At 39.6% G+C, this 288,358-nt stretch overlaps 7 protein-coding genes and 2 long non-coding RNA genes across 28 annotated transcripts; 6 read left to right on the top strand and 3 right to left on the bottom strand.

Annotated features, from left to right (window-relative positions):
- The first annotated feature begins 108,961 nt into the window (after window positions 1-108,961).
- Window positions 108,962-112,931, top strand: LOC148224077 (uncharacterized). Its single transcript, XR_015803582.1, has 2 exons — window positions 108,962-109,053; window positions 109,928-112,931. It is a non-coding gene; the product is annotated as an uncharacterized LOC148224077 (long non-coding RNA).
- Window positions 112,932-113,319: 388 nt separating this feature from the next.
- Window positions 113,320-146,820, top strand: INTU (inturned planar cell polarity protein). Of its 3 annotated transcripts, none has more exons than XM_014883715.2 (16): window positions 113,320-113,450; window positions 116,884-117,470; window positions 125,229-125,314; window positions 130,532-130,735; window positions 134,269-134,387; window positions 134,685-134,774; window positions 135,172-135,249; window positions 136,038-136,227; window positions 138,649-138,702; window positions 139,837-139,899; window positions 140,896-141,117; window positions 141,493-141,912; window positions 142,390-142,487; window positions 143,089-143,278; window positions 144,985-145,139; window positions 145,972-146,820. In XM_014883715.2, the coding sequence occupies exons 1-16, from the start codon at window positions 113,320-113,322 to the stop codon at window positions 146,081-146,083; spliced, it is 2,799 nt and encodes a 932-aa protein (XP_014739201.2). In that variant the 3' UTR covers window positions 146,084-146,820. The 3 variants fall into 3 exon arrangements, 2 of the variants coding, with proteins under 2 accessions (XP_014739201.2, XP_088020303.1); XR_015803437.1 differs by having other exon boundaries at window positions 113,357-113,450; window positions 144,974-145,139; XM_088164177.1 differs by lacking the exon at window positions 113,320-113,450 and adding an exon at window positions 113,500-113,601.
- A 14,710-nt stretch (window positions 146,821-161,530) lies between these two features.
- HSPA4L (heat shock protein family A (Hsp70) member 4 like) lies at window positions 161,531-185,085 on the top strand. Its single transcript, XM_014883711.2, has 19 exons — window positions 161,531-161,773; window positions 165,093-165,150; window positions 165,756-165,896; window positions 166,801-166,923; window positions 168,253-168,352; window positions 169,083-169,216; window positions 169,841-170,085; window positions 170,171-170,247; window positions 171,385-171,536; window positions 172,030-172,136; window positions 172,550-172,683; window positions 173,751-173,953; window positions 176,019-176,120; window positions 176,619-176,756; window positions 177,107-177,232; window positions 177,862-177,969; window positions 178,942-179,061; window positions 179,402-179,563; window positions 180,029-185,085. The coding sequence occupies exons 1-19, from the start codon at window positions 161,667-161,669 to the stop codon at window positions 180,221-180,223; spliced, it is 2,532 nt and encodes an 843-aa protein (XP_014739197.1). The 5' UTR covers window positions 161,531-161,666; the 3' UTR covers window positions 180,224-185,085.
- LOC148224076 (uncharacterized) lies at window positions 173,949-192,298 on the bottom strand. Of its 12 annotated transcripts, none has more exons than XR_015803428.1 (4): window positions 192,064-192,203; window positions 189,856-191,528; window positions 188,124-188,221; window positions 173,949-174,969 (listed from the first exon to the last, which is right to left on the bottom strand). It is a non-coding gene; the product is annotated as an uncharacterized LOC148224076 (long non-coding RNA). The 12 variants fall into 12 exon arrangements; XR_015803426.1 differs by having other exon boundaries at window positions 191,333-191,528; XR_015803432.1 differs by lacking the exon at window positions 173,949-174,969 and adding an exon at window positions 183,232-187,069.
- A 136-nt stretch (window positions 192,299-192,434) lies between these two features.
- On the top strand, window positions 192,435-204,865 carry PLK4 (polo like kinase 4). The gene is made up of 16 exons (XM_088164174.1): window positions 192,435-192,581; window positions 193,040-193,135; window positions 193,577-193,672; window positions 193,768-193,882; window positions 194,677-195,709; window positions 197,269-197,369; window positions 198,561-198,934; window positions 199,377-199,481; window positions 199,900-200,002; window positions 200,454-200,603; window positions 200,981-201,111; window positions 201,502-201,593; window positions 201,847-201,985; window positions 202,780-202,920; window positions 203,801-203,907; window positions 204,277-204,865. The coding sequence occupies exons 1-16, from the start codon at window positions 192,552-192,554 to the stop codon at window positions 204,374-204,376; spliced, it is 2,913 nt and encodes a 970-aa protein (XP_088020300.1). The 5' UTR covers window positions 192,435-192,551; the 3' UTR covers window positions 204,377-204,865.
- Window positions 204,866-205,410: 545 nt separating this feature from the next.
- On the bottom strand, window positions 205,411-215,477 carry MFSD8 (major facilitator superfamily domain containing 8). The gene is made up of 12 exons (XM_014883716.2): window positions 215,275-215,477; window positions 214,187-214,272; window positions 213,228-213,271; window positions 211,971-212,211; window positions 211,540-211,653; window positions 210,789-210,933; window positions 210,128-210,186; window positions 209,450-209,558; window positions 208,348-208,482; window positions 207,882-207,985; window positions 207,524-207,783; window positions 205,411-206,816 (listed from the first exon to the last, which is right to left on the bottom strand). The coding sequence occupies exons 1-12, from the start codon at window positions 215,376-215,378 to the stop codon at window positions 206,601-206,603; spliced, it is 1,617 nt and encodes a 538-aa protein (XP_014739202.2). The 5' UTR covers window positions 215,379-215,477; the 3' UTR covers window positions 205,411-206,600.
- Window positions 215,478-215,577: 100 nt separating this feature from the next.
- On the top strand, window positions 215,578-235,523 carry ABHD18 (abhydrolase domain containing 18). Of its 5 annotated transcripts, none has more exons than XM_088164172.1 (15): window positions 215,578-215,769; window positions 217,751-217,896; window positions 218,234-218,392; window positions 218,710-218,818; window positions 221,403-221,487; window positions 221,992-222,092; window positions 223,738-223,816; window positions 223,908-223,994; window positions 224,486-224,511; window positions 226,345-226,483; window positions 228,229-228,318; window positions 228,604-228,705; window positions 229,606-229,984; window positions 231,970-232,132; window positions 232,784-235,523. In XM_088164172.1, the coding sequence occupies exons 4-15, from the start codon at window positions 218,727-218,729 to the stop codon at window positions 232,833-232,835; spliced, it is 1,395 nt and encodes a 464-aa protein (XP_088020298.1). In that variant the 5' UTR covers window positions 215,578-215,769; window positions 217,751-217,896; window positions 218,234-218,392; window positions 218,710-218,726; the 3' UTR covers window positions 232,836-235,523. The 5 variants fall into 5 exon arrangements, with proteins under 5 accessions (XP_088020298.1, XP_088020297.1, XP_088020295.1 ...); XM_088164171.1 differs by having other exon boundaries at window positions 218,231-218,392; XM_088164169.1 differs by lacking the exon at window positions 218,234-218,392.
- Window positions 235,524-238,410: 2,887 nt separating this feature from the next.
- LARP1B (La ribonucleoprotein 1B) lies at window positions 238,411-266,072 on the top strand. 3 transcript variants are annotated; one of them, XM_088164166.1, is made up of 19 exons: window positions 238,411-238,880; window positions 246,036-246,097; window positions 246,816-246,875; window positions 248,683-248,851; window positions 250,227-250,364; window positions 252,024-252,167; window positions 252,260-252,428; window positions 256,235-256,379; window positions 256,591-256,765; window positions 257,598-257,770; window positions 257,937-258,308; window positions 259,150-259,270; window positions 259,789-259,994; window positions 260,387-260,493; window positions 260,946-261,100; window positions 261,411-261,555; window positions 262,046-262,155; window positions 262,373-262,500; window positions 262,706-266,072. In XM_088164166.1, exons 1-19 carry the CDS (start codon window positions 238,658-238,660, stop codon window positions 262,901-262,903), a joined length of 3,000 nt encoding a protein of 999 aa, XP_088020292.1. In that variant the 5' UTR covers window positions 238,411-238,657; the 3' UTR covers window positions 262,904-266,072. The 3 variants fall into 3 exon arrangements, with proteins under 3 accessions (XP_088020292.1, XP_014739182.2, XP_088020293.1); XM_014883696.2 differs by having other exon boundaries at window positions 238,412-238,880; window positions 260,943-261,100; XM_088164167.1 differs by lacking the exons at window positions 238,411-238,880; window positions 246,036-246,097; window positions 246,816-246,875; ... (2 more) ...; window positions 252,024-252,167; window positions 252,260-252,428 and adding an exon at window positions 253,203-253,439 and having other exon boundaries at window positions 260,943-261,100.
- Window positions 266,073-268,500: 2,428 nt separating this feature from the next.
- On the bottom strand, window positions 268,501-280,695 carry PGRMC2 (progesterone receptor membrane component 2). Its single transcript, XM_014883709.2, has 3 exons — window positions 280,326-280,695; window positions 270,763-270,918; window positions 268,501-269,723 (listed from the first exon to the last, which is right to left on the bottom strand). Exons 1-3 carry the CDS (start codon window positions 280,651-280,653, stop codon window positions 269,626-269,628), a joined length of 582 nt encoding a protein of 193 aa, XP_014739195.1. The 5' UTR covers window positions 280,654-280,695; the 3' UTR covers window positions 268,501-269,625.
- Window positions 280,696-288,358: the final 7,663 nt, after the last annotated feature.

The following is a 288,358-nucleotide window of genomic DNA, read 5'->3' as shown; positions in this document are numbered from 1 at the left end:
TCTGGTTTTCTGAATTCCCCCCTGCTGATTCAAACCAGAACACTATAACCTGTGCTTCCTCAGCAGGTTCCTATTTCCTCTTCCTTTTTAAAAGAATATATATTTATTTTTTTTATAACTCTAATAGCTAAGCAGATGCACAGATATAAAAGTCTGCTGAGGATATGGAGGTTGACATCTAGTTATTTGTACAACATCAGCATAATACCACACATTAGCACTGTTGTTAAAAAGCATTTCAGTGACAGAAGTGTGTGACATATTATGACAACATCTGGCATTTTCCTAAAAATAATGGAGTTCATTTTCTTATTCCCTAAGCAGACTTGATGAAATGTAGCACTTCCTGGAGTATCAGTAACACACAAGTTCATAACCATAGTATCTCCAGTTTCTTCAGGACTATTTCCAAACAAACAACCACACTCATGTGGCTCACACCAGAAGCATCCCAACAAAAAAAAAAAAACTCAATTGGATTCAACTGGGTGTGAGACAAAGCAGAATTAAGCCCAAAGGTTCTGACAGGGAAAAAGTATGTCAGGCTTCCAAGCCTCACAGAAGCTTATTTTTCATGGCTTGCTCCCCTGCCCCTGTGGATGCCTATCGTATTCTTTGGCTGAAAGAAATCTGAAAATCTCAGGTCCTTTTTTGTTCCACTGAAACCACAAAAGTTTGGAGCATCTCACACAAACAGACACATGAGAGCCTCTGGTAAAACTGCAGACAACAGTTCGAATTTTTTGTTATATTGGAAAAATAAGCTCTGCTTGTTTTCCTAACTGTTCCTTCTTCTCTTATAAACTCAGTCACTAAAGGTCTTTAAAAATAGGAGGGAGGTTAATAGTTTAAAGCATGGGAATATATTTTGCCTATAAGGATGCTAGAGGGGAGCTCACACACATTCACCTGGTGATAGCATTTTTATCCTCAGACTGTTTTTATAGAAAGTTTCATCAAGTTAAGCTTGAAGGTTGGTTAAGCTAATTACAACTTTCTCTAATGAACTGAGAAAGTGCTCCTCTGCATCACACTTATAAAAACCTGTATCTTTCTTCTACAGGGATGTTTGCTACCAGAGGCAGCACTGTCATTTGAATTGTCATTATAACATGCCTAACGCAGTGATGTACCCATGCAACAAGCACAAAAAACCACAACTGAATTTATAGGGGAAAACTACACACATTTTGGCACAATAAGATTAAAGGACTTAGGCTTGAAGCTCTGCAAGTGTTAATCCATTTACTTTGACTCTGGTACATAGCAGTCTCTGATCCTCAAATTACAGTCAATGACAAATGGTACTTTTGCAGACAGTGTGCTTCAACTTCACATTGTACTCAGAAAAAACTCTTACTAATTCCAGTGGAAATAGAATTTGGCTTAAAGGAAGTAAGATCAAGCCACTCATTTTATTTTAATGAACAGAAAACTTTGCAGACAAGTTAACCTGTCCTATTCTGCTCAGTTTCCTGGTGTTCTTACTTCATTTCTCCCTTTGCATATTTATTATCTGTTAGCTTCATTCAGTGAGATCAAAAACCAAAACAAGCTGGAGAAAATCAGCATCCTATATGCTAAAAAACAAGCCAGATTATTTTATTTGTATAAAACTCAGGATATGCCTATCTTACACTGTGCACATTTCCCAATCAGAACCAGGATTTCATACTGCAATAATCAGCAAAGTATGGATGAAGGGGAGTTACAAGCACACATTAATTCTTCTCCTCTCATTCCACATTCCCAGTTATCTTCACCCCTTCAGTCAACTCCATGTCACTGTCCATCCAGGCTAGAGAATAACAACAAGCCCACCCAGCACAAGGTACATACAGGAACTTCCTGGACTAAAACCTTTTAAAGGAGACCATTTCCTCATTCCTCCTGCAACTCCATCCTCTTCCCACTTTATATCCTCAGAGACTACAATCCTCAACTTGTCCTAAGTCTCCTAAAACTTCCTAGAACTCTGCTACCTTTTTGACATTTTTCTATTCTTTTAACCCTATTTTAACACACCAATTTTTCATCTACTTCAGCTTCTTCACTATTCTCCCTGATGATCTCCTTTTGAACTCAGCCAAACAGCACCATGCACAAGGGGAAACACAGACATGTGCAGCAGAGAAGAGATCTCACTTGCAAGACCACTCAGTTATTTTGGTGGGGGATTCCTGGCCTCTGCTGTGCAGCTATTTGTTTGCCTTGAAATGAAATTATTTGAGGTATAAATCTCATCAGATAAACTGTGATTGCTAAAAACTTACACTTTAAAGTTGAATAAATCAAAGGGGGGGAACAAAGTGAGTAGTTCTTAGCATTTGACTGTACCTTCTATCAACACATAGCTCAGTTTTTCCATTTTTTTCTGCCAACATGCTAACCATTTTTAAACTCCATCCCACAAAAGTGTACGAAAATATTTCTTTATTTGTCCAGATTTTTATATTCAACAAAATACCGTTCAAAAACTGACCCCATAACAGGCTTTAAATCACCTAGGTACTCTTTATCTGGCATTTCTTCCTTTCATGATCAAAGTATCTGAACGTCTTCCAATAATTCTTTACCCAACATGACAAGTACCTGCTATGTTAAATTCCCTGCCTTTGATCTAAACAATCCTTTTTGTTCCTAGCACATTGCTTTGTTTGTCTCAGGGCAAAGACCTAGTCTAAGAGACAGATCAGCTGGAGAATTTCACCAGTCTTGGCCCTGCCCCTGGGAAAGAGTTCTCCTTTTCTTGTGTTAAAAGCCTCTGCCCTTGTGCCATACAGTTCCATTCGACTAAAGAAGTGGAGGTGAGAATACATGTGGTATTGTGGTCATCGTTAATTAATTCTGGATTAAATAACAGACTAGATCTATCACCATAAAAAATGTATCACCCTACTTGGCAAAAAATATTACAAAATTCCACACCACTCACTGGCCATAACTGTTAATAATGGATTTCACTTAGAGTGTAGCCTTATGCTCAGTAAATGTGACCAAAATGCTTCAAAGAAAACAAAAGTGCAAGTTAGGATTTCAAAGTGATGAGTGGAAGACTGGGACAAATCTATAGAATTTGCCCCTAAAATTTCACAGCAGATTTTAAGATATACACCCTCTAGGTAAGTAATATTAAATTATTTAAGGACCCTTCAGAAGTTCTGCAAGTTCAAACCAAACCCGATTTTGCTCAATTCCTAAAAACCTTCTTCTTTGTTAAAGAAGGTTTCAGAGACCACACATTGGAAGGAAGGGAATTTATAGAGGACAAAGCTATCCAAGATGAAAGGACACGGCACTGGAAGGAACACTCTGCTCCCTGGGAGGTGCTGCTGGATCACAGGTGGTCTCCAGGCTTGACATTAAAGAGTTTGGGCTTCCCAAACCAAAAGGCTCACGAGACAGGCAAGGACTTCAGCTCCTAGAAAATTTTCTGTGGAAGAGTACCACCCCAGAGAACCTGGGGCTCTTGAAGGACAGCTTGCTGAAGACATTAAAAAAAAAAAAAAAAGCAATCTATCCCACATTTTAAAGATGACTTACACCAAAATCTAGCCTGGCACCGTTTCACATCCCTCCCTGAAAGCTTAGCCTGAAATAACAGCAAAGCATCTTCCCACGGGCTTCCCTTTTAAGGCAAGGGCTGCTGAAGTACAGTTGGTCACTCCACATGACAGATTAACCAAACTAGATTTTTGTACTGGGGCTTGGAGTACAATAACTATTGCATGATGCACTGTGCATTGCCAATGTCAAGCTGGCTTCAATGCATATCTTTCTTTTCCACTGAAGGAAAGCAGCATCTCAGTTTACACAGTTCTTAATGTAGCAATCTTGTTAGTGGTATGTGTGTCTAATGGGGGCTTTGACAGCAAAAGAGTCTTGTTAATAGATCATGATTTATTCCATTATTCACCATTTCCTTTAAGCTCTTTTATTAAAAAAAATAAAATAGATATTTTAGAGTCGAGTTGTATTTTCCTAGGCTCTCCACCAACATTACTAGACTATACCTAGCCATCTTCAGTGACAACTGTAAACGATATAAGCAGTGGAAAAATCTGATGAGCCACACATAAACCAAAATAACATTTGAGTGATGTAAGATAGACAAAATTTAAATAATTGCAAGAACAGGATAGACAAGAAAAATCTAAAATTCTCAGTGAGGATGGAAGCATTTATACAGGATGGTTCTTAATATAGGCAGTTCCACTTCCAACATCCCAGTTCCACACCCCATGTTATATATTCAGACTGTTCCTGTGCAGTTCGGATGTCAATTTTGTTTCTTGTTCCAGAGAAGCTTATGAACCTTCCAGGGTTTTTGGTTTGGCTTGTTTTTTCTTTTCTTTGCAATCCATTTTTCCTTTCCTTCCATCCTCTTCATCCCCAAGGTCTGTTTCTTCCATCGGTCCCAAAATGTCTGCCAAATCTCACCTTTCATTTCCTTTTCATATTTTCCTTCTTTATTCCTTTCTGATTCTTTATTACTTACCCCTACTCACACACACCTTGAATCATCAGTCAAAATCTTCCCACCTAAAGTCTTCTCATCATCTTAAATTTAAAGCAATGGGGCCACTGTATCATCTTTAAAGGCACACTTTTTTACTGTAGTTCAGCTCCAATGTTATTAACAATTTATTTTTCCTGCATAAAGAAAATATTTTTAGGCCAAAGAGAGCTGCAGAAGTTCTATAGCAAAAAAACACCACTCTGGGCCCAATCCTTCCCAACCTCAAGTGTGGGCAGCCTGCATGCCTTGTGGAGAAGCACATTCCAACTCCCTGCCACTGCTGGGAATTTATAATAGCAAAAGCAGGGCTAGTCTCATATGTCAGTGTGTCATCCATCCACAAGATACAATGCACTTCTGAGATTCTGCCTCCTTTTTTTTTTCCCCTGTTCCAAAGGAAGTAGCTGATTTCTAGAAAATACTTTGGAGCTTTTAATAGGGACTTCACATGGGTGAGGCACACTGCCTGCTCAGTTACATGGTACACAATTAGGATCTATGACTTCAAGCTACCACATTTCAATTTTGAGCTGGCCTTTTCCTATGTATTGCTGGTAAACAGACCTAGAAATTAAAAGCCCAGAGAATCCCATCTTCCTTTTACCCCCAACACAGCAAATAGCTGTTTCAGCTCCCCACTAGTGCAACATTTTTGGGCATTTTTCTTCCTTCAAAAGGCAGTGGATGGACCAGGCTACTGGAGCTGCTGTTACTTGACAACAGTGGTAATAACTTAATGATATTTAAAATAACACCTTAGAAATTAGTAGAAATTGGAAAAAAAAAATCTATAATTGCTTTTATAATTGACTGGAAAACCGTTCTTATATAAGCTTGTCACATATTTCATTATCTCTGGATTTAAAACATAGTAACTTAAACCTGCAAATCTTTCAATCATCTTGGTATTTTACAACCACAGAATTCAGAGTGAATTGCCAAAAACACACACAGGAACCACCCTTCCCCAGATACAAACAAAAAAGATGGAATATCACAAGATTTCCCTTCTTATGCAAGTGTCAACTTTACAGGCCTTTTCCTTGAACCTCCCCCCCCTCCAAATTTTGGTATTTTGCCCAACACCAGCACAGTGATGGCAAGGGTACAAGAGCAAATGATGACAGATGCATTGACTGCCTTTGAAACAGTTAACAAGAGAACTTGAGAAGCTCTAGAAGGGTCTGATCTGAATTGCATTTTCCTGGATATAATTGCTTCTAAACAGAGGTAATATTGAACAACTGCTCTTCTGCTTGGCAAGCTCTCAGGATGCTTCCCAGGGCTGTAATCCTATAAGCTCCTCCTATTCTTATTGCACACACAGTTATAGGGGAACATGAAGAACAAGGCAGGCAAAGCTGCTCTGCTAATGTGAAGTTATTTTACTGCATATTTGTGTTCAAATCGACATAAACACATGCATACATATCTATATATTCACATATTTATTTCCTTTGTCCCAGAAAAACACTCAAGAACTCTGGCCTCATCTACATGAGCAGGAGCACAGCCCAAAAAGCAGACTGCAGTATGAGATGCCCTCTAAGCCTCTCTGTATTCCCAGCCTCGAATTCCCAGCTGTTTGGATGCTAGAGGAGCTGGAGCACAAGCATGATGTTATTCCTAGAAAAAAGTATAAACACAATCAGGTCTCTGTGGTGACATGCCTTCGTGGCTTTTTTTCAGTCCCAGGGCTGAATAAGAGGGGTAGGAACTGAGTAAGAACATTCCTACCCCAATCAAAACCAAAACTTCATCAGCAATTGCAGCCTGTTGCAAATGGCATTTGTGCACTTAAACAAAATTAATCAGAGTACAGAAAGTTGTGGAAAACAATGAAGCACTGGAAGTCATGACATGAAGATTACTCTTTTAAGAGGGACTACCCAAACAGCAAATATTTACATGGTGAGGCCACAGTTACTTCTTTTGAAGTCAGCCTCATAAAGTATACTAGAAAATTTTTCCACATAAGGACAAACCACCATGAGGATTTATTTCAGCCTTGCCATCAAGGAAGCAAAACACTTGTGAGTGATACTGGTGGTTTGTCTCACTGGAAGTCAGAACTCCTGTGCTGCATTTCCCCCTCACTGAATCTTTCCTGTACCAAAATCTTCCTTTGAATCATGAAAACCTGCATTTAGGTAATTCCTTAAATGTCTGATAATCATGAAGACCCAGTAAAAGTTTTTCCTCTAAATTTTTTCAAGTTTCTGGTTTTTTTGGGTTTTTTAACTACTAAGTTTTCTTAAACTTTCTTCCTCAGATTAACTTACAAACATAATTCATACACTTCTTTTCTGTTTCCTGTAGTCAGAGAAGTCCTAATGCTTTCTGGTTCTGGTACCTGTGCTTGAAAAATCAGGTTAAAGCCTTTTCTAAGTATTCTTTTCTGTTAGGAGTCCAATAAAAGAGTTCAGAGCACATCCTTGTTCTAATGTTAAGGCAGAGGGATTAAATGAAGAGGGATCTGAGTAAAGAAATCAGGTTGGGGGTAAACTATCCTTTGAGATAACATTTTCTTCAAAGTTATACTGTACTGGCTCAGATCTTCTCCCATGAACTAAAAGAGTTAGCAAAGGAAAAAGCTTTCCCTGCACTCTCTGTAGACACTCTCATACAGTTTTCAAGTGTGAGGAAGATAAATTTTCTTTCCTTTATTTCTTAATGCAGTAAAAACACTCAACACACCACAAGAGGCCCTGCAAGCAGAGATAACATGCAAAATTCTTGTTTTGAGAAACAGTTACCAGTAAGCTTTTTATTGTACCAAGCTCTTCAGAATTACTTATCCCAAGATATAACTTGGTGGGTTTCAGATCCTTTTAATAAACTGCAGAAGTCAAAATTGGTTGGTGTTAATATCACTGACAAAATTCAGACCAGAGAAACAAGTGACTGTACATTGAAATGAATGAAACTAAATTAGGACTCACATATCAAAGGGTTTAGGCATTACTGAATTCTTCAATGAAAATATCTGCTCAACAGCAAAGCAGCTGTCAGAAAAATTAAAATTGACAATTAATGCAAAAGTTAGCATAAGGCCACACATGTATTGTTGGTTCTAGCTTTGGTCTAATTAAAACTCAAAAGTTGGGGGTGCATGTAAATAAATTTGGGGAGATGTAAAAACAGTCTGGAGAAAGATTATTGAATTAATACAAAAAAATACCCCACAAAAAGTATTTTATAAGGGAATTAACTGAAGCAGCTGATAATAAAATTATGTGCTATCATACAATTAAAAATGGTATTTTAACACAAAAAAAAGGGTCAGGTTCACAAGTTCTCAATTAACTTCATGCTGCAATCAAGTGTGAAAGGTGTTTCAGCAAGATTTGGGGAATATTTTTATGTTAAATAATAAGAACTCATCTCTATTTACAAGAAATTCTACAGAATAAGAACCCTAAAGAAACATTTACAGCAAATGTGACGTTATTCCTCATTGTCCCCAAAAATATTTGTGCTTCAAAAAGGTTTTGCTCTCTGCCTCCATATGTGACTTGCACTGGAACTTCAGTTTTATCTCCTAAATTATATTTCATCACTAAAACTGGCAACCCCAAACTCTTGTACATTGAATGATGATAAAATGAACTCTAGCAAGAAATGGCAAGAAAGGGATCCTATGGCTAATGGGGACTACCAACCCTAAGACAGACAAACACTTAGGAAATTGTTCCAAGGAACATTCCAAGATCACTTCCCATCTATCAAACGCTCACTGTCCCCCACCCACACCCTTTGTGGATTGTGCTTTCCAAGTAAGTCTTTTCCCTAATAAAACCACTGTTCTTTTCCTTCACAAAACCATTGTGCCACCTGAAAATTTCTTTTATGCTTGGAATTAGGAGAGTGCAACATCTTTTTTCCAGGTATCGTGCATCAAAACATTTGCTCCTAGGCAGTGACTGTGTGCACAAAGTATCAGTGTGAAACATTGTTAGAAGTTACACAAATGAAAGTCCCCAATAGTGGAAAAGAAGAAAAATCAAACCTTATTTTGAATTTGTTACACTCCCTTGAGAAAGTAGGCTGGTTTTCATTAACATGCAAGCGGTTCATATGCCTCTACTTTCCAAGATCAAGCACTTGAGAAGGGGGGAAAAAAAAGGAAAAAATTAGGAAATTGCATAAGGACCTGCCCATCTTAGGTCACAATGATTAATGAAATGGAAATGTTAATACAGCTCAGAAGTGGCCATATCACATGGAAGTTCAGAAAATAACTATCAAGTTGTTTCCAGAAAACTGTACCCATTAATAATCTCAAACCTCAGCTGGAACACAAGAGGCAGAAGGGAAGTATGTTGACCCTGATGGTATTGATTAGACCATGCTATTGGAAGTTTCACACACCAACCACAATCCATCTAGGAAAACCACCAAGAGCTGAATTCCAGTAAGGACAAAATATTTTTTAAATGCACATGTAATTTTTTGCAAGGGCTCTAGCCAAAGCCAGTGTAGATCAAATGAAATCACAAGCTCCTCAGCTCTTCATGCCATATAACATTTCTTCAACATCTGTACAATCTTTTTTGCTTGACATTCTTTGCATCTCAAGATTCCTCAAGTCTTAGTAGTACTAATTCTTGTTGCTGGTAATTGTTGGGTTTCTTCTATACAGCACAGTTCTTTATTATAGACTGCTGCATCAAAAGTAGATAAAAATATTATATTGATAAGATATTTAATTATCCAAACATATTCAATATCTATTTTGAGGAGATAGAAGGGTAAACTGAGACTGCAGGAGTAATTATCTCAATGTCTGTTAGTGGAATATAGTACAAAATTGTCTCACAAACAGAAATAATATGGAATATGATAACCAGAGCTCTATTCCCCACTGACCTGTACTGGAGATAAAATATTAATCAGTAATTTTCATCTTTTATTTTTCAAAGTCATTTGCAAAGCACTGAGCAGCTCTCTGGGTAAGTGTGTCAGGGCTGAAGGGAGAAGAGGGGAACAGAGCAACCACTGCTGTGTACTTGGTGATACAAAACTGTGTGCATTGAATATCAGGAAGAATTTTTTTAATTGAAAACTGAGCTTAAGACAGATATTTTTAGTGTGAAATTGACATTTCTCCTTTTTCTGGCATGCCTGAAATGCACTGGATTAATTTCAATCACAGTTCTAGCTATGTACAGTTCAAATGTGGGGAAATGAGAGTGAAACCTTACACTTGCACCAAACTAACTGTTCAAATATTTAAATATTCAACAGCATGTATAAATTAAAGGAAGATGCTCTGTACTAAGATTTAGAAAAATATCTACAAGGCATGGGGGCTGATGAGAACTTCAGAGTAAAAACTTGAGCTGCAAAAACAGCAGCTCTGTCAAATGGCTAGAAGGTTGCAGGTACTTGTATTTAGCTACATTTCCTTTTATTTAGGAAAATAAAAGAGTATTGCATTAATCTTTTCCTTGCACAAGACAGGTATATTAATATGCCTCATTCATGTTCTGATCTCAGCTGAGTTCCTGATGAGCTCATTTTTACTATCAGGTTTCAGCAAGCACAGGGGGTGCTTGTGTAAGAATAAGAAATGCATGACAACACCAGAAATAACTTTGTAAGTAAGGAATCAAACTAAGTTTATGCATTTGTCATTGCACTGAGTAGCCACAGTGGTGGCATTGCCACAAGTCAGAGGAAAAACTTAAAAGCAGGATTTGTGTGAAGAGATAACATCTTTGATTAGACAAAACTGCAAGCATTAAGGCTGACAAGCTTTCTTGTTCTGAGATTTTCTGCAATTATAGCAGTTGATTTAACATGAGCTACTCCTTTTCCCTTCACACCTCCACAAATATGTGGCACTTCACACCCTGCACTATCAACTCCTCACTATTCCAGTAAGAAACTCTGGGAACAGACAATATTACCACTTTGCCCAAGGAAAGAAACAGAAATATGTGAGGTTTTGTTGCCTCTGTTTCTGGATGGGCGTGTTCATAAAAACTTCATTTTTTTTCCTTACCTTTTAAAGTGTCTTCAAGTGAGAGACATGTCGAAAGGGCTGGCATCAGTTGAATGAATCACACATGAAGCACAGCAGATGTTAAATAAAGCACATTACTGTTTCAGCTGTAAAATAGTCTGTAGCAATATACGAACAAGCCAAGCCCCTTTGGAATTGTTCTCTCATAGTGCAACACATCAAAAGATACATCAGTCTAATTGTTCTCATAATTAAAATTTATGGAAAAATACAGCCAATTACTGATTGTTTTGAGAGGCAGTAGGCTCCAGATACAGAATTCTTCACTAGGAAGGGCAGATATATTTCTTCTGTTACCACGTGGTAGAGGCCACAACTCAAGTGCTGTGTCCAGTTCTGGGTCCCTCAGTTCAGGAAGGACATTGAGGTGCTGGAGTGAGCCCAGAGAAGGATGTGGAACACAGGTCCTGTGAGGAGAGGCTGAGGGAGCTGGGGGTGTTGAGCCTGGAGAAAAGGAGGCTCAGGGGGGATCTCATCACTCTCTGCAGCTCCCTGAAATCAGGCTGTAGCCAGGTGGGGATTGATCTCTTCTCCAAAGTAACAAGCAAGAGAAAACGATCTCAAATTGCACCAGGAGAGGTTTAAATCGGGAAGTGGAAAAGTTTTCTTCACTGAAAGGGTTGTCAAACATTGGAATTACTGACCAGGGAGGTGGTGGAGTCACCAACCCTAAAGGTATTTGAAAGACACGTAGATCTGGCACTGAGGGGCATGGTTTAGTGACAGACTTGTGTTGATTTAATGTTGGACTCAGCAATCTTAAAGATCTTTTCCAAAATAAAGATGCTGTGAGTTCAGAGAAAATACCAGACAGAGATCATTCTGACCTATCTGGTAATAAGAACTCATTTTCTTCCACTCTACACACTAAACAGTACTATAAATCAAATTATGAATCAAGAATGAACTATGGATCAAGTTACTCCAATTAAAAGAGATCATTTTCTTAAGGCAGTAAGCTGTTTTTCAAGGCCTTGTCTTCAGGAATACTAAAGTTATAGTTCTAATTCAAACTTGTAAGCATAAATCAAAGCAAATTGTTCCATATTTTCTCCTCTTAGTCTGCAAATATCCCTTCTCTTCCCTAGGATTCTACTCTATGGTAGTAAAACCACAAGTAACATTATGCTAGCAACCACAAGTTAAGAACAGCCTTTTCTGCTAGGTCTGGAGAATGAAGTAACAAATACGTGCATGCAGCATTAGAATTATTTTGCACAAAGTACAAATGCTTGAAGAGTGTTTTATTTGGTAGAGTACTAAAATGTCTTTGGTAGATCAAATTCCCTAAGACTGATAATGCTCCGAACTGATGCTAAGGAAATATTTAATGAGTGCAAAGGTCACTAATTTTCCTAATTTCAGAACACAAATCCATCATTTCAGGTTCTTTCAGAAGATTAATGTGGCATCAAACAATCTCTAAAAGAAGTAAAAAAAATTACTGAACCTTTTACGCCTTTGTATGACACTTGGTTTCATATACTGAAATACTGTTTGATATTATTTGGCTACTCTTTTCATTTGTCAGATTACAATGTGTTTTTCTGTAACAGAACCTAACCTAGGCATACCACAGCACATTGCTACAAGTTTTACACAGATCTTGCAATTTATCCAGACCTGCTGAAAGTGAGCAAAACATCAAATGGCACTGTATAATATTGGTACCATACAACTCAAAAACTCTGCTATTTTATCTCCTTCCTCCACCTAGAAACTGTAACATGTCACCAAGAAAGGCTATGCTACCCAAAACCAAACAGAAATACACACTTAAGATAATCAGTAAAACAGAACATTCCAGGTCAGCATAAAAAGTGAAACACAGATACCCAGTGTTCACATTACTCTTTATTCTGTTTCTAAATATGAGAATCGTGGCTGTCAGATCAAACCTTCAGAGGTAACTCAAAGAAATCTCCAGCAAGTTTTCTTAAGACAGGCAAGGTCAGAAGTCTCCAACTCAGAGAACTGGTACCTTCAGTAGTGCTCTGCAGATCCAATACAAAGACCCTTTAATATTTGACATTTCTCTCAGAGGAATTAAAAAAAATTAAAAATAGGATCTTCTGGGCAATCATTTCTCATTCTTCAACTGACAGGTTTCCTGGGAATGCTGACTTGTCAACTGGGAATTAAAAATTATTTCCAAAAGACAAGTGTTGGGAGGCAGCATTCTCATGTCACACTGCATTGGCCAGACTGTCAGGACAGCTGGTTTCTAGAAAATCAGCTCACTTTTTTTTTTTTCCTTAAATACTGCAGCTCTCAAATCACTAACAGACCTAATTTGTGTCTCTGCTTTCTTTTGCTTTGCTTTTTAGCCCTGTACACCCTGTACAGGTGGTAGATTCACACTGTTTTTCAGCTAAGGTAGACCCTCTTCTTTGACAGATCTCAGGCACCCTGGGTCTTGTGTTGATGAGCAGCAGGAGTTTCAGACCAAGGCATCAAAAGGATAATTACCTCAGAATATTATCCTGCAAGGTGTCTCTAAAGCAGCTTTCCCTCTGGGTTTCAATGACCTCAACTAAGCAACATTTCTACAGTTCAGCTTGGGACATGAGAAATGCTGATATTTTGGACAAGCCTTTCAGATAAAACCTCACATGACTCCAGACAAGAACTTTCCACTGACCAAGAGCTCTGTTCCCTCACATCCAATTTCCACCATCCTATCTAGAAAGATTTAGAGGGCATCAATGGTTTGGCTGTGATTTAACCCTCGAGTCTGACTCAGAAGCCAAGAATTTTTCTTCTCTGTTTCCATTTCCTGCTTAATTTTGGCAGGTCAGTGTGGAGTCCCAATAGAACAAGCCCCACATATATCATGTGCTTCCATCCTGACCACTTAAAACTTTTCTTTCAGGGGTTCTGCTGCCCTGCCTTCAGAGTAAATTCTGTTGAAAAACTGTATGGTTCATGTAGGGAGGGCTGTCTGTTTTTTTAAAAAATAAAAAGCAGTTCTAGACAAAGAGTAATTCCATACAGCTGTGATCAGAGACAGATAGAAAGGCTTACAGAAAATTCTGGGGTTCACAAGCTGCATGGACTGGTTCTTAGTGGCATACTCAACAGCTTCACTGCTCAGAAGAAAAAAAAAATAAGTTACTGAATCATCTCAGAACAAAGATAAAACTCCCTCTACTTTATGTCTTTGCTGTTATTTTAGCAGTGATGCACAACTGCCATCTTTCTATTCCCAATTATGCCCAGAGAACAGGCATAGGAGCCTGGAATACTCTTTTTCCTCTATCTCATTTTTTTTTTTATAAACAGACAAGAATGTTCTTACCTAATGTAAAATTGTGGTATCTCAAATGTTTGGGATTTTTCATGTTAGCCAGTTCTTCAATGTAAAATTGACAAAGTCTCGGTTTAAGACCAAAACTACAAATAGCTCTGTTTCTAATAAAATTTGTTTTGCTGGGAGTGTTTTAATGCTGGGAACTCAAAGGGCTTTAATAACTGTTAAATACTGGGTGTTTTCTAAGTGTATAGGGAGTTTCCTAAAATTTTTGATCTTGGTTCCTGCAGGAGTTACTGAGACAAAACAAAATGAGGAATATGAGTATTGAAACTACAGTACAAGCATTTGTCAGTTCAAGAAAATATTGTAAACAGCAAAAAATGACTTCTTTATAGTTTTGTCACTATTTCTTTTAACTTTTCCATTCTTACAGCAAAGCCTGCAGATGGGCTCTTGATTCAAATAGCACTGGATGAGGCTATGAGCATAACAAATGTGGCTTAAATCACTGAAAATCACATCTAAGGAAGGTCAAACATACTTCAATTATCGATGCCTGTATCCTCCTTATTTTTCTGCCCTTCCAATGATTAAATATGCCTAGGCCACTACCTAACCCTTTCAAAGTAGGCATTCCCATTCTATCTCGCAACATTCCCAAACTTCTGCAGGCTCTTTTTCTCAGTATGAGGATCAGATGAAATTATTTTCTCTGGTTTATGGGGGTAAAGATGATGACAGAGTAGTTGCTCGAGTTTTTTGCTTCAAGTCCACAGCAACACTTGGGAATAAAGCATCTGATCTGCCAATCTCCCACTGAATGACAAGATGAATAATCATGAATTAATAGCAAGCTAAAGACTTAAACACTATTTATTTCATCTGCTGACTTAAGGCATGATTGTTCTCCAACAGAAATGAATGATAAAATCTCTTGGAATTCAACAAGAGCAAGATTATATCCCTGGTTTCTTACCTCCTTATAGAAGCTGACAAATCACAAAAGTTAAATTACTATTTTTCACATAGGAATAATGGTGGAAAAAATGCACACAACAGTTTTTCCATATTTCTTCTCCCATTCTTTGACCAGGCTTCTGATTTTTACTTCAAAAACTTAACAGAATAAATACACACCAAAAAACCCCCAAGATACAGTAAAAGCCTGACCAGCACAAAGTTTGTCTTTACAAAGCAGACACGTTTGCACATTAACTGAATTGCAAACCGTTCACCCCCTCCACTGCCACTTCCCTCATCCCCCCTTTTTCACATGCACATACTGTGGGGGCTGCCAAGACAGAACATCTCACTGACCTTGGCAATTGGCAGCTGTGATCAATCACTTCATAAAATCCTGTGTGTCAGCTAGAAACCACTTGTATTTCTTAAGCAAGTCAATCTGCTAAACAGCTTAAGTCATGAATCCATTCAGAAGGCTAGGAAAACAAATTCGTTTGGATGAAATGTTTCTTTATGCCTGATTTTTGTTTGTTTGTTTGTTTTGGGGGGGGGGGGGTTTGGTTTTTTTTTGTTTTCTAATGGTTAATGTTAGAGTAGCAATTCCTCACTGTCACTGTGAGAAGCTGCTTCCACATTCCAGTGTAGGTGTACTGGTTAATAGAGGGGATCTCCTCACTAGTAAAGCTCACCACAGGTATCCCTGGCCATGACAAAAGTTCCCAACTCTTTCAGACAATTAATCTGACCTAAATATGAGGTGAGTTATCAAACAAAAGGAAAGCAAACATCTCTCCATAGAAACTGAGCATCAGACAGAATTGTTATTACCAAACACAGCACTAAACAAATGAGACAGTTTTTAACTCTAGGCTGAACTTTGGTGGAATGAGATCAGCACGGAAAGTCACTCTTTCCATAATTATTTCCTCCTTAAAAACAACATTTCAATGGATTTCTTTGGACAATTTGCTCATTATTGAGGCTGTATATTCTGCTCTCTGCTCCAGATCATCCTATGAGCATAATGGGATTTGTTGACTGTTTGCATACTTCATCTGTCCCACAAAAATAAGTTTTTCCACTCAACCCTTTAGATAAATTAAATCATCTTAAAATATGCAGATCAAACAAAACTTAAAGGAAAAAAAAAGTAAGAGGAAGGATTAAGAAATGAAGAAGGTACACTGAAAAGACAAAGAAAGAAAGAATCCAACTGTGAAAAAGTGAGGATAAGAAAGAAATGACTCATTGGAGTCATGAGTCAAATGAGTAAAGAGGCCTCTGCAGCTAATCTACAGTTAAACCTGATCACAAAAGGACTTTTACTACCTTGACTGCATTGTGATACCTTTTAGAAGCAGAATAATAAAGCAGAAGCTTGCCTCTTCAAACATCATTCACTCCTACAGCCATCCCTGGGAACTAGCTCATTCTCCAAGAACATAACCATTACAAAGTCCAATAATAAAACATCTTTCCATTCACAACCTGAGGGAAAAGCATATGGTGTTTTGCACATTTTTACTGTAAGATGAGAATACTGTGAAAGGTGCCTTCTTAGGGTGCAATGACACATTTCCTTTCTCACCTAGACCAATAAAAGCATGTAATGCAAGCAGGGTGTCACACCTCACAGGTGTCTGTCCATTTGAAAGTTACTCTGAGGCAGCATCAAAGACTGAGTTGTCTTTACTAGACTGTGCATTCTGTTAGCTTCTAAATTTGTCATCTAATTAGTGTCTGCTCAGAGGGCTTGTTTCTTTCAGATTGGATTTTGGCAGGGAAAGCATTTTAAATGTCAGACTCATTTCCAAGTTATATCTGACAGAAATTTTGAGCTCTCCTGGTATGAACAGGAGAAAAAGGAATTGGAAATAACTAGGCACTAGTTTCAACAGCAAAGATGGGAACATAGCTGTTTTCTCAGTCTATTCCTGATGCAGAAGGCAACAGGTTCAGATTATTGTGGTTTGATGGCATTTCATCACTGTGATAGTCTTTGAGAAAGATTTCCAAGCAAAAGCTTGAAATTTATCACCAATTAAACAAGACAGCTTCTCTTTCTCCTCATCACACGTTTTATTGTGCTCTAAGATGGCTGCTTACCACTGATAAATGAAAACTGCTTCTGGAAGGTGAAAATAATTGCTTTGAAATGCAATTGGGTCATAGATTTTCTTGATTGTTCTCATCTATTTGATTTAGGATCTAGGAGTTGGTCTCTGGCTTGTACAAGAAATCTGTGAAAAAGCAGAAGGTCACTTCCAGAGAGCTTAAGCTTTTTCACCTGTACAAGGAAAGTAACAGCCAATGCAGCTTTCTCATAACTGGATAAACTGAAATCCGTTTCAAACATCACAAATTTAAAAGCTGGGTGTGGGAAGCAACTGCCTTGCTAAGAACTGCAGCTATTGCCTCCTTAAATGGTGTCACATCAGCTCAGGGCTGAAGCTCAAAGGTGAGCTCAGCTCCAGAGTACACGAGCAATGCACCTGAATTCTGTTCACGATCTCATTCTGGTCTCACGTGCCTCAAACTCTGAAGTCTGCTCAGGACTTCTGATTGGAACTTGCCATCAATTAATTGGTGTACATTGTGTTCAGGAACTTGCTGAGGACAGGGGAATGAGGGGGGAAAATTAAAAAAAAAGACACTGATTTTAGCTCTAGTAGATAACAGATGAGTGAGCCATCAGCTCCAAAGGGAGAGCTCCTTGGAGCTTAGGTGATTTACGAGAATGAAAAGTCAGTTCCTGCATGGGTAAGAAAGCCTGCCTTTGGGCACCTAGAATTCAGAAGGTTTGTCTGTAAGGAAGAAGTACAAGATTTTTTAATATATGTAAATCAGACCACTTCCAGATCACAGGCATATACTGTCTGTCACAAAGCACAGAGGCCTGTGGACTACAGTACAGCAGCTCATAACTACCAACTTCATTTCCATGTGAACCAAGGCAAAAGGAAAACTTCCTTTTTTACCCTTTTCAAACAATAAAAGCCACATATATTCTGAAATAAGTACCTTTATCCAATGTACATACTTATCCATAGTTTTGAATTTATACTGCAGCTTTTTCTTCCTGAAAAATGTTAATGGTTATCAATGTAAGTGATTTGTCAACTGTTATATACCTGTTTAATATACCTGGCCTCATTGTCCACATTTCCCAACAGTTCATTTGAGAAACAATGTAATAAAGGATTTTTCCAAATCATAACCTTACAAATGAGTGGAAAGAGACAATACTTATGCTTGGAATTCCTTTCCCACAATTTCACTCATTTCTGAGAAGGAAATACATGAATGAGAAAAGACTGTCAAAGTAAAAGCAAACTGACACTACCTGGCTCAGCTTCAGGAAAGTTCCAAGAAAATAGAGATTCCCTATGGAAAAGGAAAACCAGAAAAACTTAGAAAATTTCCTATCACTGAAAAAAGAATCCTTCAAAGGAAGGTTTCAAGATAACTTTGAGAGAACGAATGTGAGAGATTATTTTGCAGAGGAACACTGCTGCTCTCTGTTCATCTCATCATTGCCTCTAGAACACAATATTTTTCAAGATTAATGGGTTTATCTGGGATGAGACATATACAAAATGATACTTATTCTCCATGGTACAGCAAAGCATAATGAAGAAAAATGTTTGGGGAGTGAGACATTCCCAAACACAGAATAAAAGGGGAAATAGGAGACCTGTAAGTAGGGACGAGCTTCTCAAAGCTTAACGCAGGAGAGAAGAGAGATTTTGTGGGTGCTAGGACCTCACATTTACAAAGCCAAAAACAGTGAAGGCAACCTGAGCTGGAAAAAACTTCATGGCCTTCTGACCTCTAGTTCCTGGTCCCTAGCAGATTTCAGTGAAAATGTGTGTGACAAGTAAAACCACTGAGAGCTGTACAATAACTCAGGAAATTCATCATCATCTAGCACTCTTTGATCCTTAAAAGCAGACTTGAAAACAGAGAAATATCAGCCATCAGTAGAATCAGGACTGACTTCCTCTACCAAGACTTAACTAATATAGGCAACATTCAAAACTTTAGGACTATAATCAGCAACTTCTCCAAGGCAAAAAGGCTGTTAATGGCCACTGGCAATTAAGAGTACAATAAAATCAAATCCAGGATTTCAGGTCAGTTTCACAACACACTAATTTTAAAGTGGTGCCCAGCCTCTCATTTATAGAAAAAAACCTAGCTGCAATATGACTGAAGCCACCCTGAGAACTCTAGAAATCCTAATGGGAATTACTAACTTGACACTTTTGGCAAATTGCCAAAGGCACTGCCTGCATTCATATACTCTGTGTGGTTCTGTTTAGTCAGCACATTCAGAATCCTGGAGGTACTGAATATGCTAAACTGGTTCACTTGAGTTAGGCTTTTACTGAACATTTCACTGCCCACTCCATTTCTGCATCTAATCATGACTCTAAAAACTGCTTCAAAAATGTACACAATTTAATTCAGCTGAAAGAGGGTGAGTCTCACAGACTTGGGTACAAATACACCCACAGAAGGTCATGTGTAACCTGCTGGTGAAAACTGACCATAAGGCCATTTCCTACCCCATGGAAAATGCAGTCTTTAAAGGAGTGGATCTTTAAACTAAAACCTACACAGTTCACAGTGTAAAACAGCTCATGTTGCAGCTAACCAGACAATAACTGGCTCACAGAGCTATTATTTGAATTTAAACAGGATCCATCCAGCAGGTGAGATGCCAGGTAATAGTATCACAAGCACAGGAAGCATCTCTCAAGACAAAGATGCTGAACTTCCACCAGAAAATCCAGCAATCCACATACAAAGGCTGTAAGATCCTGCTCAAACAAAATCCACGCTTTAAAACACGTTTCAAAGGGTGCATATTTTGACATTCTCCTGTGCTGCAATAACTGCTCGCTGAAGTCTGTACTCTGGAGCCTCAGGCCTTCTGGAAGTGAGACTTCCACAGTGCACTAAATCACACAGCATCAATATCACTTTCTGTTTAAAAAAAGCTGAGAGAAGAGAGCTTCCCTGGTGCAAGGCCAAGCACAGTGAGCCACTGGCTACATTTATTACATAGAAGGGAAAAGCCCTTTCCACTGGCAGGACTCATGAAGCTACATCAGGAAATATCAATGGAAAGTTTCACACAACTACAGAACTTCAAAAGGTAAAGAAAAGCTATTTTTCTAAGTACACACGTCGATGGAAATTCTATGTATCTAATAACCCACAGAGCACATGAGTGTATTATCCTATTTATATTCATCCAGCAATCCTTTCACATTACTCAGGTCATTGTTTATGCTGTCTGTGGGTAGTGAAATACACTTGATCCAGAAAAGGTTTTCTCAAGATAAGAGTTAGCCCTTAAAGGTAGAATTTTAGTACACTGATGCATTGTATCATGTGGCATTTAAAAACAAAAACAAACAAAAAACCCTACACAAAGAGGACTGTCCTAGAAAGAGATTGACCATCTCATGGAAGTGCAGCCTTCCAAACAGACAAATTCTGGTTTTCAAACTCAATTTCACTGAATTCACTGACAAACTCAAACAAGGCTCACTTCAGAGAAATCAAAACAGACTGATTTGACTGGCAGTCTCTGATAAGTACAGCTGTGAAGCTAACAATTTTTTAAAAGCCTTTCTATGTCCACACAAGTTTAGCATCTAAATCCAAGCTAAGCTCCACCATGTAAATTGAATTATAAATTCCAGGGAAAACACACATCTCTGTGTTCATGCGAGTCCCTTGCTTATCTTAGTGAAACAGAAGTTGCTAACATTGTATAGAGCCAAGAATACCAGAGGTCAAGTCCAAGACAGACTGAAAATCTGAAAGAAAGTGTTATTCATGTCATCTTGTGAGGAATGCTTTACAAATACCATGAACTGGCAGGAAGAATGACAAGACATGCACTCCTGGCTGTCTAGACTGAGTTTGAAACTAACCAGCCATATAGACTGCAAGAATGAAATTTCCCAAAAGCATTGGAAAAACACACTTAAATTAAACAAACTGATAATAAAAGCAAATAGGCTCCTTCCAAACAGGCCTAAGTGATTTCCAGATTTTGTCTTACTAGAGCCTAGAAAAACAGAACAATATTAGAAATCCCTATAATAGCTGGAGATGTAGTGGGAGCTGAGGATCCTCTTCCTTCTCTCCAGAGCCTGCAAGGCTTCTAGGTTATAATACCACAAAATTAGTAGCTCAATCACCTTCAAATTCCTGTCCAATTTATAACCTGAAACTTTACAAAAAATTCTGGGAAATAAAGTGAAGTTACTCCAAATTCCCTCAAACAACAACGGCATGAGGGTTTTATTTGCAAAAATCCAGAATATCTTTTGTCTCCAAATTTACATTAGTCTACCAGCTTGTTTCCATGATAAAAGAGGGAAGGAAAAAGCACAGTTTGGTTCTTTTCATGGGCATCAGCAACAGAGGCTTAAAGAACAAATGAAACTATAAAAGTGAAAGCTTATAATAGGTCCAAAGCAAGACATCCAGCTTGTCTTCATAATGGTGTGAAGACTGCAGAGCAGTCAAGGCTTCTCTGATGCCTAATTAAGCTGTTTCTGGGGTCACAGAAACTCTGTCCTTAAAGAAATCAATCAGCAAGGCACAAGTGGCTTCATACAACAATGTTGTTTTGTATTTTTGAAGATCAATGAATACCTTCATAAAATTAGCCTAGGAAATAAGATCTAATGGTAAAATTGTTTAGGGACTGTGTACAGGAAGATGAGATCAGTTTAATGCAGTAGAAAAAGAAATATCAAGGTTACAGAATTGGAGTAGAGGCTTATTGCAAGGAAAATCAAATACTTATTTTTTGGTTTAAATAAAATTTGAATGGAGGCCTTCTTTTTCCAGCAGATTTTTTGTCTTACTCCCAGAATAAAATTTCCACATCTCCTAGCAACACAAAGGAAATATATTAGTATTTTAAAGGTGTGCTGAAGTGATTGAATTCAGATTCTTTACTTACTTAACTCTACATTAAAATCAACTGAATTGTTTAATCAGAACCCCAAACCATCTTTACAGGCTCATTTACATTAATCCTTAAAGCTGCCAAAAAGAAAGCTACCATGAATCTGAGTCCATGAATTCCCATATGCCATGATCATCAATAAAACCCAGCCATTGATCACATACCTCCATCTAACATTTCCCAGGCTTCTCTTCATTGGGGAAAATTATATGATAGTGTCTTGGGCTGGCAAGTATAGCTATCAGCAATAGCAGGAATGTCATCAGGAATCACCTTTGATGGCTAAATCAGGGCTCTGGATCACTGAAATACATTGGCATGATGCTCTGAAAATCCCCTCCCCAGCTAGAGCTTTATTTTCTGCCATATAAAGCAATTCCCTGCACTGCCATCACACTTTTCTGTCCTGCTGCCACCGAGCCTATTGTGGAGTTTTATGCATGAAGCCAAAAGAGCTTCATCAGGAGTTATAGACTTGAAGCATATATATACAAGATAGCAGTCATCTAGATTATTTTGTTGCTGATTAATTTGCCTTACTCCATATAAAATAAATACTACACACATGATTTTTTTCAATTGCTTCTGTATACATATCTACCTCAAATGACCATTTAAAGCTCTTTCTGTTATGCACTGAAGTCCTCCTTCCCTACTTTTCTTCCATGTATGAATGAGGTGATCTTTATCTCCATTTTCCTTCTGAAGCAGCTCAGAAGGAGCTCTCCCTTTTTTCCCTGTCTCACTTCAAGTAGTTACCTGCAAGAGATTTTTCCAGCACTCACAAGTACTACCACCACTTAGGTGGTAAATCATGACCAGGTTTAAACTGTAATAAGAGTTAAAATCAAGAATATTAGTTGTCTATATTTGCCTGTAGAGTACCTGTGGAATGAAAAGCAGTAACAGTAGCAATTATTAGTACAAAAAAAACAACATTAAATTGCAACCCAAAAGGTAGATTCTGGATCCTGTCCTGAAAAGGTAGCCCAAATGTAGTCAGGTACAAACCTCTGCTTCAAGGGTATTGCTCTCACACCCACAAAATCATAACTTGGCTCCACCAGCATTTTCACCATGACAGAAATCATCATCATTGAAAGGAGTCCAATGTAATTTAGCCTGATTATTTTAAAATTGAAATTAGTTCTCTTTAGAAAGGCTAGGAATCATGTTCTCTAGAGAGGGGTGTGTATTGTACAAGACCACTTGACAAACTCTGTGAGCCTGAAAAGCTTTTCAGCTGTAGATGAAAAATCTCTGATCTCTCACACTTGGCTGCTTTTTCTAGTTTTACCACCCCAGCTCTTACCTTTGCCTGCAAGTCTGGCTTCTAGGTATATTTTACACAATTGTACCTTGAAAAATAGCCATTTATATCAATTCTATCCATTTTTTCATGCAGCAGCCTACATGGCACATAAAATCATTAAAGCCACAAAAGTTCACACACTAACAAGGTTCTGTTCACAGCATCAGGCACTAATGGTTAACCCAGAAGAATCTGCAATGTAACACACTCACCTTATGTTTTTGCTCCTTTATCAATCTTTAATAAAACTTAAACCTTACAGTGAATATTTACACACATGCTTAGAGTAACACATTTTGTAGAAATCAATCTAATCATAGGCAGAAAACTAAGCATGATGCAGAATGAGGCCTAAAAGGGTCAGATAAATACATCTAAAAACAACAAGACTTAGAAGGCACATCTTAAAAATAAAGAAAATATCCCACATTTCCAGCTTACATAGAGTCCAAATCACAGGGAAAACTGGGACAGAATTTGTTATAATTTATTTTACAGAGCTGATTTATTATATGTGCACTGTACCAACAATTTATTTGAACTGTTACAATGATGCTTTTGTTTCAAGTTTCAGCTGTTGCCGTTCAGATTATCATCCTTGGTTTTCCTTTAAACCCTCCCATGTTCTTTACCACAGATAATTTTATTAGCTAGAAAATAGAATTGTAATTTGAAAGCTTGATGGCAAATGCACCATTTCCTGGAACTGACATGGCTTAGCCATGTAAAAATAAAGTAAGAATAACTAAATCATGAGGGTTTTGCACCATGAAAACAATAGATCTGCTCTTGTCTCCTCAGCTGCTTCCTAACAACTTTCTTGGCAAATAAGTGATGATCAATTTGTTGAAATTAGTTGCTCCCAAAAATGCAGTGACACTGAATATTTTACCTCGCTGCTGATAAACACTGACATTTAAATCTCAAATCAAATGCTACAGCAGACCTAGAAAATTTATTTTCCTTATAAAAGTACACTCTAAACACCTGCAATTAGATTATATCCACTATCTAACAGCCAAGACCTGCATGCAGTCCCAGCACACCTTGTTTCCCTCTAGTGCTGGCAGTACAGATTTGTTTAGAGTTCATATTTCCCAGAAACAGCCATTAAAGTAAATATGGAGCAAACATTTCTCAAGAGTACTGTGCTTCCTTGCAGGATTTGAATGAGTCCCGTGCTCAGCAAACTGTGTAAGGACTGAGATGCTGAATGAAAATGCAGCAGCACAACCAGTGCCACCCTTGGCTAGCCATGGCTCCTGTTCCAGAGGGAATTCTAGGAATAGTTACAGCAAATTTGGTAACCCATTGTAAATATTACTGCATTATGAGCTAGCAGCCTATAAATCCCTTCCCAGTGGCATATCCCTCTGGGAAAGGGCATGCAGGCTACCATATGGTGGTGATATATCATGTGATTTTTTAAAGGCATACTGTAACTCAGACTTATTTACTGTTCTCTCTCCTCATATCTGTAAACAAGAAAAGCTTAAAAGGTTGCATTCCTTCCTACTCCTTGCTATGTTATTTAAACCAAACAGGGTTTAGCCACATAAACATCTGTCATCTGAACTTAATTCTTGGTACTTTCTCTTTTTTCTTCTTCAGAAAATAAAATAGATGCGTTTGACTACATAAAAGGGGAGCTGAACCATCTCGATTTTCTGCAGAAACTATCAGAAATAATGAGAGGTAAAAATAAGGGGAAATTTTTTAAAAACAAAACATTTACAAACAATTAAGCATGCTGAACATCAGCAATATCCTGAATAGTCTCCTATCTGCCTCCACACATAAAAGTACAAAATATACTCAGATACCATTTACTTCTGGTTTAATTCATAAAAGAATTCAAATTACAGCAGCCAACTTGTACCTAGGAAAATGCACCAAAACACATGGGAAGAAAAGAAATCCAATTTTCACATTTTCTTTTCAATTTTTTCCCCTATCTCTCTACTACACTCGTGAAGATTCAAAAGGAAAATGATAGATTCCATTAATAAAGAAACCAGATAATGGGACATATTCAATCTCTGCATCTTGCCACTTCCCTTCTTCAGAGTAAACCATTTGATTTTAACTTATTATTCTCTCCTAATTTGATATGGTGAGGTAAATTCAGCAGTCTTGGAGAACAACAGGAGACACAAGAACCATAGGAAAATTCAGGTTGGAAGGTACCTCAGGAGTGCTGTGATCCAACCTCCTGTTCAAAGCAGAATCAGTCTGAAGTTAGGCCAGGATGATCCAGCCAATTTCTGAACACTCACAAGGATGAAGAGCAGCCTGCTCTGTTGCCTGCCCCCAAGATTAAAAAGTTGTTCCTTATACCCACTTTGAATCTTACATCTCTTAAGTGGTGTTTTCATACATTTTAAGTTGTCACATTTCCAATTTTATTAACCAAAACAGCTACATACCTCCTTTCCTTTGTGACCAAGTTGTTCCAGAATAAACCTGGCATACATTTACATATGTATACACTGGTCACTCAGCTTTGTTTCACTCTAATGCACCCCAAGGGATCTGCTAACAAGAACTTCAGGTGTGGATTTTAACACCAGCCTGAGGCACAGGGTCAGGATATGGCCAGAGGGATGCAAGGCTCCTCACAGGCACAGGGCAGCAAGCAATCAAGTATCCATAGCTCAGCCTAAACAATAAGAAAGAGGGGAATAAAATCAATGCAAGCTTATTATATTTAATGTATTATCATTGCTATGAGGGCAGGGGTTAATTTGGCTAAAGAAGAAACAGGGTAGCAAAGGAAAGCTTTGATGTGGTGTCCATGCAGTGCCATCTCTGGAGAACTGTAGAACTCTAGAATGAATCAGGTTGGAAGGGACCTTAAAGATCATTTAATTCCACCCCATCTCTGACAGCTGGAGGGGTGATAACAGGGAATATGAGGGGTAGACAGGAATGTAACAACAGTCCTTAGTTAAGTGTGGATAAAGAATTTGCTGGGTTTTCATTGCCATCCCTGGAGGTACACAGCAGTATACTTTAGCCAATGAGTTTATTTTTCCTGTGCTCAGGTACGGTGGTTTGAGGTGAGAATGGACTTTTTGACTTGGTGGTCTTGGATCATGAGACTGTGCAAGGAATGATAATTTTGAAGAGGCTGTAGAATCAATTTTTGGAAGAAAGAAAGGAAAGTCCAAAGACCCAGACTCTCATGCTCTGGCAGCTCCTGGAGGAGAGAGAGGAGGATGCACAGTTACCTATTTTTTGACTCTGCCAGAGGCTGCAATCCCCACCACAGAAGCAGCAGAACAGGTGGTACATCTACTGCTCAGCTGAGGCAGCTCAGGCTGTCACATTAGTGGAGTTGCCATCAGCTCCAGTTTACATTACTATGTGAGACTGAGCTACAGCAGCAGAGAGCTCTGATTCACAATCCCTGCTGGAGTTAAAGGGCTGAAGAGATGGCCTCCCCCACATCTCCTCAGCCAATGCAGCTTCACCTCACAGGGATCATGAATCAGAGTCTGGCAGAAGGGAATAGATTAGGAAAAAGAAGTAAGACAGGAAATAGGGAAGAAGAAAGAATAAAGAAGTGTGTGCAAGAAAGGAAAGAGTGTTAGCAGAAAGAAAAAGGGTTATTATGTTGAGGGGGAAGAAAAAAGGATAGGAATTTGTTAGGGTGTTTCTCAAAAGCCTAAATTTAGAGGAAGTAAGGAGGCAAGGCACCTCACATTTATTAATACTACTGACTTATTGATTACCTTTGGGCTTGATCTCAAAAAGAGCCAGTAATAAGTTGTTTGAATCAATTACAACTATAGTAGTCTATAAAATATGGTCATCAAATTAAGTGAAAAAACTTCTGTCTGGGATTTGGATATTCCAAGCTCTAGGATGAATCAGGGAGCAGAGTTACACCTTAAAGAGTTAATAGCATGAGTATGGAAAAGATTTTTACCTGGCTGGGCAATTAAGAAGTGTCCAAGTGATGAACAAGAGGAATTGGCACCTCCAACGCATAAGGCAGTAAGCAATGGCTTGTTAGGAAGAAAGGCAAAACCCTTCCTTCTTGAGTTAATGAATGATAAATTAGCAGGTCAGGGGAAAATCTTTCCACTGAAATGATTCAAAAGGTGTGCAGGGTCCAAACATGGAAAAGGAATCCGCCTGCTTCAGGCTCCACTCAGTGAGTGTAACCTGAAGACTTAAAGACTTAGTGAAAACAGAGGCCTCAGTTATAAATGCTGCCAGGCATTTGCCAACTTGTCAGTTAAGTCATATGGAGTAAAGGAAACCACCAAATCTGAATTAAATGCTGCTTGGAGAATATGTTGGGGTTTGCTCCGTTCCCTTCTGTTCGTATAAGTATGCATTTGTGCCATCTGTTTAGGATTTGTAAACAAATACTTACTGACTTGTAGATTAATTTTTGTTAGGCGTTATTTCAAGGAGGGTTGAACCCTAAGGCACTTCTTCCCTTGGGAATGGTCACCCTGAAAATTTGTGCCTTAGCTATTTGCAAGGTGGCCACCAAGCCCTAGGTGCTCCCATACAGCCACAAGGTTCTCTATCTCTGCATGTGACAGGCTCTGTTTGAATCCTCAGGCAAAAGGAGATTACAGGGAAAATGTGTTTTGGGGTGAACACTGGAGGTGCCAGGAGAGCTCTTGGGCATAGGGCAAGGCAACAACTCTGTATTTCAAGGGTCTCATGGGAGATGACAATAACAATAAAGATTGAAACAACATGATAAAAAGGAGAGAGACTGATGACATGTGCTGCAGGATAAAGTAAAAACTCCCCATGTCCTTGGTGATGCCACAAGTTGGTCTCAAGATGAAATAGTCCAAAGAAAGAGAACTAGCCTTTCTGTGTTACCACAGATGAAATTAAAGGCCAGAAATGAGGAAATGGGAAGCAGCTAAAAATGAAGATAATAAAGAAGCCAAACTGGCATGGCAAGAATTAGAGCACAGGAGGTGAATGGGGCTGACAACCACAGACAGTTGGCTGAAATGAAAGGACATAAGCAGAACAGAAGCAACCTTCCAAGTCACACAGCCTGTAATTCACATAGCACAAGCAGATCCTTCTGACAGTTTGTGCAGCATCCACAAAGCAGCTAAAGACTGTCAGGTATCTGTTTTATTCTTCTAGTTGTCAGGATGAAACTTCATCCTTTTTCAACAGTGTAGACTAGGCAGTGTATCAAATGACACTCTGATCAAATATATTTTACTAAGAAATCTTTTAATTACTCCAGCAATAGACAGCCAGCAATGACAGGGCTTCAAAGATCAGAATGGTTTAAGTCTTCTACAGAAACATTTGCTACATGCCATACCTGTGCCAAGAAGAGGATTGGGATCTTATGTGGTGGGAAATGAGGCAATTATTGTTCTCATTAAATTACTTTAGGCCAAGGCATTTCAAATCCTCAGGAAACAGTTCATTTAAATGTGGGGATGATGACATGTTCACCACTAATCTCTCAGGAAGAGCATAAGAGAAACCTCAGCATCAGCAGATGGGCAAGTGAGGGAGCAGTGAAATCAATCCCACATCCAGTCCCATCCCTGAAGCTCTCCATAGGAAATATCCACAGCAGTACCTTGCAGCACTACAACTCAGTAAAATCACTGTGCCACGCTTGCAGTTAGCATTAGTGCAGGGCCAGCAATCCCCTGCTGTGACCAGAGATGAGGACAGCAAGGACTGTGTGGTATCAAGGTGTTGGGGAAATCAAAACTCCTGTCCTGATTGTAAGAACAGTTCCCCAGCTGGGAAGGTAAAGAAGGCAGAAGGGGTAGGCAAAGAATCAAAGACATTTCCATTAAAAGAAAAAGAAAAGCCGAACAGAAAGAAATCAGAGTAAGAGCAACCAGTGAATGTGGAGCTAACAGAGACTGGAGAATGGAGCCAGTGTGAACCAGCACATGGTTCCTAGCTTAGTGGTACCTAGAAAAGGTCCTTGGAATATATCCCCCATTTCCCAGCAATCCTAGCATGCTCATGCCCTCACAACAGCCACACTGGCTCTACTCAGTTGCTTCCAGGTGACCTCTGCAGTCATTGTCATTATCACTCTCCTTGAGCTAACCTGCCAGCCCCCCACTTTTGTGTCTGAGTCTTTCATGCAGTTTACCCACAAGATGGATAAGTCATCAGCAAGAGCCAGCTGCAGCAAGAACTGAAGGCTCACCTACCACCTCATGCATACATCTTTGGAGTATGAATGTTGGCAGGAAGTAGCTATTCTCTTTCTTCTGTTACCATACCATTAGTTGCTGAATGGTATAATACAGTCTTGTTTCCCTTCCAGAAAGTGTCCTTTGTTCTGACAGTGAATTTATATAGACCAAGCAGTGACACAGAGTCTTAACATTTGGGTAGCACGGCTGGGAAAATAAAATTTCTGTTCAGCAAGCATTAGCCTTTTTTCCACTTCTTTCCTTCCTAAAATTTACAGTCGTTTCTATCCACCTTTCATCTGCTCAAGGGAAAAAACAAAACAAGGATAGAGCCTTTTCTTATGTTCTTCACTTAAACAAAACCAGGCTTTCACATTCAAAGAGATTCATACCCTACTACCAAGATAATAGGTGAGATGCAAGTCCAAAAGTACCCCTGCTGTGTGCTGAGCATTCATGGGTGGTCGAAGCTGTAACTGAGCTGCCTCACCATGGTGCAGCAAGAATTCAGATTTATTTTATGCAACTGGCATTCCATTTATACTTTTTGGTCCAATGTATCTCAGAAAGCATTACAGAGCATTTAATCACAATATGCTGTACCTACAGCACAGTTCCACCAGAGTCATTTAGCACATGAAAGGGGATGGAAGAGAAGGAGATGGGAGGAAAAGGAAAAGAGGGTGATTGATTTTAGAAAATTTAATTCACACCTGATTTTAAAAACACTTAAGTTTTCTGATTGTCTTCCTCCTAACTCCTGTCAAAATCATCTCAATCACTGCACCTCTTTTCAGCAACTCAATTCATATTGTCTGAAAGTTAACCTTTGCTTTCTAACTCCCAAGTTGTTTACCCGTGGCATAAATTCTCCACAAGTCTCACATTCTCCTAACTGCCTAAATGCTTCACAACAGCCCTCTCAATTTTAAACTGCTGTAACCAGGCCTGTCCAGCAAACAAACAGCCTTGGTACATAAAGACCTGTCCTCTCTTCATGAAAACCTTCACTCTTCCTTAAAAACACCAAGTTAAAGGATTTTTAAAATATCCACATTTGCTCCCTGAGCGATTTGTCTTCAAATTTTGGTCTATAACCTAAACTACAGCTGTCCAGAGTAGGTAAAGCTTTCCTATCCATGCCTTGTAGCATGCCAAGTACATTGCCAGTACTTGACAAATAATTGCTGCCTCCACACATTATTCTTCCTACCCGATAGGAGAGCTTCAGGAATTCAGCCCAGCAGCTAATGAGCAAAGTCAGGAAAAAGCAAACAAGCGTTTTGAGGAAAGCTCATCTTTCCCTCAGCTGCTTCTGGAACCAGAAGCAAAGACAAAAACAAAGGAAAAAAAAAACCACAGTTAAAAAACTTTGACCAGCCTGAAACCTTCGTTCCTTCCATTCCTCATCTTGGCAAGTTAGAAGTGCAGTAGCTTGGCCTCATTTCCAGTGAGCTTGGCCTCACTTCCTACCCATGAGTGTGGGCTCCAGGGTGAAGAAGTATGAAGGCTGCAAACCTGTAGTGGTGGTTTATTTAGCATGTTTCCATCAGGGCACTTCAGCTTCTCTCCCTTTTTTTCCTATAAGACTTTTTCTTCTCATAGTATCGAACATAATGGCAAATGAATGGCTGATCAGGCACACAAAAACCTAATAAATCCAAGTCAGGAGAATTTAAAAAAACCAAGTATGATTCACATATAAGAGATCTAAGATCAAGAAACCAAGTCCATTCTTACTAATCACTTGGTGCACGTACTCTTTTACAAGTGCAGAGAAAACTTCGTTTATGTATATGTGCATATTCCTCTTGCAGGGAGCAGATTTCTCCTTGCAGCACAGAAGAATGGTGTGCTGTTTTCTTTACAATATTTTTAAAAAACTCAAAAAAGTAAGAGTTACTCTGAACTTTCAAGATGAAAAAGTTCTCCTCTGAGTTTAGAATGGAGCTTACACAAGAGAGGAGTGCTGCTGCCCACGCTCTGCAATGGTTATTTCAAAAGCAGTTGTGTCCTACCCAGAGAGGATGCTGATGGTTCACACAACATGAACCAAATGCCAAGACTTTTCAACACACTGACATGTCAGACTCCCCAGAACCTTGTCAGAATTCAGAGCACACCCCCTGCAAAGCTCCCTTCATCCTCCCTCTGGATTTGACAGATGAGGAGCAGGCAATTGCCAGTGGCCAGAGAGCTGCAGGGAAAAGGGGGTGGTACAAAGATCAAAATCCAGCTCCTGGCCCTGCACAGGACAACGCCATGTTCTTGAGAACATTGTCCAAATGCTTTTATCCTGCCCTCATTTCATTTTCTAATAAACAGGAACTGATGCACTGGCTGCAAGCTGGGAGGAAGCAGCATGCAGTATTTCACATGCAATGAAGCCTGAAGAGTTTCATTTGGTGGAGATTGTCCCATACCTTATGTGGCTGGATTTTCCAAACAGTAACAAACAGCCAGTGAAATGAGTTTGCATTCGGATACGCTTGGCTCAGCAGGCTGTGGTTGAGCCCCATAGGTAAGCTCAGATTTGACATGGGTTAAAATAAAATAGTCTTTGGCGACTGGTCATGGTAACTGAAATCTTACTCTTGGAGGACTGGTTAAGAGGGTCCAGATCCAATTCTTCCACAGTCACTGCAGCTGGAACAGAGCTGGTCTGTCAGTGCCCAGCTCCATTAATCCTACACGTCTGATCCGTCTGAGTTTCACTAAGAAAACAAAGTAAGGGAGCCCTGAGACGCTCAGACAGAAATGAAAAAATCCATTCCCGTTCCGACTGTCCGCACACTCTGAGGAAAGTTGCGCCTCCGCTCCATTACTCAGCATGTGGTTCCAATTGTGACAACAATGCGCGTTTGTTCGGCCGCGCGCTGGCTGCGAACGGCGGTGTTTAAACACGGTGAGCTGGGTTTAAATCCAGCCTGGCCTGGGACTGCCTTGCAGGGTCAAGTGTCTGGCATGAGCCTGCTATGTTCTGGTCGGTATAATCTTATAGATGGCCCGAGCAGCAGAACCAGACTCTTTGATGTCAGAAAGGCAAATTTATGCATGGTATGCATACATTGAGTATTTTTAACAAGGGCAAAGAAAGATGGGTACAGGAAGAAAAAAGTAAGCAAGAAAAACAAACACTATCTATCTAGTCTGTCCATTTCCTCTGCATTAGATTTTCTAAATTAAATCAATAATGATTTTACATTATTCTCTTAAAACAGAATTTAAGTATTTTTTACTCACAACAGCTCATGAAAATTGTCTTGCTCTGCAGAACTTTTTGCACTGATTTTCACTTACTACGAGCAAGGAAGTTTTTCAGAAATACTTTCAGTGACCCAGTTTTCAGGGAAAAGGGAAACCATTAACATTGGTTGTTTCCATTTTTTTTTGTTCTTCTCACGGATTCAGGATATTGTCAACATTCCCACTATTAGCTGCTGTACCTGGGGAGCTGAAGTCAAGACACGTCCCCGAAAGGTGTACCCAGTGTAGAATTTAGCAAGACAGGATGGCTACATCACCAGCCTGCCAGGAAAAGAGTTCAGCCCATGTTTTCCAGGTGTGCTCTACTCCTATCTTACACCTTTCCTAAGCTAGGTAATACTTTCTTATGAAGTTCCTTTAGATGTTTCACTGTAAACATACATTTAATTTACATTGACTTTTTAGCAACTTGTGTTTTAAATGAAATCTCGTGGCAAGGCATTTGGCTCCAAAGATCTCTTGACCTCACATTTTGGAACAAGGACCTGAAACTAAACAATAAGATGACCAACATATGTGACAGTATAATTAAAAACAGCACTATAATAGTTGCTCAGCAATAAAACAAATTAAAGCTCTACCATCTCTCAACTATGACACTTCCTAACATTTAAATACTCAAAATTGTTACGAGGTTATAATTTTATAACTTAAAAACCACATAATTTGACAGGGAGAAAAGGGTTATTTACAGAGTAAAACAGTGGGAACTAGCAGGTCAGGATATTTTTAACCCTTTCAGTCCCAAAAATAACCTCTAAATATATCCTCTGCTGCATAATGATAAGTCAGTGTGGAAAATGTTCCTAAAGCAATTAGCATTTCAGTGAATGAAGCCATTAAGAGTATTTTAGTAAGAAAAAAAAACAAGAACCAAAACCCAAGCTTATTTAAAAATTGTATGCTCATCTCTAGTCTAAAATAAGCCATGCTGTTCTTCCTACCCTGCAGGCTTTCAAGCCTCATGTGGCTGCCAAAACTTCACCACCACAGCCCTGGCTCTCCTGGTGCCTGTTAAGGAGCTGCACAGAAATGGTCACCCCAGTGATGATATTTAGACTCAATGTTTCCAGTGAAAACCCCAGAGAAAGAGGATAGGTTTAAAGGTTTTTTTGCTTCTGAAGAACGTTCTCTTTGTAAAAGAAATAGGTTTGGGTGTTTTCAAGATCCTTGAATATAGAGGCCAAATAGAACACTTCTTTTGCTAACATTTCTGTACTCTTGAGATGTGAGAGTATAATCTTCAATCATGCTGACGTGCAAACTGTACCAACATGAGATTTAAAAAACCCAAACAACAAAAACACACAGCAGGATTTTCTTACAGCTAGATTTCTGTCAGTTTTACGCTGTTTCTTTTCTACCTCAACCTATCTTCTAGCAAGACTCCTTTCAGTCTTTGAAAGATTACACATCTCCTGAAGGGTAGAGGGGTAGGAGAGGACAGGAGGGGAAAGTCCAAGATGAAAGATGATTACTAATGCAAGCGTACTCACTGACTGGGATTACACATTACAGATAAACCAGCTAAAGACAATTTGCTCATGGATATGCTGCGTGTTGACATCTCCTCAGCTACTGAGGACACTTGGGTTGCTCTTGCGCTGGGTGAGGTGGCTGGTGCCAGGGTTAACATCCAGTCAGGGTGAAAAATTAATGTCTGATGATCATACGATTAACTTTTTCTGTTATTACTATTGCTTTAACAGATGAGAATAGTAAATATAAATTAACAGGTCTTGGCATATCCAGCAATACTGCTGCTCAGCCAAGCAAAGAGTTTTAAATAACCCAAAGCTGTGTCTGTGATTTCTTTCTTTCTAGGTGCCTCGTTACACACCACAGCCAGGCCCTGCTGCATCCGAGTTTAAACAGGCGCTGTAGCACACTCAGCATTTTTGAAAGTCAGACTTAAGCATCCAAAATAGGGATTGAAGAGCTTTAGTATGAGACAGTGTATTTTCTGATCCTGACTTAAAAGGAAGAGGTCAGATAAGGGCCTCAGAGACTGAGATTACTCCTTTGGGCAGCAGAATATCTTTTAGCTTGGCATAAAAACTGACCTTACCTTATAGGACTGAAGTTCAATTGGTAAAATTGAAGGAACACATACTACAGAAAGACAGAAATGAGGTAACAGGGGCAGGGATTCTGAAAGAAGCTCAGTGAACTTTTAGTGTGGAGTCCTAGCCTCACAGAGGAAGTCCCACTTCTGGGGACACGCACTGATGACCAATAATGACTGATGCTTGCTAATCTCAGAGGATCAGACTGTTTGGGCCACCCAGCCAAGAGCTTTGATAGTACTTTGAAGAGCAGCCACGAGGACTGAGCAAGAGTCACAACCTCTGGAAGTAGCACTAATTGCATCTTCATAGCATGCAATCATCACAGTCCAGCTAACACGCAAAGAGACTCAGAAGAGGAAGAAAAAAAAGAGATACTGAGGGGAAGGTAAGAGAGATTAGTGTTACACCAGGTTAACCAAGCACATCTGTGTGGATATAATGGTTGGCAGGGCTGGTCCAAAGCCTGTAAACTGGCAAATGTTTCCCCACTATGAGGGTTTTTTATCCTCTCATAAATCAAGCACTTGTGAAAAGCAAATATTGTAATTCGTTAATTTACTTACTGTGCTGGTCTGTGGGTGATCCTTTTCTTGTGCACACCAGCACTACTAATAAAAAATATTTGTACATCTTCAGTAGCAAAAATTGACTGGAAGCATCAAGGCCAATGTGATCTGTCAAGAGCATACACAGTGACTCAGAGAGAGGGGATATGCAGGACTATCAAGAGAACTGTATGGTGCTTCTGTACCATGCAGCTCAATTCCAGAAAATTTCATACACAAATTAATCCCCTCCTAGGCCTTCAACAACAAATTGTCAGCACAGTCAGCTGTATCCATCTCAATGTGAATCCAAGACAGCCTTAAGGAACAAGCAACAGCTCTCTGTAACACATATTTGTCTCCAAACTATAAAACCTTATTACACTTTATCACTTTATAATATATTATCTACACAGCTCCTGATAGAGTTGGTCAATAACGCTTGAACTGGGGTTTGTTATTCAACATGTTGAGTAATAACTTTACATTTCATAGTCCAGGCAGTTGTAGCAGTTTGTGTGGGTTTTGCTTTTTCACTTCCTGAGCAGTAAATTAAGAGCGATCATGTTCAACAGAAAGTACATAAAAATTAAATCCGTATGCTTCCAACAAAATAAAGAATAAGAGAATGGATCCAACAATATTTTGTTTGTTAAATAGCAGCTATACCTAGCAATGGTACCTATACAGTAAACTGTGGTTCAGTTTGAATCATCCTAAATTTCTGTTACTGCAGTGTCTTTCTTGGACAAGGAACAACAAAGACAAATCCTGTCACTTTTAGGTTGTCTGCTATTGAATCACAACTGTTTATTAAAATGTCATTGCTAATTTAGAAATCACAAAGCAGGTTCGTGATCTGCCTGCTCAGCATCTCCATTTCCCATCAGTAAATTAAGAATCATACCCTCACAAGAGGATTTGCAAAATACTAATTGAATTTTTACTGTGACCTTCATGGCAATGTCTCACAATAGTCTTCCCTGCCTTCAGCATATGAGACCCTAGATTAGATAAAGCATTCCTGCTAATTTAATCAAGTACCTAACCTATCTCTACTCTGACTGTGGACCACAGCTATCCCTGTAACCCCTCGCTGCTGTGACATCCATTTTATTCCACAAAGATAATCTGAATTAGCCCAGACAACTATCAAGGGATCGGCTGAACACAAAAAAACCCCAAACCAATATAACCAAAAGCTGTATTTTTCATTAATGATAACTTCAAGCAGAATTGATATTACTTCTTGAAAAACAACAAGATAACTATTTCCTCTTACTTTCTGAAAAAAAAAAAAAAAACCCTGCCATTTCAGAGTGCTTTAAGCTTAAAACCTACCACATGAGTTAGTAACTAATCACAGAATATCTGGGTATCCTTCTTCTGAAAGGAAATTATGATCATTTGTGAGAGAAAAAGTATTTCCTTTGAATGAAACTTATCACAGGTAATACGACTTCACTTAAATCATAATCTGCTACCTCAAAGAGAATGCTCAATCAGGTTAAATATCGAGGTATGTTCAGAGATTAAATTTGTTTGGTTCCAGGCTAACCATATAAAACATCAACAAACAATGCAATTGCTTGACATAAAACTGCCATTCTAGTAGGAGTATTTTCACTGACATGGGCTCAGTATATTTTTTTTAACTACTTTCAAGATTGATAATCTAATTCTCTAACCAGGATCAAACAACTATAGGGGAAAGACTGACTTTGTGGCAGTGCTCTAACTCTACATTTCTCTATGTCTCTAAAAAGCTAGAAATAGTCACAGAATACTCATTTTTGCTCAGCCTTTCAGACAAATAAATAAAAGCCAGCATCACCTTATCAGTAGGAACAGGAGATTTTTGGAGAATCATAGAATGACCTGAGTTGGAAGGGACCTTAAAGATCATCTAGTTATGTCCCCCCTGCCATGGGTAGCAACACCTTCCACTATCCCAGGTTGCTCAAAGCTCCCTCCAACCTGGCCTTGAACACTTCCAGGGATGGAGCATCCACAGCTTCTCTGGGCACCCTGTGCCAGGGCCCCACCACCCTCACAGTTAAGAATTTCTTGCTTTATCTAATCTAAACCTACCCTCTTCCAGTTGGAAGCCATTCCCTCTTGTCCTGTCACTAAAACTTGCATATTGCTTTATAGGATCCTAAGTACATCACTGGAGGTTGACATTTTCCAGAGTTTCAATTCCTAAGTTTTGTATTTATGACCTTTTAAAGCACCTGCACAAGAAGCTGTCTCATCTGCACAACCAAAATATCATCTTATGCTCACAGAAACAAGTTCTCAAAATAGACGTGTATCCACCAGTCTTTTTTGGGCAAAATAGCAAAATAGATTATGAACTTCTCTAAAAGACTGTAGTAGCACCCAGGCAGTCTCTAGTGCACCACAAAATAGCAAGAAAGAGACAAGCTGGTCAGCCTTTGAAATATATGAAAAGTATAATGCTGACAAAACCGTTACTAGCAAAAAGCTTTTTCTCCCTTAGCAGAAGTTATGGGTGGTCTTTGCAAAAATAAAAAGAAATTATTAGGAGATTCTTGGCTGCAGCTCACTCACTGGCAAATGCAAAACCAAATATCTGGCACCAGGTGTGAAAGCAGTGAGACACCCCAACCTCATGGTCATTAGAACCTTGCAAGATTTCCAACTCAAGTAAGATTTCCCAGCTCACACCTCCTTCATCAGCCCTCATCACACTGGCTGAAATGATCTTGGCAGCCGGAATAATTCTTCATCAGCTACAATAAGTGTTACAGATGTATCTGAATCAAACACAGCGCCCTGCCGGATAGGCAGCTCCAGAACTCCCACCGTGCCTGTTGAAAACTCTGCTCTGGGGACTGGGAGCTGCGATCAGCAAAAGCCCGGCAACAAAACCCCTTCCCCGTGTTTGTCTTGAACGAGGGAGTGACTGTCAGCTTGAATTACCTCCTGATAACACAGCGAGGTGGCCTCATGTACACGCTTCGTTTAAACCCCTCATTTCCCTAAAAATAATCCAAACCACAGATCCATAAGGAGCGCCTCATCAGTCCCCACCCAGAAGGTATGAGCTGGTCTCCAGTTCCTCTGTCAGTAACAATTTATTTGCTTGTCCAGCAGGGCTTTTTCATTCCTGCTCGTACCAAATGTCCCCTCAGCCCACCCCCTAAGTCCCTGTCCTTCCTATAGATGGCACATAGTTGGGAAATGTTTACTTTGCCAGGTGCCATCATCATCCTGGGCTGAAGTGTCCAATGCCAGGCTTTCATCTGGTTATAATTTATTCATTATATCACTATTTCACATTAAAATAAAAAGAACCAGTGTGAAAGTATGAACAAAAAAACCCCTTTTTGGTGATTCAGTAACCTGAAAAGTATTCAAGTTAAAAGCTCTTGAGTCAGACAGAGCAGCATCATATTATTAGAATAATATGTTAAAGTTTCAGTCATGCAACCTCTGTGGGTCTTCTGAAACACCTGTGGAAATAAGTTTTAAGCTGTTACAATGCTAACAAAGACACTGGCCTGAGTCAGTTTAATTGCTCAAATTATCCATATGACTGAATTTTATGAGGTAATAAAACACATCCTGATATAATAAATACTTTGTATAACATATTACACTGAGTATACATTCAACAACTTCTTCCTATTTTCTTTGTCTCCTCAGTTTTCCTATTCCTCAGACTGCTTTCAGTACAGCTGCTACTCAGAAGACTCCTGAGCTGCTTTGTGGTAGGATGGAAAGTGAGGGCCCATCACAAACCCCATATGATGGAGAGTCTTTCTTTAAAAACAAAAGATACTGCAGAATAGATTAAAATCTTTCCAAGGAAACTGTGTCAATGACTCCAGCTCCCTCTGTCAGCACAAAGGAAGAGGCACCGTTTCTTTCTATCTCCCTTTCCCTTTGTTAGCCCAGATCCATATTCCCAAATGTCATCACACCTCAACTTCACCTACTGCCTCTCTGCTTTTACTGCCTTCTCTGAGTGTTTTCTCATTGATAACAGAGTCTGGGAAACCATTTTCCTTGCCTAGCATTAAATCCCTGCTTCTACATTCATAATTGTGTCATTTTAAAAAGTGCATGACAGTAAAGTTTTATGATGTCTAAAGATGGGCCTGAGTGGCAAAACCTGCACACTGAGTGAAAATTTTCCCAACTAAGGAGGTGTAGGGTTTCAGGCTCAACATAACTTGTTCCCTTTTCTAGATTATTACATGTTCTGCTGTTTTGTTAAGAGGAAAGACTTTTGAATAGAGGAAGGCATTTTCACTTTCAGTTTATGATCACAGTAAAGAAATGTAGCCATTAGAGGTAAGAATGTTAAGATACAAGAGTTTAAACATTTGGTTCAGGAACATTTAAAATGCTGGAAAACAAATAGGTGGTTACATTATTGAATTCATTATGTATTTTTAATTTTTACTGAAGTAATTTTGAAAGTTGATAGTCTACATCAGTAAGGGAGACCTAATTACTAAACAGAAGTGTATGAATTAAAATCATGCAGTATTCCTAAGAATGAAGAATTTATTACCAAATGGGTGACTGAATTGATCTAAATGATGAAGAGATAAGTGATGAAAAAGAATATGGAAATACCTAATTTGATAACAAGCACACAATATTTTAAAAACATAATTTCTTTCACACTCTTAAAATCAAGTTTACAGCTATATGAATCTTTGTTAAAGTAGAAAAGTATATGTGCAATATATGCATCTGACAAATATTTTTATTCAGTTTTATCAAAATATAATCACATAGCTTCTTCAGCCTTTTGATTCTGTGTATTTTAACAATTCCACATTACCAAAGCCATTGAGAAACTGCTTCCTACTATGAAGCACTAAAATATCCAAATCACCAGCTAATTATTCTACAAAATGTGGCACAAAGCAAAAAATAGAGCATTCTAAATAAAGCTGGTGTAGGAACCTTCCTGTTCTTGTCATGAGGAGTTCCAGGTGTCTGGCCCAACCCTCTGCCAGATGTGACCTGTCCATCAGTGCCTAGCACCTCTGGATGGTGCTCTCTGACTGACACCATCAGTTTATTATCTTACAATAAAAATTTACATACCTCCTCTCTGCAAACATCCCAGGCTGCTTCACACACAGACAGAGGACAAACAACTATCATGGGGAACAGTTTCAGCCATCAGTACATTATTCTTCCTCAGTACAACCTTTTATACCCTGCTTCTCACATGCAGAATTCCTCACCTACAGTAGTTCACGGGCAAAATTTGAGCTTCAAAAGTGCCAAGGGAGGTGTTGGCACATTACTGTCCCGTTAGGTGTCCCCTGGCTGCCAGGAGGAGCAGCTGACTGTTCCTGCTCCATGCAGGTGGGCACCTTGCAGCAGAGAAATGCAGCAGACACCTGGAGATGGCTCAGGTTTAAAGCACCTATCAGAGATCACCTGTCTGAGCACTTAAAGCAGTAAAAAATGGCAACTTTTTACTGCTAACAACAATGCAGAATAAAATAATCACTTGATAAGGAACCCGACCTACCTTCAGTTTTGCAGTTACAAATGCAGTATAAGGTACCAAGAAAAAGCAAGAAAATCAAGAGAAAAAAAAAAATCACAGCAGTCTTGATTATATGATGGTCATTAATATGTGAAAGCCTGGCAAGCCTGGATTACAGGAAAAACATTTTCTGCTTCAAAAACATAGTTCAACAACTAATCTACCTGTAGCTTTAGGGTTATGCAGAAAAGTATAAAGTATGTTCCTAAACTGCTAAGTCTGCAGCTAAGATTCAGGCAGAAATTACAAGAAAGGGGATGTACTTGTACAGTGAAAAAAAGGCCATGGAATTTTACAGTAGCTGTCCTATAAAATCTGTTTTAAATTCTCACAGGAGAATCTAAAGAGAATCTTAAGAGAATTTAGACCTCACTGAGAAAGAAGCATCAGCAAATGCCCTCTATGGTAGAAATTTTTAAAATTCGTTCACAACTATGACCTATGGAACAATCATTCTAATGACTCATACTTCACTAATGAAAAATCATTTGCAGGCTTCTCCCCAGAGCTTGGTGAGATGCTTAAGAAGCATAATTGTCATTTAACAGCTGCTCAGCATTCTTTCAAGGGGACTGAAGCAATGACCACTAGCATTCAATACCTGTGCATTCACATAAAAACACCAAAACTATTCCAAAACTGCACGGCACGCATAGAATGGACTCTGCAGCATCCACAAAAATAAATTCGTGAAAGTTTTACACTTACAGGCCTAAGATAATGGTGCCACAGTCTCAACAGGAATCTGTATTCAAAATATTTATAGCAAGGAACTGAAGCTCGAAATAGTAACATCCTAAAAAACTGAAACAATAATTCCTAAACAAACCACTTGGAGAACCTTGGAAATTATCTAATTCCAATGAATTGGTGACCAGCATTTTTGAAGGCAGACAACTTTCACCTCTTTTAATGTGTTTTTACAACAATAAATCCTTGTGCAAATCATACCTGTGGTGACAATAGCAATAGATCTCTTAAGCTCTGAATCATTTTCCACTCCTGTTAAATCGTCTTGTTCCTCCAAATTTGTTTACCTCATAGAAACTCGTAAGGACCTATGATTAAAAAATCACTTTAATGAACATTATTATTAATATTAATATTAATATTAATATCTGGATCAAGAGATATATATACACAGATATAAGGGGTATGTATTTGTATATACAGATGCAAATAGATATGAGGAATCTACCTCTGAGAGCTCTTTTTTCCTGATGAGGAAACCAGGCTGCCCATAGAGCAGACTCAGGAATAATGTTTATTGAAGAATGCTATAAAATGGAAGTGATCCCACTTTGAAAAAACTTCCTCCCCCTCACTGTCTAATTAACAATTACATTCTTTTGAGCATCTTAAAACCATAAGAAAATTCATCCACTTGTGCAAGAGATTTAAATATAAACATTTATCGCTTTAACAGAAATTCCTCGCATCAGGCTTTAGTGTGGTGTTCTTTTCCCTGCCTTCTATACACGTGTTAAAATAATCATGTCAAAGGACTGTGTCTTCAAACCTTTCAGAGGATGATTCACTCTATTCATTCTCACTAGGCACAGTGCTGCTTTACTTTAACTGAACATTCCTTTTATATATTTCATGTGGATCCAGACCAACCTGCAGAGACTGACTCTTTGCTAACAATGTCAACAGACTGAAACAAAATAGACGTGTAGGAAAGAAAGGATGGCTGAGAGGGAAGTGCTTGGCAGAAGGAAAGAAGCTTTTGGTGATTTGGTGGTATGTGAAAGAAACTGGGCAGCTTCCCACTGGATTACATCTTTCCACCTGTCCTGTCCCCAATCATCAGTGTACTGGCCCATACACGCCTCTCTCAGGCAAATCCTTTAGAGAGAAGAAGGAAAAATGCAGTAGCTCAACCAAGACAATTGAAGGATTAGGGAGCAGCAAACTGGCTTGCCAAACTGACTCCATCTATGGACAGGATACCTATATGGATATATATGGATCTGCCTCACCCATGAGCAAATCTCTGCAAATAGGACAGGATTTAAGCAGGACCTGCAGCAAGCTACCCCTAAGTATGCCATGAAGGTGCAGTGACAAGGTTGGTGGAGGTACAGAGGAGTTATTCAGTGCATTTAAGACATACAAAATTGTCTTTGTCAGCTGCCATCTCATATTTTTATAGCCTTTTCAAACATATCAGCGTCCTGTTCCATGAAAATCATCCAACTGATTGTTAATACCACCCCGTCCTAGTATCACTACAGCTGTATCAGAGATAACATTTCTTTTCACATAAAAACAATTTTGGTGGGGTGGGGAAAAGGCAAATAAAAAGCCAGACTAGTAGTGAGCCAGACAATGATGGAATTGCCTCAGATCTCTGGATGACAAACCTCACTCCCCAGGCACTCCACACTTCCTGTGGTCTGTAACCAGCCTAGCCCAGCCCTTGGCCATGGAACATAAGGAAGAGGGATTTGACAGCAGGTCCTCAGCTGGAGACCTTCTTGTCACTAAGGCAACACCTGATATTTTGGACTAAAGATCAAATTCAATGTGCTACAAAATCCTTTCTAGAAAACTCTTCTTCATAACCAGTACTCTCATTAAAAACATCACATCCAGAGAAACTCAGGGAGAGAAAGAGAGAAGCTTCTCTGCTAAGAGTAAAATCTACCTTTACTTCTTTTATTTTCTAACAGTGAGACCACAGGCACTATTAAAGACTATAAAACCAAGAGAAGATGTATTTGCAGAGTTATCTTCCAGGTCACAGCTAAGGAATCAAGGAGACTGGTTTGTCTCAGAAAGATCAAAGTATTTTTCTTTCCTTTTTAAGATACACAAACAAACTTTCACTGGAAGCAGAGAGAAAAGGAAGACCTTTGCTTCTGCTAGGTATGAAGTCAGAGACATCATGGATGAGAATGTCTCAAAATGCTCACTGATTTATTTTTGCAGGCTCTCCAAAGTGTCTTGACACCTTTATTTGGGATCCAGATATTTATATAACACTCTGGAATTCATCAAAGACCAGTCTGAAATATTGTCACATGGCAGCCAAACTGTCTCAAGATGCCTCACTAGAATTCAAACATACACACTGCACAGGAACTTCTTCTAGCAAGCTTTACAGAAGGGACCAGATAAAGCTGCCAAAGAAAATGAAATTTAACAGCCAAAAGTATGTGAAAATAACCCCTAGAATTGTGCACTTTATCTCTGCTGGGGAAACATTTTCTTTTCCTTTCTTTCCTAATTCAATTTACATTTATTTCCATTGTACTTTGGAAAGTTATTTTGCACCACATCATTATTATTTCTATCAAGCTTTAGACAGACATATTTTTACTTCATTAAATCATGCAGCTAAAGCACTAACTTTAATCAAGGGACCTCAACAATTTCATCTCTTGTACATGCAGCCAGTGTCTCAGCCCTTATAAAACATTCCAGCATCTCTTGGTTTGCAGTTTTCTGACAGTCCTATGATCACAGATGCAGTTAATACCATGAAGACCATGCAAGTTTTAATGGACTCACAGTATCCTTTACCTGCAAGTACTTGCTTATACTTTTTTTCAAACGTTTTCTATGAGCATCCCTTGGAAGAACGAGATTGGATGAATAATTAGGGAAATCCAACACAATGGGACTAGGAATGCCACTGAAAGTAAAGTGTTCTTTTTATGACTTGAGAAGAAAGCATGCAGAAAAGTTTCTGTGTTCCCCAGAATCTAATTACCTGTACAGAGCAAGTTTGGAGACAGGTATTTATAGCTGTGGTTACTTTTGTTGCTGCTATTCAATAGTCACAATTATGAAATCCTAAATGCTATTCCACCTTTTCTTGTCTCCTCACTGAGCCTACACTTGGAATTGCTACTGTCAGCCACAAAGAAGAGAACGATTTCCAGACATGCATCTTCTATCCTGTCCTGCCATATCATTTTCACTCTAGTGTAGGAGGAATCTACTCTGTCTGCCATTTCAACAGAGAACAGGTCTAGTATCCCTCTTCACCTCTTCAGATTTGCATCAGTCATTCACCATACAGACACTGTGGTATCATGACAGTTCTTGTGGTCAATCTCAGATGAATAATAATCCTGAACTAGACTGTTAAAAGAACCTAAATATTTTCTAGGGTTAATTGTCTTCTTCTATTAGTGGTTAGGCTTCTTGCCTGGAGTGGTAAATGCTTTTATACCTTTAGAGCCTGGGGGTTCTAAAGTACCCTCCTTTGGCCAGTAACACTTGCAAGACAAGCATTAAAATCTCCCTTTATTTCAGTGGGGCTGTACTAACTGCCTAGAGGGCTGCAAAATCCCTCACAGCACTTCACACAACCATCTGTGCTTGTCACTGGCACTTGGAAACACTGTCCTTGAGGAGCTCCCAGGGCCCATGACAGAAAACTGAAGCACTGGCTTGCCAATGCACAGTCCTGGTTCATTCCTCTAATCAGTTCTCAGAGATATTATCAGAATTTACAGTGGAAATCACTGCACCAACTAGAGAGCCAAAGCTCTCTGTCAGCGTTTTATAAAGCCCCTCAAATGGCAACCTCTGGCTCCTGAAAATTAGCCACAGCTGCTGCTAAAACTAGTGCAATTCCACAGGAAACCCACAGAACTGGCAACTTTTAAATAGTAACAAGCTTCCCCAAGCAACTTTTAATCCTGAGCCCCCAAGAAGTGCAGAGCCAAAGCCAATGCATCATCCATTTTCTGTGCAAACCTCTGCTGGCCTCCTCCACAGTGTCTCCCTCACAGGTCTCTCTAGCATTCAATAGTCAAAAAAGGAGTCACCAATACTTTCCAGTGTGATTTTCAAGAAAAAAAAAGAATGAATATATTTCAGGTACACAGGCCATGAACAAACGTACAGCAGCTTATACAGAGTCACCACTTTCCCAGAAACTTGGGGCCAAATTCTGAAGTAATTGGAACCTTATGCAACTGTGGACTCTAGTGAGAGCAAACAGGTGTTATGTCAATTATCACAGATTATCCCAGTGAAATAGCCCCAATTTGGGGTTACATTATGACAATTTTGTAACTGCTTGACATAAAAGGTCTTATAGTCAACATAACCAGGCACAAGAGGCTCATCAGTGTTTTAGGGTGGAGTAGTGTACAATCAAAGGAAAGTAAAAGTGGCCAAAGTTTCCTTCAATCCAGAAAATCCCAATGACTCCTTATCTCCAAGGAGTATTTAACAATTTGCACAAGTTAGCACAGCATAAGACTGCTCTGACATAGGCCAAGTGAAGGGCTCAGTGCATGGCTATGATAAAAATTCCCTACCAAAACCTTTATTAACCAAGATGTTCTATTATCTTAGGAGAATTTGCTCATTCTTTGCAAAAATACCTCATTGCTTCATGCCCAGAAAAGCAAGTGAAACTACCTGCACTCTACAAAATTTCAGCGTGCCTTCCCTTCAGCACTGAACAAAAGATTTCTGTCTAAATTCTACTCACCCACTCCATTTTCTAAAGGAAGAGAATTACCTACAACAGCTGTTGCATTGTGCTTGGCCTGAAATTAATGAAAAGAAGCTAGAATTCCTAATTTTTCAATAAGCATGTACAGCCTTTTATCCCTTTGGTAGTAAAAAAAAAACCCCAAAAACCAAGAAAACACCTGAATTAATGTTTCTTTGTCCTGACTACAAAAAAAGGATCAAGAAATTAAGGATTTTCTAAAATTCAAATGACATTGCTTCTCAGTCGATTGCTATTTGGGATCATGACTGATTACATTTAAACTTAACCTGTTGTTTCGATTAAAGATGATAGAGCATAACAAGTAAACCTGTGGGACAGTTGATGTAACAAATTAAATTTACATTCCTTGTGTGATTTTAAGAGTGATTTCTACACCCTTTAGCTTTCTAACATGAATCTTCAAAGGGCAGTGGCAGTGGGAATTCATCTTGATGGCCTGTTTCCTGAGCACATATAAAGATAAGTCTGTAATATTGTTTTGCCCATTTATCAGTTTGCTGAAGACATTTTTAAAGCATTTCATTTACCCATAATTCAGAAAGAAAACCTCCCTGTTTACAGCTGAAACCACAGCAAATTTGAAAATATTGAGGGAAATTTTCACAAAGGCAGCAACGAATTGTGACATCAAGTAGTTCTTATGGCCTCCAAAGCCCATAGGAGCTTTGCAAATGGAAAGTTATCATGGTAGCACCTGTCTTGGCATTTAACAAATGTAGAGCTGGCCATGTCACATGGATAGGTATGTGGATATTTGGCAAACAGTTCAGCACTGGTAGCTGCTCCATGTGCTTTTAGTCACAGCAGTATATAGATGAATATGACATAATCATTGTCTGGGACAATATCTGAAACACAATTGTTACTTGTTCTTAAAACCAGATGCTGTAACACACAGCTGTATCTGGAACCTTTGGGTGCTGGCACACGTGCTGGATGCACTTCCTGCACACTGACAAGTGCTGGAAATATTGCCTCATTAAGAGGAACTTTTCCCACAAGCTCTAGGACTCTTTGGAATTTCAGTGCTTTAGAGATTACCTCATTGTTAGGCATCACCTAATTTGAAACACAATCATACCCAACAGCTTTCCATTATCACGTTAGCAAAGTCTGCCAGCCCTTTCTGGGATTAATAGATAATAAGGAGATAGTTGCATCATGCCTCCCAAAGCCAGAAATCTTAATCCAGGAGTGGATATCTCTCATGTCTGTTATACAGTGCTTGGGGTACCTGTGCAAATACTCTTTCATGGATGGACAGATTCATTTGGAGCAAACTGGTAACTACAAGGCTGGCAATCTTGGGTTTCTCTGTATTTAAAAACAAATAGAATATTTAGTTTTATTTTTTTAATGTACTTTTTTCACAACTCTCTTATTCTTTAAAGGTTTCATTTCAACATTAAAGAAAAAAACAAACTGAAAGTAAGATAAAGACTGAAACACATCTCTTGTGTAACTACATTAAGCAGCCTGAAGAATTAAAATAGTAGCCAATTAATCTCACAGAGTCAGGATGGGAAGAAAAAAAACAAGTTTAATTAATGTGTTTGTTGGGTAAGTGCACTTGAAGAATAAAAATCTTCCCTTGAATCTTTTAAAAAACAGGAAAAAAATTCATCCTTCAAACAGTACTGGTTAATGAAAAGGAATAATACATGAATTATATTGGTCCTCTGTTTTTACTAACATCTCCTAACTTTACAATTCATGTGGTTATGCAGTCATCCAGAGAACTCTTTCCAGACAGCTTGAAATAAGTTGGGCTCATCCGATGTAACAAAGAAGGCCATTCCTTTGCGATTTTATTCATGAAATTCCATACAAGATGATAATGGTGAAAGGGAGGTACAAGGGAAACAGAGCAAATTAAAACAGTTCCCTGTAACCTTAAGCTAACAGTTGTACAGAGCACCTAGACCAGCTTTTCCCACCCTTAGGTGCTGCTGATGCTGGCCCATCCCCCTGATCCTTGCAGCATTCCTGGGGAGGATATGGGAGCTTTGGCTCTGCTGCCTGCTCTGCCCCTCTGCCCCTTCCATCAGGATCCATCTGCTTTGCCCTTCAGCAACTGGAACCTAAATTATGAGTCAGAACATGCTCACCAAAATTTTCTATTACATGCTAAATATTTCCATATTGCTACCAACCTGACCCAATAAAAATATCAGACACAGCAGACTTCTGTTTTTTAACAGTGCTGCATCTGATCCATCACTCACAACTTCTGAAATACCTATCAACAGATTAATAACTGTTCCATGTATACATGTATCAAAACAAGAGTCTTTCTATTCCTCTCAGTAGTCTTTGGTCAGGCCCTGATTTATTTATCAGCATCTATTTATTTATTTATGAGGACCCTTAGGGTGCCAAGTTGTTAAATTAAATGTAGATCAACAAAAAAATAGACTTGTGATTCTTATTTCCTCCGTGTTGAGAAACAGATTATCTTGAGCAATATAATTCGTTGGTGAGTATAACTATTGATTTCAGAAGACTAACGTCTGTTTTTGAACATTTTTCTGCATCTCCTGCCAAGCTCCATGGAGATATTTTATATGAGATATTATTCAAAACCTGTAAGTCCGCTAAATTAAACGGGGGGCTCTAGGGTCTTTGAAAATTAAGTGTGGTGAAATCAGAGACTTACCTACACAGCTTAGTGAAAATAAGCAGCTACAAAGCACACTGCACTTCATTGTTTTGAGTTTTTCAGCCCATTACTAAACTTAAAGCCAGCATTTGGGTTTATTACTTCTTTCCACAGATTTCACATTTCTCATCTTATGTTCAGTGCTGGTCAGAACTGGAACCTCTTTCTGTCCTTTTTTTTTTTTAGATGAGGGCTAAGAATAGATTTCCTTCTGGCATGTTATGAGTACTCCTGCTTGGGTCCACGATAGTCTCTGTTTTTCTATATCACTTTGAAATTAAGTCCTGTCAATTATTTTATGACAGTCACTTTGTCCTTCTGCTTTCACCTTGAAGAAAAAGGTATTCGAGATAATTATATTTAAGGGAATCATTTGTTCACTGTACCTGTGGGGTTTTAATACACACAGAGGCCTCTGTGGTTGATTTGTTCAGATCATAGTTTAGTGGGGCAGTCCACTCTTCTTACTTCTGGAATAAATTCAGCCAGGCTTTATCCTGATTTCATAACCTAATACAGGCACACATTTCCTAGCAAGTATCTCAGTCAGCCCATTCCCAACTAGCTATATATTTTACTCCCATTTTTCTTGTAAGTTTTCTCTGGCTAAACTATTATATTTACTAATAGAGATATTTTACAATTGTTATAAAAGCTATCAGCAGAGGGCATCTTCATTTTGGCCTTTTCAAAGACATGGTATCCTCTGGGCATTTCCAATAATTATAACACACTGATTGCTTTGCTTTCTTTTTATGCAGGAAATAAGAAAAAAACCCAAAAACCTCCCCTTCACCTCTCTGGCATATTAGTTCAAGGATCAGACAGCACTAAAATCCCTCTTAATATCTCCAGTCAGGGGAAATTTCACCCTTGAAGAACTACACAGAGGGAACCCATTTCTTTTGTTCCCATTTTGGAAAGAGTCTGTCTGCTTTGTTGTATATCTGGACTTTTTCCTCAAATGTGGTCTTTAAAACATGAGTGTCCCCAAATTACCTCTGGTTGAGAAGACATGACTCAGCTATAAAATTATGCAAAAGAAAAACAAGCCAAACAAATTTAAGATTCATTAACTGAAGGAAAGAGAATTTCTTGGCACTTAGAATGATTCCGTGACATATGGGCTGCAAGTTTACCTTTACAGCAGAGTTCTTTGGGATCATATTTATCATTTATACCTTTTTAATCTATCACAATTATCACAAGAATCTGTGAGTACTAATAGTCCTGGTCCAGGAAATGCTTCTTCTCTAGCCCCTATCTCACCAGAAGTATTTCCATTTCTCTGTATCTATGCCTGAAAGACAAATGAGTGTTTCAATATTGCTCCTTCTAGAAACAAGAACAAGATGGATTTTTCCCTGCTCAGATTTCACATAGATGAGGAAATTACAAATTCTGTCACTCCCTGAACATTCAACTCCCTCTATTGTGCTGTTTTTGTGATTACTTTTTCCACTGGATGAATACAAACCAAAACCATTATACTTTTCCTAGGAGGAAGAGGAATCAAGAAGAACAAGGTTTTGAGCTTGTCTCTAAAAAGCTAATAAAATTATTTTATAGTGAAATTTTACAACATAAACCATCACCTGTCCTCCAGTCGTCTCCAGTGGTCTTCATGTTACTTTCTGAATCTTGTCACTGGCATTGAATTGCTCAGTTAAATGAGAGAACTCAGGCTGCTGTGACACCTTTTCACTCTTTTCTGAGGAATGATGTCACAAACCTTACAACAAAGGGAAGCACTGTTGTCATTCTTCGTTTTCTTCTTAATTTTCATTGAACAGTTACCTAAATTACTTCTTAAATTACTTCTTATACACCACAAGAAATGCTCATAATTAAAAACTACTATTACTAATATCAATACTTCTATTATATACACGAGATAAAAACCTAAGTATTCATGTTCTAATGACAAGAAAAAACATCTACCACTGTAACATAAGTTTATCCTAAAGTAAACAGACACAATTCCATTTAGGTGGCTAAAGTCTACTAACCACCAGAAAAGGGGAGGCTAAAACATTAAGGACTGGAACACCAACTGTTTAAAAAGCAAGCATGTCGACTAATGAAAAATGTTTCCCATTATTAGACTGCCTTATAAATACTTATTGGGCAACATTAACAGCAGCAGTAAAAGAGCTATGTGTAATATAACATATGCCATATATCATCCATTTGCTTCTGCTTAGATTAAGAATGTGTATGTTATTTATGAACAGTGAAGTTGTAAGTTTAAAGAGCCATTTTGGGGAACAGAGTTAGATTAGGCACACTCAGTGTAGACCACGTTGTTTGTCACTGGGTCTCATAACTTAGAATTACAGTACAGTGACTCCTGTCACACACAGCCACATTTCAGCACTGTTTACTGCACTCTGTGGCCTCTCCCTGTCAAAGGTGAGCAACCTGGTACCAAATTTACATGGGCTTTCAACCAGCTTTCAGGCTCACATTTCAAAACACACGGGACTAATTCCAGAGCCAAAATCAACCTTTAAATCAAGCGACAAGAAGAAATGGATCATTTTAAACAAGATCTTTAACCATCACAACAGGAGAAGCCATCAAACAACCCAAGTTCAGTTACTGGAGTGTAGTTTAGGTACATGGTGGCCAATAAAACCTGAAGCAACTTTAGTGGTGATTAAATATGTTTTTGTTTAACTTCACTGACTTTTTTCACCTATCCCTTCCCACACACAGACTCACCTCACTGAATTATGAGAAAAAGTATTTCACAAATACCTGACTCAAATAGCCATAGAATAATGGATTTTTTTGATTGAACAGGACTTTAAAGAGCACCTCTTTTCAACCCTCCCTACTGTGGGCAGGGACACCTTCCACCAGACCCAGCTGGTCAGGATGCACTCAGTCCCTCCCATTTACATCATTAATGAAGATATTTAAAGCATCCTGGTTTGCACAAGGCTTACAGCAATAAAGACTCACAGGATATATATACTCAAAATGCTCAGAGGCATAATACAGTCATTGTCAAAAAGCAAGGTAGTAAAATCCATTTATTAAGTATTGGAATGCTGCATTAGAGCAAACTCCAGATACTTAGAACTCCTGCTCCAGAGCTACTTAGCACAGACAGAACATGCTACTATAGAAAACTAAACACATTGAAAAAAGACATATGCATTGAAGTCTTCATTCTGCACACATCTTCAAACAAGGTATGTGAGAAAATCTGCTTAAAGAGGCTAAATCAGATAATATCACCTCAGGGATAATTTATTCTGAGCTAGAGGGTCAACATAATCAAAGAGTAAAATAGATAATCTATTCAAGGCATTATAAGCAAAATGTGGTCATGTTTTCAAAAAGCACGTCACCAAAATGTGATAAATAGGAATTCTAAATATTTCTATTTTATTTATTCTACAGTAGGTTGGAGGGGTTTTATTAATACAAGATGCAGAAATTTTATCATGACACGCAGCTAACAGCAATTTGTATATTTTTAGTTTGAGGTATTAAGGCTCAAAGTAAAAAATACTAAAATCAATTCTAGATATCTTATATATATATACATATCTTTTAAAGAGTGTATGTTAAAAAGTCAGTAAAAATAAATAAGAGATACTGTTGTAATGGCACTTTCCTTACTGTCTCCTTTTTTTCTCCTTTAAATATTAAGACTATGCTAATTCCACTACCTCTTCCCCAACTTTCTCAACAACCAACCATCTTCTCCATACGGTTCTCCAGAACAAGCAGGAAGAAAAACTTCAACAAGCAGGTGAATCCAAATATAGAGTTAGGAAAATAATTCTTTAAAATGTCAGGAAGGAAAAGGACAAAAGAAACAGGAAAACTGTGTGTGGTTTGACCATCAGTGCAACGACTGCCTGTAGAATTTTTCATTTAGGAATTGTGTTGATGTTAGTCTGGATTGAAACATGCCCTCATACATCAGGGTCCAAAGAACATTTTATACAGATGCACAAAGTAAAAAGCAGAACATTCATCATACTGAAGGATCATGATAAAATTAAAGGGTCTATTTCACTCTTTCTAAATCTGGTCTCTATAGGACAAAACTTCTTCCATCATTCTGCACTACTGTGCAGAGCTCATTAGGGATATCTTCTTTTCTAAGGCATTCTCTGGCACAGACATGCTTTCATGAGTGAGAGCAGGGCTCAGTTTAGTCTCAAATGCAGTTCTAAAAAACCTAAAACCTCTTACCAGAAATTATATCAAGCCACATCCAAGCCATCCCTAGAAGAGCCAGCCACCAGCCAGTGCCTGCCTTCTGCCTCAAAGCACAACTTCTTTTTTCCCCTATGTGATATTGCTATTGATTACAAATCATCCTTTTCTGTATTATTAATTTTGTAGGTATGCAATGATGAGTTTTACAGTTTATGCACACACTTCAAGTTATTTAGTGTAGCTGCAGATACTTGTCAACCATACTGGTCATTTTTAGCACTGATAAAATGTATTAATTATGTGTCATATCAAAAATGCCATCACTTTTTCACAGAATCATAGAATGGGTCAGGTTGGAGGGGACCACAATGGGTCATCTGATCCAACCTCCCTGCTAAAGCAAGATCATCCTGGAGCACATGGCACAGATTGTGTCCAGACAGCTCTGGCATATCTCCACACCCTCTCTAGAAAATCTGTTCCAGCACTCAGTCACTTTCACAGTAAAGAAGTTCTTCCTTGTGTTCAGGTGGAGCTTCCTGTGCATCAGTGTCTGCCCCTTGCCTCTTGTCCTATTGCCCAGCACCACTGAGCAGAGCCTGCTCCATGCCCTCAGCACCTCCCTTCAGGTACTGGCAGACACTGGTGAGGTTCCCTCTCAGTCATCTCTTCTCAAGGCTGAACTCCCTCAGCCTTTCCTCCTAAGAGAGATGATCCAGTCTCTTTGTCATCTTCTGTGGCCTCCACTGGACCTGTTCAAGGAGCTCCATATCTCCCTTGTACTGGGGAGCCCAGAACTGGACACAGCATCCAGATGTGGCCTCATCAGGGCTGAGCAGAGGGGCAGGATCACCTCCCTTTGCCTGCTGACAGTGCTCTTCCTAATGCACCCCAGGAAAGGAGAAGACATGCAGCTCGACTTTACCATAAGCAGGTGAACAGCAGGTTCAAGGAAACCAGAAGTCAGAAGGATATTAAGAAACATACCTTCTACAGCTACTGTAACTCTAAGTTATCAGAAGAAGTGACAAACTGCAAAAAAATACTCCTCTCTATTAATATATGCACAAGGCATTCCTGAAGTATCAGGAGGAATACATTAAGTGGGATCCTGCTTTGTGCAAACAAAGCAAAATAAATAATTATTATGTTTTTTTATCCTATGTATTGTTTTCACAGACAAATGTAGTGTTTGTTGCAGGGAAACAGCCAAATGGCAGAGCTCTTGGGAAGCAAATCTGCATGGTCTCTACCAATCATTTTAAGTAAATTATAATTATTTTCTTTGGCACCTTGTGAAACATGACTGACTGTATATGAGGGTTGGTATCCTCAGGATTGGTGCTGTCATGCCCCTGCTCTTATAAAAAGCACCCTCTGCCAAGACAAACAATGGCCTAGAATTTGATGAATTTTCCTGAGCAGAGATAATGAGGTGCAGTTGACTCCCATCAAGCTCAACTGGGCAAGTGCAACTGGGTTATTCCAGAGGCAGTTGAGAAGGGCTGGCTAGAAACCAAAACCCACTTTATTTGCAAAAGAGGGGGGAAGCTTTCTAAAAAAAGAGCCCTGAGAGATGATGGAATGCCCTTTCCAGCTGGGAATAAAGCAGAGAAGTCAGCAGCAACTCGTGAGTTTATGAACTGTCATGGTCTTTCATGGTCTTTGTCTGGATCCCACTCATCCTTCTGCAAGCTCTCAGAGCCAACCACTGTTGATGCTGACATTTCTCATCGAGCTACCTGAGTTCTCATAGAGGAAATGTGGCACTTAGAAATTATTTCAAAATCCATCTAATTTGATTGCCAGCCATCTTCTCCTTTTTTCTTTCTTCCTTCCTTCTCTAACATGAAAACTTCTCCCTTTGCTGTTGATAGCATGCTAGCTTTCTTATCCTCTTAGTGAAGACTGAAGCAAAACTTCATTAATTCTTCAACCATCTCTGGTGGCATTTATTTTTGGCTTTTCTTCCTCTTTGAGCAGTGGACCAGCTCTATCCTGGGTCGTCCCCTTAGTGTGTTTGCAGAATGCCTTCTTGTTACCCATTGTGTACCTTCTCTCTATATTTTATCATCCTTTATAATTTCTGATTGCATTCTTACCTGTTCATATGATCTCCTGGTAGATTCTTTCTGGTTTCTACTTCCATACTGGTATTTTGACTGGCACGTCATTTCTGCTCTGGGGATAAAGGACTCTGGTGTCCAATTTGCCAATTCAGTAACTTCATAAAGAAATCAGATCTGATATTCTGCAAGAAGAGTTTCCATGCTCTTCATTACAACATCTTCTTCATTCCCACAATTTACAATATTGATACAAGGGTGTTGCTGTACCTTTATGTTTGCCTTTTATTGTAGATATCTAACATGTACAGAAGTGTTTCTAATATGGTACACAATTTAGGAAGAGTAAAAGTGTGGACTCAGCAATCACGAAGTATGTTGTATGACTGGAAATAAAAGCAACTGAACTTTAACTTTGAGGGCTGTGTTCAGTTCCTTGGAGGAATATGAAATGTATCTCTGCACTGATGGTATTTTGTCTGCAGTGTGTCGTTTTGAATCAGCAGTAACACATAATCCGTCTGTCCTCCTCCATTCAAAGTCCACAGTCATTTAGCAAATGTTTTTGCAAACAAGTGAATGATGAACAAGGAAAAATGATGTATAATTAAGAATAAGAAAATAGCAATAATACATCGTTCATGTGACTATATGCATTTATAAAAATCCGATTCTAATTCATAATTTTAGAAAAAGTTTTTTTCAGGGCAGTTCCCTTTGTTTGGTCTGAGTCTGGAGAGATCTTTGCCAAGTATGACAAAATAGGATTCTGAAATCTTCTAAGTTACTAGATCACCATATAGTTTAAGATGCTTTCTTTTCACCCAGGTAAAAAATTATGTCTGGGATTTTTAAACCTCAGACTTGGCAGGTGACACTGCTTTGAATAAAAAACTAATTCATATTTAAAATCTGTTATTTTCACAATGTTGCCATTGACATTGAAACCCCAGCAGAAGGAACAAGGTCAAAATGGCTGCCAGATATTACATCAAAGAAGTCATGCACTTTTTGACTTTTTAGAAACTTTCTTTATGTAAATGAGAAGAATTGTTAAGCACTGGAATTAATATGGTAACTTAAGTAAGTAACTAAAAATATATATTTTTATATATATATATATATACATATTAGATTGTTTACATGATTCAGAAGTCTTGCTTTCTTTTTCTGGGTCAATATATTTGCCTGGGATATCCATCTGGAAACAAAAAAGTACAGTTTACCTTAAGATGCAAAATACAAGCATTTACATCATTTTGCTGTATTCTTCTCTAAATAATTGTTTCCATATTTTTGGCCTCCTTTGGAAGTTGTGTCAAAATGTTTTGATTATTAGCTGATGAAAATGAGAAGACTCTCTTTCCGTTACGCTGCCATGCACATCTCACCTAATTCAAATTATTTCCTTTCATATCATGACTCACAAGTGCTGTTTAGCCACTTCATTCAAGAAATATATGTTGTTTCCTTCCTTTATTCTCTAGGTTCTCAGGGTTGTAAAGAGCCTCAGAACATCCAGACACGGCGCTCAGATGTGCATCCAGAATCTTGCAGGCAGAGAAGCATGAAATTGTCTCAAGAGTCGGAAACGTAAAGCAGCCGATACCCCTCAAGCTTCAAATCTTTTTAAATCTCTAGCTAAGTGTCTGTTCCATTCAAGGAAAACTCTGGTAGATCACCTCCTTTCCCAGAAGCTGAGATGTCCCTCAGTTCATGTTTTGCTTTGGGCTTTGTCTAGGCAACTGGATCAAAGCTGTCACAATGGGTTTATAATTTAATTATTGTAATTTACAGGGTTTCTGACAAGAAAATTGAGCACAACAAGCTTGCCTAGCACTTTGCTTGCACTACTGAATTGCACACTTTCAATTCTTGACCTCAAATACTTCACATTTATTGGATTCATCTGCTGGTAAGCAGAGAGTGGACACCAGCCATGTGATAGTTGACTTCAAGAGCTGGATTACATGAAGAAATTATTTGAGAGGTGATGAAATACAGAAAGTTATGAGGTTTTTTTCCATTTGGCACATCCATGTCCCAGTAAATTATTCTGAAAAAATGTGGGGTATTTAGATAGATCAGGCACAAAAATGTAAGACAAGAGTGTTTGTCCAAGACAAGTTGTGCAACTAGATACTCCTAAACTTCTAATTGTTGCAGGAAACCAGCTGAACGATTCCGAATATGAATGAAAATCCAAATGGCAAAGATTCAGAAGTATTTTAATTGCTGTTTGTAGTGGACTGCTAATTATCCAAAGTTTACAAAACTTTCCAATGCTTGACACCAGCATATATGTGCAAAATAAAGCATTTGACCCAGTTTTACTCAGGCTCAAGTGTGAGTGCATATACAGTGGCTTAAGTATAAAAATATCCGTAGTTGACCACAGACATTTGTTGTGTCAGTAGAAAGCAATGGAGCTTGGGCTGCAATTTCACTGGATCACAGACAGAAGCTGGCTCACAGGTACAACCTGATACTCAGCTTGGGAGATCCAGCTTGAGAAGGACTGAGCTGAGGAGACTGTCTTGTTAACCAGCCCTCAAGAGTTGGAGGGAATCCCTGATTTAGACTGGTTTGACTGATAGTTGTCCAACAGGAACTTCTGCAGTGATTTCCTCCAATGTATAGATTTCTGTGGATCCTTCTACAGCTGAGAAACGAATCCACATGTCAACTTGGGCAGATGAACTCAGAATCACCACCCCTAACTATTTTGGTCCATTTCTTCAGTGGTTTTGTAATCCACAAAACACCATAATAGTTCATACAAATCATTTCAAGAGACACATGGTTTATGGAGAGATCTACAGCCAACTCAAGGAGATGTTATTTTAATTTCATGATTCATTTTTCCTTCTCACGTGTCCGATAGAGTGGTTCAGATTCTGTCTTCCATTGACATCAGCTGGAGTTATGCACATAATACTCCAGAACGGGATTTATGATCCAGCAGTATTACCTCTGATTTTAAAAAGTTATATGCACAACAGTCAGGCCATGGTATGAACCAAGGAACATATGTTTAACCTGCTACTTCTATGGTATTACATTCCATTTTCTTTTGAATTCTTCCAAGTTTATTCCTGTATCTAAGCATGAAAAAAACTACCAAATTTCCAGCATCCTTCAAACTTACCATCCAAAATTTTCTGCACTTAGGAGAAGCCAAAGTTACACTTAAAACAGAAATTCCAAACTATAAGCCATGAACACAAAAGATATAACTCTCTTTTCTCTGATCCTTGCCAGTCCATATCTAGTAGCTTGGGGATTTCAGAATGTACCAAAATAGCATCCACAGCTGACTGCCATTAAATAAAGTATAATATAGCCTCCCAATCTAATTCCAACAATGTCATTTGCTTTCACCTAGTGTTCAAAGCAGTAACAGGCTCCAGGCCTTGTCCACTATTTTTGCTATTAGAAGATTTTCCCTAATCTTCAGATTCAGCAACACTAAACCCCAGCCAATTTTAAGGCTTTCGACAAGAAAGAGAAGTAGACCAGTTATATTTTTCTAACCAAACATAAAAGACAGAGCTGTTATGTGAAAAAGCTAACACAGGATTTTCTCTCCTGTACTGTTTTTACCTGCAAAAAGTCATTCACTGTGCTACCCCATTGACTGACATCCACTCCTACTATGAACAAATTTACCAGCAGCAGAATAGTACAACTGGAGCCTGTTTAGTTGCTGATGATTTCTTTGCAGCTTCTCAAATTTCTTACCTGGAAAATAGGATATTTTCGTGACCAATATAGCCCATTCACCAGGCAATATGGCTAAGGGAGTTCCTCCAAATACTTTAGTTGGAAGAAAAATGGGAAGCACAGTTATTTCTGATTGATCTAGCCACAAAAGAGAATGATTTAAGGAGTCTTGAAAGAGTAAAGGAAACATCTAAAACGGAAGTCCAGAGAGGCTTTTTACTTTTATCTTCAATTTTGGTAGCTTTTCCTCTCCTCAGTGCAACCCTTAGATCACTTGAATCCCTTTGTGTTTCCATAGGCTTCAGTGGTCTGACAGGAGGAATAAGTTTTGCCTTTTCATCTCTGTGTAAATGTTTATGTCTAAATAGATACACTGGCCCAAATTCTGGGCTGGGTTCCAGCGATTTCCTTCTGTACAAACGAGATGGATGTCCCCAGTGGATAATGAATTCCTTCATTGGGGTGGAAGCCTGGATGACAGAAGCTTAGCAGAATGGTTGTAGTCTTCCCTCAGGTTCCTCAGGGGATGGTGAGGGGAGACTTTGATGAGGGTAAGACTTTTATGAGGGTGTGATGAGTTCTGTTTGATTCCACTGACGGTTCAGTTGTCCCTAAGACCACTGTAATAGTCACTCTCCTAAAAAGAAAGCTCCCAAACAATCACACAGATGTTTGAAAAGGTGGATAGCACAGAAAAAAATATTTGGCTGATGTCCACTAAAAAGTAGTATTGATTAAATGGCTTGGAAACTGGAGGGGTATTATCTGTTTCCACATTTGATCCCTCTTTTTTGACACCTCAAGTCTTGTCCGTATCGATGGGTATCAAGCACTGGAACAGGCTTTCCAAGAAAGTGGTCAAGTCATCATCCCTGGAGCTACTTAAAACTGGAACTGGCAAGACAGAAACGTGTGAAGAAGGACTGAAAATTTATCTCACATGCAACTGAAGAGTTAAGACTACCACCAGACTCTGGAAACAGGCTACTACAAACCATAACCTATAAAGCAGGGTTATTCCACTTCCCACTGTCTCTTCCCTCCCTGCACACGTGCTGCTTGGAAGAGATCATGAATCACAAGAATTTTTTCAAAAAGGGCAAAGTCCTGGGAATTCACAGAAAAAGGAAAGGCTGTCTTAAGTGTCATTGGCCACTTGAGGAAAACACTGCAGATGCAAAATGACAAATATCAAGTCCTTCAAATACACAGCAGTTCAGTAAGACTGAAAAGAGGCCTCATTGTGGAGTCCTTAAAAATCACCAACTCCCCCACTTCAGCACAGCCAAATCACCAGGTGTGAGACTTGATTTCAGCCCCAGAGCATCCCACCAAATATAGAAATTTGAAGCAATAGACCATTATATGCTAAGAACTCAAAGAACTCTTTTCTAACTCATTCATGTTTTAGCAGGAAACCTGGGAAGAGTCTGTGACCTCAGAGGTTAACTGTCAGACTTGCAGCCACTATTCACAACAGCTTCTGCATTGTTTACATATTAAAAATGCTTTTAAGAAAAGTAATGTGTTCCATATTTTCTCTTTATTGTGTTTTATAGTTTTCCTTTTGTTTGTGTCTAGAACCACCTTCAGTTCAGGGGAGGTAACTAAACCATGCAATTTAACCTCCACAAAGAAAGCATTGATCTGGGTTGATTTTGAAGGAAGGGGAAAAGGGAGGCTGTGCTCCATCCAGAGGCTCTAAGCCAAACAGATCTGAAATGGAGAAGTGCCCAGATTTCTTACAGCATGTATTCACTAAACCATAGTAACTCATTGTGTACTGCAATTCCCTGCAATTTATCAGATGCCTGGAAAATGGTGGTGTCAGATTTGGAAGCCCTGTAACCCCCATATTCACAGCCCTGGGCTGCAGAACAGGGGGTCAGTGTTCCCATGTCTGCACAGGTAAGATGAGCTGCCCTTGGTGCAGCTCCTGATCATCTAGTTTACAGATACTTTTGATGTCAGAAACACAAACTAAGCTCCCAGACATACTTGGAGCCATTCCAAAGGCCCGTCACAGGTTGCTCTGAATAAAATAAACTTTAAACTGATTAAAGAAACAACTCTGTCGTGCATGTGTTTGACTGATGAAGGTGCAAAAGTGCCCTATCACCAGCTGCAGGCAAATCAGTTGACTTTACCATTCCTGCATATGAGAATTTCAACAAGCATGCCACGTGATATTTCCTGCACTTCTGAACAGAACCTTCAAGCCAGCAATGAATAGATTCTATATGGCTTGTTGCAAAATATTTGGAGGAGAATAATTATATATTCATATATTCACACAGCATTATCCCACAGTTATCCCACAACCATATGGCAGATGTTCATATAATAAGCAGGCACCAGGCAAAACAAGTGGATAAATTCAAAATCAGTTCTTCATTTCAAAACTCAGATAATGTTGCCACCACACCAGAGAAAGTCTGTTATAACTTGTGTTCCTGGAGTTCAACATCCATAGTCTTTGATGGACTCCAGAATCTTCTGCTCTAAAAAAAATCCCTTAGAGGAACTTTTCCTACTCCATAAAACCAGTCATTTTCTTGATGGACAGAATACTGCTCTGTCTTTTACAAGGTCTTTTTGGGAATTAATTAATCTGCAAAGTATTTTGATTGTGTGAATTAACCATACATAATAGCAATTTAAATACTAATCTAACATTGTGTTTTTTAGCTATTAATCAAATCAAGTAATGCTACCCAAGGGTCCAGTAACAGCACATTTATAAAGTCTGGTGCTGTATTACAAGCAATTTTTATCCAGTTGAGTATTTTAGGATAAAAACTAAAAGAGGAATGCTAGTGTCTTTCTTCTAAATTGCCTGGCTTTGTTTCACAAATATTCTCCTCCTTGGCATCGTCTCTAGCTTTTAATTTATATTCCATCAATATTAGAAGTAAATAATTAAACGATGTGCACAATGGCTGGTCTCTGTTGTGGTGGTGAATTAATCAATAAGGGGCAGGAAGACCATTTATCTTGGCATTCCAAACCATGTTTGACAGCTGATCTCACAGTATGGAGATAAACTGCCATAGAAAAAAATAGAGATACAGAAGAAACCTTTACCAAGAAAGGCAACTCTGTGATATAAAAGGAGAGAGGAGAAATCCCCAAGAGAGCATAGATGTTTTGTCATTGTCTGTTTTGTAAAGGGTTTCAGAGTTTTAATTTCACATTTTATTTCCCTTTTGGAAACCAGCACACAAAATCCTAAAAAACTTCACACCCCTACCTGTAAAAGCTATAATGATTTTCTGCTGAGAACTAGAATCAGACATTCAAAAAATCAGGTAGATTTAACTTCATAATGTCTTGGTACTTTTTGCACAGGGCCTCAAATTCTCTCCTTTCTTCTAGTTCCTTACCAGATTTCAAGTTCATCAGTAGCTAAAAACCCCAAAGCTCAAATCCCCTGTAATTTTTGATGGACAAAAGCATTGGAGTACTCAGACTTTAGTTACTAAATACTGTACAAATATTCCTGTTAAACTTGCAATCAAAATTTAGTGTTTTGCACATAGCCCTTGCTTCTGGAACTGAGGGTTTACATCAAAATTTTCAGGATTTTTAAACTAACTTTTCAGACCTTGAAAAGCTTGGTAATAAAAAATACTTAGAACTTCAGAAATCAGAAAGCCTTTAACATACAAAATTATTGTTGCTACTTAGCAAATTAAATTACTGTGGAACTGTACTAGATTTTGTTTTTTAAAGTGTTAAGGGATAAATTGCATAATAACCACTGTCAGCTCTACAGCTGCAAGAACACAATAGGGACAGGGAGAAACGTACATATGGAGTAGAATGTGAAAAAAAAACCTACTTAAACCACAAAGAAAACAGCTAGGTGAAAAAAAAAAACAGACCCAAACTATGATTTTGAAAAGCTGTTCATGTTTTTAGTAGTTTTAGTGTCCCTATTTTTTTCCCATGGATTGGATTCCCCAGACAGCTCAGATCTCTCTTCACACACTGCAGTCTGGGATGCTCAGAACGAAATTATGTTGAGCAACACAGATTTCCAATGATGTTACAGTTGTACAATAGTTATTCAATTTCTGTCCTGCTAATAGCAAAACCTGTATGAAGCAATAGTTGGAGAGGATGCATAATGTCAGGGGAACTGAGAAACAGTTACTTAAACATAACAACTGTTTGTGATACAGAGAGCCATGGAAATGGGAGATTATCATACCCCACTCCTTTTGAGTACCCAAACTCCTCATTCTGTAAGGTCTCTTCTTCAGGGCTCCCTATTTCCTGGCTCTCAAGCTTCTCTCCTTGTTCTTGTTCCACTGCTGCATAGAGCAATTCCATAAAATATTTCATTTCCATTAGGCACTGCACTGTCACTTCTGCTCTGCACTGACTTCCAGACAATACAATTCCAGTCATATCCCACTATGCCCTGAGGTTTTCAGCAGGAAAATGAATTATTGTAGCACATTCACGTAAGCAACAGAAGGATTTAGAACGATAAACGTATCTAATTTCAAACTTGAAAAATCCTGAAGGAATGTATGCCATGAACTTACAGAGACAAGCCTGTCAGGAAGATGCAGCACTGGGCAATATCATGGCCTCTATCAAGCAAATTTTTTAGCAAAGTCTGGGAAGAAGAGAAGAAGAAAATAACGATCAGGACATTTTTAAAGTACTTGTTGAGTGATCCAGCCGTTTGCAGGATAATGGGAAGAGTGTCCTTGTTAACCTCCCCAGTTCAGTGAGTTCTTAAGCTCCACTGTGAAAACCCTCACAGAGAAGTCTGGGAATTAGAAGTCTCAGAACATCTAATGAGGTTTCAGGAATGGGGACCTTTCACAGGAGCTGAGGGATGAGAGGGAATTGCCAGGCATTCCTTCAGGAGTAAGAGCCACTAACCAGGCTGTGATGGCAGTGAGTTTGCTCAGAGTCCCACCCAGACTAGCATGACCAGCTGATGGTCTGTGCTAAGCCAGCTTCGTTTTCCACTAGCACCTCTCTTTTTCAACAGCAGGTTTAAAAATTATGAAAACTTAATGTTTTGTGAAGTCATTTAATAACAATCCTAATTTATTAAACAGTGGTCCATCTAAAGTGTCAAAAGTTGCTTTAAAGAAAAGTACAAGCAGGGGTGAGAACCATGGGAGCCTTCCACTTGCTGAAGTGAATAAAATTGAAAAAATGCAGTTCCAACAATTAAAAAGAGGTTTTATTTTTCTTAAAAGTGATTAATGCTCAGAGAATAAGTCAGAGGCTTGAAAAGAAATTGGTCATGAAGCTGGCTACTGGAAAAATTATTTTTTATAACTGACCCTCAGAACATAAGCAGCTGAGAAATCAGCTACTTTTATATATTTTATTTCAAATACCATGGAATTTTCTTTAAAATAACATATATTTTACTTCTAAAACTAAAAAATGGTTTTGTTGTCTGAGGGAAAAATATAAATGGAAATATATAGACGTTATTTTAATTTTAAATCATAAGAAAGTTCAAAGGCCATATAATATCCATAAGTTGATGTCCAGCATTAAAGTCAAGATGGGAAGCATCCCAGGAAGTGTCCACTACATTAAGATTCATGTACAACAGGCATCAGTTTGTAGCAGTATAACAAACAAAAAGTGAGATTAAAACCTGAAATATTCTTAAAGAAAAGGTTTTTTTCAGATATTGTTATAAGTTTTAGACATCATTTTTCCATTAAGATTCAACTTAGAAAATAATGATGGGTTCTAAAACACATCTTAAGATTTTAGATCCTGGTTCTGTTTTGCTCTCATAAGATGAGAACTCTTAAAAGCAATTCCTTTGCTAATGCCAGAACCAGACAAGTACTGGCTTCAGAAAACCTCCACTGTTTTTCTAGTACAGGCTTCCATTTAGTAAGACATACATGTTTTTTAATTAAATTTCCTATGAAAAACAGTGGTTTAAATTGAGGGAAACTGTGCCTCACAAAAACTCAGCAATATTATTGAAACTTAAAGCTTATTTGAGATGACAAGAGTTTTCACAAAAACCCTAAGCATACTCATTTCTGTATTTCTGAAGGTAAATAAACCCTTCACTAATTCCTCCTCAGGCTTACCCATTTGGGTTTTTCTGGGTGAAGAAAGGCAAGCAATGCTGTGGGGTGCTTCCCTGGTGTTTGCTAGCACTGGGGCACCCCAGAGAGGTACAGGGCTGCTCTGCTTGTCCATGTTCCAGATGGAGTGCAGCTGTGTCCTGCAGCATTCCCCATGTCCCCAGTCTCCCAGTGCCTCCATCAGCCACTCAGAGAGAGCCCAGGCTCCTCCTTCCTGTCCTGGCAAGCCCCAGAAGGGGATGCAATTCCCTATCTCATCCTAATGTGGAGTGAGGATTTGACCTGGCTCAGTACCTGCAGCCAGGAACTGTGGAGTTCTCACAGACCAAGCTGGTCAAGCTCAGGAAAATCCAAACAGTAGAGCAGCAGAGGAAAACACTCCCTGCTCCACAGAGAGAACCACCACATTTTACACCACAGCTGGTGTTTGGTAAGGTCCTGCCATGAGTCCCAGGACAAGCACAGGCACCAAACCTCTAAGCATTGGCTTTGGAATTCCAGCTGTCCTCGACTGTTCAGAGCAAATGTGTCCAGTGATGTCTCTGTCAGGAGAAAACAACTACATCTGCCTCCAGCTGAAAACAATTGCTGTGTCTGACTCCTCACATTTCCTCCATACAGCTCCCCAAGTAGCTCATACATCCACACCACCTCCCAACATTTACCTTCTTCTCAATCACAGGAGCACAAACTCATTCACATATGAACAGCAATTCTATTTACTTTACTCCTTTATAAAATAAATGCCTCTTTTTTTTTAATTAGCGTGTTCCAAATGCATTGGATGTCATGTCTTGAAAAGGCTGTGTTGTTACCAGTGATGAACAGTGAATTTCCAAGTTTCCTGTAGCAAAATTGGTACCTTAAATCAGCACAGTACTGCTATAATGTCTTAAACCATTTTGTCCAATTTTTTGCCTCTCAGCTCTGTACCTAATGTATTTTATTTCTTATGGAAATATGTCATACAGAAACAAGTAAATCTGAAGGCCTACAAAGCATTTTAAACTATCATAAATTGGACCTGACATGGAAGGCCACTTTGTCACCTCCTGCACCACTCCATCCCTCAGGCCACCACAAGTCTTTGGGCTGCAGTGCAATTACTTGGATTAATCCCATTATCTACCTATGATCCAGGTTAAACATGCACAGCTTTTTGCTGGGATAGGCTTAACCCAGATCACAATGACACCAGATCAAAGTTGGCAGAAAACTGCTGTGGTAAAGTGAAAGTCATCTGTTGACATGAAATCCAAATGTCCTCTGGTCTCTGAGCCATCACCACCTAAAAAGCAGCACAGATCTTGGCAAGAGAGTGAATAGGTCTTGCAGCCCTATCTTCTCAGGTTACCATATCTAGTAGAGTTCTAAGTTAATTAGGCTAATATTATTCTAAATACAGGCATTTTCCTCCCCATTTTTGGGGATATAAGTTTTTAATGTGGACCTGTGCTGTGTAAGGCAAATATTTGCAGAGGGTTCAAAAGACAAGCACTAAGTTCTGATCACTGTTAGAGCTTTTTATGCAAAATGAGAGGAAGATCTGTTTGTTTTCCAAATTGCTTTCTTTAATTTACATTGACTTCTTCAAGTTATGATATCATTTCAGAATCCATGTTTGGAAGTGCAGGGTGGGGTAATCAGGCTTACTACAGCAGGAAAATGCCTCTTGTTTCATTAGCCTCAATCCAGGAAAACCAACACAGAGCAACAAGGCCAAAACTGCCAACTCATGTTCCAGAATACTTAATGGTAAATCATCAGATATGGGAATGGTGAGGGTGGAAAGAAAAAAGAATGGAAGAATTGTTTACTCCCTTATGGCTTTAATTGAATAACACACACACACCAAAAAAAAAAAAAAAAATCTAGTTATAGCAAGAAAATAAAAAAAATCTTGGCTTATGTCTGCAGCAGCCCTAGGTTTTGGACAGAAGCAATGTTATAATGTATAATTATATAACTTGCTTGAACAGTTGCTTTCCATATGGGAAGTAACAGATTTGCCCAGCTGCATTTTGGCAAAGCCTGAATCTACCATTATTCAGGGTATAACAATTTTGCTGAAATTTGGAAGTCTTACAAAAGTATCTACACGTTTCACTGATGGTCTTGGACAATACATCTCTTCCTAAGAATAATCCATGGCATCAACCCCTTTTCCAGAGGTCCTCAGCCATATTTATCTCCCAGGACTGTCAGCATAATTGTGTTCTGACTACAGATGACTCCATCAGCACTCCTTTCCTCCCATGATGAAAGAAAGGATGGAGCTTCAGGACACATGGAAAAGGTACCTTTGAAAGTGTCATTTCAACATTGTGATTTTGGATAATCTTCTAAATACAGAGATTTAGTTCAGCTGCTTTGTGATCCTCATCTAAGGTTATTTTGTGTCTTCCATATCAGTCAGGAGCTGAAGCAGGGAAAAGCAACTCAGTCTTCAGTAGCCTCAAAGCAGCAGCCAGCATTTACTGCTTATTTCAGTAGCTTAGCTATAACCCTGAGGTTGATTACACTCCCTAAAATTCTGCAGAATATCAGAGTTTCAATATCTGTGAACCTGAACTAACAGTGGCCAGTACTATTCTTTTGTCAAAAGTCCTTCCCCAATAGTTAGAACACTAATTGATCTCACTAGGTTCTCAGCCTCCCATTCTAATGTCAAGAACTGGGAGATTTTCAAAATAACACAAAGGAAAGTAATAGGCGCAGATGTTTGGCATGTATAAGCAGGATATAAGCTGTTGAGTGTGAAACTCAGCAGAGAAGCCACAAAAACTGTCACAGTTTCACAAGACTGATGCCAAAGTGACCTAGTTACCAGAATATCTGAGTTCTCAAGTGTGAGTCAAATATATATCAATAGGAACTTCACTCACAGCCTGCCTTTCAAATACTGGACAGGACATTACTCCTCCAAAAAAGTATTTAACAGGTTTATTTCACTTAGTGTTAGAGGAAAAAAAAGGTAAAGGTGTCCAACTTCAAAAAAGAGAATACAGTGTGAATTAAGAGAGCACCAAGAAGTGGTTCCACAAATGTCACTGCAGTCTCCTGGGGAGCACAGCAGCCACATAGCCTGTAACATTTTCAGTATCCCAAAGGGAAATTACCTCAGATTTCCTGTGTTCTCGTTTGTCTGACACGTGTTTTTGTTACATTTTATATCTTTAAGTATTTTATATTCCATGAAATCACTCCAAAAAGCAATTTACCACATTATATTACTTTCTGCTATCTTTATGTATCATCAACATTTCAAGAACTAAACCTACTGTGGTTTGGAGAATCCATGGAAGGCATCTGGTACAATTAGCAGAGCTGAAGAAGAGTGCTTTTTTTGCCAGATGGTCCTCTGTATTTTGCACGAAACAGTTGTTGAATAATAGACAGGAACAGGCCTGGGACATGGAAAAGAACTGAGGCATGTGGGTGAGAAGTTTGAATCCTCACAGGCAGACAAAGGAACTGCAGAAGTCTCCATACCTCCTGGCCAGGTGCCACAAACCAGGAATGCACCAAGTCTCACCCCCTCAAAGGCAGCAATCCTGAGTGAAGGTCTCAAGTGGGTGGGAAAGCTCCTTGAACCATATGACAACTCAAATAGAGCATTCGTTCTGTCTTTATCTTTCCCCCATGCCAGTGGTGGGCAGCTCTGTGCTCAGCACAGTTGCTGCTTTGGACACCAATTTGGATACCAGCTACTAGGTTGGCTCTGATCTTTAATTTACAGCTGAGTTTTGAATCCAACCCTTGACCATGACTCCTGGCTGCCAGTGAATACTAGGGAGAGGAAATTTGAGATGGAGGCACGATTTCTCCCAAATGGTAAATACAATGAATCATCCTGTGAAATAACAACCTTCCCCACAGTGTGTGTATGGCTCAGTCGTGACAATAAAGAGAAGCAGCTCAGGACACAGACTTTTCTATGAGGAAGAAACGGAAAGTGAGGAAATTCACCACAATTCATGCCTTAAGGAGCACCATTAAAGCAACTAAACAGCTGAACACATTGTCTGATTGAGACACAAAATACTTCCTCTACAGGAGTCCTGCTGTACAATCATTTTCTAAAGTGCAGAATTTTGCTGACTTTACATTCCAGCAAGTGATCTGGAGTAGCTTACAAATGTTGCCATATTTATGCAGAGCAAATAACTTCAAACTGCCAGCCCTCCACAGGCCATGAAAACAAACCTTCCCCTCAACCCCACAGTTCCTACTCAGTGTTTTGTGAACTTGAGGCGCTGACAATGTATTTTAACTATTTCTTCAACAACTGCTATTCTAACTTTCTGCCACTGTAAAAAATCGGGACCCTCTGTGTTTTCAAACTAATTTAAAGAAAACTTTCTGTAATTTGGTTGTGCCCATTTGATATGTATGAAGACAGGCACACGCTCCTAATCAGAAGCTTTGAAAGAAAATAAAGCAAGAAGATAGAATATGCAAACCATCCTCTGGCCAAGGATGGGTTAATGCAGTGCTCTGGGCTCTGCCCCCCTTGTGCTAGTAATAGGAATCAGGCTTGTAGGGAAGGATTTCTTGGTAACTGGCCAGGAAGAGAGCCTATAATCTGCAAAAGATGGGGTCTGGGGCTGAGTCAGGAACTGCCTGAGAGCCTTCTGCCTGTCAGAGCCTCGCTAAGAGCAGCTAAGTCTGCGTGCAACAACCAGGGGTTCTCACCGAGCCCATCTTTCTTTGTCGTGGAGGCAGTGCTGTGCTGAAAGCCAGGAACAGCCAAACAAAATGTGCAATGCCTTCCAGCCCTGCGACTTCTGGGGTTGAGATTGTGGTGATTCTAATTACAATTGCTTCTGAAGTGACAGAGGTCAAAGGCACATGAAGAGGGGAGATTTTTGTATTGTTTGGTTAACTCCAAACAGCTGGCTGCCTTCACTGAAATGACCAAGTGGCACTGGAACTGCAAAACGGTGAAAAAGAGTCAGAAGTTTTGTTACTGGGGAGTCTGGTATGGTGTAACTCACAGAAGGAAAGCACTTCTAGCAGAATCTCTTCAGAAGGGTCCATACCAAGTCTAAAAACAGATGAAAGAATCTGGCTGAATGAAAAAGTCTACAAAAGGTTCATTATCACTGTAACCTTTCCTATTGACTCAGAGGTAGAAAACCTCCAGGATGAGCATTTCGTGTGTTCCTTTCAGATCTCTCAATTAATACACTACTTCTATTAAAATCATAATGGCCAAATACACACAGAGGCAAACACTGAACACCATTCTCTGTTAAGTCAGGCTGCTTTAAGTGAAGTCATCATGTGTGCTTACTGGTAGATGTCTTTAAAAAAAAAAATAAAAAGAACAAACCCAAACTGTTTTTTCTGTGTATTTTACTCAGTAGAATTATCAGACTGACAGTGTTAAGAAAAATACATGAACTGGAAAATTCATTTGTTTTCAAATCCAAAAAGTAACTGTCAGGAGAGATCCATGGTGCATCTTCCTATTTTACAAATGCATTCCAAAACCAGTGATATCATCTTCGTTCATAATTAATACCAAGACTGTGATAAGACTATTGGTGATCTATTAAATATATACCTGTTTGTAATTTCTTCTATAAGAAATAAATCAGCATTTTTCTTCTGAAGATTTTATTCTCTTTTGCAGTCTTCAGTGGTAAAAGTTTAATAAGGAGCACTCAAAGAGCCAGAGTGCCCTCTCGTGGTTCTGTATCATCCCTGTTACTTCATTTTAGGAACAAAACAAAACAAATTTTTTTAAAAAAAGAAAGTCTGGGTTGTGACTATTATACACAGAAACCTTATAGCCATCTAGCCACCATTCCTAAATGTTCTCTTAACAAAGAATTTTAAGAGCTAGACAAGTAAGTGTGCCGATCTAGACTGTGAAATGTCAGCCATGTAAAATGAAGTCCAGAAAATAAAGTCCATGCTTTATCTCCACCAATTCCAGACATCACAACAAACTGAAATTCAAACCACAACTTAGATAAAATTCTCAGTGGCTAACTTGGTTTGATAACATAAACACCACATTGGCAGGACACAAAAGCAAGGAGAAGTAAGGAAAGAAGTAAGGAACATGAAGAGAGACTTCCAAAATTGATTCAGCTGTAGCCAAGACAGAAGATTTAATTCCTTCCAGGAGCTGCTGCTCCTGGAGTGGTACTGCTGGTGGCCAGGTCTGAGGCTGTATTGTGCACAGACCTTCAGTCATTCTCACACATTTTGGGCCCCTATCACTGTCATCTCAGCTGCACTACAGGTAAAACAGACTGGGGTGAATCCGTTTCCAGAGTATTTTTGCCCTGTGTTGTGAGGAGAAGGAAAGGATTAAGTCCTTCAATTTGTCCATCCCTCATCTGTTTCGTGGTTCTTCACAGGCTAAGTCCAGTTTTCACTCAGCAATGGCAGCTTCCCCTACAGCAGCAAATGGACAACTCCAAACTAAAAATGAGAGACTACTCCTCAATTCAGAGGAAGAACATCCTGCAAGCAATCAAAAGCAGATGGGTATTTTAATGCCTGGCTCCAGCAAGCTGCCAGTCACGGCATGACTGCCAGTCACAGCTGGACCAACATCTGCATTGAAAGTGGTGTCATTGTGGGCAGAAAGGTAAAAGATTCTGATAAAGGATACGAGCTGAGCTGCAGAGCACGTGCTGCTAGGTCACCTCTGGCACAGTGCTGGTACAAGAAGGAAATCTAAACTTGCAGAACTAATTCAAGGATAAACAGATATCACCAACATCAAAGGCAACTAATCCAATTCTGCTCCCAAGAACGGTGCAGCAGAAACGATCACTGAGAATACTTCAGCTTGCTCTCCATGGCATCTCGAACTTTTCATACCAAAGGTCCAATAAACACTCCATTTAATTCTTTCTAATGTTTCCAAAGGTAGCAAAACTAACACTCATTCTTCAGTGAGACTAAGAAACTAGTTGTAAAGCAGAACTGGAATTAAGAATACTTATTTTCTAAATATCAGATCTTTCAGTTCCAATACAGTTTTACCCTTGAACTATAAAACAATGATTTAATATACTACTGCCAAAGTTACCCAAAGAGAGCAAAAATACCCTCTCTGGGCAATCTGTGTGCAAATGGAACAGCTTATTAATGCTTACTTAATTAAGAACAAGTAAACAAGGGTCTTAGCCACATTGAACCAATTTCTTGAGGCAAACTTCATGGTCTGAGTTTCCAGAAACGCACTGGAAAATTAGCAAAAGGGAATGTCTTTCACTGCTTTGTTTTAAGCCACAGAAAACAATGTCAGACCACACCCACAAAAAGGTCCATTTGACTCCCTCTGGCTGTAAGAATTAACACAGCTTTCAGGAAAAAAAAAGAAAAGGGGGAAAAAAAAAGGAGCAGGTAAAAAAAAAAAAAGCTCTGTTTAGCACATATTCCAAATCATTATATTTGACAGAGAGACATCAAAACCATTTTGTGTCCTGAAAGCCTCATAGTGGTTTTTACATTCTTTGTTGTTGTTGCTGGTTATCAGCATCATAATTATCCAAAATTTCCTGTTCCTCAGCTGAAAATAATCACCTTAATGGTGATTGATTAGCACAGCTTTTCAAATTAACCTATCTTCATTTGCCAATGTCAGCAGAAGCAAAAACATGCATTACTAACACAAATGGACACGAAGAAATGTTTGGTTCCTCTCTGAAAAGTGATTTTGCAAAATAAATAATTATTTATTGCTTAGTACAAACTGCTTTCTGCTGCTAAACTTGGATCTGCTCCCACTACCAATATCAACACCTTGACTGCTAGAACAGATGCTATGATCTGGAAATTGGATGGGGTGAGGTGCAGACAAAGCAACAATATGACAGTGCTTGCTAATTTCAAAACACTCATTTTGGATTGTTAGGTCAATGTAGCATTAGGGATTGTATTCATAACTGCTACTTATGATGCCTCAAGGAAAGACAGTACCACAAAGTAGTGGTAGTACCTGATAGTACCACAAAGCCAAGTTTAGCACAGCACATCAAATAAGGCAAGCTTTGCAAAGGAATATTGAAAATTTAAAGCAATCATCCTTTACTCGAAAAATGCTACATGCCAGGGAAGGGAAAACTCTCTAAATCTGAGGAATCACTAGAGAAAATAACAGGAGGTCGTCCTGGTAGTTTATTGTAACACAAAGAGGTGTAAAACACCTTTATCTGTGACATGAACACCCTTGAGGTAACCTAGAACTTTCACCATGCCAAAAGTGTGGTTGATATACAGAGAAATGTAGAAGAATGAAGGGAAATGGATCCAACCTTGGAAAAGTCTTGCATCATGACAGAAAACTATTAGCAGAAAATATTTTTCTGTAATTGCTAATGCTTACTCAAGAGATCTTATTTTTCAGTGGTTCAACTTCAATCAACTATTGCTGATTGTGAGCAGAGCAAATGGAAGATTTTAATTATCATAACATGAAAAGCACAGGCATCTGAAGTAGCCTTTGGGTTAATTTTCTTATCAGTAAAAATAGGGGACATCAATGAGATTGATTCAGTTAGGAAGAGCTACTTGAGTAAGTGGAGCTTTAACTCTACTCTAGCTGGCAATAAAGATCATTTCCTGAGTAAAGGAGGATGTAATTTTGCACTTTGCTGCTTTTTTTCTGCCCACATGCCTCCTTTTTTCCCCAAGGGTGAGAGTTGTTAAAATTTCAATCTAGAACAAACCTGTGAAAGTGACTGAGTAAGATATTCTCTAGGACACAGGAGAATTTAGAAACATATCTGCTCTAGGAGTGCTTAATCTACCAATAAATCCAACACATACATGTAAATCAAACCCAAATAACTCCTGTGTTTGGGGGTTAGGCACATGGATATTCATTAGCACATGGCAGTGTCACAAAACTCAGTAGCAGTGAAGTTTCCTTTCCTTGCAGCAGTTCTGCTTCTAATCACAAAGATGAATTTAGTTGGCAAAACAACCTCACAAATCTTTACCTACCGCAGGCAAAAGCTGAGGTATAAAATACAAACACTTGTTTTTTACATTTTAGGGACAGTAAGGTTCCTTTTCAGTTCACAATTTCTGTTGATAGAACTATTGGAAAAATGCTCTGGTCAGCTATGATTTACAGAAGTTGTTTTAAAACTACTTCATCTTGTGGGATTTTCCAGTGCAATTTTGACTGGTTCACTGAATTTTCAAACTGGATGCATTTCTGGGCAATGGAGATGTTCTCTTCAAAATTTATAGAGCTGAACGTCCTGGTGTGGCTGTGTAGTACAGGAAACTCATCCCAATAGTTTTCCAGACTTTTAGATTCATGGAACAACAGCTTTAGAGAAAACAACTCTTTTGAATGCACTGAAGAACAAGGATGCCCAGATAGGCACATTGTGGGGAGAGGGGGGATGACCCCTCCTACATAAGTCAAACTCGAGCCAACAGCCTAAAAAGTTTTCTGTCCTTCCACTGTTGGGTCCAAAATAATTTGACTTCTCTTCTAAAATGATGTCTAATTATTTTATGTTGATTTCTACTTGCATTTTAAAGTTTGTATTTTCACCAACAGGTGGAGCATCAGTTCTGAAGTCCTTATCTGTTTGTGATCTAAAACAACCTAAATATTTACTAAACAGTAAAATAAAGTGTGTTTCACATCCCTGTTGCTGTGAAAGCAAGGAAAGCTACACAGAGTGAAAAGGACCAACTATTGAGCCAAGACAGGAAAAGTAAACAGGGAAGTGTGCCAAATAGAAATATCTTGTTTCAGTATCATCATGAAAATATAGGCTGCTCTTAATCTGAGCTGTACTAAAAGACTTTTGCCTTTTTAACTGATTTTCTGGAGCAAAAGTTTCTACAGTCAGTAAGAGCAACTTCTAAATATGGCTAAAATATTATGAAGTTTGATTACAGAGAAGGTAAACAAGACAGACATATTTCAGAAGCTTACACACATAGATCACACTGGAAGAAGAATTTGGTTTTACTCAACAATGCCACTGTAATTTCTAAATTTTGGATAAATTGTTAAATTTCAGGGCTGAATTCTACTTCTGTATAAGTGCAACTTCCATCAACTTCTTAAAATAACCATTCCCCAAAAATTACCGAAAATAACATTCCCAAAGAACCTCATATTCATCAGGCTGTTATTTTGGGTCTACTTAATAAGAAATTTTCTGTCTGCTGAAGTATCAAATTAAGATTTCCATACCAGAATACATTAAGCTTTCACACACAAATAAGCGGAAATTATTTGCTTGCTGAGGTTTTGGCTTTACTTCTGTTTATGAACTGTGTAAAGCAACAACCCTCTAGGCAACATTTGAGGGAAAAATATGGATAATTACTGCTTGCAGCACTGCATGGGTAAAAATACTATCAGACCATTTGTAGTGCCCAGAGGAGCAAAATATTGAAGTTTTTTTTCCCTGGTGCAAACCAAGATGTGTAGGTACTGCAATTCACAGCAAAAAGAGCTTTGTTGGGTAGGGAGTAAAAAAAAAGGGGTACAAGGAGAAAGGAGAATTTTAGCAAGTATATGAACTTAGGTAGCAGCTCAAAGGAGAGGGAAATACCCTCAATTTAAGTAAATCAGCATAAATTCATTGCTGCTCAGTTGATGTCAGACTAAGAATTTAGAAGGCACATACAGGTTGTGTTCCGGTAACTCAATTCATCAAATTTACCTTCTTCAATAAATTTTGGCCTCAATTATGTCTAAATAAAATCTCTAATCCAATATTACAACTGCCTGTTCCTATAATTTCTCTGGTAAAATCACAGGACCTTTATTCATTCAAGTATTTCTTAATCTTACCAACTATCCCTATTTTCTTCAATGCAAACAAATTCCTGAGTGAGGACTGAAGGATCAGAACAGGGTGTTTTTTCATCCTGGAAATCTGTTCACGTTAACTTTTCATAAATCCCTTTGTTTGGGCCATGTGCCTTTTCCTACTCTGAAGAATCCTTGGTCTATTTTCTGCACAGGGTCAGAAGAATTGACTGAGCTACTGATACATCCACACAGAAGCAAAAAGCACAGACCCTGTACAACCTTTATCTGTATAATACAGAAGAATTTCTATATAATAATACATATATGTAAATGTATAAATTATTATAGTGTATATTATAGAGTCATAGAATAGTTAGGGTTGGAAGGGACCTTAAAGATCATTTCATTCCAACCCCTTTGGATGAGCAGGGTCACCTTCCACTAGACCAGGCTGCTTAAAGCTCCATTTAACCTGGCCTTGAACACTTCCAGGGATGGAGCATCCACAGCTTCTCTGGGCAACGTGTGCCAGGGCCTCAGCACCCTCAAAGTAAAGAATTTCTTCTTAATATCCAATCTAAACCTACTCCCTTTCAGTTTGAAGCCATTCCCCCTTGTCCTGTCACTACACACTTTTATATATTTCTAAGAGGTTTCTAAATTTTATATATCTTTAACAGCTTTCATATACAACAAAAAAGTTAAAAGTCTCCTCCAACTGCAAGAGATTTCAGAGAGTGACAAGATCCCTCCTGCAGAGATCTGTGGTATTTTCTTATGGTTTTTTTTATTTACTACAAATTTTATTATACACGTATCTACTCTGTGGAAATTTAAAAAAAACAAAAACAAAGAAACACCTAAACTACTTTTGCCTGGCATTACCATGTGATAGTACAGTCATGACAGGACTGGGTAGCTCACAGTCAAAATAAGAATTTGGTTGGTAATAAGGTCACCGAGATAATATTTTTAAAAGCACTTTGGGAGGTCAAAAAGCACCCAGAGTAAGAGGGAGTATGAGGATACAGGCAGGGTACAACTTATCACATCATTTGTGTCAAAAGCAGATGAATGGAATGTTTACAAAATAAATTGAACAATAGAAATATGTTACCAAATCTCCTTCCCAAGCAATAAAGCAAAAGTCAAATCCTTTGATGATCTTCTATGTGACTTAAAGGATGGGGATATTTTAACAGTCCATTTTCTGCAATCAGATTCAATCATTTTGAAAAATGGCACCCATGAGAGTTTCTTTTAGTGTCTTGGAGTTAAAAAATCTCACCCTGAAAAAAGATCCAAATACAGCATAAGCATTTTTGCAGCCAGTGACACGAGAGCAAAGGTTTTCCTGAATATGCTATTGTTGAGGTCTATGTTCTTAGCTAACAGATGCCAGAAAGACCAGAATTTAATAAATGAGCTGAGACGACAAATTTAAGTGAGGAAATGAATTGGCAAAACCTTTTACTGACATACGAATCTGAACATAACGTAATTTAATTTTACTTTGTTAATTACCCCAGTGTATTTAACTTGCTATTTTATATGCTTCTTTTGTACAGTATGTATTTCTGAAGAGAAACCGTTTTTTAAAACGTATTTGAAATGAATTTATCTTGATTATAACCCTCATTTCAATTCCAGTGATATAATACTCATTAAGTTTCAGGAGGAAAATGAGTGCAAAATAAAATCTGTTGCATGATATGTGAAAAAAAGGGGAAGGAATTTCTGAAGGTTACATTTATGAAAGCTTGAGAGGAGATTAATGTCATGCTGCTGATCTTCTGTTGGTTCTTAAACAGAGCCTTCCACAAATATTTAATTACTAATACTTTTACCATGCTGAGAGAATGCTGCACATAGATTACTGTGGAAAATTGTTATTTAAAACAGGAGATTTGAAATCAAAGAGAAATCCAGCTATTCCCACCAGGGTTGTCATGTTTGAAATTCCAGACACCATCTTCAGAGCTACACAGGCAGACCCACCTTAATTCTCCTGAAGTTCAACAGATAATTAATGTTAACAGAAGTTAATGTTAATTTGATTCATTACAATGTATGATAAATATATTAATGCTATACCAATTTTGCTATGTTACCTAAAGCAAAATGACCAGACCATAGAAATTAGAGTTCTAGTTCCAAAGAGCAAATAGAATTTAAAAGGATATCCACAGATGTATCTAGCAGCTAGGCATTATTTTGCTGAATAATCCTCAGAATTTTGCTGACAGAGAGATGTAATCATATTCAGTAGATACTTCTGTCTCTTGGTTTGTAGCTTCATTTTATCAGTTTGTTCATTGACCATGTCCAGTTTCCAAAGCCATTTTCTCTGCCTTTTGAGCTGAATACTGAAAGCAATCCCTCTTCAAGATCTGGCAGGTCACAAGTGCTGGAGACAAGTTCTTCTCAGAGACCCTTGACCAAAGCAGATTTTATAGGTGTGCTGTAATGTAATTTTGTCTAACTTTTAATTTTCTGATTTGCATTCTGTGGCTCACATTACCAGGAAAGAGAGGCTGTAACAGAGCAGCAGTCTCCTGGGTTTTGCAGAAGTTGCAAATGGTAACTGTTTTATTGCTGGACTCATGTGCTCTCTGGGATATTTTTTTCAGGGCAAACATCTCACTGGATTCCAGTTCACCAAAAAAGAAAATCGTGACTCTCTCTGTTGATAAGCAATTTTGTTTAACACAAAAGGAACAAGAACTTTTCAGAAGTATTTCTTCATTTTTTTCTTTAAACTGATATGAACTATTGCGATGTAATAGAGCTACAGGAGTAAACAAAAGTATTGAGTTTCAAAGCCATTCAAATACTATTCAATTCATCACCTCTTGAAGATGACTGTCTTCCACATATCCAGCATTAGAGACAAAACATTCATTTTTTTAAGTCAAGAGGATGTCATTACTGTATTCAGTTAGTTCTTTGTGTTTCCTATTCATTTGGTGCAAGGCAAGTGATCCAAAGTGCAGAAGGAGTCAGAAACTTCCAGGAAGGGTAGATCTACTTCCCTGGTAGATGAGAATCCTACCCCTAATTTCACAACAGTTAAAACACTTACTAAAAGAGGAACAGAGACTGTTTGACTTTGAAAAAAAATACAACTGGAGCACAAGTGTACATAAGGATTTTTGTAATTGACAGCAAGCATTTAAATCATGTTGAAAAGAGGTGGGAAGGCAAGGATAACTGTAGAGAAAGAAAAGGAGAGCATGCTGCTTTCCAGTGTCAGCCTAAATTATTCTTCAAAAGCAATCCAGTGCTACAGCAATTCCCTGATGGTTCACACAGCCTGGAATTTCTTTACTTCTTTTTCTAAGTAGAACACACAGATAAGCAAAAAGCAGCAGCCTACACTGATATTTACATTTCCACTTCAGCATGTTATCTATTTTTCTAAAGAAATGTAATTTATTTTCTATTTCCCTGTAGAAATACTTACACGAGTTTTATGTAAGATAAATAGTCACCCTTGCCTCTCAAGCAATAGTAGTTTTAGGTGAATTTTTAGTGGCTAGATTGGTGGAAAAAAACCAGAAAAATCACAGCTAATAGTAAGGTCAGAAGATATTTTGAACTTTTATAAGCAAAAGAAGAAAATACCTATTAAAATGTGTTTCTGTAACATTAAAATCAAAAATTCTTTAAGCCTTCCCAGAAATATATTTAGGATAAGCACTGCATCTGCATTGAGAGGTACATTGTGAAGGAGTCTCAGCACAGAGCAAAAAAAATCCTCAAAATTTTTCATATCCTAGTTCTTATAAATGTATGCAAACTACTCCAACATAAACAGTTAAAGATAAGCAATTAGATATTTAGCAAGTAAATAAGGAAGCAGCAAAAGTAACCCAAATGTTATTAGCATTAGCCTCCTAGAGCTAAATCTTTCTACCTATGTAAATTCCATAATAATTCCAAAGCCAGGCTTTTCTTCCTTTACATTTATCTGTATTAAGGGACAAATGGATTTCTAATTCGTGATCTCATCAACCTGCAAGTGCACCAGGTGTTACTCCACTGAATTCATTGATATAAAACAACAAAGTCTCAGGTTCACCAACACACTTCAGTAAATCAATTGTTTTAATGAGTTCTTTGATGGAATCATTCCTGTAAGAGCTACATTCCACACAATAACAATCTCTCAAAGCAAACATGTATTCATGCTTCTCTATTCCATGGCTCCCTGCTTTTAAAAGTTTTTCCTTCTTCTGACTGAATCAAAACCAATGACAAAGATGTCCCCCGCCTCAGAAAAATAGTCCTTTGTAGCAGTATTTTTGCAGTCCTCCTGGGTAATGCTGCTGAAGAAGGTGAAGGCTGCAGCCCTGTTCCTCATTTTATGTGCATCAGAGCCCTAGGAGAACAGAGTTGATGCTATGGATACCATAACATGAGGGAGCCATTCCCTATGGGACAGCAATTATCACACTGAGGGGTAGTAGCAAGAGCTGATTTCCCCTTCTGCCCCCTTTCTTCAATTAGCAGAAGCAACAGTGGCTCTCTGGCCTTCCTCATTCTTACAGGCAGGCAAAACTCTGCAGAGGAGGAGGAATGAAGCTTAGTGGAGAAAAGGAAGTTTTGGTGATTAAAACAGATTTTGAAACCCTCTAGAAAAAGAGCAAGGGCCAGGGAAGACTACATCATTTCACAAAGGCAGGGGAGGGGGAAAAAAGCAATTACACAACTTTATCAACCCCTTAAAACACCCCTGGTTTCTTACCCACTCACATTCTTTACTAGTTCTCTCTCTCTCTCTACTAACTCGCAACACCATTCTCTCTCCTTCTCAACTTCCCTGTTTTCTTCAACACTCTTCTCATTTGCACCCTCTTTATCTGCTCCAGTTCTCATTGATCCTATCCAGCTGCTTTTCACCCAACAGCTTTTCACCACCTCTGCCAGAATCATATCTCCACAAAACTGAACTTTGCTTGCAATGTTGAGAAGCTCTAACCCAGTTTTGCCTTCACTGTCAAGGATCTTTGATCCAGTTTGCATTCTCCCAAATTTGGAAATGTTTATCTGATCTCCAGTTCTGCAAGGTCTAGAGCAGAATCACTCTGCTCTGTACAAAAGCATTTCTGCCCAAATAGAAGTCTAAAGCCAGGCATTAGGACAGAAGATTCACCCTAACAGAAAGCAGGTGATGTTATAGATACCTGCCGGCTCTACAAATCCTGCATTCCTTTCTTCATCCCATGATTTTTAAATTTGTCTTTGACCCTTGTGAATTTCTTTCTCACATGGACACATAATCAGTCAAACATCTTCATGTTTACTTGGTTGGTTAATTAAACAGGGATATTATATAGTTTTTAATTTAAACAAAATACAGCATCTCTTTCTAGCGGGTTTCAAACCACATGTGAAATTATGCACCTTCCCCTCCCCTCCCACAATACTGAAGAAGAAACTTAAATTGCATTATTGTTTTCGTAAATGTGTGTGTAGATATTTAGACATTGATCAAACCTAGTGCTGTTCAACAGATGTTCTGAAGAATGAAAGCCAAAACACTGAAACTGTTGCACTCCTAATGAGCAAACTGTTCCCTTTTTTTATTGTCTTAGTTGTGGTGCACTGCTGGAATCTGCCAGCCATGATACATGGAATGGTACAGAGATAGTCAAACACTGTGCAGGTGTGCCTCATTAATGTCAGATATGGAAAGATGGCTCCTCTGAGACTGCAGATTTATAGAGCTGAATGCTTTACATACTCTGCACTGGAATAAGCTCGATGCCACATGTCTAGGCCAAAGCAAAGCCAAAGTTCACAGCTAGACTCTACAACACAACTAGCAATCAACCATCTGAAAATGGAAAGCAGAACTTCTGCTTGCAAAGTACCATGGGACATAAATCCACATTTACTTCCAAGTTCCACTGCAGCTTGAGTCAGAAATTTTTTTTATTTTACTTTTTTTTCAAGTTTCTCACAGGAAAGGGTAAAAATATTATTGCAAGAATCAAAAATCCTGGTTTTTTGGTTTTTTTATCTCAGAGGAGAACATACCATGCAGTCTTGGGATTGATTTGATCACCATTTCTTTGGAAGAGGGCAATGGAAGCTTTATCCTGCTGTCAGTGCTAACTGGTGTAGCCTGCAATTCCTGATCAGGTGGCACAGTCATGTCCCTGTGGCTTCCTCAGACACAGGGTCCTGGTGTGATCCTTTCCATTAAAATTGAAAAAATGATATCAGAACAGATTGGGCTTTTATACTCAGGTGTTATGACTCTTCTTACCACCCTGGACTGGAATTTGCTGCTCTTATTCCTGGATTTTCCCATGTGCCCCAAATAGGGTGACACATGTAAAAAATGAAGAGATCTGATAATGTTTCAATAAAATTTGTTCAAAAGCCACAGATTACTTCAATATCCATGTCACACAATAGAGCTTGGATTTTTAAATTCTTTCACCTTTTCAAATTAGAAAATCTCTAGCATATTTCAGTTTTAAAAACCTCCAAAACTGTTTCATTTAGTGCAGGCAATTCAACTGGACTTTTGGAATTTAAAATATTCCTGACTCATTTTTACTTCCAATTTTTCTGCTTCCTATCAAACTTTCTCTCCTTTTGAACTGCCAGGCTAAGTGCCACTGAACTAAAGGTTTCAGCACACGTCAGTAAGAACTTTTATGGGCTGTAAGGACACAAAAATCTCAGCAGACACCTACATATTCTCCACAGAAGTGGGACACACAAGAAAGGGAATGTGAGAATGTTTTTTGTACCCCTTAAAGTGCCACTGAGTGCCAAGGAACTTGTGCAAAGGTGGTGATGTTCATCTGGAGGTACTGCTTGCCTAGTAGGAGAGGGAATCCAGGATCCTGGAGCACTTCTGTGCAATACTCCCCCTTCCCCATCATAGGATATGGCTTTTGACATCATCTGTTGGTATGAATTGAATTATTACGGCTTATGTTTTAATGCAAACATCTGTAAGTACTCCTGTAAATATTAGAAATTTCACTGCACACATGTTCTAAGGTCTGACCTCTTCAAGGAGGGAGAAAGGGAGGTTAGCTTCCAAATATAGAGGTGTTTATCTTATAAATTCTTATTAGGAAAGGCTGCAGTTGCCAAAAATATGCAGTTTTTCACTTGAATGCATATGCATACATTATGGGGATTTCCAGGTTCACAGCAATGTGAATCACATCTTCAACTTCAGGAGGGGACTGCAAGACTGAAATGTTAAGGGTAATACAGAAAGACTTTTCCACCTAAAAACCAAGGTCCAGCAATTTTGCTGAATTGTCTCCACATATATGACAGAAGTCAGGCTTGTGCAAAGTCAAACAATTTAGGAAAGAAGCCAGAGGTTCATAGAAATTTTCATTCACAACTCGAGAAAATTTCCATTACAATGTTCCCAGACTGCTGGTGCATGACTTCAGAGTGGTGACAGGTTTGAAAGAATCTGGGACAGTGGATGTAACGATCTAGGTCCACTTTAAATGGGAAATGTTCAGTGGGGGTTACAGATTGGTACAAGGATCCTTGAAAGGTGCTGGAGTAGATAGATCTCTTTGGTCCATGGTTAGTGTATACTGCTTCACTTTGAAAGGCTGAGCAGCTGGGAGAAAAGCTCCTGTTCCCATCGTGCTGGCTGCTGTTTTGAGGGCTGAGACAGGAGTGTCACCCCCTCAGAGCAGGTAAACTTGCTCAGCACAGAAAAGGTGCATTTTGTAGCTGAGTGCTCTTCTCGTATTTGAGGGGAGAGCTTTATCATAGGAAAAATTTATCATAAAAATCTGGGTGCACTGCAGTCCTGTCCCAAACTTTCCTCCTCTGCTTTGCTGTGGTTTCATGAGCTGCCAATACAGAAATAGAACCTTTGTACAAGAGTGCTAGCTCTAAGACAACTGAGGAATTAAAATGTATCATTATTGTCTGTTCCCACCAAGACCAGTTAATTTCAAGACCATTGCCATCAGCAAATCTTTGGCCTGTCAGAAAGCATGCAGCTTTGAAGTGAGAAGAAAAAAGAATTAGCTGGGTATGCCATTAAAGAAAGAAAACAATAGAGGGAAATTAATTCATCTGTCAACAGTCTTCAGAACAAAGAACAGCAACCAGCATCCCGCAGAATAATGCAGGTCACCCCTGCTGCCACCAACACCCAGCCATGGATGCAAAAACCACAGGGTATTGATACATTCACTGATGTGGATCCATAAATGAAATTAATCTGATAAATGAAATAGAATGAAACTTTCAAGTGTTTATTTTATCTCAAGACCAGATAACTCCAGTGGGCATTTTGCACCTTGTGTTCAAGGCAAATTAGACAAACACCAAGATTTTCTGAAAACCCCACAAATAGGGGTTCACTTGTAGCTCAATTGCAGACATGTAAACCACTCACTAAAGGCAGCTGAGTGACATTAGATCAGATCCAATCCTCACAGCTTTGACTACTGCCAGCATACTGGGTTTATTGGATAATAGACTCCATAGCAGACTGGGGGCTTGGGAAGCTGTCTGATCCACCCCATTGCCAGGAGGCAGCATTAAACAGATATAAACCATCTCTCATACATGTTTTTCTAACCTGTTCTTAAAAGTCTACAACAGATTCTCTTTGAGACTTGCTCTATGTTTATCTGTCTCAACTAGAGAATACCACTAATTCAATATTTGATCCCATAAAAACACAGTCTCTGATTATTCCTACCTCAGTGCAGTGGGTTTCGCACATCATGAGTGAATTGTACTTTTAAATACTCAAAACTTTGCTGCAAATGATCAAGATACTTTAAAATTCTAAGACTATCTGTTAATTCTAGTATGAAATAATTAAATCTAAGATTATTTTCTCCTCGAATGTCAATAAAATATTCTATGCCATCACTCAAGTTATTGGTGAAACGATGAACAACAATCAACACCGGAGAGACTCCCAAAGAGCTCCACTTGGTGTATTTTTCCATTTTGCCTGGAATCTTTGATGCATAGAATATTACTTCCCAGAAAAATCTGGATTCACATGGGAGTAATTTAATCTGCACCAAATTGTACTCATTTGTTTAGCCTGAATGTCATCTGAGACAACCTGAAAAGCTTTTCTAAGGTGCATGTGACATGCTGTTTCTAATCTACACAAGGAATCCTGCCAGACATGAAAATTAGATTGCTTTAATAGGATTTATCTTGAAAATTCCCTGTTTGTTCTTTCTAGTCACCTAATTACCTGCTAGGGAATTCCCAGTAGATCAGCTGATTATTTGCCTATTTTTTTGAGAGTTGTAAATGGGGATGACTCGTGTATAATAATCTTTCAATAATTTCATTGTGAAGGCAGGGAGGGTTACTGCACACGAATCTCACCTCTTCTTTATGAGTCCTCAAATATTTTAATATTTGATTCATATTTTATTGCTAAACCAATTTTCTCTTCAGAAAGAAACCTTAAGGAACTAAGGTAGATCTACATGAATAATGAAAGACATGCCATTTCTTAGCATAAAACCATATCTGACAGTGAATATTAGAATTTTAATGAACCCCTTTAAAATGTTCTTTTATTTTTCAGATGTCTCAAGACAGGATACTCATTTTTTATGATGAGGATATATCAAGGTGCACGTTTTAATATTGAATGCTATACACTGAAAGTGTCACATATATAATGATGCTGCCTAGTAATGTTTTACTTAAGTATTATAGAATGACTGACAAGTCAAAAGAAGTAAAAGAGTTTTTAATCTCCCTTGCAAGCCAGACTGTTAACTACTATCCAAGTAACACAGCCCCTCAAGAAAAAGTGGAAAACAATGCTGCAGGTAAACACCTTTCCACATCCCTGATGTCTTACTCTATTTCTAAATCAAATTCCAAAGAAAGCACCTTAGGTCAAACTGGTGGACTGTAGCCATTTGCCAGGTTTCAATGCAGAAGAAAATCCAAGTATCCTTATCCTATGGAACATTTGCTACAGCAACAGTGAGTACCAGATCACCTCCTGTTTCTTCAAGTCTTTCTGTATTTTGTACTAGAGAAACAATTTCTCTAAAATTTAGTGAAATGGTGTTTCTGTCCCTTGGCTTGCAGATCAAACTCTCAAACGGCAGGCATCTCAATTTCAATTAAACAAACAACATGGCCACAAAAGTACTGCCAATATTCTACATAAGATTATCTGTCAGAGCCTTTTGTGGGAGCACAACAAAAGAGTGTGGCTATCCTCTCAGTGCAATAACTTTAACCAAGAAAGTAAATAAAATATATTTTAATAGCAAAACTCGGTGTATTTTATAACCTATTTTTGAATAAAGGGCGAGGACATGGAAAGTGAGGCTGAGTGCTACAAACAAACTTAGCCAGTCTCAAAATGGGAGTGTGGAAAGCCTGGCAAAACTTCACTTGCTTTTTAGGTTTCACAACTAAGGAAAAGGCATTCCACCGAAAGGCACTATCAAAGAGTTGAAACATAAACCATTAGAGCAGCAATTTCAAATCAAACTGAAGAGCAGATTTCAGCTATTATACACCCAAGGTCATGACAAGAAGGCATCACGGATATGTGACACTCTTTTTCACATGGCAGTATCACAGGCATGACAGAGCTGCAGCTGGCTCCCACACAAAGGAGAGGGCACCAGAAAATGGAGGTAAAAGGCAAGAGGAAGTATGTGGGCAATACTGCCAAAAAGGTTGAAGTTGTTGCTGAAAGAAGGAATAGTAAATCATTTTATCAGTTGAATAAAGTTACAGTAAGCCAGTTTACGCTATCTGGAAATGTCACTAATAAACACAAAAAAGCTTTAACACAGAAAAAAAAAAAACTCAAAAAGTGTTACTTTTCAAAGATTAACTCAGCAAGCATCACAAGACACTTCACCAACGAGATTACATTCCCAGAGCTAAACATTAAACATGTCACATCACAAAGTGATAATTAGAAGACCTCAAAACAGTTGAAGTTTATGAAAGTGAAGAATGTAGTCAAATGATATGGGACCAAGAAAAACTTTTGGTGTAACAGGACTTGAAATTGAGATAACAGAAAAAGTATTTCACATGAGTGTGACTTAGTGTAACAGTGATTGAGGTGAACAAAACTTTGTGCGTAGTCCTTTCAAGAACCTTTCTTCTTTTTTATTTCTTTTAGAGCTGAAATCAAGCAAGAACAAGCTGCAAGAACAAGCTGCATCTCATGTGTTGGACAGATTTTTACCCTCAGTATAAACATCAAAGAGAGCATCAAATGCTGTTTTTACCACTCAGCACAAACTTCACAGATTTCTCCAGCACATGGAGAGCTTCTATCACAAACCAGTACAGAACATCTTGAATTGTTATTGAAATTATTGCCATCATTACAGTGGGGCTTGCATAGATCAACATAGGCTTGAAGGAATGGCTAATCATATAGATTGATATTAAATAATGATGTTGTCATGTTTGGTACTGTCACTGACTTTAATATTAGAAATACAGATGTATGATATAGATTTTGAAGATCTAGACTTTGTTGATGACATAGCTTAAATTACTAGTCCAATAAAAGGGAAAAGAAAAAAGTAGTCTTATATTACCCAAAAAAATATTTTTCTGTTGTGAGAAAAAGTAAACTCTAATTAAATCCAAAGAAAACTGTAATTCAAACACTCATTTAAAAAGACAAATTAACTACAATATGAATCAGTCAATTTCCATACACTGGCAGTAATGAAAAATCTACAGAATTTTCAGAAGGAAATCATTAATAAATGGGCAAAGTGACAGGTGCATTTACCAACTTAACCAAGATTGTATCAATACAAATCTCTAGCTTCAAGACTGAACTGTGAATTCATAACACACATTATTTCCATCATACCATGGATCTGACAGACATTGACCAGAGGTACACATACATGCATCCTATCTTTAAACTTATGGATAAGGAAGATGGAAATATTCAGGACTTGTTAAAAGAGTGTCAATCAAACTGACCTAAATTACTTTTTTGTAAATCTCCTGGGAAGAGAGTGTATGGGAACTACAACTCTCATCCCATTTTCATAGAAGCTCTAGGTTGGAAGGGACCTTAAATATCACCTAATTCCAGCCATTGCCATGGGCAGGGACACCTTCCACTAGATCAGTTTGCTCAGAGCCCCATCCAACCCAGCCTTGAACACCCCCAGGTATGAGGCATCCACAATTGCTCTGAGCAACTTGTTTCAGTGCCTCACCACCTTCCCAGCAAAGAATTTCCTCCTAATATGGAATCTAAACCTACTCTCTTTCCATTTAAAGTTCTTGTCCTGTCACTCCAGGCTCTTGTAAAAAGTCTCTCTCCATCTTGCTTGCAGGCTCCCTTCAGGTACTGGAAGGCTGCAGTTGGGTCACCCCAAAGCCTTGTCTTTTCCAGGCTGAACAATCCCACTTGTCTCAGCCTTTCCTCATAGGAGATGTGCTCCATTCCTCTGATCATCTTGACACCACTCTGGACTCAATCCAACAATTTGTCTTATGCTGAGGACCCCAGAGCTGGATGCAGCACTGCAGGTGGGGTCTCACCAGAGCAGGGCAGAGGGGAAGGATCCCCTCCCTTGACCTGCTGCCTATAGGGCTTTGGATGCAGCCCAGGATGTAATCCAAACGTGGCCCACAGCCACTTTAAGACACAGTGGTAAAGCCCTATTAAACCCAAACAAAACTCTGATACCACAGAAAGAATTCAGACTTCAAATAATCTATAAAAGGTATAAACCAAGCGTATTTAAAAATATTTACTTGGATTACATCCTATTTATAGTTCTTGCAATTGGAATCACTTGCTGAGAATTCAATGCAATAAGAAAGAAGTACAACATACTCGATCATTAGCTATAAAAGAACAGGAGTCCATCTGGAAACCATGTAACAGATATTAAAGGACTATTTATAAATGGAACTTTAATTTAAAGTGTTTCTGAGATTTGATCCTTAAAAAGTTTTCAGTTTATTTCAGTTGGGCCAAGTCAGCTTTATAACATGTATGAAAATATGTAGAACTGCTTCAGGTTATTGATCAGACGTGCTTCCAAAGCCATACTCTGTATTTGGGATTAAACTTTCCATCATAGTAGGAAGCTCTGCTAAGAGAAAAATCCTCACCTCCAGCCCTTTTTTACAGATGCTTATTAGCCAGCAGTGCCAGCAAGAGCCACTGGAAGAATCCATGTGCTTGAAGAGTAGCGACCACTGTCATGTTGGATATCCTAAGGCATCCAGGAGTTTTGCCTGCCTGGGTCTGACAAATGGAAGAGCTGGGCTGGAAGAGCTGTCCTTCCTTACCAGCAGCTGGAAATCAGCTGGGATACCCCAAAGCACCTAAAATAACAATAAATACCTACACCTCAAGTATCTGACTCATCCTCATTTTTATATCCTTGTGTGTTTTATCAAAATACCAAAAAAGCAATCACAATCTGATTAAAATGTATACAGTATGAGGTACAACTTACAGCCATAACTTAATAACTTATGAGCTAAACCCATGCACACACATCAAACAAAAAGATGGAGGGAGATAGATTCATTTTCAGGTTGCTGCTGTTAATCAGTGTATCTGAATAATATTAGTTTATCTACACTCATGGCACACATCACTGTTTAGATAAAAATATTTCATTTGGAAGAATAGGTTTTTTAATAATTTTATCCAGATGTTGGACAGAAGCTTCCAAAATAAAAGAGTTTACAAGTGCCAGATCTTATGCCCATTATTTATTATCACAGCTGGGAAGCAGGATGTTGTCACCCAAATATCCAGAGTAGGACCACCTTGTTTGACACAGAGATGTGGAAGTAACCAGTCCTGTTATTGAAGAGAAACACTAAAATGGGATTTAAAGTCCAACTCATGTTGGAGCCAAGATATTATTGGACAAAGAATGAGTATGGGCAGAGAATGACAACAAAAGCAAAGCAAACAAACACATCCCTACCTCTGACTGCTCTGTTAATAATTAGAGACAGCCCGTTCATTCTTCAAGAACCTGTTACCCATCTGAAAAAGTTCAAGCTGTATTTCAAGCAACATAAAAGACTTGACAAAACTACCACACAATGCCTGACTGCCAGCTTTGAAACGAACTAAACAAGATGCCAGGAGAAAATAGTTCTAATCTCTTCCCATTTCCAGTATTTTTAGCCAAGTACTGCAATGACTCTCACCGACAGTTTTGTATCACTAATCTATTTTTAGCCCATGGAATTTCCTGTATCACTTTACTCTGTCAAACAGAAAATGCTCTCAATGAATCTAAGCAGTGACATCCAAGCAATGACAGAGCTTACAGAACATGACTTTTTCCCATCCTTTCCAAGCCTTTTCTCTCCTGCCAAACCTAATAATTTTTTATAGAACCACTGCCTTTCCAGTTTTATGCCATTTTGTCCAACGACCTCAAAAGGCTTAGCCTCCTACTGTAAAATCCTTAGCAAACATTTAAAGTAATTGCAACCAATTATTAAGAAAATCATAATGAATGCCCAATCAGAATCAGGTGCAGTGCTTATTGTTCTTTAAACATATGACTGCTGGTTTGGGCACACACGAACAGGGCTTGAGCTGCCTTTTTTTTTTTTTCAGAAAATACTCTCTTACCATATTATATAAGAGTACAAAAACATTCATACATGAGGAGTATATGCAAGAGCAAGTCAGTCCCCCAAAGTAGTACAGACTATCATGTCACAACACAATTTTAATAGCAGATACTCTTTTTATCAGTTCCACTGACACACCTTTGAAGACATTGTATAGCAAAAGCATAACCTGATGCACCATTCTCAGATCGGTGAGAAAATTTAATTCTTCTGCACCTTTTTACTTCTATGCCTCTGTAATTCTTCCAAGGATAGACACTCCCTTAATTTTTGAAGCCACAAAGAGAAAGGCACACTCCCTTGCTGAAGTGAATTCATTCTTGTCCTGTCAGGGGATGGGTGATGCTTCCTCAAAGCTTTCAATAGTGTAAAATCTGGGAGTATTTGCAGAATTATTTTTACTTGATATAGCATGTATTATTGATTTCCACCTTCTAAATGAAAAGTCTACATCAAAATCACCGTCAGGTAAGAAATAGTGAATCTTCTCCATTATTTTCATAGTTTCACTATAGGCATCACTAACAAAAACTAAAAAACCCCATATTTCCTCAAAGGCTGAAATTCAAGGAAAAGAGCCTTTATAAATGGAAAAACTTACATAGTCCTATAAAATAGCCACCTAAATCTATGATAGTGTCTTTTCACCTATCAAAAGCTTTAGAATTTATGTTTTAGTATAGGACTTCCTTTTAGTTATTCCTATATATGTACTAGATGCATATTTAATTCTTACCACAAGTATAGCTAACTCAACTTCTGTTGCAATAAAACTAGATACAGAAGCAATTAAAACTTTTTACAGGAGACTAGTCCAAAAAAATTAAGATGCTGTATGATACCAGACACACAAAAGAGACATACACATAGGCATTAAATCCCCAGAAATATTTGTGCTCCAAGATTTTTTTCTTACTGTGTTGATGAGAAAACACCATCTCCCCCTGTCAATTACGAACAGCCTCAGGAGAATCACTGGTGTTAAAAAGGAAAACATTTGCCCCACCCTATTGACAGAAACAATTAGCATGCTTGTTATAAGAGCAAATGGACTGAGTTAAGGTAATGGGAAAGAGAAAAAGTTTGGAGCTCTGGAATCAGGAGAGTGGGAGGCAGAGTGAGGTGAGCCAGCTGTGCTCTTACACTGGAAGAGCTGCATATGGGTTTAAAAATAACAGGTGCCCCTTGTCACCTTCAGAATCACTCTAGACACACAGCTGAGGGTGAGTTTTAAGATGAATTCTGGATATACGACACAAAAATATGTATCCTAAGAAGGCAAATTTAACGGAAACTTGTTGAATGTGTTTTTTTAAAATAATTATCTCTGTAACTTCATAATAGTTTTCCTTCAAGAAAGAGAAGTGAAGGTTGCTGTTATTATATTTAATGTATTTCAAACAAAAGTAGCATGGTTACTGAGTTTTCTGTGTGTGCAAGGATGATGCCAATTGGCCTGTATGTAAAGACACTCACTTCTGCTTTACTGTTATTTTTGAACAGAATTTCTCCAGCAAGGCTATTCAAAGAAAGAAGCCTGGCTTTTTTTCCTCTGTTGTGGCAATTCAAATAGTAATAAAACCTAGTAAAGAGAATGCTTCAGAGTCTCTTATTTTGTTCTCTGAAACAGAATTGCTGATTATTAAATAGTTGCTTTTCAGCTGCTTGTTCAGAATCCCTTATACAATCGACTATGCCAGTTTGCCTGTTACTGATCTGCCTGAGGCAGATTGCTATGTTTTCAGAACAAACAAATATTAAAATACACATAGAATTCAGCTGAATGTTAAAAACAAGGCAGTGGAGTCTGTTTGCAGCTCTCAGCAATGTTTTCTTAACAATTGAGACATTTGATTTTATTAAATCAATTTATAGCTCTGTTTATCACAGAATTTCTATCGATGTTTTCTCTCTGGATGGTCTATTTAAATCATCATTAGGTGATACAATGAAGCTGGTTTAAGTCCTACTTTAGCACTCTCTTCTCCAGATTTTATCAATCTGATGTTTCTGGACCATGAAGGGAATGTAATACTATTTGCAAGGAGAATTTTGACAGAGCAAAGCTGTGACTCCAATGATTATATCTTGTGTATACAACCCTAGCTAGTCAAGAATTTTGTCATTTTGAAAAGGGGAACATGTATTGTTAAACAATTATTTTTTCTGCCCTGCCTTTGTGCTCTTCAGGTTAACCATTCTCAGGCTTTATTTTATTTTTCAAAAACAGGTAAAATCCTGAATTAATACATATACTAATACATATATAACATATAATAATTTTTTGGCTGAGACTTGATGGGCTTTTTGGTGCAGCAATGATTGTAGAGAAATTTAGAAGTCATGTTGAAATTAGTAATGAATGGCTCTCCCTTCATCAACCAATGTTCACAACTTGCTGACACTTCCTGTGAAATTTACTATTTATCAAAAGAAAGTTTTACTTCCTGATTTTTTCCAGTGTCTATTTTTGCCTCAACACTTCACCTAGAAGAATTTTAGGGGTAGGCAAACAAAACGAAGAAGGCTGTGATGGCCCCTAAAACACAAGGGATCCCAGTTGCTCTTTTTGAGATATTCTAGATCTCCCCTGTCCCCTATGGAAACAGTCAACTGTCACAAATATGTTTTAAAGAATTATTGGAATCAGGAACTGCTTTGCTCATAAACTAAGGGTTCTTGTCACCAAATCAGAGAACTGTTCTCAGTCCTTCTTTGTCAGGGAACATCTAAGTATCTTACAGAAAATCACACAGCTTCTGTAGCAGTACCTTAACATCGGGACAAGACACCCTGCTCCAGTATAGTCGTGATCCTGGGAGACAGATTTTTCAGGGTCAAATACAGAAATGTCTCCCATTTTTATTTGTATATTCCATTTGCTTTATTTGTAAGCTCCCCAGACACAGGACTACTACTACATACAACAGAATTCCCCAATCTGCAATATTTATGGGAATTTGACTTGAAGGTTATGTGACTGTATCTCGAACACTTAGTAACAACTTAAGAGAGAGAGTCTTCAGAAAATTTTCTGTTCCCATCCCTTTCACTTCAACCCCTACTAACTGAAATGTAACCAGGTCATAGTAAACAAATTAATGTGCTGATGCTTTTATCATTCCTCTGAAATAGGCAGCTCTGCAAGGGTCAGCTGACCCCCGTAAATGATCCCCCACAATGTCAGATGAGGCCAAGCTAAATTGTAGCTGAACTGTTCTTTTGGTCAAAATGTCTGCAGGTGTGCTTCTGAAACACAGGAAGAAGTTGGAAGTTTGTGTCAGAAGGAATAAGCTTTAAAAGGACTAATGAAAGCATAATTAGATCTCAAATTTTATCCCTTCTCAACCTGACCTTTAATTTTTCTAAATTAACTGCATAACTACTGTAAGTTCTCATTACTTATATAAATGTTATTTACATAAATGTAAACAGTGCCTTAGGGTACTGGATGTAGCAAATACTACATCTGGAAACTGGTTACACCTATCTTACTGCTTCCACGTAAGAACTGCCTTGTATGATCTGGGACATGTTTTACTCCAGCCTTGCTCTATCTGAGCGGGGACTTCAGGATGCATTAGTCATAAACACAATAACCTGATAGGGCTTAATTAAGAAAGCTGCTGGTTCTTTGCAACAATATCAAGCTTTAGTCTGTAAATTCAAAGTTCTCAAATATCTAAGACAAGTTGCTTTGCCTTAAACTTCCTTTTTGACCTTTTTGCTGGCATATCCCTTCGCCTTACGCTCTTTTCCAAATAATCTCAGCTTTTTCTTGACTCGAGTCCAAAATGTTCTGTTTGAACTCTCTCAGCAACAATTCCTCCTCTACACAATTTCGTGTTATCTGCTCAGTTTTTCTTGTTTTCTTTGACATTCAGCAATCAGCAGGCCTGGCCTGTGATCAAATAAGCACTAGAGCTGAGTCCCCCTGAGCACATGCAGTGGCTGCTGACATCACAGGGTCAACTGCAGGATACACTTTCCTGGAGCTTTTGCTGTAGGGTATCAAATGGGCTGGTAATTGCTCTTGTCCTGAGACATTATACCCATTCTTGTCCTAGCAAACTCTAATATGATCCAGGAAAGTTCTGTGGGCTAAAATTGCTGGAGCAAAGAAATATTTACCAATGGAAGAAATTGCATTGCCGAAGATTTTCATTCACTGGTTCTCCATAATGAGGATTTTACTTCTGGCCTGTTGATACCAAACCAGACTCCAAGTAGTTTTTATGCAATGCAGGGTCTCAGTGCCCTATCCTCCACACCTGTAAACACCTGTGCATAGGATTCACCATGGAAATCTCTTGCTTACATTTCTTCTTAAGACTATCTTGTTCCAATCCAGTTTTAAGCATTCAAGAATCAGGAAGTATGATCAGTTCCAGTTAGGAAGAACTCGAAGTTATTTAAGGTCTCGCTCCTCTATATATACAAATCTAATTGCACTCTGCGGTCAATTTAGGAATGTCCAGAGACCCATCCAACCCAAACAGTCTGAGAGCCTAAAATCTTGTGAGCTAACGTTTTTCTCATTTGTTTATCAGGAAATTAGGCTTATTTATATAATTTAAATTCAGGCATGATCGGCTTTTCTATATACATAAAGAATTAGATCTGATATCCTAGTGGAGCCAAAAGAAATTACATACACTTGGGAAAATGAATACGTGGCCATTACGTTTCCTAAATCATACCACTATAACTAGTTTTTTCCTTTACATACACAATAATCATACCTCTTGGAGTTGCTTCCATGACTGTTCTATCATAAAAATTGAGCTCTAAGGAAATATGAGAAATGAGAGCAGCAAATACTGAGTGTTAGAACAACAGGGAAGATGTGTCACCAGTACAGGACAAAAAGGGAATAGAATGGAGGGAGATGAGATTTTAAAACCTCTGCAAGGGAAGTGAGGGAAAAAAAACAATCGATACCAAGCCTGAAAAAAGTCAAAAGAGAAGGGGGGGTTGTGGGGGAAAGGAAGGTGGCTTATTTTTGTTGTAGAAAGAAATATGTTCAAGGTTCGGGGAGGAAGAAATAATCAAGGATAGAAAGCTATAAAATTATGAGTTATTGCCTGGAATTTCATCTGAGGCTTTGTGACTTCAGTTTCACTGTTAATAATTTAACTTAATAGACCCACCCGCTATTCTGATAGAAAAATGGCCCCTTGGTTTATACTGGACTGTTTATTCTATATTTAATACTCCCTGTAGGTGATGGAACACTTGAGACTGCCGACTCTCAACGCAGCCATCTGACATTCAGTATTAACGAGTCAATAAATATGCCCCCTTTGTTATGTGCAAAGGCCCAAGATGTTCCTCTGTCTTTGATTTTTCCTATTCATTAAAAATACACAGCCTTTCAAAGCATTCCCTGTCAAACAGAGATAATGGAGATTTCATTGGCCATTGCCTTGTACATGCTGATATATCTTCTAAACAAAAGTGTCAGAATGTTGACACAGGAGGAATCTGGCCAGCTGGAGGGCTTTAGCAAATAATAAAATATAAAATTAAAGCATTTGTAACTGTTGCGTTTAATATAAAAAATCTGCAAAAGTTAATGACTGGATGGGTAATTTAAAACAAAAGCCCCAGCAGGCAGAGAAATATAACTAAAAGCTAGAAAGAGGAATTCTTGATCCAGCTCTCTGGAGAGCATAGTTGGAACATAGCATGTATTTTTGCAATACAAAGCAATTACAGGCATCTCCAAACAATAAAAATCCATAAAATGTTCTGGTGTTCTGATTATTTTTTTTCATTAGATAAGGCTGAGAAGTTACAGGATCTCATTTCATGCTGACAGCTCTCCACATCTGATAGGAATACTAGGAGATAAAAATGCTTAAGTAATCAAATGGTGTGCATATTTTTAAATAATGTTTAGTACAGCAACATGAAAATAAATATGTGAACTTGTAGAAACTGAGAGCTGTATTTGTCTCTTATAGAATCAACTTCACTGCCTGTGGACATGCTAAAACAACCCAAAGTACAGCCAGTACAAGATGTAAAACATCACAAAATCAAATCTGGCTTGTAATAAGTCATCTAAATTGACATTTGCAGCCTCCTGTTGATGGTGACCATATCACCCACTGTGGGAAAATCATTCATCTTGTCTCTGCAATCTGATGGGAACTTTCAATACTCAGAAGTTAAAGGGGGTTTTAGTTATTTTGAAAACCATGATGTTCTGCTTCCAGATTCACTCTATAGATACAAATCAATAGCAACCATAGTTTTGTAAGTTTTCTTCCCATTCCAGTTAATCAAGATGGGTTAAGCTGTTCCTAATAAGAAATTTTAAACTTAATTTTAAAATAATATCGGACTCATTTAATAAAAACTTCACGTTGTAAAGAAGTGTAAAATAAATAAGGTTTCCTTGATTTATATTTGGCTTTAGACCACACTATAAACTCAATGGCAGTATCTGTAGATTTTTTAATTATGTCTGAAAAAATTATTCTTTAAAATAGTATATTAATTAGCTTGTAAAATTTGTTTATATATCTCAAAGTGTATATTCATTAGAAATCTTAATTCGATAAAACTGCATCTGATAGGATTTTCCTGGTATTAGGACTAAGTTTACTGGTATTTAATATTTTGATCTATGATCTGGAAGTAAATATAAAATTGCAGTTGATAAAATGTATGGAATCCATGAAGAGTGCCAGACTGGAAGTCTGGGGGATGAGCTGGAGAAGGTAATGCCACAGATATGAAGGCACATTCTGCTCTCCTTACATCACCTTAGAGCGAGAGAATGTACATTGTATTTGAAGGAGAAGAGCAAAAATCCAACAACTGAATAGTTGTCATCTTCAAGAAAAAAAAAAAATTCTGTTTAACAAGAACAATGAGGACAATTGCTGTAGCTGAAGGAAGACAAATTTAAACTGGGGATAGGGCACAGATTTTTAACTGCATTCACCATTAAGGGAATAGATGCCTCAATTCTAAAACATACTTCAAAATACTAATGAGTTATTCTTCTTCTATGTAAGGACAGGAAGGTAACAATATTGTCCCATTTAACTTCCTAGGAGTTTTTACACTGCCTTTTTATAAGTTAGCATGTTGGCCAGCAACTAAAGAGATAGCAAAGTAGGGAAGGAAATCTTTGAAAATGCTTCTTGTTTTCCATTATACCTACAAGGTTGTTAACTACCTTTGCACAAAGGAAGCCTTCTGTGACTCAGCACAGCTATCAGTAGAAAATGTCAAGGATTTTGAAAGTTCATGTGCACGGATTGTATCAGATTAGACAAAAGAGATAATGACCTGTGGTACAGAGAAATGTTATCAGAACTTCTTACTGACATATGAAGTGTAAAGTAATTGCAGGCAATTCTGGTCAAAGAACAACATACAAAGTAATTTGCAGTCAGCTGTTTCCTGGCCTCTCTCCTCGGCTCAGTACTCAAGAAAAGCTCCCGTGATTCCTGGGGAAGCAGCTAGCTGGGGCTGTTTTCAGTGGTATCTGCAGATTAAGCAGAATTTGCTTCTTTAAATCCTGTACTTGGGAAAACGCTTTATTATAGAGCACAAAGTATGAGCTGGAATGTTTACTTTTATATCTGAGGAAACAAAAAAGCTCTCAAATATAGAAATATTATTTAGAGGTTATCTACAGTATAAGTTGTTAGGTATAATGACCTATTAACTTAAAAATAATCGCTTACTATTGATGAAATAGGTACTGGTTTTAAATCTTTGCTTTCATTTATTTTAAAATTGCACAGTATGAATATTTTTCTTTAGTCTTCTGTGAAATCGTATTGTGTGCATTTTCCAGCCTTTAATCAGTAACACCCTGCTGTTACTGTTGGCCTCTTTTGTGGAGGAGATCAAACTGGGATTCTCTCCAGAAATGTAACTCCTTAACCTTTACAGAATTCCTTAACTGGCAAGAGGGCAATTTGTCGTGTTCTCTTTTTACAGAGCTGAAAGAGCTGCCTCTGCTGCCCTGCAGAACAATGAGAGCAATCAGGCCACATCCAGCCTCAAAAGAATACTGGAAAGTAACTTGTTACTAACTTTATGTTCTGTTTTGGGGTGCAAAAGAACATCCTGAACTCGCTCTCTCAATGCATTCCTCAATATTTAGCATGAAATCAGAGATTCTTCTTGAAAGCTCTATCTTTTAATCAGATCCTGATCTACTCTTTAAAAATCTGCATACATTCTGAAATTTTATTTATTATGGAATTCATGCAATATAAATGACAAAGTTTTATTTCTTTTTTTATGAAAGGTCTTAGAGCTGAGAATCCAATTCTCCAAGTTTAAGAATGTGGTTTTAGTTACTTGATCAGCTGCTGTTTTCAGAGCTCTTTAACTATTCCTCTCTGTCCTGAACATCAACTTTCAGTGACATAAAGAAGAAAACTGGGTGCTTTAACCAAATATCCAAAGATATGCACAGCCCCACTACGGGCTACTTGCCAAAAAAGGTGCCAGAGCTACTAAGATCCACAAGCTTTGAAGTGTTTCTGTATTACATTGTTTTTTAAAGAAGTTTTAAAATCATGTCTACGTGTAATACATGCAGAAATATTCTAAATGTTTCAAATAACATTACAGAAAAAAATGAGGAGTATTTTAGAGTTCACTATGAGATGGAAACTAGTGCATAATCTAAACAATATGATTGCACCTTGCCCTTCCAGTGATCTCCAGTAAATCCATAGCCTGACCTCATCAGTTACCAATCAGAAAACATAACGCTAAGCTACAATATGATTTTATGGCATACCTTGTCACTGATTTATTACAATAATGAAGGTCTGTTATGCATCTTGACATAACTGGGCATTCATAAAAGCAGAGTTGCATTAGCTCTGCCTTTATAGATGTTTCTGGAATGTATCGGTATTATTTTGGCTTGCTGGTTTAAATTGAAGAGATGTGCTCTGCTGTACTACAGTTGAATTTTTTCTTCCTATAAACCACTTGTGCTTAAGAGAGCTCCAACTGAACATAATTTGCAGTGGTTTGTGCAGTAGGTACCAGATATTACAAAGAGTTTGAAGCTATGTTCCAAATTAACAGAATATTTCCTTTTTCCCTGTATATATCATGGCAGTCTCTTTCAATGTGGCCTGGAGTTTTCATATCGCTTTCCTGATTGGCAAAAGGCTGATCTGGTTTCTCTTCTTAATAATCTTCCTGATGAATCCCACTCTTCTTTCTCAATAAATTCCTGAATATTAACAGGCAGTCACACAGTTGTTCTATGCACATTAAAGATATACACATAATTTACAGACTAAAGCACTTGAGATTCTCCCGAGAAGGAAATGAGGCTTTATGTTGCTAATTTAAAAATGCAATTTCATCTGCATAAAGCACTCAGTGACTTTAATGTTCAACTCAATGTACATGTTTCCCTGTTGAAGTCAAAGGCGTTGTAATCAGGTTAGACAGCAGCAAAAGTCAATAAAAAGTCCTTTAATTCATTTTGGCCAAGTTCTGGTTGTGCATCTGGCTCTTCAACCTGGCTACAAACACTTGTCCATGTTTTACCTGGGCTGTGCCAGGAATGTGCTGGAAACCCTGCCACAGTATGTACCAGCTAGAGTAGACAGTAGCTATTAAAGTTTATGTTGTTTGGAACCTGAAAGTTGCAGATTAATGCATGGATTACTGTGGCAAGTTCACCACTAAAGAAGCAAAAATAATTTTCTGACTAGCCATAGCTAGAAAAAAATGATCCTATGATTTGCCACTACCTGGGATGGATGACAATTAAGCACCGATGAACTTCCCAAGCTCTTAACTACAGCTGATTATGAACAGAAAACATATTTGAGAGATAAAGAAAACAAAATTTAAAGATAAGCATAATGACAAAACACAAGGTATTTCTGGTGCAGAAGGTGCAGATACTGTTCTTGAGTTCCTGAAGACCTCTTGTTTAGTAACTTTCATCTCATCAGTGCTGGGCTACAGCTGATCTGCCAGCACCTAAATTCCCTGTCATAAAAACTGCTACCAAACAGCAGAACCCGTGGCATCTGACACTGAACAGAAACCTTTTCAAATCTTACAGTGCAATTGTTCCAGTAAAAACTAGAGCTAGTGGCCACTCCAGCAGTTTTTCATAACAAGAAAGCAAGCAATTCACAAAACCTGAACTGTCAAACATAAATCTGATGCTGCTCTGCTGGAAAATACTACAGGAGTTCTGGTCCTCATTTTGTAAGCTTCCACTGCAGTTTTTCTGTAATTTCCAAACATTTTTGTGTGATGTCAAGCCTCACAGATTTTTACTGACAACTTGTGAAGAATGCAATAAGATGTCTGTCATTTTTGTAAGCCCCAGGGCTTAAGACAGGTAGAGAGAGCTCATCTGATGTTCTCCCTTGCTGAAAGTTGTTCTTTATTCCTGTTGTTAGCAGATAAATATACAATATACAATGCACTATAACCTTGTCACAAGGGCTCTCAGAGCTGATCGTATTTCTCTTCTTTTTTATTTTGAATTACCAAATTTTTTGAAGGTGAACTTGAAACACTGATCCAGTGATGAAAAAATTTCATTTCCCTTTCTTTTACCCTACAAAACATACTTTTTTGAAACTGTATACAATATTGTATACAATAGCCAAAGTAAAAAATTCAGGTCCTCAAATAAAATATTTTCTATTTGTGACAGTATGGCTTTAGGTACCATTACTTTTATCTGCAAGTCAAATGTTACATCCTACACCAGATTTTGCACAAAAGCTTTAATCAAAAGAGAAGTGTTGTCTGCTTGTTTTTCTATTGCAGAACTCCCTAGGATTCCTCCCTACGTGTCTTCATTCTCTAACAGGAATATGCCTTTGCTGAGACTGGTCTAAAGTCATGGGAGGCAAATTTCACTTGGAGTTGGCTTTCTGAATTTCTGATATTCCTGACAATGACATCTGTGTCTGTATGTATCCTAGTTCTCCATTTCCAAAATAGACAACTCAGGTAGAAGAATGAGTAATGTCTTTTCCTTGATATGAAATCTACAACATTCCTGAGAACAGTTCCATTGTGACAGATGCTGTTAAACAGCTGCATGGGCTGAGTAAGTTACCAATAACCGAAATGACTAAGGGAAAACATCCAGGCTTTACCATGTTTGGTTAAACACTAAAGCCTGTGACACTGCATGGCTCTGTGCAGGTTTGCCAAGCTGTCACAACCAGGGAAGCAGGAAGAGGCTGCTTTTCCTTGCATCACTCCCTCACCTCTGACACTGTGACACTATTTGCACTTTCCAAAAAAACCCAAACAAACAAACCAAAAAACAAACAAAACCACAAACGAACAAAACACCAACACAAAACCAAAAGCAAAACAAAGCAAACAACCGAACACAAAACTCTTTGAAGTCTGAACATGCAGACACAAACAGGCATCTAAAACAGATAAAGAGATAAGCAACTTGTCTCCTCAAAGGAAGACATTCCTCTGTGCATCCCATTGAGCAATTCTGCCTCGAGAACTCTCAGCGTCCTTGGAATTCTTCCTGCGCTGTTATTTCCGGGAAGAACAATCAGTGACATTTTATAGGGGACAGAAGCTCCTGAAAAGCCTGATGTTTTGGCAGCAAAATCAAAGGACAGTCTTGCAAATTCTACTCTCGTCACTGACTTCCAAACTACTCCTAAAATCTAATATACATTCTGTCTGTATTTTTCCTCTCTGTTTATAACGACACAAGCACAATATTGAACGCACTTAAAACTGACCTCGTGAAACTATCAGCATTTTTTAAAAAATTTTGAACAGAATTTTTACAATGCATATGGGGAAAAAATATTCTACTTTTCAGACCAGACATGGCCTGGAATATAAAATGCTGCCAGCTGCCAGGCACAAGTTACACAAGTCTATTTGCAGAAATGGATGTCCTTAACATAGTTTTGTTTCCATTTTCAGAGAAATCCACGTGCAGCTTCACATTATATTGATTTTGATGGTGTGTGCTGTGTGTGCCTGCTGACCAAAGCAAACACTGTATTTGTCGGTTAAGTACCAGAAGTTTTTTTGCAGTCTGCAAATTGCCTCCACAGCTTTTCCCATCATGTTAGCAAGCTTTTATTAGTTAATCTGAGTTATTTATTAGTTAACTGAGAAGACTGCTGTTACAGAAGAGCACTGTCGAGTTACCACACGGATGAGCACAGAACTTGCAATGCCCTCTAGTGTTTCTTGCCTGGAAATTAAAATTTAGAGTGAAATTTTGTTAGCAAGCTTGGTTAGTTGCACTTCTAAGTCCCTCCGTGGATATTGAAAACAAACCCATTGTAAATATAGCCACACCATGAAATACAGATCCTCCATAAGATGGAAGGCAAACAAATAGCTGAGATTTCAGAAGAAATTAAATTGCACTGTAGTTTGATTAGAATTGCATTATCTCAAAGATAGGGAGAGCACCCCCTCCTAAACCACCGCTCCACGACTGCTCTGAATTTTATGTGTGCACACAGTGAGAAACAGTCCTGATGCTGGAAGACAACAGTCAAGCCAAGACATGACACAATGTATTTACAAAGTTCTCTCCCAAAACGGCAGAAATCATAAAAGCCACACGAACATCAGGATTTTGTCATCCAGCTAGAAACTATCTAAGAAATAACAATTATTTTTGGAGCAGTGACTGCTTTGATTAGACATGCAGCACAGCAGCAGCAATGTACCATTACAGCTCTGTGCCCAAGCTAAACAGCTTTGATCGTGCTTTTATGTTCAAGCATCTCTCTCACACAGTATCACCCTTGTTCTGCAAGGTTCTGCCTTGGTAGCTGAGATCTCCCCATCCTGCTGTGTACAATCAGGAAAATATGTCCCTAGGATATCTTAGATTCCTAGTCAGCAATTTCTTAGCTCTGCTTCATCCATCTGAAAAAAATTCTATTTTTAGTTGGTTTTCCTACTTCAAATACATCAAAATAGAACAGAAAAAAAGTCCCAAAACAATGTTGTGGCAAACTCCCAAGCTATCCCCTACTCATTTGTGAGAGTTTACCTAGTTGTTGGTTTGTTTATTTTATGAATGTGCTGATGTTTATTCCAAGAATGTGTTGGCTTTAATTTTTTTTTTTTACTTCACAAGAAATGATACAGAATTCATTTTAAAAAAGTAACACAAGCAAAACAGTGGCACACAAAGTGGTGTTCGTGGAACAAAGTGATCTTAATGATACCATCAGTCACTGAGAGGAATGAATGGGGAACTTTTTTTCAAAAATAAATATAGAATGCCTAGAAATTGAATTCTTAGGGATTCTCAGGCACTTAACTGCCCATTGATTTCGACAGGTTTTAGGCAGCTGAAGTCCTCTCAGGATATAGGGTTTAACCTCAATTATGATTTTATTTCTGAGCACCACAAGGAAGCCCAGAAATAATTAGAAACAAAGAAAAAGAGTGGTGAAGTTCACTTTTATCTGGAGTTTCTCATCATGCTCAAATCTAAACCAGCTGAAGAAAAACCTAGAAATCATATTTTAATCAATAACTCCTTACACATATCCAGAACTTTTAAGCTATAAGAACTTTTTCTATAAGTCTCTAAAAACTGGTAAATAATGGATAAAGATTTAGAGGCAAGAAAGGTCTACAAGAAAAAGGAGCCAAAGCATTAATAAGAGAAGTAGTGATAAGGTTATTTCTTTATCTGACCTCAAATTGATATTGTGAAAGCCCCTGGTTTATCTGAACAGCAATAATCTCCAACTGAGAGATTGGAACTGATCGTAAAAACTTTGATCAGCACCAGGTGGTGCTATTTTGCTTTTTAAAAATTTTGCAGCTTGGTAAAATATTTATAATTTTAAAATAATAACCTCCGATGAAAACTAAATGAGTGAGTAGAGTATCTATTTTCTCATGTGCTGCAAATTAGTTGTGGCTGCTCTTCGTGTTATGCATTTATATATTTAAGAAGCAGAGGAATATTACCCAACGCATTTGATAGGAACATTTTTAAAGTCTTTAACCTTTAAAATAATACTACTTCTCTCATGATTAAAGTAGTTTTATAAAATGTTTAACCCATAGAAATTCTACATATGCTTCTCTCAGATTCTCACACAAAAAAAAAGAAAATTCACATTGATCCAAAAGTGCTCTTTTGTGAGGTGGCACATATAAAGTACATGTATCTGCTTGTAAATTTTTTAATTACTTTTGAATTAATTTTTTGGCTGTTCCAAAGCAATATGCCAAAGTCTGTACCTCCAGAAACTCAGAAAAGTCCAGAAGCTGGGGATAAGAGGGAGAGAGAGATTTAAAATCAATTCTAGAAAATAAATTTGGGATCAAGATTTTTTTTAATTTAGCATGTTTGCCACATATACTTTGTCCAGATGTTCATATAAAGCATAAGTTGCCCCTTTTTACAGTTCTGATCTATTTCTCACAAGAGCACATGGCCACCAACCATATTTCTAGACAAGTCTACAAAAACTTTATCAGCTTCAGTTTAACAAAGTCTAATCATGTTTTATCAGTCTTTGCACTATATCAATCATGTAATCATTTTTAGGGTGGCTTTTTCAATTAGGTTTAGGTTTCTCGTTGGTACAAGAACTGTCTTAGAGGAAGGAGTAAGAATCCAGCAAGTTTTTTTAAAGGCCATGAAGTAGCCACGTGTTGCCAACCTATACCTACTGCTTTGCAGAACTGAAAGATTGATATGAAATTAGTGACATCATCCTATGCTGCTCTTCAGCTTATCACTTACTCCTTGAATTAATGCCTTCCCCATGGACTATAAATTTGTGTTTCCAGGAGTTCCTGTACTGCTGACTTCACCAGTTTGCCAAAAGCATTGCCTGTGGCTGCTTTTGGAGAGAGCCCAGAACTGTAGGAGATTTGTTTTACAAATAAACTGGGTTTTCTCTCTTGCTGCTGCAAGGCTGGACTGAAAGCAGAGCCTGGAATGCACAGAATGTTTAGTGCCCCTGCAGTGTGAGAAGAAGAGCTCGTTAAACTCATTGCAGCAGAGCTGTTCCTCCTGATGTCACACAAGGAAGGTAAGAGGACACCTTGAGGAACCCAGCTGTCTCCTTGCAGACACAAAACAAGGAGCTATTCTTTAAGTGATGCAGTAACATCAAAATCTCTCAGTGTTTGGGGTTTTTTTTAATATGCCACTAGCCTCAATGAGAAGAAAAGCAAATCCAAAGATGGATGTCCTTATCTGACGGTGTCAGAAGTGAAAATTAGAGTGTTGCCTCTGCCTTTTAGAATCTTTACAGTTATTGTAGACAAGAGGCAGAAAATACTCTACCAATCCCACTCCTCAGTCTTTCCAACATGACAACAGACAGGCAGTAGCAGCCTGAGGATGCACCTTTTGGTGGGGGAGAACCTACACTGTTGTCCAAGAGCAGCAGTACCTATGCCACAGAACTGCCATCACTATCCAGTGATAATCAGCAGAAGATCAAGTTATACCAGAGATAAACCACTGTAGATTTTGAGGAATGTTTCAAGATGGAATGGCAGAGCAGGAGAGTAACCTTGTACCCTAATAAATATTTGCCGTGGCCATTACTTTAGGAATTGAATACAGTAAAGTACAGTGTCCCTTACAGGTATAATCAAACAGAAAAAAAAATATAAAGACTTTTTTCCTTCAGTTGAAGGAATCAAGTCCCTCCCAAAACATTTCAATTCTCCCCATCATGTGCTAACATCTCATGACTCATGACATAAATGACACATCACATATAGGAAGTAATAAGTTGATTTCCACCTTGTGCAGCCCATGAATGCTGGTGAATCTTTGATCCCTGGGCACACTAAAACTCACCAGCCAAGTTAAGGAGATCAAAAGTGTTTGAATATTGCAAAAGTAGCTTTACCACCTCTTTTAGTCTTTTCCAAAAGAGGATTATGACTCAAAGACTTCTGACCTTGTCAGCATAGGAAATAGTTGCATAATCTGTTAGAGCCTAATATCTACTGGAGAAAAAAACACAGTAGCATTTCAGAAAGAGGAGTATGTCATAAACCCAGCATCACAGTATTTTGCTATTTCATTTTTTCTTTTACACCAGCAACCCAGAATTGTTCTGTAACAAAGCAGAAGGGTTTTCACAAGGCAGTTCAGCTGGCAGCAAAAGTACCACAAATAGAAGGGGAGCCCAGGTATGCCATTGTTACTTTGTAGGCAGGGTGTCTCTTAAAATTCTCTATTGTTGTCATTTCTATGTTAAAAACTGGTTGAATTTCCTCCTCCCCCAATCCCTAATGGTTTGGTTTTCTCTGCATTGCAGGATTTTATAATATTTCTCCAACTGCATGTATTTTATTGGATTCAGAAAAATGTGCTGCAGTGCCATGTTCTCATTCGTGTACAAATACAAGAGCTGACAAACTTCAAATGGAATAGTGACCTTCCTTTTAGGCGGCCTAAAATCTTGCAGAAAATACAATGTAATTGCACTTTGTATTTCAGTGAAACTGCAATCTATAAAACTCAATAAAGTAATTCTTGTCAAAGGCTGGGGTATCTGCAAAAGTTGTTACAGGATTACTGCTAGCTCAGCCCCCTGTCTTTTAACTTTAGAAACTCATGTGCAACTAAGGTCGTGTAAATATATTCAGGAAAAATACAGGGCTCTGAAAGTATCCACTGTATCACTTTTGACTCTCCAATCCTCTTTCATTTTCCAGTTGTGTCACCCATAAATATTCAGTCTAGGCATACTAAATGCGGTAGAAGTTGTAATTCACACCTAGAAAAATATTCTATTTGATTTTAAATTAGTAATTTGGCTATTTATCAGCAATGTGGTGCTTTATGATCTTCCATTTCATAAGCAACACAAAACCTAAGTCACCTTCTCTCATTTTGGCACATTTTGGGGGTCTCTATACTTACATTGACACGTTGCATGTATTTTACCCATGTAAAAGGAAAAAAGAAAAGCTGGCAAGAATCTTGGAAAGGCCTTCTGGACACACAGGGTAATTTTGATGGTAACGTTTGGGGGTTTTGTTGTTTCCTGCTATCAAATTCTAGACCCAGATGTGGTGTTGGTGTTGTCCTAAGTGAATTGGGAAAACACACCCCTGTTGTGTACAAATGAAACATCTCTGCTCCCTCACGGCATAAGAAAGGTACAAAGGCTGAAATATGGATGCTGCCTAAGTGTTTTCCTAAGGCAATGGTGACACAATCACCACAAATTTTCCATTAAGAAAAATCAAAATGATTCTTGATTTCTTTCTGAAATCAAGATGTGGGTATTGAAAAAAGTTCTTTGCTCAGTGCCCACTGTGGAAGCATTATGCTGATCTTGATACTGTACATACCAAACTCCTCCAGTCACTGCTTCTTAGACACAAAATCGTGGTGTACATTCAGCTTCCCTGAAACCCTGGTGCCAAAGATTTCATGGTCACAATTGTTAGTCCTGCTGCTGTTGCTCACCTTGTCAATGGATGATGGTGGTTTTGCATCTTTGACAGGAGTAGGATTCAGAGAGGATTGTCCTTCTCTTAAAATTTCATGCTGGTATCAAAGAAAATAAGGAGTCAAGATTTTAAGAAAAGGAAAAAAAGTTAAGAGGCCTAAATATTCGAGTCACACTACTTGGTGAGAATCCCAGCCACAGACTCACAGTAAGTCTGCATTCATCCTCTCCAAACTGAGTTGTTGCCACCATCTACTCAAGCCAAAAGCTCCAAAAAAAGCTAGAGCTTTTGCTCCATGTGGTGGCCACCATCCCAGAGTTTGGTGCTAAAATATTCAGTGCTTTCTAGTTTACTATCCATTATGTATCATGCCAGCGGGTTCTCCTCTTAATGGTCTTTCTGGGAAACTACTGCATTGCTGAGCTGCTGTAATTACCTTAATTATGCCTGAGGGAATAATGTCTGAGGGAAATTAAAATTAATGGGTTTTAGTTTTACAAGATTGCAAGTCTTTATTAGCTATTGATCTTATGTCACCTGTTGGAGAAAACCTGGAGGAGATGACCATATCTTGAGAAATTCTCATCATTAGAGAAAACTGATCTCATAAAAGAGAGCAGAGAAAATAAATTATGGCAATTCACAGGAAAGAATAAAAACAGTGAAGATATGGGTTTTATACATTCATGTCCCTGTTCATTCAATATACTGCATCAGCATTTTACAGATGGGAACCCAGTAAGGAGTCCTGTGATCATCTGAAACCACTTGTAACTAATGTTTTGTGAAAGAGGGAATCAAAGACTGGATTGGACTTCGTGGGATTGGAAATTATTCATATTGTGATTTAAGGAAAGAAGATCTACTGGGCAATTCACGACTTTGACCAGCAGGAAAATACACGGGGAAAAACTATTTTCTCACATAGCGAGAACTGGGGATGAAGCTCGGGGTGGGGGAATATATCTATGGCTGCAGCTAGGAGCTGCTTTACTGCCTTTATGTGAAAGTCGTGTTTTCACGGTTTGCAAGTTCCTGACAGAAAGCATACCGCGGCCCAGCGCAATCCCTGCAGGAGCAGCCGCGCTCTCCCGGCGGCGCAGGGCGCGTTTCCCCCGCGCCCCGCGGTGCGGCGCCGCTGGGCCCCGGGCGCGGGCGGGCGGCGCGGCGGGGACGGGACGGGACGGGCGGGCTGAGGGGCTCAAGGGTTCCCACCTGCCCGCGGCCGCCCGCAGTCCCGGTGCCGCGGGCCGGGCGATGCGGGGGCGGCGGCCGCCCGCGATGTTCGGGGCGGGCAGGTACAGCATCCCGCGGCCCGTCACCAGGAACCTGGAGGACCTGGACTCGGTGCAGAGCGTCCTGCTGCACAGGTCAGTGCCGGGGACGGGGAGCGGCCGCTGCGGTGGGGGGCGGCTGCCCGAGATCGCTTCCCGAGCTCGGGGGACTCCGGGACTCCTGTCCCTCCGCAGAGCAGCACCCACCAGCCGGAGGGACAGCGGAGCCACCGGATCGCCGGCGAGCTCCTGTTCTGCCCTGGCGGCAAAAGGGCGAGGGGCCGTGTCCTGCTGCCGGGAGCAGGGACTGACCCTGTGTGCGTGGCCAGGGAAGACAAGGGGCGGCTGGCAGTGGCGAGCCCAGGCGCCCTCCGGCTTCCCTCCCTCCTTCCTGGGGAAGGGGGGGACGTACAGGTGAGGGGAGCTACGCCCGGAACTCTTCCATGTGCAGAGAAACGTACTGATACTCTTTGATATGGATTGATGCTGTTGCATCCATGCGTTTTGAACCCTTCTCTAAGGGGAGGCGATAGTGTAGTCTAACTCGCACACAAATCCAAGAGGGATGGGCAAGAAATCCTTAAGTAGATGTACAGGAGGCGGCACGCTGTATGAGAAGCAGCTGCTTTTCCTCCTGCATTCACCATCCCTAACGTGCGATTTTCCACGGTATCCCCCCTCAAAGACCATCTCGACAACAGGATTTTGCCCAATAGGCAGGACTCTGAAAGCCACTCTTAATGGCATTTTCCATGTGCTAGCCGAGAGCCTCAGAAACTTGACAAAGAAAAACGCAGCCCATTGTGCAGAATCCAAGAGAGGCTCGTCCCCAGTTCTGCGAAGTGTCCGTTTCCTGCTCCTCAGCCACGCTGGTTTATCTCCAGCTGCACAGAGAAAGCGCACGGGCACTTCCAGTGCCAGCTCCAAGCCGGCCTTGCTATGGAAACTAACAAGTGGTTCTTAACTCCAGCTCAAGGCGTCAGACGAAGAGCCGTGTGAAATCCATTCCTGTGAGCGCTGGGGATGCAAACACAGAGCGCAGCAAGGAGGGCACGCTGCAATCAGCCTGCTCCGGCATGGCACTCCGAGGCTGCTTCATGCACAGTAAATGTGCTCGTATGCAAACAGAACCCCACGGACTTGTCAGTGACTTAACAGAAAATGTTCTATTTCAGAGCCGGATTAAAAACATGCTGCCCCATCATATTGCTTACGTTAAGATACTCTAAGTGGAAAAAGGATACTCATGCTTGAAACATTTGCATGTTGACTGACTACAAATAATGCTTTTTTTTCCTGCCTGACATGCCTGCTATGAATAGCAGGTGATCCTAAAAAAATTGAAATTTAAAACAGTTAAGGTGAAGTAATAGCAGTAGGAAAAAAAATGAAAATTACAGTTGCTTTTCATTCTGGAGAGAACTTTTAACTCTATAAGTGTTTTTCAAAAGAATGAGATGGGTTGTACTACTCTTCCCAGATTCTTCACAGCTTTCTTCTTATCGGTTTTGTGTTCTTCTGAAATCAGAATTGGATACAGAAAGCTTAAGAAGTCAGAATACTTTATTTCCTTTATTGAGCACTAGAGTGTTTACTCACAAAATTTCTTTTCCTTTGGTCCCAGAGATAGCCTTCATTCTCCGTGGAGTCTGTTTATATGTAAATATCCCAATTAAAATGACAGCCCAATGTCACTCTCCAGGCCACTTTGCTGTGGATGGTCTCTACACAGTCCTGTCAGAGGAGCTGTGAACAGAAGATTCTTAACACAGTCTTACATTGTTTTATGGAAACCTTGTAATCAAAAAAAATCTTAATTATTAAGGAATCATTGTGAAGTATGTATTTTGTCATTTAAGAAAGACTTGGGGAGGGGAAAGTTGTGTTGCTGTCATTAATCTTTTAAAAAGAGGGAATTATTTCTGACATATTTTGCTCATGCTGTGCACTGGAGGAATAAAAAAACCTCCAGGAATCAATAGCTGAAATATAATGTCACTCATGCTTTTTGTTAGTTTTTCTTTCAGTAAAGCAGGTGTTAGCAAGAAACACAACTGAAAAACAAAGATGAAACTATTTTCCTCTTAGTTTTATCTGCAGTGTATCATATGTGTCTGTCCAGTTGTTGGTAGAGCCTTCCTGGAAATATTAAGTGATCTGAAAACAAGCAGCAAGCAAAAAATGAAACATTAATAAGTCACTTAGGGCCTTCTTACCTCATTATCACTAAAGAAGAGCTGTAATTTGAAGCATGGAACCAGTGTGTCCTATGCGCTCTCTTCTTTTAACTTCAGTCTCCTCTGAATATAGGCATGGATCAAGGCAAGTTGTTATTTTTAAAGCACAAGAGTTTCTAAAAGAGGTTAAGCCAAAAAACAAAACAAAACAAAAAGTAACAAGAAACCCATTTTCAGGAAATAAATTTCCACAGGTGGATTTAGTTCTTTGCAGGAACAGCTTATCAGGACAACCTTCAGGCTTTAAATTAGCCACTCCTAAGTGCTCCTTACCCAGCTGTCCAGTGAGGGTGAGCAGTGCTGCCGATGCCACTGATGCCCCCTGGCAGATTTTTACCATCTCCATGTTAAAAGCAGCAATTTGGCATGGAAGGCTCATGGATTCCTTAGTGAGGATCATCAGCCCTAGCTACTCGGATTAAGTGTAAAGTGTCTGCCAGAAGACAAATTATTTCAAGTCCTATCCTAATATTTATGCCCAAGAAATGAGAAGCTTTCCTCTCAAGAGGGATTGTGTGGGAAAATCTGTGTCTTCACTAAAATAAGATCCTGCTGTGTGAGATATATCCTGCAATCTTTAATTGTTCCCACAGCAGTAAAAATTCCACATTCGTTTCAGCAAAGTCTTTAGGTGGCTCCCAGCTACTCCTCTCAGAGGACCAAAGCCTTCCATCATCCTTCCATTCATAATATGCTTATTCCTATAAAATAGCGTGCTGTAAGACCACTGCCTCCTTGAGAGAGAGCCTGCATTTCTCACTTCTTGAGCAAACAACTGGAACCAATTAATCAACTCTTGAACTCAGTGAAATTTAACTAACACAGCACCATCTGGCATTGAGTATCACTTCTCTACAAAAACCCTTCAGTGTGCTGCTCAGTGTATTAAAAGTGCTTACAAGTATAAGCTTAATTATGGAGGGTTGGACAGTGTATCTCATCTACTTCTGAATGAAAGCATAGTAGAACAAACTTTTTTCTTTAGGAAATGTTTTTGTCTTCCCCTCTGGATAAGTTTGTAGTCTTAATAACCATGTAACAGTAAATAGTAATAAATAAATAACAGTAATTAATCTGTGAAATCAGGTCTTGTACAGAGACTTCAGAATGGCCACAGTACTTAATATAGGTATTTTTACTCCAGTTTAAGCCTTAATCACATATCTGTGAGTCCAAAACATTTCTGTCTGTTAATTCGCTTGAAATCACTCCTACTACTATACACTTCCCTAAAACAGTTTCAAGTACAGGAATTTCATACCAGGATTCTGTCACTCCTCCATAGTGTTCCAACACTATAAAACCTCGCTGCTGAAGCTGTGCAAATATCCCACTGAGCAGAGATTAAATCCAGCATATTAAACTGGATGTTCCAACAATTACTCTCCATCCCTTTCCCTGCTCACCATGTGTGTCCTGACGGGTTTACTGACACAGCTACACAGCAAGTTGTCTGCAGGGCTGCCATAGCTCTTGTTTTTCATGGATGTGAATAATTTAAGTCATGAAAACCGAGTAGGATGGTTTGGGTTTTTTTGTCTCTCTTGACTGTGCATGATTTTACACATGTAGACTGTGTGGGATACTTTACGGTGCTTGTTTGGCTCTGTCACATCTTTGTTTCTTCAGAACCGCACTGCTCTCCTGACAAACCTAAGAACCTACTTTAATTTCTCACAGCTCCTTAAATTACTACAATAACACAAAAAATAAAGCACAGAGGCATCCCACTGCTTACCAGCTAACGCGAGAATCAGTTTGTACCTCATGTTTCCCCCTCCTGATCAGTGTCTGGTTACAGTGCTCGGAGCCTCACCTCAGGACTCTCGAGTTTCATTAACTGTGTCTTTTATGGGACAGCGACTGGGACTTTGGAATCAGGCAGCTAAATAAAGTCTGATTCTCCATGATGCGTTCCTGTCGAGCCAGGGAAAGACGTTTGAGGGCTGGGGGAGGCTGGGCACATGGAAATCCCCCTCACAATGTAGGATTTACCCTCACGGAGGGACGGCCGGGCCCTCACGGCCGGGTCCTCGCGCTTCCCGCCGTCTCCATGGCGCGCGGGGCGCCGGCCAATGGGAGGGCGCGGCGCGCGTCACGTGCCCCCGCGCGGCGCGCGGCTGTCATGGCGTCCGCGGGGCCCGGCGGGAGCGGCGCTGCCGCGGGGATGGAGCCGGCCGGGGGAGAAGGCGCTGAGCCCGCGGGCACCGGCAGCGAGAGCGGCTCCTGCGGCTCCTCGCTGTCTGCCAGCTCCGAGTAAGGGCGGGCCCGGGAAGGGCGAGCCGCGGTGGCCGTGGGAGGTGTCCGGCAGTGCCTCCATGCTGCGGGCTGCCCCTGCGCTGAGCCCGGCATCCCAGCTGGGAGGCGCAGGGGAAAGAGGGACTTGGCACACGCCAAAGCAAGAAAGGTGTTGGCTTTCTCTTTTAAGTCACAAGGCGGTTCTGTTATAGTACATGTTTTAAAGTTACAAATGCGTCCTCCAGGGTTTTAATGTATTTGTGTATTTTTTAATTCGGATGAAGTTCAACTTACGTCAGCTTGGTTCCTTGTGTTAAAACAGCTCTGTTTGACACTTCAGATGTGTATTTCAAGGTCTAATCAATAGCGTTTCATTCAGCGTGTTGCTTTCATCATGCTGTGCAGCGGAGGGGGAAAAAAAGAATTAAGTGGGCGAAGTTAGAATTGTATTCAAGTGCAGTTTAATTTGTAGTTGCCCTGTACCACTGGCTCAGAGGCAAAGCTGTTGTATGTACACCTACCTTACTTTATTCTTATATTTATGAGCCAGAATTCAACAGTAAAATTTCAGCCTGAAGCTATTTTTTATATATATTTCGTGTGTTTGGGTTTTTTCTTTTCTCAATTCTTTCATCTAAAATGCCGTTTTGCTGTCATTCGTTATATATGTTTATGGGATAAAGCTGTTCTACAGATTTCAGCACATGTCTAATACTCGTAATAATATGTGCAATACTTTTAATAATTTATCTGTATAACAAGCAGAACTTGGATCCTTCCTTTGTAATTTATCTTTCTTCCATAAATGGACAGTTTCAATCAGCACCGTTTTTCAGCCATTTACCCCAAGGACGAAATAATCTGGGATCAGTGAAACTACTCTTACAGAAATGCAGGACTTCAAGTTTTTTAGCTCCCTTGACTGAAGCTTCCAGTCCTAGAGGCAAGTTGAGGTTATTGTGTAAGCATTTGTTTTGACACAAGGGAAAACAGATCAAAATAAGAATTTTTTTCCCCCTCTTTTTTCCTTCCTTGCTTGGTTTAAATTTTTTGTGACAGTACAGCATTAGGGGGAAAACCTCTCGTCCTAGGTGCAGACTTCTGGTTTCAGATTTGCTTTTCCAGATGTCTGTGTAGATCTGTATTGGGAAAGTGAGAGTTTTTTTACAGTGTAGTTCTCTCCAGAGTGGTTCTGTTTGGGTGAACCCAGAGTAAACACCAGACATGCCCACACCATTTTTTTTCCCCTGGTCCATATTGTTTTAATAAAAATAGAGAACAAAGCTGGAGAACATAAGTGTATGTACTGACATCCAGGCTGAAATTTTGACATCTACCCCAAAGAAGAAACAGCTTTTCCAATGATCACAGTCTCTTTTAAAGAGGGGATAAAAATGCTATCATACATGACAGGAGTTTTTGTTAATCCATTAATGTAAATTTCTAGTGTTTCCTTTTTTGTTTGGGTTTGGGGGTTTTGGTTTCTTTTGTTTGTTTTGGTTGGGTTTTATTGGGGTTTTTGAGGGAGGTTTTTGTTTGTTTATTTGTTTGTTTTTGCTTAATTTGCTTACATATGCCAGGAAGTGGGAGTACTCCTTTAAAAAACAAACCAAGGAAAAACTCTTCTCATGTTATTTCTTGCCTACTACCTTCTGAGAGATGTTGGATCAGAAAGAGTGTGCCCTTGACAACCTTTAGGTTTTGTTAGCATTCTGATACTTGCTTGCATAAGGATTTGGAGGAAGACTCAGCAGAAATCACAAACTTGGATTTATCCCTCAGGTATAGCCAAATTATCACAAATGGTGGCTCTTCTTTTAAACTATCTATTTGGGCAAAAAAAGCTAATAAATGCAGAGGAGATTGGATCTATGGAAGAAACATCACCTTAGACTTTTCTCAACAACTGGGGCTCCAGAAAGAGAGTAATGCCAGTGTTTTCTCTATTGTTACTCCAGCCATATCCTCCATTAAAGGTGCAATGTCTGTATAATGTTCTCTATTCAGCTAAACTTTGAAACTTTTTCATTTATCTGTGTTTCAAATTAATGCTCTATTTGAATATTTTTTACTAGCTTTAAACCAGATTTGCACTCTTTATTCAGTAAAAGTAGTTCAAGTGTAAAATGTATTCATGTGTGTTAACTTTAAACTACTGTATAATTATGATGTAAGTCTCCAGTCTCATTTTTCGTTATATGATTTTTATGGAGCAGAGTGTTCTCATCTGGTTAGGAAGAATTAACTGGTCTTGTCTATTCCTGAAAATCTTCCATGCAGAACAGATAATTAAACCTCTGAGTGCTCTTCTTACTTTGGCCATTACTGATCCTCATGTATCTGGAGGAACACTCCATGGTTCACCTTGAGGCTCATTTGGTCTGTTGCCCCTCAGCAGGCATTTTTTGGTTGTTTTTTTTTTTTTCCTCAGCCAGAAGAGTATGATTTCCTTCAGTCTCCTTCCCTTTAAATGTGTTTATAGGCTACTTAGCATTTGTCTGTCTGCTCTGGGTATGTTCCAGTTATTACATCTTTATTAAAACCTACTATCCAAAACTGGACATGGCTGACACATCACCATTGCCAAATTAGGACAAAAATTCTTTTGCACTGTGCTGATGATGTTTCTGTTATATCCTAGGGCTGCTTTGCCTTTGCTTTGCAAAAGTGTCTGTCTCACTCTTGACTTTGGGTGATCCACACCAGCTGCCAGATCCTGTTTCTGTAGCAGTGCTGCCTCTTTGCATTTTTAGTGTGTATTTTTGCATATGCTGTTTGGAACTTTGCTTTTAAAAACTGTTGCCTAGATTTCATCTTAGATTGTTTTATTGTTTTTTTTTTTTTTTAATGTTAAATCTAAGTGATTTTTAAAATGTTTATCTTCTCTTTCCAAAGGGCTGGCAGTGCAATCTGTGTTCCCATAGCATTACAGAATATGCTGAGTTAGATGGAGCCCTCAAGGATAAACAAATCCATCTTCAGGACCACCTCAAAAATCATGCCATGAATATATTACAAATGCACAAGGGAAAAAATAATGGGAGATAACAAATAGAATGGAATTTTTTCTCTTAAGGGGAAGTCCTATCATGCATGTGAATATAATTGCTAATTAAAACTTGCACGTCAAAGAAATGTTTGTTTTCTGAAAAGAGAACCCTGCTTTTTGCAATGGCTGTTTTCCTCTAAGGCATTGGAAGAAACTGTTTTTTTGGTGAGAGGGATGTCTTTCCTTGCCATATCCATCATTTATGTAAAACAAGCTCTAACCCTCATGGCAGACTTAAAGCAGTTGAGCTGTCAGTGTTCAGGAGGCAACTATTTTTTTTCCCTGCTTTTTATTCAACCCTTGCACTTTCTCTGTCCCCTCCGTACTTAAAATAATCAGATCTCACTTGCACAGTGACCTTCCTTATTAGAACTTATTAGATCATTCTTTTTTCTTTTCCAGTGACCTTGAGCCTGAGTGGTTGGATAGTGTGCAGAAAAATGGAGAATTATTTTATTTAGAATTAAGTGAAAGTGAAGAAGAAATTCTGCTGCAGAACAGCTGTCCAGAAATGCCAGCAGTGAATCATGTCAGGTTTCGTGAAAATGAAGCTGAAATTATTCAAGAGGGATCACGAAAGCAAAGCAAGTATGAACTGAAGAAATGGACCAAAATGCTAAAAAAGAAGAGTCTTTTACCAAAACGTTCTGGTAAGAAAGGCAGTGGAAGCTGCGATGTGCTCCCCTCTGGTCCTACTTCCATATTGAAACACCGGTCTGCTCAGAAAATGGGTGTCCCTGTTCAGCAAAAATACAAAGATGTATCTGTTTATGTAAATCCCAGAAAACTCTACAGTGCTGGGGAAGAAGAGCAGCAGAGGCTGCTGGAGGCCTTAGTAGGGATTGTCCATCAGTCTTCATGGAGCAGCAGAAGAGTGGAAAAACAAGGCAGCAGGGATAAAGCCACCAGAGGAGTCAGTGAAGAGAAGCTTGTGGTACATGGCTTGGTGCCAGGTAGTTCTGCAATGAAAACAGGTCAAATCCTGATTGGTAAGTAACTGAAGGAATAGCTAACTTCTGCACTCTTCCTTCAATATGAAGATTTATGGGTTTTTTTACTGTTAGAGGCAGCTGTATTGAATATTCCTGAGACGTAAGCAATTACATCAGTTCTTGAGGGATTATTTTAAGTCAGTGTCATTGCATCTGATGGTTTGTTGCCTAGTCAGTTTTACTGCATGACTGATTCTAAGAACATGTGGTGTAACATGAAAGGTGTCAATACAGTAAGGAGATGACCATCTTCAGTGTTCAGAGACTGAGAAGCTTGGAGCAAGAAATATCCCACCATCACCTTTAGCTCAGAATTTGATCTGAGGATTTGCTCAGTAGGTAAGTGGGACTGAAGTAAACCTGTAGTCTGCCAGATACTGTATTTAGATTTCCTTCTTCTCCACAACATCCCCCTTAGATAAAAGGCTTTACTGTATGTTATCAATGGATTTTGTATCATAAAAATGAGGGAAAAAATACTGAGTAAGATAGAATCTTATGTTACAAACTTTAAACCAAACAGCCTTGTTTGGTTATTTTTCTGTTTAGCAAGTCCAACAGCAGCTTCCTCAGCAGCTGTGACTTTGGGGGGCTCCAGATCCATGGCAGGGTTGCAGTTTGGGGAGGCAGTGAGCCAGTACAGCCTTTGTTTTGGTTTGGCTGCTCAGGCACTTCCATGAGCTGAGGAAATAACCTGGCAGCAAACTAACCCCGAAGAGAAATTGGCTGTCCAGTATTTTGCTGGTGCAGTAAGTTAAACTTGGATCCCAGAAGGTCTGACAGGCACCCAGAGGTGAATGATGGAGGGGAATGAGCTGCTGTGAGGGGTAATGAGGGAACAGAAATACTCCCACTCCCAGCATTGAGATCACTCAGAACTTGGCACTCACAGGACATCAACCTTGGACACAGTAAATGTGGGACAACCAGGCCACTTCTGTAAAGGGTGAAAGATTATTTCATTATCCTTGAAGCTCACAGAGTGGGAGAGCAAAGATGTGATGTTGGTTAGAAGATCATTAAAAATCTTAATGCTATAAGTAGCACAAATCCCACAAAGTCAGCATGAGTGCTTTTGAAATTCCAGTGCTGTGTGTATAAAAAGGCACATCGTGCTTCGACTGGCTGATTGCTCCAGCACGTGTTTTTGGTAGAGATGCTAAAGAATACTCTAGAGGGAAAATTGGATAACTTTCAAATTTTACCAGCAAGAACTGATTAGTCAAAAAGTGGGGGATGTGGGCTGAGGGGGAGGAGAGAGCAAGTTTCAACTTCATCTGCTTAAGGGTGTTTAATCTAATTAGTGTAAGAGTGGGTGTTTGTAACCTGTAAGTTAATTTTAGGACACAGATTTGTAAATAAGATTTTTGTGAGAGAAGGTGTGAAGTCAGAACAGTGTAGGCAAGTACCAGATCCAGGAGATGAAGCTGACCTAACCAGAGATAGTATTTCATCTGCTGCACTTAATGCTTCCCAGAGCTAGTGAGGATGAACACTGTGGGGTTTTTTTTGTTTCTTTCAAATAGAAGAACATTTAGCTTAATCTAAGAAGAGTCTTGCACTTTATTATGTCCTAGGTTATCATCAACCCTTGCCTTGTTTTTTTGCACATTGAAAATGAAATCGTTTTAAGCAGACTGGGGTTATTCAGCTCTAAACTGGGAAAATGAGATGTCTTCAGTGCCAACACTGGAAAATGTATAATTTTCATATAAAAATACTTTCAAATTATATATCTATAGTGATGCTGAGTACTCTGGAATTTTTATGTGGTGTCTAGAAATAGGGATGCTTTGCATAAATTAGATGTTCATATTTCAGTCTTGTCTGCATAAAGAATATACAGTAAAAAAAATTCTGTTCTTGTCAAAAATCTGTCCAGTTTACTGCTTCTGTACTGCACATCACAGGATGGGATAGCTGTGGTGTACACCTAAAGCCTGATTTAGAAGCAACTAGAGTTTAATAGGTAGCTCCTCAGATTGTCACAGGAGCTGAAGTTTGTCAGGAAGTTCAAGAACAATAGCAGTAGTACTTTGCCTTTCAGTTGTTCTTGATCAAAGTAGGTTTTAGGAGTCGTGTGGAGAATTGTGGAAACAGCCAGTAAAGGACATTTTTGTGGTCAGTCTAAAACTGAAGAATCAGCACAAAAGTGAGCAGCTTCTTAGGCCATCACAAAGGATGAACACCTGATCAGCACAGCATGATGCCTGCTGGCTGCTCTGGTCATAACTTTCTTCATCTCCATTGACCTGTATGCACATAAATATTAACCTGTTCTTGTTCAGCTTTTTAACATTTCAGTGACCTTCAGTGGTCCAGGCCAGCTTGCCTTTTATGAGGCAAATCCATATTATATTTTCCTTTAAAAATACATGCTTTAAAATGACATCTGGTTGTCTTCCTGGTGACCAGTTTGCAGCACTCATTTTGACTCACAAAATGGTTTATACTTCAGCATTTTTAGTAGAAGTAACTTCTTTTTCCATCCTTAATAATCACTTTCCTCAGGTGACTTCTCATATTTGTTTTGAATTGTGTATCCCTTATAGCTTTGAACACTTAAAACATCTGTTTATTATTTGTGCAATACACTTTAATTTTTGGTTTTGAGATTGCATATGGAAGTCGTAAGTCTTGTTGCTGTACTTTATTAACCAAGTGGAATGCAGGCGCTGACCATATGAAAGTAAATAAAACAGTTTTGCAAGCTAAAAAACCCTGCTGCTTTGTAACTCTAAAAAGATGGCACTCTATCCATGTGTTGTTTATCAGTTCATTTATCTTTTTTATTGTATTTTTGTTTTTACATTTAGCAGGCCAGCATCCATCTTAAATTTTCAAAACAGGAAAGCCCTCATTGATTTTTAAACTCATTGCCACTTTCATTTTGGTTGAGATTAAATACAGTTGCTTCTATCTTGTGCTTTTTAAGTCTTTTTTATTCTTGGCAAAACATTTTCCTTGCTTCAGTTAATTTGCAACATTATGCAAAGCTTGGTCTGCTGTGGAAAATTTGGAGCGTATCTTCAAAGTGGAAAAACAACTCAAAACACTCACATTTAGATCCTGACAAATAAGGGTAATGCCATTATAATTTGGTTCCCACCCCCCTTCAAATTGAAACCTGTTAGATTCATGTTGGGGAAAAGTTCTTGTAAATGCTGAAGAGCATCATCTTTGCCACAGTACAAGTCAAAAATTAATTCCAATGACACTGAAAATACAGCAAAGCTCTTTTCACTAGCAAAGCATACTGTTGTTATCCTCTTTGAAAGTATTTTATTGCTCTCATAACCAAATAGCTCAGCATGAATCTTCTCATTTTATCAGTACGTACCATTGGCAAAAATTTGTGAAAACTGCCCACTGACAAGGATTAATTGTGTTTGATAGTAAACATGGGCTATAATAATCCAGTTTTGAACATGTATGCAAATGCTACAGCTGCTGTGGCAAACTTTACTTGAAAGGTCCTTGGAGTCCTGTCAGGAAAAAAAGCCCTTGAAAGGGCCAAAATACTCCAAGGGTTTGAGATTTTTATGTGGAATTACCATACCTGGTGTATTTGTTGAAAAGACTCTCCAGAGTAGAGATGTTGGGCTCACAAGATGGAAACAGAGTTTGTGTAAGCTTTGCTGTGTTCTCATTGTGGTGTTTGGGATGTGGCTTTTGTTCTTTTAATCTCCTCTTAAACCAGCACTGGTTTGGATGAAAGCAGTCTGTTAATGTATAAAGTAATTGATCTGCCTTTCTTCAGTAGGGATGCATTCCAGAGTTTGCCTTTTTTTGGAAAGGCCTATGGGAACTTATAAAGTCATTACCAAGAACAGAGAAAACTAAATATCAGGATGGAGGACACTTTTGTCATGGAATCCTCTCCCGTGGAAACAACTTGATTCTCATGATTTCAGAAAAATAATGTGCACTTCCCATCACAGTATAGAAGTGGTGCTTACTTGCCAGTCAGTGTTCCTGAGCTTAATCCAATGGGGATCTACTTTTAGAAATGGTGCTTGCAGGTTTATCTCTAGGGAAGGGATGGTTAACAGAAGTCATGGTTATCTGATGAGGACAGATAAAATAGAAAGAATTCCTGCCTTGTTTCTGTTTCATCACTCAAGTAAAGTTCAGCCCTGCTTAACATTGTGCAGAGAACATGCATGGATGTCTTACAGTTTCTTTGTGAACTGAGAATCTTGCCACAGTAGATGATAGAACTCAGAAGCTTGATCATTGATTATGATGAGATTTAAGTAAAGCTTACTTCATTTCTTAAAGAGAGTCATAGAATCATAGAACAGTTTGGGTTGGAAGAGTCCCTAAAGGTCATTAGTGCTAACCCCACACTACACCCATCCAGCCTGGCCTTGAACACTCCCAGGGATGGGGCAGCCACAGCTCTGCTGGGCAACCTGTGCCAGGGCCTCACCACCCTCACAGGAAAGATTCTCTTCTTAATGTGTAATCTAAACTACTCTCTTTCAGAAAGACATGTCTTTTTTCTAAATGCAAGTTTTTTGGCTTAAGGAATGATACCTTGGAGCTGCCTGAAGAAAATTCCTTTCTTCTATGGCAGTGGCTCACTGCATCTCTAAAAATGGAACTGAGTGATACTTTTGTTTTGATGTTTCTCCCTATATCTGTAATTCAGTGTTGTTTTAGATTGAGATGGTTTGACTTAACTCTGCAGACCATTGAGTTAGACCAACTTAAACAATTGCAAAAACTCTAAACTTTGGTATCATTTAACCTGAATTGTTTAAGCATTAGGTAAGTGAAATTAGATTAAGCTTCATACAATTGCATTAATTTTTTGACATAATTAACGTCTGAAGACCTGAATCAGTCTGTCTTTCTGTAAGTTCTCACACTGCTAAAGGGCAAGAAACAATTCTCAAATCAAATGTAGATGTCAAGCTCTTAAAAAAAGAACGACTTGCATGTATTAACTCTTTCACTGCAGTTAATTATCACACTGACTAGATCTTGTGGTCATGTCCTACTTTAAGATTTCTCTGGTTTCATAATTTTACTCAGCTCATACTTTGCCCAGTGATGTTATTTATTCTGTTACTTCATAGTCTCTATTCTTTGACTGCAGTTGTGTGTGGCAAAAAGAAAAGTAGCAAAAAATGCAAACACCTACCCTCACTGCCTCCACCCCCAATTCTGGAAAATCCATACTAATCAGGAAAGATTTTCTGTTGTGTATCAAGTTGCTCTTCTTTGATAGTGCTACAGCATTTCCTGGCAGAAGGAAGGCAGCCTTACAGGACTGCTTGGGCTGTGTGCTCTGGAAAGCTGTTCCATGTATGGTCCATGATTACATTTTTACCAATTGGATGGAATAAATATTTACTGCTGCAATGAAAGTTTTACATGTGTACATTAGGGATTGAATAAATAAAACATTTGGAGTATGCAACATGTAAATACTGATGGCTCTTCTCCTTTCCAAGTGTCTTTGTCTATTCCACCCTGGAAGATGTGGTTCCAAAATATTCCCTCAAGTGCTAAGGTGGGGATGTCTTCACAAAGTGTGTGCAGCTCCTCTGAATGGATTTACAACAGAATTCCTAAGGATCCAGTCAAACAAACAACACAACTTTTGTTTTAAGCAGATGAGTTTGAGTACAAGAGCAATTTATGCTTTCTCTTGTAGTTGTGAATAATGATCTTTAATACAGTATTCTTAACAAAGAGCATAGTAATCCTGTTTATAATTCTTGTTATATTAGAGTAGCCTGAGTGCTCTGCTTTTCATTATTAATTTTCATGTCCTGGGGCTCTGGCGTGGACTTAGTGAGTTCCTTTAAATGCTGTTTAACTTCCAGCTTTTCTGTCTTTGAATTACTGTTGTGTTGAAGATTTGACAGGCTAAAACTTAACTGTGCTTTGCATCAAGAAACACAGAGGTTAGGGACAGAACTATTTCTTGAAAAAGTTAAAACATTTTTATGTGTAGAGTAAAATGTAACCTTTTCTTGGTTTTGCATTCAGAAGTAGGAATTAATTTCCCTTTAATGTAAAAGAAGAGTGAGCAACTGGTTGTTGCCTGGTGTATTAAAGAGGAATATTGCTTGCATTTTGGAGATATTCAGTGTTTCCTTACTGATGGTTAGCTCAGAATAATGTTCTGTCTCTTGTTGGCCTTGATTGTGTGTTGTACTGATTTTGAGCAATCAGCCTTGTACCTGGGAAAAATCCCAGCTGCAATTTAAAGGTATTTAAAACAAGGTAGAACATAGAAATAATGCTAACTGTCAGTCTTCTTCTGTACTTGAACATTCTGTGGCCTTGAATAGATTTTAGGGAAGCGAGAGACCTTAGAGACTCAGGCTGTGCTTTTCCACAGTGTGCATGTCATTAGCACTGGCACATTAGCATTTGTGTCAGTTCGAGCTGAGCAAGTCTCCTCCCTGGAAAATTGAAATACACTTTGAACCTTACAGTGGTTCAGTGCTTTAGTTCTGCAGTTGATGACATCTTTGTTGCCAAGTCAAGGCTTAAAATATAACTATGCTAAAAATGCACTTTTGCTGCAAATCCATATCCTTTTTCTAATCCCTTTGCACAGCCTGAGTGATGAAGGCTGTGTTAACCTTGGAGAGGATGTGGAGGTACTTTCTAGGGGAGTCTGTGTGCAGCTCAAGCAAAAGGAAGCTCGGTTTTCACGGTGGAAAGTGCCACCAAAGAAAATCAAGTAGAAAGTAAGGCTTATTTTATTACTCTAAAGCTGAATATTTGGCTCTAGTGAAGGAACCAATGAACCATCAAATCCGGGTGCCACTGGCAGTCACTTCTTACAGTTCTTGTCAAAAATTTATGTTGCCTCATCTCAGGTAGTTTGCTGTAAGCACCTTTATTGGAAAGTTTTTTAGAAATTTAGAATCTTCCAATTTCCACCCTAGCTGCTTTCTCACCTAGGCTCTGCTCACCTTGTTTTTAACCAACAGATTCTTAATTTCCCGTGGTTGCTGCAGTATTACTTCTGTCTATCTGATCTCATTTGATTTCTTTTTTCTTGAGCACAGGTGAATAGGACTGTAAGGAATACTTTGGATGGGATCACTCGCCTACATTCCAAGGAAAGACCAAACAATGAATGGTCAAAAACCCTTTTATTTTTACTTTCCAATTTCTATTCTTTTTCACAGGTCTATGTAGTTTTATCTCTCGATGTTATTTTACTTTTATGTTTTCTAGCTTCACAAGTTTGTTTTCTTTTCCACAGGTCTCATATCCATCCCTCTTACATACTCCATGCTTAAACATGCATCTTTTTGAGAGGGATGAGGCATGGGTTATCAATTAATTACCACTGGAATACTTCTTGAGAATATTTTTCTTCCCAGTTTGATTTTTGTACTTTAAACTGGAAGGTGGATTTAAAGTTTGCAAGCTATAAGTGAGTTCTGCTTGCTTTTAAGTTGGTGCCTTTAATTTTGCAAACCTTCTCCTCTTGCAGTTAATGACTTTGTCTTTGGGAACCTAAGGGGTTTTTTTCCCCATTTCCAGTGATGGTAAGGGTGTCAGATGTAGAAAACACAAGATGCCATTAGTAAATGAGACTGAGGTAATAGACTAAAAGTGGTAAATGTTGTATGTAGCAAACATCTACTTAAATACAACAAATGGACATTTATGACAGCTTGAATGGCAAATTAATTTTTTTAAATAAGAAACTGTTTTACTCTGTATTGTGATGCAGTAGCAACTGAATTTCTCGTTTTCTGTCTGTTCCACCTCCAGGAGATGTTCTCGTTGCTGTAAATGATGTCGATGTGAATTCTGAAAACATAGAGAGGGTTTTGTCTTGCATTCCAGGTCCTATGCAGGTACAGTATACAGTACAGTTGAACATTTATCCCAAAAGTCCTCTGTAAAAGTTAGTACTGCTTCTAACCTTTTTTCTCTGAGGAAACAAAATTTAAGTGGCCTTTTTCTTAAAACTTCCTCCGTTATCTCTTGAATGCGTTGCTTGACTTCAGTCAGAGTAGAAATTTCAGAGTTTAATTCTGATAAAAATCAGAGTCAGAAAAATCCTATTAAAATAGGTAGGTGCTGATGTCTAGCTTAAAAATAAACATGTCAGCAGAATAGTAGTGGATTTTTTTTTTTTGCCAGTTACTATATTTATAATGGCAATAATTGCTCTGAAAATACTGAAATAGAATGATTGTATCTTCATCAATATCAACAAGACTCAGAAACCACAAGGGAGTAAAAACAAGCCTGAATTAACAAGGAGTGCTATTAAAAATATTTAAGAGCATTTAAATGGTGAAATTGGTACTGGTTTAATATCTAAATAGAAAAAGTAATGCTTAGGGTTCTAAGAGATGTTAGATTGAATACTTTTAAGACCTTTCAAAACTCAACAGTGATGAAACTGCTAGAAGTCAGTAATAAAAATTGATACAAAAAAAAAGTTCCAAAAAATCTGACTTGATGAATGATGTTGCTTTTCCCAAAACCTACTGCATATATCTTCTGGCTGAATAATTTTGGAGCTCTTATGAAGAATTAAATAAGTAATGAAGAATTAGATAGCTATTTCAGACTCAGCTAGGAGAGTGTTACTTACCTAGGATGTTACTAGCATAAATTGGAATATTTTGAGTTATTCTGCTTAAATCTTCTTGCTGATGGACAGGAAGACAAAAAGTTTAAACTTAGAGGTATGAGCAGGTTAAAAATTAGTCTCTTGGTAGTTTTTCTTCAGGTAGAATGTACAAGGTGATGATAATAATAGGAATATTTTACAGTCCAGAGATTTTTAAAAGTGGAAATTTTATGTTTTCTTGAACACAAAAGTTCTGTTTGCAACTTATGGTAGTGCAAGTTCCTGTGGAAGTAGATCTGCAGCTGCAGTGAGGTTGAGTGCTGGGGATGTCAGTCCAGGAAGCTCTCCAAGATCTCTGACAGCCTCAAGTTTGCCTGGAGCTCCTGGAGTTGTGGTCAGGTACTGGCAGAGCTCCATGGGACAAAAACCTTCTCTTGTCTGTCTTTGACCAAATACGGAGTTGCTGTAACTGTTATTAAATACAGAATGATTCAAAAGGCACACATGATCCAGTTTGTGTAATTGCATCCTCTCTAGATTAGGGTGTAGGTATTAGTTGTTGCTAAAATGCAGTGCAGCCCTTCCCAGAGCAGTTCCTTGTGATGCAGTGTCAGTGTTTGCACTGTCAGTAAATCTGTCAAGCAGGCAGCAATTACTTGAAATGTGTAACAGTTTGTCATGGTGGCTTTCCAAATCCTTTCATTAAAGTGCAATTACTCCTTTTCTGCTGTGCAGTTTGAGTCAAGCCAGACGAGTGGTGGCTAGAATAGACCAGTGGAGATGTAAATACTGACTTCTGGGGTTTTGCAATGCAGTACACTGCAGTCATGCTGCTGAAGGAACAGAGGGTTATTGTAGCTGACACTTTGTAATACAAACAAAATTGTTACTGTGTTCTCATTCATCTTACCTTGCAGAATACCAAAAAAGATGCAGTTTGAAGCCTTTTTACTTACATATAAGTTATTTCCTTAAGTGAAGTCCCTACACTTCTGGATTCATGTTAAAAATGGCTGGAATTAATTTCAGAAATTTCACTACCTAAATTCAATTGCACCATGTGGCATAATATATGTCATTATCACATTTCTAGAATTCTGGTTTTCTTACCTCAGTTTAGACAACTAGATCTGGGCTTGTAAGGGCTAGATTAGTGCATTTACTGAGCAATAGAAGTCCAAATGCTACATTTGTCCTTTGCTTTACATTTCTGCAATCGAAATAGTTGCTGTTTCCTAGCACCACGAGACAGAGAAGACAGAATAGGAAGGGCAAGATATACTAAAGGATTATACTCTTCTTTACTCTGATACTCAGAAGCTGCAGAACCATTTTACTCAAAACTTTCTAAAAATATCCAGCCTGAGGCAGACATCTTAAATCAGAAATTTCAGCCTGAAATTTTGAGTTCCAGTTGTTCAGACCATAAGCACATGGCAAACAGATACCAAGAACAGGAAGCAGCAGGCAGTCTTTAAAAGGCAGGCAATGCCCTCAGGTCTGTCTGTAATAAAATCTATGTTCCAAGCCATGTGGCTTTCTTGCAGATGAAATCATGCCTTTCTGGGACAGACCAGTGGTACACCAGCTACATTTTCTCTTCCTATACTGAGAAATGTGTAATAGTATTAAGAAGCAGATTGAATACAGAGTGACCTTCCATCACTACTTTCCAGCTTCCAGCAGTTAATAGTAAAGGACTTGTAAAATCAGTTAATAGTTTCTATGTTCTCCTTTGTTTCTTAAAATTCCTTTGACCTCCACAGCATCCTGGAGCCGTGATTTATGTAACTGGGAAGTTTTATGTTAATTATCACTGACTTTTAAATTGCCATCTAATCAAGAGCATGTCATACCCCTCGTGTTCCTGTGTTATGAGAAAAAGTTAACTGTTCATGTCTTACCCTGCCATGGCTGTGGAGAGTTCTGTCATGTTCCACTTGGATCACCATTTTCAGCTTAGGAAAGGTGACAATGTCCGTCACAGTTTGCTGTTTCTGCCACCTTCTTGCCATTTGGTTAAATTCTTTTTGAGAAGTGTTCTGAGATTTGAGAACATGAGCATGATAAATAGAGTGGAATATTAATGCTTTTCCCATTCTTCATGTCGGTTTCTTTTCTATTTTCTGTTGTGCATTGAACTGATTTTCTTCAGGAGAACTGGAATCAAAGCTGTGGGAGGTTTCACAGTCAGTACTTATAATAGGGGACTTTAGTCATATTTAATCAGATCCTATGCACTGCTCAGGATGAAGATTGATTTCTTCTCCACAAAAAAAAAAAAAAAAAAAATCTTAGGATATGTAGATACCCAGTCTCTTGGTCCTTTTCTATTACAGTGATGTGGGAGGCAGCATGGATGACTCCAAGTTGAAAGAGAGTTAAAGTTCTGTTCAGTCCAGTTTGTTTTGATTCTCTTCCCTCGAGGATCTTACGGTTGTGTCTCTTAAGACAAGACAGACTAAGTTTGTTTTTTTAAAAACGGAGAGACTAAAAGATAGACTGCAGCAAGAATGACATCTGTGTGTCATTAGTGTAGAGACTGTAGCCTAAGTGTCATGACTAAATGTCCACAGACAAGATGCAGTAGAAGTTAGAATTTCTATTGAGCCTTGAGAAAATCTGTAAAAAGTTAGGGTATGAGGAAAATATTCTGAAATATGTGCAGATGGCATGACAAAGAAACAGAACTGAGTCTCACAATGCTGGAGAAGAAAACATACACTTACGAAACTGTCAAGTATCAAGTTACTGGGTCTTAGAAAGCAGCTGCTCCTTAGCTGGGTGTTCCTGCTCCTTGAGCCCTGTTCGTGTGCAGTGTCAGGAACCGAAACTGAACTGATGAGAGAGCAAGGGATGAATTGAGTACAGGACAGGAGAGCAGGACTGACTGCAGTACTGTGGCAGGGAAGAGAATAAAAGGCTGATAGCAGCTCAAATAGGGGAGGAGAACATTAATGGAAGGTGTTGGGAGAGGGAGTAAAGTGGAAGGGGAGGTGGCAAGCAGTGACATAAATGTAGCTGTAAGAGATGGCACTTCTCTCTGAGCTAGCTTGACAGGCAGTGGGTGTTTTTAAGCATCAGTATTTCTTGCTGGCACTCCTCTTCTGAAATTTGTGTACACACATACACAATTATGAAAATGATCTGTTTTTAAATGTGTAAATTACCTCTGCTTGGGCTTCTCAAAATGGGAGAAATAAAAATGGATTTTGTTGCATCAGTTCTCAGGCTAAATTACCACTGATTTTAACAAAGAAGCAGGATTTGGTGTGATGTGTTATGTTCAGAATTTCCCAGCCAATAGGCATGTTATTTGGAGGCAGACAAACAGTCTTGAGTAAAAACATGTGAAAGTGGGACCTAAGAGCATGCCCACTTAGTCCAAATATATCTTCAGTCACTTTGAAGACTGATAAAAAATAAGGTCTCATCCAAGAACATAAATTATTTTCTTCTCCTTGGAAATTGCGATTTTGTGCTCAGTAAAGAGATAGGTGTTTCTCACATCTCCTCATTTCATACTTAGGAAAATGTATGTACAAAAAAAAATCACTTTCATCACTGCTGAGACAATTAGCAAACATAACTTTTGTAGGTGAGGGCTTAAAACCAAACTTTAAAATATGTTTCCACATCAAGTTAAAATTAGATGTTGCTTGTGTGTCAGGAAATACGCATTTATTCTAAAACTCCTGGGTTTAAACTTACTTGAGAAATAAGGGACAGTAAATATCATATTTTTTTTTGCCAAAATAAGCTTGATCATTTAAACTTGCAAGGTTTTGTTTAAGAGAGGATATTCTTTTTTGTGTTCTGATCTTTTTTCTTCTGAAGACATAGCACAGTAAGGGATGTAGGCTACTTGGTAGTTGTGTAAATTGTTCAATAAAGCAACAAAACTCTTATTTTCTGATTTTACAGTTAAAAAAAGGAAAACTAACATACTGAAAATGAAAGAATTGCTACCATTAAAATTTAACAGACTTTTGCAGTCCAGTGTAAACTTAATTTGGTTTCCCTGTGCAAATGTGTCGGTGCACTCAAAATGGCAAAGAAATGCTCAAGAAAGAGCCTTCAGGATATATTCTTAGGAAACTGCTGACATTTTGAAAAATGTCAAATACTGTATGTGTTTCAAAGGCCACAGTCATGGGTGTTTGTGCTCAGACAAAGCCAGAGCAGTAAGTATATTTTTCCATTCTCAAAACCATAAGAATTAAGTATGAAAACACAGCAAACCACATGCTTACTCACATGGTTCATAGAGCATGTAATAGCTGGCTTTGTCCTTTGTAATAGATGGTTATGTAGTGCTGAATGTGTAATTGGATTTCTTGAAACAGCAGAAATTTTGTTTGCTTACATCTTCGTCTGTAAAGCTGAGGCTGAGAAAACCTAACCTCTTAAAGTGCTCAATGTTTCATCTGGTGCTGGAAAGTAATTGTAAGTACACCCTCATTCTCACAGTAATTAATTACCTTAATAGGTTAAACTGACATTTGAAACCTCGGTATTTGAGCCTGAAGGAACTTCTCAGCAAAGGAACAAACAAACGCAGTCAAGTATGAACAACCTGGTTCGGCTCCTGTGGGGAGGGGACAGTTTGGACCTTCAGCAGGCTGTGCAGGACGTGCCTCACATTGTCATGTTCCTCACACTGAAACTGGACTCTGAGACATCCAAAGATGAGGTATGTGGTTGATTCAATAAACCTGAGCAGAAAGGTAACCACTGAGCACAGCAGCTGCTAGGACATCTGATGTAAAAGGATAAATAAAAAATCCTCTTGATGGTTTGGAGTTGTGAATCATCCGTAAAATACCCATTTTGGCAGAAATAAGGCCTGAAATTCCAGGGGGGGAAGAATCAGCATCAGTGCTGACATTGCTGAGCAGAAGCAGGTGAGGAGCAGCCGATGTGGTTCCCCAGTGCTTGAGCTGTCTCTGGATGCTCACCGGGATCTGCCTAGTCAAAAAAATATCCCCCAGCAGGAGCTGCTGGCAGTGCACATCCATCATGTGTCTGGTTCCTCCTGTTTGAACATGCTAATGTGCCTTTTCTTAGAGGGCTCTGGCTCTCTGCTGTGAGCAGGCAGCTGCTGATTCTTGCTTGGGCAGCGTTTTTAGAGCCACTGAAGTACTTCTCCTTTGTCCTGTAAAGCTTCTTTTCATGTCTCTTTCCTTTTTGTGTTCTTCAGGAAAGTTTTGCCAGTGTGCATGTAAGCCATTGTAAGTTTGTGTGGTTGTTCAGCATGTAGCCATAGCTACAAATACTTCTCTCCACCAGGGACGCAGAGCTGAGGCTGGCCTCTTGCCCAGTCTGGAAATGACAAGTGGACAAAGTGGACTTCTTAGGAATAGAAGCCCTTGTGTGAATTCAAATTTAGCATTGTGTCCCAATGCTGAGGAGACATCAAACAAAGCACAGGTTTTTCCAGTCCCCAGAGACTAAGATGGCAGGACAGTGATGGAGTGGGGAGCAGAAAAGAAAATATTTTGCTTTCTCTCCCTTGGAATTTATCCTTAAATTGAGATACCTTTACTTTTTTTAAATACTATTTTAACTGGTACAAGTCTACATTCTGTTGGTGATGTGTAAGAGGGAAAAAGTGTTACAGCTACACAAAATAGGGTTTAATTTTATTTTCTAGAGACAGAGCTGAGAAGGAGAGCCCTAGAAAATTGCATACCATAATACGTACTAGTCAAAGACCAATGTTTTCTTGACCACATAAACTGTATGAAACATTTAAAAAAATAATTTCAGGGCCTCTGGCTCCTTTCTTACACATGTAAATGCCTGATAGCAATTCTGCATTTCACAGTAAATTGAATACTGGTTTCTTGCCTCATTGTTGTTTTACATTCTCCCAAGAAACGGGATTAGTCCTGAACATTGAGCAGAGGTAAAAGAGGGATTGTAATGCCCTTGCTGTCCCTTCACAACATGCAATAATTGTTTCCTGAGAAGTCTTGGCAGTTATGCAGCCCCAAATATGTTGAGAGATGCTTTGCTGATATAATGAAGCTCTTTATAATGTTTCCTTGCAAAACAAAGCCTTCGTCAAGGCATTTGTCTTTAATTTCATTTTCTGAACTTCAGGCAACTTCTATCCTGTTAATGTACTGTCCCAGATGTAGTTTAAACAGTACTTTAAATGGAGTTATGGTGCACCAAAGCCATCCTGCACAATAGAAATATAATGATCCCTTAAGAAGCTGCTTTACCCGTATCCAGAGGAGGCACAGCATGCAGATCACATCCGTGTAAACTGTGGCAACTGGAACTTGTAAATAACTATTCCACTTGTGAGCTTTTGGCACCTAAAATAGAATTAATGAGCTTTAAGACTTAGAAGCTCTGTCTGCTCAGCTATACAGGGAAGTAGTATTGGGAATCATTTAGGATGTGTGTATACCTGTGGGGGGTGTCCCTATGGTAACAGTTTCTCAGTGAGTAAGGGCAATCCTGCCTTTTTTTGTATTTTGGTTTAAGCTGGGTATTACAATTATACATTATTTGTAGCAGTGTACAAAACTCACATCTTTGTCTTTGACCTGATTTTGATAATAGAATGTCTTAAAAGGAATAATGTTCATGTTCCTCCTACTGTTACTAGAAGACTCTGTCCAGGTTTGGGGGTTGGGTTGAGGGAGAATTTACACTTTAAGAAATGAGCCGCTTGTATTTATTAATTCCCTGTGACCTTTGGGCTTGCTTTGGAGACAGCAGATCTGGTGGCATGTGCTGGCCCTTGTTAAATCATTATATCCATACATGATAACAGCTCTGCCCGTTTGTTACAGTTGGCTTTTCTTTCCCTGGGAATGTGTTCAGATAATTCTCTTAACAAATTTTGTGTAAAGGCCCCAGTTCATAGTCAGGAGGGGGGGAAAAGGCTCTTTCTAGCCCTTTGCAGTGCTGCAGTTAGAAAACAGCAGGGTTTCTCCAGTTGAGGGATTGATTCCAGAAAAAAAGATCCTTGTCACTAATGAGTATTTATAAATAGAGTTAATTAAATTGGATATGAATGAAGAGTTTGTCAGGTCCTTCAGTAATGAAATTTTGCATTCTTTTAGTCTTGATGAAGGAAAATTTTCTAGTGGGTGTTGGCACTGGATGAATGTGCTTAGTGACATAAACAGGGAAGTTAATCATGCCTGTGTTTAATTTGTTTGTGGAGAAAGATAATTTACTATAATCTTTGCAGCAGATATGCTTAATATTAAATGCATTATTTTTGGCCCATCGTGATTTGGCAGAAAGCAATAAATGAGGGGGAATCATGTTTGCTTATTATGCTATTTTTATAGTTGCTGAAATAATACAACATTTTTGAAAATGCTTGAATAAAATAATTATTTTTTTAAATGGCTCGAAAAAGAAAAACATCTCACAAACACTTATCTCTGTAGAGCTTTAATTTCAAATGACTTGTGTAATTGTATCTGGTCAGATGTTTCAAGAGAAATTTTAATGGTGTATTTTAAAATTTGAGCATATTCATCAGTTATGTTTTATGCTATCCATATAAAGCAGCTGGGCAGGGTTATACAGAGAGACTTGAGTCTCCATATTCTCCTGTTAGTTCTGAAGAGCTGTATGTCCAATGATGGTTTAAGTCAGAATGTAAATATTGAAAGAACTGTACAAATACTTGATCAGAGAATGCAGCCATTTGATTGGAGGGGACATTAAAGATCATCCAGCTCCTAGCCCACAGCCATAGGCAGGGACCCCTCCCACTGTACCACACTGTTCAAGCCCCATCCAGCCTTCCTTGGACACTTCCAGGGATGGGGCATCCACGGCTTCTCTGGGTAACCTGTGCCAGGGCCTCAGCACCCTCACAAGAAAGAATTTCTTCCTCTCCTTTGGCATCAGATGTATTAACTTAAAGCTGTAAGATGCAGTGGCCACACTGTTTGTCATTTTACGTTTCACCATGTAATAATTATTCTAAGTAAGTCATGTTTTTCTATAAAATAGAGAATTTAAAACTGTCAGAAACATTCATGTGCCTTTTAGACCTTTCCAGTATGCCCATGCTGCACACTGCTTGTTTCAATGTCATATGAAAGGATATGATAAAAGATTCCTTGTTTTTAAAAAACCCAACTGTTACCACAAAGAAAAAAAAAATCATTATCTTGTTTTCTATGGGGATTTTTTGGAGGGGTTTTGGTTTTGGCTTGCTTAACTAACAGCTAACTTTCTTCACAGCAAGAAATTATTTATCAGTACCCCATATCTGAAGCATCCCAAAAACTGAAAAGTGTGAGAGGGATATTTCTCACACTGTCTGACATACTGGAAAGTGTTACTGGTACCGAGATTATCAGGTAAAAGTGTTTGAAATGTAATTACTGTTTTTATTACTTTATGCATACATGTACAGCAAACATGGGTCATGCATCAAGTTCTAGACAAACCAGAGCAACTCAACCTGTTGAGGCAATAACACTTTAACTACAACAGCATGCCTGAAGTTGGAGTGCTCAGCCTGAATGTAATTTGATTTGGGGGAATTTCGTTGTAGTGGGTTGCAGTGACTAGGATTTTTAGTTCAGTGAAATGATTTTCAACTCCTTTGTAACTTCCTAGTATTAACAGAAATACTTCTGGTTTCATTTTTCTAGTTCCTCCCTTTTCTTATGTGAAAAACTGGTTCAAGTTGTTTACTGGAAAGAATCTGACAAGTTGCTCGTAATTGGCCTTCCTGAAGAAAAGTGAGTTTCAAAGGAAAAGTTTAGTTTTCCTTTAAATTTTGTGTCCTCAGATTTATTTTGTGTACTCTTTAATAAAAAAGGCAAGAAAGGGCTTAAAATGTACTTTTTACTGTAACAAGTTTTTATGTCTGATTCCACTATTTTGATTGACTTTATTCACATCTTTCATATATCCATTGCTGTAGTTTCTTTTTCATTTCCTCTGAGGAGAGTAAGATCCCAGAAATATTTATAAGTTAGAAAAGAGTAATATCCTAGGATTTGGTAAACTCAAGTTCTTTGCAGAGACTGCTGAATAACATCAGTAATAAGACATATTTGCACGTCCTAGGAGGAGTGCTTATTTATCATAAAGATGTTATAACCATAGCTGTATGTTTTAATTTTTATTTGTTAGCGTGCCACTTTTTCATCTGAGGAACATGATTCAAGATGTTGTCAGGACCTTGACATTCATGTACAGTTCTTTAGACAGGTGAGTTCTTTCAGAAGTATTTTCTGTTCAGTCACTCATTTTTCATTGGTGCTCACTTAAAAAGACAAATAATAAGATTAATTTTAATGTTTCCAGGGAATTTCTTTGCATGTTCCTTTACACTTGTATAAAAGCAAGAATTCTGTTGTTCTTGCCTTTTGGTTTCAGTCTTAACACTAGTAAGACACTGTTAAAGCAGTCTTTGTCACTTGAGAAAGTTTTGTCCTTGATTAGGTGAAATCATTCCCATAATTCAGGTCACTGTGGATGTCAGCAGCACTCTGCAAATGTTATCCTCTGTGTCTATCAGTGTTAGATGTGTAAAAGAGTAAACACTCTGAACTTCTCCAGAGTGAGTGTCTGGATGCCAAACTCCATTTGGCAGAGTGAGTGTCTTTCTCTGCATTTGGAAATCACCCAGGAGATTTTCAGTCTGTTACCTAAATAAAATTGCCCAGGTGGATTACTCGTATTCTTGCATTTAATTCAGGGTTCATGTGTGTATGCCATAGTGAACAAAGAAAAATAAATCTCACTTTCCAAAAGGATGAGACTGTTGTTTCACTCACCTTAAGTTGCACTCAGACATATACTTTGATACCAGACTGCTTTAGTTTGCTCTTTGTTTGTAGGTACTGCCTGGATATTAGCCTAGTGGTTTTTTCCATGTTAAAAATACATCCAAATGTAGCATCGTGCTGTAAAGAGGCTTGTGTAGCACTGAGGGTTATATAAACAAGCTGCAAATTTCTCAGTGTTATTCTAACTTGGAGTTCATGTTTGTCCAGTGCTTTTTGCCAGGTGGAAAATGTTTCTCGCCTGGATCATTTTTTCAACCTGTTCTTCCAGCGTGCCCTTCATCCTGCGAGGCTGCAGCCCTGCCCCAGCCCCCGTGCTCAGCAGCAGCGTTCCTGCAGTGCCCTGTTCCTGGACAGCCTCCCAGGCCTGCGCTGGCTGACACTGCCTCAGGAAATCAAGGTCAGGTCCTTGGCACACCTCTCCAGGAAAACCTGGGCATGACAGGCCAAAAGGTCAATGCAGATGTCTTCTGCTCTTCCTTCCTGTCTGATTTAACTAAGTGCTGTCCGTCCATTTTCCTATGAAATTCAAGTTTGGAGCTACACCATCATTCCCACGGGATTGCTATTGTGACAGTAATTTGGTGACTTTAGAGTTATGTAGGAAGAGTAGAGAAAGCAGCCCGTGGTATATAGCTGTATGTGTAACTTTGACTATTGGCAGGCAGGAAATATTATTCTAGAAGCCCATGTACTTCTCATCATTTAGAAGAGTTATAAATGGCTGTTGCAGAATCAGAATAAATATCCATATGTCATTTGTTGACACCAGACAGATACAGTTTTTCTGCACCATTTCACTGTACCAGGTTACCTTTGTGTTAGAAACTGAGTTGTGCTTTAAGACAAAAGGTAAATCACAGTGAATAACATTTCATTATAACATTTAATAACATTTTAGCTGCCACTTATAAACTCTGCCACTTATAAACTTCACTTTCATTACTTTAGTGTCTGTGACTCCAGTTTAAAATGTTAGTCTTGTCACCATAGAGTTGTTTTTTTAATGAGTATGTGCTGTGATTTAATGCAAATAAAACACCTGGGAAATTTTAAATTCAGAGTTTTCTTTCGTGGAGAGGCCCAAAATATTTGTACGATTTGTACTCAAGATATTTTGTAATATTTGTAGATAATATAGTTAAGGCTAATTATTAGAAAATTATTCTGATCTGAGCTGACCATAAACTCCATTATCCACACTTAATTCATCAACAACAGCAACAAAAAAAGAAACCACATTGTATTCACTGAACTTCAAGAGGCTGTGAGATGGGAAATTAAAATTGCTTCTCAGAATGGATCTGGGAAAGGCCCAAGTCTGGATGTTCATAATGATTTTTCTTCTGCTGTGGCACATTCTATAATTTTTAGGTCTTTATTTGAAGATAACATTAACTAGGACTTTGCTGCATTTCTGTTTTTATGTTTAGTAAGACCTCAGTGTATAATTTTCATGGCAGTGTTTGGAGGGAAAGGGATGAAGGGTTAAAGTCTTTCAGTTTACTCTTGACAGGGTTTGCAGAATGATTGCACGTTTGCTACGGTTCAGTAGGAGTTGTCAGGGATGTTGCAAATTATGCATCAGTCTGTGCTGTTGTTTCCAAACAGATTTCTCTTCGCCAGTGTGGCTTTCTCCCTTTTCTTCTCTAAAGGAGAATTGTCTTCTCCTTTATCTTTAGTCACGGACTGATGATTATTTAGTTCTTTCTACCTTGCACTGTAGTTTTTTACTACTTTTTTGCAATTTGTTGATCAGAGGTTTTTCCATGTTTTCCATGGTTTTTTTTCTTACTTCTCAAGTTTCTGTAGGGAGGCTCTGCTGTGCTTTGGTCTCCAGTTTAGCTTACAGGCTGCTTTTTTCTTACAAAATAGTAAGTTTTAAAAGGACTTAGAAAACGGCATCACTGATACTTAAAATAGACATCACTTTCCAGAGTTCTTTGAGATCATTCCCATTTACTAGAAAAGTGGTGTTGTTGCAGAAGATGACATTTCCAGTTAGTGTTTTGATGAAGCTCTTTCTATTCTGTAAGGAATATAAAACTAAAAATGTCAGTTCTTCAGGCAGAAAGCCATTTGAATTTTGACTGGGGAAAAGCTGAGAGGCTGGTTAGTTGTCGAGTGCCAACAGGCTTGCTGACATTTCTCTGTTTGAAAACTGGCTGTAATTTCAGTTAGAGGGAGCCTGTTAACACAGCCCAAGAAGTTTGTAATTATGTGATTTAGGTTCTTTTCATTAAGTAGCACATTTATGTCATGAGTTTCAGTGCCTAGAACCTAGGAAAAAACTCTTAGTAAAACTTGATTTAACCAACAACAGCTCTTGCAGTTACAGAAATAAGGAGGCTTAAAGCAGTTTCAATAGAACAAAAAGAATGTGTGGGAGAGTTTTGGCGACTTCCATAGAGACAAAAAACTGAAATCCATTGAATAAAAGATTTTTCTGAAAACTCAGTTGGGTGCAGTAATGTGCCAGATTTGTCTCCAGACCTCGTGTTATAAAGCACGCTGAAAGCAAGAGTGACATCTCCTTTATACCAGACACTGGGGTCAGCAGGCACTCAAGCAGAGAAATTGTACAGTTCAAAGAGCAGGGAAATAGACAGCAATTAGAAAGGATTTTTCTTAATTCTGGTATCTCCAGGTGGTATCTCTTGATACTTGATGTTACTAATAAAAAATAGGTGCAAACTTTTATCTGCTCACCTTGTACTTGTGAATCCCAATCTGAGACAAGCAAGACAGAGCAAGATGTGCTATTACTGGAAATTAATGTGTTGGAAATCTCTGCTAAAAGGTATTTTTTTTACTATTTCAGCTGGAAATTGACACAGCACTGAGTGATCTGGAAGCAGCTGACTTTGCAGAGCTGGTAAACATTTTATTTTTGTTGGCTTTGCACAGCATCTCCATGCCTTGGTGTGACATTCAGTGGTTTGAACAAGCACTATTTGCAAAATCCATCAACTTCTTTTAATCAAGTGGGAGTCAAAGCAGTTTAATCCTGAATTTTTCTCTCTAAGCTTAATAGTATAACATATTATAATCTATAGGATTGGTCACTGAAAATCTATGATTTAATATAATTTAAATCCATGGATGTCTACAAAAACACTGATTTCAACCAAGGCAATTGTTGTTACATTTTTTCTTCGTGTAAATAACTATCTCCTTCTCAAGCAATTGTGAACAAACTTGGAAACATCTATGGATCAGAATTTAATTTTTCCAGTTTACAGAAGGCAGTTACAAATTCTGCTTAGCTTTAATACTGCTGAAAAAGGTAACAGTCATATAATTTACTTAAGTAACTCTCAGCAGTGCAGGGTGTAAACATATTGACATTTCAGCTTTACTTTGTAATGAAAGAGCTCTCTTGAGTTCCTGTTCCAGAACAGTTACTCTAAAATTCTATTCAAAAGAATCCCTGCACTAAACAACCTGGATGATTATTTATAGAAATCAGTGTTTATAATTTACAGTTTATTGCACAGAAATTCCACCTACTTAATTTAAAATACAGCATATCCATCTAAAAGCAGTGCTGCTAATGGGAGAGCACTGGGCATTAAAAGATGAATGAGTGGGAATATTTTGAGTAAAATGTCAAAGACTGGAAAAAAATGCTTTGACTTGTAAGTTTTACTCAAGGAGGGCCCCTGGTGTCAGTAGTTATGCTAAAGCTACTTTGCTGTTAGCTGTGAGAATGAACATAGTCTAACAAAAATAGTTTATGAACACATAACAATTAAATAGAAACTAGTTATTTTGAGCTGAAATTTTTAGACAAAATTGTAATGATATGGAATTCAATAATGGAGGCTAAAAACTTGGTATTTCCCTTAACTGCTCAGTATTAACTGCTGTACTGGTAATAAGAGGTGGTCAGATATGAAAGTATTAAAGTATTGATTACAACTGACCAGAATTAATTCATTTGTATTTGATAAATAAAATAAAAACATTGAATTAAAAATTACACAGTGCTTTTCTTTCTCCCCAACAGTCTGAAGATTATTTTGACATGAGAAGATTGTATGTGATCCTGGGCTCTTGTCTCTTTTACAAGGTAATATAAACGATTAAGATCTAAAGACGAGGAAAATGAATCTAGAAATCTGATTTAGTCTTTCAGAATCTCACAAATCTGCAGTGAATATATGACTGATTTAAGCATGTATTTCTAGTAACAGATCTAAAGCTCAAACACCGTAACAAAAAAAATCAATGTCATGAAATGATATGTACTGTATGAACAGCAAGAACAAAAATACGTCTTTAAAACTGGAATTTCTTGGTGTACAATCCAAGGATTGGAAATAGAGACTCATAAGAAAGTAGTAAGAGTCAGTTCAGCTGAGACTGTAGGATATTCTAATAGGAACTCTTGTTCATTCCCATATTTTAAAAGCAGGTGCTCTATCTTGAATCTGTCTTCATATCCAACTTGAGAAATTGTATTGACAGCTTTTTTCACTTTGGCCTCATTCATAGCTTTATTTGTCTTTGGTAAATACAAACAGTGTAATTAATCAATAGTATAAAGAGCAAGGTAACAGCCTTTGCTTTAAGAAAACTTGCAGCATTTTAAGAATTTTATCAGGCAACTGTTCTTTGTTATGGGAGGGTTATTAGAGAAGTGGAACTGCACAGTATCTACCAGGACAGTTTCAACTTTAAAGCCCTTAGTGCTGGAACCACTGTACTATGGATCTTTGGAAATTTTATTAATACCAGTGAAAGTGAAACTCACTATTTTTGGAGAGAGAATTAAATGAAAATTTGAGCACCTTAACACTGTAGCTGTTTTGCAAGCTGGGAAAGCCCAGCTCACCTTTGATAACTTGCATATATGCTGATGGTTGATTTGTTTATATTTAGTGTTTTGATTATTTAGATGTGGCCCAAAAACTCAGTGTTGTACAACTGCACACCGAAAAGACAGTCTGTGGTCAAAAACCTTAAGATGTCAGTGCATGTGAAGCAGGGCTATCTCGGCATGAAAAGTACTCTGAAGTGCTGCATGGTGGTGGTGTATTTCTCACTTCTTTTCTGTTGAATTCAGGGTTACTTGATTGGTAATCACTTGCCAAAGGAAGACCTTGTTGATGTGGGTCTCTACTGCCGGCACTACTGCCTGTTACCCCTGGCAGCAGAGCAGAGGATTGGGCAGTTGGTGATTTGGAGGGAGGTGTTCCCACAGCACCACCTCCAGCCCTGTGAAGAGGAAAGTGTGACAGGATACAGGGAACCTGAAGCAAGATACTTCCTACTGATAGTCGGCTTGGTGAGTTAATGCTGCAGAATGCCCATTCTCTGAGGTCCCTTTTGCTGTTGTGAGTTTGTCTGTTCACTACATCAACGTTTTCCATGCATTTTTTGTGTAATTTCTCAGAATACTCAAAACTCTAGCTGTTTCATGGGATAGAATTTCCCAGGAAGCAGCATTATATATCTCCAAAGCTTGCCAAGTTTAATATAAATTCTCATTATTTTTATGCCTTTTCACTTCAGTTAAAAATGTTTCTACCTTCATATCTTGTCCTTTCAGACAGCTCACATCAGAAACGTCTGGGGTTGGTTTTCTAAGTGTGGACTTTATTTAAAGCAATCAGATGAGTTTGTAAGCAGTCTTTTCTGTTTGCATCCTCTGTATTTACAGAGACACTTTGTCCTGTGTGTCCTGCTGGAGGCAGGGGGCTGTGCATCCAGAGCTGTTGGGAATCCAGGACCAGACTGTATCTATGTAGACCAGGTCAAAGCAACCATACTGCAGCTGGAAGGAATAGACGCCAGCATAGAGGAAAGGCTGGATTCTCCCTCCATCCCACCTTTAGCCTGTGCCGACTGGTTCCTTCCTGCAGCACGGGACAGACTGGAGAGCTTGAGCACCTCGCCCATGCTAAGCAAGCTCCAGAACTCGTGCAAGCCTGTGAGCAGTGCAGGGAGCAAGAGGAGCCTCTTTGGGGACAGCTGCCACAGCACACGGACACAGAGCCCCCCCAGGAGCAGCGGAGCAGCCGAGCAGGGCAGCCAAGGGCCGGAGGAGGAAAGCACCAACCCACAACCTGTGGGGGAGCAGGTCAGAACATGGGCACTGAGAATTGATGAGGTTCTGGGGGGCTTGGGGAGAGGGCACCTCATTCAAACTGGGTAACTTTTATAAAAGCTCACTATAAAAGAGTAAGTCCCTTGAATTCAGTAGAAAATACTTTTGTTGCCTTGGAAAGCTCTGAGTCAGCTTCGGAGCTATCACACTTCTTTATTTTATTGCTTGTAAATATTTGGGGATTTCACATGACTGAAGTGGGCACAGCTGTGTTGAAAAAAAGCAGATATAACTGGAAAATATTCCCAAAAACAACCTGTCAAAACTAATTGCTGCACAGTTGTACAACTGCTTCTAACCAAGTTTAGTCTAAAACAGGCTATCAGATAAATTTATATAAATTGATATAACTGGGCCTTATTAAAAATGCTACATTGTCCTTTCTGTTGGATTCTATTCTTTCTTTAGCTGTGTGTTCTCTGTTATTTCATCTATCTGCTTGTTTTTCAGGCCACTAGAAAAAAACACATCCTGCCAAACCCATTTCATTCAGGAAACCTTAAAAAGAACCCTTCAGAGAAAGATACAGAACTTCTAAATGCTGTCAAGTAAGAAATTATTTTTCATTGAGTATTTAATTTTTTAGGCCATGCTTGGATTGTTTTTTGAATATGCACAGATCACAGAAGTCCCTGCATGATTTTATTCCAACCCAAGCTTTGCTATGCAAAGATTATCAGAAGTGAATCTGTTAAACTGAGAGCTTAATTAAACGTAAAAATTTGAAATAATACAGTAAAAGACAACTGCTTTGAATAATATGTCAGTATTGTGCACACCTGTCCCACATCTGTGTGACCTTGGAATTTCAAGGGGGAATTTCTGGACCACACACGTACTTACCTTGTGTGTCTGTTTCTAGGTAGGTATACAATGAAAAAAGCTTTTATTTCACTTTCCTCTTTTGGGGATAGTTTTTGAGAAGTGGGATTCCTAACTAGCACCACAATTTTTAAAGTTGTTGGTTTTTTAGATTGAGTATTACAGTCAAAATTAGCAAGATTTCCTTGGTGTGGAGATGGGAACCTTTTGAATGCCTGTACCCATTTTGCACCCTTCTGTAATTAGAAAAACAATTTTGCCTTAAGAAACAGAAGCTGCAAATTATTTTAATTTTTTAAATTAAATTAATTCTCCAATGTGTTTAAGGCTGACATCTGGTCCTGAGAATACCCTCTTCCACTATCTGTCTTTGGAGACAATGCAAGGAATTTTTATTACTCCAACTCACAAAGAAGTAGCACGGCTTGGTGGCTCCATCCACCCTCAGTTAATTGAGAATTTCTACCAGTGCTGCCTTTCAATTCGTTCCATTTTCCAGCAGTCCATGAGGAAAGAGGTATGAAAATTTGGATTTCTTTGTCCACATTCTCAATTCAGTATTTCAAGATTCTTTTCATTATTTCAGTGGTTCATGAGCAGCTGTATTTGCATGTCTGCAGGCTGTAATCCAAAGTGGAATACTGTCAGTTGTATTTTTTAGATCCTAAAGTAACAATTCAAGTGACTTAAGTGAGAAAAGAGGAAATAGCTACAAATTGAATGAAGGCGAGTTTGCAAATAGCAGTATAGTTTTTCTTAATGTTTCTTTGATGTTACTGAAGAAGTAATTTCTGGCTAGACCCATGTGCCTTGTAAATCTAAATTTTTAAGTGTTAAAAATAGTGATACTTTGGTGGATTGGTCACATGGCACAGTAGGACTTTGGCAATGAGCCATGTATTTTGAGCATTTCTTTTGGAGATGCAGAAACCCAAAAGCAAGCAGAGAGAATAAATGAGTATTTCTTAGAATCAAATTGCCTTTGGCTACAGCCACTATATAGACATTTTATAGTTCAAGCCATAAAAACAGAGAATCAGAAATAACTGATGGACACATCTCTTTCAGGGAAATCTGGTGCAGTCTTTTGCATATTGGCTCCAGAAATTAATGCTGAAATTATCTATTATGAAATATAGCTGAAATTAATACTGAAATTATGTATATTATGGCACGAGGAGAATGTAAAAGAATAAATAAAAATTTGCCTTGTTCATAGTGCATGACAAAAAAAATCAAATAGAAATGTACTATTGTACTGTGTATTCTTTGTCATCTGCTAAATATTGTTATGGTTTAGGATCCATTACTGCACCAGTAATGCAAAGTTACTGTAAACTGATCAATAATTAATTTTGCCTCAATTTTTGAGAACTGAAAAGTCACAATATAACTTTAAAAATGTGTACAGGAATCTTGAATAACTCTTAAATTGAGCAAAAATAAGCTCTGTGATCTTAAACCCTAAATATGATGCTTTGACCATGTCTTCTAGATGTCCAGCCTCTACATCTTCAGTATTGTAGGCAGATTGAACAATGTGGTATCTGCATATGGTGGACAGAAGTTCCTCAAGTTGTTTTCTAAAAAAGCCCTTTTCTTTCACCTTTGAAGCAACTGTTTCACTGGCAGATCCAGAGATGAATTGGAATTTCTGCAAGGTTTATTCAAAAGCTCTGCTCAAAACATAGCTCTAAAAGCTGTAGAAAACACAGCCTTTATTTTCTATGCTTTTATGTCCTTATACTGAGTGAGAGTCAGAAAATGCTCTGAGCAAATTGCTTCAGCTGTTTATTTACAAAAAGAAATTCCTGCCTGGCCAAGTTTATTCAATAGACTCTTACTATCACAGTTCTTAATTAGGGAAGCACGCAGAGAAAAAAAGATGAGAGCTTTAGCTGTTGTGACACACTTACTGCAAGTGCCTTAGTATCTCAGATGTCTTACTAGAAAAGCTGTGTTTAGCTAGAAGGAAAAAAAGTCAAAAAAGGGAGCACGTGTCTAATTCCAACTTGTGTAACAATGGAAAAGCCTTTTGATGCCAAAGTAACAAAACTGTGGAGAAAAGAATCATGTAAGCAAGTTATTTCTATCTTCTAGGCCTGGCTTTTTGACAGCAGAAACATCCATCAGGGAGTCCTGAACAAATCACATGGTTGTATTTGCTCATGTTTATGTCAAAATGTCTCATTCTCTACTAACATTTCACCAGTTGTGTTACAGAAAAAGAAGAAGGCAGGCAGTGGCATTTCAGAATTGAGTAAGGCAGCTGAGGACCCAGGTCTGGTGAGAGAACACGGACTTCTGTTTGAGTGCTCTCCTGAAAACTGGACTGACCAGAAGAAAGCACCACCAACAATGAACTACTGGGTTGTGGGGTAGGTTTAAAGACTAATTTCACCTCCAGTTTTTCATCTTGACTATGCCACTGTGTTTTTTAAAAAGAAATTTAACTGTAGCACATCATAGAAATACTTGAGCTCACTGACTGAGGTAGCTTTAATTTAAGGGGACTGGGAAGTTGCATTGATGTGAATTTCCACCTTTATGATAAACAAATTGAGTGAACAGTTATAATTACTGTTACATTATATAAGAGGCTTTTTCATTGGGAAGAAAAATGTCTAAAAAGAAAAATAATTGTTTCCCACCATGAATGTGGGTAACTGCAGTTTGTGTGGAAAAATTGAAAATTTTAATTAAAACATAAAAAAAAATGTTTATGCTACTGTTGATATCCTTTAAAAATAATTATAATGCAAAGGTATTAACAGCTTCTCTATTTTAGTTCTTTCCCTAGAAGAGCTCATTGAATTAATATGTGGGAAGGTAACTACCCAGATGTTATTATGTTTAAAAATTAGTAAACATGTGAATTCTAGGGCTTGCTCCCAAGACCTTCATTGCAGCTTGTAGCCCAGAAACTTGGCTTGCTGCAAACAGACCAGTAACACAGAAGATCCTGAAAACATGAAGATTTTTTTCCCTACACGGCCTTAAAAACCTGAGTTTTTAAACTTGATTTAAAAATCCAGTGTATTGAAAGAGGTAAAGTAATGCAGGACAGACACCAAAATTTGCCAACTGTCTTACACAGCAGCTTGTTTTAACTTCCTACTGAAACCTTGCACTACAACCAGAATCTACCATTTGAGGTAAAAAGAAATAACATCTGTGATCTTCTTTTTATTCTTTCTTTTTTTTGCCCAGGAGACTCATTCTCCATCCCAAACCTCAGGAGTGTTATGTGTGTTTCCATGACTCAGTGACAGAAGCTGCTGTGGAACTGGCCTTTAAACTGTCCTTTGGCTTAGCTGCATAGATGAGCTTCCTGCATGGTGGTGGTAATTCTTTAAAGCAGCCCATATAAAGGGAAATGAACTCAATTTGGGTGCCACCCACGGGGTATCTTTGAAATGCTTTGAAAAAATCAAATACCTTGTGGTATGACAGTTAAAACTTCAGTGGTGCTTCTAATGAGCTCTTCAATTTAATACTTAAAAGTGTTTCAGAGAACCAAAGTTCTTATTTTTATATGCTGTCACTTTTTTTTCTCCTGGTCATAACTTTATTATATTAAAACACTACATAATGTCTATGTTCACTGCTGTTGAGTGTACAATATGCAACACAAAATGGTAAGCTGATCCTTAAAGTACTCTATGAACATGGAAATTGGTGATGGAGGGAAAAAAGAAGTTCTCCAGTTAGTTAAAATTTTCACATCCAAGGGCCTGAAAAGTACTTAAATGTATTCAGTAGCATTGTGTTAATCAAAACAGAGAGAAATCTTTTAGGCAATTCCTGGCACTTAGCCTCACAGAACTAATGGCTTACCATTTCTGATCTCCTGCACACTCAAGGACTATAGTGTGGTTGATGTTTTACTTGACTCCATGAGTTTTAACTATAAAAAATACTTTTATTTGTTAAAATGCAATTTTGAAGACACAAAGAAAGATGGGGCTGGGCAGGGTGGTTTTAAGATATGCATGGACTTGGCTTATTTTGTATTCATAATTTCATAATAAAAATGTATATTTGTTAAAGAACAGTAAATCATTAACTTTTTATTCTTTTTTTACATAATGTATTGTCTCTTTTTATTATTTTATTCTACTTGTTTTTTATGAGTGCTGCTCATAAAATGCATAACTAGAATGACATTTTAAACAAGGGGAATCAAAGAGTTTAAGTGTTCAGGAAAGCAAATTCCATTTCATGGGTTCTCATGACCAAATCTTTAGATCTTGTTTTCACTAGCAAGTGACACCGTTTGGGGTAGTCCTAAACCAGTCAATCAAATGCTTGCAGAGCTCACAGGGTGATTCACAGCTTGTCTTGATCACTCAACAGTTGCTTTAGTTCCAAGCTGCACAAGTCTCAGGCCTGAAGTGCAAGCTATGATTGAAGACTTTGCTAATCAGCTTTCTCCAGGATTTATGGTTCCTAGCAGATGAGCAACACTATTTCAGTCTGAGGCACAGGAATCACAGCAGTAGCGTGTTAGCTGTGTTCCCTGCATAAATCAAGTGATCAGAATTACTCTGTTACACCTCTCAAAAGCCAGAAATACCCGGGGTTTGGGTATTAGATTTCCTGGTAGATGGAAGAAGGTGGTGGAGGAAAGGCAAGCAGAGTTTGCTGCAATGCTTTTAGCTGTTTATCTTAGTTTCCAGGAGAGCTTTCTGTTTAATTTAGACGAATAGTGTAATTCTAAAAGTGCCACCAAGTTTCTGACACCTGTGTAAAGCTGTTGCTTTAAGATGCAGTGTGAGCACCCTCTCTTGTCAGGAAAAACGTGTGGGGAGGCTGCTTGAGGAGAGCAGAGTCTGCACAGCCCTGTAAATACTCTGCTCTCCTGCACTTTCCATAGCTATCCCTAGTCCTAGAAATGGGTGAAGTAAGAAAGTTGAAAATCTGAGCAATTTCTCGTATTACTGATGTTCTAGTGCTAACACCAAATTCATACGTTCTTGGTAAGTTTCAAAATAAATCTGGATTTCCAAAAAGAAAGGACCTGAAAAGGAAGATTTTTGGCTTTTATTGTAGCTCATACCAAACAGAAGAGATATTGTATAATGTCTTTGGTGTAGTATGAACTTTGGAAATTTTAAAATCTCTGGTTATTTTTAAAAAACCTTTTTTTTTTCTCTGTAGAATTTTTTGCACTGGTGGTTTGGCAAATGTTACACAGTATTTCTCAACACAGGATCTAAAGGTTGCTTTTAAAGACAAACACAAACATATTTTTATGTCCGAAGGGGATAAAGGACAACAGGTTAAAATAATCTGCATATTAATTTTAATAAGCAAACTAGATCTGGTCAAGAACTGTGCACTTCTTCCCCTCAGCATGGCTGGTAATTAGTGGTGGTAGAAAGAGGCAGGTTTCCTGTGTAGCTTATTGTAGCAGCAATAAAATCTGGGGTTTGATCTTAAATGATTTATGACTTTGTGAGGTGCCTGTGTATGTCCCTCCATTCAGATGGATTCTTGAAGGGCACACAGGCTAACACCTGTGGAATTAATTACAAGAAATCCAAGTCTTGGAATATGAAATGTTGATACTGGCATTTGGCAAATTGCATAAAATTCATTTATATCAGCAGAATGGAAAATTAGTTTTCGTATCTGATTTGTTTAATGTGAAAATAGATGGAAAATCTGATGCATTTGTCTCTGTCTTAAGTTATCTCTTTCAGGATTTCTTTGATTAGGTTCTGATAATGTAAACAAAAATACAGTATTCTGTGATTTCTCTTGTTGACAGTTCTTTACTACACTGCCAGAAAGTTTCCTTTCCACAGGCTTTTCTGGTAGTGCTGACCAGGAGGAATTCTGTCAGTCACTAAAGTTTGATTAATCTCCTGATATCCCATGCAAATTCTTAAGCAGTCCTTTTTCAATTACAGTCATTTTGTATATAAAGAATTTAAGGTTGTTTTCTTTCTTCCTTACAGTGGAAAAAAGTAAAACAGGCATTGTGTAAATAACACTGTTTATAGTTCTTAAAATCTCCCTTCCATCTCCTGGAAGTGCTTCCAGATGGCTCACATGTGTATGAGCTCGTGACTCAAATTCTAGAAACATTCCATGAATAACACTCAAGATTAATTTCCTTAGAAGTACAATATTTAGCAAAGTGGCATATCCACTGTTGAAGCTCAGGGTCTTTGGATTCTTTCTTTCCTGTTCTGTTCAGGACAGGAAATGGGATACTACAGCTGTGGAGTTGTTCCCAAACTGGCAAATAAAAAGTGATTTTGGGTACACATGGTCTGCATTTATTACACAAGATGTACCCCTGATGCAGTTAAAGCCAGCACAGCTCTGTCAGAGCTGTAAAAAGTTATGTAAAATGTTTCTTCTACTGTGATCAGCTTTTACAAGGGAAAAGATAGAACAACTCAGTGTAGGAATTGCACTGAGACTGCCACGTTTCCTGATTATTTAGTAAATAGTGTTTTGGGTAGATCTTGTTCTTTGTGCTTTCAAGTTTGAATTAGTACAAAGGTCAGTACTCTAATATTGTGATGCTGTGTTTTCATAGCTGTATACAGCTTGGGAAGGGCATTTTGGCAAACCTGGCAGAGCAGCAGGAGCAGGATCCAGTGAGATCAGCTCAACTGGTCAGAGCATGGTGCTCATACTGGGGAAGGCAGTGAAGTATCTGCAGTGCCAGGTTTACCTGATGTGCCTCAGGTGTTGTATTTACTTCATTCTAGAGGCAGACCAATGCACAATAGTATTAGAATCCTTTCTGTCACTTAAAAATTTACCAGTGTACAATAACAAGCACGAAAAGTAAGAAATGCACAATCTTTAAAGAAGAGGATGAAGAAGAGTGAAAGAAAATTCTCTAGAAATAGTGCTCTAGTTTTGCATTTGTTTAGATTCTGTAGAGAAAAGTTTTAACTGAATTTTGCCAACTTTGAGTGCAGAAAACAGAGGAGTTTGGTTTTTCCTAACTTAAGGTGTTATGGGGTGTCATTTAAAGACTTAAGGACCATCCTTGTTCTGTATCAAGAATATCAACTAAGATTTTCTCGACTGGATATGATTTCTGATTAGTTTATTTATCTAAATACATTTCATTCATTCAAATAGGTAAAATTAATTTCCTGAAAAGTGTGTCTGGAAGGCTTTGCAATACAGAGAGAAATGTCTGTTGTCTGTGGGCCTGTTGGCTTTCCTGGTATGCCTGCAATGGATAACTGAACTCTGGTTCTTGTCTGTGCAAGGTTACCCCAGGAATTGGCTGCTTTGCTTCACCTGTTGCTCCCTATGCCTTGTACTTGGGCTGAATCAATAATTTTGTGATGCCTTTGGTATAAGAAGGTGTACAGCTTGGAGTTCTTCCTTCAAAGGTTGGTTTATTGCCTGCCATGTTTTCACATAGAGTCCCAAGAGCTGGAAACCATATTAAAAACCTACATATACGATTTTAACTTTGTCACTGTCTCGGTTTGAAAGACAGGTATGGTCTAAGGAAAGGCAGGAGCCCCTTTTTCTGCGATGCAGAGTGCAATCCCCCTCCCTTTTAATTATTTTAGGTCCAATTCAGACACCTTCAGGCAGGAGATATGGGGATGAGAATAACAGTTCTTTACTGGTATTTAACAAAGCAGAAAAAACAACAACAGCTATAAAAATTGGCAACAGAAACAGTCTAGCTCCGCTCCAGTCCCTTCTGGCCGCAGGCCGTCTCCCTGTGCTGTTACCGGTGCTGTGGGGGCAGGGCAGGTCCCGCGCAGTTGAAGAGGGCTGGGTGATGGCGGCCGCGGCCCAGGGGTGAGAGGGGATGGGGAAAGTTACTCCCCCCTCACGGTGTCGGTCGTGGTGCTCAGCAGAGTGTCCGGAGGTAGTAGGGTGAGCTGGGAGAGCCGCGGAGCGATGTCCAAAGGCAGGGAGCGTGGATCTCAGCGCTGGGATGACAGGGGAAGATGCCAGAGCAGAGCCCAGGTTGTCTTCCCACTCCACGAGCCAAGCGAGAGGGCGTCCCCCGCTCCAGACCCCCCTATCCCACCTTTCCTTTTCCGGTTCCCCCCCCCTCCCCCTCCAGCCACCCCCCTACGAGAGAACATTATCTGTCATTTTAAGGTGTAGCCACAATTAATTAGCATAACAATGGGAGAAATTCCACAGAAAGAAAAGCAAAGCATTCAACCCCCAACATTATCCACCCCTGAATTTCTCCCATACTAATATGCTATATCAAATTAAACTGTTACATTATATATACATACATGCAGTTAGAGACATAGGCACAGTACTATAGGTATTTCACCCTAAAACAAGGTCTCCTTGGGGTATGCATCTGGTCTCTCCATTCTTTTGCATCACCCACCAGGTGCAACCTGGTCCTTGAGCGAATACAACTCCATGGATGGGATTGTCTTTGCTGGAGGCAGGATTCACCCAAACAGTTTTTCCTAGCATACCTCTCATGTGTACCACTGGAACCTTATCTCCATTCGATATTCCCAAGGGCTCAGATTGGGCAGGGCCTGCTCGGTTAGTGGAACCTCGGGTGTTCACTAACCAGGTGGCCTTTGGTAGATTAATCTCCCAGTTCTTGAAAGTTCCCCCACCCAGTGCCTTTAAGGTGGTTTTAAGCAGGCCATTGCACCGTTCAACTTTCCCTGCAGCTGGTGCATGGTAGGGGATATGGTACACCCACTCAATGCCGTGTTCTCTAGCCCAGGTGTTTATAAGGCTGTTCTTGAAATGAGTCCCATTGTCTGACTCAATTCTCTCAGGGGTACCATGCCTCCAAAGAACTTGTTTTTCCAGGCCCAGGATGGTGTTCCGAGCAGTGGCATGAGGCACAGGGTAGGTCTCCAACCATCCAGTGGTGGCTTCCACCATGGTCAGTACATAGCGCTTGCCCTGGCGGGTTTGAGGCAGTGTGATGTAGTCAATCTGCCAGGCCTCTCCATACTTATATTTGGACCATCGCCCCCCATACCAGAGGGGCTTCACCCGCTTGGCTTGCTTGATGGCAGCGCATGTCTCACAGTCATGGATAACTTGAGAAATACTGTCCATGGTTAGATCCACCCCTCGGTCTCGTGCCCACTTATATGTGGCATCTTTGCCCTGATGACCTGAGGCATCATGGGCCCATCGAGCCAGGAACAACTCTCCCTTGTGCTGCCAGTCTAAATCTATCTGCGACACCTCTATCTGTGCAGCCTGATCTACCTGCTCATTGTGTCGGTGTTCCTCATTAGCCCGACTCTTGGGGACATGGGCATCTACGTGACGGACTTTCACAGGCAACTTCTCTACCCGGGTGGCAATGTCTTTCCATTCATTGGCAGCCCAGATTGGTTTTCCCCTACGTTGCCAGTTAGCCTTTTTCCACCTTTCCAGCCATCCCCACAGAGCATTGGCTACCATCCATGAATCAGTGTAAAGGTAGAGTTTTGGCCACTTCTCTCTTTCAGCAATGTCCAGGGCCAGCTGAACAGCTTTGAGTTCAGCAAGTTGACTCGATCCACCTTCTCCTTCGGTAGCTTGTGCAACCTGTCGTGTGGGGCTCCATACGGCTGCTTTCCACTTCCGGTTCATCCCCACGATGCGGCAGGAACCATCAGTGAAAAGAGCATAGCATGTTTCATCTGCTGGCAGTTGGTTATACGGTGGGGCTTCTTCGGCCCGGGTCACCTGTTCCTGTTCCTCTTCGTCGGCAAGGCCAAAGTCTTCCCCTTCTGGCCAGTTGGTAATAATCTCCAAAATCCCAGGGCGATTCGGGTTTCCAATACGGGCACGTTGTGTGATGAGGGCAATCCATTTACTCCATGTGGCGTCAGTGGCATGGTGGGTTGAGGGAACCTTTCCTTTAAACATCCAGCTCAGCACTGGCAGTCGGGGTGCCAGGAGGAGTTGTGTTTCTGTGCCAACCACCTCTGAGGCTGCTTGGACCCCTTCATAGGCGGCCAAGATCTCCCTCTCCGTCGGAGTGTAGTTGGCCTCGGACCCTCTGTAGCTTCGGCTCCAGAACCCCAGTGGTCGGCCTCGCGTCTCACCAGGCACCTTCTGCCAAAGGCTCCAGGACAGACCATGGTTCCCGGCTGCAGAGTAGAGCACGTTCTTCACATCTGGTCCCGTCCTGACTGGGCCAAGGGCTACAGCATGAGCAATCTCCTGCTTGATCTGGGCAAAGGCTTGCTGCTGCTCAGGGCCCCAGTGGAAATCGTTCTTCTTGCGGGTGACCAGGTAAAGAGGGCTCACAATCTGGCTGTACTCAGGAATGTGCATTCTCCAAAAGCCTATGGCACCTAGGAAGGCTTGTGTTTCCTTCTTGCTGGTTGGTGGAGACATTGCAGTGATCTTATTGATGACCTCACTGGGGATCTGGCGCCGTCCATCTTGCCACTTTACTCCCAGGAACTGGATCTCTTGGGCAGGCCCTTTGACTTTGCTCTTTTTAATGGCGAAGCCGGCTCCCAGCAGAATCTCAATGATCTTTTCTCCTTTCTGAAATACTTTCATTGCCGTATCCCCCCACACAATGATGTCATCAATGTACTGCAGATGTTCTGGAGCTCCACCCTTCTCCAGTGTAGCCTGGATCAGCCCATGACAGATGGTGGGGCTGTGTTTCCACCCCTGGGGCAGTCGGTTCCACATGTATTGCACACCCCTCCAGGTGAAAGCGAACTGAGGCCTGCACTCTGCTGCCAGAGGAATGGAGAAGAATGCATTGGCGATGTCAATGGTGGCGTACCACTTTGCTGCCTTGGACTCCAGCTCGTACTGCAGTTCCAGCATGTCCGGCACGGCAGCGCTCAGCGGTGGAGTCACCTCATTCAGTGCACGATAGTCCACTGTCAATCTCCATTCTCCTTCCGATTTACGCACAGGCCAGATGGGGCTGTTGAAGGGTGAGTGGGTTTTGCTGACCACCCCTTGGCTCTCCAGCTCACGGATCATCTTGTGTATGGGGATCACGGCATCTCGATTCGTCCGGTACTGCCGGCGGTGCACTGTTGAGGTAGCAATTGGCACCTGTTGCTCTTTCACCCTGAGGAGTCCCACTGCAGATGGGTTTTCTGATAGCCCAGGCAGGGTGTTCAACTGCTTAATGCCCTCTGCTGCCACAGCAGCTATTCCAAAAGCCCACCTGAGTCCCTTTGGGTCTTTGTAATAACCATTCCTGAGGAAGTCTATGCCTAGGATACATGGTGCCTCTGGGCCAGTCACAATTGGATGTTTCTGCCACTCTTTCCCAGTCAGGCTCACCTCAGCCTCCAGCAGAGTCAATTCCTGAGATCCCCCTGTAACCCCAGCAATTGAAACAGGTTCCTTTCCAACATGTCCTGATGGTATTAATGTACATTGTGAACCAGTGTCAACCAATGCTCTGTGTTCCTGTGGCTCTGATGTGCCAGGCCATCGGATCCACACCGTCCAAAAGATCCGGTTTTCCCGTGCCTCTCCCTGGCTAGAGGCAGGGCCCCTCTAGCCCTGGTTATTATTTCTCTCCTGGGCATACATACTGGAGGTTCCTTCAAGGGGATCTGACAGATCATCCTCCCTTCTGTAATACCCTGCACCTCCATGGGAGGCTGAGGCTACCCTCACTTTAGTGGAGTTCCCTCTGTTGGTGTTCCCCTCCCTGATTTGGCGCACCCGTGCTGCCAGGACGGAAGTGGGTTTCCCATCCCACCTTCTCATGTCTTCCCCGTGGTCACGTAGAAAAAACCACAGGTCAGCACGTGGGGTGTACCCTCTCTCCCTAGCTGGGGGGCGTTGGGCTCTACTTCTGGGGTCCATGACTCTCACTGGTGCTGCACTGATCTTCCTCACCTCTTCCCTTATCTCCTTCATCTCCTCCTTAAACTCCTCTCTGAGGTCCTTAGCCACAGCAGAGACATGAGCCTGCACTGGGCCAGCCATCATACTCTGATAATTCCTGAGCCTGTTGGCAACAGAACCCACTGTCACTTGGTTGGTATCAGCATCAATCATTGCAATAAAGGGGGTATATTGAGATGGGCCCAGGTTTGCCAGATTCCACAACATCTGCCCTGTGCACCTGACCTTGTCAGGGTCATTGTCATGCTGTCCATCCCTCCCAAAGAGCACCTCCAGTACTGCCACTTCTCTTAGCTTTTGGATCCCTTCCTCAAGGGTATTCCAACGTGTTCTCTGGTGGTACTCCTGCATTCTTTCCCTGTGGACAAATCTCTCTCTCACACTCATTAAAAGTCGCTCCCAGAGGGAAAGGAGACCTGTCTCCCTTACAAATACCTGGTCCACACCTGAGTCCTGGGTCAAGGCTCCCAAATTCCTTGCCTCAGTACCATCCAGTTGCACACCTGTACCCATAAGGTCCCAGACCCGCAGTAACCAGGTTGTAAAAGCCTCACGGCCCCGCCGTATGATGTCTTTTCGCAGGTTACGGAGACTCTCGTATGACAGGGACTCGGTGATGATCTCAACTTCTGGCTCCCCTGCTGGTTGTGAGGGGCCCCCTTCCTGACCCTTATTATCTAGGTGCCTTGTTTTCATCTTAGACTTCCTAGTTTCCACAGGGGCAACTGCTGCTGGCTGTGAGTGCCCTTGCAGTTCAGCTGGAACCTGGACAGATGTAACATCTGTGGGTCCCACTGCTGCACCACCAGAGTCTCCCTCTTTAAGGCAGGGGGAGGGTTTCTCACCAGCTGGGGAGAGGTACTCCTTCAGCATCTGGCCCATCTCACGTATCTCCTTTGCTAGCACCCCCACCCATTCTGGGTGGTTCCTTTCCGAGGTGGGCTGTGGAGCAGGGTCAAACTCTGGGGTAATATCCCTAGTCTCTGGGATAGGATCAGGCTCTGGGGTAACCTCCCTAGTCTCTGGGACAAGATCAGGCTCTGGGGTAACCTCCCTAGTCTCTGGGACAGGATCAGGCTCTGGGGTAACATCACTATTTCCTCGGGTAGGTATCAGGGTTGTTATCCAAGTCAATCTCCCCTTATCTCTGAATGTTAGATAGAACAGGTTTAACAGGGATATAAGCAACACTAGCCACAATATAATGTCATTAGCATTTAAAGTGGATTGGAACCCCTTGAAGACTGGTGGGGTGAACTTCAAAAACCCTGTGATGGGTTGAGAAAAAATTTCACCTGCTGCCACTTCCTCACAGTAAGTACCATTATTGAAGTAGCCCCAGAAACACACACTTAGAGTGTGATAGCTCTGAATCCATGTGGCCATCTTCCAGAGAAAATTAAAAATCCATGAATTTCTCAACTGATCAACCCACATAATAAACTGGATAATAGCCACAGTAACTTTGGTTATGAAACTCATGTTTAAAAAAGGGCTTGCAAATGGGAGAGATATAGCAGTGACCACATGGAGGCCAATCCAGGGTAAGCTGGACAGCATGGTGAAACCTACCACAAGCTTGGGTAATTTAAGAACTGTTATCCCCTTTTCTACCCCTCCCTCAATGCCCTCAGGCAATGCCCCACGTTCCGGGCGCCAAAATCTGTCTCGGTTTGAAAGACAGGTATGGTCTAAGGAAAGGCAGGAGCCCCTTTTTCTGCGATGCAGAGTGCAATCCCCCTCCCTTTTAATTATTTTAGGTCCAATTCAGACACCTTCAGGCAGGAGATATGGGGATGAGAATAACAGTTCTTTACTGGTATTTAACAAAGCAGAAAAAACAACAACAGCTATAAAAATTGGCAACAGAAACAGTCTAGCTCCGCTCCAGTCCCTTCTGGCCGCAGGCCGTCTCCCTGTGCTGTTACCGGTGCTGGGGGCAGGGCAGGTCCCGCGCAGTTGAAGAGGGCTGGGTGATGGCGGCCGCGGCCCAGGGGAGAGAGAGGATGGGGAAAGTTACTCCCCCCTCACGGTGTCGGTCGTGGTGCTCAGCAGAGTGTCCGGAGGTAGTAGGGTGAGCTGGGAGAGCCGCGGAGCGATGTCCAAAGGCAGGGAGCGTGGATCTCAGCGCTGGGATGACAGGGGAAGATGCCAGAGCAGAGCCCAGGTTGTCTTCCCACTCCACGAGCCAAGCGAGAGGGCGTCCCCCGCTCCAGACCCCCCTATCCCACCTTTCCTTTTCCGGTTCCCCCCCCCTCCCCCTCCAGCCACCCCCCTACGAGAGAACATTATCTGTCATTTTAAGGTGTAGCCACAATTAATTAGCATAACAATGGGAGAAATTCCACAGAAAGAAAAGCAAAGCATTCAACCCCCAACAGTCACACAGATTTTTAAACTTTTATAGCTCCAATACAGGGAAAAGCTGAAACAAGTAATGCTTCTCAGACATCTGGGCAGGAATGTGTGGGGAGGCAGTGAAAGCATGGCATTCCATTAAAAAAATTCTTTGCAGAGAAAGGGCAAGAGAGTTTGATCCATAAAGATTCTGGAGAATGACAGCAGCATTGGAATGGTAGTTATATGACCTGGAAAGGTTTCAGCAAATGGCAGTCACTGCCTGTTTGAATGCATTGTCTTCACCATGTCTCTATGCTTTCTTAAAAACGAGACAAAGCAATGATGTCCTCTGTTTAAATGTTTCAGTCATGCTGGCAGTCTGTACTGAAAAGCAGGGTGTCTCCATGCATAACAATGTGCATAAATTTATTTTCTATTAGGTGCTGCAGTTCCAGGAACTGGGGATTGGATTATTAAAATTGCAAAGACAGATGGACTTCCTGGCCTCTACAGGCATTGAGTGGTTCAGTACAGGGAATCATTGTGCACCAAGCCTTGGGTTTTGGATGTTATGGACACCATTAAAGCAGCTTTTGCAAACAGAAATGAACACCTTTTAATCTGTCATCACATTTATTATGTACTAATGAGGGTGTTAGCTACAGCTTTTCCACTCACAGTTATTTGTGCTCGACAGACTATTAGTGAAGAGCCAAGTCTTTCTTCAGTAGGATTAACAGTACAGAAATTGATCAAAATTACATTTCTTATCTACTGGATCTCATGTGCATTTTACAGAACTGGTACAGGTCTCCACTTCTGTTTTGTGAAAGTATGTTCAGCTCAGAGCTTGGTGAAAGCTTTTAGTACAAAACTAGAACTGGCTTTCCTACTCAGAGACAGATATTTGGGGTAGGACAGATTTGTGGGTAGAATAATTTTACTAGGTCATTCGGTAGCATTTGAAATACATTTAAAAATACACATTCTTGCTATGAAGATTATCTTCAAACAAACAATTTAAAAAACAAAACACGAAAGTGCTCTTGAGAAACCAGGACTTTGTTCCCTGCATCTCTGAGAAAGTTTTGCCACCTATAACAGGAAAGAATTGTTAGTTCCAAAGTGCTTTGTTTCAAGATCTCCTGTCTTGGTATTCGAAGAAGTCAAAAGAAAATCTGAATAAATGCTGGCATAGAACTTGCTTAGGTCATTTCAGAAAATGCCAGGGATACTTAAATTCTTACATAATGCCCTGCATACCTCTGGTAATCTGTCCTAAATATCACAAACCTTGAAGCTTACCCCATTAGCACTACTGACGTCTTCCTTTCAGACTAAATGTGATTTCACTGTTTTATGCTTTATCTCAGCAGCAGGCCTGCAGTTCATGCTGCTTTTGTTTCAAAGTGCTGTGCCTCTTGAGGCTTTACCAAAGAATTGCCTCTGTTTCTGGTCATTAGCTTACCAGTAGGATAGAGAAGACTATCAAGATTATTAAAAACATAAATTATAATAATTTAGAGTAAGATAATGGGTTTACTAGCACAAAATATGAGAATGAGAGGATTTATATGTGTTGAGGGTGCATGAATGTATTTTGTGAGTGATCCTTGTTTCATTCATGTTGTTCTGAAGGTACAAATGAAGGTGGTTATGATTTTAACAACTTCTTATCAAGCTGCTTATTCTGATCCAAGTGGAGGACTTGAATTAAATTCAGCATCTGTTATTTCTCCAGTTAAGGCTGTATTTTGCAGATGGGATAACTTTCTGAAACAACAAGCACACTACAGTTGCTGCTTTCAGCAAAACTGGTTTCTGTCAGCTAAGCAGCAATGACCATTATCAAATAGCCTCTAATTTGCATATATTCATTTTGATCCAAAGCAAAATATGCTGAATGCTTTTTAGCTATGTTACAACACTTACCTGTATTGATCATGTATTTCATATGTGTGTATCAGTGGCCTGAAGTAGACAAGATTGTCTTTCTGCTCTTATGGAGAACCTAGAACCTTACCTTGACATTCCAAGTGGATTTGATTTCAGATGTAGCTAAGTTAAATCTTCAGTATTAGTTTAAAAAAAAAAAGTATCTATGTATCTTCTCTCCACTAGAATTTGTCATAATGAGAGGGATTTGGATTTGTCTCTCCCAAAAGGAAGTGTACACATTTTTTCTTAGTGAAGACAAAAAAAAACAGTGCTGGTTCCTAATACAACCTTTAATATGTTTTAGAGGACTCAATTGATCACTAATGAACTGCAGTCTACTTGCTATAAAACTATTTCACTCATACTAAAGAAGGAAAAAAATGAGCTGTGCAAGTTTTAACAGCATTGAAAGAATTCAGAGCACCCTTAGGACGGGAGTGACCTCATTTAATTCCTAAGCCTTCTACTTGCCCAGTAGAGCTTAAAAAAGGCATCAGAAGAAGGATCACAGCTTTTCTAAATTTAGCCATTGGTACCAGCTAACAGAGCGTGACACCAGATAAATATTTAATAGCCAAAAGATCCTCCTTTGGAGGAGTGATCCATTAGGTGAAAAGTTCCTTAGTGTTCTTTACTACAGAAAGACCAATGAATGCAAGAAAATATTTACTTGCCTCTTGTTTGAAATTGTCAATGTTTCCATTTTGTTCATATTAAAACAACATTGAAAAGGCTCTTACCTGTCTGGCAGCATTTTAAGCCAAAATACAGCCTAAAAATATAAAGAGCCAACACCTAGACACCAAGAACACTTAGTACAGTATTGCTGGAGAAAATGAAAAATGGCTGAGGATTCTTCTCAGTATTGAGGATAAATCTTAGCAGGTACATAAATGAGAAGACTCTTATTTCTGACGTAGTAATTTTCAAGAGGGAAAGACCAAACCTTGGGCAGTATTGATAACTTAGGATCCAAAAGAAGCATTTAGAAGGCCTTTATTTAAAGGTCTGGTTTCAAAGAAATCAAGGCAGATTTCACCCCAGCCATTAAATTTGACATTAAACCTTTGGCTCATGGAGTTTGTACAAATATTTTCTTGAGCTGCTAAAATACCAGGCCAAGAATTGCAAAGACTGGGGCAACCCCAGTCCCCAGATTGCTGCATTGTCCATGAGGAGAAGGGAGGCTGTGCTCAGGGAAGTCTAGCTTATCTGGTTGGTGTGAGTTTTGTTCATACTCACAGCCTGGACATCAGCCTGACACTGAAGCACACAGACAACTTTTAGGGACATGCCTCTAAGAGTTTGGCTTACCCTATACTCTCTGTCTCCTGATAAAGCAAAAAAAAAAAAATCCATTGGCACTTTTTGGTGAACATCAGGTATGTTTGCACAAGTCTGCTCCACCAGTGCAGCTTCAAATCAGGTGGCTTGGGTTGCACAACCACACAGGAGCATTTGCATTTAATCTCTTTGCCCCGAGGTTTTTATTCAGTCTGGAGTCAGCCTCAGTGGTGCTGCCCTACCTTGAATCACTGTTTTTCTAACAGGGCTGGAAAGAGCAGAGCAGGAATTGGAGTTGGGGGATCTGCCTCCCTGGCTAATGTGGATGGGACTGGACCTGGTTTGTCTTTTTGATCTTAATCCTGGCAAGTAAAAATTAGATAATTAAGGCAGGTAGAATAGTTGTGTCGCAAATAATTCTGTGTACCAGTGGTTTCTCTTGACTCTGGAAGTTTCAGAGAAAAAGAACATGTTTTCATTAGGAAAACTCTGGTTGTTTAGTAGAGCATTGAAACCGTGACACATGGGAGAAATAATCAAGCCTCTTGACAGGGATGTTAAACTAGTTTAGTCGTTTTGTGCTTATTTTTAATCTCTCCAGTGGAACAAAACTGTGCAGTGCAGTGTCACATGCTGTGTCACAAAGACGTCACATTGCTGTGTGAAACTGAATGTCATTTTCAGAAGTAAATAAATACTTAGGGAACTTTTCCAGCCTGTAGGTTTGTTTTGTGGAATTTCAATCCACAAATACCCGATACCTATAAAACGTGGGGTAAGCAGAGACAGTGGGGGTTCGAGATTACTTCTTCCCCAGGGAAAGAAAACAGACCCGGCTGTTTCTGGAAATACACCGGGCTCACTCCAGCCGGGGACGGCTCTTCCATAGATGCTGGCAATGGGCGGAATGACGGACTCGACAGCCCAAACTGTGCCTGTCCCTGGTACCAGGAGCCATCCCCACCTCATGTCGGACAGTTTCCACCACAGGGCTCACCCTGCACCTTGGGCGTCTCCAGCTTCCATCTGCTCCGGGAGCGGGGGGCTGCCCGCCCCTCACGGGAGGTCCGCGGCGCCTCGCTCCAAGCACGGCCGAGGGAATGACCCCGATCGCCGCCGTGCAGTAATTGCTCCGGCTTGTTATAATCTCATTAACTCAGCCCGTGCGGCAGCCTCAGGCCGGGCCGGCCGTGCTCCCGGGCCCTTTCAGGCGGTCGGGGCGGTGCCTCCGCAGCGCTGACGCGAGCGCGGGGCGTCGCTGTGGGCGGCGCCGCTCCCTCCCCGCTCGCCCGCATCCCTCCCGTTCCAGATCCTTCTGGAAGGGCAGCGCCGCCCGAGCGCTGCCGGAAAGAGCCGAGGCGGCGCCGGGGCCGGGCGGCCTCCCCGCCGGCGGCGCCTGCGCACGGCGGGGCCGCTGCCGGTTGGTGCCGGCGCTCCGCAGTGGGGGAGCGGCGGGCGCGGAGCCGCGGCCGGTCCCAGCCCCAGTGCCAGCGGCGTGCGGAGCACCGGGCGCAGCCATGTCTGTGGTGGGCATCGACCTCGGCTTCCTCAACTGCTACATCGGCGTGGCGCGGAGCGGCGGCATCGAGACCATCGCCAACGAGTACAGCGACCGCTGCACGCCGTGAGTACCGGCGCGCCCGGGCCCCCCCCTCCCGCCGCCGCCGCCGCCGCGCGTCTCCCCGCGGGATTCCCTTCGCGGCGCGGCCCCCGCGGCGCGGCTGTGCCGGCAGAGCGCCCCTTCCCGGGAATGCGTGTGCCGGGAAGCGCGCGTGTGTGTGTCCGGGTGTGCGTCCCGGCTCCTGGCGGTGCCGGCGTGCCCTTGAAATCCCGCGCTGCGCTGCTCCACGGGCTCGGGGTGTTCCCGTCCTCAAAACGCTCTGCTCCCGGGTAGCCACAGTTCCCTGTGGAGTGCATGTGTTTCCCCAACTCTGGAACGGCTGCCAGGGCTGGGAGCGTTTCCATGAACAATTACATGAGCGGTGGCGAGACTGGCGAGGAGGAGGAGGAGGTTGGTTCGGCGGGGAAGCGGCGCGATGAGTTCCCTTTCTTTAAGCCTGTTCCTACTTGCACCGCATCTGCTGGCCCTGGAATACCGAGGTCTGGCGAGGAAAGGGGGGGGCACTGGGCAACGTCCGTGATGATGGGAGACGCAAGAGTAGGTGGAGATTTTCCTCCTCTGTTTCTATGGGATACGTCTAGGATTTTTCGAGCTCCATCTGTGCATAATTTTGAAGGAGGATTCAGGAATTCGTGTAATACTCATAAAAATCGGGGGTTGGATGGTGCTTCTCTTTTTACCAAGGGACTTGTAGCTATCAGAGAAAGCTGTTTCTGCTGTGCGAGACTGGCGTAACTTCAACACTGCTGCCCTGATCTCGGAGAAATATAGGTTTGCTTTCTAAAAAGTTGATTTTTAAAAGTACAAAGAAGTTGATTGCCAAAAAGCGTGCCGTCTCTTTTAATGGGAGTAGTCTTGAAACTTCTTTTTACTATTTAGAAAAATATGCTTCTCATTTTAACTCTCAGGAAGCAATTATTCTTGTGCACTAGATATGCAGTGAGAACTGAAATTCTCTGGCCTTTCAAATGCAAAGTATCCTAGGAAATTCTTGCCCAGAGAATCCTCAGGCAGCTGCAGTTTCCTTCCCCCTTGTGATGAAGAGTACTTCCAATTTTTAGCTATTTTTGGAGTGTGTTCTTTACCGGTAGGCTTACCTGCATTTGATATTTTTCACACTAATGTCTGATTAACTGTGCTTTCAAGATACTTGCAATGTGATTATGGAAGAAGTTCAAGTTAGCAATTACAGCATCTGGAGTGCACATACACTTAAAGACAGTACCTGTCACAATTTAAGTGACATTTTCATTGACCTTTTCTCTCTCAAAGTGTAATAATAACAGGAGACCTTGAGGAACATCTTTTCTAATGTTACTTTCTTGAGAGAAATCAAACAAAGGTAAATAGAAATGTAACAGGTTCATTGCTGTTATGTAAGTTTATCATAGTAGCTAAATCTTTACTTCGAGTGGGATTTGAGTGATTAGACAGATCTAAGTCCTCAATCATCAAAACTTTGCTTATTGTACATAGCAACACAGTAAATGAACTTATTTGAATGTTCCTATGGAGGTGCTCACATCGTGCAGGTACTTGAGTTAGCTGTTAGTTAATTACATTCTGTAATCCAGTGCTTGGGGTTGTCAGTGTTAGCACAGCCATGTGTCAACTTGGAAGCTATAGCACAAATACTTCACAAAGAAGGCAAAAAGATTCTGCCAATAAGCCATGCATTTCAGGAGAACTTGGGTATTTCCTGGCCTATGGCCCTGTATCTCTTTGAAAGTTAACTTGACTTTCCCTGAACTGGGAACTTCAGCAGGTCTGTTTAACACATTTCCAGTGCTTCTGGCACGTTAAACTCAGGGCAAATGGCCCTTTCAGGTGCTCTGCCTCACCTCTGTGGGTTTGTGAAAAAACGAGACAGTTGTTGATAGCTCAGAACTTATTCACACCAGGTGTGATTAATGTGATCACATGCTGCAATTACGGTGATGTAATAAGGAATCTTGGAAGCAACTGAGTTTTTTGAAGCCAAGGAGGGCACATTTATTGTTTTGACATCTCTGCTTTTTCCCAGCAGCAGGAGGGAGAAACCATCCATCCCCCTGTGCTGGAAGTGAGTAATTCAAGTACCCCATGGCAGGAGCTGAGGTGGCTCTGAGCTAGTGCTTCATGCTCTGTATGGGGTCATGTGCAAGTGGTGCTGTCTGTGAGCAGGCAGATTCCTGCACTGAAAAGGTGTGATGCAATAGCATCAGTTTGTAAATCATTTGCTTGCTGTGGAAGTTGCTTGATTATCTGATTTGCACTAATTGACACAGGGAGTAATTGGGAATTGTGGCATTGTGACGTTAAAAATCGTAAAAGTTGTTTGTGAAAGCTGAACTAGGATTTGAAAATGTAGGGTAATGCCTCGTGTGTTTGCAGCAGTTAAATCTGAAGAAAGTTCTGGATGTCAGAGAGAGATGTTGCTAGAAAATGCTATCAAATTGCAGTGGCCTCAGTGATGGAGAGGAAGCAGGAAGCAGTCTGCTCGAGTGACCTTTATGCATTCATTAAACAATTACGTTTGAGCTGTATGAAACCTGGGTTTCTCTGTTACTCCTGACCAGTCGTAGCCAGATGGGCTGCCTTTTGGGTTAGAGTTACATTTCAGATTTATGATGTGAAGATGTGGTGTTGGTAACTTCCAGAATAGAAAAGAACATTTCCAAAAGCAGTGCTGGGAGGCCAGATGGTGGCTGGGGCCTGGGCAGCCTTTGCTGATCCAGAGGGCTGTTCAGGAAGCTGCAGGGAGCTGTGGATTACAGCAGAGCTTCCCAAACCCTGGGTGTCCGGGAGCTGTCCCCAGCTCTGTCCCCTTCTGCCTGTTTGCTGCATGTGCTCACTTATGGAGGCACTTAACAGCTCGTTCAGCTCCCGTGGTTTGTGGGTTTTTTAATTGTTGTCTTAGGATTGTTGCTAAGGGCTCTTGGAGTGTGCGTGTGGCCCTGTCAGACTCAAGGGTTGTTGAGTCAAGAGAACCTGACCGGTAAAGTTCAGGGTTTTGAATTAAATCTCACAGGCTTCTTAGGTTTTAACCTGTGACCCAGAAGCAACTTATCAGTGGCTTTCCTTCATTATAAGACTGTAGAACATTCAAACTTTTACAGAATTCCTTAAGTGTAGTTAGAATGACAACAGTTGCTTGCTGTTTCTAAACTAACTTACAAGGAACAAAATAATTAGAATTTCAGGTTCTGGTGCTTCATGTAGTAATGTTGTAATTTAACACATCCATGTTCTCCTGTTTGAATTTTTGTGGGTGTTCTAAAGTACCACAGGAATATTTTATGATGTTTTCTTTTAAAGCTGAATTTTTTTTTTTCTTACTTAGAGCATGTATATCTTTAGGATCCAAGACCCGAGCCATCGGGAATGCAGCAAAGAGCCAGGTAAATGGATCAAAAAGTTTTTTGGCTAGTAAACAAGTTATCTTCCAGTAGTTTCTTTTGATAGCTTAAATACTGTGTTTACTGGGATTAGTTTGTTTTGGTCCTTTCTTTGGTTAAAAGCCTGTCCTGAAAATAACTAGGTTGAAACACTGATGAGAGAATAGGTGTGGGAAAGCTTTACATCCAGATGGGATCTGAATTAGAGGAGAACTTTAAAGGAAGGGAAATGTGTTAATTTGTTGAAGGTTCATTTAAGGTTAATGTAGGTAATAACTTCATTAGTTCCTGCAGGCAGCCCCTGCAACAATACAGGATCTTAAATATTTCATGCTGTATCAGCAAGCTCCTCTAAAATAAAAAGGACAGTGAAAATTGATGGCAGCAAGTTAATGGATATTACAGAGAGAAGTACATATGAATTTTTCTAATAGAGGCCATAGATTCAAAAGTAGATTATTCTTTCTCTCTCCTCACACTTTGATTTTCAGCGAATGTGTGGGGCTTGACATAGGTCAGTGTGTCCATTAAGCCCAACATTAAAAATTCCTTTCTGCACAGTCCTCTGTATGAGAATGTCATGGGTAATGAAAATACCTTTGCCACAGATCGTCACAAACGTAAAAAATGCAGTGCATGGGTTCAAAAAGCTGCATGGAAGAGCATTTGAAGATCCTTACATACAAGCTGAGAGGGCCAAACTTCCCTATGAACTTCAGAAGATGCCAAATGGCTCTGTGGGAGTAAAGGTGAGTGAGAGCTTTGGGTGGAATCTCTCTGGTGGTAGAGATGAGCACTTTGGGCCCTTGTCACTTAACTTCTTATGTGGTCACTTAACATTTTCCTTTAGAAAACTGAATATCTTCCTGTGTCTCTAAATAAGTCTGTGCTTTCTCCGAGATGTCCATTGAGGTTTCTCATCAATCATTTGTTTTCCTTAATCTCGTTAGCTTTTCACTTGCCCTTACTAGATTTACCTTCAAATCTGTATAATTACAGTGTGAGATTATTAGTTCCCATCAGACATGCAGAGACCAAGTGTCAGGAAAACAACATAATAAATATGAAATTTGAACAAGTTATTTTTAATTTGCTTCCAAACTAAATGGCAAGAGTGCTTGGGATTGCTGGAGAGACAATAGCTTGTTAGGAATTCAGGACACACTACCTCACATGAAGGCTGAGGATTCAACTGCATTTCCTGAGCAGAGCAGGATTGTTGGAATTGCCTGGTTTACACCTTCCCTGCCTCCTGTGCTTGAGTGACTGTTGCAGGAAGCAAATGTTCCTTGGGCTTGATCCAAAACTTGTATTTTTAGCTTGTGTTATAGGACAGCGTGATCCTACGTATATTGTGCTCTTTTTTTTTTCTGTTGTTTTTTTAATTCAAAATATACAAGCAGCAGAAATACTGTATCATTGTGTATAGTCCCTTGAAATAACTGGGATGTAATGCTTCCTGCAAAAAAAACCCCAAAACTAAACTGTTGAAGAATTTTTGTAGGGAGCACAGATCAATTGACAGGGAGTTAATTGTGTCTAGAACCTGATGTTCAATGGGTCTCAGTGCTCAACATCACAAATAATGTCCAAGCTGCACATCTTGAGAGCAAAGTTGACATGATTGATGACAGAATCCCAACTCTGTTTCAGGTGAGGTACCTGGATGAAGAGAGACTGTTTGCAGTGGAACAGATCACAGGAATGCTGCTGGCCAAACTGAAGGAGACTTCTGAAAGCGCTTTGAAGAAACCAGTGGCCGACTGTGTGATTTCAGTAAGTTGTACATTTATTGGAATCCATAGGCAGCTTTATACATTTATACCGTGGTGCAATGGTAAGAGATACAAGTCGTGAATAGAAATCATATCTCTAAAAATGGGCCTTCGTTATAAATTTTCCAAATGTGATAGTTCTTGAAGCATATGTGAGGAGATGAAAAAGTTGTTAGATTAAGAATGTATTTTCAGTGCATAAGCTGATGCAGTCTGTCTGTCTCTAAGGGCTGACAGACAGTATTTCTGATTACTGTAGTAGATACTACAAATGGGAGCTGTCCTAGCTGTAAGCATATCCTCCTTGCTTCCAAAGAACCTTCCTAAATTCATGGTGAATTTGTTTCTTGTTATATGGGGGACCACTGGTGTAGTGTAGTTGAGAGTCACCTGAACTTAGGGTTCTGAGGGTCATGCTAATAATTTGACAAGCCCAAACCACTTGACTTTGTTTGAAAAAGTATTTTTGTTTTGTTGGATACCGAGTCCTGTGCTTTTCACGTGGTCTTTGTTTACTGGTGCTTGTGGGGAGTTAGTTCATGAAGGATTACAGTTATGCCTTCTCTGTCAGGCAGAGGCATGGGAACTGGAAAGCTGTGTACTTCAGCTGTTAAAAATCTGCTTTGATCTTTTTCCTTGCTTCCTTACGGCATACAAAGGCACTGGGAGAATACCTCCCACACACCCAGGGATCCTTGGCAATGCCCCACAGTGGCAGCCAGCAAAACACACAACAAAATGGAGCTCTACGTCTGCTGAAGAGGTGCCAGCTGATGGCAGCCAGATCCTGAATGGGCTCTGATCCTGCTGTGGCTATTTTTGGTGGCACTGAACCTTGCAGCACACTGTAAGCTGGCACTGTGTTGGCAGTGATGCCTGAAAAATGGATACAGGTTCAAGTTTGATTCCAGCATCACTGCAGTGCTTCTGCCATTGACTTACTGCAGGGCTGCGTGTGAATAATTGTTGGGTTGACTTTGACTTGCACGAATGTTTCCAGAAACTGGTGATGATTTTAAGGTGAAAGACTCACTAAAACAATCTGAGAAAGCATTTTCAGGATTTTTTTTGGTGTGTGTTAAAATCTGCTTTATTTAAAGCAACTCTGGATGCCACTTCATTTTTGCCGTATTTTGAACTTCTAACTAAAATGTGCACTAAAATGAATTAGCTAGCTGTTTTATTCAGACAGCTTACTAATTTGAGGTTAGCTTATAACAATTTCTTGTGGTAATGACATTTATAGGATAGCGTGATGGGCAAGCATTGACTACTCCAAATTAAAAAATCCATATCCTATAATATCCAATGTCATTATTTTTGGAAACAGGTCCCAAGTTTCTTCACTGATGCTGAAAGAAGATCTGTAATGGCAGCTGCACAGATTGCAGGATTAAATTGTCTGAAGCTGATGAATGAAACTACAGCAGGTAAATGACCAGGACTATTTTTTTGTCCTTTGAGGCCGTTCAGGGTGTTGAATGTGAAGGTGATGACACACTGCTGTTACACAATTGGGAGCTTGGGAGAGAGCTGTCCAGGCTAGTACTGCCCAATCCAGTTTGGGAACTGGAAACACAGCACTGGGGTGGTGTGGAGCACTTGGCAGGCACCATGAGAGCTGGGGCTTGCTAACCTGGGCATGGACACACTTGGGAATAGCTTGGGAAATAAACCTAGGATCTGTGCTTATTTTTCCTGATTCTCTTTGCTTTTAGAAAATCTCAAAAACCTTTCCAAATGAGTGCTGGTGGTGAAAGCCTAGATTCCTGTAAACTAGTCTTCCAAAACATTTTCTTTATTTCTTGAGCATGCTTGAATTTTTCAAAGCTAAGGTAAAAAATTCTGAAAGTAAGGCTTTTTAAGGGAGAGGTGTAGGCATGAGTCTTAATCTGTGCAATTTTACAAATTTCAGTGTTAATTTGGCTACAAGCAGAATCGAAATACAGAGCGAATTTTATTACTGCTAAAAATTCACTTGACATCACTTTCTCTCTTGCCAATGAAAAATGTGTTTTCAGCATGTTTTTGACTTTTTAGTAAGAGTTATGAAGGTGTTTAGAAAGGGTAAACATGGGCAGTGTCTGTCTCTTGGTGGTACTTTTAATGCACGGTCTGTGTGTGGCTTCCCCTTACCTTCTGTGGGTTGGTGTTTTCCAGTTGCATTAGCTTATGGAATATACAAGCAAGATCTGCCAGCCTTGGAAGAGAAGCCAAGAAATGTGGTCTTTGTAGATATGGGGCATTCTGCTTACCAGGTTTCCATCTGTGCTTTTAACAAGGGAAAACTGAAGGTAATCTTTTAAGTCATACATTAAAAGCCACGAGTATTTAAAACTCAAAATACTGCTCTGTGGAGTGGAAAGATTAGTTGTTTTTTAAAAAAAGTCAATAGAAAATATTTTTAAATGTGGAATACAAAACCTTTCTGTTAGATTTTGGCTGTTTTATCAAGTCAGCTTTTGTAAATGCAGAAGTGAAGCATCCTAAAGTGCGTTTTGGAAAGTGCTTGGTAATTAAGGGCACTGCACAGTTTTTGTGTCATATCCCTGTAATATTTGCATATTCAGGGAGCCTCCTAAGTGTTGTAATTGTGCAACTGACTCACTCATGGGAGATTCTTGAACTGTCTTGAGTCACTCTGAGATGCTGAGGGGTTTTTTTGTGCCATCAGTGACAGTTCAAAGTCTAAGTCCAGTGGGATGTGAAGCAGAGCTGAACAGTCTTTGCTTTCTGGTTTGGAGACCTTTTTGTCTGTGACCTACTAATGGCTGAATGCTTTTGTGGGCCTGTCTCTGGTAGCCAAATGCCATCTGAAGCCGTGTGGAAGGCAATGATGGCACGTCTTGCGCTGAGTAAATGACACAGAACAAACCCATGTCTAATAACTTCTGAACTTGTTCTTTGACTTCTGTCAGGTCTTGGCCACTACCTTTGACCCTTTCGTAGGTGGCAGGAACTTTGATGAGGCTTTGGTAGATTACTTCTCCGAAGAATTCAGGACAAAATACAAACTGAATGTAAAAGAGAATCCGCGAGCACTGCTGCGATTGTACCAGGAATGTGAAAAGCTCAAGAAGCTGATGAGTGCGAATGCGTCTGACCTTCCACTCAATATCGAGTGCTTCATGAATGACCTGGATGTCTCCAGTAAGATGAACAGGTACAGGGTGTTGTTCCCACTGAGGGGCAGAGGGTTGTGGTCTCTGAGCAGCCTGGTAACACCAAGCACTCTCCCTGCCCTGCAGAGCTCAGTTTGAGCAGTTGTGTTCTGCCCTTCTGGCCAGAGTGGAGCCTCCTCTAAGAGCAGCCATGGATCAAGCCAGTAAGTAGAAGTTACTTGAGGTGCTGCTAGTAATCCAGTCAGTCTTGATCTCTTTAATGATTATCTTTTCAATGTATTTTTGTATTTATTAGAATTGCAAAGCTAAATACTGAAAAGTTAAATGTAAGTTCCATTCATATGCTTGCCATGAATGCATGATCCCATTCCCGCCTCATTTAGTGCACATGCTACTCTGCAACCTTGGTTATTGACCCTCGTTCACCCTGTGTCATGGAAAAGGTTGGCACTCTGAATTTATTTAATAAACACCAAACACCCAAACCAAAATAATGATGGTAAAAGATTATATTCTTTACTGCAACCTTCTGGCCAGCCTGTTCCATGTGATACTTACATGTCCTCACTGACCTGGTAATTTGGCAGTATATTCTTCAAATGAATTACCTAAAGCATGTGCCAATAACAAAGTAATTTTTTTTGCCTAATGTAAAGGAGAGAATTAGACTTTAGCAGGAAAGGTTTTACCCCCAATTCCAGTGCCTTCAATTAAAAGAAAGGGAAGAATTCTGCTTATCTTGTGACTTGGCTAGATAGCAAATACAGGAATTAAAAACCTGCATAACTGCTGAGCAGAGCTGTTCAAGGACTGACAGTTGTTTGAGATGACTTCATACACATATCCTGATTCCAGAATTAAAAAGTTAACCTTGAAGCACAATGTGTTATTTGTTAGATATATTGGCTTTGAAGGTTTTCTTTTCTCTTTTGGCAAGCAAAATTAAGCCAGACATAAAATGAGATCTATCTGGGTTTCATTTTGTTGGTTCTGTTTGGGAAAGGTGAGATATTGGCCAGTAGTGCAGAAGACCCAATTTCATCCTTCTGAGTTCATGCACAGCAGAAGGGGGATGCACGTGGACAACACACTTTAAAGAACAGCTGTTCTCATTTGTGCTTGGCTTCTGCATTTCCCAGGTTTATGCAACTAGAAAACTCTGCAAGCCTACAGGAGGGACAAAGAGTTTTCAAGATCTTGTCAGCCATGAAATATATTCAGTGCTTGTCACCATGTTTAGATAATAAGAGAACTTATATCTTTTTTCTCTTCTTTTTGTGTCCAAAGATAGCTTTCTGATATCTTGATCATAACTTAAGGGCATGCACTCTCTTTTCTAGAACTTCAGCGTGAAGATATCTACAGTATAGAAATAGTAGGTGGGGCTACTAGAATTCCAGCAGTGAAGGAACAGATCTCTAACTTTTTCTGTAAAGAGATAAGCACCACACTAAATGCTGATGAAGCTGTTGCAAGAGGCTGTGCCTTGCAGGTATAGTTCCTGAAATAAAACTGTAGTATTGCTTCTTTAACATAGTGTACTAATGAAATGCAGCTAACCACAGCAGAAGGTACTGCAGCTGTAACAAGATGCAGAGTCTTACTTGTTCTTTACTAATAGGTGACAGTGACCATGTCAGAAATGATTCTTTTACATTCATTAATTTGCTGCTGTATCATGTTAGAAGGATGGGCTTGTTAAAAAGACCTGTTAAATTTGAGGACCTAATTCTGCTGTTCTCTTCTGTGTCATCACTTGGAACCTTTGCTGGATGTCTTTACTGGAAATCACTGAGGAAATAACATCTATTACTTATTACTTAAGTCTTCCAGTTCAATTGACTTTAGGAAGTTTCTGTTTAAAAAAAAAAGTCTGTGATAAGCAGGACCTCCATATAACCTATATGATAAGTACTAATTTTTGTACTTGTTATTTATTTGACTACATAGACATAATACATTTTTGGTCTTTTTTTTTTTCCTAGTGTGCAATTCTTTCTCCAGCTTTTAAGGTGCGTGAATTTTCCATCACAGATGTTGTTCCTTACTCTATAACATTGAGATGGAAATCATCTTATGAAGAAGGAACAGGGTAAGTTTTACAGTGCCTACAAAACACTGGTATTTGGATATAAAGAAAAATGTTGAACTGGGGAAAAAAACAGGCCTCAGGCTTTGAAGCTGTCGTGCACTTGAACGCTTGACATTTTAATTTTCTTTTTTAGCATTTTACCTTTTGGGTTCCAGTTACTGCTTAACAAGAAATACAATTAATTAAATAGTTGGGGTGAAGTTGCCTAATTTTTAATAAGTGTGACATTAAATGCAGAGTCTAACTTTGAGACCTAGAGAGGCCTTCAACCTCCAACTCTTTTAAAAACTGACTTAAACTAAATCACTCTGTTGCTTGGTTAGCAGGGCTGCTAATTGTTAAGATACCTTGACTTTGATTATCCATGAGTTTATGCTGAGAGGTTTAATATTACCTAATGTTTACTGCTTTAGGGAGTGTGAAGTCTTCAGTAAGAACCATGCTGCTCCATTCTCAAAAGTAATTACTTTCCACAAGAAAGAGCCTTTTGACTTGGAAGCTTATTACACCCATCCACATGAAGTGCCTTATCCTGATTCCAGAATAGGTAAGGACATGGGAGTAAAGCCCTCATCTCTAACTCCCGTTGATAGAAGGGAAAAGTGGTTCTCCTTTCTTGTAAGATGTGTTCCTTCCATATTTTCTAGCTCACAGAAAAGCTTAGGTTCTTTAGAAAGGCTCAGCACAGGCTTCTTGATTTAAATGTAGTGAGCAAACCGTATTGACATCTTTGTTTGACATGCCTAAAAAAAATTCTGCCTTCTTCCTTCCATCTATCTTTACAGTTTCTGAATGCTTCAAAAGAAGCAGGCACAAAGAGTTTAGTGATCTATTGTATGGTTCTTTCAGTTTCTGTAAAATTGATAAGGATCTTACGTGCCTGCCAGACCGGATTTTTCAAAGACATTGGATCAAAGGAGCTGTTGCCTGTCTGGACAGATAACTTGTCTCATGTTATCTGTCATGTCTGTTTCTGTTAATCTGAGAATATAAAATACAGGTGTTTCCTCAATTTAAGCATCTGTAGTAGAGTCTAAAGAATTAAATGGCATAAATAAGTTTCTTGTTAGCTCATGCTACCTTACTTGCAGTTATTAGTACACTCCTAATAAAGTATCAACCCCATTCCTTTCAGAAACCTTGCTAAGCACTGTTCATTCTCCAAAAAGTGTAGTGCAGCCATGTTGTCAAATTCAAACAGAATCTTTTATCTCTGTTAACGTTTTATTTTTCAGTGTGAAGTTTGAGTTACGTGGACAAAAGAAACCATTTGAGATGAATCAGAGTAGTTTCTCTAGTGTGGAGGTTACAGAAGGCAACAGAGAAGTAGAACACTTAGTAAAGTACTGTCTTGTTTTTTTATGAAATACGAATAAAGCAGAAACATCTTAGTAATTATCAGTGAACTGATAATAATTGGGGAACCAGCTTTTAGTTTATCTACCTGCAGCTTACATTGTAGGATTGTCAACTAAGTAGAAAGTTTCCAAATAGTTTCAGTTACATGAAGTTGCTGTTTAAATTAACACCCTTAAAGGAATGTGTTTGGGGGTTTTTTTAACTCTTTCTCTACGTTTTGGGACAACAACTAAAGCCACCTCTGTTGTTTCCAAGGGCGTTTCACTATTCAGAACGTTGGCCCCCAGCACGACGGCGACAACTCCAAGGTGAAGGTGAAAGTGCGCGTCAACATCCACGGGCTCTTCAGCGTGGCCAACGCGTCCATCATAGAGAGGCAGAGCATCGAGGGGGATCACAACGACACCCCCATGGACACCGAGTCAGCAAGTAAGAACCAAGGCAGAGATGAGGAGCTGGTATGTAAAGCTTGTAAACATCTACGCTGTCATTCTGACAACAGAGCCCATAATTGCAGGGTAAATCACCGTGTTTAGCTTCTGACAGTTACTGCTGCTCCACCCTTAAATTACTTCTTTGGTTATGTAACACGTTTCTTCATGTTTATTGCTTAAACATGGTGAAATGTGGCATTAAGAACAAAGAGTGGAAAAACGGATTCTAAAGAAATAGTTTTTTCATTGTTCTTTACCATCTCTCTACTTGTGTTAGCATTGCTAGTAAAAGGCAGTGTATTTAATGAGATCTGTTGACAAATTACTTGTCAAGGTTTTTCTTCACAAACGATGTTATTAATGAGTAAAAAGTACATAGTATTTCTTTACACATGGAAAACTGCACTGCCTCTTGAAAGTAGCTCCCTGTGAGGTGCAGCTGTGCCCCTTGGCAGTGCAGAGTTGAGGACTGGGTGCCAGGGAACACTTTGGAGCTGGAAACAGCAACACCAGCACTGATCCCAGCAGCCTTTCTCCTAAGATTTGACCTTAGCTTCTCCCACTTCAGTTGGATATTCTACAGAAATTAAAGCAAATGGCTACACAACTAGCATTACATAATGGGTATAAGCAACTTCTTAAATACTACACTGCTTTCCAGGAATGTGGGCATATTTGAAATGCTGAGCATGGTGCAGTTCCCTGTAGGCAAGTGCTCCATGTATGATGTTCGTAATCAAGTGAGCAAAGGTTGGAAGTGCTAGAGCTGGCATTCAGTGTAAAAGGCATGTGGAGCTTACTGGGAGTGTGCTGAATTCAGTATGAGAGTAGCTGCTTCAATGCTCAGGCTTTCCATTTGTAGCACTTGATTCATCTAACACATCTTCTGTTTTACAATGGTGCCTGTCAGCAATTACCTTTCAGTATCGAGGATCATCCCCTCGACTCTGAGGAGGAGGTTTGTGGTGTCTATGTGTCCCATTATCCCATCTCTAGCTATTCCCTGTAGGCAGAGCAGTTCCTTCCAGTTGTTGGCTTTTCTGTGTGAACAGTAAGAACAGCAAATGAGGATTTAGATAATATTTTTTTCCTACTCTGAAGTGACAAAACTTTAAATTTGGTAGGAGTAGCCTTCTTATTTTCCACTTTAAATTGTGATGTAGGCACCTGTGCTAGAGTTTGAAATCCTTAAGCAGTTGCTTTTATTATTTTGCATAACGAGTAGTAAATGATTCTGCATGAATATGTAGTTTGTGAAATATTAATTATTAATCCAGAAATATTAATTCCTTGAAATGGAGGCAATCTGGGACCTTTCGGACCTTAGCTACAACTTGTTAGTTATTAATGCTCTGGATCTCTGAGTATTAGAATCGTCCTGATAACTTAACCATTACTATGTCATTAAAAGTGTTTTTCAGTAATGACATGGAGCTGTATTACTTAAACCAAGTGATCTGCACTAGTAATTTAACCATCTTTCAGATTGTTAAATTTAGAATAAGGCATGAGTGATAAACTTACAGAAAAAAATTAAGTGAGGCTCTATTTATTTTGGGTGGCTAGAAGGGAAGATAGTTGCTCAGGTACTCCCAAGAGGCTACTACTACAGAAGCTAATTTTTATTGATTTCACTGTCTTCTGAGACAGATGCAGGTAATAATTGCAGTGATTAAATTATTTCTGCTTTGGGTTGCAAACTTTAAAGTTTAGGTCAAAAATGATAGGTCAAAGTTCTGGCTGTTCCATGGAGAATCCATTGTTGTTTCCTGTGTTGGTGGTGTGTTGCTAGAATGTTCTTTGATTTCATTTTATATGTATTTTTTTCTAATTTAAAGTGGGTATTCACAAGGCTTAGTGTAATTATGTTATGGGGACAGATAGCAACATCAAGCAGCAGAGTAGAATTTTAATTTAATTTGGAAGATATAAATACAAATACTACATCAAAATGCCTGTTTAAACATGGTGAAGCATAAATTTTTAAGATTGATTCTGAAGTTCATATGTTGTCTGTGATTTACTGTAGTTGATATCATTCCTAAATCTTACAGCAAACCTTTGCATTCAGTTATGTAACTCTCTGCAGGATAAAATGCAGGTTGATCAAGAAGAAGGTGTGCAGAAAAGTCAAGCTGAACAACAGAACCAAGCAGATGAGGAAACTGAAAATGCTGGAACTGAAACAAAGGTTTGTATTCAGTATTGATGTGACTTTTTTTGTCCAGTATTCTCACATTTGCTGATTTTGCTAGTTGGAAAACACGGGACTGTGTTTAGAGGATAGCTGTGGTTATGAAATGAAAAGTAAGGAACCCTACCCATAGCACTTAAATTTTCAATGTAGCATGATTAAGACTTTGAAGTAGGTTTCTGCTGTTTAACCTGGTTTTATAATGAAGATGGAATTTAGGGATATTAGCAAACAGTGTGAAGAATGATAAGCAGTGTTTTAAGCTTTTGCACAAGTTTTCTTAACAGTTCTTTAAAGAAATTAAATTTCACCTTTTTGATTCCAAGCTAAGGTAATAGGGATTTTTGAATCCAGAGGAATAATAAGGTGCTTAATTTTTATAAGATTAATTGGTAGCTGTCTTAACTGTTTTCATTTGTCTCTCTTTTTTGAGCATAAATGTAGTAATACTTCAGTTCCTGGAAGTTTCTTAGTGTAGTGTCACTCTTTTCATAGGCTGCTTCTGGAGAAAAGCAAGATCATCCCTCCCAGCCAAAGGCTAAAACAAAAGTTAAGAGTATTGACCTCCCTATACAGGCAAGCCTCTATAGGCAGCTGGGACAAGACCTGATCAATTCCTATATAGAAAATGAGGTAAGCAGCATGAAGAGGTGACCATTCAAATTAATGTCACTGTAAATAAGTATCTAAAGAATATTTGCAATCATTGACTTAGCTAATTTAGAATTCTTTAGGAAGTTGTCCTTAATTGTAACGGGTTTTGTTGTGGTTTGGGTTTTTGGTGAAATGACTCAATTGCTCTGGACTTAACTTAGCCTGTTTTGGTTGTGCTTGTAGTGATGACTTACACAGAGGTGAATGTTTTTATCAGTACTTGTGAATTTTCAGGCCTCTGCCAAGTTCTCTGGTACTTTCAAGAGTAGTCACTAAGCTTAACATTTAAAAATACTTTCAGTTTTAAGTGTGCCTTTCCTCCACCCTAGGGGAAGATGATGATGCAAGACAAGCTTGAAAAAGAAAGAAATGATGCTAAGAATGCTGTTGAAGAATATGTGTATGAATTCAGAGACAAGCTGTGTGGAGCCTTTGAGAAATTTATCACTGAAGAGGTAAGACTTGCTTATATGTTTCAGCTGTTGGGAAAAGTTCCTGTGTATTTATAAATTTTGAGTGTGTGTTCCGTGGAGGCTGCAGGGGTCTCTTGGACTAGTTTTGGAGTAGGAGATGGCTTGACTTCCCAGCAGTGAAGTTCAAGTTAACGCTTACACCTGACATTTGACTTGCAGAGTTCTTTACTGCCTGAGAAAGCTCCTCAGTGGCAAGGAAGGATCAGGGATGCAGGCAGAAAGTAAAAACCCTATGGTCAGCATAGGAAAAAGTAGGACAGATCGCCACAAGCTTCTGAATGGCATGGGTGGGTAGGAATTAAAAGGAAGTTAACAGATACTATGGAACACTCTTCAGAGGTGCATGGACTGTCTCAAACAGCCTCAGGGCTCATTTTATAACTCTGGTAAACTTCACGTACAAATCACATGAGTAGGGCTGTCCTACCTCTCTCATCACTAAAATCTTGGCTTTGAAGTCTGTTAATTACTGTTGTCCTTCACTGTCACCTTGAATATTTTAAGCTGATGAATCAGTCCTTCTTTCAGTAGGGTGGGTTTCTGCTGGGGAGAGAAGTCTCATTTGATATGTTCCTTTCTGACTTGGAGTGTCCATAACTTGCTTTGTTTAGGATTCAAACAAGCTGACCTTGATGTTGGAGGACACAGAAAACTGGCTTTACGAAGATGGAGAGGACCAGCCCAAACAAGTATACATGGATAAGCTTCAGGAATTAAAGGTCAGGTTTTAAGTTGTTTTCTGGGAAACTCACTCATATATATATTTGGGAGTGAGTGTCCAGGTTGTGTATGTTCAGTTATGAATGAACATAATGTTTAGAACCAGAAGTACAGTGTAATGTGAGTTGTGCTTCGAATTTGAAAATGGTTGAAATGAAGCAGACTGTTACTAATGACAATAGATTTAATTGCGGTGGCAATTTTCTGTCAGACTTCGTATAGTCTGAAAGAGGCTTTTGAGTAGTTTTGACTATAGCACTCCTGGGTAATGGGAATTACATTCCAGAATATATATTCTATTTTTCTTGTTCTCAATGATCTTCTATAGATATATAGTAAGACCAATTTTTGAGTCTTAACATCCAAAAATAAAGGCACTGGAGTGTTTTAACAGTAGCTTCCATTATATCATTTGATTATTAATGACAAACAACCCCTAAATGCTTCATATTTAAAGGATCTTATGGGGAAAATAGGAGTTCTGGTGAGTAACTACCTACTTTTTAGTAAGTTGAAGTACGTGTCTAGCCCTTGGATTCCAGCTGTTTACTCTGCAGTCACATTTCCTCAGGGGGAGGAATAACTAAAGGAAACAACAGCGTAGATCCAGGCAACTGCCTAGATACCAGTATTCAATAGAAGGAAAAAGCAAACAGTGGATAAAATTAGAAGTTTGCAGATTAACTACTTGAAAATCAAAGTATCTGTTGAAACCTGTCTGGTTTCTGTTCCAAATGCTCTTTTTACAGAAAACAGCAAAATACCAACCCTAGAAAGGACAGTCACTATTCCTATATTTAAACTTACACATTTTTTTTGTTGTTGGGCTAAAGCAATATGCAAAGACTTGGCCGTTTGAACGGCTGGGAAAAGGAGTTAAAGGCAGCCTTCCTTCCCATGCTGCATTGTATTCTTAGAGCAGACTAAAGGAAATATGTGTTTTGTAAAGATTTTTTTGCTTATTCTTCCAGAAATTTGGACAGCCTATCCAGGAGAGATGCATGGAACATGAAGAGAGACCAAAAGTTCTAAATGAACTGGGAAAGAAGATTCAGCTCCTTATGAAAGCAGTAGAAGCATACAAAAATAAGGTAAAGCCAAATGATTTAGCTGTTCAGTGATTGTAGGTGCTCTGAGTTTGGCCATAGAGTCTTTTGTGTTTAAACAAATCCTGTAAAGTTACGTCTTACACTGCTTGAGAAGCACTGTTGGACTTCTGCTCCTGAGAACTTCAAAGCTGTTCTGCATTGGTAGCAGAAAGACCTTGTTCATGAGAATGTAAATCAAGGATTTATGTATTTTTATGGTGGCTAGCACCATTTGAAATGGATCTCTGAATTTACAGCTGTTACCAGTGTTACTGTAACTTCTAAGATTAACTTAAATAGGTGAGCAGCATATTTTAATTGGTGATACAATCTCTCTCCTTAGGATGAAAAATACGACCACCTAGATCCTGCTGAGATGGAGAAAGTTGAAAAATACATTAATGAGGCTATGAATTGGTTGAACAGCAAAATGAATGCCCAGAACAAACTCAGTCTAACTCAGGATCCAGTTGTCAAAGTGGCAGAAATACTAGCAAAATCTAAGGTAAAAAAAAAAATTGTTGCATTCTAATCAGTTTTTCCTGAACCAGATTTTAGCCTAGATACCAGCTAGAATATTACATCTGCAGAGATTTTAAAGCTATTAAAAGATGTATACAGAGGGAGCAGCAGTTATAGCTATATATACTCTATAGTATAGAGTTATACTCTTCCGTGCTGGCTCTTGATTTACAGTAGTACCTCTGCACAAGCCTTTTAAAATACCCTGAGTTATAGCACCAGGTTTCTACAGAATGGGTTGTCATACAGGTTTGTAACAAATCAGAAGCTCCTCAGGTAATGAAAGGCTTCTCTTGAAGTTTCTACACTTGACAGAATAGACAAGTGTGGTCCTTGACAATGAAATTCCAGGCCATTATGGACCCGAAACAAATTAGAGACATTGTAATTTGAGTGCAGTTGCTGTGCCACCAAATGACCTTGCTGTCTCACCTGTGTCACTAACTAGGAACTGGATAGCTTCTGTAATCCCATTCTATCCAAGCCCAAGCCGAAGATAGAACCTCCCAGTGACGGGCAGTCCAAAGCTAACGGGGAGCACAACGGGCCAGTGAACGGACAGAGCGCTGCTGAAACCAAACCCGAACCAGCCAAGGACAACCCTCAGCAGACCAAACCCCCCGGAGAAATGGAAGTGGACTAAACCTTGCATTTCTTTTACTTCATTAAAATAGTGCAAGTAACCACAGGGTCCATTCTTTTTGTCTGGTACACACCTCAGATGTTCAGTTATTCTTAGCCAAACTTCTGTCATTTGTTGCTGAGTAGTTTTGAAAGTGTTTTATATTAAGTACACCTCTGATGTTCATTTCCACTGATGCTGCTTATGTGGAGCTTTAGCCAAATGTAGATTGTATAAGTCAGTTGAAGCTTTCCCAATATATTTTATATCAAACATACAGAATTGATCTATAAATGGCAACAATCTACCTTATTTAAAGCTTTTATTGTGGATAAACCTCAGCTCCTTTATTCAGGAAAGGATACTGTATTGCACTACTGATGCTCAAGTGTAGATCTAATCGCATCTTTATTTTGGAAAAATATTGGAATTGAAGTGGCAGAACCTGTCACTTGAAGCACTGACCTTTTCTAGTTATTGTATTGTTATAATTTAAATATTAAAATAGAGGTTAGTTGGCATACCAGTCCATCTTGTTGATGTACCATGAGAATTGTATGGTCTTTTTCATAGGAACTGAATAATACGAGCTTAAGCGTTTTCTGGGTTCCCATACCACTACCAGTCTTCATTAGAAATTGCTCCAGCATCCTGGCTCTGCTGTGTGCTGGAATTCCTGGTCTCTGCACCTTGCTGTACATACTCTACTGTGCTTAGGACAGGGTGATGCTGGTGAGGAGGAAAGGGGAGAATATTCAAGGCCTGCTGTGAAGCTTTCCCTTGAAAATGTCTTATTGCATGTGGAATTATTTCCACTTCTTTTGTTTTGAATTCGATTTACATCTTGATTGTATCTCATCTTGGGGAGGAGAAACAACAAAAACAGTGCTGACAAAAACTGGGTATCACCACCCTGGTTTTGAGGTTGCTTAAGTGCTGTTTCATGCAAACTTGACAGAAAATGCTGAGACCTTATTTAAGCCTTGATGCTCAGCACATAAATTTTTTGGTCAAGGACCAAAACAAAAGAGCTTAAAAACTGGATACTATGACCCCAAGGATGGAATCTACTTGATGAACTTGCATAGCTTACCACTTAGCTTTGGTCATTTAGCTCTGTAATGAAAGTATCTACAATGTATTATACAGTAGACTCACTGTTTACTTTGATACGTCTTAGACCTTGTCAAGGTCTAGTGTATGTCCCAAATATATTCCAAATGCTTCTGTCAGTCACTGTTGTCTTCAAACAGCTCTTTACTATCCGAGTGGGAATGGGCTACTCTAACTATGGAAAGTGGTTTCTTTACCCAGCATAAGAAACTAAAGTTGCAGTGTAATGTTTCCGTGACTTGAACTCTGTCCCAGAAACAAATCCAGATGTTAACCAGGCACTCCTGCAGCAGTTCTCCCATAGGAGGTGTTGCTGTTGTAAACAAGTGAAGAATCACAATCTTGTTTCTGGCTTTGATAGCTGTTTTATCTTCAGCCATGCCCTTCATCTTCTACCAGTGTTCATGGTACAAAAAGTAATTCATGACCCCTGGGAGAGGTGAATTGAACTCTCCTGTATGTTCACAGAAAAAGGAAGCATCATTTATAGCTGTATATCAATCTGCCAGACTAGTTCAAGTGCTGGAATTGCATCTTCTTGACTTACACCAAGTGACTGAGATGAGTGTACTTTGCTCTCATTTCTGTTCCTCTTCCATGCTGTGTGGATGGTCTGACCCTGTAAGTTGACATGTTTAATGCCCTTGAACAAAAGCTGAGTGACCTTGAGGAGAGCTGTTTGGCAGCTCCTCTGCAACCTCAGTCTGGAGTTCTGCCACGGTAGTCACACCTCTGGTAATGAGGGGTGACTGTACTGCAGCATCAGCTGTCCTTTCAGTCAGGCTCAGCTGGCTTTGCTCTCCTAGGCTTTAACACCATTTCTATCCTAATGGCTTTTACCATGGCAGTGTCACAAGTAGCATTCTCAAGTACTGGCTTCCTAAAATCCAGCTACACAATAATATGTCTAGGTAGACTTCTTGGTACCTGTGGCAGAAGAGCACAAAACTGCAGCAATCTCCAGTGTCAGCTCTGCAGTAGCTAAAAGGTTATGTGCAAGAACAGTGTCCTCTGCTCATGGCCATCAGATGCTTAGTACTACATCACAGATATTTGAGGCAATGCTTAGGATAAAGGCTAGAATAATTCTGCACGCTTAAAAGCAGATATGGTTCAGACAAACAGTTGTAGTGAAGTTTTCTTACTAGAACAGAGTGGTTTTTTTGCTGTGCATCCGGTCTGTCTCTAGATCCCTGCTGAAGAGGAATGCTGCCCACAGAAGTGGCTCTGAGGTCCATGTTAGGAATCCCATTTGGGATGGCAGAGTTGATGTTTCCACAGTGAGGTTCACATTAATACATGACTTGTTAATATGTAATCTGTTTTCTGTTACAAAGAGGAGATTTTAACAGGACAGATTTAAGTACTTACACACTATGCACAACTTGAGGTTTTCTGTGTCAGACTCAACAAACAAGTTCCCTCTGCCTACCCTGACAGCACCAGAGTGTCTTTGCAACATAAACTTCTGTTGGGGAACCGGCAGTAGTCTGCTGCTCTGCATCTTGTATATTTTAACAGCAGGTAGTTGTTGACAATGTCTTACTTGAAACTTTCTGCTGAGAGCAAGATACATTTCTGAAATTTGAGAATGTTCCCTCTGTCCCACAAAAAGAAAAAAGGAAGCAACATTATCGTTGTAAAGGCAGTAGAGTCTGTTTAAAAAACAAAAGTTTCGTAAATCAAGTTCTAGAGTTTCACGTAAAGATCTAGTTACAACCCAGCATAAATACATTGTTTCATTTTACCATTAAGAGCTTCCTTCTTTAAAGAGGACTTACTCTGTCTGGAGCAGTAATGGACTCGCTCAAGAAAGGACTTAAACTAATTTGTTTTAATTTTCTGTACTAAACTAAGTGTTCATGAGTTCCTTTCCACTTTTTTTATTATGGTACTAGACTCCAAGGAGTTTCTTTGAACATAAACAGATTTGTAACACTTAAGTTAGGGTTTTATGCTCTTCTTTCTTGAAGCTGCTGCTCCATGACAATATAATACCCCTTGATTTTGAATGAAGGTTTTGGTTTTGATTATGTATGTCTGAATTTGAATGAAGACTTCCTCTCCCTTGCTGGCTTCTGGCAGTGTCCTTGCACTGCTTAAATACTGCCTTTGGGGCATGCTTGCAAAAAAACATGGAGTGAGCACCTGGTCCTGAATGCTGAGAGACAGTTGGGAAATATCCAACCCGTATTCCACAACCTATTCCATATTCCTAAGGCCCCCGGGGCAGAGGGAGGGGGACGGTGCTGGCAGTGCAGTGTCTGTGGTGCAGCTCCAGCATTCTCGACACCTTGTGGTGTGTGGGATGGAGGTTTTGGTTCTTTCACATACAAGTGGAAGCTGTTAATGTAAAGCATCCAATCTGTGTGTTGATGAGATTTCCTTGTATCTTCAACATTTGAAATTCCTTGATATTTTCCAACATCTCTCTGTGCTGAATTCCAGTCTCTCCTACAGATTGCTAATAACAGTTCTCAAATACTCCATATTTAAGTGTGGGTTTTCCTGTAAGGATTATGTAAGCGTAATTTTAGGAAACAGGCAAGGAGCTGGCAGGAGGCTTTCCTTCCCAATTATTTTTTTACGCCAGTGTGAAAAATTAACAGCCTTAACAAAACTTGGAATCTGCACTTCTCAGAGCTCTGGTTTTCCATGCCTATCAGTTAACCAATGCTGGCATAAGCTGTGCTGCAAACACACTGCATTTGCTGTTTCAAAGCACCTGCCCAGCTGCTGTAGGAAAAGAAGCTAAATTTAACTTAGATCAGTGCCGTCATGAACCTCATTCCTCAAAATAGGCCTTTTCATTGCTGTGTAATCACACTGTAATACTTTCACACTTCTGTGAGCTCAAGTGAAGCTCAGATGCCCAAACTTGAGCTTTGGGCTGGTAAAAGGTCTGCTTGCTCTAAGGATGCTTATATTAATTGCCACTAGCTGTGAGTTTATTAACTGGATGGAGGAATATTCTGTTGCCTCTTACACTTCCGCTACTTTTAAATTTCTCATCTTTCAGGCGCCAGGAGACAGAAACTCTCAAAAGAGGTGGTAAAAAACATGTTGCTTAACAAAAGGCGTTAATGCCTCATAAATTTTAATTTCAACTCCCAACATAGCAGTTGGAGTATCAACACAAGCTCTTAGTAGCTACAGAAAATGTGTGGTGGCTGACTCCTAGCTAAATTCTTAGTGCTCTGCAGCTGAAATTTGAAGAGTTCAGCCACTTACTACACATGTAAATAACAGTGAAAACAACTAAATGTGACTGTTGGTACTGTAGAATACTAAACCAGGAATGTGCTTGATGTGACTTACTTGATACAGCTGTTAAACCTTGGTTTCCTTGTTTCCTGGTCAGCAGGAAATACATCGAGCAACAAAAACCAGGAATCATTGCAATGAAATCCATCAAGAATAGTTTTAAACAAAAATGCAGTTAAGAGCTATACCCACCAGCCACCTCTACCAAGTGTTGAAATACGTTCATTAAAAAATGGGTAGTCCCTGAATGTTGCAATGGTTGGAAAAGTTTCTTTCCATAGTTGATAACCGTATCTCCACGGGTTGAGGGGGAAGAGATGGGAGTGTCAGAATTTAAAGCGGTGTTTAAGTATGGAAAATGTTTACGATGTATGTAAATGGGATTCTTAGTAGTGACAGATCATGTGCAAATTGACAAGACTTCAATTTATTTTTGAATGGCAATATAGATTGTCAAGGTTGTGTATAATTATAATAAATATATAAACCGCTACTTGAACCATAAATGACCACCCAAGACCTCATTTTTGCATCAGTGTTCCTAAAAGCAGCTTTGTCTGATGTTGTGGGTTGATACAATGTGAGTTTATCCAAAAGGCCACAGGTAAGATAAAGGCATTTTTGGTGCCTCACCTGTCCTCTGGCTTCTCTCACCCTTTCCTGTCCCAGGCTGCTGCAGCCCAAACATAGCACTGCTTTGCCTCTGGGGAACTGCAGTTATCTTCACAGCTGCCATCACATCTCTGTGTTTGAATGAGCACAAATTCCCAAGTTCCCAGTAATTCATCTTTCATGAATGACTTAATGCAACATACAAGTTCAAGGTGATTTTCCTGTGCCTTGAACTGCTGGGGGAAATTGATGGCTTTGGGCACAGTGGATTCTCTGAGCAGATGCAGAGGTGCAGCTAGAAAGCAGCAACCAGTGGGATTCCACCAGGAATTTTTCTATGTGCTAGCAGTGTAACAGGAATCCCTGGGTCCTCCACCACGATGCAAGGACTGTGGACTTCTGCATAACCAATACAAATGCACCAAAACAACATGATTCAACATTTTTATATCCATCTTCCTCTGTACACTTTAAAAGCCCCTCAAAGTCTGCATTTCTTCCAGGTTTTGCATTCTTAGATCTCAATAAATAATAAAATATTTCAGCTATATTAATTTCACAGACCAGATCTGGGATTTAGGGATGGGCAAAAGCCCTTCCTATTGAAAAAACTGTATATTTACATGTATATACACATATATAGTGCATATGTAAAAATGTATATTAGAAATCAACTTGATACCTTATCAGTACAGGGAAAAATACTGCCCTTAACCTACTCTGCTGTCTCAGCATCTCTGACCACTCAATCAGCCCCTTCACACTCCAGAATTTAACAGCTGTGCAAGGATGTTCACCACCAGGAAAAGTATCCCATTGTTACACTGCAACAGGACTGTTCTTAGCAAAATAAGGTGAATGTCGAAAAAATCACAAAATATCCTGAGTTGGAAGGGACCCACAAGGATCATCAAAGTCCAACTCCTGGCCCTGAACAGGACACTCCAGCATTCCCACCATGTACCCTAGAGCATTGTCCAGATGTTTCTTGAGCTCTGTCAGGCTGGTTCTCCATGGGGAACTTGTTCAGTGCCCAGACACTCTCTGGGTGAAAAACCTTTTCCTATTATCCAACCTAACTCTCCCCTGACACAGCTTCAAGCCATTCCCTCGGGTCCTGTCAGCTGAAGGTAACTATCTAACACTCTCAAGGAATTACAAACACAGCCACGATGCAAGGCTAATGGTATTTCCATCACTGAAATACATTGTGAGGCCCCAGATTTCAAATTTTGCCTGAAAATCAGCTTCTCCGAATTGTTATATCCTATCAGTGCCTCAAGGGGCCGGCTCGGTGCAGTTTCAGGGAGAAACGAGCTGCTTGTAGAATAAAAACAATTTCTTCACGAGGACTGTGTTTGTCACAGAGCCTCTGAAACAAGAGTGTCCCCGTGATCATTACCATGGCTGCAACTAAATATTATCCTTTTCTTTCTCAGCTTAACTCTGTCCTACATTCTTCATTCTCCCTACAAATATCAGTGTGCTCTTCCTTTTATAAGGTTAATTAGATTTTTAGTAGTGCTGAAGCATTTGCAATTACAAAGAAGAAAATTACACCTTCTACACCAAATAAAATGTTTAAAAACTACTGAGCATTTTACTTGCAAATTTCTTCAGAAAATAGCCTTATCCTCACATGAGAGAACATGAATATGAATTCCAGGAATAAAACTGAACATTTTATAAGCATTGATCAGACAAAAGTAAATGTGGGTTACTACTTATGTCTCTGAAGGACAGTGAACGTAAGTGATTCATTAAAGTCACAAAATATCTACTAGAGGGGCAAAATGTGCCACATTCCTGGAAAGGGAGACACCCCCACCAGGAAGGCAACAGTTCCTCCTGTGGAGCATCCAGCAACCAGCAGAACTACTGGAAAAGAAAATGACAAAACAAAACAGGAAACATTTATCTTGACAATACTACAGGAAGATGTGGCCCAAGAAGTTTCCTTTCTCAACCAAAAATAACCTTTCCCATTTTACTTACTCTTTTCACATCTTTCAAATGCTCCTGATGCAATAAATATTCCCCATCTACAGTATCAAGGCAGGACAAAATACTCTTATATGGTGATTTTAGCATAGAGAGTGGAGATGGAAAATGAGATCCAAAGATCACTCACTCTATTTATGATGGCATTTCTAAACCTGTACTTTGCAAAGTACTGATGAAATAATCACACCAGCTCTTGCAAGCTCTTATTAAATGGAGATTAACAACCTACTCACAGGTATTTCAGAAAAGTCAGTGGCATTACCTTTGCTGGCTTTGAGTGCTAATTTACAAAGAAGAAACAACCCAGCTTATTTCTCTGTTGCTTATTCAAAAGCATTTCCCTGTAACATCAAGTTCACAAACACCAAAAAAGGTCTTCTGGGCTGATACCTCTGGGCCTTAGAATGACAGTGGAGGATGTATTCAGTGTGTCAAACAGCAGCAAGCTTCTACCACAGGAAACTTTCATTTTCTTCCACATTACAGAAAGCATGAATACACATTTATAAATTTCATTTGACCAGTAGAAATATAAACTAGATCTAAATTCACTAAGTTACCAAGACTATGGAAATTGTAAAGATAATTATCTTACAACTTTTAATTACATAAATATTTGCAATTTTTTTGTATGCAAGAAAATAAATAGCCATAATCCAATTTGCAAAATTCTCATGATAATGCTTTTTCAAGACAAACTAACTGAGCTCAGACAACATAAACTTATTTTTCAGTGTCATCCTGGAGGTGGAACAAGCCACTAGAGAAATATTTTGTATTGCTTTCCTTTAATATCATTTCAGAAAAAAACACCAGAACAACCTGCTTTTGCTTGCCCCAAAAACGACAGTAAGAAATTTCATTTGTCTTAATACACTAAACTGTTGATGGAAATCCTTTTTAAACTGGACAAATGCAAAAATTATACCTTTATGCTCAGGTGACATTTTGTCTTCATGGATAACATCAGTAAACCAGTTTTCAAAGCCAGAGTGGCAGACACATATCCTGATGGTGAAATTTGAACTGAAAAAAAAGGGGGAAAATATAATTAGTATTTTAATAAGACTTAGGACAATGAAATTATATTTTGTTGAGGAAGCCTTCAAATCTCACACTGCATCCATTGCTATCATCTTGAAATCCACCTGAAGGAACGGAGCAGGTATGATTACCCAAGGAATTCAGCTTCTTCACAAATCCAGCTGCTTGCTTGGTAACTAAGTGCCAGTTACAGCTAAAAATTTACAAAAATTACTTCAAAGAGAGTCAGCCAAGATTTCCAACAGAACAGCCTAGGGAAATACTGAATAGATTTGTATTTAAATTGTTTTTTTAGCTCTAGGTATCCCAAAAGCAGTGTTGCTACACCGAGAAATTTGTCCTTGGGTTTTCAGTTTGTCTCATTTTGCAGGGCAGAACATCACTCATAAGGGCACATGATGCAAGTGCTAAGGGAGTGTCTTCACTGATTTGAAACTCCTTCAGCTGTACTATGATAATGTTATTTTCACTTTGGGGCAAGGAATTCTTTTCACTGATGTGAGTTTGTGCAGATTGTGTGATGGATTTAATGATAATTCCAGACCAAGCTAGGTCTTAACACTTCAAATACTGATACCACCCTTTTTCATGGAATTTATTTTGACTTGCAAAAGTTCTGTCTATTAGAAACTATCACTTAGTGCTCACAGGTGCAGTACAATCAAAAGAATCACAGAAAAGGCATCTGGAAAAACTTGCACAGTGGTTCATGTCCTGCTCAGGAACAGGGCACAATCTGGGGCTGTATTCCATACAGCAATGAATACAGACACCTACAACAGAGGCATCAGCCAAATTAGCAAATCATTCCATCCACCTCATTGTTTCCATAACACAGGCATGATGTCAGCCTGGGTCTAGTGCTAAATCACTGACTAAGCTCACCCTTGGGTATCTACAGAGACAGGCTCCACTATGCCACACAAAGTTACAAATTCTGTAACTTCACTAAGATGGACAAAAATCTGAGGGGGGAAAAGCTTATGCTGGCATAAATGGTGAAGTACCACTGGGCTACCAAATGCTGCCACTATAGTCCAATAGAACCAGTAAAAAAAAATACCCACCTGACTTTGGCAGCATTAACACAAGCAACACAATATTCCTGTAGCATAGACTTAAGGCCACTGCTGCAGGGCCAGTAACTTCATAGGAGGGTTCAAAGTTGGAATGTCCATAAAAATGTGTTAGTCATTGCAACAAAGCCTTGTGCCACACCAAGGATTTTACTCAAAACAGATTATATTTAATAACCAGCTTCTAAGAAACAATCATTCTTTCAACAAACTTTTTTTTCTTCATTTATATTACAAATTACTTCCCTCCAGCCACACTCCTCAGCTAAGGATGAAACATGTTGTCAGTTTTACAGATGAGTAAACTAAGTCACATGGATAACTAGTCTGACTTGTTTCTTAAAGATACAGATTTAAATAAAAAAATCCTTCTCTGAAATAAATGGAATTTCACTACCAAAAAAATAGGGGAGGTGAGGAAACAATTTTTTCCACATCTTTTTTTTTGATCAGCACAGCAGCGGCACAGTCAGTTCCAGGATGAGGAAGTTTTTAGTGATTTTTTTTCTGTCTGAAACCTGTTCCCTCTGGAGAACTCACCATCATACAGGCAGACGAGAGCCACAGCTCTCTCTTGTGTGAGGTAAAGCATCAAAAGTGATCCAGGTCTCAAGATAGTTGTTCAATTCTCAGCCTGTCTCAACACAAAGATTCTGCCATCTGAATTCCTATTTTCTCTGTGCCTGCTGAAGAGAGAAATGTCATTCTCCTGAGCAGCCACATGAGGACACTGAAGTGGAGAAAGTTTAAAAAACGTAAAATTAAAAAATAAAAAACCCAACCAAAATCTGGGCTACTGAAAGTGAAAACAGAGACTGTACTGCACTGTAGCTATGCTACTGTTAGTCAGAATTAAGCAATAAACATGCCATGGAAAGCTCTCAAGGAAACCAGTCTGTTCTCCCTGGTAGGAGAGAATATCAAGGAGGAGAACTAAGAGCTCAATAATTAAAGCTGAGCATAGGCTTAAGGAGTTTCAAAGCAAGTTTTGAAAACACTGCTTCAGGTTCCTCCAAACTTCAGGCACATTGCAGATATACCCCTGCCAGTTTGAAACTGCCTTGAGTCCTGGTGCAGCCACAGCAGCACAAAGCTCAACACAAGGAGCCACTTAATCCTCAAATACAGGCCCAGTCTCAGCCTCCTGTAAAACCAGGCATGCATGGTTATAAGAGAAGTGACACAGATCTGCAGCAATTAACTCAGACGTACTTCTGAGATTGAACATGCAGGAAAAAAACCAAACAAAAACAAACAAACCAAATGTGAATTTCACTGGGGGGAAAAAAATATTATTCTATTTTTTCCTCCTATTCAGTATGAGCAAGGCTGTTCACTATTGAGCTGCAAATATCACAGAAGAAATAAAACTTTTGAAAAATGTAAATCCCAACCTAGGAATCAAGTTGTATCTTTGTACAAAACTATACAACTTCTCTAATTTCAATGGAACTACAGCTGCTTATGTTTAGAGCTGAAAATAGTCCACTACAGTTTCTGTCCTTGGAAAATGCTGTCCTATGATTGCTTCAGAGGAATTGCATGGTCTAAGCAGGCACTTCAAATTTATTTTCAGCCAAGATGATGGGAAATAACCATTTAGTTAGTGATTGATTCTATTTCTAAAACTGACCAAAATCTTATTCTGTTTTCCTAAGCTTCTTTTATTTTAGAGGAAGAGGAAGCTGAGGCTGTTATAGCCCAGCAGCTCCATGAATGTCACAGGTTGCCTGGGATCCCAGGAATGCAAAAACTTTTAATGAGTTTTACTCCAAGCTTCAGCATAATCAAAACACAGAGGTTTTGCTCTCACAAATTTTGGCCCAGTGCCTTTTAAGATCAAGTATGTGAGTGGAAACCCCTTTATTCTGCTCATCTGTAAGATGTACTTATTGCACTTACGACATGACTACATTTAACTTTAGAAGCAGGCTATGAAGACTGCAGACCACTATAAACAGTGAACATCCAGCACGTATGTTGCAAAATTCATGATCAAACTGCTGAAATACCAGACCCAGCAAAGCTGTTGACAGCTCCAAGCTGTGTGGTGCAGTCGACGTGCTGCCGTCCAGAGGGACCTTCACAGGCTTGAGGGTGGCTCGAGGCAAACGTCATGATGTCCAACAGATCCAAATTCCAGGTCCTACATCTGGGTCGTGGCAATCCCAGGAACACCAATAGGCTGGATAGAGAAGTGATTGAGAACAGCCCTGCAGAGAAAGAGTTGGGTGTGATGATTGATAAAAAAACTCAGCATGAGCCCTCACAGCCTAGAAAGCCAAGGAAATCCTGGGCTGCACTCAAAGGAGGAGGTCAGAAGTGATTCTTTCCCTCTGCTCTGGTGAGGGACCTGGAGTGCTGCTTATAGTTCTGGTGTCCCCAACATAATGACACAGAACTGTTGGAGCAAGTCCTGGCGAGGGTCACAATGTTGATGAGGACTGGAGCACCTGCCCTGTGAGGACAGGCTGAGAAAGTTGGGGCTGCTCAGCCTGGAGAAGACTGAATGGAGACCTCAGAGCAACCTTCTGAAGGGAGCCTAAAGGGAAGCGGGAGAGGGACTCTTCATCAGGAACTGTAGTGATGGGACAAGAAGCAATGGATATAAACTGACAGAGGAGAAATTGAGGTTAGGTATCAGTAAAAAATCTTTTACTGCGAGGGTGGTGAGACACTGGAGCAAGCTGCCCAGGAAGGTTGTGGATATCCCATTACACGCCGTATTCAATGGCAGGTGGGGTAAACCTGAGCAACTTGATCTAGGGGATGTATCCCTGCCCCTGGCAGCGGGGGGTCGGCACCAGATGATCTTCAGGATAATCCCTCAACATTCCACGACATCCCCATGACAGGAAACCCCGGCCTTGAGGCGACCCGCGCGCGCCCCAGCCCGGCCCGCGCGCCCCTCACAGCGCACGCGCCCTAACGGCTGCCAGGCACGCACCGCGACGCGCACGCGCGGCAGCTCCTCCTCCCAGCCTGGCCGCGAGGGCCGCGCGCGCGCCGCTGCGCGACGCTATTGCGTCAGACGCAGCCTCCTCCCGGGGCGGGGCCGGGGGGTAACGGCGCGACTTTTCAAAATGTCGGCGGGGGGGGCGCGGAGCGGCCGCCGCCGGGCCCGGGAGCGAGCGGGGCTGCGCCGGGGCGGGCGGCCCGGGGCGCCCTAATGGGCAACCGCGGCCCAGGCCCTCGGCACGACCGGTAGCGGGACCCGAGGGAGAGCGGCCGGCGCCATGGCGACCTGCATCGGCGAGAGGATAGAGGTGCGGGGCCGCGGGGCGCGGAGGGGCGGGCTCGTCCCGCTCCCGGCGGGTGTCTGGAGCGCGATTCCTCCCGCGCCTTCGCCCCATCCCCACGTGTTTGTGGGGAGCGGCGGCTCCGCGGCCGCTGCCATGGCAGCTGGGGCGGGTGTATCCCGCGTCCCGGGAGCCGCGGCGGGAGAGGCGGCGGGAAGGCGGCCCGGCCGCGCCGCCCCGGGCAGCGCCAGTGCGGTGGCGGCAGGAGGATGCGGCGGGGGTGGCTGTGCGGTCCTGCCGGGCCCCGCCGCCGGGCCCCGGAGAGCTCCCTCCAGGTACCCCCGGACCGCCTCTGTGTTTGCCCGCATCTCGGGGGCGTGTGGGCTCCCCACCTCCGGTGGGAGGAGGGTTCGCATCGGGAGAGGCGCTGCGAAGCCTGTCTGACAAAGCCTCAGGCTAACGAGGCTGGTTTGTTCTTCTTGCAGGATTTCAAGGTGGGGAACCTCCTGGGGAAGGGCTCCTTCGCAGGGGTCTACAGAGCAGTGTCCCTGAAAACCGGCCTGGAAGTGGCCATCAAAATGGTAAGGCAGCCGGCCAAGGAAGTATCCGTCTCCCTAGAGACCAAATGCAAAGTTGCAGCAGGTTGGGGTTATGCAGTTGGGTACTGATGTTTGAGTTGAATGTTTGTATATAACGGATGTGGGACTCGATTCTGAAAGATGCACCACAACCAAATAGACTTGGTAATTAATAGAAATGCTTTTTAGTGTTGACTATATTTAGCGTATCTGCGCAGCAAAATCAGATTTAGGTTTCTCTGCTTAAGTATTTAAAAAAAACTTATTAAGTGTTAGTATTGGTAACACTTGACTGCTTTCAGTTGTGGTGTTCCTCCAGTTATCTATTATACTTGTTCATTAAAAGAGTATATTAAGTTAAACTTTGTGAAAACTTGCTTATACTTAAAAATTGCCAGGCCACTATGCATTGAACATCTAAGTCATGATGTGATCCACTTACAGATAGACAAAAAAGCCATGCACAAAGTTGGAATGGTACAGAGGGTTCAGAATGAGGTGAAAATACATTGTCAGCTAAAGCATCCATCTATACTCGAGGTAAGAACCGTGGGGTTTGTAGAGAGGGCTGTATATGAGACTTGCTGCATAGTCTGCAAAATGGAATTTCATTTTTTCCTTGTTTTATGTTACAGCTTTATAACTATTTTGAAGATAGCAACTACGTATACTTGATACTTGAGATCTGTCACAATGGTGAAATGAGCAGATACATAAAGAACAGAAAGAAACCCTTTTCAGAAGATGAAGGTGAGATTTTTTTTGGTCTGTGGAGCCCTCTGCATTAATGTTTTGTCTCACTTAATAAATATTTAATTCTAGAGGAAAACTACTTAAAGCTGCCATCACAGTTTCTATACCTTAAAATCTTGTGAAGTGATAATCTAGATATTAATTATTATCGTGCATATATTCATTTGTATTTCTATATACATTTGTTTCTGTGCTATTTGGAGTATAAAAAGATGGTGATCTTAGAAGGCAGAGACAGCTTGAAGGTACAGATTACCTTTGTACTTAGAATTGTGTTGAAATGCGGGTCAAGACTGGGAAGAGGAAAGAACAGGAAAACTCGCAACTTTTGCCTTTACTGCTTCCAGACTCAACTCACTGCTCACCTCTTGCTTCTCTATCATAGTTTCTAATTTAATTCCATGATAGTGCTATAGTTAGGGATTTTTTGGGACCCAGGCCACAGGACTGAATTAATGGGGTACTGCTATACAGGCACCATTAGTTTAACCTGTATCTGTTTCCAAAAGTGATGAGCAACTTAGCTTGAATTCTTAAGAACCTAATTTTAGAAAGGCCAATTGAAAATATTTCCAGTCCTGTTTCATGAACTTAGAACAAAGCCGTGCAATTTTGCTTAAAGTAGAAAGCAGAAAATTAATTCTAATTTCACTGTGTGACACCTAAAAGGCTTTATAACATTCCTTGTATTAAAAATAAGAAACAATAGAAGCAAGATGAATAGCAGACTTAAAGCTGAGTTATCTTCAGAGCTATGATTTCAAATATAACATCCGCTTTTGTTTTGACAGCACGACACTTCTTGCACCAGATTATCACGGGTATGCTGTACCTCCATTCCCATGGAATATTGCACCGGGACCTCACCCTCTCCAACATCTTACTCACCAGTAACATGAACGTCAAGATTGCTGACTTTGGCTTGGCCACTCAGCTGAAGATGCCTCATGAGAAGCATTACACCATGTGTGGAACTCCGAATTACATCTCTCCCGAGATAGCCACGAGGAGCCCGCACGGGCTGGAGTCGGACGTGTGGTCTCTGGGCTGTATGTTCTACACTCTTCTCATTGGAAAGCCGCCTTTTGACACGGACACGGTCAGGAACACGCTGAATAAAGTGGTCTTGGCAGATTATGAAATGCCAGCCTTCCTGTCGAGAGAGGCACAGGACCTCATTCACAGGTTACTGCGCAAAAACCCGGCAGATCGCTTGAGTCTTTCCTCAGTGTTGGATCATCCTTTTATGTCCAGGGGTAGCTCTGCACGGAGCAGAGATTTGGGAACCTCAGAAGATTCCATGGACAGTGGAAATGCCACCATCTCTACAACCTTCACGGGCTCTTCCAGCATCAGTACCAGCGGTAGCTTGAAGGAAAAGAAGAAGCTATTAGTTGGACAGCCACTCCCAAATAAAATTACTTTTTTTCCTACAAACAAGAATTCCAGTAATAACTCATCGGGAGATGGAAGTGGTTCTTTCCGACAGTGGGGAATTCAGGGAAAGGAAATTGGTGTAAGTGGCAGAGGAAGAACCACACAGCCTGATGAGGAGAGGCCACATTCCCGCTACCTCCGAAGAGCCCACTCCTCTGACAGGTCTGGCACATCCCACAGCCAGACTCAAGGCATTTCCAGCATCGTGGATCGATGTCACTCTTTGGAAGTGCTTTCCAAGCCTAAAATAGGAACGAGAGAAAACACAGAATACTTTTCACCTGCCAACAGCTATACTGATATAGGAGAAATATTTAAGGAGAAGACTTCTAGTACTTCTGGTTCTTTTGAAGAGCAGATATCTCCACCTGTAAAAGATCAGCCACAGTAAGAAGCAGTTTTTTATTCAGATGAAATTTAGAACTCTCGTATTGTCTTCTTTCCACTTGCAGCAAGTTGAATATTTCTTTGCCCACAGTAATTGTAGTAGAGAGCCTTGCTAATTGTTCTTTGTAGAAGAGACAGATGAGGGGAGAAAGCATTCAAAGTGCAGTTATCAACATTTTTACTTGCTGATCTCCTGAGGTGACTTTTCTTATGCTTAGAGAGGATAAAACAAAATAATTTAGTAAAGATTAGGCAATTGATTATAAAGATGGTGTACCAGAAAGGAAAGTGTCAATCATAGATAATTATCTGAAATTGAGTTCTGTACTTATTTGTACCTTCTTTGTTAAAATCCTGGCTTCTTTCTATAGACTTTCCATGAGCAGAATATCAAAATAATAATTTTCTGTTTTAATATAAGGACTTCTATATTTAGTTCCTGCATTTCTCTGTACATTAAGAACTGGCAAAATTTCCTATATTTTCTCTTTGCAAATCAGTGCAATGAAAAGACAAACAAGCACTTTTCCTGTAAAAAAAGTAAATGGAGTAAGAAGTTTTTCTTTACTGTCCTCAAGTAAGCAAAGTTCAATGGGCATGTATATTCTATCTTGAGAAATGCAATGGGCATGTATATTCTATTTTGAGAAATGCTTGATGAATCAAAAATGTATTCAAATGCTACTGTAATGCCTAGTTTTGTTCCCCATGACTTCATAAAGCCATGCTGAATATAAACATGAGAGAATATTAATGTGAGAGCGGGGATTAACTTAATGGTTGCAACTTTTTTTTACATACATACATTTTGATTATGGGAAAGCCTCTTACACCTGTAGTTAGCTGGCACAGCAGTCTTAAATGCAAGGTCCTAAGACTTGAATTAGATGGTTTATATTCTGTGTTTTTGGTGATAAGTGAGCCATTGCCAATGGGGAAGTAGTCATCATCACTATATGAAACTGCAGACAGGTTCAGGCTATGGAGATAAAAAAACCTCACAGGAGCTCAGTGTGAATGAGTTTACAACAGAACAGTGACTCTGCAGTAACTGGTTTTGTGTGTATTCTTTATCCTTCAACATGTGGATTATATCTTGAATTCACCTGTGGCTACAAATATGTCATCATCTAAAAAGCTGGTAAAAAATCTTTATAGTTTTTGGGATTGACTGTATTTTATATAAATTCAAGTAATTTTGGGTGGTAGGATTGGCATCTTTCAGCTGCATGTTTGTTATGCTGAGTGAGATAGACAGGGGTCAAGGGTGTCATGTCATCACTGTCTTCTCCAAGGCTGTGAATTAAGAGTTAGATGTAAGAACAGCTACTGCTGGCAGCATTACCATAACTTCTCATTCCATTTGGAAACTATTTCATTTTCCTATTCTTTACCCCATGAAACAGAAGCATGTTCTATGATGCCTAGAGCTATTAAATGCCACCTGCATTTCCTAAATGTTCTAGGTGTTGTGGTTTCTGCAGCTGTAGCATTATAACTTTTATTGTGCAAGTGTCTTTGATGCAATCTTGATTATGTGTGTAACTTTTATTTTGTAGCTCTAATTATCTGTGCCCAGTGCAGCCTCAGGTTGGTTTGTTAGAGCAGAAGTCCCAGGCTGAGACGATGCAGCAGTGGCTTGGAAGCATGCAAACAAATGGTGTGTTACTCATCACTTGTGTATTTTTCCACTCAAGTTAGTGACCTGTAATAGTTTCAGTGGGATTTTCTATTTGTTTTTATTTCTTTGTACATTGAATTTGAATACATGGTTTCCTAAAACAAGCTCGTTATTTTGTACTACTGTTTTAGCAAAAAAAACAAAACAAAGAGGAAACCATAATTTTAGACCCTGACTTAATTACTCAGTTGTGTAAATGAGTCAGTTTAAATATATGACAAAATATTAGCAGGTGACTTGAAAGCCCTGTTAATTTAATTGTGCAAATACAACTAAAGAGAAGATGGTGCCTCAATGAAGGAGAAAGATAATAAGGCCGCAGAAGGATGGGTGGAGGAAAGGACAACGACACAGAAGAGAAGGAGGTGTTCTTTGTTGTGCATCATATTACATCATTTGCAAATAGTGTAATTTAATCATAAGAATAAACCATAAATCCATTCTGGCCTTTTTTGGTTCGGTATTACTGGGCTCCTTCCCTTCCTTCTTGTTTACAGGGAATTAGAATCAGAGAACATATGGTCTGAATAATGCTGTTTAATTTTTGGTCTCTTCTCAACTGTTCAGCCACATAGCAGAAGGAGCACAATAGTGATATGGGTGAGATGAAAGTTGATCAAGGGCTTAAATATCAAAACTAGGGAAGGTTAAATATAAAAACAGGTGTTTAAAAGAAATAAATGCAAGGATTTTAAAAATAAAACAAGGGATTTGGAGTATGTATTTAACATTTGGAGTACTAAAACCTCTGGCAGATGGTAAAACACTAGTTCGATAAACTGGAACTTGTATGAAATTTGCTACTAGTAGTTATCTGAATGATAAGTAAGCTGTTTTTCAACAGATTAAACAAATTCTTGTATAAAAATCTGTTTGAAGTCTTAGTATTTTGTTTATAAATTATTTAAAATTATTTGATGTATAAAAACTGAAGACCATCATCAGTCAAATATAGGAACAGCTTATTTTAAGTAGCACTGGAATTTTGCTAGCACTGGTATTGATGGTACTAGAAGGCCTGATGATTTGGCCTGAGGATTAAAGAAATCCCATTTTTCCCTTAACTAAGCCTTCTAAGATAATCCATTGAAAAGCTTTTAAAGCTATACTAGAATATTTTCCTTCTGGCTATGACTCTGAATCTCCAATGTCCCCTTGTGATGCTTTCAGTTCCTTTGAGACCACCTGCAGACCTGACTGGCAAGAGTAACGCACATGGAGGTTTTCGGTACCATCTGGATCTGCAGCAGGATGCACCAAAAAATGCATGTAACACCTTAAAAGATATAAGGAATCATGATGCAGCTGCTGACTGTCCACATTCTTTAAACCAGAGAAATCCAAAGACATGCATCCCTGGAGTTCTCTGCAAAAAGGAGAAAATTCAACCATCTCCTACATGTGGCCTTTGGTCAGCTCCAGAACAAAACCAAACTTGGGGCCAAGAACCATCAGCACACCAGAAACCTACACTGCGAAGTGTTGTGTCACCTCTCACTGCTCACAGGCTGAAACCCATCAGGCAAAAAACAAAAAATGCAGTGGTAAGTATCAGTTCTAAAAATGGGAACAACTGAAGTGCTTAATATAGTGTGACTGTCTCTTAAAAATCACTTGGTAAAATAGAAACAAGTGTTTCTAGGGAACTTCATCTAGAATAATTTATTTTAAATCATATTAATAAAATGAATCTTAGTTTTTGTATAGAGAATACTTTAAGCATAATAGGGCAGACCTGTCTGTGTTTGATTTGTTACACCCTCAGTTACCAAGCTGATACCCTTCAGTCATCTTGAAGTGCTCTGCTTTAAAAAAAATTAGCACTAATAACAAAAGCTACTGTAAGAAGCATTTATCAGCTTGAAGTGCATTTAAGGAAAAAGAAAAGCATTTTTTCAACCATTTGTGCAGGGAAAAAAAGTGATATCTTACCTTTTGCAGAAAGTAAAGGTCTTTTTGTTTAACTTTATATTTAATATATTTTAGGTGAGCATTCTAGATACTGGGGAAGTGTGTATGGAGTTTCTGAAAGAACACCGTTCACAGGAGCTTGTGAAAGAAGTTCTCAGAATATCTTGTGATGGAAATGTGGTGAGTACCACATTGTACCACAGTGGAAATGTGTGTGAGTACCACAAAAATGTGGTACATTTTTTATTTCTTCACTGTTGTATAAAGGGCCTAGAGTTCATTCAGAGCTGGATTTTTTTAAGTGATTAATTCTTTTGAAATACACTGTTTATATATGTACAGCTGTAAACTTTGCCCCTCCATAATAAAGCCATATAAACATAGGGAGCAAGCAATTATTTCAGAGAAAAATTAGACTTGGCTTTTGGAATAGGTGGAGTATTGGTGAAAATGTGCTGCTGTTAAATAATTAGAGGAATAGAGCTTTCATGGTAAATCATAGTAATTAATTAAAATGTGAGTTGTTTCCATACCTGTTAAAAGTGCAGAGTGCTGTATTAAGTTGCAACTACACACAATTTTTGTTCCCTTTTTGTAGATTGCAGTTTATCATCCAAATGAAGGAAGAGGTTTCCTTCTTGATGACAGACCTCCTGCTCCTCCTGAAGGCATCTGCACATATAATATTGACAACTTGCCAGGTAACCTGAAATTTATTTTAAAATTTTGATGATTAATGTGATATTTTAAGTGAATCTTGTGACTTTATAGCTTTTATCTATTACTTTTCAGATTACTCTGAAGTAAAACTCCTTTCAGAATTAGATTCAAACTACAGTTTAACTGGAAAATGTTTTGAAACTTCACAAGGAAGTGTAACCCACAGGTTTTGGTTCCTTTTATAAGGAAGCTTTAAGGAGTCTCCCCTTTACAATGTAGTGTGTTACAATTAAAGCTCTTGTAATCTTTTCCTCATTCATACCGGGAGCTGTTGGTGGAAATAAGTCAGTTTCTTTAAACATACCTGTCAAATACTTAAATATTAATCACAACCTTAAGCTATCAAATACATAATTGAAATTACTTCTCTTCAAGCTGGTGCACAGTGTTTAATCTGCTAAATTTTAAATTCTTGAAAATTTTCTTTTTTAGAAAAGTACTGGAAAAAATACCAGTATGCAGCTAAGTTTGTGCAGTTGGTGAGAACAAAAACCCCCAAAGTGACATTTTATACAAGATATGCCAAGTGCATGTTGATGGAAAATTCACCCCCTGCAGACGTTGAAATTTGTTTTTATGATGGTATGTATTCATTTTTGCAGTTATACAAATAGGTAAATCATTCTTTTAGGGCTGCACAAAAATATTGCCTAACACTAAACAACCACCACTCCAGTTTGAAGAAAACAGTGCACTATAAACTGTTTTTGGACACTCTGCCTTTATTCTAGCACTTGTAGATTAGTTGATTCTTTAGTTCCTTACTGTTATCTTCTTCAGGGAGTACATGTTGCAAAATTGTTACTTAAATTATACTTTGGTTTTATTAATGAGCTCTTCTTTACATCTACCTTTGACAGTTAACCTACTAAGTAAGAGGCATGTCCCTGCTCCAAGCCTTCCATGGTAAACTCTTATTTTATACAGCTCACACTGAAAGTATTCCCATTTTCTTGCAGGAACAAAGATCCATAAGACAGCTGGAATAACTCGTGTGATTGAAAAGTCGGGGAAATCCTTCACTTTGAAAGGAGAAAGTGAAGCAGGGTTGAAGAAGGAAATCCAGGCTTATATGGACCATGCAAATGAGGTAAGGTGTTTTACATAGACCTTTTCCAGTGCAAAACAACTTCCTGAAAATTCAGCTTCCCTTTCACCAGTGTGCTTCCTGTGTTGCTTTCCATGTTTTTCATTACACTGTTAAGGAGGGAGGATGGTGTTTTTTGGAAGAGCGAACATCAGAGTAGAGGTAATGGTTACAATGGTGACAAGCAAGACTGAGAGGAAATTCTTACTAGTTTGTAAAGCAGGTTTGCTGTCTGGTCAAAGGATTAAACACAACAGATGAAACTGCTTTATGTAACTTAAAAAAATGCAGTACTGTTGAAATTTCCTTGTGTGGGCTCACTTGCCACACTAAACGTGTATGAAATAGTTCTACAATTCTCAATTTAAAACATTAATAAACTCCTCATTTCAGGGACATCGTATATGCCTTGCACTGGAATCTGCTATTTTGGAAGAAGAGAAGTGGAGTGGAAGTGCTCCATTTTTTCCAATAATTGTTGGAAGGTAATATCTTTAAGTTCAAAATACTGATGTATTTGAATATTTATGTATTTATTGACTATTTATTGAATACCTATGTATTTGAACTGAAAAACAGTTCTGCAGAAGACTCCTGCCATCAGGTGTTTTGGATGGTCCATGGTGAAATGAAGGAAGAGCTATGTCTCCTCACTTTTTTCTTTAATCCCTTTTGGACAGACCTTTCTTTAATCCCTTTTGGACAGACCTTTCTCAATTTTTCTCATTATTTTTCCAGAAAACCTGGTAATACTGAATCACCACATGCTGTAGCACCTCCACTGTTGGACAAGACAAACTACTCAAAAGAAGTTGTGGCACTGGATAGAAATAAAGCTGCCAGTTCTACTCCAGTTCAGACTCCAAACTGTGCTCCTGTAAGTACACAAGGATGTACCGTGGAGACCAGTCTCCCATACTGCTGTTTTACTTGAATTAATGGAATTACATTTGTATGGGCATAGGCTTTTATTAGCCATTTGTGAGCATACTGACTAGAAATGTTAACTTTGATTTCAACTAACTTTTGATATCTGGATTTAAGAGCATCTGAAAAATCAGAACACTCCAAAATGTTACCACAAATGCCTCCTAGGAACAAAGTTTAAAAATTGCTTACTTGAGTTAGACAGCACAATCTTCAGTTTGAGAGCTCTGATGTGCCCTCGGCGCTGTACAACAAATGGTGTCACAAAGGGTGTTGGCATTTGATGGTATTCTGAAATAATCAAGTGCTAGTGTGTATATAAAAAAGGATAAGTGAAGATATTCATGTAGCCAGTAAGGCTTTGTGAGCAATTTCATCTGGTTTGTTTAAAAGGCCCACCAAGCTTTGGTTCCTAATAAAACTTCCTCAGCTGACTGAATTGTACTGGGGTCTTGGCACACTGAGTTTATATTGTGAGCTTTGTTGGCTATACATCAACCTACATTTGCTGGATCTGCATCTGTTTGATTGTGTAGTACAGAATCTGACCATTTCCACCTGACTGAACTGACAACAAAAAGTTGTGTCCCTGTGGGGTTTCTATACTGTAATGCTGTTCAGTGAAGCATAGAGGCTAAATCTGTCTGTATACATGAACAGGTGGGAATTAACCACTACAGCTTATCAGGAGGATTAATGCCAAGGCTGTTAATTCTGTTAATTATGTGCATCTCTGGGTTTTAGGTGGTGTCCTGTGAAAAGCCTATGCTTCTGACTAACACTGTTGAAAAGACTTGTTCCTCTGTTCATCAAACGGAATGCAGTCCAAATTCAGCTCAACTTGTCAAATCTGTTTTTGTGAAAAATGTTGGTTGGGCTTCTCAGGTGAGAAATTAATAATAAAGGAGGCATGTCTATTCTTTTTTCCTACTGATTTATGTATTTTTAAGTCATTAACTTTACATTACATGTGAGGAATCATTCGGTTGTGCACTAAGTTTAAGTCTAAAATTTGTATGCAGAAAGATACTTCTAAATAAGTCTCTTAGATAAAAACCATAGTGAATTACATATGTAGAAGAAACCAAAATAATAGTTCAATATCTCATTTACCACATTTACCTGTGGCTATTATTACCTATTTCAGTGTCCTTTGTCATTTAAATTTTACTCTAGTAAAAAACTGAAACTGTTTAACTTCTCTGTTCACTAATATAAATGCAAAGGTATCATGACAAAGTTTTTAATAGATATATACCAGATCTGTGCAAGAGAAACGCATCTTCCTCTACAACAGGAAAACGTTTCTTTGCAAAGCCACTTTCCTTCTGCTTTTCTATTAGATAGGCCTTAGGCTTAAAACATTGTTCTTTGCAATCCAGATAAAGTAAGCTTCCTGTCCTAACAGGAAAAAGTTCTCTTGATGTAAATAAACTTTAAATTGTGTGTAGCTGTGAACTGTCACAAATGGGCCTCTTTTTAGTGCTTGACCCTTCATAAAATTTTTTAGGAGTGGTTAAGCTAAAGGTCATTATTTATCTGACACTGACAAGGATAACTAAAGCATCTGAAACCTGAGGAAGTCAGCATGAGACTACTCACTCCGAAGTAATATCCATGCAATCTTTATCTTTAAAAGTCTGACCAAAATGCCTAAGTCCCTTCAGCAATTTTGAAAAGCTTTCAGCTTCCATTATTAGAAAAGTTCTAGGTTTGTAATTTTGTATTTCATATGCTCAAACCACAATGTAACTTCTCTCATCAGCTGACCAGTGGAGCAGTATGGGTTCAGTTCAATGATGGATCCCAGCTGGTAGCCCAAGCAGGTGTCTCTTCCATCACTTACACTTCTCCAGATGGCCAGACAAGCAGGTGAGTCTGTTCCTGCCATAAAAACATCCAGGTAACTCAGTCCTATTGTCCATCAGGTAACGTCATAGTTGCTACTGATTTTGGTTTGTGAATTTTGAACCTTAGCATTGCCATCACTTCACAGTTGGTTAGCTTAGATAAGCTTATTAAATAAAGAGAAGCACCCATAGCTGACTGAACTCTGGATAATAAATGAATTAAACAAGCTGGGTATGCATCTACTTGGTCTCCAGAGTACAGCCACTATTCGTGCATAGTATTATAAACACAGAGGTCGAGGAAAGTAGTGTTTTGAACTAACTAAATTGTCATGAAATAAAACAAATCACTTAAGCATCTTTATTTTTCTATGCTGCTTTGCCACTCTAGGTATGGAGAAGATGATAAGTTGCCAGAATACATCAAAGAGAAGCTGCACTGTCTGTCTTCTATTCTTGTAATGTTTACCAATCCAGCTGGTCCTCACTGATTAAAGGAAACCGGGTGTCACGGCACAAGAGCTTAATAAACTCACTCACTGACTTCCCAGTAAAGTGACTGATCTTACTCAGCTTATACAGAGAGTCTTCCAAAATCTGGTATAAAGTTAGGAAGGGGAGGGTTACTTTCTTTATGTGTAGCAAATTGTGTGTGAAGTATCATACAAAACACACTTTTCATTAAAGTGATGGATAAACTCCCTCAAGCAAAACTTTGAGGAACTTAGTTCTTGACTGCATTAAGTCTTTGGAAACAATCTTACTTCACTGCTTACTCAGTGCCAACAGTCAAGGAAAATGCATCTGTGCTGTTCAGGTATTTGTATTTGTAAATAACTTATATTTTTATGTCTTACAAGTAATATATGTAAATATGTATATGTTTTATAACTCTGTTTTTATTTTTTGTAGCAGCAGCTTAAAACTTCCCTGCACAAGCATGTTATAAAAAAAAATAAATGCAGTGGTAATTGTCTGGATCTATTTATTTGTTTTATGGTCAAGTAATGGAGAAGAGTTAATAACTTTAGGTGGTTTTACCTTGTTTTACACATTGAATAATACTTACAGCGACTGAAGTAGCATTAACAGTAGCTTTTCTTCTAAGCATTTGGCTTCAAGTGTGCTAACACTCCTGACGGTGCTTGTATCTGTACTTAAATACTCGATGACTTCCTTATCAGGCAGGAAAAGATCTTAGAGTAGGATCCAAAACAGTACTGGAGTGGGGAGGATAAAGAGTTTCACAGGAGCTGGTGCTGGCTGTGTGTAAGCACAGCTCAGCTGAACTGACTGAAGCCAGTTCTTGTTCAGCTACTGTTTAAAAGACAGCTTTGGTTGCTTTGTCATGTCCAAGTCAAGGAAATAGCTTGCAAATAAGGAATTTAGCACTAGGGACATCAAGAACTATATACAAGTAGCACTTACTATGAATTAGCTTACAAAAGTGAAGTCCTGTTTCACAGCGTTTTGTGATTCTGTAGCAGGAAAGTCCATGAGAATAAAACTTCTGTATTCCCTTCAGTCAGTATTGAAAAAATCATATTTTAATTCAGTAGTTTCTTAGTGTTTGAACAATTGAGTACATAGGAATTACATTTATTAAATTAAAATGGTAGAGACAGCAGCCACAACTCATACTAGAGTTACTCCAGAGGTTGTTTTTTTTTCCCAGTAGCATTAAAACAGCTAAACAAACCCGTACAGATGAGCTTAGGCCCCATTATGAAGGAAAATTAGAGTCTTTTTAAAATAAAGTCTAAAACAGTATAAATTCCTGTTTCTTGTACTCTAATATCAGAAAAAATATGTCTGCAGATAACAGTGAACACCCAGGAGCCAGTTTTCTCCTTTCACTTAATTAACCACCACTGCTCAGCACAGTGCATCATTCACACCAAGCACAAAAGTGTAAACTATCGTGCTTAGACTTTTTTTTCTTGTCGTTAAGAAAAGCAGTGCATATTTCAACACTGCAGGTTATCCTTCTTGCTACAAAAGGCATTCAGCAGAACAGTAGAGGAAAAATTGCACATTTGGTTCACCACAGTTCAAGTAACAGCTGCTGACACTGATTTTCAATGGCTCTTGGTCAACTTAAAGACCCAAATCTCACACCAACTACCTGTGTGAAGGGCACCTACCTTCCTCTCTGCTTCTCTCACTTGTCATTTGGAATTCTGGAGATGTACCAGGCTCCAGAACCAGATGCTCTGTATTAACCAGTGCTTACAAGCCAACAAACCCAGCATCAGGTTTGGTCAAGTAGTGGTCTCCATACAAAGTGCACACAGCTCAACTAATCTAGTTACAAAAGAGTTACTAATCCTGATTCACAGAATCAAGGTAACTTTTCTTTTACTTCTTTCTGGAAAGGACGCACGGAACCTGTGACCTTCACAGCTGCACTCAGTGCATGTGTACATCATATAAATCATATAAACACACTTCAAATGTGCCATTGTATCACTCTAACCTGTCACATTCCTTCCTCTGCTGCTAGAAAAGCAGGAACAAAAGCCAGCTGCAGCAGGGGTAACCAGGTATTGGGGTATGATCACATTAAGTGTTCTGTCAATCTGTAAGTACAGGTGTACAGCTGTTAGCACACAGCCAACAAGGTCAGTGGTTAGGTACTCCTCATTCAAAAGCAGTAATAAACTAAGTATTACTTCTGCTTGGTTTTACTGTTTGGGTTTTTTTTTAAATATGCATTTAACAATTCTCTTCCTGCATCCTCCCATATCTGACAGAAAATGCAATTAGTCTCTTGTATACTATCTCCAAGAGTAAGAGAGAGACTACAACCACTCCACAGATCAAGCTGAATGCCCAGCGTGGCCCCAGGTGAGTGTAGATTTGGCTCACAAAAACAGGCCCAAGGATCCGTGCTCCACTTCCAGAGGCAGTCAGCCATCCCATGTAGACACCCTACAGCAGATCAAAAGCTTATGTAAGTGATACAGGCATTATTTAGCTTGCCATTTACTCCAACCCATTAGCCTAACTAGAAAATTTAGAAGTATTTAAACAACCACTTTTCTTTCTTTGCTCATTAAGACACTGATTACTTTGTTTCCAAGAGTACTGCTCAGCCTCTCCAAGCTTTAATTCCAAGGCTTCCCTCATATGTACATACTCTACTGCTCTCTCACAAAATGCATTCTGGCTCAAAGCATTAAGTGTCTTTCACCAAAATATAACATGAAAAAAAAAGTGCAAAAGGGGAATACATTTTTTTGTTAAGCAATAATGACGTTTGCTATAGTGTTTCACTGTTAAAAAATGCCCAGACTGGGGGTCTAGTAGCATTTGTAGACTTTACATAACAAACCTAGTAAGAGACATTATTCCATACTGGTGTTCCAAATATGTAATTGGTAGTTACAAAAAGGACTCTGTCAGAAGAGTCATGAAATCTTCACATTGTAATATTTGCATAAATAGCACAAGCCTTGCTTTCTGGTTCCCCTAGGGACTTGCCTCCGATTTAAAAAAAAAATAAAATTTGAGCTCCTGCAAAGTTCTACTATTTGTCTGATGAAAAAATGAACTTGAACTATAGACTCCTCATTCTAGTAAAGAGAGTGCAAGTCTTGCAGAGCAAATGAAAGAAACCATTTAGGGATGGTGCTTACCTGAGGCTTTGGTCCTAGGACTTTTGAGTATAAAGTGTAGGACATGACATTACAAACAGGATAGCCCAACCCTATGAGCACGTCAGAGCTGATGTACTGGGCCAGGTAGATCATGGGAGTGTTCAGGCACCAGGACTGTGTGACAGGGCAGCCCACAGGTTCTGCTGTGTGGTTGGATGGCGGCTGCAGCTCTGGCAAGCTCCAGAAAGGCGCTAACATTTCACTGGGGGCTGTTCTGGGAATGGAGCTGTTCTTTATTTCTGTAAAAGTAAGTTATTCGTATCATTAAGAACCAAAGTGCAAGAAAAGGCTTTCAAAAGAACATTGCACAGGTGGTCTAGTAAGACTTGAACTATACCTTGCCACTGGATATTTGGTAGTTTCTTCCCCCAAGGCAGTAAGATAAAGAATCCAACCAAGACAGTCAGTAAACCTGCATGGAGTATGGCACGCTCACCAGTCCTACCAAACAATGAAATTGCAGTTAAATGTATCATTTAATTCATGTAAAATTTAGGCAGCTGCTAATGGCACAGCCCATTGGTTTGTGGAAATTATATCTGACCAAAACACCAACAATAAAAGTTATAAAATCATAGTAACTTAAAACCAGCTTTTCTTGTGATTCAAGGGTAAAAGACAGTCAAATAAGTGGGTGATGTTAACATAACCACAACATCAAGGCTATGCCAAAACTGGAAATATTTCGTTGTCATAGTAAGCCCAGACTCTTTACCAAGTAAAAGACCTGAGTAAGAGATTTGGCCTTGCCACAAAGCTTTTCACGTTTAGCCAACATAAGTAACAAAATCCCAAAAACTTACTTTTTTGATAGTGTTTTAACCACCATGAAAACAATAACTGATTCAATGCCAATCACACTAAGGATTATCCCATTATAAAAAACAGCTTCTTTCCTGGTCCAGGAATACATATCCATCGTCAGTGGAGTAGCTATACTGAAATGACAGAACAAAAATACATTAAAAGCTTCTTCCATATATTAGTGTCCCTACATGTATCATCCCAAACATCAGTGCACTACACCAGCCATACTCCAAAGCATCATTAATCTATTTCTGATAGTTCATGAAAAGATGATGGAGTGCAAGCTAAGCCAGGGTAATAGAGACAGAAAAAAAATCAGACCCTGTGAGAACAAAAATAATAAACTTTTGATGCTGTTTAAGTTTTAGCAACCAACCAGCCTCTAAAACCTCAGTTTTCTAAAAATTGTGCAACTTATGATAGACCCATACTGTAAAACAAATTTTAACTATATTAAAAAAAACTTGCAGAATAAGTCTTATATACTCAAACTATTTTCCAAGTTTAAAAACTGAAGTACACTTGAGCCTGAGATGTTATACTTTATGTTTTTTCTTACACACTGAAAATTTTGGAGTAAATAACATACTTCTTTAAGGCAAAAAATCCCCAGTCATACAAAATAGTGTATTTCAGAATACAACTGCATTAACTCTATCAAACAATCGTTTTAATCATTACTGAAATAAGAGATGCACTGAAGTTTTTGGAGATAATCAGAATCATACTAAGAAATCACAAAAAACCAAAAAATATAGAACAAGACACTCAACTGGAAACATGCTTTCTCTGAAGATTTTAGGCAGCCCAAGTTAAGCTTTTTTTTTAATTACTCAAAAAGCTGAGGATGTGTGTTTGCCTCTCCATTCAAAAGCTTTTACAATAATGTTTTCTATGCCACAAACTGTACACATCTTTTGTTATTACTGACCTTCAATTCATTACTCTGTATCAGTACACATCAAATTGATTGCCTATGGTTTTGGACTTCTACTTAGGAAGTTGGGAAGATGAATAGAACAGAAAAGCCTCTACATGCACCTCCAGTCTAATTACTCTACATGTCTGAATGTTTTGAGAGAAAATAGACAAACTTACGTTTCAAAGACAGCAAACACAAACAGGATGACAAAGAAGAGAATGTTGAGTGCTACCACAGCAACGTGGTCAATGCTTTCTTCTGTGTTCTGATCCAGAACATCACTTCCTGCAAGCAACACAGAAGAATTACCTGACCTGCACACTGAGCTTTTCCTTATACCATCACAAATTACAAATATTAATGAGTCCTTTAGTCTTCTAAGTATTTAGCATGCAAGTTGGTGGGCAGTTAGGTAGCTCTACTTTGACAGTCAAAGTATAAAGTTTTTACATCAAAATGGAGTTGTTGAAATTTCAATTCTGCTGACAATTAGAGAAAATTATTTCCAAACGGGTTACGTGATCTGTTTTCCCAAAGAGTCATGAGTGACAGCAAAATAAGCGAATTTCTTGAAATATCTGAACAATGGAAACCAAAACATTCTCTTCAGAGGTCAAAATTACAGAGAAGAATTCTCAGGGTGAAAATACAGAAGGATCCTTACAATTTTTATTCTTTTTCCTTCTTTGCTACCAGACAGCACTATGACACAACATGACAAATGAAGCAATTTCTGGACCAGCTAGGGAGAGATGTAGCCTATTTTCCACATCAACTTCCCAGTGCATCAGACTTTAGAATACTTCTGAATGCTTCTATGTAATAAGAGATTACTTCATAATTATAACTGCTACCTTCTCCATCAGAATTGATACTTTTGTACTGCCGTCCCATGTCATCCACTCGATGCTCCCTAGAAATTTAGAACATTTTTCATTAATACACATATTTATTTGATCTACTATTGAGCTGAATTTCTATTAAAATAATTGTAAATGGTATCATCTATATGATAATTATTTGCAGCTCCACTAAACATCATGTACAAAGCTGACACCTGACTTCAGTGAACACCAACCTATTCAATTCAGTGGGAGAATATCATATATCCCTATGCATCTGCACCAGTGGGATAACGAATAAAAATCCCCCTTGAGAATCTTAAAGGAAAGACACAGTGAGATCCCTACAGACAAGCCAATTTTATTTCTCCTTAGAGAAAAATCATGGGCAGAAACTACCAACATTAAAACTATATCAAGCCTAATAGTCCAATATCTTTAACTTTTAAAATCAGTTTACATTCTAACCATAACATCACGAAGATTCATTTACAAGCATCAGAAAAATACAGGTATTAAAGAAGGTAGAAACACTGAAAAAATAAATAACTTATAGCACTCCAGATTTCAGGCTTATTACTCCTCCTGCTAAACAGCATATTATCTGCTACAAGTCACCCACAAAAACAAGGTAGGGTATTTATAAGTTTGTTTTTTTTTTTTACTTGGTTACCTGAATATGGCAAAGATGAGAATAATATTAATAACCCCTAAGAGAGCTCCAAATAAAACTGGTGTCGTGTACATGTTCAGCTGAAGACAAAGGAATTTCCACGTTACTCCTTCTTCTCCAATAAGTGTAAAACATGTCTGAAAAACTTAAAAACATCAATGCACTGTGAAAATCTTGAGAATCATTAAGAAAACATTAGAACACATAAGAAAAGTTTTCTCATTGCCAAGTAAAATTTAAGTATTATACCTGTCAAACCTCTTACATTTTGAGAATCCTACTCTAGATAAACAAAATGGATTCCAGGGGATCTCAGCTAGCCAGGGAAGTACTTGATTACACAAAATAAACAGTATAAATAGCATCATAACACTTATAGAACTGGATTCTGAGTGGAGCAATGGTTAATTTTCTTGGCAGACAGACAATTTACTCCTTTTTCCTCTTGCTCCTACATGGAAAACCTCGGTCCTGGGACTGGATTATCACTCATGCTAAGGGCAAACTAGAGAAAAAATATGCAGTGGGAGGGGTTTAAATTAAATTTTAAATTGGTGCAGAGCAATTAGGCAAGAATGTTTCATTTATACTGACTTACAGAAGTACAGATGAGTGGACCCCAATTACTCAGTTGTGACATCATTGACAAACTGTGCCTTAAAATCCCCTGCATACAGCTGCTGAGGATTCCTATTTCCAATGCCCAATTTCAGCCTAATAAGAGAAGTGAGGAAAGAAGATTTTGCTTTACCTGGCCCTAATATGAAGCCAACTGCTTGGCAGGCACTGGTATTGGCCATGGCACTCGTTCTTTCCGTCAGAGAAGTGGCACCCGCAATATACGATCGAACTACAGCCACATTTCCTTCAAAAAAACCCAAAATCAAGTAAGTGTTCATGTAAATATCAAGTTCATATTGTTAAACTGTTGAGTGGCATTTATTTTAGGGGTTTTTTTCTTATTTTGCAAGATAATAAAACCAACATTCCCTCCAATATTTTTACACAACAGCACAATTACACTATTTTGTTACAAACCATTACGGGCCAACCCTTTGCTCTGTTAAATATTAAGTTATCATTCACATAATGGTAAATCCGGTATTAAAATGTAACATTAACCATCTTACACGAGACACAGAATGTAATAATTTCCAGAAATATAAATCCTGCTGTGTTTACCTGCTCCAAACCCCACGAGAGCACGGGCAGTCAGCATGTAGTACTTGTTGTGGGAATGGGGCACGTGGACGTAGGCATAGAGACAATTAGCAGCTACTGAAATAGCAGTGGAAATGACCAGAGGTTCTCTCCTGGGCCTGTAGTTGGACCATAAGCCAAAGAGGGGAGAGGCAACCATTTGGCCAATGCTGTATGAAGCTATAATCCAGCCCAAAAAACTCGCATCCGCTGTTGGATCAATCTGCAGGAACACATGAGTCACTGAGTAAAGCACTGGAGTGTTTTATATGGCCAGGAATACCCTTTTAGAATTAGCACCTGGCACACCAAGGACTCTGTACTGCAATGCTTTGTCTGGGGTAATAAACCTCAGTTCATTCTCCCCAGCAATGCACCAAACCAATAAAATCTGCTCTGCTTCCAAGCCTGGGAATGGCTCACTTGCAGGAAACTCCAGGAGTTTTTGTACAGCACTGCTGATGTTCTGGGCTAGAGACAGAACTTCAGCAGCATGGCAGGCACTCTCCATGCCAGGAGCAAGGAGTCACTTCCATTGTCTCTGCACATGCCTGAATCTGTCCTGATTTACAAGGCTGATAAATGCATTTTCTTGTCTTCTGCAAGAATTCAGCATCAGCCTCACTTTCAGTGACACCTCTAGGTCTCTGCCCAGGTTATAGTCTTCCAAATTTGCATTTGAAACTGCTTTCTACAGTTCCAGGGAGACTAAAATCCCAGCATAGAATAAACCTAAGTTTTAGAGACTTTTGTGCTGCTTCTAAGATCACAACTAAGAGGTAAAAAACCCCCCAAAGAAACTAAAATTACTATACAGGAACAATGGAAATCCCCTGTGAGGAATATCAAGATCTGTGTGCAACAAAGTGAATTTACAGAGCAACTTCAACCTCTGGTTTCCTCTTTTATTATTTTTTTTCCAAAACACAGACAAGTCTTGTTTACAGTGTTTTAATAACAAGACTTCTATTGATTTGCTGTCCAAGAAATCATGATATTGGAAAACCAAAGATTTCTGGATTATGATGTACCTTTATCAATGCAGGAAAAAACCTGAAAGATTTTGTAAGAAATAATAAAAGCTGTCGAAGGGGATGGCAGAATTAAAGCCTCTTAAAGCCACACACCTCCCTCAAATTTTTCTTTTCCTAAATAGAATAGTAGGCAATTTGTATTACCAATTTTCTGACCAGGAGTTTTCTATTCTTAATTATTTAAAAAAAATATATATTTACAAACCTTTTGGAGATACGGCCACACAGACATAATTACAATTGAGAAACCTGCAACACAGTAAAAACTGAAGTTATTTGCCATTTTTATCAGTAATTTTCTTTCCTGAAACAGTTATTACAAGCTCATTCTTCTGCCTCTACTCTAAATGTATTATAGTATAAACCTGTGCATTTCATGGGTTTTTTTTAAGGAGTGGTAATTCAAAAGATTATTTTATAGGTGCATACACACTAAACAAAAAACCTCCTATGCTGTCCTCCCAATGGAAAGACAACAAGGTCCCCAAAGTAAAAATAATTACTTGATATACTGATATATCTGTATTCACTAGTCAAAGAGATTTTAATTCTTAAAAAAACCAGAAGAGTTATTGATGTATCCTATCAACTTCAAGATAATTTCTAGGCCCACAGAAAAACATCCCAGGTCAAAAATCAAGAGCATTCTTGCTTCTGAGGGGAGTTATTTAGGAATAAAATTTCAATTTGTCCTGCAATGGAGATGCAACATCCAGTAGGAGAAAACAAATTTTGATACATATTTTGAAATAGACATCATGCATTCCCATAAAGATCTTACCTCTGAAGAAATCCACATTATTTCTGTTTTCATTCCCTAAAAGTTTCACTCTGGATGATAAAAGTGCAACCTTTGTTTGGTTCAGTTTTGAGCAATACCCTTACCTTGCCCCTACCAAACTATTAGGGAGTCATAACCCACATTATGCAATATATCATTTTGTGTAAAACCAGTTTTATTACTTATCTCATTAGATGTAACTTTCTGATTGATTTGCTAGATTCATATATTGTCTTTTGAAGAATCAAACAATGCACCTTTTTAGAGGTTAGAACAGTAGAACTAAAGAAGCTCTGTGGCTGGAATTTAGAAAGCCCTGTCATTTTCAAACCAAAGTATATTAATTAAACAAGTAACATCAAATTCCACATGTATTTACTCACCTACACTACTGAGAAACATTGTCAGGTACATGATCCAGATGGATCGCCACCTGCTCTTATAATGTTCCTGTGTTTCCACAACATCCCTGGTTTTAAAACAAAAAGCAAGAAAGAAATCATTATCAGATCCTCTTCTAGTTGCTCCCACATGACACTGAAAACGTTTTTTCACCAACCTCTCAATACAATTGTGTAACTTGTTAAGCAGGAGTGGATTTCCGCTCAGCAAAGACTATAAAGAATTTATTTTTCGTTGGAAAAATACTAGACTGACAAATCAAACAAAGTAACAGAAATGTTATCACACACCAAACGTCACATGGAGAGATCTTGATCTAGGGAGGTCTTCAATTCTGCAAACTCTTTGTATAGACACTTTGGAGCATCACAGTTTATATAAAAGCTTTAATAAGTGGGTGTTAAACCATAAAACCCCAGACATTTCCTCACAGCTGTAACCTTAGAAGAACCACAAATCTGAACAACTCTTGATTTGACAAAAAGCTACAGCCAGTCTGTACTTATGATGAGAAAATAACAAAATACAACGTAAAAGCTGTGTGTAAAAGATACTGTTGTAGATTGCAAGGACTGAAAATAAATTAAAATAGAAGTTAAAAATTAAGTTACAAGGAAATCCCTATTCAGATTATGTAGACTCAGGTTATAGATATACAGATGCCTAAACACAGTTTATAAACGCTGTTTAAGTCGTACCTAGACTTAGGCATATCTGCGATTTTAAGTTCAAGACACTTGTTCTGCTGTCACAAGGGGGAAAAAACCTCAAGCGACGAAGAGCTGCTATTAAACACCCAGACTTCTGCCCCACATTAATCCTGTCTGGCGTTTTTTAGGAGCTTCCCAAGCCAGTGGGTTTGTGTTTCCCTACAGTAGGGAAAGCAGCCGGGCCCGGAACGGTCCGGGACACGGGCTCCGAGCACCGGAGCACAGGGGCTGCGGCTCGGGCCGGGCTCCCGGCCGGGCAGCGCCCTCAGCCAGGCTCGGGCTCCCCGTGAGGGGCGGGGAAGGACCCGGCACCCACGGGTCACCTCCCGGCGCAGCCTCACAGCGGAACGAGCCCCTACCTGCTCCCTTCCTCCTCGTCCTCATCCGCCGCGGCTCCTACGGACCCCAGCAGGGGTTCCTGCCCTTCGGGACGAGCCTCCGGAGCGGAGCCCGCGGCCGCCATGGCCCCGCAGCGCCGGGCCCCGCCCGCGCCCGCCTCACGCGCGCCGCCAGGGGGCGCCAGAGCACGCGCGCTACATTCGCTGCCCGCCTCTGGGGCGCGAGCCGCGGAGGGGCGTGGCAAGGAGGGGCGGGGTCACGCGCGCGGAGGGGCGGGGCGGGGCGGGGCCGGTCGCCGCCCGCGCGCGCGCCTCCCGCGCCTCAGTGCCCCGCGCGCGCACGCGCGCTCGCCAGGCCCGCGCGCGTGAGGCGCGTCCCGTCCGTCCCGTCCCGTCCCGTCCTGTCCTGTCCCGTCCCGCCCTTCGCCCTCCCCTCCTCCTCCTCTTCTTCCTCTTCTTCCTCTGCTTCCCGCTCTCGTCCTCCCATGTCGTGCCTCAGCACCGGTAGCGCTTCGGGTGAGCAGAGGGTGACCTTCGCGGGCCGTGGCGGGCCGGTGGGTGGCCGTGCTCCCCGCCCAAGGAGCGGCGGTGGCGGAGCGGCTCCCGCCGAGGGCAGGCGATGCCGGAGCGGCTCCCCCTCACGGCACTGCCCGGCTCCGGGGGCGGGCTCCGGGAGCGGAGGGGCCGCGGGGGCCGTGTCCTGCCTCCTGCCGCCCCTTCCCGCGGGCACTGAGGCAGCGCCGGGTCCCGCCGGGCAGGGTTGGAGCGGGGGGTGGCAGGGATTTGGGATCGGGGGTCCCACCTGGCTCCCTTTCGAGTGCTCGGGTCAGGCTTGCAGGGAGCTGCTGGCAACCCTGCTTTAGGCCCCGTTGTTTATCCTCCGGCTCCTGTGTGTCCATCCCGTTTTGTGGGGCTTGTGTCTGCCTTGCCGTGACTTCTTTGGGATTTCTTTGATTTTCTCTCAGAAAAAGACCTGGCGTTAATTGTAAGAGACGGGGGGTTTTTTTAATAGAGAGGGAGGGTAGGGAAGTTGACAACTCCGCCTTCTAAAAAAGAGCCTCCGTGGTTTTTTCAGGTTGGCTGCGGTGAGAGCTTTCTCACGTCCATGTATAGAATAGAAACTACACTGTGGGCCTTGAGTGAAGTCCTTGTGTACTTTCCAGGGGTGGTTTTCTTCTAACTGAAGCTGTTTGCACGGATAAAAAGTAATAGCTGACCTATGTTTGTTTCTGTGTTTCTTCTTAGTATGCTTTTGTATCTACTGCAGCTTCCATTCAGTATTCAGAGATCGCGTTTTGTAAATCTTTCTGTGTTAACAATATATTAATTCAAGATTCAAAACACCGACCCTGTCTCTTGGGCCACGCAGCTCCACAGCATCGTTGTCAGGTCACTGCTTCCAGCTGACCTGTCTCACAGTGGGATCGGGATGTGGCATGTGTGCTGTCAAGTGGAGGAAACAAGAGTTTCATTCTGAAACAGCCTTTCCTGATTCTTTCATCCATTTCAAATCCTCGCTGCTGGAATCCTCCTGTTAATGTGAAATTATGAAACTTCAGCCTCCTGCAGTTGGATTTGCCTTTCATGGCAGTGAAAGTGTTTGTAATTGTCTTTTCATGCAGGCACGGGTGGGCAGTGACTGAACAGGTCTTGCCCTTTTGTTACAGAGATACAGTAGGGGCCATCCTCCCAAATTTTTTGCCTCGATATTTCTGAGAAGTTCTATGCAGCATACTTCACATACTAGGAATATTCTTTTTAAATTTGTTTTAGTGTTTCCAGTGCTCTTTCCAGTAGTGCTTTTATCTTGATTCTGATTAATTGAAATATCCTGAGTTACTTCAGTCTCCATTCCATCAATGAAGCAGAAGAGAGGATGAGCCAATGCTTTTGCCTCAATCAATATTACATTCAAATATAATGTACTTGCCTAGAAAGTTGTTTTGGCACTCCCTTGGTGCAGCAGAGAGCTTGCAAGGCCAGACTTGGGATTCAAAGCAAAATCTACATCATGTTTTTAAAGTAAAGCATGCCCAGTATGGTTTTCTGCTCATTTCATGTATTTATTTTTACCCTGTAGTGATTGAACCATCCTGGAGCCATTGTGGATTTCTAGCATGCTTGTTCTAAAATTCAAGTGCCTATAATTTCTGTTTTTATTCTAGGTGTTAACAAGTTCTCCTTTTTTTTCTGTATATTGATTCTTAAATATTGGCTTTCTAGAAGTGCAGAGGAATGTTTTTATTAATCTGACCGTAACTTTGACTTGTTATAGTCAAACAAATTTATTTTTGAAAGCTACCACACTGGAGTGTGGCAGAATAAGTGCTTTTGGATGCAAATAAAATTTCTAAGACACTATAAATTAAATTACACTATTTTGGAGTCTGATGAGATTATTGAGTACATTTAGTATGGAGGGATCTGGAAATACTAGAAAATGCCTGAAGTCAACTTACTAACCAAGTGTTTGATTATTAAATCTGTTGTTTTCTAGGTATACACAGATCCTGGACTTTATTTTTAATTGAGTAACCTGCATCCTGCTGACCAAGAAACCAGATTTAAACTCTCCTTTTTAGTAGTGTTTGGTTGTTTTTCTTCCTTGTTGGAAGGGCTCAGCAGTGGCTCCTGTTCACTTCAGTAAGTATTGCTTTGAAAATAATACTCAGCTTGCCTAAAATCTTGTTAGATTTGGCTCTATTTGAGTTGGTGTATTTCTTGAAAGAGAAATGATCCTGTCAAGGATTTTGAGAGTGTACTTTCTTCCCAGAAAGGAGTGGGAGAAGCATTGCTTTGAAAACCATAAGAAATAGCAAAATTGTAAAGGAACTGATAAAATAAGGATTAGGATGAATGTTTAACACACCAATGAAGGCAAGATTACAAAAATAAACTTTCTCTGCAGCAGTGACTGGAATGACATTCTTTACCTCCTTCTATGTATTCCTTTTCTCTCTCTGTCCTCTGCATTAAGAAGATGAAGAGATGAAGTCTTCTAGTGATTTAAACCCAAACACTGTTCCAAGCTTCCATTCTGAGATGTGTTTATGACAGCCCACATTGACTGAAGAGTTTTGCCATCATAGCTCTATTGAGAGGACAAAGATCAGTGCTATTGTTTGTTTAATCTGTTCAGGTAAAGTGCAGTAAGGACTGGTTGAAGATGCCATTTTGATGTAGTCCTGATGTGCCTCCTCAGCTGCCTTGTCATCAGTGGTGTATGAATATCTGGTTTTAATTAGCATTTTGAATTCCTTCATATTGTATCAACTGCTTTTGTATTTTGTTCAAAATGAAGAGTTGACCTGAATAACAATAACTTTCTTGGAATACATTAGATGTCTTTTCCTTAATGCAGAAACCAGAATAAGAAACCACTTTGTGTTACAATCAATGAATTTGCCACCCCTGTAGACTTTAACTGCCTTGTTTTTACCTCTGTTTTTTCCCTAGATGACAGTGTGCTGCTAATGGGTGTAAGTAAATTAGATGTCTTATACCGAAAGCTTCTCCTCACTAAACTTTTCATCAGAGGATGGGGAAAGCCAGAGGATCTAAAAAGGTGACTTGCTAAAAAGTAACGGCATAAACAATATGTTACATTAAAAGAAAAACCCTTACCCTTGAAGTAGCAACAGTATTTGCTAGCCTGTATTTAAAATACCAAAAGTGTTTAAGTTGGTTCTGTTCAAGAAATCATGTGTTTCTAAACCAAGGGAGTAACTGGATTTAAAAGAAGTCTTAAAAAGATTTGCAATTTTTTTTTCTGTTTGAGGAGGCTCTTCTTGAGAGAATGTCTATGTGCCCAGCTATTTTTTTACTTGTGTTTATCTGATGACGTACTTCAAACAGCATCTCTGGAAGGGTTTTCCAAAATCAAAACTCGATGAATTTCTGCAGAAGATTTGTTTCTGTTTAACATTGAAGTGACTCTTGCTATCTTTCTGTCGCTTCCTAATTAGTTTTAAAAGTGCAAGATTTAATCAGAGGTTTCTCTCACAGCCCCAAGTAGTAAACTCTTTATTTTTAGATGTCTTGAAAACAATAAAAAAATGGAAGTACCTCTTAATTTTTAAGCATTTAATTATTTTTATTAATTACTATTGAGATTAACACCTGGAAGTTGAGCACTTGTATTTCTTAAGTATAAAAATGAAATGGCAATATATATATTCTGCATTGTGCAGTATTTAAATAGGAAACCTGCATTTAATAAGCTCACTCCTATGTATATGAAAATCAATAAAGAAAACTTTGAAAACTACTGAAATAAAATTTTGTGCACTGGATAGCAGTGGAGTTTTATGAGAGCTTTTTTTTTTTTTTTTAAACTCCACATGAAACATCTGATCTGGAAATGGCACTTGGACTGCTTTGCATGTCTGTCTTCAGATGATTTTTTCCTCTTAAGTAGCAGACTTTCTTGCAAAATGATAACATTGGCTTTGGTTGGAATAACCAAAAACGATGGGGTTTGTTTTGATTGCAGCATTTCTGTATTCTATTCCATTTGTGCATCTAAAATGGGATATTTTAATGTTATCAAACCCCACTCTTTGAAAGACCTTTGGGTTCTTGGTGAGACATGGTGAAGTTTCAGTGCCCCATTTCCATCTCCCTTCAGTCCAAGCAGTGTCTCCATACACGGAGCCTCTGGGTGATGCTGCTGCTCCCCAGTGCAAGTGCCTGGGCTCTGGAGAGTGATCACACCCACACCAAATGGCAATAAGGGAGTGATGCTGGTGCTAACAGTGATGTCAGTTAAAGTTCCTCCTTCTTCATTCCAGGGGAAAAACCCTCTCCCACCAGCTCAAAAGTGGTGGGGGAAGCAGGAGGCAAACTTGCGGGTCTGCAAAGGGGAAAAAATTTTATTATTTGTGTTGCCACTGACTGGGATGGAGATGAGCTGTTCCCCAGCAGCCTGGCTTCACCTGGATGAAGAAGGAAAAATGCTGACTCCTCACACTGCCTCGTGGGAAGAGGGTTTTTATTTTTGTTTTTTAATTCATCACTGTGGAGCTTCATTATTAAGTTATTAAATTTTTTATACTTCAGACATTATCTGAGATTGAATGACAGACTACTCTACCTAATCTGAAATTTTGTGTGCACACCCTTGTTGTGATGAATGTTAATATCCTAACTCCCGGTCCTCAACTCATTAGCAAGGGTTGGAATTCCTCAGCAGAGGCAAGATTTAGCCTTCAATATCCACCTAACTATGGAAAAAAAGACATAAATGCAGTATTTGTAGAAGATTTATAGTCAAACAAAAAAACCATCTTTTCGTTTTGCTAACCCTCCACACTCACATCTCACGTCTTTACTGTTACTTTCTCAGAAATACTTAAGGCAGTTTCTATAAGAGAAAAGCAAAGGTTATAAAGTAGAGCTGGTTTTTTGTGTGGTGATAAACTGGATTTTCTTTCCATTCTTTGGGTTTTCTGTGGTGTTGGGGAAGTGAACAGGTCATACCTCTGCACTTTTCACTCAAACCTGTTTTAGCTTGTCAGATAAAGTGTGTATTTATGAACATAGGCATCAGCAAGTTATGGAGTATTTAAGGTTGAAAGAGCCAATTTGAGGGTATCAAGTCAAAATCCCTGTTCAAAACAAAGCTGACTTCTTTGTTTCTTCAAGTTACTTGGCACTTCATTCACTTGAAAGGCACTTCATCCCTTGAGGATGAAGATAATTTATAGTTTCCCTGGGCTATTTTTCCACATACTTAACTGTGAAAGCAATGTTTCACTTTGCTCCAGGAGGGATTTCTTACACTGCAGCTCAGGATCATTGCCTCTTATGTGTTCATGTCCTTCAGTAAGCTTATCCTCTCACTGTACACCTCTGAGAAGAGTTTTGTCTCTTTTACTGGCTCTGCAGCCCATTTAAGTAGCAGAAGAAAACAACCAGATTTGCCCCTTTGCTTTTTGTTCCTCAGCAAGGTACCTGAGACTTTTTAACTTAAAAGCATGCTATGGTAGCTACCTATCCTATGGTGGCCTGATTAATCTGTAAATGCAAAGCTGGCTTCATTACTTTTGTTTGTTTGTGGCTTACTTTAGCTCCTGAAATGTTATATAAATATGTCTCTTCTTTTTTTTAGATAAAAAGCTGAATCTTCTCTACTTGTTTCCTTTCAACAGAATATTTGAATTCAGAAAGATTATTGGAAACAGGGAAAAATGCCAGACGCTCGTTTCGAAAGATTACCCAGTGTTCATTGACAAGGTACTTAAAAGCAAGAGATGGGTGTGATTTAACTACATTTATTTTCCTAAGGGTATATAAAGGTGAAATAACTTGGTACTTAACACCAGGCTACTTTCATAGGTTACTAGAAGAGAATGGAAGGAAATAGAGACTAAAGCAGTACTTGTACAGATACTGGTTTTTTTCTTCTTTTCCCAGTAGTACAGTAGTAGGGCAGCGAGATATCAAATGTTAAAACTCGGTGTTCAAAACTTAGTCTGTGTTATTGAGTGTATTTTAAATGGAACAGTATTACACCTTTCTTTGATTCCTGTAAAAGGTTATTTAATAAAATCAAAGTTGAAAAAAAAGTGTTTTGATCCTGTTGATAACACGTATCCCTATTTTTAGGAGTAGGCCTCAGCTTTGGGGTTTTTAAGCCAGTTTTTTACCCTATAACAAATTCTACTTTAAGAGATTTGCTTTCAGAGCAAGTTAAAGACTGACATAATATTTATTGCTACTGTCCCATTCTTTCTGCAGGTTGAGGGGCAATCAGACTGTAAAATCCTTGAGGGGCACTTCATTTCCCCTTTGGCTCATTGTGTCCCAGGTATTCTGCCAGTGGAATCTCTTGTAGCAAGGTAAGAGAAACCAAGAGGTATTTCTGAAATTAGTTCTGCAGAGAAATAATGGTCTGTAAGTAGTTTTATTGTGCAACTAATTGATTGTAATGCAAACAATCTGTAAAGTCTTATTCATGTGTGAGTTTAATCTATGTAAAAAATCCCCTAGCAAAGTAGAACTTTTTTGGTTTGGGTTTTTTTGTTTGTTTGGGGTTTTTTTAGCATAGAAATCATATTGCACAAAGCTGTAGAATACCCTGAGTTTTTTAATTACTGGTTTGGTTTTTTTGCAAATGAGGGGGATTCTGGAAATGAAGAACAGTAGTTATTGTGTTATATGTAGCAGGAGAAGCTGTTTATATCAAAGCATATTATGTTGTATTTGAAGGAGCCATTCCAGCTTTCCATTTCCATTGAATACAAAAATTTTGTATGTGTGATAAAGTAGCAAGCTAATTTTATTGTAGCCAGAAAATCTGGTTCCTTTCTTGCTTGACAAACAAACAAACAAACAAAAAAAAAAAGAAGGAAAAAAAGCATTCTCACAGAAAGCTAGAGGTTCCCTAGCAGTGCTGGTTTCACACTAACACTTCTTTGCAGATTAGGAGTGGGTTTGCAAAAGGAGCATAATTTCTTTTTGCTTTTAGTTTTGAGCTGAACTGTCGTGATGAATTTTTTTTCCCAGATTTTGTTTGTTTAATAACATAAACAAAAGTTTGTCAGCTCAAGTTGATACTGACATTGTAAATTTTGTCAGTAATACTGGTTGGTGTTTTTATATGTATGCTTAAGCATGTAATGTTAGGGAATGTGAGAAATAGGTTGATAGTCAAGAAATCAGTTCTGTTCCACTTCTCTACTGGTTAGAGAAAGAAACTGTTCATGTTTGTTAACATTATCAAACTAATTAGTGCCGTACTGGAAAATATAATATGCTCATTGCTTCCTCATCTATGTTCTCTTGTGCTTTGTAGCCAAGTTACTGTAATTGTTACTTTGGCCAGTATTGTGACAGTTTCCAAAAGCTGTATACATTTCCCTCAAGGTGGTATGAATGTATTTCCTGAAGTGTAATGCTCTTGTAGGTAAGAGTGCTCCATCTTGTGGGGAAAGTAGTGGTGGCTCAGAAGGGATTTTTTTTCAGTAGTTTATACTGTAAATAAGTAGCAGCAGAAGACATTAATTTATTCATGTTGAGTGTATAGAATAATTTCATGGTTTGTATGATAGGGTTTCATTTTTTTTTAATTTTTATTTATTGCTCATCTTAATCTTCAATTTCAGCTGTTGTGCCTTCAGGAGAAAAATAGCAATGATGCCTAGGAGAGCTGGACATGATTATTTAGGCTGCTCTTTATCTGAAGTTGCATTTCTCCACTCTGCAAAGTTTAAATTGTGATGATGAGGTAGTAGTCTTTTTTAGGAACATGATCTTTCATCTTGGCTCCTTTTCTTGTTTGGCCTTTCTTCTGTCCTACTTTCAGATTCCTTTGTTTGCTGAATGTGTTCATGAAAAGTGATGTTGCTGAATTGCTGGCAGTTTGCCTGCATGGGTTACAAATACTTCTGTTGTTTTGGTTTTGTTTTTTTTAATTAATTTCTCTTGATGCAGCTTGTAAATAGATATTCTTACTCTGCTAAAATAAGTATTCATTTCTCACAGATTTCAGTTCATCATACCCAGAAGATGGAATGGCAAGCACAGACCTGTGTGCATTCATTTAGCAGGCACTGGAGACCATGTGAGTGTGTAAAATATAAAATTGATTATTACTGAGAAATTCAACCATCAAATTTTGTCTTACCTATATTGTTTGTACATCTTGTCTTTAGCACTTCTGGAGGAGACGCACGTTAATGGCGCGGCCAATGATTAAAGAAGCCTGTATGGCTTCCTTGTTGCTAGAAAATCCTTATTATATCCTTTTGTGGAAAACACAGAAGTTATTCCTAATGTCCTCTCTGCAAGGTAGAAGAGTTACCACACTCGTAAAATGACAACTTTTTGATCCCCATTGGGTAGAAGCAAAGAAAGTATGACCATTATGTGAAACACAATTGTATAGTACCCCAGGAAACTTCTGAGAAACTTGCTGTTACCACTTCAGATTTGGGTTTTTTTTTAAAAAACAGTTAAGTTTTTTTCTGTCATCTTGTGTAACAGTATCATTCTGTTTTATTAAATAGGATACACTTTTTTCCTGCCCATATATCTGACAACAGTAAAATGTTGCAAACAGCATCATTGAAATAGACTGAATTTAATTCAGTGACAGTTAAACACTAGGAGTTTAAATTCCAAATTTCAATTAATTCATGATATTTATGCATATTATTTATTTTATCTATTTTTTAAAATTAACAGTTTTGATAAAGCCTCTTTTACTTTCTTTAACTGGAGTCTTTTACATGGCTGTAGAAAACCTAAGGATCAATTGTAAGTATTCCTGTTACATTTATGGATACTGAATTTTTAAAATACTGCTTCTTTTTTTCTCTTTTGAGCCAAAAGTTGTCTAAACTTTGATAGCTTATTAAGAAAAAAACATTGCAAAAACCACTTGTAAGCTGCCAATGTGAAATTATCTGCTCTTTGCTAAACTGCTTTGGATGTTGTGTTAGGAGATCTCAGGGATCAGCAAAGTTTGCACAAGATGAACTTGCAGTACAAAGTGAGATGCAAACATCTTGTGTGAGAGCAAGCTAGGTCCATTTTATTTTCCTAACTCACATCTGCATGAATAAGTGCTGCTGTTATATTTCAGTCACCTCTGAATAATCCTTGCTCAGATAGCATATTTCCATTATAATAGCTAGGATTTTGCTTTTCCAAGATCTTTTAAGGATTTACAGGCATATGAATAAATCTAGTGTTGATTGGTTGTTAGTCAGGACGCTATGCAATATTCAGTATTTTACAGGATTTGTTTCTTCAGTCAGTTTCTTAAATTGGAATTTGGAAGTCTAATTAGGCAGTCTTGGCTTTTTACTTTTTACATTTTCCAAACCACAGACGTTATCAGAATTCAACAGGATATGTGTCTGAGGCAAAGCTTTTAGTCTCCTAGTGTTTCTGAATGTCCTAAAATGAGTTGGTGTTTTAATCCTAACTCGGACATTTAACATGACTAGAAGACACAGAGAAGGTGTTTTTTGTAAGATTATGAGAAAGTGACAGGAGAAAACATGTGCTGGAATACATCCATTGGTAGATTAATTTCCAGTTATGGGTGATCTGAGGCAGAAGAATAAATTAAATAACTCTGTTCTCAGTTGTCCAGCGTGTCAGGATTGTTTCAAGGGTGGGGGGTGCTCAGTCTAATACCCCAACAGGTGATTGTCCCTCTCCAATACAGGGTTACACAGCATTAGTGTAACAGATGACAGTGTTTTCAATAAATACAGCAGCTGCAGAGGGCTGAGGGATCACACAAAGCTCTAGGAAAGAATTGCATTAGGCTGTAAATGCTGCTCTGCAGCTATGTTCATTTCTGTGTGACTTCACAGTGAGCTTTGTCCTTGTGCTTCGGAGTGTTGCAAATGTGACAGTGGCATGCTGGCAGGAGAGGCTAGGAGCCCTTTGTAACCTGGCTGTGGTACTGAAAATACTCAGTCCCCCTCCCCAAGTTAGACATCTATTATTTTTAGGTCCCTCTGATGGCTCAGCCAAATAGATTTCTACTTTTTTTGTGTGTCTTCTGTGTTTTAGTGCTTTGCAGTACACTGCTGAATTCTCAATACTGTGACAAACCTCCCACTTTACAGTTTCAGTCTTAGAGTGACACTGATGAGTGCTTCCAAAGCTGACATACTGATTGCTCTTCAAATGTTGTGTGCAATTTTTCAATTATGTAAAACAGGTAAATAAGAAAAAAAACAAAGCCTTGTTTCTGCAAACGAAATAGTGTATGCCTAGGACAGTATCACTTTGATTCTATTTCTAAAATATCTGCTACAACTTCACAGGGCAGAATATTGCTACTAATGAGATGCTAATGTTGGTAATTGTTTCCAAAAGACCAAGCTGTCAGTTATATTACATTAAAAGCATAGGCAGGTGTCTATTTCTAGTTCTCATTTGGATGAAAAATTACAAGTACCAGAAAATCTGGGCTTGCTTTTTCCTCCTGTTGAATCAACAGGAGTTTAGCTCCAAAATTCTCTGGGATTGTGATGAAGCTGTGTATAAAAGTATGTATAGAATGATAAGAACTGTCAGAGTCTAATCTTAGAAAATAAACCCTCTATTTTCCTTTTCTGGGGAGAAAAGACGGTCATGTTTAAAAAATGTCTCGGACCTGTTTGTGATGGGAGGAGCTCTAATTCTAGAATCGGCAGCTCTTTTGCACTGGCTAGAGAGAGAAGGCTATGGACCACTAGGGATGACTGGAATATCCATGGGAGGACATGTAAGCTTTTATATCTCCTGTTCAGTAATTTTTCTTTTAACTTCTCATTTGATCATGTAGCATATGGACATAATTTGTTTTACAGTGTTGATCTCAGAAGTGCTTTAAAATAAACACTTAGAGTCATGAGAAACAAATTGTTGGCAATTCTCATGTTCTGTGGTGCTGAATTAGTATAATCCTTAATATGTACTGACAAATCATAGAGCCCTTTGTCAGCCATCTCCCAGCAGGCTTAATAAGAATATAAACTTCACACATAATTGTTTTTTTTTCCACAAGGGTGGGGGGCAGAAATGTTTGCTGAAAGCAAGTCTGCACTGATCGATTGCTAATTCTCCCTCTTTTCCTCCTTTCTGCTTGCTTAAACCTTTGTGTTTTAATGCACTGTGTGAAATACCCCCTCTTTGTGGCATGTTGTAATTGAGGTGAATTTTGGTGTCAGTGATCATGGGTACTGATCAGAGATTTCTGTGGTGAGGTGGATAACATTTTTTGTGTGGCACTGTGTATACTCAAACTAAACCAGCAGTGTATCAATAAGGTGCTTGAAAACTAATACACAGTTAAAATGTCACTGCTTGTGTCTCTGCAGATTATCACAGCTCTGTGAGACACAGGTGCAAAGCTTATTAAAACAACACATACCTTTCTTAGTTTGTTAGGAGCTCAATAAATAATGTTGGTAATAGTAGTGTTTCCCAAAAGGAAAATATTCCCCTAAAGCACAATTTTATAACTGTAAATGTGATAAATGTACAGAGCACCTTTGTTTTATGTCAACATCACCCTGCTGAATCAGAAACCTCTGTGAAATAAGTGATATTTGATGTTAATCCTCTGTAGAGCATGCTTTCCAATGGAAGGTTGCAAGCATTGATTCAGTTCTGCTAAAGGGGAGAGACTTCTACTACTGCAGAGAATCAGAACATAGATATGTGGTGCTTGTAACTTTTTATTAATAAAAATAATTACAATGGAATTATAGTTCAGCTGCATAAATCCACTCATTAGAACATCTAGAACAGACACAAAGTGTTTCATATTAATATAATAAAACTTGTCAAGAACATACCATATAGGGAACTTCTGTACATTGAACTTACTTGCTCTGGCTTTTTCTGGGATAAACAGAATAGTCACAAAAATATGTTCTGAGAACTGATGCAAAAGTAATAATTCAAACTTAAAGGACAGAAAAAGAGTGTGCTTAACATGTTGAATTACTTCTCCTTCAAATATTGTTTCCTGTATACAAATTTTTAAGTATAGAGTTTTAAATAGTCCTTCTCATAGATTGTCTTTGTTTTGCATTGAAATAAACTTGCAAGAATTTGGAGGAAAGTTTTACAGAAGTTTTTTATGGTTTTAAACAACTAATAGCTTGTAATAGTTTTTATTAGTATAATGATAATTAATGCATTACAACTGTAATTCATTGAATTTTTATTGTAATTAATGGAATATTTAGTAAATATTCCATTGTGGATTCTTATAACCAAATCCCATTCAGCCTTGAAGGGAGTCCTTTCCAGAGCAATGTTTATTTTTAAAAAAACCACTGGAGGCTAGATAGTAACTTCTAAATATGTGAAAGTATATCCAGCTGCCACAGTCCTTAACTCTTTGGCACCACGTGCTTCATTAATACCATGTAAAGAAAATTGAAATTGAAGATGAGAGAGTTCTTTTTACCATATTGTGAATTCAATCTTCAAATGTGTAATAAGTGCCTTTGATTCTAGATGGCTTCACTGGCAGTGACAAACTGGCCTAAACCCTTGCCATTGATTCCATGTCTTTCCTGGTCAACAGCCTCTGCAGTCTTCACTACGGTAATTAACAAACTACAAAATACATTTTTTGTTAACATATTAGATTATAATCAGAAATGTAAAAATGTTAAAATACCTAGGCTGGCCACAAGGGAGGTGGGATTCCATGTCCTGTGTTTTAATATGAGCTTGTGCTTTGATTGCAATAATTCTGAGAGCTGTCTGGGGATAGACTTCCACTGAAAAAATCAGGAGAGGAACAGGTCAATTTCCTGTGTGTATCATTATTTTAGAATGACCTCTGGGTTTTACTTGTGTACTGAATGCTTTTGTTTATCATCTCAGGGTGTGCTGAGTAAGGCAGTGAACTGGAGAGAGTTGGAGAAACAGTATTTTACAGAAACGGTGTATGAAGAAGAAATCATTCAAATGCTTGAATATTGTGGAGTAAGTATGGTTTATTTTATCTATCTGCTAATATTTACATGTGCAAATCTAGCAAATAATGAAACTTCTTTTTACTTCCACTAAAAGTAGACAATTGTTAGCTAGAACATACTGGTATGTTGCTTTATGTTTTGATACATTTAGTCTTTGAGGGAAAAACCTGAGAAAACAAATTAGTATTTTGGTTGTGTAATGCGTTTAAAGTGTAGTCCTTGCTACAAGTTTTACTTTTGATCACACTTAGTATAATCTACAACATAAAATGTATTTAGTCAAAATTCTGATAAATGCCTTTTTTTTTTCTCCCTGAAATTCTCTCCTTTGTGATAGTTCTTCTTCTAATACCTCACAGCAGGAGAAGAGCAGCTGGGGTGCACATAATTGTTACTTGGGCACTTGTCATTTTTAAGTCAAATACACTCCAGCAACACTGATGGAGAAGACAAAATGAAAAGAAGAATTATTTTTCAAGATGTTCAGCTTGTGTCTCTAGTATTTAGGCACTGTCAATTTTTCAGTCCTAAATATAATATTAGACCTGGTCACATATGTTCATTTTCTGTTATTATTATTATAATTATGTCATTTAAGCTTAAATGACTGTAATTACATATTCAGAGTTTAATACAAAAAGAAAAACAATTGTTTCTATCACAAGCTTATGTATATGTATGTGCCTCCTGAATTTTTCTTAAACTGACAGAAATGTAGAAAGAAATTATCCAGAGGTTATGATGATCAGGATTTAATTGAATGACCTGCAAGCTGAAAATAGAAGTGAGCAGTGCTGGTAGTGTCATTTTTTTAATTTTTGTATTTTTTTTAAATATGAGTTCATCTTAAAAATAAAACTAACCAACTGGTTGAAGGGAGAAGCCTTTAATTGTTGTCTTTGTTTAGACGGATTCTTTCAAGATGGGACAAGACTTTGTGAAGAACTTCCCTGACAGTGTGGACAGTCTGGCAGACATGGACATGACTTCCAGAATATTCAGCTTTGAGTCCTTGAACGACACTGTACCTAAGGAATCTGTTCACACCTTTGCCACAAATAGAAGTGCTCTAAGTGCCTCGTCAGAAAGACTCTTAATGCAAGATGCTCCTAAAATGCAGTGCATAAATCAAACCTTTTCCACCAGTAGCAGTAGCAATAAAAACTTAACCAGCCCACAAGGACACAGGGTAAATACAAGGAGAAGGAGTGAAACTTTACAGAGAGAATCCTTAATGTTCATGAAGGGAGTAATGGATGAATGTACCCACGTAGCTAACTTCCCAGGTAACTAACTAACTTCTTTATTTCAATGTGCACTTTGGAAAGCTGAATAAAATACAGGGGGGAAAGGTATTTTCTTCATTCTCCAAGGGTAAACCTGCTGGCACCTTTGCTGAAATATGGAAATACTGTGAGCATTATTCTGTAGCATCTATTTACTACTCCATTTCCTAATTGTTTTTCTGTTCTTTTTCGATGGCCGACTAATGACAAAGTTAATTAAAAATTTACCTCTCGGTATCTTTGCTCATTTTTCTCCTCTGCCTTGCTGTGGCTTTTTTCAGATATAGGAATAAAACACCTGTGTGATGTGAGTAATACCTAGGTCTAATTAATCTTAATTAATCTGCTAATAAGGTTTTTCAAGCAGAAATCTCCTACTGACTTCAGATAGAAAGTAGCCTGCATAGGTGAGCACCAAGCTTGAATGATGTTGCCAGTAAAAACATTTTGGGGATCCTTCTGGGCTGGTGCAGGCTGGTGAATCCTGTTTCCCAGGACAGGCATAGCATATAGGGGGAGCTGTAGTCCAGCATTCCTTGGCGTTCAGAACAAACCCTTTCCAGCAATGCAAACAAGTAATTGCTTCCTAGAGCCGCCTTAAAAGGTTCTGCTGGAGTGGGGGCTCAGAATTCCTTTTGTAGCAGTTCATGGTTTGGCTGTGCATGAACCTGCTGAAGGCATCTCCTACAACGTGCTTTGACTTCAGACAGACTTGTCTTTTAATGTCAAAGCTTTCTTGGTACTGGGACTCCTTGCCACCTCATTTCTTAATTCTGGCATTCAGTACTCCATTGGTACAAGTGTTTAAATTCAAATAAATGTTAAAAAGAAATAAAAGGAATCTACACTAGTGTAGATTTTTTTCACTGCTAGCCAGAGATGTTTTGTGATGAATGCCAGTGAAATGCTTTCCTTAAAGCTTTTAAAATTATTTCAGTAGACAGAAAAAAACCTCTAAGTTTTATTCTATGTACAGACTTTCTTGTTCATCTAGACTTTTCCAGGTATCATTTAGCTAAGCACTGACCTTTCTTGGAACTTAAAAGGATCTGTGATCCTGATGCACTTGTCAAAGTGAGGAAATCCATTGTGTCCAGTCTCCCAGATCTCATCATTCTCTGGGAGACTTTGCATCCCCTGCCCAGGTATCCTTGGAGTGAGGCCAGAGAAGAGCTTCACAAAATCTGCCTAATGCTCAGATTTCATGAAAAATTGAATGGAAGACTTGAATTCATCTCAGCATTGCATATTTACTATATATGATTTAGTATGAAAGAAGGAAGAGATTAAATTATTTGTGACACCCCACTACCAGACATCTTGACTGGTCACTCTTCAAGATATCACATATTTTCTTTGTGAAGGGAGAAATGTCTGTTTTCAACATAATTTTGGTGTTATTTTTCTCAACATCATATTGGTGTTATTCCTGCTAGTAATCTGATTGGTGCAGTTCTGGTTATGAGTAATAAATATGTATAACAATATGTTGGGATTTTTATGTTGCAAGTAAACCATGTAGGAAACAAAAAAGAAAGTGAGCATAGGCTGTGCTTTCTGACCTCTTATATGAAGAGTTGTCTTTTTTCCTCCTTGAGGGGAAAAATATATATGAAACTTCTACTCTGTTGAATTTCATAGCTCTTTTTGCCAATAAAAAGGGATCTCAAAGAACTGACATGAATGCTATAGAGTTTTGTTGATAAGAGGAAAGAGAATTCTCCTGTGAACTTCACAAGTCTGAGGAATTCCTGCTCTAGGGGTGGGAAGAGTAAGGGTTAGTTTGTTTTTCCACTGATGGCCTCACGACTGTAACATCAAAAACCAGATAAATTCTGCTGGAGACTTTAAGAGCATGCAACTTTATTAAAGCTTTGAATAATTTAATTTTTTGGGAAAATAGCATTTTGACAACAGAAATCTCAGCTGTTGTGTTTCTATTTCTTACCACAGATGAATTCAGTTTTTGCTTTGTTTTCCTTTAGTTCCAGTTGACCCAAGTTTAATCATAGTAGTACAAGCCAAGGAGGACGCGTACATTCCCCGCACCGGCGTGCGCAGCCTCCAAGAGATCTGGCCAGGCTGTGAAATCAGGTATCTGGATGGAGGTCATGTCAGTGCCTACCTCTTCAAACAAGGACTCTTCAGGTAAGGTGAACAGAAAAGTTTAAAATTAAATTTTAGATTTAATCAAAATGAAAGCTTGACTATAAATAAGTAGTACTTGCATGAATTCGTGTCTTAGTAATATTAAGCGTGGATTTTCTGAAGACAGTTATGTAAATCAGTTTTATAAATGCAGTTCAGTAGTTTTCAAAAAGTTAAATACTTTTGCTGTTAATTTTAAAATACAAGGAATTAGGAAGACTTTATACACCACTTAGGAAGTCTAAGCAACAACAAAAAATACTAGCCCTGCATTGGGTCAATATATGCTAACCAGTAGTTTATTGCTATTTAAAACTTCAGCCTTACTTTTATGATAGCTGCTCAAAAATTTCAAGCTATGCATGTCTGATGGTGTTTGAGTAGAAAACTCCTAATCCGTCTACATTTCCTCTTGCATGAAAGTTGGAAAATAGTCCCACTCGTTCCTGAAATATATACTACTAGATTGAAGTGAGATATCCCAGAAATAAAGGAAGGAGAAAATACCACCAGATACCACATTTTTATTGAACATTGTTTTGAAATTGTGATGATAGCTTTGTAGATATGTTTGTAAATATATGGAAAGATGCCACTTATATCTGCCCTTTCCCAAATTATACAAACTCCCTTCTCTTTTCCTTGTTTCAGACAAGCGATTTACGACGCGTTTGACCGCTTCCTCCAGAAATACACTATGTGATCTTTCTAATGCATTCAGACTGATCTCATTTGTAATTCAGCTTACTGGAACTCATGTTTGGAAAACAAGCCTCTTGTAGTGTTGAGCAGATGGTCACTGACTGTTGTAGGTAACAATTACCAGAAGTGGTAAAGTACCAGCATTGCTTTCATTTCAATCCAGTGCCATTCTGACACAGCTGCTTCAGCGTTACCTGTGAAAAAACAACAGCAGCATTTGTCAGTGCATGAACAGTTCCTGTCCTTCATTTCTAATTAGACTGTGTGTTCCTTCAATTCTGAATAAACTCTGAATCGTGTGTCAGTAGAAAACAGACCAATCAAGTATTGGAAGAATGTAAAATGTGCTGTGGGGCTAAGCTGCTCTCTTGTGTTTAGTGTGGTTTTGGTTTGTTCCAGATACCTCGGTTACCTCTTGCTTCCTTATGGCCTTGCTATTCCTATTGTGTTGGACTGTGGTTTTGCCAGCACAGCCTCTTGTGTTTGTCACTGCTTTTCTCTTCAATTATGAATTGAAAATGAGCCTTAGCAGAAGGCTCAGCACCACATCTTGCAAAGAGAGACTTTGACAATTCAAGGAGAAGTGAGAGAGAGATGGTTTTGTTCAATACGTCCGTGAAGTTTTCCTGCCACTGAATTAAACCGTGCCATTACACAAGGATCATGTAGCAATTCATCAACCAGGTTCACAAAACTGGAATAAGTGAAGATCAAGTGTCTGGTAATTAATTGTTTACATTAATTCAGTTGGATAACATAAGCTTCCAGATTTCTTTTCTTTTTTTGGAGTGTTAGATGAAATGGAAATATCAGCATTTTACTTTCTTAGCACTGGCTAATTCTAAGCAGTTAAGTTGACAACAGATTGTATGGTGCTATAAAGACCTGTTGGAAATACTTCAACAGATGTCCTTTCTAAAGTCCACTCAGCGCTGATATGCAAAATACACTTGCACTGTATAATTTAAAAGATACGTGAGACTAAAGGTTATTGAAACAGTTAGGTTTGCTCCTTATTTTTCAACACTTGTCTTTTTTAATTGGATGGAAAATAAAGAAATTTGGATTTTGAACACATTAAAGAAAATCCAAAGTCTGTTGTTTCCTCTTTTGGGATCAAAAATGCCAACAAATTACAGTAGAATAAAAGGTTGTCATGTACCAACTGTGTGGGTATCTCTCCACATCTCTCTTTTTGTGGTAAACTCCTATAACATTCTTTTAAAACCAATTTGCAGAGAAGCTGAAAACTGAAACACTTCAGTATTTAGTGCAGTCACAACTAGGATTACTCTGAAACAAACAAAAATATCCAGCCATTTCTCAGGATGTGTGACTTCTACACCTTTCCAATCAAGCACTTTTGATGTCTGTGGTTGCTGTAAAGGTTTTCAGTAGGCAGAGTATGGAGCAAACAAAGCTCAGTTTATATATTTTCTTGAATTTTAGACAGGTAGACAGGACTAGTAACTGTGAAGAAATCATGGTTCATTTGAAAATCAAGTGTGTTCAGATAAAACTGAAGAATAACCCAAATGATGTAACATACAAATATACTGAAAATGCAGAAGATATTCTAATCTGTTGGAAGTTAAATTGCTTCTTTCAGGTGGTTTTTCATCTTTTATTTGGAGGGTGTTGGTTTTATATACGGGGAGCAAGCGTGAAGTGACTAGCACATTTAAACACCGAATATTTGGAGGGTTTGAAATTAAATATTAGTAAGTTTTCCAATTTAAAATTGAAGTCTTGACTAGTGTACTGAAAGATTCACGGGGTTTATAAGCATATTCATCAACTAAGAGTGCTTTACCAGAGTACTGTCTGCTGTTCAGCAGCTTTTGTAGCTCTCACATTTTAAATGTAATTGTGTGCTTTTGTGTCCTGCTTCTGTTGCAGCTATGAGAAAGGGAGATAACTGGTGGCAAGGGAAAGGGCTTGAATAAATGCAAGAGAGAAAAGACAGATTTTGTAAAGGCCAGGAGTAAGCACAAAAAAAATCAACTATGCTACAAAGTATAACATGCCAAAGCAAATATTTTCAAAGCGCACAATACTGGGAATTACACAACTGATGGGAACTGTGCATCCTGAGGTTAGTGTCCCGATGGTATTACTAACAAGGTTTAACTCACCAAAAGGGCACAGAAGGAGGTTTAGGCTAATACCCCTCCTGCTGTGAGAGTGTCTTTTGGGACAAATGCTGCTCCTGGTTGTGAGAGTGTCTTTTGGGAGAAGCAGTGAAGGACTGGTTTCTGACAAGGATAAGGAATCGCACTTTGCTCTGTAACTGAAGTCGTGGTGCCAAATATGAAAGCCCAGTAAGCATTATTTAAGACATTTCTCAGGTTAGAATAACAAAAAAGGAAAAATGAGCTCAGTGGTCTATTTCTGCCAGTTATCAGACATAGGGAGCTGGTCTGTGAAGGGAAGAATCTTGCTGTTTTTAACCCTTGGAAAATCGACTTTTAAAATCATATTTTAAGGTTAAATCCTAAGAAAGTATAAATAATCCATTTTGATGTTAAATGAGAATGTGATTTTAATCCAGAAGTTGCATGAGAGAAATATTGTGGTAAGGTTTCTTCCGTGTAGCAGGTAAGCCATTCTGTATGTCTTAAATTTATTGTAAAACTGGCCTTGGTAATTTTTTTTGTTTTAAATTTTTTCAATAAAAGTCCTGAAAACATTTAGGTGTGAGGGGTTTTTTTTCCTCTCTTGTTAACAGGTGTTCAAAATGCATCCCACTGTCATCCTGTAATCCTTTCTGTTCCTACCAGAGCTGTAGCACGAGGAGAGCAGGTAATCTACAGGACACGATAAAAGCTTCACACAACAAACACTGGTGCTGCTTTGATGTTTTTCTACATGCCTAGAAACCTAGTAAAGAAAATAAGCTTGTATCAGCTAATTAAGATACCATTGTGATTCCAGTTTTACAATTGCCAGGGCAGGACACATCTAATAGTTGTCAGATAAAGCGTTTTCTAATTTTTTCCCCAAGGCCAATAAAACCTCCCAAACAACTCATAAGGATTATTATTATTATTTATTATTAGTAAGGATAGATCTTTGTTTTATTACTCCAGAAAGTCTGCAGAAAGGAAACACTATATGAAGGAATGGAGTCTTGCTGCTTTTTCTTGCTTCTTACTGGAATGTCTAGTGCCTGTAGTGTAGATATTCTCTAAACAGAAAAGTGAAATCCTTGGATCCTTGAAAAACTATTTCTGCTTCATAGCTGCTAACACTTTGAGGCAGGTATTTTTTTTTAAATTTTATTTATTTATCTTAATTGTTTCTGTCTTTTTTTTTTTTCTTTTTTTTTAATGTTGATCTGAATTGCTGTTGGTTGGGCAGGGAAGTTTCTTTATCTCAGACTGCCAGGTTCTCTGCCAGCTTGGTAGTAATGATAAGTTACAGGGCATGGAAAGGAGCTTTAGGGTGGTCTGTAACCATGTAATTCCTCCTGAATTTTTACCCTGTACGAGTAAAACACTGCTATTCCACGCAATCCTGGAATTTGCAGTGTTCCTTGGTAGGCTTGGGTGCTTCCACACAAGGTAAAATGTGAGCATTAGAACATAAATAAGAATTGTTCTTTTCCTGGTTCCATTTGGTGTAAATCAGCCCCTTTTCCAAACATGAGCATTTAAAGTACGGTGTTCCCAAAGGCAAGAGAGTTTTGCCAAAGTCTGACCCACACTGCTAGAAAGTAACAAGGAGGAGGATACAAGTGGACAAAATGTGAAGGATGAGTCCTAGCAACTGTAACAGCTTTTTATATCCTCTTCAGTCCTAGTCCATCCAACAAAGTCTGGGGGAAGCTCTGTCCTACAGAATTAGCAAAGTAAGTATGGCCAAAAACTTCTCAAGTGCCACGTAACTGATCAACTTTGGTGCTTTTTTACCACCCCCCCACATAATTAGCCCTTAATTAGTTTCCTGTTTTTTTCCCTGCTCTGTTTAGGTTCCTGTACTGTAGTATTCATGAAGTCCCAGCTGGCCTCCTCCTCTGCTTCCTTATCTTCTAACACTTGAATGGGAAAAACGAGGAAACAAGAGTTTAATCCCCTTATTACCTGTGACTTAGGTAGAGGTTCTTTATTTTCATATCACTCTAAGCTCTGCTTAACTTCTGAGTTTGGGAGACCAAATAGAAGAAATGGAAGTTGTTTTAGTGTGACTGCTTCTCTTATTTTCAGGAATGTAAGCAATCAGCATGTCCTTGATTAGTAAATGTATGGCATCTGAAAAAAATTGAGTTCTTGGTATCCAAGAAAAATGCCTCTAAGGGTTTGAAGACTTGCTGTAATTTTAATAACTCTACCTTTTTTAGTCTTTCTCGATATAAATTTTAAAAGAAAATACATGTCACTTTCAGTACAAAAAGTGCTTAGAAGCAGAAGTGATGTTTTTCTCTATTTATGAAAATTCCTCTAACTTTTGGAGCTGAAATCTGCAATTACAGGAATGTGCATTAACACATATATGTGGTTTGCTCCTTGTCACATAACAACTGTAGCTTTAGTTTCAAGCCTTTACCACAGCAGGCCATTAATTTTCAAGTATCTTGAACAAAGCAGCAGGCACCTGGGGTTTGCTTTGGCATAGGCCTTGACTTCCACCAGGTGACCTGATCTGCTACTACTGGGCACACAGTTCCAGAATAATCCTAAAAATGTTTCAGTGCCTGAAGCGTCAGCTGTGGTGGGGATTTGTTGAGTTTTTTGTTGATTGGTGGTGGATTTTTTATTTTTTTTCTGATGAAGGAGTAAAACATGATCTCATTAGAGTTGAGAACATTACCCTGAACATATTTTACTGCTACAAAACCTAGGAAATTTGTTTAGTTGTGACGCTACTTCAAACATATTTGACTAGCTTTATAGAAGCTTATCTGGGAATTTGCTTAGTTCATTAATGAAATGTCGGTGTTATTTTTTGGAAGACCTGTTGTAAGAAAGGGAGTAAAACACAGCTGAGAGATGAATTAAAGAAATGGGACGGGAGCGGGTGTCTTATGGTGTAATCAAGAAGAATTGTTGGAGCACTAGGAGCTGGCAAAGAGGGAAAGGAGTGATTAATGTCGTGCTGTGGTGGCTTTCCTCATCCTGTGACCGTGGGATAATGCAGTGGCAGGAGCGTGGGTATAACCAGTGAGCGTGGAATGAGTGAGCGTGCTACTGTGAGATGATTTTCTGGGGGATTTTTGGCAGAAAGCAGAAGGGCAGACGGGAGACGGTGTAATGGCAGAGGTACCTGTCCATTGGAATGCTTTAAATGACACGGGATTCCCTGGCTGCTGACACCTCGAGTACGTTCTCATGCTCCTGTCGAACTCGTTCCCGAGGCTGTGCCCCGGGGAGCGCCCTTGGCACCAAGGAGACGCTCACATCCTCCTGCTCACCATATCGCCGTGCAGGTGCGGGCGAGGCCTGCAGAGCCGAAATGTCCGAAAGGGCCTGGAAAGCCTCCCGGCCGCGTGAGGTCACGGCGCACGGGAGAGCCCCGGGTCCCTCCCCCGCGCGGGCGGGGCCGGGGCAGCGCGCCCGGAGCGCCGCCCGTCCCTCCGCAGGCGGCGGCGGCGGCCCCGGCGGGTCGCGGTCGCTGTCCCTGTCCCTCGCTCCTCGCGTCGCCCCCAGCGGCAGCGAGCGGCCGCAGGGCAGCAGCGAGCCGGCGGCACTCGGCCCGGCCGGGGGGCGCTGGCAGCGGCTCCGGGGCGGGGCGGCGAGGAGAGGAGGCGGGTTCCCCTTCCCCCGCCGCGGGCTCCTCGCCTCGGCCGCCCCGGCTGCGGCCCCTCCGGCGGGCGCACGGCCGGGCATGTCCGCGGCGCAGGTGTCGGAGCGGCGGGGCTGGGGGGCGGCCCAGGAGCCCCGGCAGCCCGAGGTCGGCTCGCCCCGCGGCGAGGAGGTGGCGGAGGAGGGCGGCCGGAGCAGGGAAGCCCCGGCGCCCAAGGAGAACGCGTGGACGCGGCGCAGAGCTCGGCGGGACAGCCCTTCCCCGCCCGCGGGGCCGGACGGGCGGCTCGGACCGCAGGAGCCAGGTGCGGGGCCGGGAGCGTGTGCGCGGCGCCTTGATGGCATCGGGGGGGGTTTTGGTTTTGGGTTTTTTGTTGGGGCATTTATTTTTTGCGGGGGGAAAAGGAAAAGCGCGTGTTTGTCAGCGGCCGCGGAGCCGGGCCCGTGCGCAGCGCGGCGCGGCGGGAGCCGGGCCGGGCACGCTGGGTTTGACATACATGGGCACAGGAGGGAGCGCTCGGGGCGGGGGACACGGCTGGGGACAGGAGCGCCGGGCTGGCTGCAGGTCCCGGGGCTTGCAGTGGCCACCCCGGCCCTGCGGTGACCTCCGGCCTCCTGGCACTCGCAGAGAGGGCTGCTCGCCCACTCGTCTCGTTTAGCCTCCTTTAGAAATGCCGTTTTGCCGCAGCTCTTTTTCGGCTAATTGTGTAGCAAGGCCCTCGGAACGATCCGTTACTTGGGTTTGGCTTCCAGAGTGGGGTTGCAGAAGCTTTAAGCACTGACAAAAGCAGACAGTTCGCTCGCTGTTGGGATTTGGAGTGTTTACATAGGGAGAGTAGCCACGGGATAATTTCCTGGCCTTAAATCACTACATGTAAGATAAAGCTGCTTTATGGGTAGCACACTGACTGAACGGGCATATGGCTTTACAAAGCTGGTCGTAAAGGACCTAACTTGAAATTGCCAGGTTTTATGCTTAGGCTAGCAAAGAGTTCCTAGAAGTTTGTAGCTTCTTGGAGTATTGTTCTTGGCTGCAAGTAAACTGCTGACCTCAAAATAAATACTTCAACCAGCGCTCCCCGAGAATTTCAATCTCAGCACTTGCTCCTGAGGGCACCTGACAAACCTTTTTTGTGATCTCACAGTCACTTTTATCCTTGAATTAAACACGTACTTCCTTGACAAAGAGAAATATATAATTTACAATTTCAAGTATACAGGTCATACAAACGGACAGCACATTCCAGACCACAAAATCTCTACTTGGCTGAAGAGCAGAACTTTTGGCAACATATATACCCATCTTTATTATCTGCACTGTTTTGTTTATGTGTGCTGACGCGCTCCTAAGTACCTGTTTGTGCCAAGCTTCCAAAATCTGGCTGGCTGGGCAGTAGCTTGTGGTCTGCTTTATGCATAAAAGGGCACTTGTCACTCATCTGCCTTGATGTGGAAGAAATAACAACAGTGCTGCATCAGAAGCAGTGGGGAAATTGCTTTTGTTGTGTTAGCACCTTGTGTGCTTCACCTCTGTGAAGTTTGCTTTGCCAGCAAAGATAAAGCACATACATAGTTGTTGAATGAAGGAGGAGGCAGGAAGCAGTGCATTCATACACTGTGCACATTGTCTGCTTCATTTCATGATTTTGGAGAGCCTTATATTGCTTTTCTCCTGCAAGAAGTTGTGCTTACCATTAATGGAATTAATAATTAAACTGAGGAGTTGTACTAGGACATAATTTTCAGTGGCTAGGTGTATAACTGAGCAAATAAGGGAGTCAGTGTTGCTGGCAGTGGCACTGGTGAAGAATACACACACCAGGGTGTGTGTTTTGGTTTGGCCACCACCAGAAGCACCGTGAGGAAGCCACCATTCTTACCCTTGTAAAAGGCAAAGCAGCTGATCCTTCCTGGCTGTTTGAAGGAAGAAATTGCCATGTGCCTCCACCCGCAACAAGGGATGTATTTTGAAGAAACTAATTGCACGTTGGCAAAGCAAAATCTGTCACACTAGGCCCTTATGAATGTTGTAGTATGGAAATTAGTCATGTGAAATAATAAGTGGATGAGCAGAAATGCTACTGGGATGGAATGTAGAACTATCCGTAAAGAGGATAATAGAATGTAAAAGGATCTCACATCAAAGCAGTGGCTGGATCCTGTTAGACTTGTTGATCCTGGCATAATTTGTTAAAAGTTTCCTAAGACGTGCACCTATGGTATGTTCAGTGATAGTCACAGACTTGAGAAAATTGGCTCCAGCCTGTCATCTTTGGGCTTTCAATTTATCATAGGATTGGTTTGTGATAGAGGCATACCTGCCTCTTGTTACTGAAACAAACAGTTAATGTCACCTGATACTACCAGGAAAATATAAAATTTTGGCAGAAGAATTTGGTCCAATCGTTTTTACTACAAGGGATTATATTTTTTTTCTCAGATACCTTAGTATGTTTTAATCTTTATAGTAAACCAAACACCCAATGCAAACATATCTGAACTTTTCATGGTGTGTTTGTTACCACAGTTCAGTGTCTCTGACCAAGCATTTCATTAAACTTTGCTTTTAATCCGAATAGCTTCAGAAGCTACTTTTACATCCTCATCTGCTTTTAACTTGTGGGGAAAGACTCGTATCAGGTGTAAAATTGCTTGTGAAATTTATAGGCTTCTCTCTACTTCAGGAAGGATTGTTTCCTTGAGAGAGTGTTTAAGCTTTGAAGCACACTTCCCAGGGAGGTGTGGAGTGTCAGTCCCTGGAGGGGTTCAAGAAACCACTCAGTGCCAGGGTTTACTTGACAAGGTGGTGTTTGGTAAAAGGTTGGTCTCAATGATCTTGGGGGTCTTTTCCAACTTTAATGATTCCATGGTTCTAATCCTGGTGATCGTGGTGAGAGGGAGTGAGCTTTAACAGAGGCTACCAAGTGATGAAAGGTGCTTCTGTGATGTGCCTCCCTCCCCTTGTAGTGCCAAGCCAATGTACTGTAGTAAGTCCTCACTTCTTTAGGTTGAAACTTGAGTTTCCCATCCTCCACATAAAAAAAATTTGCCCAGTATCAAGTGGGTGAAATAATTTTATTTTAAAAGTTCTCCCACCTCTTCATCTGAAGAAACCTTCAGCACTGCCCTTTTTGTGAGGTTGCAAAAAGGGAATCTGAATGACAAGTTCTCAAGTCTTCCTGTGATTTGTATAGCTGGTATGGGTCTCTAATGATTTATTAGATGATTATTCAAAAATCATTCATGAAATTCATTAAAATATTCAGTGAAGGAAAATACTTGTGCTGCTGAAGTGGTTGAAGTGGGTTTGCCTACTAGTGTGTGCTTGAATGATGTAGTTAATTAAAATAAGTGCACACTTCATTCTTTTATTTTGTGCTTATTGTGTTATTTCTGGGCATCAAAGACTACATGTAATCTGTTTGCTATTTTGGTAGCAGAACCATTTCACTGTAGTGCTATTGTATAAATCAATTTGTTTTAGTCTGATAGCAAAACAGGTTGTAAAGGTACATTTTAGTGAAGATACACTGTGTTGCTAGGAATAGCAAACCTTAGATGAGTAAATTCATAAACAATCTGATTATCAGGTTTTTTGGGTGTATTTAAGGCAGGTGTCCTCATTAGTTCTTATGAATTCATGGAGTGTTTTAATAGCAGTGTCTAAAAATTATTCAAAGCATTAGCAGAAGTTTCAGCATTGACAATTTCCCCAACCCTAAAGGGATTTAAAACATTATCCTTACAAAGCTGCTGCCTGTATTTTAGTTGTACCTAACAGCATGTGCAATTTTGTATGGTTGTTTTTTGTCTGGGTTTTTTTTGTTTCTAAACTGGAGACCTGTTATGAAACTGAAACCCACCTCTCTGTGCTATGGCATGTGCTACATTTAACTGTGAAAACTTCGGTAGAAACTGAGTCACAGGTTGCAGTTTTCTATGAAGAAGCTAAGAAAAAAAAAGAACTGAGAAATTAAATATAAGGAAAATAAATAGCATCATGGTGAATCAATAATGTATTGTGGATTCTTCCCCTCCCCAATTCCTGGTTGCATTGAGAGATTGATGGGTTTTAAACATGAACAGGTGGAAGAGTGCAGGTGTCAACTCACTGCCTTGGTAATTGTTCAAATAGTGTGGAGATTGACAATCTAATATATTTTTTGCTATAAAACGCCAAAACTCTCGTAGGGCAGAATGTTAGGATAGTAATTAGGGTTTTTTTATTGTTTTGTAGAATTACTGCTCTAAATTTTTGCTCTGGATTTAAATTAATTATATTCTCCGAGGGATAATTTTTCTTACATTTGCAATACTTCATCTGTTAAAACAATAGATTTAAGTCTAGCTTACCTTGTTTAAAAATGGAATATACTGTCAAGTTTCAAACTGAGCATTGAAAGGAGAATATTGTACAGGTTCAACACACAGGCTCCAATTAAGTTTTGAAGAGCTGGGTGATTTTTATCTGCTCCCTGAAGTACTTCTGGTATTTATGTGATGCTGTTCCTTTACAAAAGGGAACACACATGCAGTCCAAGTAAAAATAAAGCCTGAATATTGTCTAGAAAGCCTCACAACATAAACAGTGCTTGTATCAAAAGTCAGAATGCATCCCCCCTATATGAATAGACTTTGCTTTCAGAAGAAATTGGCAATATCGTCCCTCCTTTTCCGTCAGAAAAAAAAATACTTGCTGACTATTTATTTGCAGAGCTTCAAGCCATCCTTTCTGGAGTCCTATTACTTGTGATCCTATTGTGGTTGTGATCAGGGCTATCTTGGTGATCGATTTTACCTATAAGCTTTGCTCCTCAGCCATCCAGTCTGCTTTTCCTTCTCTGTTGCCTTTGTCCCAGAGGATTGCTGCAGTGCTGGTGGTTCCAAAATTCATCTTTGAATTTTTCAGACCTGTTGCTCCATTTGTCTTGACATGCTGCACATGGCATGTTTGTACAGCCTTGTCTTTCTGCAGAAAGTACCTCCTGCTAGGATGTGGTCTTAGGAAACTTGGAAGAACCATAATAAAAATGGCTTTGGAGGCTAATTTCTGTTTACATGTGAATGCCATCTCGACTGGATGGAGTTCAGTGATTGAAAGATGATCACTGGCAATTAAACTGCCTCATCCTTCAGGCAGTTTAAGTTGATTCTTTATTTATTTCTCCCACTGTCTCAAAACTCTGAAACCCAGCAAGTAAAATTATTGAAGATCAGTATCGACACAGCATGGCACTAACAAACAGGTTCCTTGTAGCATATCACAGAATAAACCATTTTAATGCAGATGTGTTGGAATTAACAAGTGAAATAGTTCATTTGGAAGGCCTTGTTGAGTTCTGCTGAAACTAGAGATGCCATTTCGGGGTACTCAACACTGTTATGGGATATGTAAACCAAACCTCAGAGTGATGTCAAGCAGAGGGCTTTTAGCTGAACTCGTGTTCAATAGTGGCTCTAGGCCTGTTCATGACAACAGAACAGGTGTGACCTGGGTAAAACCTTTCAACGATCTCAAGTTATGTTCTTTTACTCTCACACCCTCCTTCTTGTTTTTCCTTCCCCTTTATCTTCCCTTTCATGCTTCACACTGAGGTCCAGCTCCCACGTGATAAGCCCCAGAAAGCTGGCCAGGAAAGACCTGTTAAATTTGGTTTTGAGCACGGCTCTTTTGGGAGGACAAGGAACTTTGTGGAGGTGTTTCCTTACCTGTACTTCAAGTAGGGAAGTACAGAGTGAGATGAGATCTCAAGCCCTTTGAGTTCCAAAAGGGCATCATCCACCAGGCGGTGCATTGCCTAATATTTTCTTTGTGTTTAGCTTGCAAATGCATCTTCCAAGTCTTGGATTACTCCATTCAGATAAGAAAGATTCCCTAAAACGAGTTGGGTCTCATTCTGCTCGATTCAGATAGCCTCTCCTGCCGCCTGGAATAAATTATATCCCATGACTAAGACGGTGCAGCAGCAGCGAGTCTTGCACTTCTGAGTGCCTCGCTACGCCCTGCTGACACACAGAGCAGGAGTTCTGGCAGAGCAGTCCTTCAGCAGCAATTTAAGTAAAAGTGCTGTGAGATGGAAAAAGGGCTTCAGTCAGGTAATTGGACAAAGACTTATGTTTACAGCCACTCGGTTTACCTGCACGGGTAATTGGCAGTTCTCTTGGAGAGAATTACAAATTTGTTTGCTGCTCCACCCCTGCAGTCGTTTGTCTTGTTTTGTAAAAAGGCAATTAGTTTACTACTGAGTGGCAAGTGAAAATTAAGGTTACATGGTCACTGTGTGTTTCTTAAAGATTTCAGTCTGAAGTTAATTGAGATGTGTGTTTTGTCTTTGTTTTAAAAAGCGGATCTGTAGGAGAGGCAAAAACCTGCTGGCAAATGGTGATCAGGATTCACTGAATTAGTGTCCAAGTTGTGTAAAGCATATACACGAAATTCATAATTTATGTGGCTATAAATGATATTAAAATCTAGACTGGAATGTGGAGTAAGCATTAGTTTGTGCTTCTAACGTTCGCTGTGTATTCCAGGAAGCAGACAGAGAGGCTTTCCAGAGTCACTGGGGCACAAGGGTGGGGTTCCCAGTGTGGAGACCTGATAAGGGAGATTAGTCACTGGATGTGAAAGAGATAAGGGCTGAGGAGGTGATGTTATCCCCGTATAAAATAATCCACTTGTGATTTCAGACACGTTCAGTGTTTCAAGCTTGTCTTGCATAAAACACCAAATGAGAAGTTTCAAGGAATGGTGGTGACTCCCATCTGTATGGCAAGGATAGACACTGGGAGAAGCAGGGCTTAACAGAAGAAATTAAGAGGTGGTTTCCTCTTGCTCAGGAGATCAGATGGCATCATTATTATAATGTTTAGGCTTTAACTAAACAGTATTTTTATCTTTTCACATTTTCCTTTGTTTGTTTTGTTTTTTACTTTGGCTTGATTTTGAGTTATATGGCTAAACTCTATTTGGCATTGGAGTAATTACCTCCAAAAGAAAATTACTCAAAATTTGGGAATATATAATTGTTTCTATGGATTTTTTTCCCCTTGCTTGCATAATTATAGGTTTCCTATCTTCTGTCTTATAAGTCTAGTTTTTAATAGGAGAACTAATTAAATGTGTATCAGGGGTTTCTTTGCCACTTGTTAGGTTAAAACCACCAGCATTTTGATGTAGCTTTGACCTTCTTAGTTGAAAAAATGCTTAAATACAGAGTAAGGCAGCATCTTGTACACCTGGTTTGCAAGAGGATTTGCACTTATTATGAATGTGAGTTTTCAGTGTCATGTACTATTAGTGACTTTATTAACTAAAATAAATTCATTGACTTTGATATCAAGCCCTCAGAAACAATTTGGTGTAGTATGATAGAGCATGGCAGAGTTGTTAACACACACCTGCCTTACTCATTTAAAGTGCATTTAATTCTTCACCTGAAAATGTTTTTCTTCCTTTTCAGAAGTACAAAATTCCACTAAAGTGATAAAAGCAGGAAAACCCAGGTCAAGAAAAAGCAGCAAGGTTTGTATTTTTGCCTGTAAATGTTCAGTGTGATAAATAGCTGATACTGCTCTAATAAAAAGATAGAAGGTATTTTGGAGTTCCAACCAAAAGTGTTCTGTTATGCCTTGGTAGTAGACAATTTCGATCATGAAGACAAATAAAAAAAAAGAGGGAAATTAAAATTAGGAGAGTTGCTAAATTGGTGTATGCACAAGGGATAAAGAAAAGCATTTTTGTTTAAAAAATCAGTAGGATTGCATAAAAATGTAAAGGGGTTGCAAAGAAGCAGCATCACTTGAGCAGAAGTGATGCTAGATTAGTTTTGGAAGTCCCCTTTGGATCTTATGTGATGAGTGTCCTTTATGTGCATAAAATTACCATTACAACTACAGGAGACACTGAGTCCTTTTATTGAAACATTAAATTCCTAAAATTTTGTACAGCCACCCCTTATTAAGTTGGTTAATAGCTGTCAGGGTTTTCCAAAAGCTAAAAGCCTTGAGCAGTAGATACCTTTAAATCACATATGTGTAAGACAACATTTAATCTGACAATTGTTTGATGTGAGCTCAAAACTCTTAAGCTGTGTGATTGTTTTGTCTCGTATTTCTTGTTTTGTAAAGATATTGCTACTTTCAGCAGCTCTGCTGCAGGAGGTGGTCTGGCTCTCTCATCTTTGCTGGGTTAAAAAGGGCTAAATCAAGGAAGGAATATAAACTGTTTGTCATCTTTGCAGGCCGATGATTTGGGTGATATCGCAAGCTGGCCGACCCCGAGTGAAATAGCAAACAATGAAGTAAGTGTCTTGTGTAATCCTCAGGATTATTTATTTTTTTTTTTAAACCATATTGGCTTATCTGTTTAATACTGTTCCCCCCAGAATGTGCTTTGGGTGTTGTAGGGTCTCAGTAAAGTTTTGTCAATAATTCAGGGTACTGGTGTGTGCTAAACTGTCTGTACTGATACTGGAATTTGTTAGTGGTGTGCCATGGACACGTACATTAAATAATGCCTTGTTTTTTAACTCCACTGTTTAACAAGTTTCATTTACATTTTCTGCTGTTTTCATCTGTTTATGCACAGATGAGAAGGCCTTTGGAGTTGTGAACATGCTGCCCTCTCTTGTGGCTCAGAGCACTTTGTGCTCATTGTCTGAACACAATTTAGTTATTCTTAGTTATCTTATTCCTCTGATACATTTTTCCCCTTCTGGGTTTTAAGTTAACATCTATTCTGTCAAATTATCTTCCTTTCTCTTTATCTCAAGTGATAAGTGCATAATGTATTTTAGACCTCTCTGATGCTATTTAAAACAAGAAGAGAGCACAGATGATTGCAAATGGTGGGGTGCCATTTCACTGTGCTGGAGCTCTGCAGCAGCATCCCTGTGGTGCTTTTACTGTGTTCTTGATCAGAGAAACCACAAAATTTGGGTTCAACAGCATGTATTTGTACTTGAAAATGTCCAAATTCATGTAGTGTCTGTAAAACAAAATAACATTCGGTTTATACTTAAACTTAGTTTATTTGTCTAGGGGAAGGCTTTGTGTTCAAATTAATTATGGTGCAGTACTGCAGTGTCTACTGTATGTGTTCCAGAAGGTTCAAAGCTGTCTCCACAACATAGGAAAATTCTTTCTCTTTAGCAGAAATGTCTGCAAAACTTCCCGTTTTGCAGGTAAAAATTATATCTGATGATAAAATTATTTGAGTTGGAAAGGTCCTTGAAAGGTCTTCTCGTCCAGCCCCCCCAGTGAAAGGGACATCTTCCACTTGATCAGTGAGCTTCATCCAGCATGGCCTTGAATGTTTCCCAGGATTCCCCAGGGACATCCAACCACCTCTCTGGGCAACCTGTGCCACTGTTTCACCACTCTCATCGTGACAAATTTTTCTGTACTTTGTCCGAAACTCTTATATTTTAAAGCCATTTCCCTTTGTCCTATTGCTACAGGTCCTGCTAAACAGTCTGTTCCCCTTTTGTAATCCCCCTTTAAGCATTGAAAGGCCATGATAAGGTTTCCCTGAAGCCTTCTTTTCTCCAGGCTGAACAAATCCCAGCTTGTCTTCATTGGAGAGGAGCTTCAGCTCTCTCATCATCCTTAGCCTCCCCTGGACTCTCTCCTGTAGGTCCATATTTTCATCCTGGGGACCCCAGAGCTGGAGGCAGCACTGCAGGTGAGGTCTCACCAGAGTAGAGCAGAGGGGCAGAATCCCCTCCCTCCCTCTTAGTGTTCTGTGAGCCTAGCTTTTTAAAGATAATAAGTCTGAACAGTAGATACTAGTGAGAATATTTCTTTCTTTCCTATAAAATAGATTTTCATGTCTGGAGTCATGATTGTTGTGCACACTGCCATTTTACATCATCTGTTAAAAACCAAAAACTTCCTCAATCTAAAAATTCATTTTATGCTCTTGCCATGTTAGCAGAAAATAAAACTATTTAAAAAGAGAGTTTACAAAACAAGACAGTTCTTAAAGTTCACCCTGCTGAAGAGGCTGAGAACAGGTAATAAAAAGGGAATTTTAATAGCTAAAGGAAATGTGCACCTCCTGCTATCAGCAGCTGTACTGCCAGAAATAATTACCTGTCTCTCTTGCAGTGTAAGACTGTAAGTCATAGTAAGAAGCCAACAAATAGAAGAGAAAAGGAGGAGAAATCTGATCAAAAAAGCAATAATGGAATCAAGGACAATCCGGAGGCAAAGCCAGATGGTCCAGCAGATAACACTAGTGAAGATGAAGCCCAAACTAATAACCAAAGGAAAAAAGGTGAGTTTAGGCACTGTGGATAATGCAGTAAGTCACTGTTGATACAGCTGCATCGATTGCAGTTGGCTTGATAAAACTTCTCATGATTTGCCTTTGCTGGGTGAATACAGAATATATTGGTGTCTGCATGGAAGCCTCAGCCAGGCTGCCTCCCCCAGGATTTGGAGTGTTCTGTTCAGTCTGGGGGAAAAGCAGCTTGTGTCCTATTGATGGTCCTTGGAGCTCTGATGATTTCTGGAAGATTTTGTCATGGTGTGCAAGCCATTACTGTCTCTGATATCTTTGTTTCCCTTGATAGGGAGCACTAAGTTAATTTAACTTATTATATATGTGTGTGTGTGTTACTGCACATACCAGCACTTCAGTTTTCATGCTCTGCTATTAGCTTGCACATTGCAGTGATCATTTGAAAACTAAACCAGGTTATTTGCTTCCTTTTGATCCAATCTGTTACACTAAAAATAGGAAGCAAACCTGTAGCTCATCTGGTCAGGACACTGGAATAGGCTGGAGAAGCAGCAGAAAGAGTTTCAAGATCAGCTGCTCTTTTGTCTTGCCTCCCTGCTGGTGTTTTTCCAGACCCTAAAGACCTTTGCTGTTCAGATTTATTAATCTTCCTATATACATATATGTATATATTTAAAAATCCTTTACCACTTTTAATTTTTTCAAAATATCTAAAGCAAAGCATTCCACAGGTAAAATGTGTTTTATTTCCCCCCCCATCCAGTGCAGAGAAGACATTTTATGTGGTTGCTTATATTTCTTAGCCACAAAACAATGGACCCCACAATACCAATTGCTATTCTAGTTAAATAAATTGTTAATGGATACTTTAGGCCAGCCTGCAAATAAAATAAAGCTTTGCTAGTAATTTTTGGTGCATGTGAATGAACTTTGAATATCTTGAGGTGAAAGTACAGTACCCACAGCTAAATTCTCAGGAAAACTTGTATGATTTGGGATTGGAATCTTTATTGTGGTGGTTAATTTCATATGTTACTATTTTACCTCAAAGTTTCATATACAAGTTGTGGAATTACAGAGCAAGGAATTTACTGTCTGTATTTAACAATGACATAGCTGTAAATTCTTGATCATGGAGTATCTAAAAAGCCATTAAATATAATGTTTGCCTTTATTTCTAATATTTGAAGCTTAGGTGAGTTTGCATTTCAATCTCAGAAATTCTTGTTTACTGCCTTTATTATTTAGTCATTTATAATATCTTAAAATTTCAATGTTAAGCTTCTCCCGCTTTTTAAAATTTGAAATTAACTGTTGCTAGTTTTACAAGGAAAATTCTATAGGGTCTTTTCAGGAGCTGAAACCTCAAGTATCAGTATAATTAAGAGTAATACATTAACTTTTCAAGGTAACAAGCAGAAATGGGTGCCGCTTCACTTGGACGATGTGAGGTCAGACAATCAAGACAGAGCTCGAACGAGCTCCAGATTCACGCTGGAAACAAACAAGTTAATACCTCATAACAACAGGAGGAATGAGGCAAGAAGTAAGTAGTTCTCAATCTCTGAGTCTTGCTGTTGGTGGCAAATAAAGTGTAATATCACGTGAGCTGGCAATTTATTTCGAAATTTAACTCTACCTTTAGTAGGTAAAAGCTGGTGTTTATATTTGCCAGTGACCAGCAGCATATATATTCCTCTACACCATCCTGTCCCACAATTTTACAATGCAGGAAGTTTGGAAACAATCTCAGAAGTTGTCTGCTCAGTCCTGCTCTGCTGCTATTCCCACAGCTTGTTGCTAGCAGAGCAGTTTCTTGTGGAGCTACACTTTGAACTCTGCTTTGGCAGTTCTACTGATGTTGTTTTTTCCTCTGAGCTGGACTGATTCCCTCAGCTCCCTGACCTATTTCTCAGCACAGCTATGCACAAAGCTGTACTAACACCACAACTGCTGCTGCTTCTGGTCCTCAGGTGTTGTGAACACAGCTGGTTAGGGGGCAGAAATCTTAGGCCGAGTGAAAGTTTGTTGGTCTAAGTTTTAAAATCGCAATACATATTCACAGTTTGAATGTTTGCTCATTATAATAAGAGCTGGATGCTACTGACATGGAATTTATGAAGTCATTTTAGGAACATGGATGTAAGAATTTGATCTGGATGGATAGGGGTGGGGGGAGGATTTTTACCAGTTATCACTTCCTTCAGCAGTTTTTTCTTAGGATGGTCAACTGCCTGAAAACCACACACATAAAGATAATATTCTCTATAAAATTAGGGTCTTATTCGACACGACTTGAGTGTATGAGCATACAGGTGTGATTGTAGAGGTCACTAAAAATGGTTGCTAAACCAAGATTTTTTTAATACAATTTTTAATACATATCTTTAATCAGTCCTTTGTTAAATTTAGCAGCTCTCAATTTAATCCAGTAGGAGCTGTATCCCCTGGCATTCCTGTGGTAGTCTCCCTAGCATCTGAAAGACTATCAAATTGCAACTTAGAGAAACTTCCAGCAACTTCAGTACCTGAAGGGAGCCTGCAAGGTGGAGAGAGACTATTTAAAAGGGCATGGAATGACAGGACGAGGGGGAATGGTTTTGAAATGAAAGTAAGTTTAGATTAGATATCAGGAAAAAAAACCTCCTGTTAGGGTGGTGGGGCGCTGGCACAGGTTACCCAGAGAAGCTGTGGATGCCTCATCCCTGGAAGTGTTCAAGGGCAGGTTGAATGAAGCTCTGAGCAACTTGGACTAGTGGAAGGTGTCCCTACCCATGGCAGGGGGGGCTGGAACCAGGTGGTCTTTAAGAATCCTTCCAAGCCATTCTGCAGTTCTGTGATTCCCATCTCACTCCTGTAGTGGTGGGAGTTGTCCACAGGAGGAGACTGACCTGGCACGATCATTCCTTCCTGCCCCAGGCTGATTATAGGTACTGTGACCTCTGAGCTGGCACCAGGGTGTCCAGTTGCTTCAGGAGCATTTGGCATTGACATCCAGCCCATGGATTCCCTCCGTGCTGCTGACCCCTCCTGCCTGACCCACCTCTCCTGTTCCTCTCCTGCACCTTCAGCTCTGACCACCTCAGCATGGCTGAGGCTGTGCATTGCTGGGGTCAGGCCGAGATCTCTGGTGGCAGAAGGGACTTTGGGGCAGCAGGATGTTTTATTGTGATTGAGGGCATTTTGTGGGTTTCTTCTCTTCAAGGTTGGCGTCGTGATCGCGAGAAGAGGGACGACCATGATGAGGTGTGCAGCGTCAGGAGTGAGGGCGGCAGCGTCCGAGGCTTCTCCAGAGGCAGAGGAAGGGGCAGAAGCAGAGGAAGAGGACGAGGCAGAGGAAACCCCAGCAGTATGCAAAGAAATGGCAACAAAAAATTTAAAGCCGCTTATAACGTTGTTTTCACTTTCTAATGTTATTTTGTGTTCTCTTTTGTGTTGAAGTGAACTTTGACTATTCAGTTGGTTATCAAGAACTGTATGGGGAAGGAATTGACCAAGTATTTCAGCCTGAAATTAACCCTGGTGTGATTTATTACTATGGTGATGGAACAGGAGTGCAGATGTATTCTGTGGATGAAGCACTTCTCAAGGAATATATAAAACACCAAATGTAAGTAGATTGCTTAATGTATAAATATTTTCAGAGATCTAGTTAAGATAAAATAACTAATTTCAAACAGTGTTGAATCCTTATTTTCCATGTCAAGTTGGAGATTAAGGCATTTCAGCTTAACTTTTTGAGTTAACTTTGACCATTACTAGTGTCAGCTCGAATTTATTCACTGGTGGGGTGGAAAAACTTGAGTAATGGGGAGGAGTTTTAAGGAAGCTCTTTCTGCATTTTGTGCTGTAGTCTGGCTCTAACTTGTATAACTGCTTTATTTATGGTACACAGCCCTCTTTATGTTGTCATGTAATTGAGATATGGATGTCTCTGAGCTTGTGCTTTTGAGTACTGTTGGTCTGTTTGCCTGTAAAGCTCTTCTTGGGTGATGTTTCCCCTATTTGCTCTCAATTTCACTTTGAAAAGTCTTGTTAGTTTGATGCTTTCAGTGTGTTTCACTTGAAACATGTAACTGAGAGAGTAGTTTGCAATGATACTTGATTTTTCAATAATCTGAAATGTTTACTTTCTCGTGTATACCATTAGGCAATGAGAAACCATCTGGAAGACTGATTATCACCAGGAGACAAATCAAAAAGGGCCTGGAAAGCACTAGTTCATTTTAAAGAGACAGTTTCCACCACTGGCAGATATTTCATCCTCTGTACTTGCATTTCTCTGCGATGCCTCTGTGGTGGTTTTTGATTGCCCTCGTGTTCCGTACAGCAACTTTGCTTATTTTATTCTCGCTTCTTTTGTTACAGTTGACGCAGAAAGGAAGAGAAAAGCCTCTTTAAAGGGCAGAAAGTATCTGACATGTGGCTATCAACTTCAAAACTTCTATTGCAGTCTTTTTTTGCTCTTGCTGCCAGGCCCCTATGAGACCTGACAGTGGACATGTACCCCCAAGTCAGGATAATCGGCCTTCACTGTCCTCAGACAAGTGGGGGAGGAGCACAGCCACTCCACTGTTGGCCAGATTTCTGGGCATGCAGTGTAGAATCCAGACCTCCTAAGGTAGGACATGACGATGTCCCCCTCTGCTGAGAAAAATGTCAGTTACAGCACTGGTCACATCTGACTTCTGGGTATATTTGTATTCCCTTGTGGCACCGAGAGGTTGGCAGGTGTTGGTAGAAGATTTGGCATGGCTGGATAACCACAGCCATTGGTTGCTTGCCTGGTGTGAACTCCGAAGGCATTTGGTTATGGAGTTTGCTTTCCATGAGAGGGAGATTCCTGAGCAGATTTAGAACAGAACTTCATTAGTTTTATTCTCCCTATACAGAAAAAAAACCAAAAAACCAAAAAAAACCAACCCAAACAAACACGTTTTTATTTATTCCCTTCTTTTATCACATTAATAATGCTGGGAAAAGAACTTTATTCATCAATTACCTATTATTAGCCTCTAAATTAGGGTGGCTTTGCCTGCCTTTCATAATTTAGCTATAAAATATTAAAGTGACTCTGCCAAAGAAGGATGTATATACAGAATAAACGTACACAAAATCGTTGTCTGAGTTCCTATTGGAGTCCAAGATAAATCAGGATATATTAAAGAAGTGAGATTGAATCCTAGTGGATGAATAGATTTTTAAAGTTTACCAGCTTAATAGAAAAAAATCTTAGACACTGTCCAACTGAGTGGATGTGTAATTACAGGAAGAATCACATTGTTATCAAGCAGTTTATGCTTGCCCCAAGAACCAGCTTGATGTACAAGAGAGTAATATTTGTATTGCATACAAAAATATCATCTATGTTTTTAATCTCAGGCTGAAGTTGTCAGCCTGAAAAGTTTCAGTGCTTAGCAGCTCCTCATTCTGCAACATGCAGCAGAACTCTGTTTAAAAAGTCCTCTTGCTTTAGAAAATAAACAAATAAAAGTTCAAGAATAAGGAAAGGGGCTCTGAGGAATAGGAGAAAAGCTGCAGGGGGTGTATGTGTTTAGGTTTGTCCCTCTACTTGGAGCAAACTTGTGCATTGTCTTCATTTATCATTAATGGTCTTTCACATTCCTTTTTCTAGAATGATGGACATCAAGTGAGGCAGTTTGAGTCAAGTTCAGTCATTGTCCATTTCTGCTTGTGGAATTTTTAACTAGGCGAATCGTTACAGGATTTTACCTTTACTGTATGACTGTAAAGGTAACACTAGTAAAATGTTGGTATATGGCATTTGTGCTTGCTTATCTTCTAGACTGGGAGGGGAAAAGGAATGTAGCAGCTCAGAACAGTAGACAGGATATTCTTGAAATAAATTATCTCTTTGTGCCCAGTTGCTTCACTGATCGTACTCAGCTCTGAGTAAGAGCATAATTCTCCAAAAGCCTTGTTCTCTCCTCTGTTTGCTTTGATTTAATAGCAGTGTTTCCATTTGTCCTGTCTTGTCCAGCATTGAGACTTTACATTCATTCTGTCTTGGGACTGAGTGTTGGTCAGAGCACGGTGCTGATACTGCCAAGGTCTCAGGGTTGATCCCTGCATGGGCCTTTCCCTTGGGAGCTGGACTCGAGGATCCTCGGGGGTCCCTTCCAGCTCACAATATTCTGTGTGTGTGATTCCATGTGTTTCATAGAGCCAGATTTTGCTTCAAATTTCTTCAGCTACGAGAAATTAGAGAAAGAAATGGTATCAAGGTGCTGCTTGGGTCAATGATGGCATCAGAGTGCCATGCTCTTGGAGACTTTGGCCTTGATCCCAGCTTCAGTGGACAGACTTGTTTTATTCTTTGTTGAAAGTAGAATGATCTTTATTTACATTTGCATGTGCAGCTTTTTCCTCAGCATTTTAATATTATCTCATTTTCTTTTTGCCCTACCTCTATTTTTGTCATAGAATTTTAACTGCTTTCCATTAAGTCTTTCCCTGCTTGTGTTTTTCTGAATGTGATGAGTTAGTATTCCTTGGATGTACTGTGCAAAATCATGGTATGATGTGTAAGCTCTATGAAAGGCCTAGATTTCAGTTGTCATGTAAATTGAGGGGATTGTCCATTCTTTTTCATAGGACATTTTCTCATTCTCTTGCTCTGTGTGACAGATCATGATTTGAATCCCTTACTTTTTGTCTTCACTAAGTATAAAACATCTTGACACCCAGATTATTTCCTAGAGCAGCTTCATTATTGAAAATTTGTCTTTCTGCTGTTTGTCCCTCGTCTCTGTGGTATTACCAGATTCCTGGAATGTCCTTGTCCTTCAACATCATCTACTCTTTAAGACTTTTTTTCCTCCATGAACTCTTGTGCCTTTTTGGTACAGTTTCATGCCAACTACAACATTACTGGTTTTGTTTTCTCATCCTCCTACGAGCATGCTTGATGATTCAGGGTATATATCTGTGCCTCAATACTCAGATAGGATACTTAAGCCTTCTAATGCACTGGAAACTGGGACAATAAAAGATGCAGTTCAGGATGAACTGGTTACTGCTGTGTAGGACATAACTTATGCTCTGACTGTAAGCAGTTCTTGGCCTTCATCTCCATGGAGGCCAAGGCAATGTTGTTTCCTTCTGTCCATGTAAGTAACGAGGGAGGGGGTGGGTGAAGGAAAACTGGAGTGTAGTTTTTGGTTGTGCAAATGTAACAAGGCTTTGTTTTTTACCCCTCTGTGCTGTACTGAGTCATAAGTCTGTCAACCTGTCAAGCATGCTTGCTGCTCTCGGGGTCTTCTGCTGAAGAATGGTTTTGTTGATGTCAAAATACATATTTTTTTTATGGAAGACTTTAACAAGGAGTCTAGGTTTCTGCTTTAGGATTTTCTTTAACTGTAGAATAAGCTCAGGTTTGTATGTTTCCTTCTGCAGTGAGTATTATTTCAGCACAGAAAATTTAGAGAGAGACTTCTTTCTGAGGAGGAAGATGGACCAACAAGGATTTTTGCCTGTGTCACTGATTGCCAGTTTCCGTCGCATGCAAGCTCTGACTACGAATGCTGCACTCATTTTGGAGGTAAAATCATTCAGAAGAATGTATTTGAAAAGTTGCTTGGCTAATTCTGTGCTTTCATAGCTTCAGAGCTATGAAGTTAAGAAAAACTTTTGTTTGCAATGACAAGGATTCAGTAAAGAGGCTATAAGTGGCCAAGTTGGCCACATTTGATAACCAATGTGTTTTGGGTTTTTTCTTTTTTTGTTAATGTTATCATATGCTTGTCACACAGGCTCTAAAGGACAGTACAGAAGTTGAAACTGTGGATCAGAAACTAAGAAAAAGGGTTGACCCAGAAAAGTGGCCAATTCCAGGTCCTCCTCCATGCAACCTGCCTCCAACTGACTTTTCTCAGCTCATCAATTGTCCAGAATTCATACCAGGCCAAACTTTTGGCTCACATACTGGTAAAGGATTTATTTTACAGAAACATAAGTTTAAGGCTGTCTGTCTAGCTTAGGAAATTTGCCTCCTGATACTGATTTCATAATAGAAGTTGTACTTTTGGTAATGGTTTATTCAGCTGCTCTGCCTGCCAGCCTTGCACTTGCCAAGTCATGTGGCTGATGTGAAGTAGATAAAAAGTCTCTTGTGTGTTATGGCTGTGACCATTCTCCAGAATATAGAATGGTGGATTACAGTCCTGTGGAACTAGTAATAGTAATCCTAAACTAGTCCTAAAATCCTAAACTAGTCCTAAAATCCTTAACTAGTCCTAAAATCTGCTTCATTTTTGTGGCAGCTGAAATTTCGCTCTTTATTTGGGGCATCTTGGTTTTGGATGAGAAACTCATTCACATTTTTAATAGGGAGATGCATTTGTTTGCTGACAACCCTTGGCAAGGGAATCTTGTCCTAAAATGTTGGCTGAAATTCAATGGGAAGAATGAAGATGGAGTTAGGCACCCATCCACAGAGCTAGAGAATGACACAGAGAAAACACAATCCTAATGATGCTGGGGTTTTTTTATCCTCAACAACACGTAATGTCTCATAGGCTATGAAGAAACTTTCCATGGAAATAAATTCTTAAAATGGTTTTATTCTGAAATGTTGAGTGACCTGTGAAAAACTTTCTGTTAAAAATGAAAAATTCTTTGATCAGCATTATGTTTATCCAGAGAGGTAGAAAAATGGTAGCTGTGGTTAAAATAAAGACCAGTTAAACAATTGTAAAACAAGCAAAATAGAAGCAAAGCAATCCACAACAGGAACTGAACTACTGTTTTCTACTGCTAGAGTCTGCACCAAGTTCTCCAAGAGTGGGAAGCCCTCTGAGTCCAAAGGAAAACGCTGAATCAAATAGTTTTCAGGCAATGTCTAAAGGACTGTCTACAAGTTTGCCTGATTTGGACTCTGAACCTTGGATAGAAGTGAAGAAGAGGCATCGTGCATCCACTGTCAAGCTAAAGGTAAAATCAAAACCTTTGTGTTATGTTTAAATAAACAAATGCAAAACCAACTTTGAGGTTACACTGTAAACCAAGGTTTAAACATCTTAACATATGTGATGCTTGAGAATGCAATCAATTTTGGAAAATCATTATCTAATTCAACTATAAAACTTTTCCAACTTAGGAGACTGTTCCTGTCCCTGATCAAACAACAGATCAACACCAGCCACCCCCACCTCTGGAGGAACAAGAACAGGAAGAACTTGAATTTTTGTTTGATGAAGAGATGGAACAAAATCAGTGTCAGAAGAATAAATTTACTGATTGGTCAGATAGCGATTCTGATTATGAAATTGATGATCAGGATGTAAACAAGATTTTAATTGTAACACAGACACCACCATATGTGAAAAAACATCCCTGTGGAGACCGTGCTGGAAACCGTGTGTGCCGTGCAAAAATTACATCAGAACTTGCTAAAGTCATTAATGATGGCTTGTACTACTACGAACAGGATTTGTGGATGGATCAGAGTGAAAATGATGCCATGATGAAGGTAATTCTCTTGAATTTTTGACTTGAAAACCATGCCTCTCCAGTTTCCAAATTAATTTCAGCCTTCTGCCACGTAGCTGTAAAATGCTACAGGAAAGAGACAGTAATTTGCAGGTCTGTTGAATTGTCTTTACAGTTGAAAGCAAACTCTCATTTTTCATGCCACAGACTTGACCAAAAACACTGAATGAATATTTTTTGTAACATTTTGGAGATGGTTCGACTTTTCCAATGTTTTTTTGTTCAATGAGTAGCTTGTTTCATAACAACTGCAAACCCCTACCCAGAGGGGAAAGGGTGTCAGAGATGAGGAGAGGGAAGTAATACAGTCATTTTAAAGCAGTTTTATATTAAGCTTCTGTTTGCCTTGCAGTTTGTTAGAACAATAGTCAGAATGGAGTTACCTAAACACTGAGTGGTGAGGGAAAGGGGCTTGCTTCATCTGTGCACAAAGAGGGGCAAGTAGACAAATGGACAAATGGAGCATGTCTGTGCAAAAGCAAGATGACAAAGGTGGAAATGGTTGTTGAGAATAAGAGCAAGAAATAAAGGTAGAATTTAGAATACGGATTAGAATGGACCAAGAAAACCAGTAAACATGAAGAAGGCAGTGAGAAATAGCAAGCTGCAAGAGAGAATATTTCCTTTTTTGTTGCTGTTACGGACTTGACAATGATTTCATAAGATTTTTCACGCACAGCATGCACGTGTCTCACCTGAGACAGGTGTGTGGGTACTTGTGTGTCAGTTCTGGCTTATTTTCTTTTCATTAAATGCATCTGTCTCTCAGGATGGTATCTATTACCCTACTTTGCATTTACAATTTGCTTTCTCTAATTCAGCAAGAGATTGAGAACTTTAAGAAGCTAAACCTCATTAATAAGGATGAATTTATTAGTCTTGCACCCGAAACTGCTGATCCAACCCAAGAAGTTCCTCCAAGACCTCCAGGGTTACAGAAAGGTAAGTGTGACAGTATTTGTTTTTTAGAGTCTCTGTAATAAAGAACAAATCTGTAGATGTTTTGACTCTTTCTGCCTGTGCAGTATTTTAATTTTGGTTCAGTCAGCAGTCTGAGGGGGCTTTTTCTTTGCTAATTTTTCAAGTTGTCAACTGCTCATGGATAGTGTGGTTTCAGTTGAGTAACAAGAAGCTGGCACTTGTTCTGCTTTGTTGTCACTCTCCACCAGCACCAGGTGCTCTTTGTGTGACTTGGAATTTACAATGTGTAAAGTTAAACCCAAGCTGTGAAACATTTTATAGATTTTTTTAATGGGATACAGGGATGGAAGGAAATGAGATTAGAAGAATTTACTGCTTGTATCATACCATTACTGAGCAGTCATAACGTCCAAATCTTATCTCTTGTGGTATTTCTGATTCAGTGGTACTATTAACATTTACTGGGTTACATGCTAATAGCATCTCTAAAGCAGCTCAGTAAAACCACCTCACTCTCTCCTTCCTGCCTCCACATTTAGCAGAGGAGCTGGCCTGTCATTTCCTGAGTACTGAATTACCTCCAACAGCAGGAATGGCTCGGTCACTGCCAACAGCAGTCCCAGATTCCCCCCGCTTCCACCCTGGCTTCATCCCACGAACACCTCGCACCCCAAGGCTCCAGGATCCCAACAAAACACCCAGGTTCTACCCTGTTGTTAAAGAAGCACGATCCTTTGATGTAAAGGTAAATGGAAAAACACATTTTAAAAAAAACCCCGAAACAGCAAAAGCCTATAAAACTCATGTGTGTGCATACAGTTTAACAAGAATTAAAAGGCAAAAAATTAAATGCTTGTACTCCTATTGCTTAGCTCCAAAATATTTACTATGTTCACTTTTTTATTTCTATTAAATGCTTTTCAAGTCTTCTTCCTTGAAAGTCTTTACTAAAAGAAGTGTAGTGCTTAAGATTTTTTGATTAGTTACATAAGACAAATCTTCAGGTTATGAAACTGTGATCTTGTGACTTTATAACTTGTTAAATAACAGAATAGAAAACTTGCAGATCTCTGTTTTAAAAGGGAGAGAATGAGTGAAGTCAAATGAAGGAAATAAATCCTTCATTTACTTTCTTAGACTCCAAGAAAAAGAAAAACGCGCCACAGTACGAATCCTCCTTTAGAATGCCATGTTGGTTGGGTGATGGATTCCAGAGACCACAGGCCAAGAACTTCCTCTGTGAGGTAAATGCTGTTGCTGTTATTCAAAATTTCTTTGCAGGTAATTCTCACTACTAATGGAGTAACAGGCTGTAAAAGGCAATTCATAAATACAATGGAAGCAAGAAAAGAACGATCGAGAAAGACAAAAATATGGAATACAGAGTGTCTGGAAACAAGCTAGGCAGATTGGTGTTCACAGTGTTGTTTGATCCCTGATACAGCAGCAGTAATGTTACTTGAGGCACTTCAGTGGTCATTTAAAATCAAGCAGGACAGTCATGTTTAATTATCACAGTCCAAAACGGTTTTATTTTTGATATATTAGCACAAACCCACATGCACTGCAACAGTCCCCAGGTGACCGTACTCCAGCTCTTGCTGAGGTCAGGGTGGGTGCAAACTGATGCTGCAGAAAAAAGCTCTGTTCATAGGGCAGAAATATCTTGTTTTTTTTTTTTTTTTTTCTCCAGCAGTTCCAATGCCTCACCTTCAGAAGGAGCTCCACTGGCAGGTTATGGCTGTACTCCAAATTCTCTTCCCAAATTCCAGCACCCATCTCACGAACTGTTAAAGGAAAATGGCTTTACTCAGCAGGTGTACCACAAATACCGGCGGAGGTGTTTAACAGGTAAGCTGCTCCATGCACCTCCTCAAATCTTTAGAAGCTTCCAGGTGTTGTCTGACATCAGTTTTCTTCCCATTGTTCCTCATCCTTAATTTTTCTTGGGAAAGGCAAGCAAAATTTGTTTGGTTCCTCTGTTTTAGGAACCCTGCTTTCCATTTAACTTTACATTCCCTGACAAAAAAATCACCCTCAAATTTGAACTGAAGTTACCAGAAGATCCGGTGTGTTTTTCACTAAAGGCAAGACACCTTAAAATATTCTGGTGAAAAATTAAAATAGTGGTTTTGTTCTGCCCTTTCTTTTTTTCTTCCAGAGAGGAAACGGTTGGGAATTGGCCAGTCCCAAGAAATGAACACACTTTTTCGTTTCTGGTCCTTTTTTCTGAGAGATCACTTCAATAAGAAAATGTATGAAGAATTCAAACAGCTTGCTCTAGAGGATGCAAAAGAACACTACAGGTATTTTTTCCTAAGGCCTTACCATTCCTTTTAATGACTGTGAAGTTTACAAACATCTGCAGTGAACATTTTTAGTACTGCCTTTGACTTTTTGTAGATCTTTAAAGAATAGCAGGGTGTATAAGTTATTTTAATAGGAAAAATCAGTATATAATTGTGCTTTGCAGACGAATAGCTGACTGTGCAGCATTTCCTGATCTGTAATCAGTTCTGAATTCTACAAAATCCTCTGACTTGTTGACCATGACGAGTCAGTTCTGTACTAACACTCCTCAGATTCTTCCTTCTGTAGGTCAAGACAATCTCATTTGACTTGTTTAAATTGGTTCTTGTCTTACAAAAATACCAGAAAAATGACCAAAAAGGAAATTGTCACTGCCCTTCAGTTCCTGGATGTAATTCCTTTCCTTCCACCCAATTCCCCCACCTCTATTCCTCTGAGCCAAAGAGACAAAGTGGATTTTTTTTGTACTTCTCTGTTCTGTTCCAGGTACGGCTTGGAATGCTTGTTCAGATTTTATAGCTATGGCCTGGAAAAGAAATTCAGGAAGGAAATATTCGAGGATTTCCAGCAAGAAACAAAGAGGGACTATGAAGCTGGTAATTATCACGGGCGTGCCACTGCTCACACTGTGGTGACATTAGTTGAAGATAATTCCAATTCCTTGGCACTGACTTGTTAACTAACCAAGAACACTTTCTATTCATATTCGTTTTCTCTTCAGTTCTCTTAAAAATATAGTTACCAGTGCATAATTAAGTTTATAATTAAATTTGACCTTTGTAAGGCAGTAAAATTATCTTTTTCTGTTACTAGGTCAGCTGTATGGACTGGAAAAATTTTGGGCTTACCTAAAATACTCTCAGCACAAGACTCCAGCTGTTGACCCCAAACTACAAGAATACCTGAGTAAATTTAAGAGACTGGAGGACTTCAGGGTGGATGTAAGTTTCAATGCCTATTTTAAATAATATTTTGTGTACTAATATTTTCACTGCAAGGTAATCTGAGAGCAGTACTTGATTTCATGAAAAGGCAGCCTGATAAATTCTAAGGGCATAATCTTTTCAGTCCTCCAAGTCTGTGGAGAGGCAAAAATACCTGACTTTACAGCAAAACAGCCAACAGGTTGCCCATGTTTATTTTCAGCCTCCTCTTGGTGAAGAATCTGGCAGGAGGAGACCAGGTGAGGATTCAGGTCATCGCAGACATCAGTCCAACTCTTCTAAAACACTTTCCACCACCAAAGCTGCTGCTGCCTGTCAGGCCCAGGTGCTGGGAAGCATTTCCTGTGGGAATACCGTGCAAGCTACAAAATCTATAGAAAGTGATGTACCAGAAAAATAGACTTGGGATGAGCTTGTGCCCTCGAGAATCAACTTTGGCATCACTCCCCTAATCTGGAGATCTTCAAGGCGACGCAATCTCTACTACGTGATTAAAAATGTATGGAAAGACAAAGGATGGGATTCTTTTTTTCACAGGATATAGTTCCAAAACACTTGCCCTAGGAGAGTTGCTCTTGGTTATGGGATCATTGGAAGGATGCTAGGGAAGATTCTTTGGCTTCAGTATTGCTTTCCTCAAGCTTTTGTTTACAAAGAACTGCATTCCTTGCATATGCAAAAAATACTTCGAGGGATGCCTTACATTTCAGCTCAGATTTCTTTAAAAAAGGTATGATATAAACCCATGTTATTTACTGTGCTTTCCTTACCCATATTTCCCCATTATTTGTATTTTACCAAAGCAAAGAAAGATTACATTATATGTAGATTATTAAATGGAAAGGAAGGATCTATGTGACTGGTTTGCTTTCAAGGCTAACTATCAAAAAATTTGTTTTTCTGCAAAAGCACACTCGAGAACATGCAGCTGTACATGAAAACTGCATTTCTGGATTCTATTTAAAGATATAGTTTCTATTTTTTTCAGGGTCTCCATAGTTAGTATTTAATTAAGTATGGAGTTTGAGTGGACATAACTGGGATAGTTTTGCAGGTATTTCCTTCAGTGCTGGTTCTTTAATAACTCAAGCAACAGAAAACTACAGGGGAAAATGGAGCTTTTGATTTAATAGTGTCTTAAATTAACATTCAGTATCTACAGTTTGTGCAGATTGTTAAAATAGCCAACTATTCATACTCTGGGCTTGAGAGGTGTCTTCATTTGAATTCTCTTATGATTATGAAGTCTAGCAGGAGAGGCATAATTATGAAATTTTTTTCTCCATATATCAAGTAATAATTAGTTTGGAGGGAAAGAAAGTATTCCTTGTAAATTTTAATTTTTATTTGCTTTGTTTTGCAATATCTGAATGAAGTTCTGCTTAAATTGTGCTCGCTAAACCTAAATGATTTCAAACAGGTCTAAAGACAATTTCACTGAATGTAAGTTATTCAAATACAAATCCATTTTTGTAGCTGAAAGAGGGGGATGTTTATAACCTGTCATGTCTTATTAACTTCATTACTTTGTTTTTAAAGATGCAAGAAGAACCAAGTGAATTAACTTCCCTTCCAGGGGTAGGTGAGAGGAATTCAAGCTTTTTGTTAGTTAACTGCAGAATTACTTCAGGTAACTTTTAAAGTTATAAAAGTGATGTCTAGCACAGATGCCTTAAACTGACTGCACAGCCATGGATGGAGCTTTAAACTAGCAGCTCTCAGAGGTTATAATGAATTTGTTAATTTTTCAGTCATTGTCCTGTGAATCCCACTGAAACAAATGATGGATGTTTGCATTGAAAGGAGTGGATGGTAGCAGTGACTTTCCCCACAGTTTACACCATTTCAGCACAAAATCCAGCCTTTTGTCAGTGGCCTGTTCTAAATAAATTTAAATGAACACATACCAAGATTTGAAGTAAATATCCTATAAATATGCTGAAGTGACACATCTCAATCCTGTGTTTGATCCATGCCTTTTGCTACCCATGAAAATGATGCGAATGTAAATTTGGATTGAAATTGTATATACAAGTAATAAATTTAAGATATTTCAATTTTTCATTGGAAAATGTGCAGATTAAGCTTACAGTGTGTGTAATTTTGTGATATCTTGAAAAATTTTATAAAAACAACAAAAAACCCTAATAGTGTTGTATATCAAGTTTTTTCCCTCCAAAAGTGTGAAGATAAACAACTTGAAAGACTGTAAAGGCTGTAGATTTGCATTGGAATTTCTGCTGCACTGAGGTGTTAGGGAAACCCAGCCTGGTAAAGGTGGAAATGCTTCTTGGAAGGCAAGCCAGCTTTCTTCAGAAGAAGAATCAAAAGAAGAATATTGATTTATTTTTGTCATATGATTGGATATTTGTCAAAAATACAGTTTTTGAATTATAATCATGGGGCAAGGAGAGTGACTACTTCACCTGCTGGCCTCTAGAGCTGCTCAGTGTCCCTTTAGTGGGGTGGACAAAAACATCATTGAAGTCCATCCACAGCTCTGGCTGCCTCTCAGGAATGCCCCTTTCACTTTCCATGGGCTTGAATCTTCTCTCTCTTCCCTTGCAGACAGTGGAAAAAACAATCCTTGCATTGCTGAAGGTTTCACTGTTCTGGCTTCATCCCCTCTCAGTAATTGATGGGCCTTGGTGCAGGGCCATAACTCTGAATATGACAGTTGTGTACCAAACATCCCTTCCCATGCCTTTTAGATCCATTTATTCCAACCTCAACCATGTCTTAAGATTGTTTGTGTTCTAATAGTGGTCTATGACTGACCACTTTGCAAGTCTTAGACCTCGTTTAAAAATTCTCCCGTGTGCTTGCTGAAGAATTTCTAGGTTTGTCTTTATTTCTTCTGTTGATAAATAACCATACAAACACTTCAAAACCGTTACCCTAAACCAGATTTTTGTCATGCTCAAAATACTGGATTTTTAACAGCTTTTTAAAACGAAAGATTCAGGCTGGCTATTCCTCCTGGAGACCAGATAATGTTTTCCTACACTGAGCAGCAGCAGCCTGTCTGTGTTTTAACAGGGACTTGGATTTCTGTGGGAGAGAAAGCATTAGAATGGATGGAAAACAGTTTGTATTCATGGCAGCCTCCACGCTGCAGCCTTTGCTTCAGGCACTGCTGAGATGACAAACGACACTCCCTGGGCTCCAGGCTGAGAGGACACTTAAGAGTAGCCAAGGATCTCTTCCTGACAAATCCTACAGCTCTGTCAGGCTTGATCTGTCACCTCAAGAGCTTTCTTCAGCCTCTGTGCTTTTGGGACTTCAGGTAAACAACCCTTCACCTGCATTTCAGCCAACCCTGGCACGTAGGTTCTGTCAAAGCAAGCTTAAACCCAACCTGTGAGCACCTGTTAAGAACATTCACCTTTAACCATAAATTAGAAGCCAGGAGAAGGATTTGCTTTCCATCTGTAAGCAAGTCTGCAAGGCCAGAGTTACATTATTATTCATGTTAAGGGGGAAAGGAATAAATAGGCAAATCTTTTGTATTATTCCATACAGGGGAATAGTACTTCTTCCTAGAGGAAATAAAGCCTCACAAACTCTTACAGTATTGTCAAACAGAATATTGTCAGAGACTCAACCAAAGCCTATGAAAGGTTTAGCTGCTCCCTGCCCTTTACAGCAAAGACAGTAAAATCAAACTGATTTTCCAGGAAGAAAAAAAAAAGTTAGAAAATAGCTCAGAACTGAGATATTTAAAGTGAAACAACAGCCATAGCAGAGTGCCAAACTGATTTTATATGCTGTGTTCAACTCTGAATGATAGAAAATTTAAGCCTCAGTCAAGGAAAAGTAGATCTATAGCTCAATAAAAAGATACAAACAAGTACAAGCCTGTGAGATAATTCTGCAGTCCTTACTGGAAATACAAAATGTTCAGATCAAGTAACAACATGGTACATTTTTTTTAAAACCAAGGAGGTTTGAAAATTTATCTCCTGCCAAAATGAAGCATTTTTGGGAAGTGGTGTACAAAATGAGGCAGAAGTGTCAAAACAAATGATGACTAAAACTAATTTAACACTAAGTCTAGCCTAGGAAAACAAGTCATGTATTAAACTGGAAATGTATTTTATTTCTGAAGACAAGACATTCTTCCATCAAGACCCTCATGTTGCTTAAACAAAATTTACCACAGTACCAACATGCCTGTCATTTTACCTAACACTGAATTTTGACCAAGTGATTGACACAAATGTTCCAAGGTTGAACACCTCCATCAAATTTTTATAATAATTGCACTGGAGTTTGGATGGATCTGATGTTATGCTAAATTATGCTGTGTGTCAACTTTTTATAAATATGAAAGCTACAGTGTGCTTTGAAGCACTTTTTTTAGGTTGTCAGCTTTAGATCACTAGTGACTTTGTATGTAGGATGGATGAGGTTAATTTAAATCCACTAGACATCGAGATTAAGTCTATGCAATATTCTGCTGCCATGGGACAAGTTTTGTATTCTTCATAATTACCATTAAGGTGTTTCAAAGCAAAAGTCACCCTTTACCCATCTTGTTGTTCAGCTAATCCTGAAAGTTAAATTTTAAGCATTGTCCTTCTAAAGCAATTTTAAAATCCCAGAACAGAACTACATATAACTTCACTTTGATTAAGCTTCACTGTCTTTCTGCTAGCAAGGAAAAGCCTGCACTTGGGCTAGTAAGTCACAGCAGATACAAAACTATTCTTCCTTCCAAAGTTACCTTGCACTCAGCAGTAGGAAGTTAGTCCAGCAAGCAGCTACAAGCATAAGGAGCAGCTACAGCTGTGCCAGACATAGCAATACCAACAGCTGCACTGAGTGAAGAGCAGAGAGCAAGTGTCAAGAACTTACAGATATGACTCTGTATACTAGAAGCTGTAACACATACATGTATTTTCATGTGGAAGCCTGGGGACAAACAACTTATCCAATTGTGCTAAGGGAGAGTTGGGCAAGCTGCTTTTTCTTGTTCCACAGCTAGACAAGATGAGGTGCAATAGCTGTAAGGGAAAAGCATACTGTACATGTAGTGTAAAACCTTTTATAGTGAGACTTTCCTAAAAGAAATAAATTCCCTAGTGAAGCATCCAGATATAGAACTGGTGTTCAATTACAGCCAGCCCCTGTCCTATGGAAGGAGGCTTTTATTTACCCTGTTGGTTCCCACTGCTCCATCTAAACCACATACCTCTGTGGTTAGTTACAGCAGCATGCCCAGCATTGCAGCAGTTAGATGATTAGCAGACACTCAGTCCAAGCCTGGACACAGAACCGTTGCTCAGCTTATAAGGACGTGACTCAAGCAGAAGGCAGTGCTTACTGAATTCCCACCTCCCAGGAGTGTCCAGCCTCAGCAGGAGCCTGCAAACACAACTTCTAGGGAGAAGCAGCCCCATTTCTGTTACTTCTTCCATGCCAAAACACTTCTATTTCAAGGCTGGAGATGAAAGAGAGAATTCATCCTGCCTTCTAGGACACGTGAGTTACACACGATTCCACACAGGAGTTTTTGTTTATTTGTTTCTTTTACATCAATATGAATCTCAGTCAAATAGGAATAAAAAAAGTTGTCATCCCTGGAATTTCAGAGTTTACAGTTCAACAGAACATATGTATATAAATTGTTACTATAGACTTAACACAAGTGAAATCTGCAACCAGAAGTACAAACAAGTCACCAGGCTACGGGTCTTGTCCTGTTAATGCCATGTGACATATTCCTTACACTCTATGTTGCATTCAGTTACTAAAATGCTTTATTTGTATCACTTCCCCCCAACCATAAATTCACTAGTATAGGTTATTCTCTTAAATACAGACTTACCTGAGTAAGTCTTCAAGATTCCTCAACAGCTGGGACTTGAAGGGGAAAATAACTCCACCAGGACAAATAGCATTGGCTGCTTCATCGACCCAAGACTTCTCCCCCTTTTTATTGCATCATATTCCAGTTCTGCTTAACAGCTTCTACACAAAGTCTGACAGCACATGTGGTATTGTACATGCTTTATTAAAATGGTACTCATATTTACAATATCTGCAGAAACAATCCCTCCCAAGTCTTGCATTCAGACAGACACACACACAGACACACGCGCGCAACGCCCCTTCACTCTACGGGGGTGTGAAGGCTATGCTCCCAAAAGTTAGGCAGCTTCTGGAAGAGGAGGAAGGGAGACTTTTCTTGTGTGTTTGTAATTCCTTAAAAAGAAGCATGGGAGTATGCATTTGGCCATCACAATGCTAATTTAAGTATATGTAGTATTAACATATGGCAGTAACACTGAGTACTCCTCTTTTACATTCTATACACAGAATGACATCAAGGTTTTCCAGTCAACAGAACATTCCAATTCAGTCTCACTGCTGCTTGTAGTGACTATGAAACCGCAATTTGGGGGCTGTCCCTTAAAACAATTCAAGTCTATGGAAGCGAAATAAGGCACAATTAATATTTGATTTGATTTAGAGGATGGGAAAAAGGGGGGAGAGGCAGGCTTCAGATAATAGTTGTTATAGAAGAAACTTTTTTACCCAATCCTTTTGAGAAAAGGATGAATTGTATCCCCATCCTAATCTACATGGACTTCTCTTAGAGAACTGAAGTATTCTGCCGGGCTACTAATGCCCACATACAAAACAAAACTGGAAATTCACATATTTTCACACTGGCTTCAGTAGTCTCACCTACTGATGCTGATGTGGAGGATGAGTACATCTTTCTTTTAATGCTGAAGGAGAAGACACACATGAAACAAGATTCAAACCTTCCTCTGAGCTTGAAGACTCATGTCTTTAGAGAGCTTGTAAGGTACACTAGTTGAAGGCTTCAGCTTACTGATAAAAAGGAATAGCATTTTTGCCTTTAAATCCCTGGCCCCTCTTCACTAACGAAGCCTAACCAGACATTACAAATAAACTGCAACAAAAAATTTGGCAGCACAAAGAATGTCTAGTATTCAAATCTTCATTTGTGAGTATATTATTTTCCTTGTACAAAACCTGTTGAATGTTTTTTCGCAGCAGATGAACTGTACCCAAAGATGCAGGACATTCTGTGATGGGGAATAAGAGGTTGCAGTTCCGAAGGCCCCTGACTTTGGTTGTTTACAAAGTTCATTCCTGTTTAGTGTGATCCTTGGTATCTTCCTCATCTGTGTATTCTGATGGTTCTTCCCCTGGTTTTAGGAGTCTACCTACGTAGTCATATTTTTCTGAAAGAGATTTATGATTCCATTACAATTAAATACAGTTGCATTTGCTTGCTAGCCCATACTACTGCAAATTCACTTTTTCTCCTACACACTACAGTTCTAAATTTCAATCACTGAAATTGATGGTAATTTAGCAGCAAGCTCAGCCTCCTAAAGCAATCTTTCTACCATTACTTTCTCTAACTGTGAGTACTTTGTTTCCATTCTCCTCCAGCTGATCAGGCAAGATTTATCACCCAAGGGCTAAAAAACGCTGCTCTTCAATCCTTCAGCCTGTTTTGATTTCAATTAGTGTGAAAAATTATTCCCCCTCCCCTCAAAGGCATACGTCCATATTTGTCAGAAATTATTTCAAGACGAACTCGTTCAACCCATTATGTTAAAACAACTCTTAGTCCTAATGATAATTCCATGGCATCCAAAGCCAAAAACCTCGAGCAGGAGTTCCACCAGCTAAGCTGATGAGATTTGGGAGTGAAATTCTGTGCTGAAAAGCTAAGAGAACAGTTTCCTTGCATAAAATTAAAAGGTTGAAAAAGCTATAGTGACATGTAGTGAAAGCCTCTATGGAAAAAAGGCCTGAAATCCCTGGTCTGGTCTTTAATGAAGTTACACTGCACACACCTTGGGGGAGACCTCTCTGCAGTCCACACCTTTGTCCCTTATGAGGGGCAGACACTTGACTGTGGTGAGCAGTGGCACAACCCCAGGTAGTGTCAGGGGAGGGTTAGGTTGGATATTAGGGTAAGGTCCTTCATCCAGAGGGTGGCTGGGCACTGGCAAAGGCTCCCCAGAGTCACAGCAGCAGCCTGACAGAGTTCAAGCAGCATTTGGACAACACTCTCAGGCACAGGATGGGATTTTTGGGGATGGTCCTCTGAAGGGCTAGGAATTGAAATCAATGATCTTTGGGGGTCCCTTCTGACGCTGCATACTCTGTGATAATGTTACTGTCAACACTTCTTTAAAAGCTTCCCCAAGCCCGAATCAGTCATTTTTATTAAAAGCATTTCCTTAAGCTGATAATTTGAGAATTTACCTTTAAATTGCATTTCCCACTCTCTTACACTTTCCATCTGTACAGCATTTAAGTCCGATAGGTCATCATATTCATCTCTGAGTGCATCTTTATCTAGACAGAAAGTTGCTAGTCCCCTGGAGGCATCTCTGCCAGCAAATATTCCATATGGACCCTCTGAAAGCAAAAAGACAAAATTGATACCTTCACGTCTTTGTCTGTGGAGAGCAAATCTCAGTTCTTTATGTAGTCTGCCAAAGCCATACATTAAATTTCTGCAGTGATGGGAACAGCAGCAGTTTCAATGCCATGGCTGTTTGACATTCAACAGCACTGCAATTCAATCTTTAATATCACTAGGAGATAAAGTCTGCTGAGAGAAGCAGAACCACGAAAATAGCTTTGAAGGGATATCTGGAAAAATCCCTGTCAGTTGATGCAAGCCAGTTGATGCAAATTCCAAAGGGACCAGAGGCTGGAATTCAAAAGAAATACACTTCTATTAAGCAACACATTGAATATTTACAAGTCGGGTATGAACAGAAGCAAATTGCATAGACATCTTAATTAGAAATCTATTATTATAAATAAATAGAACTTAAGAGGGCTAATTCATGGTTTCACTTCACTTACAGAATCACAAGAACTTTTTACATCTTTTGTGACATTTCTTACTTCTGAGGAAATCATCTTACTATACCCTTAGCCTGTAATGTTCTTGAAAACAGCACAAATTGTCACATTAGGAATATAAAACAACTGCTTCCTCTGTGCTTTTTGACCAATGCAAACCAGCCCAAATATCCCAATAAAATTATGTGCAATGACTGTGAAATAAATATTACTATCAAGAGAAATGGATGATTTATAAACCAACAATTTGCAGGGTAAGGTTGGTAAGTGGCTTTCCCAAATTTTAATTAACTGAAAGGACTTTAAGCATATTATTATCTTAGATTTTCTTGACCTAAAAACCAAATACCTTAAATTCGGATCAATTAGAAAACTCAAACCAATTTAAAAAAAAAGAACAAAAAACACCCAACCCCCACACTAAAATTTTCTGCACTAACTGCAGCAGCCTAGCACCATGTAGATAGCACCTCAGAGCTCTTCTGCACCACGACTCACTGCTCTTCTGAGCCATGGGAAATCATTCCAAAAGGCTGGCTCCAGCCACCAAACCTATCTGCTCCTGCTGGGCAGTGACTCTAGGACTGAGACACAGGCTGAATGCAGCAGGGACAATTCCTGAAGCAGGGAACCCGAGTGCCATATGGATTAGAAGAAACTACGTCCTCACCACAACTGCTGTAGTCTCTCCAGCCCAGAGTGCTTGGCACTGTAAGCTGCTTACAGTCAAACCTGAGAACAGAAGGTTGTCCTGTGTGCCAAAGACAATTCCCTTGTCTCTCTGGAAATAAACCAACTGGTTTCAAAGCACAATTTCACAAGAAGTAGATAGTAGAGAATGAACTATCAGCTGGAAGCTTACACTGTACCAGTCTGACCATAATGATGAACAGCATCTCTGTGCTCATCCTTTCAGGTATTTAGCTCCAAGAACAGCATTCACAAGAACTACCTCAGGGATCAGGGACTACAGGGAAACAAAGTCAAGAGGGCTATCTTTCCTATTTGCATCCTGAATTAGGTATTTCTTTGAAAAGCAGGATTTAGAGACTGAAATCAACCATATACCAATGCACTCTGCACGCTCAGTCACTTGCATAGGACAGGCTAAGAGACAGCAACGACCATCACCTGCAACACAACACAGAGTTTCTTCAAACAAGAAATCCTTTTTCAAGCAAAACAGCAATCATTCGAGTATTCTCATTTTTCATGCTCTGAATTAAGCACATAGGAGCTATAAACAGCTCTTACAAACACCAAAATTAGTAAATCCTTAAAAGCAATTAGAAATGGTTACTTAGTGACCCCACCAACAGTATTCTGTCCTCAGTTTTTCCTTTCTCTTAAGTGTTTAAAGCAAATATGTCCATAGATCCTACTACTTGCACAAGGTGTTTTCCAAACTCTGGCTAATCAGAGAGTAGCACCCTGCTGCCCTTCCCTTCTACCCTGCATTCAGTGGTTTATGGAGTTTCACAGCACCTGCTGAGATGCCACCTCTTGGTCCAGCAGCTCGATTCCAATTATTTATATTAAAAAAGAGAATGATATTGTATTTATCTGTATCAAGCACTGAACATTCTTAAATCTCAATAACAGACTTAACTGAAAGCATGAAAACTTTTAGAATACATCAGCTTGCATTAAGATTAATGGATGCAAAATTTCTGCAAGTATCTTGTAAACTCAGACACTATTACACCAATATCTTTTTTTCTTTCCTAAAACTGAATTTGAACTTTAGCATTCCAGAATGTTTATTACAGAAGTATTCAGAAGTCACAGAGGAATCATCAAGCCAAGTCCAAGCACTCAGTGGAATGCTAACTTGTAAAAACCAACCTTTGGACTCAGTAGACAGCATTTTAAATTCCAGCTTCGCAAATGTAACTTAGAAATGTGTTCTATTTTTTAATCCTATACTAAAAGGTAAATATTGAATTGTGATTATTAGTAAATGGTGCAAGCTTGGCTTCACCTTGGTTGCTAAAGCAGAAGTTCAGAGATCTCAGTATAAGCAATCTACTTCAAGATTTACAGCTTCCATTCAGGTGCTTCTACACAGAGTTTAACTACAGGATTTTATATTAACACAAAACATACAGGTCTGGGGCTCTGCTCTAAGCCCTGGTCTATTACTCACTTTTATATAAAAAACTGGGGAAATAGTCTGAATAAGCTATTTTGCACTTGGATTAGTGTCCAGGAAGGTGCCAGCACATAAAATCCTGGGGAGAAAACATCATTCAGGAACATGATTGAGGTAGAGACATCAGTGCAATCCTAGACAAACTCCCAGAGAGTTCTTTCATGGCCTGATGCAATTTACCCTGCAAGCCCTACCCACAGTCTTTCTTTCCTTTCCTTTTGTCTCCCCACCTATTTAGCCTGGCTCCTGCTGTAAATAATTGATTGCAGCAAGACATGACAGACAGGCTGAGGAAAGGGCAGGAAGAGCAGCTTGGAGCACAGGTACGTAAACCAAAGCAAGTTTGTGAGACTGTATCACAAAATTTCAGTTTGTTTTTTGTTTTTTTCTGTGTCCCCCAATTAGCCATTTCACAGTCAAACATGTCTAAAAAATTCTCTTCCCACTCCTATTTGGCATAGTAAAACAATTAAAGTCAGGGAAGTGTCAAAACCAATTAAAACATGTCTGCTACACGTTATTTGGTTATATGGAGGTATGACTCTTCCATAAAGGAAAGCTGCTCCTTGAAGAATGCTTTTCTTCCCATCATGGCTTTCACATTTAAAGAACTCAGTTTCAGAGCCTTTGTTTATTGTAGCCCTGAGACCAGTAATCAAGCCCACATATTTGCCTGCCTATCTCCACATCTATACCTCCACGTTCATACACTCAATTTCCCCTGTATAGAGTCCTCATCTACCTTACAACTCCACCTTGTATAAAGTACACCCTTCCCTAAGCTACAACACATGCAAAACATTGCTACCCACCACCTGCAGAGCTTCACTCCCTTTCAGAATGCAGTTAAGAATTTAGCAGCTTCCGTGAATTTGACATCCTGTTCAGCCTGACATTTGTCTTTATTCACAATAAAATGGGTACCTTGAGAATTGGTAAAGTCGAAGTCTCTTCAGACCATAAAAATGCATTCAAGATTTCTGCATCTCCTAGTGCTGTTTTGGTTCTATAATTAAGATTTAATTTCTCTTTGCAGACAAGGAAAAATCTATTCAATCTAAAGCAACATATTAAAAATTTTGAACCGTGAAGTTTTTATTTGGAAGCACTGGTTCTAACCACTTCCTTCAAAACAGGGTGAACTGGATCTTGGAACAGCACACATTTCAATTTTCAGCCAGTTTGGCCAATTGCTCCCCCAGCAAAACCTATGCTGGTATCCAACTCCAGAGTCCAACCCTGCTTGCCAAAGAGGCTCCCTGACCATTTCAGTTTGGTAGCAGCTTTGTGGAACATCCCAGCCTATGACTCCAACACCAGTAACGAAGGTGAATGTTGTACACTGAACTTTGGATGGCTCCAAGGGGCAGCACAGGGAATACACCACAGATAGCCACATGTGAACTTTATAGCTGATGAAGTGATAGGTGAGCTAAGAACTGTATTCGTTTTCACAAGGTCCATGTGATTTCTCTAAAGAAGCTACACAAGTTAACAACAAGGTTCAGTTTTAAATCAGCAGCTTTGGTTTCTTCAAGAAGTCAAAAAGCACCTCAAAGCAATCACCAAATATGCATCTGTGGGCTCCATACAGCTACTGGAAATAAACCCCAGTTTTTTCTGAAGTTTAGACACTCATGGACAACACCTGTTAATCTACAGACAAGAATGACTAATCTCCCCTTTAATGTGAGTTAGGTCAAAGGGAGACAGGTTACAAAATTATTAAAAACTGCGTTATTCTATCGCTTTGTCTACTTTTTCCACTCCAGACTGAAGCGAAACGTCCACTGGCTGTTTCAAATTTTCCATCTGAATCCTGACAAGTGTTTGTTCAGTGTTGCATCTTTCACGAGAGAACGAGAAAGCTGAAAGTTAGACTAAGCCATTTGGACATGTAGCTTAAAAGCAGAAGGTCTCTAATAACATTTATCCCTGGGAATTCAAGGTGACATAATTTTCACTTTACTGCTCCAGATTTACATGAAAGGGAAGATGTGGGTCAATTTTAAGTTACAACTTGCATGGAAAGTATGTGTTCTTAGGAGACCAATCCACATGCCAAATGGGAAACTCTACAGATGTGAAGTCTACATGCTAAGATGGGAACTGCCCAGAAACGGGGGTCTAAACCTGATTCCTTAGGCACAAGGCCAAGAGTCTCACTCTCTCTTTTGCTTACTTGCTTTTTAACTCTGTGGGAAAAAAAAGTGCAAGAATCAATGACCCAATTTCAGCTAAAGGGGCAGAGAACAAGCACTGGTAAGAGAGCCTGTAGGCCAGCAGTCAGGAGCTTTCTGGAAGATAGTTGCATTCTTGAGAAGGACCTAGAGTCCACATCTTGGTTTAGTGAGAAATGCTCTGACCACCAGTTTATTTCCTAATAAGACAAGCAATGCTGGCCAGGTTTTTTTTGTTCAATGAGGGTGATGTGTACTGGACTTAACACCTCCATGTCACTAGCAATGATGTCACAATCACATTTCATAGATCTTGCTTTGAGCACACCTGCTTGATCAGGCCCCTCAAATGTCAGGTGACTCAATGATCTCAAAGGTTCTTTTCAGCCTAATCAATTCTGTGACGGGAATGTAATTGGTTTAAATAGGAACTAGGAATTTACACAGACCTCTTTTGAAACACACAGTTTCAAGGAATATATTGAGGTTGTGAAAAAGGAAAAAAGAAATTTAAAAAACAAGAAAGAGAGAGCTGACAGACAGAGCAGAAGCAGAGGAGGAGACAGAGTGCTGCACTTCCTGCACAAAACCACTTGACTGCTCTCCATGAACATGCCCTGGAGGCTCAGAACCACCACTACCCCTGCAGCAAAGGCTACCAAATTACTCCCTTTAACCAGAAGTATGGAAACAATCTCTCATCAATATGTGTGTATACACCTTTTAGTTTTACTGCTTCTGGCTGGAACTCCACCTCTTTATCCAGAAATGCTATTTCTCTGAAAAGCTGAATCCCAGGGTGAGAGACACTTGCACGACATAGACACTGAGAAGGCCTTTCACACCCTACAGAAAACATTTCTTTCCCCCAGTCTTATCCCCTGTACTTATCTGCAACCCCCTCAGCCTGTTGTGCTCTTAAGATAAGGCCACCCTTAACAGTATTCTCCAAATACAACATATGGAGAGTCCCTCCTGCGTTTCACTCTAACCATACCCTAGGAAAGGATGTATGGAAAAACATTGCCAGGTGGTCAACAGAGACACAGTGAAATTTATGGCACTCAATTCCGAAGAAAGTCTAACAGCATCACATTACTTTTATATAAATTATTGGGAAAAATGACGGCTGTTTATTACAGTGAAATAAAGGCAGTTTTCCCTGCACGGAAAATGAACTATGACGGAATATTTTTTGTGGAAGGAACTACTATCTAATCTATTCTTCTTGGCAAACTTGGAAAATCAGAAATCTCCATGACATCGTGAAAAACAAGTGAGATGACCAATGAGTTGACAGTGACAACATAGTGCAGTGAAGGAAAGTCAGGAAATTGATTTTTTGAAGATCATGAAACATTAAGAACCAAGAAGTGACGTGAACAGCTGTACACTCAGGGTTGCACATAATCTTGCTTTGTCATGCTCAAAGACACCTATTTTTCATAAATGCACAAAGTATTTACTAAGTTAATCAAAACCTGTTTACAGCATTACCTTGGCATGCAAATTTAACTGCTAAATATTAAGATCTGCTGACATAAAGTACACTAACTCTTACAACGCTCTTCTACTGACAAAGACACAACCAAGAATCTTGATGCAAACACACACAAAGTTCAATTTCACAATGAAAGTCAAAAACTGTCCCTAATTGTAAGATACAAAACCAACACAGCAAACACAGAAGGTATTAATGAGTAGACCCTAAGTCATGAGATGTGATTACAGATGGGAAATCATCCCACTAGAGGTTCTCTGACAGTCTGGTTATGTGATATTTTTAATAGTGGACCACTAATTGTTTACTTTATTTCTTTTGGAGTTCGTGAACGATAAAGGGGAAGGCAATTAATTAGATTTAATGATCAGTCAAAGCATTCTAGGTCACTTACTCATCTGGGCACAAGCAGAAGTGGAATTTAATACACCTAAGTGAAGTCTTGAAACAAATGGTGTAATTGCAGGACAGAGCAGCATTTTGGAAAAGAACTTGGCAAGTAAAGTTTTAAATTAAAAGTTCAATGTAAGCAAAGTGGTTTTTGAAGGCACAGACTGTTATATGTGCAGTGCAGCCTTTCTTTACTCGTAGCTAAAATACATTAAGAGATACCCAAGACTAACCAATCAGATAAACTGTGGAAGGCTTAAAGAAGACAACATGAGAAAAACAATTTAAAAAATGGGAAACATTTGGATTAATCATTCAAGTGAATTAAGTTTTTATGTCAGCCATTTCAAAATGTCTCTTTGAAAGGATGGCTTCAACACTATCATTATTTAAAAATACCTTAACTGTATGTATGTAAAGGACTCTTCAATGAAATGGACCAAAGTATAACACGATGCACTGGATGGAAACCTAAAACCAGGAGAACTTTGAACAAAATCAGAAGTTTGGTGGAAACTTTAATGGAATCTCAACTGTTGGACAAAAATCTGGACTAGATGACAATTTTGTACATTTTAAACTTTCTGCTGTAAGCAGAAAAAAAAGGAACACCTTGGCATCCAAACTACACCGAAGGAGAAAAGACAGACCTTACTATGAATATATGAGAAGCCAGCTGAGGCAGCCACATTATTCAACATTAACCCAGTCCTGCAGACTTGCTGAAGACTGACAGTGAGCCCTCAGCCACTGCCTCCCAATGCCATCAAAGCTGAAGCACTCTCCCTTCCCATCAGTAATTCAACAAACTACTAAAGGCCTGAAATATCAGCAAAGCCAATGTCCTCAGCTCTTTCTTCTGTTCAAATTTGGCCATGCTTTGTACTTCCCTTGCCACACTCCTGCTATGAGACATAAAATTTCCATGAGAACTGCTGTGGACATCTGGCTACTCTGACTGAAGCCTTTCTGAAAAGATCTGAACCAGCTGTAGGAGACTTTTCCACCTGAACTCTTCTCAGGTTTTTAAGGCCTGCAAACTACCTACTAGCATTTTTCTTTTCAGCCACAAAACAGCTGCAAGAAAAAATTCGCTGATATATATCCAAAGAGGGAAACCACATCAGCATGATTCAAAAATCATGTTTGGCAGAGAACACACAGCTGATGATGCACTGGTTGAGCTTTACATGCAAAATCCCAAGTTACAGATCTGATAGATGAAAATGATGTCACGTCTGTTAGGAAAAGGCAATCTTTCACTACAGGAACAAAAAATAAAAAAGCTTTTGTCCCTCTTGACGAAAAGCTAGAAGCACTGCTTTTAAGGAAATCAGCTGCTACCAGTTATCAAAAAGCAGACTAATGTCCTAGAACATTAAGTTTTAGCTTCCTCACAATAACAGGCCTCCAAAGGTTGACAGTCTGAACCACTGATGGTATCTGGAGAGGAGAGCTTAACATTTAACTGAAGTTCGATACACAAAAGGGAGAAAGTGAACGTTTAGATCACGGTTCAGTATTATTTCACGGAGCACTCTGTCAGCTCACTGGTGTTTAAAGTTTCATGCAGCACGTGTATTTACCTGCATTTTATATCACAGCACACAGGTCTCAGTATAAAAACCCCTAAATAAGAGAGACAAAAGAACTAGCCTGATTAAGTGTCATGAAAGCTGCAGCTCACTCAGCTTTACTGGTTAATAAACAACATAAAGCACCGCAAGGTACCTCGGATTCCACTGTGAACGTCTACAGTATCCAGCCAAAAAAGCATTTCAATTCAGTTACAGCAGTTTCACTTTCTGCAACTGATATCACAAACTTTGAGTGTAAAATAGTTACAAAATTCTAGCCCAGTTCAACCACAGAACTGCTTGTCCCTTCCCCGCCAAGAACCAAAGGCTTGTAACATGCCAGCTTTGTATTTTTATTTTTGTAACCTCGATTATTAAACAATAATGAATGATTACTTGAACTATTTCCTGGGGGAGTGGGAAGTATCCTCTCTCTGCCTTCCACCCCTCTCACAAGGAAGACTGCCATGCCTACTATGAAAACTCCTGCATAGTTTGATTAGATCAAGTTTTTCAAACCACCATTGTTTAAAGAAGAAAATTAGCAGCAGTCATAAACCTCATTTCCTTTGGCATCAGTTGTGAACACAGTGCTCACCAGTAAGTTTACCCACCTCATTATTAAGAACGCTGTTTATCACGAGGAAATATGATGCAGTTTCACAGTGTACAACGTGAACACAACATCAGAACATTTGTTTGAAGCTTGCTTTTCTGAACCTTTGAAATACACATTTCCTCTCCGAAGAGGAGTGCTGTCTGTCTGTTTACGAGATTGGCTTGATTTCTGCACTCTTCCCAACAGCAGCAACATACTAGTCCCAGAGCTCTCCTTGCCTATCTCTTTCCTGACTAAAAGCCACACTCAATATGCCATTTACACCTAAATAAATAACCAGCTGGTTGGTTTCCTCTCATGAGCCGTAAGCGCTAGAACGAAGGAAGCACTGCTCAGCTGCACTTGGGAAACCTACTAGAAGAGACAGAAGGGAAAAAAAAAAAAAAAATAGAATTAACCACGGCACATCCAAATCAAGGCATCTGGGAAAATGACTGCTGCCTGAGGAGAACCCAGACCCGCTGAGCATCACCAATGTAACAGCGCCGGTGGGTCCCAGGCCGGGACTCCCCCCATCCCCCCGCCGTCTCACCGGGCCCGTAGAACTTGCTGCCTTTGGTCACGTCGAAGACTTTGCCGTTGACAGCCAGGAGGATGCGAGGGTTGCGAGCGCCGTCGAACTCGCGCAGCTGCTCCAGGGAGAAATCCCGGCGCTTCATGCGCGGCAGCGCGGCGGCCTCGCCCTGCCGGGCCGCGCCCCCCGGCCCGTTCCGCGTTCCCCAGCGCAGGTACAGCCGGTAGGCCGCCAGCAGCGCCAGGGCCAGCAACCCCACGCTCAGCAGCATCTCGCCGCCCGCCACGGCCGCGCCGCCCGCCCCGCCGCCCTCAGTCCTGAGCCGCCCCTGCCCATCGTCCGCCATCGCTGCCCGGACAGCGCGCGCCCGCCCGGGACACGCCCGGCCACGGCCACGCCCCCGCCCACCGCCCCTCCCGCTTCCCATTGGCCGCCGGCCCGAGACGGCCCCGCCCCCGCCCGGCTCGCGCCCCGCCGGCGAATCGGGACGCGGGCCCGCCCCGCGCCCGGCCCAACGGCGCGCGCGCGCCGCTCGCGCGAGAGGCGCCGCGGCCCCCAGCGCGCGTGCGCGCGCACCGCCCCCCCCCCCCCCTTCTCCCCCCACCCCCCCTCCCCCGCCTACCCCCCCTCACCCTCGCCCCCGCGCGCCCAGGTGGCGTTGGCGGGACCGGCGCGCGCGGGGGCGGCGGCGGGGCTGCTCGCGCCGCCGCCTCACGGCAGAAGGGTGGGAGCCGCCGGGAGAGTCTGAGGGAGCCCCGTCAGACCCGCGGGGCCGCGCGGGCAATGGTCGCAGTGATCGCAATGATCGGCTGTCCCCGCCACCGGGAGAGGGTCGAAGGCCGGCGGCGTTTGGCCACCTCGGTGCGGCCACGTCGTGCTTGGCAGCTGCTGAGGGAGCGACACGTCTGCCTGCGCAGGGCTGTGAGGTGGCGGCGCTGCCCGCCCGGGTGACACAGGGCCCGTCTGTGAGGCTCAGGGGGCTGCTTGGTGCACTTGGCTGGTTAGGGTAAACGTACTGTTCCCCTTTTGGGCTGTCAGAAAACGGGGTGCTTGCTAACAGAGGGCTGATGCACTAGGATCACCTCCCGTGCAGTGAAATGTATCACTGGCAGCACATAGATGGCTCTCGTATACCTCCTTACGTGCTCACTACCCGTGCTCCTCGGGAGGGAGTGTGCTCAGTTCCGTGAAGGGAAAGACTTCTTAAAGGTTTTATTTCCAAGGGGAGAGGTGGTGCGTGTAGATTGTCTCGGTAGGAGGAGACCTGCAGAGAAGACAAAGACCTGGAAGCAGAATTAAGCCCTTCTGCACCTCTCACTCAGTGAACGTGTTCCCTAAGCAGCACTGGCCATCTCATCGGGCAATACAGAAGAGCCACTCTATGGATGTGTAACAGGGCTCAGGGAATGTAAGCCTGGCTCTGCAACTCTCCCTGCGGCTGGAATGTGGTACAGGGAGCAGTACTTGAGGCTTGAGAAACGCTGTTCCTCCACGTAACTCCATGGTGCTGAAGCATCCCTGCCTGATACCACCTCTAGGAGTAATTCACAATCGTGTAACTCGCTTAGAAACTCAAATGCTTTCGCAAAGCTGGGAAGGCAGTGCGAGGGACTAAACCCAGTGGGAAATAACATTAAGGATACTTGGCATTTTCATGAAGCCCCGAGTTTTCAACACCCTATGTAATGATTAGGTGTTTAATCTTCTGCCCTCTGAGCCGGTTCAGTAATGACTACCTCTGTGAGGAAACAGGATAAAGTTCTTGCTAGTTAAAGACCTGTAATTAAAATACTTATCACTATTCTCCTTAACCCAGCAGGCTGTATTTAATATATGTGTAAGTAAACACTATTAGGAAAGTCCTTTTATCTGAACAAGTCACAGCTTGATTGTGGTTAACAACTGGTTTTATTACAGAATTATAGCATGTTTAAATTGTCTGGGCACAGCTATGGTGCAGATCAGAAAAAGACAGTCGCAGTCTTATCTCTGAATTTCCTTCCCTCTTAAGTCTAACACAGAATTTCCCACATCATCTTAAAGTGGTCTCTTAAATTCCTTTCTATTTCAAAGATGGGTTCAGAAAACAAAAACAAGTGGTAAGAGATGTGAAGTACTTTTACCCATCTTCCTAGAAAGATCTTGCCTCTAAATTCATCCAGAGTGGCTAAATCATTCTACATATTTCTTTGAAAACCTGTGGTTTCCCACTGCATGAATGTGGTGGTGTGGTAAATCCTGGTGGGAATGAATACTTGAAGAAATTGGTGAGGCAACTCCAACGGTTCCTTTTAACCTTAATTTCCTCTGTTTTGGATGCCTTCTTACGAGATTACATTGCAACCTGGGCTTGGCTGGGACACCTTGACTTAGTTCTGTGAGCCATGGTGACTAGTTTTGATCCCCAGATAGGACCTGGAAACCAAGAGGAATTTCAGGAATCCACCCTAAGGGCATGAAATAATTTAAAATACCACATTTAGAAGAGTTGTACTTGAAAGAATTTAAACACTAAGAAATAGACAAATACTAAATAAATCCGGATTAGATCGTTCCCAAACCTGTCAAATTTGGTTACAGTGCTGTTAGCGTGACCTGCCAAAGAAATGCCAGAAAACACAGTTTCTCCACTATGACTTTTTCCAGTGTTTCTTCCTTGCCTGACTGGTTTGCCCAGACAAAAAGTCTGTCCCTGTACAGTGTAAGAGTTACACAACTGGTAAATGGTTCTCCAAAAGTCTCTCTATGCTGCTCCTGGTGTTCTTTACCTGTGCTTGTCAGTGGTTATAGAGGTGTGAACAAATCTTATTTTGATCTAATTGACAGCCAGCTGTCATAGATCCTGATCTGTGATTGGGAAGTCTAGGTATAGCTAAGGTATGTAATTGCAGGTGTCATGGGAGTAATTGCAGCATTATGATTAAAGGAGTGAAAGCGAAGTTGGGCACTGTGGGTTATCTGTGGGGAAGAATCCCTCAGAACGTTTCAAATTCTGAAATCCACACACAGCTACTTCATTCACATGGATTTGATCTGAAGAGAAAACAAAATAGCAATATTATTTACATATGACAGTTTCCCATAAAGTGCTTAGTAAGCCCTGTAAAAATGTGTGAAAGAAGCTTCTAATTACAGATGTTATAGCTTCGGTTGTTCTCGAGTAATTATTTATTTTTTATAGGGGCTTTTTTCCCTGAGAAAATTCGAAAAACACGTAGAAAGTGAATAGCCCATCACTGTATTCACACACAGTCTCACCTTGTTCTGCTTCCTGATCTTCTGGAAGACTTATCCATTAGGAGGTGAATGCCTGGACTCAGAGTGATGCTGTTCACTTTTTCTTTTCGAGCACTGCTTACTGCAACCTTTGGAAAGAAGACAGCTCAGGGAAGAGCACAAGGAGAGCACGGCTTTACAAACAAAGTTGAACTCTGACACCAACCATTCTCATGGCTAAGGCCTGTTTTCCATTGACTTTGAAGCTGAAGAGACATCTCTTACCGTGCAAGGACGGGCTACACTCAGGATAGATTAAGAGGTGGACTGTGTGTGAAGGAATGTAGGGATTTCTGAGTAAATTTGGAGTCACAGAACAATCAATCAGCTCCATTGATCCGGGGTATTTTTAAACCCAGCCTAATGTATGGGATGCACTGACAATTTTGTTTTAAGCTGATGCAGCTTGGAAACACTGATGAGGTCAATGCAATGCTTGATGTCTTATTTCAAAATAGTACCAGCCTGAATTCCTTTGCACCTATTTATTTCGTATTTATTTTAAGTTCTACATGTCGACCTATGCAAAATTGTTTAATATAATGTCTTACAATGGAGGACTGCTGAATTATTCAGGAATTTCATTTAAAAATTTGAAAACACAGTCACATAAGGAAATTCGTATTGGCCCACTGTGCTGGTTCGGGCTAGGAGAGAGTTAATATTCTTCTGACTTACTGGTCTGGGACTCAATTTTTCATTGGTAAAAAATCAACTGTTTTTTATAAACGGTGTTTTTCATTTTAACTCGCTCTTGGGATTATCATTGTAAAACGCCGTTGTGTTTACATGTGCATACTGTTTTGTAGGATCAAAGTGCAGGAACCCGTGTCTGAAACCAACATCCTTTTTTTTTTCCCCTATCTGTTACAGTGTTGGTTTTTCCTGAAGAGATTGGCTTCTGTAAAGGGCAAAAGCCGTTTGAGCAGCTTACACAGAATTTTATGGCCTCTCTTCCATCACAAAGTCCCCATCATTATCGAGAAGAGAGAATGTGGTAAATACACAGCCAAGTGTAAATGTGTCATAGTAGTGACCTACATATTTTAAATAGGCACCATTCATACAATTAGATGCCTTTTCTTTTGTGTGGTGTCATAATCTAGAACTGCATCATTCACACATAATGGCAAACAGATTGAGATAGAGTTGTCATGATAATTAGATCTCTTCGTTGGACAAAGCATGCCAGGGTTCAAAGTCACCAAAAGTCAGTCTGTCCTTGTGAGTATTTTTTTTTCTTCTCCTTTTTGGGAGGGGTGTGTGTGAGAATTGCACACATGCAGCTCCTATTCTTTGGCAAGCAGTCATAGCAAGGAGTAAATTGCTGAAGTCCTCTGTGGCAAAGTACATGCTTATTTCAGGGTTTGCCCTTTGTATATTTCTATTTTTGATGAGGAGGGGGAGGAAGTTGAGGAATAGAGTCAGATTTTGTTTATCATGTAGGATCATCCACATCAGCAGCTCATCAGTTGCCTTTGCCACCTTCTAATAGATACTACCTATGAATTTACTGCACAGCCAGAATTTTGGTTGATTTAATAAGGTGAATTTTGCTGATAATTTCTGTTATTAAGACTCATATTCACTGGTACATGGTAAAGTCGCCAGAGTCTACAAAACGTTTTCATTTGCAGAACACATTCCTGTACTGGAATACAACACCTTTTCATTTCTTAGACAGCACAGCCTTTGTGTTACAGTTTGTAAACTGTAGCCTTTATCACGGAGAAGCCTGACAACATTTTTTTTTGGAATCTCAGATCAACAAATCCTCTCCAATTTTGCAGGTAATCAGAGAATGGAAGGGCCAGTTCAGGAGGCTGAGCAAAGCCACTGCTCCAGGTAACAAGGAACTGCTATCTCATTCCCAGTGACATTGCTGTGGAGATGCACAAGAGGAACACCAAATTCCAAACTTGCAGCAGGTACAACACAGACAAAGGATAAAATCTGACAACGGCAGGAGGAAAAATTAGGGAAGAAGGCACTTACTAGAAGAGCAATAAAGAGTTTCCAGCATCTAAAGTTTATGTGCAGATACAAATTCTGTAAAGACTAATTACAAGGTCCCTGAGCAATAACTTGTGGAGTGTAGCACATAAAAGTTATGACAGTGCATTTATAGAGTTTATTTTCACAGATATCACTTTAGCTTTGGTCTGCCAAACTCTAGGTAGTTAAAACCAGGGTTTTGTTAGCTGACAGAAGGTTTGACAGCCTTGCTCTTAAACATTTCCTTTTATATGTTTTTAATATTAATGAAGTTGTTTGTTTAGATATTTTTGTTCACTTTAATCATAAATAAGTGGCCATCGTGCCATTTTCAGAATTTTTGAAGACGAGTAAAGCAACGACCCTGTAAGATCAGCTGTAACAGCATCGTGTGCTCACAGAAAAGCACTCATCAAGATTTATGTTTAATTTGACATGTCATTTATAAAAGCAATCAACCCTATGGAAACCTTACAATGAATCTGGCACTGTAAAGCTGAAATTTATGGCCACCTAACCTAAAGCTTGTTAAAGAATAAGCACTACAGGCCTCTATAAAGCTTCCTAATATGCAGGTGTGGTGGTTCCAAACCAGTTTTCTAGCACCAAACCACCCTATCTGTCAGCAATAAACTGCTCCCTAAAATGGCCTCATCTGAATACACGTAGTCTTTCTAATTTTAGTCTTCCTGATTTCTTTTCAAAAGCATGGATGCTTCCCAAAAATATGAGTCAGCTCAAACCAACTCCCAGCAAAGAGTTCACAAGTTCCAAACCTTGTCAGAGTCCTCACTTTCAGTTCTCCAGTGAAGGTGCAGAATGAAGTAGGCTACAAAGGAGTGTAAACTGTTGATAGCATAAAAGGAAATGTTGTCCCGCCTGCCAAACCCCTGTTCTGTTTCAGAGGTGGCTGAGAACAATAGCTGATTTTTCTCTGCAGGTCACACGCTGTCTGGGACTTGCTTCTAAAATAATGTCATGACAAGGTAGATGAGGTTGACCCAAGTATATTAACAACTTCTAATCCACTGCAAGCAATGTCACCTGTTCTGAACGAGGTTCCAGTTTGTCTTTTCAGTGCTTGACACTGGAAAATAGTGGTTTTGGCATAAGTGTGACCAAATCCCTCAAGACCATCAGAACTGGACTTTGATTTCTTCTGGTATTAAAACTTTTGGGAGGAAAAATTAGGCCAAACTTTTTCTGGGAGGGAGGTACTCCCTATGGCAGTTGATGTAGACAAGCCTTATTTGAGAAGAGACAACCATATTCTTTTTGGGAGTAATCTAGATCCTGTGATGACAGGAGTGTAATTATTATGCATATAATAAATACATTAAGTATTGAAAGATTTGAAGGACATCTGGAAATAAGAAGAACATAATTTTTCTATTTTGTTATGTTTTCTTGACTGTGCACGTTAGTCTGAGGATATCCAAGGCTAGATTCAGAGTTTCTAATTCACAAGTGAGGTACACTAGATATCTTGCAAATTATTGGTTATTAAAACCCTTTTGCAAGTAAGTAAATAATACTAAGAAATTAAAATAGAAGCCCTTGTCCTGTGTTCTGCCCTCACCTAGCAGGCCTGTGTGTGACTAAATAAAACACAGGACCCTGGAAAAGCAGGCTTAGTGTGTGTATATCCATCTATTCTCTCTGTATCCCTATGTCTTCCTTTTGATTTTGAGTAATGACCAGGACTAGGCTGAAACTGAGTGAGAAATGCATGTTCCAAAGAGGCAATGCAATATCGTAATTTAACAATCAGATTGTTAGAATTGGAAGCTGGATGGACATTAGACAGAAACAGCCTGGAGAGAGTCAGAGAGGTTGTCTTTAATGCAGGTAAGGATTTGGGAACTTGGACATTAACATCTGTGTTTGATGCAGACTTGAAGAAGTAATCTCAGAGCCTAAACTTTTCCTGCAGTGGTTACAGCAACCATGTATTTGTAGTTATTTGTGTGAGAAGGGATTTCACATATGCAGAGGTACATAGGAGAGCTCAGATACAGCATAAAGCCTGTGCAGGACTATGAACTGTTGGAAGTCAGAGTAAGTTGTTTCCTCTATTCCAGTGCTGCTAATGGCTGCAAAGAGGTGAAAAGTAGCCCAAAAGTACACATGAGTTTGTCTCCAGTGCTGCAGATATACTGCCAGTCCAACATCTTTGTTGCAGAGGGATGTTACAGCCTGCTTTGCATTGTGTGAGGTAATTTCTGTACAGACCATAAAGGTAAAAAAATCGTAACCAGTGTTACGAAAGGGACATTGGTAATTCTGGAGATCATGTTTTTCCCTACTTGAAAAATCATCATGCTATAGAAGACTCATTCCACTAAGTATTTGGCAGGGAGATTTCAAATATCTTTATTCTTTATTTTCCCATCATAAAGTAATTAAAACTCAATTAATATGTAGAAGAAAATGAAGCAATGTAAGCCCGTGGTTCTGCAATAAGTCATATAAAATTTGTGAATGTGGGATTTCCTGGCAGTTGAAATTTGATCTGTATTGGTGTGAGCACACTACTGCATTTTTACCAAACGAGCCAGAGCATATGTTACATTGTTTATTCAGGGTTTATGCCAGCTTTCTGTCAGTTGAGCTGCAAAAATTATGCCTGGTCCAGCACAAAGTTAGACTGGTCCAAACAGACAGTATCTCATCTGATAGGACCTCTCCTGGGACAAAATTATTTCTTCAAGATATTTACAATCACACAGAATGATAACCTACCACCCTAATATGCTATAAACCCTGCATAGACCTTCGAA

The sequence above is a fragment of the Sturnus vulgaris genome, chromosome 4, assembly GCF_052056855.1.
Source record: "Sturnus vulgaris isolate bStuVul1 chromosome 4, bStuVul1.hap1, whole genome shotgun sequence".
In the NCBI taxonomy this organism is placed as follows: Eukaryota; Metazoa; Chordata; class Aves; order Passeriformes; family Sturnidae; genus Sturnus; species Sturnus vulgaris.
This window is presented reverse-complemented; position numbering and strand designations above follow the sequence as displayed.

Excerpts from the sequence above, each read along its gene's own strand:
- INTU (XM_014883715.2), top strand. The coding sequence starts at position 113,320 with ATGGCGTCCGCGGGGCCCGGCGGGAGCGGCGCTGCCGCGGGGATGGAG. Across the intron at positions 134,388-134,684 it reads ACTGGTACCGAGATTATCAG|TTCCTCCCTTTTCTTATGTG; the intron begins GTAAAAGTGTTT and ends TCATTTTTCTAG. Across the intron at positions 141,118-141,492 it reads TCCTACTGATAGTCGGCTTG|AGACACTTTGTCCTGTGTGT; the intron begins GTGAGTTAATGC and ends CTGTATTTACAG.
- HSPA4L (XM_014883711.2), top strand. The coding sequence starts at position 161,667 with ATGTCTGTGGTGGGCATCGACCTCGGCTTCCTCAACTGCTACATCGGC. Across the intron at positions 165,151-165,755 it reads GGAATGCAGCAAAGAGCCAG|ATCGTCACAAACGTAAAAAA; the intron begins GTAAATGGATCA and ends CCTTTGCCACAG. Across the intron at positions 168,353-169,082 it reads GATGAATGAAACTACAGCAG|TTGCATTAGCTTATGGAATA; the intron begins GTAAATGACCAG and ends GGTGTTTTCCAG.
- PLK4 (XM_088164174.1), top strand. The coding sequence starts at position 192,552 with ATGGCGACCTGCATCGGCGAGAGGATAGAG. Across the intron at positions 197,370-198,560 it reads TGGAAGCATGCAAACAAATG|TTCCTTTGAGACCACCTGCA; the intron begins GTGTGTTACTCA and ends TGATGCTTTCAG. Across the intron at positions 198,935-199,376 it reads AAAAAACAAAAAATGCAGTG|GTGAGCATTCTAGATACTGG; the intron begins GTAAGTATCAGT and ends AATATATTTTAG.
- MFSD8 (XM_014883716.2), bottom strand. The coding sequence starts at position 215,378 with ATGGCGGCCGCGGGCTCCGCTCCGGAGGCTCGTCCCGAAGGGCAGGAA. Across the intron at positions 210,187-210,788 it reads CTCATCTTTGCCATATTCAG|GGAGCATCGAGTGGATGACA; the intron begins GTAACCAAGTAA and ends CTAAATTTCTAG. Across the intron at positions 207,784-207,881 it reads ACCAAATATCCAGTGGCAAG|AAATAAAGAACAGCTCCATT; the intron begins GTATAGTTCAAG and ends TTACTTTTACAG.
- ABHD18 (XM_088164169.1), top strand. The coding sequence starts at position 218,727 with ATGGGTGTAAGTAAATTAGATGTCTTATACCGAAAGCTTCTCCTCACT. Across the intron at positions 221,488-221,991 it reads ACCCAGTGTTCATTGACAAG|GTTGAGGGGCAATCAGACTG; the intron begins GTACTTAAAAGC and ends TTCTTTCTGCAG. Across the intron at positions 223,817-223,907 it reads TAGCAGGCACTGGAGACCAT|CACTTCTGGAGGAGACGCAC; the intron begins GTGAGTGTGTAA and ends TCTTGTCTTTAG.
- LARP1B (XM_014883696.2), top strand. The coding sequence starts at position 238,658 with ATGTCCGCGGCGCAGGTGTCGGAGCGGCGGGGCTGGGGGGCGGCCCAG. Across the intron at positions 256,766-257,597 it reads AACTTTTGGCTCACATACTG|AGTCTGCACCAAGTTCTCCA; the intron begins GTAAAGGATTTA and ends TTCTACTGCTAG. Across the intron at positions 262,156-262,372 it reads AAAGAGGGACTATGAAGCTG|GTCAGCTGTATGGACTGGAA; the intron begins GTAATTATCACG and ends TTCTGTTACTAG.
- PGRMC2 (XM_014883709.2), bottom strand. The coding sequence starts at position 280,653 with ATGGCGGACGATGGGCAGGGGCGGCTCAGGACTGAGGGCGGCGGGGCG. Across the intron at positions 270,919-280,325 it reads CAGCAAGTTCTACGGGCCCG|AGGGTCCATATGGAATATTT; the intron begins GTGAGACGGCGG and ends TTTTGCTTTCAG. Across the intron at positions 269,724-270,762 it reads GTGGGAAATGCAATTTAAAG|AAAAATATGACTACGTAGGT; the intron begins GTAAATTCTCAA and ends AATCTCTTTCAG.